Raw genomic sequence first — 272,893 nt, 5'->3', positions numbered from 1 at the left:
TTTTGGTTTTGGATCTGGATCTTTCTTCGTGTTTTGGATCTGGATTGGTTTTGCCAAAACCACCCTTCCGTGTTTTGGGTTCTGGGTTTTGTGTTTTGGATCTGTATTTTTTTTAAAAAAAGCATAAAAACAGCTAAAATCACAGAATTTGTAGGTTTTTCTGCTCCTATGCTATTATTAACCTCAATAACCTTAATTTCCACTCATTTCCAGTCTATTCTGAACACCTCACACCTCACAATAGTGTTTTTATGTCCAAAAGGTTGCACCGAGGTAGCTGGATGACTATGCTAAGCGACACGAGTGGGCGGCACAAACGCGTGACCCATCTAGGCGTGACACTGCAGTGGCAGACAGGATGGCAGTTTGAAAAACTAGGCCCCAAACTGTACATAATGCAAAGAAAAAAAAGAGGTGCAAGATGGAATTGTCCTTGGGCCCTCCCTCCCACCCTTATGTTGTATAAACAGGACATGCACACTTTAACAAACCAATAATTTCAGCGCCAGGGTCTGCCACACAACTGTGGCTGAAATGATTGGTTCGTTTGGGCCCCCACAAAACAAGCTGGCAATTAATCTGTCCCTGCACAAACTGGCTCTACGGAGGCAAGATGTCATCCCCATCCTCCTCATCCACCGATTCCTCACCCTCTTCAGTGTGTACATCTTCATCCTCACAGACTATAAATACGTCCCCGCTGGAACCACAGGTCCCTCTGTATGTTCTGGAGGCTGGTGTCCCTGGAAGAGTTGATAATTCATTTTATGAACATCAACTTCTCCACATTTTGTGGAAGCAACCTCCTACGCCTTTCGCTGACAAGGTTCCCGGCTGCACTAGACACTCTTTCGGAGTACACACTGGAGGGCGGGCAACTCAGGTAAAATAGAGCCAGTTTGTACAGGGACCTCCAAATTGCTTCTTTTTCCTGCCAGTACAGGTACGGACTGTCTGACATGCCTACTTGGATGCTGTCACCGATGTAATCCTTTAACAGACAGACGCACGCTTGTCTCTGCTGCTTTGAGGATGCAAGTGCGGCTACAGCCCACACAATTCACAAAGACAGAAAAAAAAAAAAAGAATATTTTTATTGTTTGTGGAGCGCACTTTGAGGGTTACACCACCCTTTAACAGACAGACGCACGCTTGTCGCTGCTGCTTTGAGGATGCAAGTGCGGCTACAGCCCACACAATTCACAAAGACAGAAAAAAGAAGAAGAATATTTTTCGTGTTTGTGTAGCACACTTTGAGGGTGTCACCACCCTTTAACAGACAGACGCATGCTTGTCGCTGCTGCTTTAAGGATGCAGGTGCAGCTACAGCCCACACAATTCACAAAGACAGAAAAAAGAAGAATATTTTTATTGTTTGTGTAGCACACTTTGATGGTGTCACCACCCTTTAACAGACAGACGCACGCTTGTCGCTGCTACTATGTTGATGCACGTGCGGCTACATCGCACACAAGTCACAAACACATTAAAAAAATAGTTTTTTATTTTTTGGAGCACTTTGAGGGTTACACCACCCTTTAACAGACAGACGCACGCTTGTCACTGCTGCTTTGAGGATGCAAGTGCGGCTACAGCCCACACAATTCACAAAGACAGAAAAAAGAAGAAGAATATTTTTATTGTTTGTGTAGCACACGTTGAGGGTGTCACCACCCATTAACAGACAGACGCACGCTTGTCGCTGCTGCTTTAAGGATGCAGGTGCGGCTACAGCCCACACATTTCACAAAGACCGAAAAAAAAAGAACAATATTTTAATTGTTTGTGTAGCACACTTTGAGGGTGTCACCACCCTTTAACAGACAGACGCACGCTTGTCGCTGCTGCTTAAGGATGCAGGTGCGGCTACAGCCCACAGAATTCACAAAGACAGAAAAAAGAAGAAGAATATTTTTATTGTTTGTGTAGCACACTTTGAGGGTGTCACCACCCTTTAACAGACAGACGTACGCTTGTCGCTGCTGCTTTAAGGATGCAGGTGCGGGTACAGCCCACACATTTCACAAAGACCGAAAAAAAGAACAATATTTTTATTGTTTGTGTAGCACACTTTGAGGGTGTCACCACCCTTTAACAGACAGATGCACGCTTGTCGCTGCTGCTTTGAGGACAGTATCAAATGCAGTGACAGTAGACTTGTCAGAAATTGTTGGCACGTCCTTCAGTCCGGACCAGATGTCCAAACCAGCCCTTGACTTATGACACAGGCGCACGCTTGGTGCTGCTACTATGTTGATGCACATGCAGCTACATCGCACACAAGTCACAAACACATTAAAAAAAATTGTTTTTTATTTTTTGGAGCACTTTGAGGGTTACACCACCCTTTAACAGACAGACACACGCTTGTCGCTGCTGCTTTGAGGATGCAAGTGCGGCTACAGCCCACACAATTCACAAAGACAGAAAAAAAAGAACAATATTTTAATTGTTTGTGTAGCACACGTTGAGGGTGTCACCACCCTTTAACAGACAGACGCACACTTGTCGCTGCTGCTTTAAGGATGCAGGTTCGGCTACTGCCCACACAATTCACAAAGACAGAAAAAAGAAGAAGAATATTTTTATTGTTTGTGTAGCACACTTTGAGGGTGTCACCACCCTTTAACAGACAGACGCACGCTTGTCGCTGATGCTTTGAGGATGCAAGTGCGGCTACAGCCCACACAATTCACAAAGACAGAAAAAAAAAATAATATTTTTATTGTTTGTGGAGCGCACTTTGAGGGTTACACCACCCTTTAACAGACAGACACACGCTTGTCGCTGCTGCTTTGAGGATGCAAGTGCGGCTACAGCCCACACAATTCACAAAGACAGAAAAAAGAAGAACAATATTTTTATTGTTTGTGTAGCACACTTTGAGGGTGTCACCACCCTTTAAAAGACAGACGCACGCTTGTCGCTGCTGCTTTAAGGATGCAGGTGCGGCTACAGCCCACACTTTTCACAAAGACCGAAAAAAAAGGACAATATTTTAATTGTTTGTGTAGCACACTTTGAGGGTGTCACCACCCTTTAACAGACAGACGCACGCTTGTCGCTGCTGCTTTAAGGATGCAAGTGCGGCTACAGCCCACACAATTCACAAAGACAGAAGAAAAAAAAGAATATTTTTATTGTTTGTGGAGCGCACTTTTAGGGTTACACCACCCTTTAACAGACAGACACACGCTTGTCGCTGCTGCTTTGAGGATGCAAGTGCGGCTACAGCCCACACAATTCACAAAGACAGAAAAAAAAGAACAATATTTTAATTGTTTGTGTAGCACACGTTGAGGGTGTCACCACCCTTTAACAGACAGACGCACACTTGTCGCTGCTGCTTTAAGGATGCAGGTTCGGCTACTGCCCACACAATTCACAAAGACAGAAAAAAGAAGAAGAATATTTTTATTGTTTGTGTAGCACACTTTGAGGGTGTCACCACCCTTTAACAGACAGACGCACGCTTGTCGCTGATGCTTTGAGGATGCAAGTGCGGCTACAGCCCACACAATTCACAAAGACAGAAAAAAAAAATAATATTTTTATTGTTTGTGGAGCGCACTTTGAGGGTTACACCACCCTTTAACAGACAGACACATGCTTGTCGCTGCTGCTTTGAGGATGCAAGTGCGGCTACAGCCCACACAATTCACAAAGACAGAAAAAAGAAGAACAATATTTTTATTGTTTGTGTAGCACACTTTGAGGGTGTCACCACCCTTTAAAAGACAGACGCACGCTTGTCGCTGCTGCTTTAAGGATGCAGGTGCGGCTACAGCCCACACTTTTCACAAAGACCGAAAAAAAAGGACAATATTTTAATTGTTTGTGTAGCACACTTTGAGGGTGTCACCACCCTTTAACAGACAGATGCACGCTTGTCGCTGCTGCTTTAAGGATGCAAGTGCGGCTACAGCCCACACAATTCACAAAGACAGAAAAAAAAAAAGAATATTTTTATTGTTTGTGGAGCGCACTTTTAGGGTTACACCACCCTTTAACAGACAGACACACGCTTGTCGCTGCTGCTTTGAGGATGCAAGTGCGGCTACAGCCCACACAATTCACAAAGACAGAAAAAAGAAGAACAATATTTTTATTGTTTGTGTAGCACACTTTGAGGGTGTCAGCACCCTTTAACTGACAGACGCACGCTTGTCGCTGCTGCTTTAAGGATGCAGGTGCGGCTACAGCCCACACATTTCACAAAGACCGAAAAAAAAGAACAATATTTTAATTGTTTGTGTAGCACACGTTGAGGGTGTCACCACCCTTTAACAGACAGACGCACACTTGTCGCTGCTGCTTTAAGAATGCAGGTGCGGCTACTGCCCACACAATTCACAAAGACAGAAAAAAGAAGAAGAATATTTTTATTGTTTGTATAGCACACTTTGCGGGTGCCACCACCCTTTAACAGACAGACACACGCTTGTCGCTGCTGCTTTGAGGATGCAAGTGTGGCTACATCACACACAAGTCACAAACACATTAAAAAAATAGTTTTTTATTTTTTGGAGCACTTTGAGAGTTACACCACCCTTTAACAGACAGACGCACGCTTGTCGTTGCTGCTTTGAGGATGCAAGTGCGGCTACAGCCCACACAATTCACAAAGACAGAAAAAAAAGAACAATATTTTTATTGTTTGTGTAGCACATTTTGAGGGTGTCACCACCCTTTAACAGACAGACGCACGCTTGTCGCTGCTGCTTTAAGGATGCAGGTGCGGCTACAGCCCACACATTTCACAAAGACCGAAAAAAAAAGAACAATATTTTTATTGTTTGTGTAGCACACTTTGAGGGTGTCACCACCCTTTAACAGACAGACGCATGCTTGTCGTTGCTGCTTTAAGGATGCAGGTGCGGCTACAGCCCACACATTTCACAAAGACCGAAAAAAAAAGAACAATATTTTTATTGTTTGTGTAGCACACTTTGAGGGTGTCACCACCCTTTAACAGACAGACGCACGCTTGTCGCAGCTGCTTTGAGGACAGTATCATATGCAGTGACAGTAGACTTGTCAGAAATTGTTGGCATGTCCTTCAGTCCGAACCAGATGTCCAAACCAGCCCTTGACTTTTGACACAGGCGCACGCTTGGCGCTGCTACTATGTTGATGCACGTGCGGCTACATCGCACACAAGTCACAAACACATTAAAAAAATAGTTTTTTATTTTTTGGAGCACTTTGAGGGTTACACCACCCTTTAACAGACAGACACACGCTTGTCGCTGCTGCTTTGAGGATGCAAGTGCGGCTACAGCCCACACAATTCACAAAGACAGAAAAAAGAAGAACAATATTTTTATTGTTTGTGTAGCACACTTTGAGGGTGTCACCACCCTTTAAAAGACAGACGCACGCTTGTCGCTGCTGCTTTAAGGATGCAGGTGCGGCTACAGCCCACACTTTTCACAAAGACCGAAAAAAAAGGACAATATTTTAATTGTTTGTGTAGCACACTTTGAGGGTGTCACCACCCTTTAACAGACAGACGCACGCTTGTCGCTGCTGCTTTAAGGATGCAAGTGCGGCTACAGCCCACACAATTCACAAAGACAGAAAAAAAAAAAGAATATTTTTATTGTTTGTGGAGCGCACTTTTAGGGTTACACCACCCTTTAACAGACAGACACACGCTTGTCGCTGCTGCTTTGAGGATGCAAGTGCGGCTACAGCCCACACAATTCACAAAGACAGAAAAAAGAAGAACAATATTTTTATTGTTTGTGTAGCACACTTTGAGGGTGTCAGCACCCTTTAACTGACAGACGCACGCTTGTCGCTGCTGCTTTAAGGATGCAGGTGCGGCTACAGCCCACACATTTCACAAAGACCGAAATAAAAGAACAATATTTTAATTGTTTGTGTAGCACACGTTGAGGGTGTCACCACCCTTTAACAGACAGACGCACACTTGTCGCTGCTGCTTTAAGGATGCAGGTGCGGCTACTGCCCACACAATTCACAAAGACAGAAAAAAGAAGAAGAATATTTTTATTGTTTGTATAGCACACTTTGCGGGTGCCACCACCCTTTAACAGACAGACACACGCTTGTCGCTGCTGCTTTGAGGATGCAAGTGTGGCTACATCACACACAAGTCACAAACACATTAAAAAAATAGTTTTTTATTTTTTGGAGCACTTTGAGAGTTACACCACCCTTTAACAGACAGACGCACGCTTGTCGTTGCTGCTTTGAGGATGCAAGTGCGGCTACAGCCCACACAATTCACAAAGACAGAAAAAAAAGAACAATATTTTTATTGTTTGTGTAGCACATTTTGAGGGTGTCACCACCCTTTAACAGACAGACGCACGCTTGTCGCTGCTGCTTTAAGGATGCAGGTGCGGCTACAGCCCACACATTTCACAAAGACCGAAAAAAAAAGAACAATATTTTTATTGTTTGTGTAGCACACTTTGAGGGTGTCACCACCCTTTAACAGACAGACGCACGCTTGTCGCAGCTGCTTTGAGGACAGTATCATATGCAGTGACAGTAGACTTGTCAGAAATTGTTGGCACGTCCTTCAGTCCGAACCAGATGTCCAAACCAGCCCTTGACTTATGACACAGGCGCACGCTTGGCGCTGCTACTATGTTGATGCACGTGCGGCTACATCGCACACAAGTCACAAACACATTAAAAAAATAGTTTTTTATTTTTTGGAGCACTTTGAGGGTTACACCACCCTTTAACAGACAGACGCACGCTTGTCGCTGCTGCTTTGAGGATGCAAGTGCGGCTACATCCCACACAATTCACAAAGACAGAAAAAAAAAAAAAATAATTTTATTGTTTGTGTAGCACACTTTGAGGGTGTCACCACCCTTTAACAGACAGACGCACGCTTGTCGCTGATGCTTTGAGGATGCAAGTGCGGCTACAGCCCACACAATTCACAAAGACTGAAAAAAAAGAACAATATTTTTATTGTTTGTGTAGCACACTTTGAGGGTGTCACCACCCTTTAACAGACAGACGCACGCTTGTCGCTGCTGCTTTAAGGATGCAGGTGCGGCTACAGCCCACACATTTCACAAAGACAGAAAAAAAAAGAACAATATTTTAATTGCTTGTGTAGCACACTTTGAGGGTGTCACCACCCTTTAACAGACAGACGCACGCTTGTCGCTGCTGCTTTAAGGATACCGGTGCGGCTACAGCCCACACATTTCACAAAGACCGAAAAAAAAAGAACAATATTTTTATTGTTTGTGTAGCACACTTTGAGGGTGTCACCACCCTTTAACAGACAGACGCATGCTTGTCGCTGCTGCTTTAAGGATGCAGGTGGAATCTAGACGGGATTTGGAACCGGGGACACACTACCTCCATCAATTGTCTAAATCCCACTGCACTAATGGCGGATACCGGACGCACGTCTAACACCAACATAGCAGTCAAGGACTCACTTATACGTTTTGCTTCAGGATGACTGCTGTCGTACTTCATCCTCATCGCTAGGGACTGTTGGAGGTTCAATTGTTTAGTAAAAGTAGTGATGTTCCTACTTCCTCTCTGGGATGATGAACAATTCCCAGCAGCAGCAATAGCACTAGGAGGAAGTGGTTCTTGATCTTTCCCTATTTTATTTTTATCGGAGAAAGTTTGGTCCTCCATTTATGTTATATTGATATATACGTGCGGCTAAAGCGCACACAAACACAGAAAATATTTTTTTATTTTTGCTGGAGAGAAGTGCACTTTGTGGGTTACACCACCCTTTAAGAAATGAGCCAGCCGGCTCTTTACTTATGGGACACAGGCGCACGCTTGGCGCTGCTCCTTTGTTGATGCACGTGCAGCCACAGTGCACACAAGTCACAAACACAGAAAATATATATTTTTTTGGTTTGGAGTGTACTTTGGGGGTTACAGCACCCTTTAACGGTCAAGCCAGCCGGCCCTTTACTTATGACACAGGCGCACGCTTGGCACTACTTTGTTGATGCACGTGCGGCTACTGCGCACACAATTCTCAAACACAGAAAATAATTTTTTTTTTGGTTTGGACTGGAGTGTAATTTGGGGGTTACAGCACCCTTTAACGGTCAAGCCAGCCGGCCCTTTACTTATGACACAGGCGCACGCTTGGCACTACTTTGTTGATGCACGTGCAGCTACTGCGCACACAATTCACAAACACAGAAAATATTTTTTTTTTGGTTTGGAGTGTACTTTGCAGGTTACAGCACCCTTTAACAGTCAAGCCAGCCGGCTCTTTACTTATGACACAGGCGCACGCTTGGCACTACTTTGTTGATGGACGTGCGGCTACTGCGCACACAATTCACAAACACAGAAAATAATTTTTTTTTTGGTTTGGACTGGAGTGTACTTTGGGGGTTACAGCACCCTTTAACGGTCAAGCCAGCTGGCCCTTTACTTATGACACAGGCGCACGCTTGGCACTACTTTGTTGATGCACGTGCGGCTACTGCGCACACAATTCACAAACACACAAAAAATATTATTTTTTTAGCACTTGGGGGGAGCACCCCTGATGGGCAGAGCACCCCCTGGACAACACTACAGCACCCCATTAGGACTGGGACACTGCACAGGACTTTGGAGTGGACACAGCCCCTATGGAGAACTGACTGCACAACACAGTCCAGCCAGCCCCTATGGACTTTGAAGTAGTGGACACAGCCCCTATTAACAACAGCAGCACAGCACAACACAGCCAGCCCCTATGGACTTTGAAGTAGTGGACAACAGCAGCACAGCACAACACTACTCTGCACTACACTACACTACTCTACACAGCCCAGCCAGCCCTAACTCCCACCCTCCCTCTTCACTGTCCACAGCCGAGTGAGAAAATGGTGCCGACGCGGGTACCTTATATAGGATCCAAAACCTGCGAGACTCGGAAGGTGGGATGATGACGTTTTGCCTCGATTTCAGATCCGAGTTAGGCGGGAAAAGTCGAGCCTGACTCGGATCGGCCTCGGATCGGGGGGGCTCGGGGGGGTTCGGATTTCAGAAATCCGAACCCGCTCACCACTAGTAAAAACATAAAAATATAGATGCGGGCGGCACTCTCAGTATACAGGTACCATCAATAAGAGGGATCCATGCCTCTTTGTCTGTTCAACGTTTCAAATTTACTTACATTTTTTTTATCAGAAACGAAGTATAATACAAAAATCTTTCCTTATATAACAGTGTTAAGACCCTCCACCGTGACTGATCATTGCTTCCTCGTGTCCGGACTGCAATGCTGATGTCATCCACCGCGCTATGTCCCAGCGGGTCTGATGGCAGACGCCAGATCCGAGGTTGCCAGGAAACCCTGGCCATCAGAAGAAAGCTGTGTAATAAATATAACCAACATTGAATGACAAGAGCAGACAAGACAGATTCACATGATACACATGAATAAAGCAATAATACCACATATATCACCCACTATGCCTGAAAACGGCATAATGTAACAAAGAGTATCAGCAATGGTCACATATTATCAAAGAGAAAAAGAATCACATATGTAAAGTAAAACTAGTATAGTGACCAAGTAAGTCCATAAATAAAAAACTCAAATGTGGACAAGAAATGTCATTGAGTGGACTTTAGAGAAAACAAGTTAACGACAAGTTCTCGTTCAGACCAAAGGGTCTGACCATATTCAAGGTCATGTATCCAGTGGACCTATCTTTGTTATAGATTCCTAGAGCGATCTCCACCTTTGATGTTCGGAGGAATGTGGTCAATCATTTTGTATTTGAGGGAGGACAGATTGTGGCCACACTCGCTAAAGTGTGTGGCCACCGGCTGTACCACTACTTGCAGTAGCCAAGTTGTTATTTATTATATAAAATTCCTATGTGGATTATATTATATTGGGAATACCACTAGACAATTCAAAGAAAGAATGGCGCTGCACAGAAGTGCCATATGGTTAACACTGGAAGGAAAGATAATGGAACAGCGAATTGGCGAAGCTAAATTATGCGAATCGCTTCATTAAGCCTCGACCCCTGCACGGACACCCGTGATTGCCACAGAAATTCTCCTAATTCTGCCCACTTCACTAGGAAGTGGGCAGAATGCAGGAGTAGTGCCTACCCTTCCAGGGGTTGGGGGGGTTTACCCGAAAAATCAGGAGCCTCCCCCGAAAACCGGGAGGGTAGGCATGTATGGGGTAAATCCGCCCTGTGTTCCTTTCAACCAATCATACTATATCACAAAATATAAATAAACACATCTTACATTCTCAATTTCCTTGTTACCACCCAAAACACAAAGTGAGTTAGCATATACTGTCTCTCAAAATGTAAATGTAACTCTAATTTCAATTGCATTCATCCTTTCATATATCTATGACTAAAACCAGTTTGGCCTTCCCAGTCTTAACACCTTCTAAGTTCTTAGGAAGTTCCACACAAAAGGAGATTCTGAAAAACAACGATTGTCTTTTCTCCAAACCTGCTAGGACATTTTACACCAAGGCACACAGAACAAAGCTTAGTTTGCATTTTAAAGAAAGGCTTGTCTTGTTTACCATTACCATATAAATTCCTATGTGAGGATGTCTATAGAGCAATTGGTCTCCAAATGTCAATACCTTTTTGAGCAAATTACTGTTAGAGATGAGCGGTTTCAGTTCCCTGAGAACCGAACCCACCGGAACTACGGGGATCCGAGGCAGATCCGAGTCGGCTCAGGTTTTCCCGCCTGACTCAGATCTGAAAATGAGGCAAAACGTCATTATCCTGCTTTCGGATTTTGGATTCTATAAAGGTCCCGCGATTAGCCGTCATTTTTCATTCTGGCTGTGGAGAGTGAAGAGGGAGGGAATAGGAGCTGTGCTGGGCTGTTGTTAATACTTGTTATTGTCAATTAATTGCACGCTGATGCTGTGCATAGGGGCTGGCTACTGTTGTCCATAAGGACTGGCTGGCTGTTCTCTATAGAGGGACTGCCTCCCTGGATGTTGTCCTGTCCATAGGGGATGGCTGGCTGTCATTGTCCTGTCCATAGGGGCTGGCTGGCTGTCGTTGTCCTGTGCATAGTATGATATAATATTATTTATCAGTCCCCGTGTTGTGTAGAGTGATGAGGTTTTGCTCAATCAATTTGCTTACCAATTTGTTTGGCTGTTCTGGTTCAGTTGCAGTAAGGCTTTGACTCTTAAGATATTGTCTCACGATTAAATATCAAAGTGAATTTATTCACAAATCCTCAAAAAGGCAACTGAGTACAATGGAACAGTAGATAGCATCAACAAGATACAATACAATACATTAAAACTAGGGATGAGCGGGTTCGGTTCCCTGAGAACCGAACCCACCCGAACTTCGGGGATCCGGGGCGATCCGAGCCCAAGCTCGGATCTCCCTGTCTGCCCCGGATCCCTCTCCCGAGGCAAAACCTCGAGATCTGCTGTCGGATCTCGAGGTTTTGCCTCGAGCGGCCATTTAAAAAAAAATGCCTTTGCCTTTAATGGGCAAAGTGCTGATTGGCTGACAGAGCCGTCTGTCACGGCTCTCAGCCAATCAGCATTATGGTGCTCATTTGCATGTAGCACGGACTCGTGAGATCCGTGCTACATGCATCTGTGTGATTGACAGTGACACAGAGCACAGATGGGTCAGTGAGACCCGTCTGTGCTGCTGTGTATTTCAATGACACAGATGCACGCACGGACCAGGAGATCCGTGCTACTTGCATCTGTGTCATTGACACAGAGCACTAACGGGTCCGTGAGACCCGTCTGTGCTGCTGTGGTAAATAAAAAAAAAAAAACCTGTGTAAAAAGAGAAAAAAATGGCGTGCCCCCCCCCCCAAAAAAAGAGCAACCAGCCCCGGGCATTAGTGACCCAGTGCTGGGTGTGCTTAAATACAGGGGACAAACGACATAGGGGTCCCCTGTACTTAAACACAACCAGCACCGGGCTAGTCAGAACCAGAGCTGGTTGCCAAAATACGGGGGACAAACGACGTAGGGGTCCCCCGTATTCTGCGCAACCAGCTCTGGGCTCTGATCCGGTCCTGGTTCTGGAAATACAGGGGAAAAAAATGAGTAGGGTTCCCCTGTATGTTCCAGAACCAGCACTGGACTTTTTCTAGCGGGGGGCTGATGCCACAGCCAGGGGAGCCCTTTCACCGGGCCCCCCAGCCGCAGCATCAGCCCTGACCGCTAGTCAGCCCAGGCCGGGGATCCCTGGAGAGCTGGGGACCCCCCCAATAAAGGGGTCACCCTCTCCAGGGCACCCCAGGCCCAGGCTGATAGCCCGGGGCTATCCCCGCCACCCCTGGTGGCGGTGGGTGGCGGGTTGATTGTGTGGTGTGGTGTAAATAAAGAATATCAAACATTGTCTTTACAAGTAGAACTGCAAGTCCCAGCAAGCCTGCCCCGCATGCTGGTACTTGGAGAACCACAAGTACCAGCATGCAGGGCATTAAGGGCCCACTAGTACCTGTAGTTCACCTGTAAAAAAATGTTTAAAAAAAACACAGGACACACACACCGTGACAGTATAAGTTTATTAAACATACATACACACACACACACACACACACACATGTACACATACTCACCTATGTAACCCTGTAGCATCGGTCCACTTGTCCGGTAAAGTATCCATAGGGGACCTGTGAAAAAAAACATACTCACCATCTCCTATGCGAGGTTCTGTCCTCTTCGTTCCAAAGTAGGCATCCCCGGACTTGGCAAAAAAAAAAAAACGAAAACGCGATCCACGAACTTAGTACCGTTCTATAGAACGGTACTTCCCGAATGAGAGCTTAGCGGCGGGGTATCACCATGGAAACCCCGCTGCTAAGCGTTCATTGGCTGAGAGAGGCCATCTCCCGTCTCTCTCAGCCAATGAACGGCTCCCTCCATTGTAGTCAATGCTGGGAGCCGCAAGGTTATTAAAGTTTACCCTGCGGTTCCCACCATTGACTACAATGGAGGGAGCCGTTCATTGGCTGAGAGACGGGAGATGACCTCTCTCAGCCAATGAACGCTTAGCAGCGGGGTTTCCATGGTGATACCCCGCCGCTAAGCTCTCATTCGGGAAGTACCGTTCTATAGAACGGTACTAAGTTCGTGGATCGCGTTTTCGTTTTTTTTTTTTGCCAAGTCCGGGGATGCCTACTTTGGAACGAAGAGGACAGAACCTCGCATAGGAGATGGTGAGTATGTTTTTTTTCACAGGTCCCCTAGGGATACTTTACCGGACAAGTGGACCGATGCTACAGGTTACATAGGTGAGTATGTGTACATGTGTGTGTGTGTGTGTATGTTTAATAAACTTATACTGTCACGGTGTGTGTGTCCTGTGTTTTTTTAAACATTTTTTTTACAGGTGAACTACAGGTACTAGTGGGCCCTTAATGCCCTGCATGCTGGTACTTGTGGTTCTCCAAGTACCAGCATGCGGGGCAGGCTAGCTGGGTCTTGCAGTTCTACTTGTAAAGACAATGTTTGATATTCTTTATTTACACCACACCACACAATCAACCCGCCACCCACCGCCACCAGGGGTGGCGGGGATAGCCCCGGGCTATCAGCCTGGGCCTGGGGTGCCCTGGAGAGGGTGACCCCTTTATTGGGGGGGTCCCCAGCTCTCCAGGGATCCCCGGCCTGGGCTGACTAGCGGTCAGGGTTGATGCTGCGGCTGGGGGGCCCGGTGAAAGGGCTCCCCTGGCTGTGGCATCAGCCCCCCGCTAGAAAAAGTCCAGTGCTGGTTCTGGAACATACAGGGGAACCCTACTCATTTTTTGTCCCCTATATTTCCAGAACCAGGACCGGATCAGAGCCCAGAGCTGGTTGCGCAGAATACAGGGGACCCCTACGTCGTTTGTCCCCCGTATTTTGGCAACCAGCGCTGGTTCTGACTAGCCCGGTGCTGGTTGTGCTTAAGTACAGGGGACCCCTACGTCGTTTGTCCCCTGTATTTAAGCACACCCAGCACTGGGTTACTAATGCCCGGGGCTGGTTGCTCTTTTTTGGGGGGGTGCACGCCATTTTTTTCTTTTTTTACACAGGTTTTTTTTTTTTTTTTTACCACAGCAGCACAGACGGGTCTCACGGACCTGTCATTGCTCTGTGCCAATCACACAGATGCATGTAGCACGGATCTCCCGGGTTCGTGCTACATGCAAATGGGCACCATAACGCTGATTGGCTTCCTGTCTGCCACTGCAGTGCCACTCCTAGATGGGCCACGTGTTTGTGCCGCCCCCTTGTGTCGCTTAGCATAGTCATCCAGCTTCCTCGGTACAACCTTTTGGCCTAAAAACAATATTGTGAGGTGTGAGGTGTTCAGAATAGAGTGGAAATGAGTGGAAATTAATGTTATTGGGGTTATTAATAGCGTAGGAACAAAAAAAGGCCCATTTATGTGATTTTAGCGTTTTTTTTTTATTTTTTAAGAAAAAATCCAGATCCAAAACACAAAACCCAGAACCCAAAACACGGAAGGGTGGTTTTGGCAAAACCAATCCAGATCCAAAACACGAAGAAAGATCCAGATCCAAAACCAAAACACAAAACACGAAAAGTGTCCGGTGCACACCCCTAATTAAAACACTTTAACAACAATATAATGGACACTTTTCTAAGAGAATAAAATAAACTCTGGTCCGAGTTATATTTATTAAATCTGGAACGCAGGATACTCGATCCACCTATGAGAGCAATGGGTTAAGCACAAATGAGCATACAACATCACATTCCTATGCAATGGTTTCACCCAAGCCATATGACTAACTAAGTTCAGGTGCACCCGAATAATGTAATACACTAGTCTCTAGTCCTCTCTCTGCATGCAAGAGATAATTGGCCACTAGTGTAATTGTAGTTTAATGTTGCCTGGGTTGACGAATAGCTTATCGGAGGAAAGGATTAAAAAGTCCTTGTTTAATACAAAGTCCTGCACTGCTATTTATTTTATGCAAAATTAACTCTGGGCCTGATTCAGAGCCGGAAGCTATTTGCGGACGGTCGTTCTAAAAAAGGGGCCGGATATTTAAATTGAGCGCTCCTTCTTTGCGGTCTGTGGACGCCTCTATGTCTGAAAAATGCGCTCGCTATTTTGTAAAGACGCCCCTTTGCCGTTCTCATCATACGTCATCTCCACTATTTATTACATTAATCGGGAACATCGAAAGGCATCTGAACTGCTCGCAGTGCTTGTGGTAGGGTTTACTTCCCGCTATCACTGGGAGCAGTTCAGGCTAAAAAACAACCAAGTGACGTGGTCGATGACGCTGCTTTGTTAATTATGCACACCCATTAAACGCCGTTTTGACCATTTGGCAAGCCTGCGTTCAGATCTCCACTCCCCCGTTTTCAAGTACCTTCCCCTTTTACCACCCACATTCTGTCACTCAAATTAGCAGCCCCTCGCTGTTTTACGAGCGCACGATTTCCGATCGCAATGACTGGTTTGCGCATGCGCATTACTACCCATACGCATGCGCAGTTGTGCGAACATCTTTCAGAGCGAACGAGCGGCCGCTTACGAGCGGCTCTGAATCAGGCCCTCTAGTCCTAAGAGATTCTTCAAATTGGGATGTAATCCTTTAAGTTCTGTTCAAGAAAGTTCTGGATAGTCTCAATATAGTCCTGTCTGCCTTCTTATGTAAGGACAATTAGCTAGCTGTCTGGCTACAGTATTCATAGTGTAACACTTTCTCTTCAGAAACAGCTGGTTGTTAATTGATGAAATTCACTGAAGAGTAATTGCAGCAATCACTCCTGGCTGCACTCTCTGTATCCTGGCTGATGATATGGCTGATAGGTTTTTAAACACACTGTCCTTCACAATTCTTCTCAGCTGGCTGAATACTGTAGCAATGCAAACTGTATGCCCTTTTTAGAAGAGGGAGCTGTCACTGTAGGGACAAGGAAAGATAACTGTAGCTTATGTCCTTGACTGAATTTTATCTCCCTGCGCTGGTGATTAACAGTGCATCAAAGTCACAGGGGACCCAGGCTGTCTATAGTGTGTTAGCGCTGCTGCCTCAGCTGTGGTGCTCTAACTCTGACTAGGAGTGTATTTGTATAGCAGTTAACAGCTTAAGGGAGGATCAGGTTACTTACTGCTCCACATCCGTCTCTTGTGTGTCCATCCTCTCCTTAGAAGACCGCACCTCCACTCCCAGTCCTCTCCGGCTGTCCCTCTCCTGAAGGGGAAGGCTTAGGGGCGGCTCCCCGCTGACGCTGCTTCCTCCCTGTGACGCTCGGACAGCTTCCCAGCCACTTCACAGGATGCTGCTCCCTGGCCCAGTGCAAGGACCTCTGTCAAAGTTCTCTTTTGAGACCCGCTCTCCTCACTGCAGAGGTATCTCTCTCTCACCCCCTCCGGTCCATGTGGTGCTCCCGCTCCGCTCTTTTCTCCACAGCCTCACCTCAGGCAACAACCCAGCAGCCCCCGCGGGTGGTCTTTTATAACTAACGGTCGCGTGAGGGTCAGCTTCCCGCCGACCGCATGCGCCGCTCTGCAGCTCCTTTGCATAGCCCTCTGTGAGCTTTATCTCCCACCCTCTGTACAGTGGCTGCATGAACCATCCCTGGCGCGTGCCCACCAGTCTCAGCAAGGGCAGGCTGCACCATATTTACCTTTGGGAGGGGGTCACATAAATTAATATAGGGGAAGGTGTCCCCGGTTGCCCATAGTTCAAAATGGGAGGCTCAGTCAACGTTCCCCTCTATGAGGGGTTAACATACCTAAACAATTACATATATACTGGCAGCTCTCCAACCTCAAACTGTGTAAATACATTAATTTTCAAAATATTAAAATAAAATGCGTTCTGTATAATTTTAGTACCATGTACATATATGAATTTGCCATTAAATGCTTTAGGGGTATCACAATAGGGTCTGGCTGTTGTCCTGTCCATAGTGGCTGGCTGTAGTGCTGTGTTGTCCAGGGGGGTGCTCTGTACTTCAGGAGTGCTCCTCACCCACCCACGGTGTGAAAAACATAAAAAAATTAGTGTTAGCCACACTTGTCATCAGTGCAGGGGTGCTGTGCTGCTGTCTGTTAAGGGGCCGCTTGCTCTATTCAGGGGTTCACCTCAGTGTTAAAAAAATAAAATAAAATTTGTGTGGTGTGTTAGCCACACCTGTCATCGGCGTAGGTGCACAGGGGTGGTATGTCTGTGAAGGGGCTGCTGCCTAAAAAATAAACAATTTTTTATGTGTGCGTGTCAGCCACACCTGGCTATCACTGTCATTGACGTCGCTGTGCAGGGGTGCTGTGCTGCTGTCTGTCAAGGGTTGCTGTGTCACAAATTAAAAAACTTTTTTTTGTGTTTGCGTGTTAACTACACCTGACTGTCACTATCATCGACATAGGGCTGCCTCTTTCAGGGATTCACCCCAGTGTGAAAAAAACAATACATTTTTTTCTGTGTGCGTGTTAGCCACACGATCAGTGAAAAAAATAAAAACAATTTTTTATTTTATTTTTTTTTTCAATTTTGATAAATATTTTTATTGCATTTTGTAAACAAAACCAGTAATAAAAATGTTATTTAAAAAAAAAAAAAAACATGAATATTGTAATGAAAACTTTTTTGTTTTTAAATTATTGGTTTATAAAAAAAAAATTTTTAATCTTAAACATAGCAGAAATGTTATCCTAACAGATATAAAGTTATATGCTCTAAAAAACTAAAGCCTATATTTATTTACAAAACTATATAGAGTAGACATCCAAAATTCAAAAACATAAACAAAAACAAAGATTATAGGTCTAGAGTGTTATAGTGTGTTATTATGATGTTAGAATGTAGAAGGCCAAAAATTGGGTGGACCACACATGGCTGATTGATCAACCATGGCAACTGGATTAGTGTCATAAGGAAGAGGAGGCTGCAAACTGGGTGTCATGTTATGAGTTGGCCATATTGGGTATGTTGCTGTTAAGGGATCAGGCTGGTTATCAGTGGACACATAATTTATTATAGTTGTTGTTATTCTGGGTTGCCATCTCCCGAAGTGTGTTTACCAACAGACAGAGACTACATAGTAGCTCTGCTCTCTGGAGGGAAGCCAAATAGGTGGGAGCCCCTGTTCCAAGATCTAAAGCTCTTCTCTCTCCACATCATCTATCTATTATAGATGAAAAAAATGGCATCGGGGACATCTAGCTCCTCTTTATGTACCCTGCTCACCCTTTTTGGACAAGAAGTCCAGGATGGATGGTTTGGAAGAAGGTCTAGCAACAGATGCGGATGGTCATTATCAAGACCTGGTCCCCCCAGTGGGTGTAGTCTGGGAGGTACTGGTTGGCATGCAGGCAGCGGAATAACAAAAGGCCTCCATGTTGTCTGTGCTCACTATTCTGTATTTCAGTTTGCGCTTCAGGTAGGAATAAAGTTGGCTACAGAACACAGAATCTCTGGACGTCTCCGTGCATTCAAGCCAGATACGATCCATAAATTCCCAGACAGATTAAGGACAGATGAATCCTTTGCTTGTGATAAACTTTTGTAATTCCTGGCAAAGGTGGGTGTTATAGCCAGAAACTTTGAATGCTGTAACTTTGAACTGCTTTATAGAAAACATGTGAATGAAACCTTGCCACACTGCAGAACATGGAGAAATCCCTTCAAGTTCTGCACCTAGAGCATCTTTGCTCATGTTCTCTGAGGCCTCTCCTGACTGTGAAGAAAGATTATCCAAACTGTAGTCTTCCATTGTGACTTTTTAATGGCAATTTCAATGTTGTACACTGGCTGAGAGCCATCTCTTCTGAGGGTTGGGTTTTCCCCATGCAAATGAGACAATTCACATCCAGAAGGTGACTCTTATGTTTAGCCGTGGTGTCAGTCTCTCTTTTGGCAGAATTTGCACAATTTTGGTCTTGGGGGTACCATGATGAATCAGACAGATCCTCCAGGGTAAACATCTGATCTGGTGTTGTATCTATTTCTATTAAACCTTTGTGTGTGAGTTTAGTCATCTGACGCTTGTGGTGGAGCTCTTTTCCTGCCTTCTAAATGATCTCCAGACACAACGTAAAACTTAAACCTTAAACTGAAATGTATTTAATTATCTGTTTTGCTTGTTCACATATCTAAGTAATATGGTTAAGCGGACAGTGGGAACAACGGCAATTTGAAGGCCACTAACTAACTCTGTTACTCTGTTTTTTTAATGTCCCTGTACAGGTTGGGAAATTCCATTACAGAACAGAAGGTTTGCAAAGGATTATTTAAGGCAATTGTTTATCTATTTCTGGAAAGCAAACTTCATGTTCCTGGTCCCCTTCTGGGATGAAAAAAATCCACTCCCAGCAAGCAGGCATGGCACTCAAGAAAGAATTCCCAAGAAAGACACAACGTAAGGCTTAAACCTTAAATCTGAAATGTTACATTTAATGCTCTGTTCCGCTTGTTCACATATCAGATATGGTTAAGTGGACAGTGGAAACGACAGTAGTTTGAAGGCCACTAACACTCTGTTTTTTTTAATGTCCCTGTACAGGTTGGAAAATGCCTTTACAGAAGGTTTGCAAAGGATTATTTAAGTCAACTGTTTTTTTGAAGCACTCTTCATGGTCCCCTTCTGGGATGAAAATCCACTCCTAGCCACAGAAGCAGGTGCAGGATTCTCAAGAAAGACACAACATAAGGCCTTAAATCATGGGTAGCTAACCTCGGTCCTTGAGAGCTCACGTTTTCCAGATGACCTAGCTGGTGCACAGGTGTATTCATTACTCACCAAAACATTTAGAAAGATCCACAGATGAAATTAATTATTATAGTTGTGATTCTGTGAGGAGACCTGGAAAACATGCACTGTTGGTAGCTCTCGAGCACAAGATACAGCGACTACAGACGTGGTTCAATAAAAAAAAACAATTAATGTGTCACTGTTTTATTACATTTTTTTCTTCTGTGTGTGCGTGGCTGTTAGGCTGAACCACAGTAGCGCACAAGATCAAGCAAATATAGTCGTGTTCAATCAATAAAAAAAATACAAGTGTCACTGTATTATATATTTTTTTCTTCTGTGTGCGCATGGGTATTAGGTTTAACCATAGTAGCATACAAGATACAGCGACTACAGTTGTGTTCAATCAAAAAACAACTATTACAGTGTCACTGTCTTATTATATTTTCTTCTGTGTGTGCGTGGCTGTTAGGCTGAACCACAATAGCGCAGAAGATCAAGCGAATACAGTCATGTTCAATCAAAAAAAAAATACAAGTGTCACTGTCTTATATATTTTTTTTTTCTGAGTGCACATGGGTGTTAGGCTTAACCACAGTAGCGCTCAAGATACAGCGTCTACAGTCGTGTTCAATCAAAAAAAACAATTAAAGTGTCACTGTCTTATTATATTTTCTTCTGTGTGTGTGTGGCTTTTAGGCTGAACCACAGTAGCGCAGAAGATACAGCGACTACAGTCGTGTTCAATCAAAAAAAAAAATACAAGTGTCACTGTAATATACATTTTTTTTTCTTCTGTGTGGTCATGGGTGTTAGGCTTAACCAAAGTAGCGCACAAGATACAGCGACTACAGTCATGTTCAATAAAACAAAAACAATTAAAATGTCACTGTCTTATTTTATTTTCTTCTGTGTGTGCGTGGCTGTTAGGCTGAACTACAGTAGCACACAAGATCCAGCAAAAACAGTCATGTTCAATCAAAAAATATATATACAAGTGTCACTGTCTTATATATTTTTTTTCTTCTGTGTGGTCGTGGGTGTTAGGCTTAACCAAAGTAGCGCACAAGATACAGCGACTACAGTCATGTTCAATAAAACAAAAACAATTAAAGTGTCACTGTCTTATTTTATTTTCTTCTGTGTGTGCGTGGGTGTTAGGCTTAACCACAGTAGCACACAAGATCCAGCGACTACAGTCGTGGCTCAATAATAAAAAAAAACAATTAAAGTGTCATATTTTTTTCTTGCTTGTGTGGGTGGGTTTTCCACTTAACCATAGTAGGGGACAAGATCCAGAAACTAACGCGAACTTGCAACCTTGTGCTGACAGACTCCAGGCGTGATCAATCGTTACTCTGGGGCCAAGTTCTTCTGGAGCTGACAAAAAATATAAATTATCATTTGTCTTTTTTTCAAATATTTTTGAGTGTGCGCACGACTGCACGTGTGTGAATTTTGTAACCGCACCTTGGCTACACTTTTGGTGATTGTGACACTGCTTCTAGACTGCAGAAAAAATATGGAGGGCTGTCACATGACAGGAGAGCAAGGCAAAAAACCACATGTTGTAGCTGCCGCCAGCAGTTCAAGACTGTCAACTTCCTCGACCTCTAGGAAGGCCCATGCCCCAGGGCTTAAGTCACGCCATCGATATGGTAGTAAAGCAGGTTTTACTGAAATTAAGAAAAAAAATTGAAAGGATATTTGACTTTAGATAGACAATAAAATGGCAATATGCCATTCACTATACGAAGGATAAGGCCTTGGCCTTCTTACTTTATGAAGAAGACTGCTGATTCTTCTGATAGCCCTTCTGCTTGTAGTAGTAGTGGTGGTGGTCCAATTAAAAACTTGAATGTTGTTAAGACAGCTCCAGAAAAACCAACTGTGTGCCCTGAGAAAGGAGAGTGCAAGTGTGTCCGCGGTTGCAATGTGTGAGCCCGACCTAAAAAGTACTAGTGTACTGGAAGATCCTCCAAGTTCCAACATTTGTGTGCCCTCTGTAAATGTGGGGAAGAGTAGTCAACATCTTGCACACGTAGTCATTGAGGATGCTTCTGTGGAATTGCACATGGAGGAGGAGGATATTTTGGTGGATGAAGGCACTAAGGATGATGAGTATGGTGATGAGGATGTTGATGCTGAGGATGACCTTTGTGTAAGTAAGGCAACAGCTGTTGCCCATGTTTTGAAAAAAGCCAAGGCCCTTTGTTGTCATGTCGGTACAAAAGACAAAAAAATCTACTTCTCACGTGTGAAATTATTTCCAGTTGTCAAGCCATATGTGCCTGTTGCCATGCAAGAGTGAGTAGAGGGAGGGACCTAAACCACCTAGGAACCTCCTCCTTGTTACGTCACTTGGACCACATTCATCAAATATCAAAGTGTACATTGCCAAGTTTAAAAACTCAAAACGTAACAAGTCCTACCTGCTCCCTCTCTGTGAGATCCAAGTGCCTTCTATCTCCAACACCAACACCTGCATCATCAACATCCTCATTCATCATCGGGAGTAGTCCTGCTGGATCCAATGTTGGTATTCCAAACATGATTGACTCCTCTCCTATCCGTGATTCCTCAGAAGGATCCTTGATGACTACGCCTATTACTGCTGCTGTTGCTGTCAGTGGATCTTCATCCCAGAAGGGGACCAGGAGGAAGACTACTTGTAGCGTATCCTCCAAAAAGCAATTAACTGTTAAACAATTGTTTGCAAGGGCAAACAAGTATGACAGCAATCGCACAGTTGCACAGTGGATTACTGACACCATAACAGCTATGCTGGTATTACATGTGCATCCAGTATCCACCATTACTGCAGTGGGTTTTCAACAGTTAATTCAGGTCCTGTGTCCTCGCTACCAGATCCCTTCTAGATTCCACTTCGCTGGGAGAGCAATTCCAATCTGTACAAGGACATTAAAAAAAACCGTATTAATGTCCTCAGAAATGCCGTTGTACCCACTGTCCACTTGACCACTGATATGTGGACAAGTGGGACAGGGCAAACTAAGGATTACATGACTGTAACAGCCCACTGGGTAGGTGTATTGCCTACAACAGCAGCAGGAACATCTCCCAAAAGACAGCTGATGCAGAGGCAGGCTACTCTTTGAATAACTGGTTTCACTAAGAGGCATACCGTTGAGAATCTCTTAGAAAAACTCATGGAAATTATTGATAAATGGCTTACCCCACTTGGACTCTCCTTGGGATTTGTTATTTCGGACAATGCCACCAATATTGTTAGAGCATTACATTTGGGTGAATTCCAACACATCCCATGTTTTGCTCACACAATTAATTTGGTGGTGCAAATTTTTTTTTAAAATGAGAGGGGCATGCAGGAGATGCTCTCGGTGGCCCGCAAAATATCCGGACATTTTAGACATTTGGCGACCGCTTGTCGAAGATTGCATGACCAGCAGATACAGTTAAGTTTGCCCTTCCATCAGCTGAAGCAAGAGGTAGTATCTCGGTGGAATTCTACCCTCTATATGCTTCAGCAGATGTAGGAACAGCAAAAGGCCATCCAGGTCTATACAGCAGACTATGACATAGGCCGTGGAGGGGGAATGCACCTTACTCAAGCACAGTGTAGAATAATTTCTGTGTTGTGCAAGGTTCTCAAACCCTTTGAACTTGCCACACGTGAAGTTAGTTCAGACACTCCCAGCTTGAGTCAGGTCATTCCACTCATCAGACTTTTGCAAAAACAGCTGGAGAAACTGAAGGAGGAGCTGAAACGGAGCGATTGCGCAAAGTATGTCAGACTGGTGGATCAAGCCCTTGATTCACTTCACCAGGATCCAAGAGTCATCAATCTATTGAAATCTGAAAAATATATTTTGGCCAGCATTCTGTATCCTAGGTTTAAGTCCTACCTTTTTAGTTTATTTCCTAAAGACCAAAATCTAAAACTATGCAAAGAGCTGTTGGTCAAAAAATTGTCAGGTGCAGCTGCATGTGAAACCCCTTCATCTCCTCCTTCAGTTTCAGCAGCTGCCAGGAAAAAACAAAATTTTCCTTACAGAATACCTGCTGGTCATGCAGATCAGTGACCAAAAAATGACATCTGGTCGGGCCTGAGAGAACTGCCTATTAGTGAAATGTCTTCTACCGTGACTATGTGTGATAGGGTCTCCATTCACAGAATGGTGGAGTACTATTTCAGAGATCACATCCTAATAGACATGTCAGACAGTCCCTTTCAGTACTGGCAGGAAAAAGAGGCAATTTGGAGTCCCATACACAAACTGGCTTTGCATTACTTAAGTTGCCCACCCTCCAGTATGTACTCCGAAAGAGCTTTCAGTGCAGCTTGCAACCTTTTCAGTGATCGGCGTAGGAGGTTACTTTCTCAAAATGTGGAAAAGATGATGTTTATTAAAATGAATTACAAATTCCACATGGAAGACCTCGACCAACAATTGACGGAAGCACCTATGGTGGAATCCAGCGGGGATGAATTGATATTGTGTGAAGAAGAGGATGTACACACTGATGGGGAGAACGAGGACGAGGATGATGACAACTTGTAATGTAAAGCCAGTTTGTGTATGGGATTATTTTATTTTCCATGTCCAAAGCACATTGGCAGCTTGTTTTATAGGGGTCCAAACAAACCAATCATTTCAGCCACAATTGGCAGTCCTTGTCGCTGAAATGATTGGTTTGTTAAACTGTCCTGTTGCGTATACAACATAATGGTGGGTGGGAGGGCCCAAGGGCTATTCCATCTTGCACCTTTTTCCATTCCATTACGTGCTGATTGGGGCATTGCAGTCTGACATTTTAAATTAATGTTATGGTTGGATTAGGAACCAATGATTTTTAAAAATTAATTTATTATCAATTTTACAGCCAGGGGCTTCAACAAATGAATTGTTTTTTAATTAATTTATGATCAATTTAACAGGCAGGGACTGCAACCAATGAATTGTTTTTTAATTAGTTTATTATCAATTTAACAGCCAGGGGCTGCACCCAATGAATTGTTTTTTAATTAATGTATGATCAATTTTACACCTGGCTGTCACTGTCATCGGCGTAGCTGCGCAGGGGTGCTGTGCTCCTGTCTTTCGAGGGGCTGCATGAATATTTCAATGAAAACTTTTTTTTAAGTTATTGAGTTATTGGGTTACAAAATTTTTTTTTGTTTTAATCTTAAACATAGCAGAAATGTTATCCTATCAGCTTATAAAGTTATATGCTCTAAATTTCTGTAGCCTATATTTATAATATTTGTAAAAAACTAAAGCCTAATTCTGCCAAAAGAGAGACTGACACCACGGCTAAACATAAGAGTCACCTTCTGGATGTGAATTGTCTCATTTGCATGGGGAAAACACAACCCTCAGATGAGATGGATCTCAGCCAGTGGACAACATTGAAATCACCATTAAAAAAAAAAGTCACAATGGAAGACTACTTTGTGGAGAATCTTTCTCCACAGTCAGGAGAGGCCTCAGAGAACATGAAAAAGATGCTCTAGGTGCTGAACTTCAAGGGATTTCTCCATCATGTTCTGCAGTATGGAAAGGTTTCATTCACATGTTTTCTATAAAGCAGTTCAAAGTAACAGCCTTCAAAGTGTCTGGTGTCTGATAATTCCTGGTGGGTGTTATAGTTATAGCCAAAGATTATTACAAGCAAAGGGTTCAACTGTCCGGAATCTGTCTGGGAATTCATGGATCGTATTTGGCCTGAATGCACTAAGACATCCAGTGATTCTGTCACTGTTCTGTAGCCCACTACCATCTATCAGGTTTGCCATTCCTACCTGAATGGCAAACTGAAATACGGAATAATAAGCACAGACAACATGGAGCCCTTTGTTATTCTGCTGCATGCATGCCAACCAATAACTCCCAGACTACACCCACTTGGGGGACCAGGTCTTGATAATGACCATCCCCATCTGTTGCTAGGCCTTCTTCCAATCCATCCATGCTGGACTTACTGTCCAAAAAGTGTGAGCAGGGTACAGAAAGAGGAGCTAGATGTCCCCAATGACACTTTTTTTTCTTCTATCATAGATGATGTGGAGAGGATAAGAGCTTCAAATGTTGGACTTAGAACACGGGCTCCCACCTGTTTGGCTTCCTTCCAGAGAACAGAGCTCTGTTCCTCAGGAACTGTCTATGCCTGAGCTGATAGGTAGGTAGTCTCTGTCGGTTGGTAAACACCCTTCAGGAGATGGCAACCCAGAATAACAACAACCATAATAATGTGTCCACTATCCACTTATATATAACCAGCCTGATCCCTTAACAGCAACATACCCCATAAGGCTAACTCAGTCATCATAACATGACACCCAGTTTGCAGCCTCCTCTTCCTTATGACACTAATCCAGTTGCCATGGATGATCAATCAGCCATGTGTGGTTCACCCAATTTTTGACCTTCAAAATGCTATTAATTTCTAACATTCACATATCTAAGAGAAATGGATAGTGGGAACAATAACATTTTGAACTAACTAACTCTGTTTTTTTAATGTCCCTTTACAGGTTGGAAAAATTCCATTACAGAACAGAAGATTTATTTTTGGAAAGCACGCTTCCTGGTCCCCTTCTGAAAAAAAAATGCCAGCAAGCAGGCATGGCACAGCCGCACAACGTAATACTTAAACCTTAGGTATGAAATGTTGCATTTGCTGCTCAGTTCCGCTTGTTCACAATATATCTCATATGGTTAAGTGGACAGTGGGAACAACGGCAGGTTGCTAACTATGTTTTTTTTTATGTCCCTCTACAGGTTCGGAAATGCCAGTTTATAGAAGATTTGCAAAGCATTATTTAAGTCATTTGTTTATTTATTTTTGGAAAGCACACTTCCTGGTCCCCTTGTGAGCTGTGAGGTGGTAAAAAATTGACTGGAAACGAGTGGAAAAAAAGGTTATTGAGGTTCTTAATACTGTAGGAACAAAAAAAGGGCAAGTTTATGTGATTTTAGCTGTTTTTTTTTTTATTTTTTAAGAAAAAATCCAGATCCAAAACCAAAACAACAAAACACGAAAACAAAACACGGAGGTGAGGTTTTGGCAAAACCAATCAAGATCCAAAACCAGGGGAGATCCGGATCCAAAACCAAAACACAGGGGCGGCACACATCTCTAATTATTACCTATACATTTACAATACATGGTGTCCTGCACCTACATTGTCCCTTTGAAGACAAGCACCAGCGTCTGCCCTGCACCTACTCCTACTACACCTGCGGTCATAGACTGTATTACACAGTTATCAGACTCACATGTGTGGAATCCTCTGTCACTTATACTCTCACTCAAGCACCAGCATCTGCCCTGCACCTAATCCTACTACACCTGCGGTCATAGACTTTATTACACAGTTATCAGACTCACTTGTGTGGAATCCTCTGTCACTTATACTCTCACCCAAGCACCCGTGTCTGCCCTGCACATACTCCTACTACAGCTGCGGTCATAGCCTGTATTACAGTTATCAGACTCACTTGTGTGGAATCCCTCTGTCACTTATAGTCTCACCCAAGCACCAGTGTCTGCCCTACACCTACTCCTACTACACCTGCAGTCATAGACTGTATTACACAGTTATCAGACTCACTTGTGTGGAATCCTCTGTCACTTATACCCTCACCAAAGCACCAGCGTCTGCCCTGCACCTACTCCTACTACACCTGCGGTCATAGACTTTATTACACAGTTATCAGACTCACTTGTGTGGAATCCTCTGTAACTTATATCCTCACCCAAGCACCAGCGTCTGCCCTGCACATACTCCTACTCCACCTGCGGTCATAGACTTTATTACACAGTTATCAGACTCACATGTGTGGAATCCTCTGTCACCTATACCCTCACCCAAGCACCAGTGTCTGCCCTGCACCTACTCCTACTACACCTGCGGTCATAGACTATATTACACAGTTATCAGACTCACTTGTGTGGAATCCTCTGTCACTTATACTCTCACTCAAGCACCAGTGTCTGCCCTGCACCTACTCCTACTACACCTGCGGTCATTGGCCCTCATTCAGAGCCACTCGCTAGCGGCAGTACGCTCGTTCCGAGCGATGTTCGCACATCTGCGCATGCGTATGGTTTTTAGTGCGCATGCGCGAACCAGTCAGTGCGGCCGAAAATCGTTTGTACGCAATATAGCGAGGGCCTGCTATTTTGAGTGACAGAATGAGGCGTATGTGGGTGGTAACAGGGGAAGGTGCTTGAAAACGGGGAGTGGAGATCCGAACGCAGGCGTGCTTAAAGGTCAAAACGGGCGTTTTAAGGGAGTGCATAATTAATACAGCAGCGTCATTGACCATGTCACTTGGTTTTTTTTAACTCAGAACTGCTCGCAAAATAGCGGTTGAAAACACCAACCACAAGAATAGCGAGCAGTTCATACGCTGTACGATGTACTCGATTAATCTAATAAATAGCAGACATGACGTATGGTGCGTGCGGCCAGGGGGCGTTTTTATCAAATAAACGAGCGTATGTTTTGCTCGCTCGTTCAGACTTAGAGGTGTGAACAGACTGCAATTTGCGAACGGATCAGTTGAATAGCCACCCCGTGTTTTTGAACGAACGACCGCAAATAGCGAACGGCTCTGAATCAGGCCCATAGACTGTATTACACAGTTATCAGACTCACTTGTGTGGAATCCCTCTCTCACTTATACTCTCATCCAAGCACCAGCGTCTGCCCTGCACCTACTGCTACTACACCTGTGGTCATAGACTGTATTACACAGTTATCAGACTCACTTGTGTGGAATCCCTCTGTCACTTATACCATCACCCAAGCACCAGCATCTGCCCTGCACCTAATCCTACTACACCTGCGGTCATAGACTTTATTACACAGTTATCAGACTCACTTGTGTGGAATCCTCTGTCACTTATACTCTCACCCAAGCACCCGTGTCTGCCCTGCACATACTCCTACTACAGCTGCGGTCATAGCCTGTATTACAGTTATCAGACTCACTTGTGTGGAATCCCTCTGTCACTTATAGTCTCACCCAAGCACCAGTGTCTGCCCTGCACCTACTCCTACTACACCTGCAGTCATAGACTGTATTACACAGTTATCAGACTCACTTGTGTGGAATCCTCTGTCACTTATACCCTCACCAAAGCACCAGCGTCTGCCCTGCACCTACTCCTACTACACCTGCGGTCATAGACTTTATTACACAGTTATCAGACTCACTTGTGTGGAATCCTCTGTAACTTATATCCTCACCCAAGCACCAGCGTCTGCCCTGCACATACTCCTACTCCACCTGCGGTCATAGACTTTATTACACAGTTATCAGACTCACATGTGTGGAATCCTCTGTCACCTATACCCTCACCCAAGCACCAGTGTCTGCCCTGCACCTACTCCTACTACACCTGCGGTCATAGACTATATTACACAGTTATCAGACTCACTTGTGTGGAATCCTCTGTTACTTATACTCTCACCCAAACACCAGCGTCTGCCCTGCACCTACTCCTACAACACCTGCGGTCATAGACTGTATTACACAGTTATCAGACTCACTTGTGTGGAATCCTCTGTCACTAATACTCACACCCAATCACCAGCATCTGCCCTGCACCTACTCCTACTACACCTGCGGTCATAGACTGTATTACACAGTTATCAGACTCACTTGTGTGGAATTCTCTGTCACTTATACTCTCACCCAAGCACCAGCGTCTGCCCTGCACCTACTCCTACTACACCTGCGGTCATAGACTGTATTACACAGTTATCAGACTCACTTGTGTGGAATTCTCTGTCACTTATACTCTCACCCAAGCACCAGCGTCTGCCCTGCACCTACTCCTACTACACCTGCGGTCATAGACTGTATTACACAGTTATCAGACTCACTTGTGTGGAATCCTCTGTCCCTTATACTCTCACCCAAGCACCAGCGTCTGCCCTGCACATACTCCTACTACACCTGCGGTCATAGACTGTATTACACAGTTATCAGACTCACTTGTGTGGAATCCTCTGCCACTTATACTCTCACCCAAGCACCAGCGTCTGCCCTGCACCTACTCCTACTACACCTGCGGTCATAGACGTTATTACACAGTTATCAGACTCACTTGTGTGGAACCCTCTGTCACTAATACTCGCACCCAAGCACCAGCGTCTGCCCTGTACCTATTCCTACTACACCTGCAGTCATAGACTTTATTACACAGTTATCAGACTCACTTGTGTGGATTCCCTCTGCCACTTATACTCTCACCCAAGCACACGTGTCTGCACATACTCCTACTACACCTGCGGTCATAGACTGTATTACACAGTTATCAGACTCACTTGTGTGGAATCCTCTGTCACTTATACTCTCACCAAAGCACCAGCGTCTGCCCTGCACCTACTCCTACTACACCTGCGGTCATAGACTTTATTATAGTTATCAGACTCACTTGTGTAGAATCCCTCTGTCACTTATACTCTCACCCAAGCACCAGCATCTCCCTGAACATACTCCTACTACACCTGCAGTCATAGACTGTATTACACAGTTATCAGACTCACTTGTGTGGAATCCCGCTGTCACTTATACCCTCACCAAAGCACCAGCGTCTGCCCTGCACCTACTCCTACTACACCTGCGGTCATAGACTTTATTATAGTTATCAGACTCACTTGTGTAGAATCCCTCTGTCACTTATACTCTCACCCAAGCACCAGCGTCTGCCCTGCACATACTCCTACTACACCTGCGGTCATAGACTTTATTACACAGTTATCAGACTCACTTGTGTGGAATCCCTCTGTCACTTATATCCTCACTTAAGCACCAGCGTCTGCCCTGCACTTACTCCTACTCCACCTGCGTCCATAGACTTTATTACACAGTTATCAGACTCACTTATGTGGAATCCTCTGTCACTTATACTCTCACCCAAGCACCACCGTCTGCCCTGCACCTACTCCTACTCCATCTGTGGTCATAGACTATTACACAGTTACCAGACTCACTTGTGTGAAATCCTCTGTCACTTATACTCTCACCCAATCACCAGCATCTGCCCTGCACCTACTCCTACTACACCTGCGGTCATAGACTGTATTACACAGTTATCAGACTCACTTGTGTGGAATCCTCTGTCACTTATACCCTCAACCAAGCACCCGTGTCTGCCCTGCACATACTCCTACTACAGCTGCGGTCATAGCCTGTATTACAGTTATCAGACTCACTTGTGTGGAATCCCGCTGTCACTTATAGTCTCACCCAAACACCAGTGTCAGCCCTGCACCTACTCCTACTACACCTGCAGTCATAGACTGTATTACACAGTTATCAGACTCACTTGTGTGGAATCCTCTGTCACTTATACCCTCACCAAAGCACCAGCGTCTGCCCTGCACCTACTCCTACTACACCTGCGGTCATAGACTTTATTACACAGTTATCAGACTCACTTGTGTGGAATCCTCTGTCACTTATACCCTCACCCAAGCACCAGTGTCTACCCTGCACCTACTCCTACTACACCTGTGGTCATAGACTATATTACACAGTTATCAGACTCACTTGGGTGGAATCCTCTGTCACTTATACTCTCACCCAAGCACCAGCGACTGCCCTGCACCTACTCCTACAACACCTGCGGTCATAGACTGTATTACACAGTTATCAGACTCACTTGTGTGGAATCCTCTGTCACTTATACTCTCACCATAGCACCAGCATCTGCCCTGCACCTACTCCTACTACACCTGCGGTAATAGACTGTATTACACAGTTATCAGACTCACTTGTGTGGAATCCTCTGTCCCTTATACTCTCACCCAAGCACCAGCGTCTGCCCTTCACATACTCCTACTACACCTGCGGTCATAGACTGTATTACACAGTTATTAGACTCACTTGTGTGGAATCCTCTGTCACTTATACTCTCACCCAAGCACCAGCGTCTGCCCTGCACCTACTCCTACTACACCTGCGGTCATAGACGTTATTACACAGTTATCAGGCTCACTTGTGTGGAACCCTCTGTCACTAATACTCGCATCCAAGCACCAGCGTCTGCCCTGTACCTATTCCTACTACACCTGCAGTCATAGACTTTATTACACAGTTATCAGACTCACTTGTGTGGAATCCCTCTGCCACTTATACTCTCACCCAAGCACACGTGTCTGCCCTGCACATTCTCCTACTACACCTGCGGTCATAGACTGTATTACACAGTTATCAGACTCACTTGTGTGGAATCCTCTGTCACTTATACTCTCACCCAAGCACCAGCGTCTGCCCTGCACCTACTCCTACTACACCTGCGGTCATAGACGTTATTACACAGTTATCAGACTCACTTGTGTGGAACCCTCTGTCACTAATACTCGCACCCAAGCACCAGCGTCTGCCCTGTACCTACTCCTACTACACCTGCAGTGATAGACTATATTACACAGTTATCAGACTCACTTGTGTGGAATCCCTCTGTCACTTATACTCTCACCCAAGCACCAGCATCTGCCCTGCACATACTCCTACTACACCTGCGGTCATAGACTGTATTACACAGTTATCAGACTCACTTGTGTGGAATCCCGCTGTCACTTATACCCTCACCAAAGCACCAGCGTCTGCCCTGCACCTACTCCTACTACACCTGCGGTCATAGACTTTATTACAGTTATCAGACTCACTTGTGTAGAATCCCTCTGTCACTTATACTCTCACCCAAGCACCAGCGTCTGCCCTGCACATACTCCTACAACACTTGCGGTCATAGACTTTATTACACAGTTATCAGACTCACTTGTGTGGAATCCCTCTGTCACTTATATCCTCACCCAAGCACCAGCGTCTGCCCTGCACTTACTCCTACTCCACCTGCGTCCATAGACTTTATTACACAGTTATCAGACTCACTTATGTGGAATCCTCTGTCACTTATACTCTCTCCCAAGCACCAGCGTCTGCCCTGCACAAACTCCTACTACACCTGCGTTCATAGACTATTACACAGTTATCAGACTCACTTGTGTGGAATCCTCTGTCACTTATATCCTCATCCAAGCACCAGCGTCTTCCCTGCACATACTCCTACTACACCTGCGGTCATAGACTGTATTACACAGTTATTAGACTCACTTGTGTGGAATCCTCTGTCACTTATATCCTCACCCAAGCACCAGCGTCTGCCCTGCACCTACTCCTACTACACCTGCGGTCAAATACTTTATTACACAGTTATCATACTCACTTGTGTGGAATCCTCTGTCACTAATACTCGCACCCAAGCACCAGCGTCTGCCCTGCACTTACTCCTACTACATCTGCGGTCATAGACTGTATTATACAGTTATCAGACTCACTTGTCTGAAATCCTCTGTCACTAATACTCTCACCCAAGCACCAGGATCTGCCCTGCACCTACTCCTACTCCACCTGCGGTCATAGACTGTATTACACAGTTATCAGACTCACTTTTGTGGAATCCTCTGTCACTTATACTCTCACCCAAGCACCAGCATCTGTCCTGAGCCTACACCTACTACACCTGCGGTCATGTACTATTACATAGTTATCAGACTCACTTGTGTGGAATCCTCTGTCACTTATATCCACACCCAAGCACCAGCGTCTGCCCTGCACCTACTCCTACTACACCTGCGGTCATAGACTTTATTACACAGTTACCAGACTCACTTGTGTGGAATACCTCTGCCACTTATACTCTCACCCAAGCACCAGTGTCTGCCCTGCACCTACTCCTACTACACCTGCGGTCATAGACTTTATTACACAGTTACCAGACTCACTTGTGTGGAATCCTCTGTCACTTATACCCTCACCCAAGCACCAGCGTCTGCCCTGCACCTACTCCTACTACACCTGTGGTCATAGACTGTATTACACAGTTATCACACTCACTTGAGTGGAATCCTCTGTCACTTATACCCTCACCCAAGCACCAGCGTCTGCCCTGCACCTACTCCTACTACACCTGCGGTCATAGACTTTATTGCACAGTTATCAGACTCACTTGTGTGGAATCCTCTGTCACTTATAACCTCACCCAAGCACCAGTGTTTGCCCTGCACCTACTCGTACTACACCTGCAGTCATAGACTTTATTACACAGTTACCAGACTCACTTGTGTGCAATCCTCTGTCACTTATACCCTCACCCAAGCACCAAAGTCTGCCCTATACCTACTCCTATTACACCTGCGGTCATAGACTTTATTACACAAATATCAGACTCACTTCTGTGGAATCCTATGTCACTTATACTCTCAGCCAAGCACCAGCGTCTGCCCTGCACCTACTCCTACTCCACCTGCGGTCATAGACTTTATTACACATTTATCAGACTCACTTGTGTGGAATCCTCTGTCACTTATACTCTCACCCAAGCACCAGCGTCTGCCCTGCACCTACTCCTACTCCACCTGCGGTCATAGACTTTATTACTCAGTTATCAGACTCACTTGTGTGGAATCCTTTGTCACTAATACTCACACCCAATCACCAGCGTCTGCCCTGCACCTACTCCTACTCCACCTGCGGTCATAGACTTTATTACTCAGTTATCAGACTCACTTGTGTGGAATCCTTTGTCACAAATACTCACACCTAATCACCAGCGTCTGCCCTGCACCTACTCCTACTCCACCTGCGGTCATAGACTTTATTACACAGTTATCAGACTCACTTGTGTGGAATCCCTCTGTCACTTATACTTTCACCCAAGCACCAGCGTCTGCCCTGCACCTACTCCTACTCCACCTTTGGTCATAGACTTTATTACACAGTTATCAGACTCACTTGTGTGGAATCCTTTGTCACTAATACTCACACCCAATCACCAGCGTCTGCCCTGCACCTACTCCTACTACACCTGCGGTCATAGACTGTATTACACAGTTATCAGACTCACTTGTGTGGAATCCTCTGTCACTAATACCCTCATCCAATCACCAACGTCTGCCCTGCAGCTACTCCTACTACAGCTGCGGTCATAGACTTTATTACACAGTTATCAGACTCACTTGTGTGGAATCCTCTGTCACTTGTACCCTCTCCCAAGCACAAGCATCTGCCCTGCACCTACTCCTACTACACCTGTGGTCATAGAATGTATTACACAGTTACCAGACTCACTTGTGTGTAATCCCTCTATCACTTATACTCTCACCCAAGCACCAATGTCTGCCCTGCACATACTCCTACTACACCTGCGGTCATAGATTGTATTACACAGTTATCAGACTCACTTGTGTGGAATCCTCTGTCACTTATATTCTCACCCAAGCACCAACGTCTGCCCTGCACCAACTCCTTCTCCACCTGCGGTCATAGACTGTATTACACAGTTATCAGACTCACTTGTGTGGAATCCTTTGTCACTAATAATCACACCCAATCACCAGCGTCTGCCCTGCACCTACTCCTACTCAACCTGCAGTCATAGACTGTATTGCACAGTTATGAGACTCACTTGTGTGGAATCCTCTGTCACTTATATCCTTACCCAAGCACCAGCGTCTGCCCTGCATCTACTCCTACTACACCTGCGATCATAGACTATTACACAGTTATCAGACTCACTTGTGTGGAATCCTCTGTCACTTATATCCTCACCCAAGCACCAGCATCTGCCCTGCACCTACTCCTACTACACCTGCGGTCATAGACTGTAATACACAGAATTATCAGACTCACTTGTGTGGAATCCTCTGTCACTAATACCCTCACCCAATCACCAGCGTCTGCCCTGCACCTACTCCTACTCCACCTGCTGTCATAGACTTTATTACACAGTTACCAGACTCACTTGTGTGGAATCCTCTATCACTTATACCCTCACCCAAGCACCAGCGTCTGCCCTGCACCTACTCCTACTACACCTTCGGTCATAGACTGTATTACACAGTTATCAGACTCACTTGAGTGGAATCCTCTGTCACTTATACCCTCACCCAAGCACCAGCGTCTGCACTGCACCTACTCCTACTACACCTGCGGTCATAGACTATTACACAGTTATCAGACTCACTTGTTTGGAATCCTTTGTCACTTATACCCTCACCCAAGCACCAGTGTTTGCCCGGCATCAACTCCTACTCCACCTGCAGTCATATACTCTATTACACAGTTATCAGGCTCACTTGTGTGGAATCCTCTGTCACATACTCTCACCCAAGCACCAGCGTCTGTCCTGGACCTTCTCCTACTACACCTGCGGTCATAGACTGTATTACACAGTTATCAGGCTCACTTGTGTGGAATCCTCTGTCACTAATGTCCTCACCCAAGCACCAGCATCTGACCTGCACCTACTCCTACTCCACCTGCGGTCATAGACTTTATTACACAGTTATCAGACTCACTTGTGTGGAATCCTCTGTCACTTATGCCTTCACCCAAGCACAAGCGTCTGCCCTGCACCTACTCCTACTACACCTGCAGTCAAAGACTGTATTACACAGTTATCAGACACACTTGTGTGGAATTCTCTGTCACTTATATCCTCACCCAAGCACCAGCGTCTTCCCTGCACGTACTCCTACTCCACCTGCATCCATAGACTTTATAACACAGTTATCAGACTCACTTGTGTGGAATCCTCTGTCACTTATATCCTCACCCAAGCACCTGCGTCTGCCCTGCACGTACTCCTACTCCACCTTTGGTCATAGACTGTATTACACAGTTAGCAGACTCACTTGTGTGGAATCCTCTGTCCCTAATACTCGCACCCAAGCACCAGCCTCTGCCCTGCACTTACTCCTACTACACCTGCGGTCATAGACTGTATTACACAGTTATCAGACTCACTTGTCTGGAAATCTCTGTCACTTATACTCTCACCCAAGCACCAGCATCTGCCCTGCACCTACTCCTACTCCACCTGCGGTCATAGACTGTATTACACAGTTATCAGACTCACTTTTGTGGGATCCTCTGTCACTTATACTCTCTCCCAAGCACCAGCATCTGTCCTGAGCCTACACCTACTACACCTGCAGTCATAGACTATTACACAGTTATCAGACTCACTAGTGTGGGATCCTCTGTCACTTGTATCCTCACCCAAGCACCAGCGTCTGCCCTGCACCTACTCCTACTACACCTGTGGTCATAGACTATTACACAGTTATCAGACTCATTTGTGTGGGATCCTCTGTCTCTTGTATCCTCACCCAAGCACCAGCGTCTGCCCTGCACTTACTCCTACTCCACCTGCGGTCATAGACTTTATTACACAGTTATCAGACTCACTTGTGTGGAATCCTCTGTCATTTATGCCCTCACCAAAGCACCAGTGTCTGCCCTGCACCTACTCCTACTCCACCTGCGGTCATAAACTTTATTACACAGTTACCAGACTCACTTGTGTGGAATCCTCTGTCACTAATGTCCTCACCCAAGCACCAGCATCTGCCCTGCACCTACTCCTACTCCACCTGTGGTCATAGACTTTATTACACATTTATCAGACTCACTTGTGTGGAATCCTCTGTCACTTATGTTCTCACTCAAGCACCAATGTCTGCCCTGCACCTACTCCACCTGCGGTCATAGACTATTACACAGTTATCAGACTCACTTGTTTGGAATCCTTTGTCACTTATTCCCTCACCCAAGCACCAGCGTCTCCCCTGCACCTACTCCTACTCCACCTGCGGTCATAGACTTTATTACACAGTTATCAGACTCACTTGTGTGGAATCCTCTGTCACTTATGCCCTCAACCAAGTACCAGCGTCTGCCCTGCACCTACTCCTACTACACCAGCGGTCATAAACTTTATTACACAGTTACCAGACTCACTTGTGTGGAATCCTCTGTCACTAGTGTCCTCACCCAAGCACCAGCATCTTCCCTGCACCTACTCCTACTCCACCTGCGGTCATAGACTTTATTACACATTTATCAGACTCACTTGTGTGGAATCCTCTGTCACTTATGCCTTCACCCAAGCACCACCGTCTGCCCTGCACCTTCTCCTATTCCACCTGCGGTCATAGACTGTATTACACAGTTATCAGACTCACTTGTGTGGAATCCTCTGTCACTTATACCCTCACCCAAGCACCAGCGTCTGCCCTAGACCTACTCCTATTACACCTGCGTTCATAGTCTTTATTACACAAATATCAGACTCACTTGTGTGGAATCCTCTGTCACTTATACTCTCAGCCAAGCACCAGCGTCTGCCCTGCACCTACTCCTACTCCACCTGCGGTCATAGACTTTATTACATAAATATCAGACTCACTTGTGTGGAATCCTCTGTCACTTATACTCTCACCCAAGCACCAGCGTCTGCCCTGCACCTACTCCTACTCCACCTGCGGTCATAGACTTTATTACTCAGTTATCAGACTCACTTGTGTGGAATCCTTTGTCACTAATACTCACACCCAATCACCAGCGTCTGCCCTGCACCTACTCCTACTCCACCTGCGGTCATAGACTTTATTACTCAGTTATCAGACTCACTTGTGTGGAATCCTTTGTCACTAATTCTCACACCCAATCACCAGCGTCTGCCCTGCACCTACTCCTACTCCACCTGCGGTCATAGACTTTATTACACAGTTATCAGACTCACTTGTGTGGAATCCCTCTGTCACTTATACTCTCACCCCAGCACCAGCGTCTGCCCTGCACCTACTCCTACTCCACCTTCGGTCATAGACTTTATTACACAGTTATCAGACTCACTTGTGTGGAATCCTTTGTCACTAATACTCACACCCCAGCACCAGCGTCTGCCCTGCACCTACTCCTACTACACCTGCGGTCATAGACTGTATTACACAGTTATCAGACTCACTTGTGTGGAATCCTCCATCCCTTATGCCCTCACCCAAGCACCAGCATCTGCCCTACACCTAATCCTGCGTCCATAAACTTTATTACACAGTTACCAGACTCACTTGTGTGGAATCCCCTGTCACTAATGTCCTCACCCAAGCACCAGCATCTGACCTGCACCTACTCCTACTCCACCTGTGGTCATAGACTTTATTACACAGTTATCAGACTCACTTGTGTGGAATCCTCTGTCACTTATGCCTTCACCCAAGCACCAGCGTCTGCCCTGCACCTACTCCTACTACACCTGCGGTCAAAGACTGTATTACACAGTTATCAGACACACTTGTGTGGAATTCTCTGTCACTTATATCCTCACCCAAGCACCAGCGTCTGCCCTGCACGTACTCCTACTCCACCTGCATCCATAGACTTTATTACACAGTTATCAGACTCACTTGTGTGGAATCCTCTGTCACTTATATCCTCACCCAAGCACCAGCGTCTGCCCTGCACCTACTCCTACTCCACCTGTTGTCATAGACTGTATTAGACAGTTAGCAGACTCACTTGTGTGGAATCCTCTGTCACATACTCTCACCCAAGCACCAGCGTCTGTCCTGGACCTTCTCCTACTACACCTGCGGTCATAGACTGTATTACACAGTTATCAGGCTCACTTGTGTGGAATCCTCTGTCACTAATGTCCTCACCCAAGCACCAGCATCTGACCTGCACCTACTCCTACTCCACCTGCGGTCATAGACTTTATTACACAGTTATCAGACTCACTTGTGTGGAATCCTCTGTCACTTATGCCTTCACCCAAGCACAAGCGTCTGCTCTGCACCTACTCCTACTACACCTGCAGTCAAAGACTGTATTACACAGTTATCAGGCACACTTGTGTGGAATTCTCTGTCACTTATATCCTCACCCAAGCACCAGTGTTTGCCCGGCATCAACTCGTACTCCACCTGCAGTCATATACTCTATTACACAGTTATCAGGCTCACTTGTGTGGAATCCTCTGTCACATACTCTCACCCAAGCACCAGCGTCTGTCCTGGACCTTCTCCTACTACACCTGCGGTCATAGACTGTATTACACAGTTATCAGGCTCACTTGTGTGGAATCCTCTGTCACTAATGTCCTCACCCAAGCACCAGCATCTGACCTGCACCTACTCCTACTCCACCTGCGGTCATAGACTTTATTACACAGTTATCAGACTCACTTGTGTGGAATCCTCTGTCACTTATGCCTTCACCCAAGCACAAGCGTCTGCCCTGCACCTACTCCTACTACACCTGCAGTCAAAGACTGTATTACACAGTTATCAGACACACTTGTGTGGAATTCTCTGTCACTTATATCCTCACCCAAGCACCAGCGTCTGCCCTGCACGTACTCCTACTCCACCTGCATCCATAGACTTTATTACACAGTTATCAGACTCACTTGTGTGGAATCCTCTGTCACTTATATCCTCACCCAAGCACCAGCGTCTGCCCTGCACGTACTCCTACTCCACCTTTGGTCATAGACTGTATTACACAGTTAGCAGACTCACTTGTGTGGAATCCTCTGTCCCTAATACTCGCACCCAAGCACCAGCCTCTGCCCTGCACTTACTCCTACTACACCTGCGGTCATAGACTGTATTACACAGTTATCAGACTCACTTGTCTGGAATCCTCTGTCACTTATACTCTCACCCAAGCACCAGCATCTGCCCTGCACCTACTCCTACTCCACCTGCGGTCATAGACTGTATTACACAGTTATCAGACTCACTTTTGTGGGATCCTCTGTCACTTATACTCTCTCCCAAGCACCAGCATCTGTCCTGAGCCTACACCTACTACACCTGCAGTCATAGACTATTACACAGTTATCAGACTCACTAGTGTGGGATCCTCTGTCACTTGTATCCTCACCCAAGCACCAGCGTCTGCCCTGCACCTACTCCTACTACACCTGTGGTCATAGACTATTACACAGTTATCAGACTCATTTGTGTGGGATCCTCTGTCTCTTGTATCCTCACCCAAGCACCAGCGTCTGCCCTGCACTTACTCCTACTCCACCTGCGGTCATAGACTTTATTACACAGTTATCAGACTCACTTGTTTGGAATCCTTTGTCACTTATACCCTCACCCAAGCACCAGCATCTCCCCTGCACCTACTCCTACTCCACCTGCGGTCATAGACTTTATTACACAGTTATCAGACTCACTTGTGTGGAATCCTCTGTCATTTATGCCCTCACCAAAGCACCAGTGTCTGCCCTGCACCTACTCCTACTCCACCTGCGGTCATAAACTTTATTACACAGTTACCAGACTCCCTTGTGTGGAATCCTCTGTCACTAATGTCCTCACCCAAGCACCAGCATCTGCCCTGCACCTACTCCTACTCCACCTGTGGTCATAGACTTTATTACACATTTATCAGACTCACTTGTGTGGAATCCTCTGTCACTTATGTTCTCACTCAAGCACCAACGTCTGCCCTGCACCTACTCCACCTGCGGTCATAGACTATTACACAGTTATCAGACTCACTTGTTTGGAATCCTTTGTCACTTATTCCCTCACCCAAGCACCAGCGTCTCCCCTGCACCTACTCCTACTCCACCTGCGGTCATAGACTTTATTACACAGTTATCAGACTCACTTGTGTGGAATCCTCTGTCACTTATGCCCTCAACCAAGTACCAGCGTCTGCCCTGCACCTACTCCTACTACACCAGCGGTCATAAACTTTATTACACAGTTACCAGACTCACTTGTGTGGAATCCTCTGTCACTAGTGTCCTCACCCAAGCACCAGCATCTTCCCTGCACCTACTCCTACTCCACCTGCGGTCATAGACTTTATTACACATTTATCAGACTCACTTGTGTGGAATCCTCTGTCACTTATGCCTTCACCCAAGCACCACCGTCTGCCCTGCACCTTCTCCTATTCCACCTGCGGTCATAGACTGTATTACACAGTTATCAGACTCACTTGTGTGGAATCCTCTGTCACTTATACCCTCACCCAAGCACCAGCGTCTGCCCTAGACCTACTCCTATTACACCTGCGTTCATAGTCTTTATTACACAAATATCAGACTCACTTGTGTGGAATCCTCTGTCACTTATACTCTCAGCCAAGCACCAGCGTCTGCCCTGCACCTACTCCTACTCCACCTGCGGTCATAGACTTTATTACTTAAATATCAGACTCACTTGTGTGGAATCCTCTGTCACTTATACTCTCACCCAAGCACCAGCGTCTGCCCTGCACCTACTCCTACTCCACCTGCGGTCATAGACTTTATTACTCAGTTATCAGACTCACTTGTGTGGAATCCTTTGTCACTAATACTCACACCCAATCACCAGCGTCTGCCCTGCACCTACTCCTACTCCACCTGCGGTCATAGACTTTATTACTCAGTTATCAGACTCACTTGTGTGGAATCCTTTGTCACTAATTCTCACACCCAATCACCAGCGTCTGCCCTGCACCTACTCCTACTCCACCTGCGGTCATAGACTTTATTACACAGTTATCAGACTCACTTGTGTGGAATCCCTCTGTCACTTATACTCTCACCCCAGCACCAGCGTCTGCCCTGCACCTACTCCTACTCCACCTTCGGTCATAGACTTTATTACACAGTTATCAGACTCACTTGTGTGGAATCCTTTGTCACTAATACTCACACCCCAGCACCAGCGTCTGCCCTGCACCTACTCCTACTACACCTGCGGTCATAGACTGTATTACACAGTTATCAGACTCACTTGTGTGGAATCCTCCATCCCTTATGCCCTCACCCAAGCACCAGCATCTGCCCTACACCTAATCCTGCGTCCATAAACTTTATTACACAGTTACCAGACTCACTTGTGTGGAATCCCCTGTCACTAATGTCCTCACCCAAGCACCAGCATCTGACCTGCACCTACTCCTACTCCACCTGTGGTCATAGACTTTATTACACAGTTATCAGACTCACTTGTGTGGAATCCTCTGTCACTTATGCCTTCACCCAAGCACCAGCGTCTGCCCTGCACCTACTCCTACTACACCTGCGGTCAAAGACTGTATTACACAGTTATCAGACACACTTGTGTGGAATTCTCTGTCACTTATATCCTCACCCAAGCACCAGCGTCTGCCCTGCACGTACTCCTACTCCACCTGCATCCATAGACTTTATTACACAGTTATCAGACTCACTTGTGTGGAATCCTCTGTCACTTATATCCTCACCCAAGCACCAGCGTCTGCCCTGCACCTACTCCTACTCCACCTGTTGTCATAGACTGTATTAGACAGTTAGCAGACTCACTTGTGTGGAATCCTCTGTCACATACTCTCACCCAAGCACCAGCGTCTGTCCTGGACCTTCTCCTACTACACCTGCGGTCATAGACTGTATTACACAGTTATCAGGCTCACTTGTGTGGAATCCTCTGTCACTAATGTCCTCACCCAAGCACCAGCATCTGACCTGCACCTACTCCTACTCCACCTGCGGTCATAGACTTTATTACACAGTTATCAGACTCACTTGTGTGGAATCCTCTGTCACTTATGCCTTCACCCAAGCACAAGCGTCTGCCCTGCACCTACTCCTACTACACCTGCAGTCAAAGACTGTATTACACAGTTATCAGGCACACTTGTGTGGAATTCTCTGTCACTTATATCCTCACCCAAGCACCAGCGTCTGCCCTGCACGTACTCCTACTCCACCTGCATCCATAGACTTTATTACACAGTTATCAGACTCACTTGTGTGGAATCCTCTGTCACTTATATCCTCACCCAAGCACCAGCGTCTGCCCTGCACGTACTCCTACTCCACCTTTGGTCATAGACTGTATTACACAGTTAGCAGACTCACTTGTGTGGAATCCTCTGTCACTAATACTCGCACCCAAGCACCAGCCTCTGCCCTGCACTTACTCCTACTACACCTGCGGTCATAGACTGTATTACACAGTTATCAGACTCACTTGTCTGGAATCCTCTGTCACTTATACTCTCACCCAAGCACCAGCATCTGCCCTGCACCTACTCCTACTCCACCTGTGGTCATAGACTGTATTACACAGTTATCAGACTCACTGTTTTTGGGATCCTCTGTCACTTATACTCTCTCCCAAGCACCAGCATCTGTCCTGAGCCTACACCTACTACACCTGCAGTCATAGACTATTACACAGTTATCAGACTCACTAGTGTGGGATCCTCTGTCACTTGTATCTTCACCCAGGCACCAGCGTCTGCCCTGCACCTACTCCTACTACACCTGTGGTCATAGACTATTACACAGTTATCAGACTCACTTGTGTGGGATCCTCTGTCACTTGTATCCTCACCCAAGCACCAGCGTCTGCCCTGCACTTACTCCTACTCCACCTGCGGTCATAGACTTTATTACACAGTTATCAGACTCACTTGTTTGGAATCCTTTGTCACTTATACCCTCACCCAAGCACCAGCGTCTCCCCTGCACCTACTCCTACTCCACCTGCGGTCATAGACTTTATTACACAGTTATCAGACTCACTTGTGTGGAATCCTCTGTCATTTATGCCCTCACCAAAGCACCAGTGTCTGCCCTGCACCTACTCCTACTCCACCTGCGGTCATAAACTTTATTACACAGTTACCAGACTCACTTGTGTGGAATCCTCTGTCTCTAATGTCCTCACCCAAGCACCAGCATCTGCCCTGCACCTACTCCTACTCCACCTGTGGTCATAGACTTTATTACACATTTATCAGACTCACTTGTGTGGAATCCTCTGTCACTTATGTTCTCACTCAAGCACCAACGTCTGCCCTGCACCTACTCCTACTCCACCTGCGGTCATAGACTATTACACAGTTATCAGACTCACTTATTTGGAATCCTTTGTCACTTATTCCCTCACCCAAGCACCAGCGTCTCCCCTGCACCTACTCCTACTCCACCTGCGGTCATAGACTTTATTACACAGTTATCAGACTCACTTGTGTGGAATTCTCTGTCACTTATGCCCTCAACCAAGTACCAGCGTCTGCCCTGCACCTACTCCTACTACACCAGCGGTCATAAACTTTATTACACAGTTACCAGACTCACTTGTGTGGAATCCTCTGTCACTAGTGTCCTCACCCAAGCACCAGCATCTTCCCTGCACCTACTCCTACTCCACCTGCGGTCATAGACTTTATTACACATTTATCAGACTCACTTGTGTGGAATCCTCTGTCACTTATGCCTTCACCCAAGCACCACCGTCTGCCCTGCACCTTCTCCTATTCCACCTGCGGTCATAGACTGTATTACACAGTTATCAGACTCACTTGTGTGGAATCCTCTGTCACTTATACCCTCACCCAAGCACCAGCGTCTGCCCTACACCTACTCCTATTACACCTGCGGTCATAGTCTTTATTACACAAATATCAGACTCACTTGTGTGGAATCCTCTGTCACTTATACTCTCAGCCATGCACCAGCGTCTGCCCTGCACCTACTCCTACTCCACCTGCGGTCATAGACTTTATTACATAAATATCAGACTCACTTGTGTGGAATCCTCTGTCACTTATACTCTCACCCAAGCACCAGCGTCTGCCCTGCACCTACTCCTACTCCACCTGCGGTCATAGACTTTATTACTCAGTTATCAGACTCACTTGTGTGGAATCCTTTGTCACTAATACTCACACCCAATCACCAGCGTCTGCCCTGCACCTACTCCTACTCCACCTGCGGTCATAGACTTTATTACTCAGTTATCAGACTCACTTGTGTGGAATCCTTTGTCACTAATTCTCACACCCAATCACCAGCGTCTGCCCTGCACCTACTCCTACTCCACCTGCGGTCATAGACTTTATTACACAGTTATCAGACTCACTTGTGTGGAATCCCTCTGTCACTTATACTCTCACCCCAGCACCAGCGTCTGCCCTGCACCTACTCCTACTCCACCTTCGGTCATAGACTTTATTACACAGTTATCAGACTCACTTGTGTGGAATCCTTTGTCACTAATACTCACACCCAATCACCAGCGTCTGCCCTGCACCTACTCCTACTACACCTGCGGTCATAGACTTTATTACACAGTTATCAGACTCACTTGTGTGGAATCCTCCATCCCTTATGCCCTCACCCAAGCACCAGCGTCTGCCCTACACCTAATCCTGCGTCCATAAACTTTATTACACAGTTACCAGACTCACTTGTGTGGAATCCCCTGTCACTAATGTCCTCACCCAAGCACCAGCATCTGACCTGCACCTACTCCTACTCCACCTGTGGTCATAGACTTTATTACACAGTTATCAGACTCACTTGTGTGGAATCCTCTGTCACTTATGCCTTCACCCAAGCACCAGCGTCTGCCCTGCACCTACTCCTACTACACCTGCGGTCAAAGACTGTATTACACAGTTATCAGACACACTTGTGTGGAATTCTCTGTCACTTATATCCTCACTCAAGCACCAGCGTCTGCCCTGCACGTACTCCTACTCCACCTGCATCCATAGACTTTATTACACAGTTATCAGACTCACTTGTGTGGAATCCTCTGTCACTTATATCCTCACCCAAGCACCAGCGTCTGCCCTGCACCTACTCCTACTCCACCTGTAGTCATAGACTGTATTACACAGTTAGCAGACTCACTTGTGTGGAATCCTCTGTCACTAATACTAGCACCCAAGCACCAGCCTCTGCCCTGCACTTACTCCTATTACAGCTGTGGTCATAGACTGCATTACACAGTTATCAGACTCACTTGTCTGGAATCCTCTGTCACTTATACTCTCACCCAAGCACCAGCATCTGCCCTGCACCTACTCCTACTCCACCTGCGGTCATAGACTGTATTACACAGTTATCAGACTCACTTTTGTGGGATCCTCTGTCACTTATACTCTCTCCCAAGCACCAGCATCTGTCCTGAGCCTACACCTACTACACCTGCAGTCATAGACTATTACACAGTTATCAGACTCACTTGTGTGGGATCCTCTGTCACTTGTATCCTCACCCAAGCACCAGCGTCTGCCCTGCTCCTACTCCTACTACACCTGTGGTCATAGACTATTACACAGTTATCAGACTCACTTGTGTGGGATCCTCTGTCACTTGTATCCTCACCCAAGCACCAGCGTCTGCCCTGCACTTACTCCTACTCCACCTGCGGTCATAGACTTTATTACACAGTTTTCAGACTCACTTGTTTGGAATCCTTTGTCACTTATACCCTCACCCAAGCACCAGCGTCTCCCCTGCACCTACTCCTACTCCACCTGCGGTCATAGACTTTATTACACAGTTATCAGACTCACTTGTGTGGAATCCTCTGTCATTTATGCCCTCACCCAAGCACCAGTGTCTGCCCTGCACCTACTCCTACTCCACCTGCGGTCATAAACTTTATTACACAGTTACCAGACTCACTTGTGTGGAATCCTCTGTCACTAATGTCCTCACCCAAGCACCAGCATCTGCCCTGCACCTACTCCTACTCCACCTGTGGTCATAGACTTTATTACACATTTATCAGACTCACTTGTGTGGAATCCTCTGTCACTTATGTTCTCACCCAAGCACCAACGTCTGCCCTGCACCTACTCCTACTACACCTGCGGTCATAGACTATTACACAGTTATCAGACTCACTTGTTTGGAATCCTTTGTCACTAGTGTCCTCACCCAAGCACCAGCATCTTCCCTGCACCTACTCCTACTCCACCTGCGGTCATAGACTTTATTACACATTTATCAGACTCACTTGTGTGGAATCCTCTGTCACTTATGCCTTCACCCAAGCACCACCGTCTGCCCTGCACCTTCTCCTACTCCACCTGCGGTCATAGACTGTATTACACAGTTATCAGACTCACTTGTGTGGAATCCTCTGTCACTTATACCCTCACCCAAGCACCAGCGTCTGCCCTACACCTACTCCTATTACACCTGCGGTCATAGTCTTTATTACACAAATATCAGACTCACTTGTGTGGAATCCTCTGTCACTTATACTCTCAGCCAAGCACCAGCGTCTGCCCTGCACCTACTCCTACTCCACCTTCGGTCATAGACTTTATTACACAGTTATCAGACTCACTTGTGTGGAATCCTTTGTCACTAATACTCACACCCAATCACCAGCGTCTGCCCTGCACCTACTCCTACTACACCTGCAGTCATAGACTTTATTACACAGTTATCAGACTCACTTGTGTGGAATCCTCCATCCCTTATGCCCTCACCCAAGCACCAGCGTCTGCCCTACACCTAATCCTGCGTCCATAAACTTTATTACACAGTTACCAGACTCACTTGTGTGGAATCCTCTGTCACTAATGTCCTCACCCAAGCACCAGCATCTGACCTGCACCTACTCCTACTCCACCTGCGGTCATAGACTTTATTACACAGTTATAAGACTCACTTGTGTGGAATCCTCTGTCACTTATGCCTTCACCCAAGCACCAGCGTCTGCCCTGCCCGTACTCCTACTCCACCTGCATCCATAGACTTTATTACACAGTTATCAGACTCACTTGTGTGGAATCCTCTGTCACTTATATCCTCACCCAAGCACCAGCGTCTGCCCTGCACCTACTCCTACTCCACCTGTGGTCATAGACTGTATTACACAGTTATCAGACTCACTTGTGTGGAATCCTCTGTCACTAATACTCGCACCCAAGCACCAGCCTCTGCCCTGCACTTACTCCTACTACACCTGCGGTCATAGACTGTATTACACAGTTATCAGACTCACTTGTCTGGAATCTTCTGTCACTTATACTCTCACCCAAGCACCAGCATCTGCCCTGCACCTACTCATACTCCACCTGCGGTCATAGACTGTATTACACAGTTATCAGACTCACTTTTGTGGGATCCTCTGTCACTTATACTCTCTCCCAAGCACCAGCATCTGTCCTGAGCCTACACCTACTACACCTGCAGTCATAGACTATTACACAGTTATCAGACTCACTTGTGTGGGATCCTCTGTCACTTGTATCCTCACCCAAGCACCAGCGTCTGCCCTGCACCTACTCCTACTACACCTGCGGTCATAGACTATTACACAGTTATCAGACTCACTTGTGTGGGATCTTCTGTCACTTGTATCCTCACCCAAGCACCAGCGTCTGCCCTGCACTTACTCCTACTCCACCTGCGGTCATAGACTTTATTACACAGTTATCAGACTCACTTGTTTGGAATCCTTTGTCACTTATACCCTCACCCAAGCACCAGCGTCTCCCCTGCACCTACTCCTACTCCACCTGCGGTCATAGACTTTATTACACATTTATCAGACTCACTTGTGTGGAATCCTCTGTCACTTATGTTCTCACCCAAGCACCAACGTCTGCCCTGCACCTACTCCTACTCCACCTGCGGTCATAGACTATTACACAGTTATCAGACTCACTTGTGTGGAATCCTCTGTCACTTATGCCCTCAACCAAGCACCAGCGTCTGCCCTGCACCTACTCCTACTACACCAGCGGTCATAAACTTTATTACACAGTTACCAGACTCACTTGTGTGGAATCCTCTGTCACTAATGTCCTCACCCAAGCACCAGCATCTTCCCTGCACCTACTCCTACTCCACCTGCGGTCATAGACTTTATTACACATTTATCAGACTCACTTGTGTGGAATCCTCTGTCACTTATGCCTTCACCCAAGCACCAGCGTCTGCCCTGCACCTACTCCTACTACACCTGCGGTCATAGACTGTATTACACAGTTATCATACTCACTTGTGTGGAATCCTCTGTCACTTATATCCTCACCCAAGCACCAGTGTTTGCCCTGCACTTACTCCTACTGCACCTGCATCCATAGACTTTATTACACAGTTATCAGACTCACTTGTGTGGAATCCTCTGTCACTTATAACCTCATCCAAGCAACAGTGTTTGTCCTGCACTTACTCCTACTACACCTGCGTCCATAGACTTTTTTACATAGTTATCAGACTCACTTGTGTGGAATCCCTCTGTCACTTATATCCTCACCCAAGCACCAGCATCTGCCCTGCACCTAATCCTGCTACACTTGCGGTCATAGACTGTATTACACAGTTATCAGACTCACTTGTGTGGAATCCTCTGTCACTAATACTCGCACCCAAGCACCAGCGTCTGCCCTGCACTTACTCCTACTACACCTGCGGTCATAGACTGTATTACACAGTTATCAGACTTACTTGTCTGGAATCCTCTGTCACTTATACTCTCACCCAAGCACCAGCATCTGCCCTGCACCTACTCCTACTCCACCTGCGGTCATAGACTGTATTACACAGTTATCAGACTCACTTTTGTGGAATCCTCTGTCACTTATACTCTCACCCAAGCACCAGCATCTGTCCTGAGCCTACACCTACAACACCTGCGGTCATAGACTATTACACAGTTATCAGACTCACTTGTGTGGGATCCTCTGTCACTTGTATCCTCACCCAAGCACCAGCGTCTGCCCTGCACCTACTCCTACTACACCTGAGGCCAAAGACTATTACACAGTTACCAGACTCACTTGTGTGGAAACCTCTGTCACTTATACCCTCATCCAAGCACCAGTGTATGCCGTGCACCTACTCCTACTCCACCTGCGGTCATAGACTGTATTACACAGTTATCAGACTCAATTTTGTGGAATCCTCTGTCACTTATACCCTCAGCCAAGCACCAGGGTCTGCCCTGCACCTACTCCTACTCCACCTGCGGTCATAGACTTTATTACACAGTTATCAGACTAACTTGTGTGGAATCCTCTGTCACTAATGTCCTCACCCAAGCACAAGCATCTGCCCTGCACCTACTCCTACTCCACCTGCGGTCATAGACTTTATTACACATTTTTCTGACTCACTTGTGTGGAATCCTCTGTCACTTATGCCTTCACCCAAGCACCAGCGTCTGCCCTGCACCTACTTCTACTACACCTGCGGTCATAGACTTTATTACACAGTTACCAGACTCACTCGTGTGGAATCCTTCTGCCACTTATACTCTCACCCAAGCACCAGTGTCTGCCCTGCACCTACTCCTACTACACCTGCGGTCATAGACTTTATTACACAGTTACCAGACTCACTTGTGTGGAATCCTATGTCAGTTATACTCTCACCCAAGCACCAGCATCTGTCCTGAGCCTACACCTACTACACCTGCAGTCATAGACTATTACACAGTTATCAGACTCACTTGTGTGGGATCCTCTGTCACTTGTATCCTCACCCAAGCACCAGCGTCTGCCCTGCACCTACTCCTACTACACCTGCGGTCATAAACTATTACACAGTTACCAGACTCACTTGTGTGGAATCCTCTGTCACTTATACCCTCACCCATGCACAAGTGTATGCCCTGCACCTACTCCTACTCCACCTGCGGTCATAGACTGTATTACACAGTTATCAGACTCAATTTTGTGGAATCCTCTGTCACTTATACCCTCAGCCAAGCACCAGGGTCTGCCCTGCACCTACTCCTACTCCACCTGCGGTCATAGACTTTATTACACAGTTACCAGACTCACTCGTGTGGAATCCCTCTGCCACTTATACTCTCACCCAAGCACCAGTGTCTACCCTGCACGTACTCCTACTCCACCTGCATCCATAGACTTTATTACACAGTTATCAGACTCACTTGTGTGGAATCCTCTGTCACTTATATCCTCACCCAAGCACCAGCGTCTGCCCTGCACCTACTCCTACTCCACCTGTGGTCATAGACTGTATTACACAGTTATCAGACTCACTTGTGTGGAATCCTCTGTCACTAATACTCACACCCAAGCACCAGCCTCTGCCCTGCACTTACTCCTACTACACCTGCGGTCATAGACTGTATTACACAGTTATCAGACTCACTTGTCTGGAATCCTCTGTCACTTATACTCTCACCCAAGCACCAGCATCTGCCCTGCACCTACTCCTACTCCACCTGCGGTCATAGACTGTATTACACAGTTATCAGACTCACTTTTGTGGGATCCTCTGTCACTTATACTCTCTCCCAAGCACCAGCATCTGTCCTGAGCCTACACCTACTACACCTGCAGTCATAGACTATTACACAGTTATCAGACTCACTTGTGTGGGATCCTCTGTCACTTGTATCCTCACCCAAGCCCCAGCGTCTGCCCTGCACCTACTCCTACTACACCTGCGGTCATAGACTATTACACAGTTATCAGACTCACTTGTGTGGGATCCTCTGTCACTTGTATCCTCACCCAAGCACCAGCGTCTGCCCTGCACTTACTCCTACTCCACCTGCGGTCATAGACTTTATTACACAGTTATCAGACTCACTTGTTTGGAATCCTTTGTCACTTATACCCTCACCCAAGCACCAGCGTCTCCCCTGCACCTACTCCTACTCCACCTGCGGTCATAGACTTTATTACACAGTTATCAGACTCACTTGTGTGGAATCCTCTGTCATTTATGCCCTCACACAAGCACCAGTGTCTGCCCTGCACCTACTCCTACTCCACCTGCGGTCATAAACTTTATTACACAGTTACCAGACTCACTTGTGTGGAATCCTCTGTCACTAATGTCCTCACCCAAGCACCAGCATCTGCCCTGCACCTACTCCTACTCCACCTGTGGTCATAGACTTTATTACACATTTATCAGACTCAATTGTGTGGAATCCTCTGTCACTTATGTTCTCACCCAAGCACCAACGTCTGCCCTGCACCTACTCCTACTCCACCTGCGGTCATAGACTATTACACAGTTATCAGACTCACTTGTTTGGAATCCTTTGTCACTTATTCCCTCACCCAAGAACCAGCGTCTCCCCTGCACCTACTCCTACTCCACCTGCGGTCATAGACTTTATTACACAGTTATCAGACTCACTTGTGTGGAATCCTCTGTCACTTATGCCCTCAACCAAGCACCAGCGTCTGCCCTGCACCTACTCCTACTACACCAGCGGTCATAAACTTTATTACACAGTTACCAGACTCACTTGTGTGGAATCCTCTGTCACTAATGTCCTCACCCAAGCACCAGCATCTTCCCTGCACCTACTCCTACTCCACCTGCGGTCATAGACTTTATTACACATTTATCAGACTCACTTGTGTGGAATCCTCTGTCACTTATGCCTTCACCCAAGCACCAGCGTCTGCCCTGCACCTACTCCTACTCCACCTGCGGTCATAGACTGTATTACACAGTTATCAGACACACTTGTGTGGAATCCTCTGTCACTTATATCCTCACCCAAGCACCAGTGTCTGCCCTGCACTTACTCCTACTCCACCTGCATCCATAGACTTTATTACACAGTTATCAGACTCAGTTGTGTGGAATCCTATGTCACTTATACTCTCACACAAACACCCGCATCTGCCCTGCACTTACTCCTACTACACCTGCGGTCATAGACTTTATTACACAGTTATCAGACTCACTTGTGTGGAATCCCTGTCACTTATACTCGCACCCAATCACCAGCGTCTGCCTGCACCTACTCCTACTCCACCTGCGGTCATAGACTGTATTACACAGTTATCAGACTCACTTGTGTGGAATCCTCTGTCACTTATAACATCATCCAAGCAACAGTGTTTGTCCTGCACTTACTCCTACTACACCTGCGTCCATAGACTTTTTTACATAGTTATCAGACTCACTTGTGTGGAATCCCTCTGTCACTTATATCCTCACCTAAGCACCAGCGTCTGCCCTGCACCTACTCCTACTCCACCTGCGGTCATAGACTGTATTACACAGTTATCAGGCTCACTTGTGTGGAATCCTCTGTCACATACTCTCACCCAAGCACAAGCATCTGCCCTGCACCTAATCCTACTACACCTGCGTCCATAGACTTTATTACACAGTTATCAGACTCACTTGTGTGGAATCCTCTGTCACTTATATCCTCACCCTAGCACCAGCGTCTGCCCTGCACCTACTCCAACTACACCTGCGGTCAAATACTTTATTACACAGTTATCAGACTCACTTGTGTGGAATCCTCTGGCACTTAAATCCTCATCCAAGCACCAGCGTCTGCCCTGCACCTAATCCTGCTACACTTGCGGTCATAGACTGTATTACACAGTTATCAGACTCACTTGTGTGGAATCCTCTGTCACTAATACTCGCAACCAAGCACCAGCGTCTGCCCTGCACTTACTCCTACTACACCTGCGGTCATAGACTGTATTACACAGTTATCAGACTCACTTGTCTGGAATCCTCTGTCACTTATACTCTCACCCAAGCACCAGCATCTGCCCTGCACCTACTCCTACTCCACCTGTGGTCATAGACTGTATTACACAGTTATCAGACTCACTTTTGTGGAATCCTCTGTCACTTATACTCTCACCCAAGCACCAGCATCTGTCCCGAGCCTACACCTACTACACCTGCGGTCTTAGACTATTACACAGTTATCAGACTCACTTGTGTGGGATCCTCTGTCACTTGTATCCTCACCCAAGCTCCAGCGTCTGCCCTGCACCTACTCCTACTACACCTGTGGCCAAAGACTATTACACAGTTACCAGACTCACTTGTGTGGAATCCTCTGTCACTTATACCCTCATCCAAGCACCAGTGTATGCCGTGCACCTACTCCTACTCCACCTGCGGTCATAGACTGTATTACACAGTTATCATACTCAATTTTGTGGAATCCTCTGTCACTTATACCCTCAGCCAAGCACCAGGGTCTGCCCTGCACCTACTCCTACTCCACCTGCGGTCATAGACTTTATTACACAGTAATCAGACTCACTTGTGTGGAATCCTCTGTCACTAATGTCCTCACCCAAGCACCAGCATCTGCCCTGCACCTACTCCTACTCCACCTGCGGTCATAGACTTTATTACACATTTATCAGACTCACTTGTGTGGAATCCTCTGTCACTTATGCCTTCACCCAAGCACCAGCGTCTGCCCTGCACCTACTCCTACTACACCTGCGGTCATAGACTGTATTACACAGTTATCATACTCACTTGTGTGGAATCCTCTGTCACTTATATCCTCACCCAAGCACCAGTGTTTGCCCTGCACTTACTCCTACTGCACCAGCATCCATAGACTTTATTACACAGTTATCAGACTCACTTGTGTGGAATCCTCTGTCACTTATAACCTCATCCAAGCAACAGTGTTTGTCCTGCACTTACTCCTACTACACCTGCGTCCATAGACTTTTTTACATAGTTATCAGACTCACTTGTGTGGAATCCCTCTGTCACTTATATCCTCACCCAAGCACCAGCATCTGCCCTGCACCTAATCCTGCTACACTTGCGGTCATAGACTGTATTACACAGTTATCAGACTCACTTGTGTGGAATCCTCTGTCACTAATACTCGCACCCAAGCACCAGCGTCTGCCCTGCACTTACTCCTACTACACCTGCGGTCATAGACTGTATTACACAGTTATCAGACTTACTTGTCTGGAATCCTCTGTCACTTATACTCTCACCCAAGCACCAGCATCTGCCCTGCACCTACTCCTACTCCACCTGCGGTCATAGACTGTATTACACAGTTATCAGACTCACTTTTGTGGAATCCTCTGTCACTTATACTCTCACCCAAGCACCAGCATCTGTCCTGAGCCTACACCTACAACACCTGCGGTCATAGACTATTACACAGTTATCAGACTCACTTGTGTGGGATCCTCTGTCACTTGTATCCTCACCCAAGCACCAGCGTCTGCCCTGCACCTACTCCTACTACACCTGAGGCCAAAGACTATTACACAGTTACCAGACTCACTTGTGTGGAAACCTCTGTCACTTATACCCTCATCCAAGCACCAGTGTATGCCGTGCACCTACTCCTACTCCACCTGCGGTCATAGACTGTATTACACAGTTATCAGACTCAATTTTGTGGAATCCTCTGTCACTTATACCCTCAGCCAAGCACCAGGGTCTGCCCTGCACCTACTCCTACTCCACCTGCGGTCATAGACTTTATTACACAGTTATCAGACTAACTTGTGTGGAATCCTCTGTCACTAATGTCCTCACCCAAGCACAAGCATCTGCCCTGCACCTACTCCTACTCCACCTGCGGTCATAGACTTTATTACACATTTTTCTGACTCACTTGTGTGGAATCCTCTGTCACTTATGCCTTCACCCAAGCACCAGCGTCTGCCCTGCACCTACTTCTACTACACCTGCGGTCATAGACTTTATTACACAGTTACCAGACTCACTCGTGTGGAATCCTTCTGCCACTTATACTCTCACCCAAGCACCAGTGTCTGCCCTGCACCTACTCCTACTACACCTGCGGTCATAGACTTTATTACACAGTTACCAGACTCACTTGTGTGGAATCCTATGTCAGTTATACTCTCACCCAAGCACCAGCATCTGTCCTGAGCCTACACCTACTACACCTGCAGTCATAGACTATTACACAGTTATCAGACTCACTTGTGTGGGATCCTCTGTCACTTGTATCCTCACCCAAGCACCAGCGTCTGCCCTGCACCTACTCCTACTACACCTGCGGTCATAAACTATTACACAGTTACCAGACTCACTTGTGTGGAATCCTCTGTCACTTATACCCTCACCCATGCACAAGTGTATGCCCTGCACCTACTCCTACTCCACCTGCGGTCATAGACTGTATTACACAGTTATCAGACTCAATTTTGTGGAATCCTCTGTCACTTATACCCTCAGCCAAGCACCAGGGTCTGCCCTGCACCTACTCCTACTCCACCTGCGGTCATAGACTTTATTACACAGTTACCAGACTCACTCGTGTGGAATCCCTCTGCCACTTATACTCTCACCCAAGCACCAGTGTCTACCCTGCACGTACTCCTACTCCACCTGCATCCATAGACTTTATTACACAGTTATCAGACTCACTTGTGTGGAATCCTCTGTCACTTATATCCTCACCCAAGCACCAGCGTCTGCCCTGCACCTACTCCTACTCCACCTGTGGTCATAGACTGTATTACACAGTTATCAGACTCACTTGTGTGGAATCCTCTGTCACTAATACTCACACCCAAGCACCAGCCTCTGCCCTGCACTTACTCCTACTACACCTGCGGTCATAGACTGTATTACACAGTTATCAGACTCACTTGTCTGGAATCCTCTGTCACTTATACTCTCACCCAAGCACCAGCATCTGCCCTGCACCTACTCCTACTCCACCTGCGGTCATAGACTGTATTACACAGTTATCAGACTCACTTTTGTGGGATCCTCTGTCACTTATACTCTCTCCCAAGCACCAGCATCTGTCCTGAGCCTACACCTACTACACCTGCAGTCATAGACTATTACACAGTTATCAGACTCACTTGTGTGGGATCCTCTGTCACTTGTATCCTCACCCAAGCCCCAGCGTCTGCCCTGCACCTACTCCTACTACACCTGCGGTCATAGACTATTACACAGTTATCAGACTCACTTGTGTGGGATCCTCTGTCACTTGTATCCTCACCCAAGCACCAGCGTCTGCCCTGCACTTACTCCTACTCCACCTGCGGTCATAGACTTTATTACACAGTTATCAGACTCACTTGTTTGGAATCCTTTGTCACTTATACCCTCACCCAAGCACCAGCATCTCCCCTGCACCTACTCCTACTCCACCTGCGGTCATAGACTTTATTACACAGTTATCAGACTCACTTGTGTGGAATCCTCTGTCATTTATGCCCTCACACAAGCACCAGTGTCTGCCCTGCACCTACTCCTACTCCACCTGCGGTCATAAACTTTATTACACAGTTACCAGACTCACTTGTGTGGAATCCTCTGTCACTAATGTCCTCACCCAAGCACCAGCATCTGCCCTGCACCTACTCCTACTCCACCTGTGGTCATAGACTTTATTACACATTTATCAGACTCAATTGTGTGGAATCCTCTGTCACTTATGTTCTCACCCAAGCACCAACGTCTGCCCTGCACCTACTCCTACTCCACCTGCGGTCATAGACTATTACACAGTTATCAGACTCACTTGTTTGGAATCCTTTGTCACTTATTCCCTCACCCAAGAACCAGCGTCTCCCCTGCACCTACTCCTACTCCACCTGCGGTCATAGACTTTATTACACAGTTATCAGACTCACTTGTGTGGAATCCTCTGTCACTTATGCCCTCAACCAAGCACCAGCGTCTGCCCTGCACCTACTCCTACTACACCAGCGGTCATAAACTTTATTACACAGTTACCAGACTCACTTGTGTGGAATCCTCTGTCACTAATGTCCTCACCCAAGCACAAGCATCTTCCCTGCACCTACTCCTACTCCACCTGCGGTCATAGACTTTATTACACATTTATCAGACTCACTTGTGTGGAATCCTCTGTCACTTATGCCTTCACCCAAGCACCAGCGTCTGCCCTGCACCTACTCCTACTCCACCTGCGGTCATAGACTGTATTACACAGTTATCAGACACACTTGTGTGGAATCCTCTGTCACTTATATCCTCACCCAAGCACCAGTGTCTGCCCTGCACTTACTCCTACTCCACCTGCATCCATAGACTTTATTACACAGTTATCAGACTCAGTTGTGTGGAATCCTATGTCACTTATACTCTCACACAAACACCCGCATCTGCCCTGCACTTACTCCTACTACACCTGCGGTCATAGACTTTATTACACAGTTATCAGACTCACTTGTGTGGAATCCCTGTCACTTATACTCGCACCCAATCACCAGCGTCTGCCTGCACCTACTCCTACTCCACCTGCGGTCATAGACTGTATTACACAGTTATCAGACTCACTTGTGTGGAATCCTCTGTCACTTATAACATCATCCAAGCAACAGTGTTTGTCCTGCACTTACTCCTACTACACCTGCGTCCATAGACTTTTTTACATAGTTATCAGACTCACTTGTGTGGAATCCCTCTGTCACTTATATCCTCACCTAAGCACCAGCGTCTGCCCTGCACCTACTCCTACTCCACCTGCGGTCATAGACTGTATTACACAGTTATCAGGCTCACTTGTGTGGAATCCTCTGTCACATACTCTCACCCAAGCACAAGCATCTGCCCTGCACCTAATCCTACTACACCTGCGTCCATAGACTTTATTACACAGTTATCAGACTCACTTGTGTGGAATCCTCTGTCACTTATATCCTCACCCTAGCACCAGCGTCTGCCCTGCACCTACTCCAACTACACCTGCGGTCAAATACTTTATTACACAGTTATCAGACTCACTTGTGTGGAATCCTCTGGCACTTAAATCCTCATCCAAGCACCAGCGTCTGCCCTGCACCTAATCCTGCTACACTTGCGGTCATAGACTGTATTACACAGTTATCAGACTCACTTGTGTGGAATCCTCTGTCACTAATACTCGCAACCAAGCACCAGCGTCTGCCCTGCACTTACTCCTACTACACCTGCGGTCATAGACTGTATTACACAGTTATCAGACTCACTTGTCTGGAATCCTCTGTCACTTATACTCTCACCCAAGCACCAGCATCTGCCCTGCACCTACTCCTACTCCACCTGTGGTCATAGACTGTATTACACAGTTATCAGACTCACTTTTGTGGAATCCTCTGTCACTTATACTCTCACCCAAGCACCAGCATCTGTCCCGAGCCTACACCTACTACACCTGCGGTCTTAGACTATTACACAGTTATCAGACTCACTTGTGTGGGATCCTCTGTCACTTGTATCCTCACCCAAGCTCCAGCGTCTGCCCTGCACCTACTCCTACTACACCTGTGGCCAAAGACTATTACACAGTTACCAGACTCACTTGTGTGGAATCCTCTGTCACTTATACCCTCATCCAAGCACCAGTGTATGCCGTGCACCTACTCCTACTCCACCTGCGGTCATAGACTGTATTACACAGTTATCATACTCAATTTTGTGGAATCCTCTGTCACTTATACCCTCAGCCAAGCACCAGGGTCTGCCCTGCACCTACTCCTACTCCACCTGCGGTCATAGACTTTATTACACAGTAATCAGACTCACTTGTGTGGAATCCTCTGTCACTAATGTCCTCACCCAAGCACCAGCATCTGCCCTGCACCTACTCCTACTCCACCTGCGGTCATAGACTTTATTACACATTTTTCTGACTCACTTGTGTGGAATCCTCTGTCACTTATGCCTTCACCCAAGCACCAGCGTCTGCCCTGCACCTACTTCTACTACACCTGCGGTCATAGACTTTATTACACAGTTACCAGACTCACTCGTGTGGAATCCCTCTGCCACTTATACTCTCACCCAAGCACCAGTGTCTGCCCTGCACCTACTCCTACTACACCTGCAGTCATAGACTTTATTACACAGTTACCAGACTCACTTGTGTGGAATCCTCTGTCACTTATACTCTCACCCAAGCACCAGCATCTGTCCTGAGCCTACACCTACTACACCTGCAGTCATAGACTATTACACAGTTATCAGACTCACTTGTGTGGGATCCTCTGTCACTTGTATCCTCACCCAAGCACCAGCGTCTGCCCTGCACCTACTCCTACTACACCTGCGGTCATAAACTATTACACAGTTACCAGACTCACTTGTGTGGAATCCTCTGTCACTTATACCCTCACCCAAGCACAAGTGTATGCCCTGCACCTACTCCTACTCCACCTGCGGTCATAGACTGTATTACACAGTTATCAGACTCAATTTTGTGGAATCCTCTGTCACTTATATCCTCAGCCAAGCACCAGGGTCTGCCCTGCACCTACTCCTACTCCACCTGCGGTCATAGACTTTATTACACAGTTACTAGACTCACTCGTGTTGAATCCCTCTGCCACTTATACTCTCACCCAAGCACCAGCGTCTGCCCTGCACCTACTCCTACTTCACCTGCGGTCATAGACTGTATTACACAGTTATCAGACTCACTTGAGTGGAATCCTCTGTCACTTATACCCTCACCCAAGCACCAGCGTCTGCCCTGCACCTACTCCTACTACACCTGCGGTCATAGACTATTACACAGTTATCAGACTCACTTGTTTGGAATCCTTTGTCACTTATACCCTCACCCAAGCACCAGTGTTTGCCCGGCATCAACTCCTACTCCACCTGCAGTCATATACTCTATTACACAGTTATCAGGCTCACTTGTGTGGAATCCTCTGTCACATACTCTCACCCAAGCACCAGCGTCTGTCCTGCACCTTCTCCTACTACACCTGCGGTCATAGACTTTATTACACAGTTATCAGGCTCACTTGAGTGGAATCCTCTGTCACTTATACTCTCAGCCAAGCACCAGCGTCTGCCCTGCACCTACTCCTACTACACCTGCGGTCATAGACTTTATTACACAGTTACCAGACTCACTTGTGTGGAATCCTCTGTCACTTATACTCTCAGCAAAGCACCACCGTCTGCCCTGCACCTTCTCCTACTCCACCTGCGGTCATAGACTGTATTACACAGTTATCAGACTCACTTGTGTGGAATCCTCTGTCACTTATACCCTCACCCAAGCACCAGCGTCTGCCCTACACCTACTCCTATTACACCTGCGGTCATAGTCTTTATTACACAAATATCAGACTCACTTGTGTGGAATCCTCTGTCACTTATACTCTCAGCCAAGCACCAGCATCTGCCCTGCACCTACTCCTACTCCACCTGCGGTCATAGACTTTATTACATAAATATCAGACTCACTTGTGTGGAATCCTCTGTCACTTATACTCTCACCCAAGCACCAGCGTCTGCCCTGCACCTACTCCTACTCCACCTGCGGTCATAGACTTTATTAATCAGTTATCAGACTCACTTGTGTGGAATCCTTTGTCACTAATACTCACACCCAATCACCAGCGTCTGCCCTGCACCTACTCCTACTCCACCTGCGGTCATAGACTTTATTACTCAGTTATCAGACTCACTTGTGTGGAATCCTTTGTCACTAATACTCTCACCCAAGCACCAGCGTCTGCCCAGCACTTACTCCTACTCCACCTGCGGTCATAGACTTTATTACACAGTTATCAGACTCACTTGTGTGGAATCCCTCTGTCACTTATACTCTCACCCCAGCACCAGCGTCTGCCCTGCACCTACTCCTACTCCACCTTCGGTCATAGACTTTATTACACAGTTATCAGACTCACTTGTGTGGAATCCTTTGTCACTAATACTCACACCCAATCACCAGCGTCTGCCCTGCACCTACTCCTACTACACCTGCGGTCATAGACTGTATTACACAGTTATCAGACTCAATTTTGTGGAATCCTCTGTCACTTATACCCTCAGCCAAGCACCAGGGTCTGCCCTGCACCTACTCCTACTCCACCTGCGGTCATAGACTTTATTACACAGTTATCAGACTAACTTGTGTGGAATCCTCTGTCACTAATGTCCTCACCCAAGCACAAGCATCTGCCCTGCACCTACTCCTACTCCACCTGCGGTCATAGACTTTATTACACATTTTTCTGACTCACTTGTGTGGAATCCTCTGTCACTTATGCCTTCACCCAAGCACCAGCGTCTGCCCTGCACCTACTTCTACTACACCTGCGGTCATAGACTTTATTACACAGTTACCAGACTCACTCGTGTGGAATCCTTCTGCCACTTATACTCTCACCCAAGCACCAGTGTCTGCCCTGCACCTACTCCTACTACACCTGCGGTCATAGACTTTATTACACAGTTACCAGACTCACTTGTGTGGAATCCTATGTCAGTTATACTCTCACCCAAGCACCAGCATCTGTCCTGAGCCTACACCTACTACACCTGCAGTCATAGACTATTACACAGTTATCAGACTCACTTGTGTGGGATCCTCTGTCACTTGTATCCTCACCCAAGCACCAGCGTCTGCCCTGCACCTACTCCTACTACACCTGCGGTCATAAACTATTACACAGTTACCAGACTCACTTGTGTGGAATCCTCTGTCACTTATACCCTCACCCATGCACAAGTGTATGCCCTGCACCTACTCCTACTCCACCTGCGGTCATAGACTGTATTACACAGTTATCAGACTCAATTTTGTGGAATCCTCTGTCACTTATACCCTCAGCCAAGCACCAGGGTCTGCCCTGCACCTACTCCTACTCCACCTGCGGTCATAGACTTTATTACACAGTTACCAGACTCACTCGTGTGGAATCCCTCTGCCACTTATACTCTCACCCAAGCACCAGTGTCTACCCTGCACGTACTCCTACTCCACCTGCATCCATAGACTTTATTACACAGTTATCAGACTCACTTGTGTGGAATCCTCTGTCACTTATATCCTCACCCAAGCACCAGCGTCTGCCCTGCACCTACTCCTACTCCACCTGTGGTCATAGACTGTATTACACAGTTATCAGACTCACTTGTGTGGAATCCTCTGTCACTAATACTCACACCCAAGCACCAGCCTCTGCCCTGCACTTACTCCTACTACACCTGCGGTCATAGACTGTATTACACAGTTATCAGACTCACTTGTCTGGAATCCTCTGTCACTTATACTCTCACCCAAGCACCAGCATCTGCCCTGCACCTACTCCTACTCCACCTGCGGTCATAGACTGTATTACACAGTTATCAGACTCACTTTTGTGGGATCCTCTGTCACTTATACTCTCTCCCAAGCACCAGCATCTGTCCTGAGCCTACACCTACTACACCTGCAGTCATAGACTATTACACAGTTATCAGACTCACTTGTGTGGGATCCTCTGTCACTTGTATCCTCACCCAAGCCCCAGCGTCTGCCCTGCACCTACTCCTACTACACCTGCGGTCATAGACTATTACACAGTTATCAGACTCACTTGTGTGGGATCCTCTGTCACTTGTATCCTCACCCAAGCACCAGCGTCTGCCCTGCACTTACTCCTACTCCACCTGCGGTCATAGACTTTATTACACAGTTATCAGACTCACTTGTTTGGAATCCTTTGTCACTTATACCCTCACCCAAGCACCAGCGTCTCCCCTGCACCTACTCCTACTCCACCTGCGGTCATAGACTTTATTACACAGTTATCAGACTCACTTGTGTGGAATCCTCTGTCATTTATGCCCTCACACAAGCACCAGTGTCTGCCCTGCACCTACTCCTACTCCACCTGCGGTCATAAACTTTATTACACAGTTACCAGACTCACTTGTGTGGAATCCTCTGTCACTAATGTCCTCACCCAAGCACCAGCATCTGCCCTGCACCTACTCCTACTCCACCTGTGGTCATAGACTTTATTACACATTTATCAGACTCAATTGTGTGGAATCCTCTGTCACTTATGTTCTCACCAAAGCACCAACGTCTGCCCTGCACCTACTCCTACTCCACCTGCGGTCATAGACTATTACACAGTTATCAGACTCACTTGTTTGGAATCCTTTGTCACTTATTCCCTCACCCAAGAACCAGCGTCTCCCCTGCACCTACTCCTACTCCACCTGCGGTCATAGACTTTATTACACAGTTATCAGACTCACTTGTGTGGAATCCTCTGTCACTTATGCCCTCAACCAAGCACCAGCGTCTGCCCTGCACCTACTCCTACTACACCAGCGGTCATAAACTTTATTACACAGTTACCAGACTCACTTGTGTGGAATCCTCTGTCACTAATGTCCTCACCCAAGCACCAGCATCTTCCCTGCACCTACTCCTACTCCACCTGCGGTCATAGACTTTATTACACATTTATCAGACTCACTTGTGTGGAATCCTCTGTCACTTATGCCTTCACCCAAGCACCAGCGTCTGCCCTGCACCTACTCCTACTCCACCTGCGGTCATAGACTGTATTACACAGTTATCAGACACACTTGTGTGGAATCCTCTGTCACTTATATCCTCACCCAAGCACCAGTGTCTGCCCTGCACTTACTCCTACTCCACCTGCATCCATAGACTTTATTACACAGTTATCAGACTCAGTTGTGTGGAATCCTATGTCACTTATACTCTCACACAAACACCCGCATCTGCCCTGCACTTACTCCTACTACACCTGCGGTCATAGACTTTATTACACAGTTATCAGACTCACTTGTGTGGAATCCCTGTCACTTATACTCACACCCAATCACCAGCGTCTGCCTGCACCTACTCCTACTCCACCTGCGGTCATAGACTGTATTACACAGTTATCAGACTCACTTGTGTGGAATCCTCTGTCACTTATAACATCATCCAAGCAACAGTGTTTGTCCTGCACTTACTCCTACTACACCTGCGTCCATAGACTTTTTTACATAGTTATCAGACTCACTTGTGTGGAATCCCTCTGTCACTTATATCCTCACCTAAGCACCAGCGTCTGCCCTGCACCTACTCCTACTCCACCTGCGGTCATAGACTGTATTACACAGTTATCAGGCTCACTTGTGTGGAATCCTCTGTCACATACTCTCACCCAAGCACAAGCATCTGCCCTGCACCTAATCCTACTACACCTGCGTCCATAGACTTTATTACACAGTTATCAGACTCACTTGTGTGGAATCCTCTGTCACTTATATCCTCACCCTAGCACCAGCGTCTGCCCTGCACCTACTCCAACTACACCTGCGGTCAAATACTTTATTACACAGTTATCAGACTCACTTGTGTGGAATCCTCTGGCACTTAAATCCTCATCCAAGCACCAGCGTCTGCCCTGCACCTAATCCTGCTACACTTGCGGTCATAGACTGTATTACACAGTTATCAGACTCACTTGTGTGGAATCCTCTGTCACTAATACTCGCAACCAAGCACCAGCGTCTGCCCTGCACTTACTCCTACTACACCTGCGGTCATAGACTGTATTACACAGTTATCAGACTCACTTGTCTGGAATCCTCTGTCACTTATACTCTCACCCAAGCACCAGCATCTGCCCTGCACCTACTCCTACTCCACCTGTGGTCATAGACTGTATTACACAGTTATCAGACTCACTTTTGTGGAATCCTCTGTCACTTATACTCTCACCCAAGCACCAGCATCTGTCCCGAGCCTACACCTACTACACCTGCGGTCTTAGACTATTACACAGTTATCAGACTCACTTGTGTGGGATCCTCTGTCACTTGTATCCTCACCCAAGCTCCAGCGTCTGCCCTGCACCTACTCCTACTACACCTGTGGCCAAAGACTATTACACAGTTACCAGACTCACTTGTGTGGAATCCTCTGTCACTTATACCCTCATCCAAGCACCAGTGTATGCCGTGCACCTACTCCTACTCCACCTGCGGTCATAGACTGTATTACACAGTTATCATACTCAATTTTGTGGAATCCTCTGTCACTTATACCCTCAGCCAAGCACCAGGGTCTGCCCTGCACCTACTCCTACTCCACCTGCGGTCATAGACTTTATTACACAGTAATCAGACTCACTTGTGTGGAATCCTCTGTCACTAATGTCCTCACCCAAGCACCAGCATCTGCCCTGCACCTACTCCTACTCCACCTGCGGTCATAGACTTTATTACACATTTTTCTGACTCACTTGTGTGGAATCCTCTGTCACTTATGCCTTCACCCAAGCACCAGCGTCTGCCCTGCACCTACTTCTACTACACCTGCGGTCATAGACTTTATTACACAGTTACCAGACTCACTCGTGTGGAATCCCTCTGCCACTTATACTCTCACCCAAGCACCAGTGTCTGCCCTGCACCTACTCCTACTACACCTGCAGTCATAGACTTTATTACACAGTTACCAGACTCACTTGTGTGGAATCCTCTGTCACTTATACTCTCACCCAAGCACCAGCATCTGTCCTGAGCCTACACCTACTACACCTGCAGTCATAGACTATTACACAGTTATCAGACTCACTTGTGTGGGATCCTCTGTCACTTGTATCCTCACCCAAGCACCAGCGTCTGCCCTGCACCTACTCCTACTACACCTGCGGTCATAAACTATTACACAGTTACCAGACTCACTTGTGTGGAATCCTCTGTCACTTATACCCTCACCCAAGCACAAGTGTATGCCCTGCACCTACTCCTACTCCACCTGCGGTCATAGACTGTATTACACAGTTATCAGACTCAATTTTGTGGAATCCTCTGTCACTTATATCCTCAGCCAAGCACCAGGGTCTGCCCTGCACCTACTCCTACTCCACCTGCGGTCATAGACTTTATTACACAGTTACTAGACTCACTCGTGTTGAATCCCTCTGCCACTTATACTCTCACCCAAGCACCAGCGTCTGCCCTGCACCTACTTCTACTTCACCTGCGGTCATAGACTGTATTACACAGTTATCAGACTCACTTGAGTGGAATCCTCTGTCACTTATACCCTCACCCAAGCACCAGCGTCTGCCCTGCACCTACTCCTACTACACCTGCGGTCATAGACTATTACACAGTTATCAGACTCACTTGTTTGGAATCCTTTGTCACTTATACCCTCACCCAAGCACCAGTGTTTGCCCGGCATCAACTCCTACTCCACCTGCAGTCATATACTCTATTACACAGTTATCAGGCTCACTTGTGTGGAATCCTCTGTCACATACTCTCACCCAAGCACCAGCGTCTGTCCTGCACCTTCTCCTACTACACCTGCGGTCATAGACTTTATTACACAGTTATCAGGCTCACTTGAGTGGAATCCTCTGTCACTTATACTCTCAGCCAAGCACCAGCGTCTGCCCTGCACCTACTCCTACTACACCTGCGGTCATAGACTTTATTACACAGTTACCAGACTCACTTGTGTGGAATCCTCTGTCACTTATACTCTCAGCAAAGCACCACCGTCTGCCCTGCACCTTCTCCTACTCCACCTGCGGTCATAGACTGTATTACACAGTTATCAGACTCACTTGTGTGGAATCCTCTGTCACTTATACCCTCACCCAAGCACCAGCGTCTGCCCTACACCTACTCCTATTACACCTGCGGTCATAGTCTTTATTACACAAATATCAGACTCACTTGTGTGGAATCCTCTGTCACTTATACTCTCAGCCAAGCACCAGCATCTGCCCTGCACCTACTCCTACTCCACCTGCGGTCATAGACTTTATTACATAAATATCAGACTCACTTGTGTGGAATCCTCTGTCACTTATACTCTCACCCAAGCACCAGCGTCTGCCCTGCACCTACTCCTACTCCACCTGCGGTCATAGACTTTATTAATCAGTTATCAGACTCACTTGTGTGGAATCCTTTGTCACTAATACTCACACCCAATCACCAGCGTCTGCCCTGCACCTACTCCTACTCCACCTGCGGTCATAGACTTTATTACTCAGTTATCAGACTCACTTGTGTGGAATCCTTTGTCACTAATACTCTCACCCAAGCACCAGCGTCTGCCCAGCACTTACTCCTACTCCACCTGCGGTCATAGACTTTATTACACAGTTATCAGACTCACTTGTGTGGAATCCCTCTGTCACTTATACTCTCACCCCAGCACCAGCGTCTGCCCTGCACCTACTCCTACTCCACCTTCGGTCATAGACTTTATTACACAGTTATCAGACTCACTTGTGTGGAATCCTTTGTCACTAATACTCACACCCAATCACCAGCGTCTGCCCTGCACCTACTCCTACTACACCTGCGGTCATAGACTTTATTACACAATTATCAGACTCACTTGTGTGGAATCCTCTGTCACTAATACCCTCACCCAATCACCAGCGTCTGCCCTGAAGCAACTCCTACTACACCTGCGGTCATAGACTTTATTACTCAGTTATCAGACTCACTTGTGTGGAATCCTTTGTCACTAATACTCACACCCAATCACCAGCGTCTGCCCTGCACCTACTCCTACTCCACCTTCGGTCATAGACTTTATTACACAGTTATCAGACTCACTTGTGTGGAATCCTCTGTCACTTATACCCTCACCCAAGCACAAGTGTATGCCCTGCACCTACTCCTACTCCATCTGCGGTCATAGACTGTATTACACAGTTATCAGACTCAATTTTGTGGAATCCTCTGTCACTTATACCCTCAGCCAAGCACCAGGGTCTGCCCTGCACCTACTCCTACTCCACCTGCGGTCATAGACTTTATTACACAGTTACTAGACTCACTCGTGTGGAATCCCTCTGCCACTTATACTCTCACCCAAGCACCAGCGTCTGCCCTGCACCTACTCCTACTTCACCTGCGGTCATAGACTGTATTACACAGTTATCAGACTCACTTGAGTGGAATCCTCTGTCACTTATACCCTCACCCAAGCACCAGCGTCTGCCCTGCACCTACTCCTACTACACCTGCGGTCATAGACTATTACACAGTTATCAGACTCACTTGTTTGGAATCCTTTGTCACTTATACCCTCACCCAAGCACCAGTGTTTGCCCGGCATCAACTCCTACTCCACCTGCAGTCATATACTCTATTACACAGTTATCAGGCTCACTTGTGTGGAATCCTCTGTCACATACTCTCACCCAAGCACCAGCGTCTGTCCTGCACCTTCTCCTACTACACCTGCGGTCATAGACTGTATTACACAGTTATCAGACTCACTTGTGTGGAATCCTTTGTCACTAATACTCGCACCCTGTCACCAGCGTCTGCCATGCACCTACTCCTACTACACCTGCGGTCATAGACTTTATTACACAGTTATCAGGCTCACTTGAGTGGAATCCTCTGTCACTTATACTCTCAGCCAAGCACCAGCGTCTGCCCTGCACCTACTCCTACTACACCTGCGGTCATAGACTTTATTACACAGTTACCAGACTCACTTGTGTGGAATCCTCTTTCACTTATACTCTCAGCAAAGCACCACCGTCTGCCCTGCACCTTCTCCTACTCCACCTGCGGTCATAGACTGTATTACACAGTTATCAGACTCACTTGTGTGGAATCCTCTGTCACTTATACCCTCACCCAAGCACCAGCGTCTGCCCTACACCTACTCCTATTACACCTGCGGTCATAGTCTTTATTACACAAATATCAGACTCACTTGTGTGGAATCCTCTGTCACTTATACTCTCAGCCAAGCACCAGCATCTGCCCTGCACCTACTCCTACTCCACCTGCGGTCATAGACTTTATTACATAAATATCAGACTCACTTGTGTGGAATCCTCTGTCACTTATACTCTTACCCAAGCACCAGCGTCTGCCCTGCACCTACTCCTACTCCACCTGCGGTCATAGACTTTATTACTCAGTTATCAGACTCACTTGTGTGGAATCCTTTGTCACTAATACTCACACCCAATCACCAGCGTCTGCCCTGCACCTACTCCTACTCCACCTGCGGTCATAGACTTTATTACTCAGTTATCAGACTCACTTGTGTGGAATCCTTTGTCACTAATACTCTCACCCAAGCACCAGCGTCTGCCCTGCACCTACTCCTACTCCACCTGCGGTCATAGACTTTATTACTCAGTTATCAGACTCACTTGTGTGGAATCCTTTGTCACTAATACTCACACCCAATCACCAGCGTCTGCCCTGCACTTACTCCTACTCCACCTGCGGTCATAGACTTTATTACACAGTTATCAGACTCACTTGTGTGGAATCCCTCTGTCACTTATACTCTCACCCCAGCACCAGCGTCTGCCCTGCACCTACTCCTACTCCACCTTCGGTCATAGACTTTATTACACAGTTATCAGACTCACTTGTGTGGAATCCTTTGTCACTAATACTCACACCCAATCACCAGCGTCTGCCCTGCACCTACTCCTACTACACCTGCGGTCATAGACTTTATTACACAGTTATCAGACTCACTTGTGTGGAATCCTCTGTCACTAATACCCTCACCCAATCACCAGCGTCTGCCCTGAAGCAACTCCTACTACACCTGCGGTCATAGACTTTATTACTCAGTTATCAGACTCACTTGTGTGGAATCCTTTGTCACTAATACTCACACCCAATCACCAGCGTCTGCCCTGCACCTACTCCTACTCCACCTTCGGTCATAGACTTTATTACACAGTTATCAGACTCACTTGTGTGGAATCCTTTGTCACTAATACCCTCACCCAATCACCAGCGTCTGCCCTGAAGCAACTCCTACTACACCTGCGGTCATAGACTTTATTACACAGTTATCAGACTCACTTGTGTGGAATCCTCTGTCACTTATACCCTCACCCAAGCACAAGCGTCTGCCCTGCACCTACTCCTACTACACCTGCGGTCATAGACTGTATTACACAGTTACCAGACTCACTTGTTTGGAATCCTCTGTCACTTATATTCTCACCCAAGCACCAACGTCTGCCCTGCACCTACTCCTACTCAACCTGCGGTCATAGACTGTATTACACAGTTATCAGACTCACTTGTGTGGAATCCTTTGTCACTAATAATCACACCCAATCACCAGCATCTGCCCTGCACCTACTCCTACTCCACCTGCGGTCATAGACTGTATTACACAGTTATCAGACTCACTTGTGTGGAATCCTCTGTAACTTATATCCTTACCCAAGCACCAGCGTCTGCCCTGCACCTACTCCTACTACACCTGCGGTCATAGACTATTACACAGTTATCAGACTCACTTGTGTGGAATCCTCTGTCACTTATATCCTCACCCAAGCACCAGCGTCTGCCCTGCACCTACTCCTACTACACCTGCGGTCATAGACTGTAATATACAGAATTATCAGACTCACTTGTGTGGAATCCTCTGTCACTAATACCCTCACCCAATCACCAGCGTCTGCCCTGCACCTACTCCTACTCCACCTGCTGTCATAGACTATTACACAGTTATCAGACTCACTTGTTTGGAATCCTTTGTCACTTATCCCCTCACCCAAGCAAGAGCGTCTCACCTGCACCTACTACTAGTCCACCTGCGGTCATAGACTTTATTACACAGTTATCAGACTCACTTGTGTGGAATCCTCTGTCACTTATGCACTCACCTAAGCACCAGTGTCTGCCCTGCACCTACTCCTACTACACCAGCGGTCATAAACTTTATTACAATGTTACCAGACTCACTTGTGTGGAATCCTCTGTCACTAATGTCCTCACCCAAGCACCAGCGTCTGCCCTGCACCTACTCCTACTCCACCAGCGGTCATAGACTTTATTACACATTTATCAGACTCACTTGTGTGGAATCCTCTGTCACTTATGTTCTCACCCAAGCACCAACGTCTGCCCTGCACCTACTCCTACTCCACCTGCGGTCATAGACTTTATTACACATTTATCAGACTCACTTGTGTGGAATCCTCTGTCACTTATGCCTTCAGCCAAGCACCAGCGTCTGCCCTGCACCTACTCCTACTCCACCTGCGGTCATAGACTGTATTACACAGTTATCAGACACACTTGTGTGGAATCCTCTGTCACTTATATCCTCACCCAAGCACCAGTGTCTGCCCTGCACTTACTCCTACTCCACCTGCATCCATAGACTTTATTTCACAGTTATCAGACTCAGTTGTGTGGAATCCTATGTCACTTATACTCTCACCCAAACACCAGCATCTGCCCTGCACTTACTCCTACTACACCTGCGGTAATAGACTTTATTACACAGTTATCAGACTCACTTGTGTGGAATCCCTCTGTCACTTATACTCGCACCCAATCACCAGCGTCTGCCCTGCACCTACTCATACTCCACCTGCGGTCATAGACTGTATTACACAGTTATCAGACTCACTTGTGTGGAATCCTCTGTCACTTATAACCTCATCCAAGCACCAGCGTTTGTCCTGCACTTACTCCTACTACACCTGCGTCCATAGACTTTATTACACAGTTATCAGACTCACTTGTGTGGAATCCTCTGTCACTTATATCCTCATCCAAGCACCAGCAGCTGCCCTGCACCTACTCCTACTCCACCTGTGGTCATAGACTGTATTACACAGTTATCAGACTCACTTGTGTGGAATCCTCTGTCACATACTCTCACCCAAGCACAAGCGTCTGCCCTGCACCTGATCCTACTACACCTGCGTCCATAGACTTTATTACACAGTTATCAGACTCACTTGTGTGGAATCATCTGTCACTTATATCCTCAACCAAGCACAAGCGTCTGCCCTGCACCTACTCCTACTACACCTGCGGTCAAATACTTTATTACACAGTTATCAGACTCACTTGTGTGGAATCCTCTGTCACTTATATCCTCATCCAAGCACCAGCGTCTGCCCTGCACCTAATCCTGCTACACTTGCGGTCATAGACTGTATTACACAGTTATCAGACTCACTTGTGTGGAATCCTCTGTCACTAATACTCGCACCCAAGCATCAGTGTCTGCCCTGCACCTACTCCTACTCCACCTGCGGTCATAGCCTGTATTACACAGTTATCAGACTCACTTTTGTGGAATCCTCTGTCACTTATACTCTCACCCATGCACCAGCATCTGTCCTGAGCATACACCTACTACACCTGCAGTCATAGACTATTACACAGTTATCAGACTCACTTGTGTGGGATCCTCTGTCACTTGTATCCTCACCCAAGCACCAGCGTCTGCCCTGCACCTACTCCTACTACACCTGCGGTCATAGACTATTACACAGTTATCAGACTCACTTGTTTGGAATCCTTTGTCACTTATACCCTCACCCAAGCACCAGTGTTTGCCCGGCATCAACTCCTACTCCACCTGCGGTCATATACTCTATTACACAGTTATCAGGCTCACTTGTGTGGAATCCTCTATCACATACTCTCACCCAAGCACCAGCGTCTGTCCTGCACCTTCTTCTACTACACCTGCGGTCATAGACTGTATTACACAGTTATCAGACTCACTTGTGTGGAATCCTTTGTCACTAATACTCGCACCCTATCACCAGCGTCTGCCCTGCACTTACTCCTACTACACCTGCGGTCATAGACTTTATTACACAGTTATCAGGCTCACTTGAGTGGAATCCTCTGTCACTTATACTCTCAGCCAAGCACCACCGTCTGCCCTGCACCTTCTCCTACTCCACCTGCGGTCATAGACTGTATTACACAGTTATCAGACTCACTTGTGTGGAATCCTCTGTCACTTATACCCTCACCCAAGCACCAGCGTCTGCCCTACACCTACTCCTATTACACCTGCGGTCATAGTCTTTATTACACAAATATCATACTCACTTGTGTGGAATCCTCTGTCACTTATACTCTCAGCCAAGCACCAGCGTCTGCCCTGCACCTACTCCTACTCCACCTGCGGTCATAGACTTTATTACATAAATATCAGACTCACTTGTGTGGAATCCTCTGTCACTTATACTCTCACCCAAGCACCAGCGTCTGCCCTGCACCTACTCCTACTCCACCTGCGGTCATAGACTTTATTACTCAGTTATCAGACTCACTTGTGTGGAATCCTTTGTCACTAATACTCACACCCAATCACCAGCGTCTGCCCTGCACCTACTCCTACTCCACCTGCGGTCATAGACTTTATTACTCAGTTATCAGACTCACTTGTGTGGAATCCTTTGTCACTAATACTCACACCCCAGCACCAGCGTCTGGCCTGCACCTACTCCTACTACACCTGCGGTCATAGACTTTATTACACAGTTATCAGACTCACTTCTGTGGAATCCTCTGTCACTAATACCCTCACCCAATCACCAGCGTCTGCCCTGAAGCAACTCCTACTACACCTGCGGTCATAGACTTTATTACACTGTTATCAGACTCACTTGTGTGGAATCCTCTGTCACTTATACCCTCACCCAAGCACAAGCATCTGCCCTGCACCTACTCCTACTACACCTGCGGTCATAGACTGTATTACACAGTTACCAGACTCACTTGTTTGGAATCCTCTGTCACTTATATTCTCAAAGAAGCACCAACGTCTGCCCTGCACCTACTCCTACTCCACCTGAGGTCATAGACTGTATTACACAGTTATCAGACTCACTTGTGTGGAATCCTTTGTCACTAATAATCACACCCAATCACCAGCATCTGTCCTGCACCTACTCCTACTCCACCTGCGGTCATAGACTGTATTACACAGTTATCAGACTCACTTGTGTGGAATCCTCTGTAACTTATATCCTTACCCAAGCACCAGCGTCTGCCCTGCACCTACTCCTACTACACCTGCGGTCATAGACTATTACACAGTTATCAGACTCACTTGTGTGGAATCCTCTGTCACTTATATCCTCACCCAAGCACCAGCGTCTGCCCTGCACCTACTCCTACTACACCTGCGGTCATAGACTGTAATATACAGAATTATCAGACTCGCTTGTGTGGAATCCTCTGTCACTAATACCCTCACCCAATCACCAGCGTCTGCCCTGCACATACTCCTACTCCACCTGCTGTCATAGACTATTACACAGTTATCAGACTCTCTTGTTTGGAATCCTTTGTCACTTATACCTTCACCCAAGCACCAGCGTCTCCCCTGCACCTACTACTACTCCACCTGCGGTCATAGACTTTATTACACAGTTATCAGACTCACTTGTGTGGAATCCTCTGTCACTTATGCCCTCACCTAAGCACCAGTGTCTGCCCTGCACCTACTCCTACTACACCAGATGTCATAAACTTTATTACAATGTTACCAGACTCACTTGTGTGGAATCCTCTGTCACTAATGTCCTCACCCAAGCAACAGCGTCTGCCCTGCACCTAGTCCTACTCCACCTGCGGTCATAGACTTTATTACACATTTATCCGACTCACTTGTGTGGAATCCTCTGTCACTTATGTTCTCTCCCAAGCACCAACGTCTGCCCTGCACCTACTCCACCTGCGGTCATAGACTGTATTACACAGTTATCAGACACACTTGTGTGGAATCCTCTGTCACTTATATCCTCACCCAAGCACCAGTGTCTGCCCTGCACTTACTCCTACTCCACCTGCATCCATAGACTTTATTACACAGTTATCAGACTCAGTTGTGTGGAATCCTATGTCACTTATACTCTCACCCAAACACCAGCATCTGCCCTGCACTTACTCCTACTACACCTGCGGTAATAAACTTTATTACACAGTTATCAGACTCACTTGTGTGGAATCCCTCTGTCACTTATACTCGCACCCAATCACCAGCGTCTGCCCTGCACCTACTCATACTCCACCTGCGGTCATAGACTGTATTACACAGTTATCAGACTCACTTGTGTGGAATCCTCTGTCACTTGTATCCTCACCCAAGCACCAGCGTCTGCACTGCACCTACTCCTACTACACCTGACTCCAAAGACTATTACACAGTTACCAGACTCACTTGTGTGGAATCCTCTGTCACTTATACCCTCATCCAAGCACCAGTGTATGCCCTGCACCTACTCCTACTCCACCTGCGGTCATAGAATGTATTACACAGTTATCAGACTCAATTTTGTGGAATCCTCTGTCACTTATACCCTCAGCCAAGAACCAGGGTCTGCCCTGCACCTACTCCTACTCCACCTGCGGTCATAGACTGTATTACACAGTTATCAGGCTCACTTGTTTGGAATCCTCTGTAACTTATATCCTTACCCAAGCACCAGCGTCTGCCCTGCACCTACTCCTACTACACCTGCGGTCATAGACTATTACACAGTTATCAGACTCACTTGTGTGGAATCCTCTGTCACTTATATCCTCACCCAAGTACCAGCGTCTGCCCTGCACATACTCCTACTACACCTGCGGTCATAGACTGTAATATACAGATTTATCAGACTCACTTGTGTGGAATCCTCTGTCACTAATACCCTCACCCAATCACCAGCGTCTGCCCTGCACCTACTCCTACTCCACCTGCTGTCATAGACTATTACACAGTTATCAGACTCACTTGTTTTTAATCATTTGTCACTTATACCCTCACCCAAGCACCAGCGTCTCCCCTGCACCTTCTACTACTCCACCTGCGGTCATAGACTTTATTACACAGTTATCAGACTCACTTGTGTGGAATCCTCTGTCACTTATGCCCTCACCTAAGCACCAGTGTCTGCCCTGCACCTACTCCTACTACACCAGCGGTCATAAACTTTATTACAATGTTACCAGACTCACTTGTGTGGAATCCTCTGTCACTAATGTCCTCAACCAAGCACCAGCGTCTGCCCTGCACCTACTCCTACTCCACCTGCGGTCATAGACTTTATTACACATTTATCAGACTCACTTGTGTGGAATCCTCTGTCACTTATGCCTTCACCCAAGCACCAGCGTCTGCCATGCACCTACTCCTACTCCACTTGCGGTCATAGACTGTATTACACAGTTATCAGACACACTTGTGTGGAATCCTCTGTCACTTATATCCTCACCCAAGCACCAGTGTCTGCCCTGCACTTACTCCTACTCCACCTGCACCCATAGACTTTATTACACAGTTATCAGACTCAGTTGTGTGGAATCCTATGTCACTTATACTCTCACCCAAACACCAGCATCTGCCCTGCACTTACTCCTACTACACCTGCGGTAATAGACTTTATTACACAGATATCAGACTCACTTGTGTGGAATCCCTCTGTCACTTATACTCGCACCCAATCACCAGCGTCTGCCCTGCACCTACTCATACTCCACCTGCGGTCATAGACTGTATTACACAGTTATCAGACTCACTTGTGTGGAATCCTCTGTCACTTGTATCCTCACCCAAGCACCAGCGTCTGCCCTGCACCTACTCCTACTACACCTGATGCCAAAGACTATTACACAGTTACCAGACTCACTTGTGTGGAATCCTCTGTCACTTATACCCTCATCCAAGAACCAGTGTATGCCCTGCACCTACTCCTACTCCACCTGCGGTCATAGACTGTATTACACAGTTATCAGACTCAATTTTGTGGAATCCTCTGTCACTTATACCCTCAGCCAAGCACCCAGTCTGCCCTGCACCTACTCCTACTCAACCTGCGGTCACAGACTTTATTACACAGTTATCAGACTCACTTGTGTGGAATCCTCTATCACTTATACCCTCAGCCAAGCACCAGGGTCTGCCCTGCACCTACTCCTACTCCACCTGCGGTCATAGACTTTATTACACAGTTATCAGACTCACTTGTGTGGAATCCTCTGTCACTAATGTCCTCACCCAAGCACCAGCATCTGCCCTGCACCTACTCCTACTCCACCTGCGGTCATAGACTTTATTACACATTTATCAGACTCACTTGTGTGGAATCCTCTGTCACTTATGCCTTCACCCAAGCACCAGCGTCTGCCCTGCACCTACTCCTACTACACCTGCGGTCATAGACTTTATTACACAGTTACCAGACTCACTCGTGTGGAATCCCTCTGCCACTTATACTCTCACCCAAGCACCAGTGTCTGCCCTGCACCTACTCCTACTACACCTGCGGTCATAGACTTTATTACACAGTTACCAGACTCACTTGTGTGGAATCCTCTGTCACTTATACTCTCACCCAAGCACCAGCATCTGTCCTGCACCTACTCCTACTACACCTGCGGTCATAGACTATTACACAGTTACCAGACTCACTTGTGTGGAATCCTCTGTCAATTATACCCTCACCCAAGCACAAGTGTATGCCCTGCACCTACTCCTACTCCACCTGTGGTCATAGACTGTATTACACAGTTATCAGACTCAATTTTGTGGAATCCTCTGTCACTTATACCCTCAGCCAAGCACCAGGGTCTGCCCTGCACCTACTCCTTCTCCACCTGCGGTCATAGACTTTATTACACAGTTACCAGACTCACTCGTGTGGAATCCCTCTGCCACTTATACTCTCACCCAAGCACCAGTGTCTGCCCTGCACCTACTCCTACTACACCTGCGGTCATAGACTTTATTACACAGTTACCAGACTCACTTGTGTGGAATCCTCTATCACTTTTACCCTCACCCAAGCACCAGCGTCTGCCCTGCACCTACTCCTACTACACCTGCGGTCATAGACTGTATTACACAGTTATCAGACTCACTTGTTTGGAATCCTTTGGCACTTATACCCTCACCCAAGCACCAGCATCTGTCCTGCACCTACTCCTACTACACCTGCGGTCATAGACTGTATTACACAGTTATCAGACTCACTTGTGTGGAATCCTTTGTCACTAATATTCACACCCTATCACCAGCGTCTGCCCTGCACCTACTCCTACTACACCTGCGGTCATAGACTTTATTACACAGTTATCAGGCTCACTTGAGTGGAATCCTCTGTCACTTATACTCTCAGCCAAGCACCAGTGTCTGCCCTGCACCTACTCCTACTACACCTGCGGTCATAGACTTTATTCCACAGTTACCAGACTCACTTGTGTGGAATCCTCTGTCACTTATACCCTCACCCAATCACCAGCGTCTGCCCTACACCTACTCCTATTACACCTGCGGTCATAGGCCCTCATTCAGAGCCGTACGCTCTGAGCAGAGCGCACGCTCTGAATGAGGGCTGGGCTCCATTTTCATGGAGCGTCCTCCTGGACGCTCGTATAGCTGTGGGTCACCACTCACAGGCTATACGAGCGTGCATTGTGATGGTCGCGATGGTCGAGACCATCGCGACCATCGAATTTGCGAGCCGGAGCCTGCGGTTGAGGTTTTCAACCGCAAGCTCCGGAGTGATTTTGGCTCTATCAGAGCCAAAATCAATCCCACTGACATCACTAGTGATGTCAGTGGGCCGGCTTCTGACGGGAGGCGTTCCCGTGGGAACGCCCCGTCAGGAAGGCACGCCCCCGGCACGCCCACCAAAGGGGGCGTGCTGTCAATCAACATTGACAGCACGCCCCCTTTGATCGGACACAACGAGCGAAGGACTTTCCTTCGCTCGTCGCGTCTGGCGCATGCGCATGACGGAGCTCCCTCCGTCGTACGCATGCTCAGTCCATAACATCGACCCACTTGCGAGCGGACAGCCGCTCGCGAGTGGGTCTGAATCAGGCCCATAGACTTTATTACACAAATATCAGACTCACTTGTGTGGAATCCCTCTATCACTTATACTCTCACCCAAGCACCAGTGTCTGCCCTGCACCTACTCCTACTACACCTGCGGTCATAGATTGTATTACACAGTTACCAGACTCATTTGTGTAGAATCCTCTGTCACTAATGTCCTCACCCAAGCACCAGCGTCTGCCCTGCACCTACTCCTACTCCACCTGCGGTCATAGACTTTATTACACATTTATCAGAGTCACTTGTGTGGAATCCTCTGTCACTTATGTTCTCACCCAAGCACCAACGTCTGCACTGCACCTACTCCACCTGCGGTCATAGACTATTACACAGTTATCAGACTCACTTGTTTGGAATCCTTTGTCACTTATACCCTCACCCAAGCACCAGCGTCTCCCCTGCACCTACTCCTACTCCACCTGCGGTCATAGACTGTATTACACAGTTATCAGACTCACTTGTGTGGAATCCTCTGTCACTTATGCCCTCACCCAAGCACCAGGGTCTGCCCTGCACCTACTCCTACTACACCAGCGGTCATAAACTTTATTACACAGTTACCAGACTCACTTGTGTGGAATCCTCTGTCACTAATGTCCTCACCCAAGCACCAGCATCTGCCCTGCACCTACTCCTACTCCACCTGCGGTCATAGACTTTATTACACATTTATCAGACTCACTTGTGTGGAATCCTCTGTCACTTATGCCTTCACTCAAGCACCAGCGTCTGCCCTGCACCTACTCCTACTCCACCTGCGGTCATAGACTGTATTACACAGTTATCAGACACACTTGTGTGGAATCCTCTGTCACTTATATCCTCACCCAAGCACCAGCGTCTGCCCTGCACTTACTCCTACTCCACCTGCATCCATAGACTTTATTACACTGTTATCAGACTCAGTTGTGTGGAATCCAATGTCACTTATACTCTCACCCAAACACCAGCATCTGCCCTGCACTTACTCCTACTACACCTGCGGTCATAGACTTTATTACACAGTTATCAGACTCACTTGTGTGGAATCCCTCTGTCACATACTCTCACCCAAACACCAGCATCTGCCCTGCACTTACTCCTACTACACCTGCGGTCATAGACTTTATTACACAGTTATCAGACTCACTTGTGTGGAATCCCTCTGTCACTTATACTCGCACCCAATCACCAGCGTCTGCCCTGTACCTACTCCTACTACACCTGCGGTCAAATACTTTATTACACAGTTATCAGACTCACTTGTGTGGAATCCTCTGTCACTTATATCCTCACCCAAGCACCAGCGTCTGCCCTGTACCTACTCCTACTACACCTGCGGTCATAGACTGTATTACACAGTTATCAGACTCACTTGTGTGGAATCCTCTGTCACTAATACTCGCACCCAAGCACCAGCGTCTGCCCTGCACTTACTCCTACTACACATGCGGTCATAGACTGTATTACACAGTTATCAGACCCACTTGTCTGGAATCATCTGTCACTTATACTCTCACCCAAGCACCAGCATCTGCCCTGCACCTACTCCTACTCCACCTGCGGTCATAGACTGTATTACACAGTTATCAGACTCACTTTTGTGGAATCCTCTGTCACTTATACTCTCACCCAAGCACCAGCATCTGTCCTTATCCTACACCTACTACACCTGCAGTCATAGACTATTACACAGTTATCAGACTCACTTGTGTGGGATCCTCTGTCACTTATACCCTCACTCAAGCACCAGTGTGTGCCCTGCACCTACTCCTACTCCACCTGCGGTCATAGACTTTATTACACAGTTATCAGACTCACTTGTTTGGAATCCTTTGTCACTTATACCCTCACCCAAGCACCAGCGTCTCCCCTGCACCTACTCCTACTCCACCTGCGGTCATAGACTTTATTACACAGTTATCAGACTCACTTGTGAGGAATCCCTCTGTCACTTATACTCTCACCCAAGCACCAGCATCTGCCCTGCACCTACTCCTTCTCCACCTTCGGTCATAGACTTTATTACACAGTTATCAGACTCACTTGTGTGGAATCCTTTGTCACTAATACTCACACCCAATCTCCTGCATCTGCCCTGCACCTACTCCTACTACACCTGCGGTCATACACTTTATTACACAGTTATCAGACTCACTTGTGTGGAATCCTCTGTCACTTATACCCTCACCGAAGCACAAGCGTCTGCCCTGCACCTTCTCCTACTACACCTGTGGTCATAGACTGTATTACACAGTTACCAGACTCACTTGTGTGGAATCCCTCTATCACTTATACTCTTACCCAATCACCAGCGTCTGCCCTACACCTACTCCTATTACACCTGCGGTCATAGGCCCTCATTCAGAGCCGTACGCTCTGAGCAGAGCGCACGCTCTGAATGAGGGCCGGGCTCCATTTTCATGGAGCGTCCTCCTGGACGCTCGTATAGCTGTGGGTCACCACTCACAGGCTATACGAGCGTGCATTGTGATGGTCGCGATGGTCGAGACCATCGCGACCATCGAATTTGCGAGCCGGAGCCTGCGGTTGAGGTTTTCAACCGCAAGCTCCGGAGTGATTTTGGCTCTATCAGAGCCAAAATCAATCCCACTGACATCACTAGTGATGTCAGTGGGCCGGCTTCTGACGGGAGGCGTTCCCGTGGGAACGCCCCGTCAGGAAGGCACGCCCCCGGCACGCCCACCAAAGGGGGCGTGCTGTCAATCAACATTGACAGCACGCCCCCTTTGATCGGACACAACGAGCGAAGGACTTTCCTTCGCTCGTCGCGTCTGGCGCATGCGCACGACGGAGCTCCCTCCGTCGTACGCATGCTCAGTCCATAACATCGACCCACTTGCGAGCGGACAGCCGCTCGCGAGTGGGTCTGAATCAGGCCCATAGACTTTATTACACAAATATCAGACTCACTTGTGTGGAATCCCTCTATCACTTATACTCTCACCCAAGCACCAGTGTCTGCCCTGCACCTACTCCTACTACACCTGCGGTCATAGATTGTATTACACAGTTACCAGACTCATTTGTGTAGAATCCTCTGTCACTAATGTCCTCACCCAAGCACCAGCGTCTGCCCTGCACCTACTCCTACTCCACCTGCGGTCATAGACTTTATTACACATTTATCAGAGTCACTTGTGTGGAATCCTCTGTCACTTATGTTCTCACCCAAGCACCAACGTCTGCACTGCACCTACTCCACCTGCGGTCATAGACTATTACACAGTTATCAGACTCACTTGTTTGGAATCCTTTGTCACTTATACCCTCACCCAAGCACCAGCGTCTCCCCTGCACCTACTCCTACTCCACCTGCGGTCATAGACTGTATTACACAGTTATCAGACTCACTTGTGTGGAATCCTCTGTCACTTATGCCCTCACCCAAGCACCAGGGTCTGCCCTGCACCTACTCCTACTACACCAGCGGTCATAAACTTTATTACACAGTTACCAGACTCACTTGTGTGGAATCCTCTGTCACTAATGTCCTCACCCAAGCACCAGCATCTGCCCTGCACCTACTCCTACTCCACCTGCGGTCATAGACTTTATTACACATTTATCAGACTCACTTGTGTGGAATCCTCTGTCACTTATGCCTTCACTCAAGCACCAGCGTCTGCCCTGCACCTACTCCTACTCCACCTGCGGTCATAGACTGTATTACACAGTTATCAGACACACTTGTGTGGAATCCTCTGTCACTTATATCCTCACCCAAGCACCAGCGTCTGCCCTGCACTTACTCCTACTCCACCTGCATCCATAGACTTTATTACACTGTTATCAGACTCAGTTGTGTGGAATCCAATGTCACTTATACTCTCACCCAAACACCAGCATCTGCCCTGCACTTACTCCTACTACACCTGCGGTCATAGACTTTATTACACAGTTATCAGACTCACTTGTGTGGAATCCCTCTGTCACATACTCTCACCCAAACACCAGCATCTGCCCTGCACTTACTCCTACTACACCTGCGGTCATAGACTTTATTACACAGTTATCAGACTCACTTGTGTGGAATCCCTCTGTCACTTATACTCGCACCCAATCACCAGCGTCTGCCCTGTACCTACTCCTACTACACCTGCGGTCAAATACTTTATTACACAGTTATCAGACTCACTTGTGTGGAATCCTCTGTCACTTATATCCTCACCCAAGCACCAGCGTCTGCCCTGTACCTACTCCTACTACACCTGCGGTCATAGACTGTATTACACAGTTATCAGACTCACTTGTGTGGAATCCTCTGTCACTAATACTCGCACCCAAGCACCAGCGTCTGCCCTGCACTTACTCCTACTACACATGCGGTCACAGACTGTATTACACAGTTATCAGACCCACTTGTCTGGAATCATCTGTCACTTATACTCTCACCCAAGCACCAGCATCTGCCCTGCACCTACTCCTACTCCACCTGCGGTCATAGACTGTATTACACAGTTATCAGACTCACTTTTGTGGAATCCTCTGTCACTTATACTCTCACCCAAGCACCAGCATCTGTCCTTATCCTACACCTACTACACCTGCAGTCATAGACTATTACACAGTTATCAGACTCACTTGTGTGGGATCCTCTGTCACTTATACCCTCACCCAAGCACCAGTGTGTGCCCTGCACCTACTCCTACTCCACCTGCGGTCATAGACTTTATTACACAGTTATCAGACTCACTTGTTTGGAATCCTTTGTCACTTATACCCTCACCCAAGCACCAGCGTCTCCCCTGCACCTACTCCTACTCCACCTGCGGTCATAGACTTTATTACACAGTTATCAGACTCACTTGTGAGGAATCCCTCTGTCACTTATACTCTCACCCAAGCACCAGCATCTGCCCTGCACCTACTCCTTCTCCACCTTCGGTCATAGACTTTATTACACAGTTATCAGACTCACTTGTGTGGAATCCTTTGTCACTAATACTCACACCCAATCTCCTGCATCTGCCCTGCACCTACTCCTACTACACCTGCGGTCATACACTTTATTACACAGTTATCAGACTCACTTGTGTGGAATCCTCTGTCACTTATACCCTCACCGAAGCACAAGCGTCTGCCCTGCACCTTCTCCTACTACACCTGTGGTCATAGACTGTATTACACAGTTACCAGACTCACTTGTGTGGAATCCCTCTATCACTTATACTCTTACCCAAGCACCAGTGTCTGCACTGCCCCTACTCCTACTATACTTGCGGTCATAGATTGTATTACACAGTTATCAGACTCACTTGTGTGGAATCCTCTGTCACTTATATTCTCACCCAAGCACCAACGTCTGCCCTGCACCTACTCCTACTCCACCTGCGGTCATAGACTGTATTACACAGTTATCAGACTCACTTGTGTGGAATCCTATGTCACTAATAATCACACCCAATCACCAGCGTCTGCCCTGCACCTACTCCTACTCCACCTGCGGTCATAGACTGTATTACAAAGTTATCAGACTCACTTGTGTGGAATCCTCTGTCACTTATATCCTCACCCATGCACCAGCGTCTGCCCTGCACCTACTCCTACTACTCCTGCGGTCATAGACTGTAATACACAGTTATCAGACTCACTTGTGAGGGATCCTCTGTCAGTTATATCCTCACCCAAGCACCAGCGTCTGCTCTGCACTTACTACTACTGCACCTGCGGTCATAGACTATTATACAGTTATCAGACTCACTTGTGTGGAATCCTCTGTCACTTATATCCTCACCCAAGCACCAGCGTCTGCCCTGCACCTACTCCTACTACACCTGCGGTCATAGACTATAACACAGTTATCAGACTCACTTGTGTGGAATCCTCTGTCACTTATATCCTCACCCAAGCACCAGCGTCTGCCCTGCACCTACTCCTACTACACCTGCGGTCATAGACTGTAATACACAGAATTATCAGACTCACTTGTGTGGAATCCTCTGTCACTTATACCCTCACCCAAGCACCAGCGTCTGCCCTGAACCTACTCCTACTACTCCTGCGGTCATAGACTGTATTACACAGTTATCAGACTCACTTGTGTGGGATCCTCTGTCAGTTATATCCTCACCCAAGCACCAGCGTCTGCCCTGCACCTTCTCCTACTACACCTGCGGTCATAGACTATTACACTGTTATCAGACTCACTTGTGTGGAATCCTCTGTCACTTATACTCTCAGCCAAGCACCAGCGTCTGCCCTGCACCTAATCCTACTACACCTGCGGTCATAGACTTTATTACACAGTTACCAGATTCACTTGTGTGGAATCCTCTGTCACTTATACCCTCACCCAAGCACCAGCGTCTGCCCTACACCTACTCCTATTACACCTGCGGTCATAGACTTTATTACACAAATATCAGACTCACTTGTGTGGAATCCTCTGTCACTTAAACTCTCAGCCAAGTACCAGCGTCTGCCCTGCACCTACTCCTACTCCACCTGCGGTCATAAACTTTATTACACAGTTATCAGACTCACTTGTGTGGAATCCTCTTTCACTTATATTCTCACCCAAGCACCAACGTCTGCCCTGCACCTACTCCTACTCCACCTGCGGTCATAGACTGTATTACACAGTTATCAGGCTCACTTGTGTGGAATCCTTTGTCACTAATACTCACACCCAATCACCAGCGTCTGCCCGGCACCTACTCCTACTCCACCTGCGGTCATAGACTTTATTACACAGTTATCAGACTCACTTGTGTGGAATCCCTCTGTCACTTATACTCTCACCCAAGCACCAGCGTCTGCCCTGCACCTACTCCTACTCCACCTTCGGTCATAGACTTTATTACACAGTTATCAGACTCACTTGTGTGGAATCCTCTGTCACTAATACCCTCACCCAAGCACCAGTGTCTGCCCTGCACCTACTCCTACTCCACCTGCGGTCATAGACTTTATTACACAGTTATCAGACTCACTTGTGTGGAATCCTCTGTCACTTATATTCTCACCCAAGCACCAACGTCTGCCCTGCACCTACTCCTACTCCACCTGCGGTCTTAGACTGTATTACACAGTTATCAGACTCACTTGTGTGGAATCCTCTGTCACTTATACCCTCACCCAAGCACAAGCGTCTGCCCTGCACCTACTCCTACTACACCTGCGGTCATAGACTGTATTACACAGTTACCAGACTCACTTGTGTGTAATCCCTCTATCACTTATACTCTCACCCAAGCACCAGTGTCTGCCATGCACCTACTCCTACTCCACCTGCGGTCATAGACTGTATTACACAGTTATCAGACTCACTTGTGTGTAATCCCTCTATCACTTATACTCTCACCCAAGCACCAGTGTCTGCCATGCACCTACTCCTACTCCACCTGCGGTCATAGACTGTATTACACAGTTATCAGACTCACTTGTGTGGAATCCTTTGTCACTAATAATCACACCCAATCACCAGCATCTGCCCTGCACCTACTCCTACTCCACCTGTGGTCATAGACTGTATTACACAGTTATCAGACTCACTTGTGTGGAATCCTCTGTCACTTATACCCTCACCCAAGCACCAGCATCTGCCCTGCACCTACTCCTACTCCACCTGCGGTCATAGACTATTACACAGTTATCAGACTCACTTGTGTGGAATCCTCTGTCACTTATATCCTCACCCATGCACCAGCGTCTGCCCTGCACCTACTCCTACTACACCTGCGGTCATAGACTGTATTACACAGTTATCAGGCTCACTTGTGTGGAATCCTTTGTCACTAATACTCACACCCAATCACCAGCGTCTGCCCTGCACCTACTCCTACTCCACCTGCGGTCATAGACTTTATTACACAGTTATCAGACTCACTTGTGTGGAATCCTATGTCACTAATACTCACACCCAATCACCAGCGTCTGCCCTGCACCTACTCCTACTCCACCTGCGGTCATAGACTTTATTACACAGTTATCAGACTCACTTGTGTGGAATCCCTCTGTCACTTATACTCTCACCCATGCACCAGCGTCTGCCCTGCACCTACTCCTACTCCACCTGCGGTCATAGAATTTATTACACAGATATCAGACTCACTTGTGTGGAATCCTCTGTCACTTATATTCTCACCCAAGCACCAGTGTCTGCCCTGCACCTACTCCTACTACACATGCGGTCAAATAATTTATTACACAGTTATCAGACTCACTTGTGTGTAATCCTCTGTCACTTATACCCTTACCCAAGCACCAGCGTCTGCCCTGCACCTACTCCTACTACACCTGCGGTCATAGACTATTACACAGTTATCTGACTCACTTGTGTGGAATCCTTTGTCACTAATACTCACACCCAATCACCAGCGTCTGCCCTGCACCTACTCCTACTCCACCTGCGGTCATAGACTTTATTACACAGTTATCAGACTCACTTGTGTGGAATCCTATGTCACTAATACTCACACCCAATCACCAGCGTCTGCCCTGCACCTACTCCTACTCCACCTGCGGTCATAGACTTTATTACACAGTTATCAGACTCACTTGTGTGGAATCCCTCTGTCACTTATACTCTCACCCAAGCACCAGCGTCTGCCTTGCACCTACTCCTACTCCACCTTCGGTCATAGACTTTATTACACAGTTATCAGACTCACTTGTGTGGAATCCTCTGTCACTAATACCCTCACCCAAGCACCAGTGTCTGCCCTGCACCTACTCCTACTCCACCTGCGGTCATAGACTTTATTACACAGATATCAGACTCACTTGTGTGGAATCCTCTGTCACTTATATTCTCACCCAAGCACCAGCGTCTGCCCTGCACCTACTCCTACTACACATGCGGTCAAATACTTTATTACACAGTTATCAGACTCACTTGTGTGGAATCCTCTGTCACTTATACTCTCACCCAAGCACCAGCTGGGGTAAAAAATAAAGATAGCATAAGGAAGGAGACACATTAATGCAGTGGCGGATCCAGGGGGGGCGATCAGGGCGATCGCCCCCGTATACAAGCCTCGAATTCCAATCGCCCCATCCACTTATTTACAGAGACACAGGCAGCTAGCGTGGCTCCTTCCTGTCATTAACAGTGAGTGCAGGCACGCAGCACCAGAGACTCTGGCAGATGCTGTGTCTGTCACCTGCACATCGTGAAGGTGCGGGTGCTGGGTCACCTCCACCTTTCTCCCTCTTTCACCCACTATTCCAGGGGTTAAAGTGGGCCGGAAAGGGGCGGAACTGCGTTCCGTCAGTTATATTTGGAGGCGGAACGGGTTCCACCTTCTCCAGCCCACCTTAACCGGCCACAAAACATGGAGACTGCAGGCCGCAGCTGCCTCATTATGAAGGAGATGGAGGGGTCTGAGAGAGACTTGCCTGACTGCTACGAGGCCGCCGTCCATATCAATAGATGCAGGGGGTGGGGGCGCTACAAAGAGTCAGCCCCTGCTTGGCCGGGCATGCATCCTGCAGTGAGTCCCCTCCTTCTTTATAGCCATGCCCTCTTTACCATCGCGACCATCGGACTTGCGAGTGAAACCCTGTGATCGGGTTTCTCAACCGCAAGGCCAGGAGTGATTTTGGCCCTATCAGAGCCAAAATCACTCCCACTTACATCACTAGTGATGTCAGTGGGGCCGGCTTCAGACGGTAGGCGTTCCCATAGGAACGCCCTCGTCTGGCAGGCACGCCCCCGGAACGCCCACCAAAGGGGGCGTGCTGTCAATCAACATCGACAGCATGCCCCCTTTGGTGCGAGACCCGGAGCGATGGAAAGTCCTTCGCTCGCCGGGTCTCGCGCATGCGCACGACGGAGCTCCCTCCGTCGTGCGCATGCACAGTGGGGACCATCGACCCACTTGCGAGCGTACTGCCGCTCGCGAGTGGGTCTGAATGACCCCCCATAGGTTGTTGCTCCAATTAAGGGCACTGCTGACCTTCTTTGGGTGCCCCTTCCAACAAAGAGGGTCATAATGAGTAGGCGGTGCTGCCGCCATCCTTAATATGAGCACCTTGAGGGGACAGTACACACTGGGATCCAGAACCCAGGTGCCCTCTGCACAGGTATATTAGTAAGAGAGTGTCACTTAGTGGTTATACCTGTAATTCATATAGCGTATTGCATGGTGTCACATGGGGATGCAGGAAATCTACTTAGGCTGATAGATAATCACCTTCTCACAGCGCTGTTCTCTCTTCTGCATCTCCGGCATGCTGAACACACTTCCTCCGACAGCTGCAGACTGGATGAGTATGTGAGAGCGCTGTCATGCCTGTCAGTCTGTGTGTATGACCCAGTGACCCCGTCATGTGTGTGTGACCCTAATGCATGTGTGTATGACCCAATGACCTCATCCAGTGTGTGTATGTATGACCCAGTGACCCCATCATGTGTGTGTGACCTCCCTGTCATGTGTGTGACCCAATGACCCCATCCAGTGTGTGTGTATGACCCAGTGACCCCGTCATGTGTGTGTGACCTCCCTGTCATGTGTGTGACCCCCCCCTATCATGTGTGTGTGTGAGCCAACGACCCCATCCAGTGTGTGTGACCCAGCATGCTGTGCAGTCACTTACCTCTCTCTGGTCGGCTTCTCCGGGGCAGCAGACGGTAGCAGCCAGTCCCAGGAGTGAGAGGACGCAGCAGCCGAGCACAGCAGAGACCGGAGCCACTGGGCTTTCACGCACCACAGGGCTTTCAAGGCTGAGAACCCTGCGTGCGTTATTTTTTATTGGATAACGCGGGTATCGGGGGTGCACATACCTGCAGTGATCCAATATTGGCTGCGAGGTCCGCGTGATTTTTTTGCAGCTAAAACCTGACGACCAATTGAATATGTCTCTATGGGGCTTATACAATTAGGAGCGGGGTTTCCTCTGCAAAAAATCACACGGACTTCGCGTCCAATTGTAGAATATCGCATTCCCGGTACTCATGGTTTTCAATTTTTAACAATTGCATGCAGGGTTTTCAGCACTGATAAGTTTGCGGTGTCAGGGAAAAAAAAAAACACACACTTACCGGTACGTCGGTCTCCATGGCTCCTGGTCATGTCCTCTCTATGGGGGTCATTCAGACCCACTCGCGAGTGGCAGTACACTTGCAAGTGGGTCGAAGTTCCCCACTGTGCATGCGCACGACGGAGGGATCTCCGTCGTGCGCATGCGCGAGACCCGGCGAGCGAAGGACTTTCCATCGCTCCGGGTCTCGCACCAAAGGGGGCGTGCTGTCAATGTTGATTGACAGCATGCCCCCTTTGGTGGGCGTTCCGGGGGCGTGCCTGCCAGACGGAGGCGTTCCTATGGGAACGCCTACCGTCTGAAGCCGGCCCCACTGACATCACTAGTGATGTCAGTGGGAGTGATTTTGGCTCTGACAGAGCCAAAATCACTCCTGGCCTTGCGGTTGAGAAACCCGACCACAGAGTTAGCTGTGGGTGGTGACCCACAGCTATACGAGCGTCCAGGAGGACGCTCCATTTTAATGGAGGTGGGCCCAGATTCAGAGCGAGCGCTCTGGTCAGAGCGTCCGGCTCTGAATCAGGGCCTATGTTTGCACTGGGGAGGGGGCTGCTGGGAGTCGAAGGGGCTGCTGGGAGTGGATGTGGATGATGGGAAATGTAGTCCTCCCTGCAGCAGCCTCTGGGGGGGCGACTCACACACACACACAGGGGTCACACACACACTCACATACACACGCAATCACTTACACACACTAACACATACTACACACACTCACAAAACATACTTACACACACTACTGCTGCAGAAGACCGGGTCCCAACGCTGGAGGGAGAAGACAGCACTTTTGAAGGTGAGTATTACTAACTAAGGTCCGTTTGAGGCGAAATGTCGGAATCAGCGATAATTTATCGCCGATGACGTCATGTTCGCTATTTCCAATATCCCCGTACTCAATTACGCCGGTGTGAAAAGTCAATGTTAAAAAATAGGGATAATTTTTCGCTTGCCTTTTGCTGGCAAAAAAGTGCAGAATTGGGGTTTAGGGGTACAGGCTTAAAATAATTAGCCTGCACCCCTGCGAATGCCCTCTTAAAACGATCTGTGTCAAAAAAAAAAAAAAAAATAGGGACATCCCAAAAAAAATAAGTTACATTTTGGGGTTACAAATTAATAGGGAACACACTTCTAAATTAGCGGAATGGAGTCCAGAGAGGTTCCCTGATATGCGGCCGGTGTTTTCTTCATTGCGGGAGTAGCAGCAGGTGCATTTTTGCAGAATTTAAAAAAATCAATTTAAGGGACTTAAAAACTTGTTTCCCCCATTTGCAAGTACTGCAAATTTGATGGGCATAGTTATTTTTCCCAAAAATAAACTTCTAAATGCTCTTCTGCATCACCTTCTTCCAAGCCGTATTTATGCACCTGCTGTGGCTATTTATAAAACCCGACTTTCTTCTGCAGGCAAAAATGGGGGTACCCATAGTGATCCCCCCATGTCAGGACATCTTTAGGGGGGTCCTACGATTTTTCCCGATAAATCCCCTATTTATTCACCGATCCAAATTTCACAGGTTCCCGATCTCGCCTATTTTGAAATTGAATACGGGGAATAGTGGGCACTCACGCAAAACTTTTCCGCCTGGAAAACAGGCGAAAAAGTCAAGCAGGCGAAAAGTCTGGACTTTTCACCTCAAACTGAATACGGGCCAATTTTTTTCAAATTGCATAATTAGGGGTACCCCCGCAGTCCACAGATCCTTCAGGTGATGGCATCAGATGGAATAAATAGAGCAGACACGTGTCAGGTGCAGATGGTATTCCAGCACATACAGATCCTTCAGGTGACGGCATCAGATGGAATAAATAGAGCAGACACGTGTCAGGTGCAGACGGTATTCCAGCACATACAGATCCTTCAGGTGACGGCATCAGATGGAATAAATAGAGCAGACACGTGTCAGGTGCAGATGGTATTCCAGCACATACAGATCCTTCAGGTGATGTCATCAGATGGAATAAATAGAGCAGACACGTGTCAGGTGCAGACGGTATTCCAGCACATACAGGTCCTTCAGATGACGGCATCAGATGTAATAAATAGAGCAGACAGGTGTCAGGTGCAGACGGTATTCCAGCACATACAGGTCCTTCAGGTGATGTCATCAGATGGAATAAATAGAGCAGACACGTGTCAGGTGCAGACGGTATTCCAGCACATACAGGTCCTTCAGGTGACGGCATCAGATGGAATAAATAGAGCAGACACGTGTCAGGTGCAGACGGTATTCCAGCACATACAGGTCCTTCAGGTGACGGCATCAGATGGAATAAATAGAGCAGACACGTGTCAGGTGCAGACGGTATTCCAGCACATACAGATCCTTCAGGTGACGGCATCAGATGGAATAAATAGAGCAGACACGTGTCAGGTGCAGACGGTATTCCAGCACATACAGATCCTTCAGGTGACGGCATCAGATGGAATAAATAGAGCAGACACGTGTCAGGTGCAGACGGTATTCCAGCACATACAGGTCCTTCAGGTGACGACATCAGATGGAATAAATAGAGCAGACAGGTGTCAGGTGCAGACGGTATTCCAGCACATACAGATCCTTCAGGTGATGTCATCAGATGGAATAAATAGAGCAGACACGTGTAAGGTGCAGACGGTATTCCAGCACATACAGGTCCTTCAGATGACGGCACCAGATGGAATAAATAGAGCAGAAAGGTGTCAGGTGCAGACGGTATTCCAGAACATACAGGTCCTTCAGGTGATGTCATCAGATGGAATAAATAGAGCAGACACGTGTCAGGTGCAGACGGTATTCCAGCACATACAGGTCCTTCAGGTGACGACATCAGATGGAATAAATAGAGCAGACACGTGTCAGGTGCAGATGGTATTCCAGCACATACAGGTCCTTCAGGTGACGGCATCAGATGGAATAAATAGAGCAGACACGTGTCAGGTGCAGACGGTATTCCAGCACATACAGGTCCTTCAGGTGACGGCATCAGATGGAATAAATAGAGCAGACACGTGTCAGGTGCAGACGGTATTCCAGCACATACAGATCCTTCAGGTGACGACATCAGATGGAATAAATAGAGCAGACAGGTGTCAGGTGCAGACGGTTTTCCAGCACATACAGATCCTTCAGGTGATGTCATCAGATGGAACAAATAGAGAAGACACGTGTCAGGTGCAGACGGTATTCCAGCACATACAGGTCCTTCAGATGACGGCATCAGATGGAATAAATAGAGCAGACAGGTGTCAGGTGCAGACGGTATTCCAGCACATACAGGTCCTTCAGGTGATGTCATCAGATGGAATAAATAGAGCAGACACGTGTCAGGTGCAGATGGTATTCCAGCACATACAGGTCCTTCAGGTGACGGCATCAGATGGAATAAATAGAGCAGACACGTGTCAGGTGCAGATGGGATTCCAGCACATACAGGTCCTTCAGGTGACGGCATCAGATGGAATAAATAGAGCAGACACGTGTCAGGTGCAGACGGTATTCCAGCACATACAGGTCCTTCAGGTGACGGCATCAGATGGAATAAATAGAGCAGACACGTGTCAGGTGCAGACGGTATTCCAGCACATACAGGTCCTTCAGGTGACGGCATCAGATGGAATAAATAGAGCAGACACGTGTCAGGTGCAGACGGTATTCCAGCACATACAGATCCTTCAGGTATCGACATCAGATGGAATAAATAGAGCAGACAGGTGTCAGGTGCAGACGGTTTTCCAACACATACAGATCCTTCAGGTGATGTCATCAGATGGAATAAATAGAGCAGACACGTGTCAGGTGCAGACGGTATTCCAGCACATACAGGTCCTTCAGATGACGGCATCAGATGGAATAAATAGAGCAGACAGGTGTCAGGTGCAGATGGTATTCCAGCACATATAGGTCCTTCAGGTGATGTCATCAGATGGAATAAATAGAGCAGACACGTGTCAGGTGCAGACGGTATTCCAGCACATACAGATCCTTCAGGTATCGACATCAGATGGAATAAATAGAGCAGACAGGTGTCAGGTGCAGACGGTTTTCCAGCACATACAGATCCTTCAGGTGATGTCATCAGATGGAATAAATAGAGCAGACACGTGTCAGGTGCAGACGGTATTCCAGCACATACAGGTCCTTCAGATGACGGCATCAGATGGAATAAATAGAGCAGACAGGTGTCAGGTGCAGATGGTATTCCAGCACATATAGGTCCTTCAGGTGATGTCATCAGATGGAATAAATAGAGCAGACACGTGTCAGGTGCAGATGGTATTCCAGCACATACAGGTCCTTCAGGTGACGACATCAGATGGAATAAATAGAGCAGACAGGTGTCAGGTGCAGACGGTATTCCAGCACATACAGATCCTTCAGGTGATGTCATCAGATGGAATAAATAGAGCAGACACGTGTAAGGTGCAGACGGTATTCCAGCACATACAGGTCCTTCAGATGACGGCACCAGATGGAATAAATAGAGCAGAAAGGTGTCAGGTGCAGACGGTATTCCAGAACATACAGGTCCTTCAGGTGATGTCATCAGATGGAATAAATAGAGCAGACACGTGTCAGGTGCAGACGGTATTCCAGCACATACAGATCCTTCAGGTATCGACATCAGATGGAATAAATAGAGCAGACAGGTGTCAGGTGCAGACGGTTTTCCAGCACATACAGATCCTTCAGGTGATGTCATCAGATGGAATAAATAGAGCAGACACGTGTCAGGTGCAGACGGTATTCCAGCACATACAGGTCCTTCAGATGACGGCATCAGATGGAATAAATAGAGCAGACAGGTGTCAGGTGCAGATGGTATTCCAGCACATATAGGTCCTTCAGGTGATGTCATCAGATGGAATAAATAGAGCAGACACGTGTCAGGTGCAGATGGTATTCCAGCACATACAGGTCCTTCAGGTGACGACATCAGATGGAATAAATAGAGCAGACAGGTGTCAGGTGCAGACGGTATTCCAGCACATACAGATCCTTCAGGTGATGTCATCAGATGGAATAAATAGAGCAGACACGTGTAAGGTGCAGACGGTATTCCAGCACATACAGGTCCTTCAGATGACGGCACCAGATGGAATAAATAGAGCAGAAAGGTGTCAGGTGCAGACGGTATTCCAGAACATACAGGTCCTTCAGGTGATGTCATCAGATGGAATAAATAGAGCAGACACGTGTCAGGTGCAGACGGTATTCCAGCACATACAGATCCTTCAGGTATCGACATCAGATGGAATAAATAGAGCAGACAGGTGTCAGGTGCAGACGGTTTTCCAGCACATACAGATCCTTCAGGTGATGTCATCAGATGGAATAAATAGAGCAGACACGTGTCAGGTGCAGACGGTATTCCAGCACATACAGGTCCTTCAGATGACGGCATCAGATGGAATAAATAGAGCAGACAGGTGTCAGGTGCAGATGGTATTCCAGCACATATAGGTCCTTCAGGTGATGTCATCAGATGGAATAAATAGAGCAGACACGTGTCAGGTGCAGATGGTATTCCAGCACATACAGGTCCTTCAGGTGACGACATCAGATGGAATAAATAGAGCAGACACGTGTCAGGTGCAGACGGTATTCCAGCACATACAGGTCCTTCAGGTGACGGCATCAGATGGAATAAATAGAGCAGACACGTGTCAGGTGCAGACGGTATTCCAGCACATACAGATCCTTCAGGTGATGTCATCAGATGGAATAAATAGAACAGTCAGATCCTCGGTTAATAATGTGTCACTGTAGCACCCAGAAGAACTGAGGACACAATAGTGTACACTGGTTGGTAATTGGGATTGTCACTTACAGTAGAGTTCTATGTACTAAGCCCTGGAGAGGAACAAAGTGAATGGAAATAAAGTACCAACCAATCAGCTCCTAACTGACATTTTGCAAACACAGCCTGTAAAGTGAGTTAGGAGCTGATTGGTTGGTACTGTATCTCTCTCCCAGGCTTAGTACATAGTCTGCATAGCGATAGAGCGCTCACCTGTCTCTGGTGATGTAGGTGCTGTGGACAATATTACACTAATCCCTGATAAGGTACAGCATTGTCGGTGGCCGGTGTGTGACTGCAGTTGCCATGGCTGTGCCGGAGAGCCATAGCCGGTGCATTATGTGCTCACCAATGCTATATAGGAATCAAACTTTGGACCCTTATTGCACCAATATCCGCTGCTCTTTCAGGAACTTTGCTGCTACCTATGAATATATCAGCCCCAACTCAGGAGAGAAGACATTACTGTCATTTACTACTGTATCCAAAGTTATTATGTAATGATATAAACCATTAAAGGAATTACATGTATAAACATTCTTGGTATGATACAATGCAATTTATTAATTTAAAATACAATATAATACAAATTCAAATATTGCAAAGTTACAGTATAAAGACAAAAATAAAAATGCTAAATGGGTTACAAATTGCACTATAAGAAATACTGCATATAATAATTATATATAGGGAATGAATTAAAAATATTTATCCTCCACTCGGTAACTATAACATGTCTCATATACAGAACCTGTGGAAGCAGACAATGAAATAGGATACATTTGCTGGACAATGTACTAAGTGCTAAAGGGAGGTATTCACTTATAGGGGGTTGGGTACCGGATCCTGGCTGTCAGGATGTCAGTGGTTAGAATACTAACAGCGGTATCCCAACAGGCAGGATACCAAAACAAGTATAACCCTAACCCCTGCCTGTATCTCCCCCCTGCCGGTATCTCCCCCTTGCCTGTATCTCCTCCCTACCTGTATCTCCCCCCTACCTGTGTCTCCCCCTGCCTGTATCTCCACCCTGCCTGTATCTCCCCCTTGCCTGTATCTCCTCCCTACCTGTATCTCCCCCCTACCTGTGTCTCCCCCTGCCTGTATCTCCACCCTGCCTGTATCTCCCCCTGCCTGTATCTCCCCCCTACCTGTATCTCACCCTGCCTGTATCTCCCCCTGCCTGTATCACCCCCCTACCTGTATCTCACCCTGCCTGTATCTCCCCCCTGCCTGTATCTCCCCCCTGCCGGTATCTCCCCCTTGCCTGTATCTCCTCCCTACCTGTATCACCCCCCTACCTGTGTCTCGCCCTGCCTGTATATCCCCCCTGCCTGTATCTCCCCCCAACCTGTATCTCACCCTGCCTGTATCTCCCCCCTACCTGTATCTCACCCTGCCTGTAGCTCCCCCCTGCCTGTATCTCCCCTCTACCTGTATCTCCCCCCCTGCCTGTATCTCCCCCCCTGCCTGTATCTCACCTCTACCTGTATCTCCCCTCTACCTGTATCTCCCCCCCTGCCTGTATCTCCCCCCCTGCCTGTATCTCACCTCTACCTGTATCTCCCCCTGCCTGTATCTCACCTCTGCCTGCATCTCGCCCCTGCCTGTATTTCCCCCCTGCCTGTATCTCCCCCATACCTGTATCTCACCTCTGCCTGTATCTCGCCCCTGCCTGTATCTCACCTCTGCCTGTGTCTCCCCCCTACCTGTGTCTCCCCCCTGCCTGTATCTCCCCCCTACCTGTATCTCCCCAGCCTGTATCTCCCCCCTGCCTGTATCTCACCTCTGCCTGTATCTCCCCCCTGCCTGCATCTCCCCCCTGCCTGTATCTCCACCCTACCTGCATCTCCCCCCTACCTATGTCTCGCCCTGCCTGTGTCTCGCCTCTGCCTGTATCTCACCTCTGCCTGTATCTCCCCCCCTGCCTGTATCTCACCTCTGCCTGTATCTCTCCCCTGCCTGTATCTCACCTCTGCCTGTATCTCACCTCTGCCTGTATCTCACCTCTGCCTGTATCTCCCCCCTGCCTGTATCTCCCCCCTACCTGTGTCTCACCCTGCCTGTATCTCCCCCCTACCTGTATCTCCCCCTGCCTGTATCTCCCCCTGCCTGTATCTCCTCCCTACCTGTATCTCCCCACTGCCTGTATCTCCTCCCTACCTGTATCTCCCCCCTACCTGTATCTCCCCCTGCCTGTATCTCCCCCTGCCTGTATCTCCCCCTGCCTGTATCTCCTCCCTACCTGTATCTCCCCCTGCCTGTATCTCCCCCTTGCCTGTATCTCCCCCTGCCTGTATCTCCTCCCTACCGGTGTCTCCCCCCTACCTGTATCTCCTCCCTACCTGTATCTCCCCCCTACCTGTATCTCCCCCTGCCTGTATCTCACCTCTGCCTGTATCTCACCTCTGCCTGTATCTCGACCGTGCCTGTATCTCTCCCCTACTTGTGTCTCGCCCCTGCCTGTATCTCACGTCTACCTGTATCTCCCCCCTATCTGTGTCTTGCCCCTGCCTGTATCTCACGTCTACCTGTATCTCACCTCTACCTGTATCTCCCCCCTACCTGTATCTCACCTCTACCTGTATCTCACCTCTACCTGTATCTCCCCCCTACCTGTATCTCACCTCTACCTGCACCTCACCTCTGCCTGTATCTCACCTCTGCCTGTATCTCACCTCTACCTGTATCTCTCCCCTACCTGTATCTCCCCCCTACCTGTATCTCACCTCTGCCTATATCTCACATCTGCCTGTATCTCACCTCTATCTGTATCTCGCCTCTACCTGTGTCTCGCCCCTGCCTGTATCTCTCCCTGCCTGTATCTCCCCCCTGCCTGTATCTTCCCCTTGCCTGCATCTCACAGGCTATTATATAAACCCCAGTGACTTAGATAAGGGATGCTGCAATGTCACAGGAGATATCTGCTTAGTGGCCCAATGTTGGTGTATATATGGGCCCAAAATGAGAGCAATGGATGTGAATGATCAGACTTAGCTGGACCATTATATGACATGCGGATAAATCCACTCAGCTGACACCAGCTTGAAAATGAAAATTAGATGTACAAATAAAGGTAATTGCTCCCCTGTTATACCTTAAGCCTTCCCATGATATAATAGATTAGCACCATATTGGTTCATCTCAGTTTCATTTTCGACATTTGCTTGGTTGTGTGTGGGTTACTCTCTCTAGGAGTCACTAAGGCTGCTTTTCTACCTTTGAAGCGCTGATTTGGGTCTCTCTATATATTATTCTCATAGATGACCCTTGCAGTCCTCTGTATAAGGACTCGAGGCCCTACAGTATATTATATTATTCAGCTGCTCAACCAAAGTGCAGAATAGCCCAATGTGCCCAATCATGTGTGAGACCAGGACTATTAGACACTTTAGTGATCACCCATGTGTGAGGCCAGAACTGTCAGTCACTTTAGTGATCACCCATGTGTGAGGCCAGGACTGTCAGACACTTTAATGACAACCATGTGTGAGACCAGGACTATTAGACACTTTAGTGATCACCCATGTGTGAGGCCAGGACTGTCAGTCACTTTAGTGATCACCCATGTGTGAGGCCAGAACTGTCAGTCACTTTAGTGATCACCCATGTGTGAGACCAGGACTATTAGACACTTTAGTGATCACCCATGTGTGAGACCAGGACTGTCAGACACTTTAGTGACCACCCATGTGTGAGGCCAGAACTGTCAGTCACTTTAGTGATCACTCATGTGTGAGGCCAGGACTGTCAGACACTTTAATGACAACCATGTGTGAGACCAGGACTATTAGACACTTTAGTGATCACCCATGTGTGAGGCCAGGACTGTCAGTCACTTTAGTGACCACCCATGTGTGAGGCCAGGACTGTCAGTCACTTTAGTGACCACCCATGTGTGAGTCCAGGACTGTCAGACACTTTAGTGATCACCCATGTGTGAGACCAGGACTATTACACACTTTAGTGATCACCCATGTGTGAGGCCAGCACTGTCAGTCACTTTAGTGATCACCCATATGTGAGGCCAGGACTGTGAGTCACTTTAGTGATCACCCATGTGTGAGGCCAGGACTGTCAGTCACTTTAGTGATCACCCATATGTGAGGCCAGGACTGTCAGACACTGTAGTGATCACCCATGTGTGAGGCCAGGACTGTCAGTCACTTTAGTGACCACTCATGTGTGAGTCCAGGACTGTCAGTCACTTTAGTGACCACTCATGTGTGAGTCCAGGACTGTCGGACACTTTAGTGACCACCCATGTGTGAGGCCAGGACTGTCAGACACTGTAGTGACCACCCATGTGTGAGGCCAGGACTGTCAGACACTTTAGTGACCACCCATGTGTGGGGCCAGGACTGTCAGACACTTTAGTGACCACCCATGTGTGAGGCCAGGACTGTCAGACACTTTAGTGACCACCCATGTGTGAGGCCAGGACTGTCAGACACTTTAGTGATCACCCATGTGTAAGGCCAGGACTGTCAGACACTTTAGTGACCACCCATGTGTGAGGCCAGGACTGTCAGACACTTTAGTGATCACCCATGTGTAAGGCCAGGACTGTCAGACACTTTAGTGACCACCCGTGTGTGAGGCCAGGACTGTCAGACACTTTAGTGATCACCCATGTGTGAGGCCAGGACTGTCAGACACTTTAGTGATCACCCGTTTGTGAGGCCAGGACTGTCAGACACTTTAGTGATCACCCATGTGTGAGGCCAGGACTGTCAGACACTTTAGTGACCACCCATGTGTGAGGCCAGGACTGTCAGACACTTTAGTGACCACCCATGTGTGAGGTCAGGACTGTCAGACACTTTAGTGACCACCCATGTTTCAGGCCAGGACTGTTAGACACTTTAGTGACCACCCATGTGTGAGGCCAGGACTGTCAGACACTTTAGTGACTATCACTAAGGAAAATATAAAAATTCATTTGGACGAGTCTTTGCTCCAAAATGTGAAACTACAGAATCCTATAATGTACATCTTATAAAACAACACCCTGAATGCCATCAATGGTACACAGACTGTATATTGGCAACTTACTGTGTATTATGAGTGTAATGTATCAGTGTTTTATTATTTTATAAAGTGTCTCGCTATCCCTGAGATGATGCTATAACCAATAGCGATCGGTGTAGGTAGAACAAAGGTGATGATTCCCTCAAACACAGAAACTAGTGCAGAGACCCATCCACGGGCACCCAGCTCATCCGTCTTCTTCTGTAAGTCCTTTATCTGCTCCTGGTACATTCCAGCCTGCCCATCACACCCCTGCACCGCGTACGCCTGCTGCTCCTGAGGACACAAGAGTCACAGCTAATGCATTAACCGGGGGATATACAGCTAAGCGTGTAACAGTCCTATATAACATATTACTGTAGGTCTATACATCACATTTTACTTATATTTAAAAAAATAAAATGTTTACGTTTTTTTGTTGTTTGTTTGTTTGTTACTAGAGATGTGCTCGGACCGCCGTGTTTTGGTTCTAATTTATCACCGTGTTTTGCTTCGGATTCAGTTGTGGTTTGGTTTCGAATTTCTTAAAAATCAATTAAACTTGATTTTATTTTATTTTTAAATTGATAAAACGGCTACTTTGAACCTGGATTCAGTACATGCAATGCTAAACCCGATCTTGGTTATAAAACTGTTTGCAGAACCGAATTGGGACTCTGGACCTGACTGAGCAAAATCTCTACGGCAAAAGCGGACGCAGATGGCCGATTGTTGAGCATTGCGCATGCGAATCACAATGCAATCAAGCAGAGCATGGAAACCAGAGTGAGTGACAGGCACAGAACGTTTGGGCATGGTGACAGGGGGTTGGTCGGAGCAATGCAGGCGTGCGTTCAGAAATGTTTTGGCTGGATTGCAAATTATTACGGATGTGAGATAAGGGAGGGGGGCATCTTCATGTTGTCTGTGCGACGGCTTTACAATTGCATTCATTAGCATACTTTCACAGCAGATCTGAGCGCGCGATTGCAGGGATGATCGCATTAGTGATCCTTGCTGAATCAGGGCCAATTGCGATTGATCCTGGTTGCAATTGCTATTCTCTTGTAATAGAGATTACATACGCAACTTAATATGCAACCACAAGCACCGCGTATGGGTGGGTGTGTTCAAAAGTCCGCCGCAGTTCTGTAGTTAAACGCAATTCGTGCGTACGCGATTGCAATAGTGATCCTCGCTGAATCAGGCCCTCTGTTCGACTCAGAATCCCAAAGTGATTCCGAACTAGGACTCGATTCGACTTGGATCCCCTAAGTTGTCTTCGTATTTCACAGAAAACGAACTGCACATCTCTACTCTTACATTTCACATCCAAATATTTACATTTCCCAGAACCAGACTTTAGTCACCGTATCAGTCTCCAATAATCAGGGTCTGTGTTTCCACTTAGAAGAGACCTCAGGATGATAAAGATACGAGGAATAAAGTAAGATAACCGCCATACAGGCATGGATCACATCTGTTACTCCATTACTAACCTTCCCAAATCTAATCTATATGTCCTGCAATATGTAAGGACCGGCCAGCATGTGAGGGTTACTCTTATTTCCACAATGATTTTTGAGTTAAAGATTATTCCTGTAAAGCTGGGCATCCACTATACAATTATCTGTCCGAGCTGGCTGGTTGGAATGAAAAACAGAAAAAGACCCAGGTGCTGAGGAGTTAAAATAACGATTTCAGATTCAATGCAGCTGAGTGAGAGAGTCACTCTCACCATAACGTAAAAAAATTGAAAAACAAAAACAGCCGCAGTATCTGAGGGTTTTAAAATGAATATCACTCAGAACAGTTCTAAATATAAATGCAACATTTAATGCTAAAGAGGAAACATAACAGAAATAAAGGTAGCAGCTATAATGAAAAAACTGTAACAATATAAAATCAATAAACATGCAGTAATACTATAATCATCAAATAATTCTGGAGTCCATACCACTAAAATTATTGATGGTAGTTATAAAATGTTCCTTAATTAGGAAAAATTTCCATATTAGGTATATTATAGATGGTGCACGCACTAAGTCGATGAAATTCCAAATAAGCACGTATTGTGTGGATATTCCACAGCGCTAGGTTATACCTGCAGGAGTGATGGTACCATTTGATAGTAAGCGGGAATCTGGCAATAGCGGTAAAGCAAACCGCGTCCACAGATGGCTGGCTTCGGTGTTCAACTCAATCTGTGGGGAGCTCACTGGTGGTGATAGGAAGCCGCTCTGGAGAGTCCGTGTGACTGGTGGATTCCGGAAGGTCTCGAGTGGAATTTTATCCACAGGTGGATGGGAGACACAAAAGTGAGGCTGTTGGTGAAGCCGCTCAAAAGCTGTGACAATCGGAACAGCAGTCTCCGTTTCAGTCTGCTGGGCAGAGTGCAAGTGCTTCCATTCAGTACTCACAGGGCATAGGAAGGTGTGTGAGAGGGACCTACGCATTTCGACGTCGTCCTGATGTCTTTTTCAAGGTGAATGCTTCTCTTCAACTCTTGAGGCTTTAAATAGTGTCAGTCTATATAATCATCTTAGACAGCTGTGCTAGTTAGTAACGGTATACAATCAGGAAGCCAGCTGCCGGAATCCCGACTGCTTTATCTATTTTTACTATGTCCTTGAGGCCCTATGTCAATTAAATGATAAGACTTTTTATCAGACAATAACCTCTGATCCTTGTGCACAGTATTCGGAGGATTTCAAATGATTTCTCAGTGAAGCTCTTGATAAGGAAGTCATATCCAGGGAGGTATACAGATTCCTACCAGTTCCTTTTCCTGTCACTCCTAGTTTTTATTATTTACCCAAGATCCATAAATCCCTCACTGAACCGCCCTGGTCGCCCGATAATCTCTGGGATTCACTCTCATACTTCTAACCTTTCTCACTATGTGGATTATTTTCTCCAACCCTCATGTTACATGACTAAGGTCACACCTAACAGACACTACACATTTCCTTAATTCCATTCAAGGAATTACTTGGAATGAAAAGTATGCCTTTCTCACACTTGATGTGAAAGCGCCATACACCCATGTCCCCCATGAGTTGGGGATTAATGCGATAGCAAATTGCCTTTTGGAAGATGGTACTTTATCCGTTCAACATCAGGAATTTTTACTACAGGCTATACGGTTTATTCTTACTCACAACTTTTTCATTTTTTCTGACACATTTTACTTACAGGTGCTTGGGAGGGCCATGGGTACCAGGTTCTCCCAAAGCTACGCCAACCTCTACATGGGACACTTTGAGTCCCGCCATGTGTGGGGGGACGAGTTTGGGGGGAACCTGGTCTTCCATGGCCATTACATAGACAATCTATTTATTATTTGGGATGGGGACCTTATTAGTGCACAAGCTTTTGTTTCAGCTCTCAATAATAATTCCTTCAATCTTTCATTTCCTACACTTATAGTAGCAATCTGGTTAACTTCCTGGACCTGACCTTAGAGATAGTTAACAGTCAGATTAAGACTGTTAACTACTGTAAAGAAGTGAATACCAATAATTATTTGCATTATAACAGTTGTCATTACCAACCTTGGAAGACAAACATACCAAAGGGCCAACTTATGCGCTTAAGATGCAACTGTTCCGACCTTAATAATTTTATTGAACAAGCGAAAACCCTGTGCAAGAGTTTCACTGAGAGAGGTTATCCACCGGATCTGTTGGAAAAAACATAATAGTGAAGTCGCAGATATGGATAGAGCAGAACTTTTACGATCCAAACCAAGAGAACATAGTGGAAATAATATGAAAAGTAACTTTGCCTTCATTTCAAAATATAATAACTCTTCGGGGGCTATCAAAAGGATCAAAGAGAAGAGTTACTCTATGTTACAGTATGATTCGGTATTAAAACATATACTACCAATTAAACCGACAGTCATCTATTGAAAAACAAATCCCTTAAACATATATTAGCACCAAGCTCTCTGAAACCAATACAAAAACATTCTTCTACATCAGGTTCTGGTTGGCTCCCACAAAAACCTTTTGGTTTTTATAAATGTGGTTTGAACAAATGTATTACTTGCCAACATGTTGTAAATAAGACCAAAAACTGTAAATATCGAAGGTATGGATAAAACATAGACCGTTAAACAGTTTATTAACTGTAATTCCAAGTATGTAGTGTACCTGCTGCTATGCGGCTGCAGGGACACTAGATACGTGGGGAGAACCATTAGAAGCCTCCGTGAAAGATTCTTGGAACATAGGAGGAATATCCTCAAGAAAAATCTGCTACATAGTGTATCACAGCATTTCATGGAAAAACATGGAGGGGATGTGAGCTCCCTCCGAGTCATAGGACTTGAATCCATACCACCCACTCTCAGAAAGGGCGACAGATTTAGGACCTTATGTAAACAAGAAATATTTTGGATATTCTCCATGAACTGCTCATTTCCAGATGGTCTAAATGAACAAACTGAGTTGAATAGCATTTTCTGATGTGATTTTTTTTTTACTTTATGTATTTATTGTTTATTATTTATTTATTATTATTTTTTTATTATTATTTCTTTTTTATTTTTTTTATCCTTTTTTGTATCTTTCCTTTATTGTTAATATCCACACCTCAGCCCCTTTTATTAAGTTAATTACTCTAGTACAGATAGTTGTTGTAAAGAGATGCTTTTTGCCTTCCTCATATGCCAAATTATATGTGTATTATATGAATTGACTGAGACGCAGTATGTGACACTATTCCTTTTTATACATTGTATCTTACTTAATTATTAAGTGCTGTTGAATTGAGATGGATCTATCTTTCAAGTGGTCTATCTATATACTTTTTATTTCTCCCCATTTCTTCCCCTCTTAATTGATAGAAATGGCAGAGAAATAATTGATATAATTTATTGTACTCTTCTTCTTTTATATATATCCACAGGTTGAGTCTCCCATATCCAAATAATCCGAAATACGGATAATATTCGGAAATACAGAATAATTTTGGCATGACTGAGATAATGAAACCTTTGATTTTTGATGGTTCAATATACACAAACTTTGTCTAAGGCACAAATTATTAAAAATATTGTATAAAATTACCTTCAGACTGTGTATGTATAAGGTGTATATAACATATAAATGCATTCTGCGTGCATATTGGGGTTCCATTCCCAAGATATTTCATTATGATATGCAAATATTCCAAAATACGGAATATTCCGTTATTCAAAATATCTCTGGTCCCAAGCATTTTGGATATGGGAGACTCAACCTGTACATACAAATAACTCTACATATTTTCTTAGCCACGATTAATAGATAAATTGTGTTCATATTGAACCCAATACATTGTCTCCAGTGTTTTCCTTTGATGATTTTAACTTGTTTTCACTCAGAACAGTTACTAACTAGCACAGCTGTCTAAGATGATTATATAGACTGACACTATTTAAAGCCTCAAGAGTTGAAGAGAAGCATTCACCTTGAAAAAGACATCAGGATGACGTTGAAATGCGTAGGTGCCTCTCACAAACCTTCCTATGCCCTGTGAGTACCGTATGGAAACACTTGCACTCTGCACAGCAGACTGAAACGGAGACTGCTGTTCCGATACGTTCTTGTTTGGAATTTCATCTATAATATACCTAATATGGAAATTTATCATAATTAAGGAACATTTTATCACTGCCATCAATTATTTGAGTGGTCCGGACTCCAGGATTATTTGATGATTATAGTATTATGATTGCCACCATCAAATAGAAATCATTTGATGGTGTTCTGAAGGTTGTTTATTTAATTCCTGATAGCTATGCCTCCCCTGGCTCCATTCTGCATCAGGGCATCTTTATGGGTTCATTGGTAGCTGTCTCTCTCTCTCTGTCTGCCTCAGACGTGACCCTGCTCAGTCCCTGAGTCCCCCCCTCTCTAGGCTGCTGCTGAGCAACAGGGAGAACATTCTGGAACCGCTAGGTGGGAAATGTATTGTCCCCTCCAACTTTCCTGGAAATCCTCCAATCTTTCACAGACTGGTAATATTCTCTGATATAGTTAATGTATGCTAAAGAAGCGCTTGTATAGTGGATAGTGCTTAAATGTAATACCAGCAATAGTGAAACATACACACAATAACACTCAATACATATAATGTGGATAAATGTTTAAGCGCTTTCAGTGAAAAATGAAGTGTCCTGAAAAGACGTGGGCACTGGATACCAGGGTAAGTGGGATAGACTGACTCTACCTTTCCCTGTGTAAGATCTTCTCCATGCGTCAGGGGTAGTCTAAACACGGTGTTTAGACTACCCCTGACATCACTATTCCAGTGAGCGTGAATTCCTCTCCACGAGAACGGCAGATTTCCACCAGGCAGAAGAGTGCAGAAAGACGCTGCTCCGGCGAGCCACTGATATTACCAGCGGCAGACGGAATTGTCATACAGCTGATCGTACTGCAGCCGCCTGGACACAGCCAGCCCCCGCACGGAGAAGATCTTACCCTGGTATCCAGCGCCCACGTCTTAATGGGGAAACCTTTTCAGGACACTTCATTTTTCACTGAAAGCGCTTACACATTTATCTACATTATATGTATTGAGTGTTATTGTGTGTATGTTTCACTATTGCTGGTATTACATTTAAGTACTATCCACTATACAAGCGCTTCTTTAGCATACATTAACCCTTACCTGGCCAGTGGTCTGGCCATTTAAAAGAAAGCTGCTTATCACTGAGAGCGCATGATTCATTATTATATTCTCTGATATAGGTAGTACTCTTATAATATTCAGGCAGATTTATGGGAGGAACCACTTGATCTCAAAATCTGAGTTGAGTCCGTTGGGACCAATGGTTCCCAAATCAAAAATGGCTCTCATCTCCGCTTTTGCTAGCCTGTCCGCCTCATTTTTCCTCGAAAATGGAGGAACCAAGATCATTTTTACAGAAAAAGGTGATATGTGCTGGATCACGATTATGTATTTTATCAAAATGGGCTGACACACTGTGGGCTATGGCCCTCATTCAGAGCCACTTGTTAGCGGCAGTACGCTCGTTCCGAGCGATGTTCGTACATCTGCGCATGCGTACGGTTTTTAGTACGCATGCGCGAACCAGTCAGTGCGGCCGAAAATCATTTGTACGCAATATAGCGAATGCCTGCTATTTTGAGTGACAGAATGAGGCGTATGTGGGTGGTAACAGGGGAAGGTGCTTGAAAACGGGGAGTGGAGATCCGAACGCAGGCGTGCCCTAAAGGTCAAGACGGGCGTTTTATGGGTGTGCATAATTAATACAGCAGCGTCAATGACCACGTCACTTGGTTTTTTTTAACTCAGAACTGCTCGCAAAATAGCGGTTGAAAAAACCAACCACAAGAATAGCGAGCAGTTCATATCCTGTTCGATGTACTCGATTAATCTAAAAAATAGCGGACATGACGTATGGTGCGAGCGGCCAGGGGGCGTTTTTATCAAATAAACGAGCGTATGTTTCGCTCGCTCGTTCAGACTTAGAGGTGTGAACAGACTGCAATGTGCGAACGGATCATTTGCATAGCCACCCCTTGTTTTTGAACGAACGAGCGCAAATAGCGAACGGCTCTGAATGAGGGCCTATATTCAATATGGGGCGAAAAGTTCGTTATTGTCATTTTCGCATATTTCCAATATCCCCGTATTCAATTACATTGACTTTTCGCCGGTGTGAAAAGTCAATGTTAAAAAACGGGGATAGTTTTTCGCCAGCCTTTTGAGTGCAGAATTGGGGTTTAGGGGTGTAGGCTAAAAATAAAATTGCCTGCACCCTTGGGAATGCCCACTTAAAACAATCTGTGTTAAAAAAAGTACACCCCAAAAAATTACTTAAAATTTTGGGGTTTAAAAAAAAAAATAGGGAACACACTTCTAAATCAGCGGAATTGAGTCCAGAGGGGTTCCCTTATATGCGGCAGGTGTTTTCTTGAATGCGGGTGATAGCGGCAGGTGCATTTTTGCAGAATTTTAACACCCACAGCTCTAACGACCGCTCCGGTGATGGTCGCGATGGTCAGAGACCATCGCGACCATCGGGGCTTACGACGAGACCCAAGGGTAGGGTCTCCCTTGTCGTAAGCCCCGGAGAGCTTTTGGCTCTGTCTGAGCCGGAAAGCTCTCCACTGACATCACTAGTGATGTCAGTGGGGCCTCCCCCAAACGGTAGGCGTTCCCACGGGAACGCCTCCGTTTGGGCTGCCACCCCCCCGGCCCGCCTTCAAAACGGGGCGAGCTGTCAATCAACATCGACAGCTCGCCCCCTTTGGATCGAGACCCGCTACGACCGGTGCTGTCGGTCGTAGCGGGTCTCACGCATGCGCACGACAGTGCTGGCGCCGTTGTGCACATGCTCTGTGGGGGGCCATCGACCCGGTCCGAGCACATCGGCGCTAACGACCGGGTCTGAATGACCCCCTTATTTACAAGGTCCCTTTAGATATAATCTGCTCGACGATAAACAAATCTTGGTTTATCCTAAATACATTTTTTGATATCCTCATACTTTCTCAGGATACCCCCGAGTTTCGAAAATATTTTTTTCTAATTGTGGATTTTGGCCGCTGAATTTGGTAATAAAAGGGATACCCAAATCTGACGGATTATCTTTAACTTCTCTAAGGGCATTCAGCTCAGATCTATCTTGTCCTCAATATTTCTCAAATGACTTTGTCACCAGATCCTTCCCATAATCTTTCTTGAGAAGTTGTTCTCTCATTGCTGATCCCAGGTAGATGAAATCTTCCTGTATCGTACCATTTCTACAAACCCGATGAAATTGGCTGTTTGGTATAGATAACAGCCAATTCATGTGATGGTTGCCGTTATAATCAATATAAGAATTGCAGTCTGTCAGTTTTTGAAATGTTTTTGTATTGATCTTATTATCTTTAATAATGATGGTTAGATCCAGGAAATCTACTGAGTCCTTACTGATCTGGAAAGTAAGGTGAATGTTTTTATCGTTCCTGTTAAGGTATTTGCAGGAAATACCTAGCGTAACTTGATCCCCCTTCCATATAAACAGAATATCGTCGATATATATACACTCCAGGACACCAGGTTTACCCCAAATCCATGGCCCTCCTGAACGATGGATTTATCCCAGAGGCCATGAATAAGTTGGCATAACTAGCCACCATGAGTGGCACCATCAAAACTTGCACCAGCCGTATGGTAGATGCAGATTGGCTGCTCATCTCTATACACAGCTGCTTTCAGCGACGCCCCTGTGACACGCCTGCAACACACCCATAAGACGTTTCCTCTGCATGCGTCTGATGAATAACGGAGGGCTTGAATGTGCCAGGAGTGACTTAAACCAAGGGGCTGGGCTTTGGCCTGGGTGGTGATCAATGTGTTTGTCCCAACCTATGAAATCCTTAGTGGGAGGAGTAGGGACTGAGCTTATTTAAGTCCAGGCTTACAGGCCTGAGGCCTCTTTCCTGGGATTCATTTGCCCACCCTCCCGTACCCTAGGGTTCATTGTTTGTTAGCTATAATTTCGTGTGGCAGGAAGTACGGCTTATCATCAGCCCGGGTGTAGTGTGTGTGCATTGGGTGTGCTGACCTTCTATCTATGTGTAGAGAAGTACTGTACCACCTCTACGTGGGCAGTACAGCCATCTAAGGATGGTGTTGTGTTTGGTAGAAGGTCTATGCTTGATACCCAAGAGCAGAGTTTGATATCCACAGGGCAGACTCCGCCCGCAATGCTGTGTTTTGTTGTTGAGTTTGCATTGTTGGGCTGCTCTGTGTAAGTGCCGTCCTTCCAGCCACCATACAATATTTAAAATAATTAAATAATTTTCTTAAATAAATAGCTGACCTGTTTTAAAATCCATTACTGTCTCCGTGTCTTCATTCTTAGATAAGTTTGAAGTGTTTATATTTTATGGTATAATGATCACACACACTGGGCACACATCAGCCGTTACTAAGCTTATAGCCACCACCCGTTACCTCCAGGCCAGTGCCCAGGATTTCCCCAAACTACACTTCTTCAAGCATTGTGTGAATTTGTACTGCAACTCTGTACGAAGACCATCGGGACCCATGCGTGGTGCGACTCAGATGCATGCGCAAAAGAAAAACATCGGTCAACTGATTCCGACATCGCTGCTGCATCCAACTCATAAATCAGGCCCAAAGGGTCACATGGTTACATAGACCGCTATAACAATTCACTCATTCACTCAGACACTTACTCACTCACTCACAGTTACTCACTCACTCAGACACTTACTCACACACTCAGACACTTACTCAAAGTTACTCACTCACTCAGACACTTATTCACTGAGACACTTACTCAGTCACTCACTCAAAGTTACTCACTCACTCAGACACTTACTCACTCACAGATACTCACTCACTCAGACACTTACTCACTTACTCAGACACTTACTCACTCAAAGTTACTCACTCAGACACTTACTCACTCAGACACTCACTCACTCAAAGTTACTCACTCACTCAGCCAATTACTCACTCACTCAGACACTTACTCACTCACTCAGACACTTACTCACTCAAAGTAACTCACTCACTCAGACACTCACTCAGACCCTTACTCACTCACTCAAAGTTACTCACTCAGAAACTTACTCACTCACTCACAGTTACTCACTCAGACACTTACTCACTCAGACACTTACTCACTCACTCACAGTTACTCACTCAGACACTTACTCACTAACTCACAGTTACTCACTCAGACACTTACTCACTCACTCAGTTACTCACTTACTCTTATAAGACAGGGTCCGGCACACAAAGACATGAAGCGATGTATGTAAGTAACACATATGTGTACGTGCAGTTACACAGTATAAGACAGGGTCCGGCACACAGAGACATGAAGCGATGTATGTAAGTAACACATATATGTACATGCAGTTACACAGTGTAAGGACAGGATCCGGCACACAGAGACATGGAGCGATGTATGTAAGTAACACATATATGTACATGCAGTTACACAGTATAAGACAGGGTCTGGCACATAGAGACATGAAGCGATGTATGTAAGTAACACATATATGTACATGCAGTTACACAGTATAAGACAGGGTCTGGCACACAGAGACAGGAAGCGATGTATGTAAGTAACGCATATATGTACATGCAGTTACACAGTGTAAGGACAGGATCCGGCACACAGAGACATGAAGTGATGTATGTAAGTAACACATATATGTACATGCAGTTATACAGTATAAGACAGGGTCCAGCACACAGAGAAATGAAGCGATGTATGTAAGTAACGCATATATGTACATGCAGTTACATAGTATAAGACAGGGTCCGGCACACAGAGACAGGAAGCGATCTATGTAAGTAACGCATATATGTACATGCAGTTACACAGTATAAGACAGGGTCTGGCACATAGAGACATGAAGCGATGTATGTAAGTAACACATATATGTACATGCAGTTATACAGTATAAGACAGGGTCCGGCACATAGAGACAGGAAGCGATGTATGTAAGTAACACATATATGTACATGCAGTTACATCATGTAAGACAGGGTCTGGCACACAGAGACATGAAGCGATGTATGTAAGTAACACATATATGTACATACAGTTACATCATGTAATACAGGGTCCGGCACACAGAGACAGGATGCGATGTATGTAAGTAACACATATATGTACATGCAGTTACACAGTATAAGACAGGGTCTGGCACACAGAGACATGAAGCGATGTATGTAAGTAAGTAACATATATATGTACATGCAGTTACACAGTTTAAGACAGGGTCCGGCACACAGAGACATGGAGCGATGTATGTAAGTAACACATATATGTACATGCAGTTACACAGTATAAGACAGGGTCCGGCACACAGAGACATGGAGTGATGTATGTAAGTAACACATATATGTACATGCAGTTATACAGTATAAGACAGGGTCCGGCACACAGAGACATGGAGCGATGTATGTAAGTAACACATATATGTACATGCAGTTATACAGTATAAGACAGGGTCCGGCACACAGAGACATGGAGCGATGTATGTAAGTAACACATATATGTACATGCAGTTACACAGTTTAAGACAGGGTCCGGCACACAGAGACATGGAGCGATGTATGTAAGTAACACATATATGTACATGCAGTTACACAGTATAAGACAGGGTCCGGCACACAGAGACATGGAGTGATGTATGTAAGTAACACATATATGTACATGCAGTTATACAGTATAAGACAGGGTCCGGCACACAGAGACATGGAGCGATGTATGTAAGTAACACATATATGTACATGCAGTTATACAGTATAAGACAGGGTCCGGCACACAGAGACATGGAGCGATGTATGTAAGTAACACATATATGTACATGCAGTTATACAGTATAAGACAGGGTCCGGCACACAGAGACATGGAGCGATGTATGTAAGTAACACATATATGTACATGCAGTTACACAGTATAAGACAGGGTCCGGCACACAGAGACAGGAAGAGATGTATGTAAGTAACACATATATGTACATGCAGTTACATCATGTAAGACAGGGTCTGGCACACAGAGACATGAAGCGATGTATGTAAGTAACACATATATGTACATGCAGTTACACAGTATAAGACAGGGTCCAGCACATAGAGACAGGAAGCGATGTATGTAAGTAACACATATATGTACATGCAGTTACACAGTATAAGACAGGGTCTGGCACACAGAGACATGAAGCGATGTATGTAAGTAACACATATATGTACATGCAGTTATACAGTATAAGACAGGGTCTGGCACACAGAGACATGGAGCGATGTATGTAAGTAACACATATATGTACATGCAGTTACACAGTTAAAGACAGGGTCCGGCACACAGAGAAGGAAGAGATGTATGTAAGTAACTCATATATGTACATGCAGTTACATCATGTAAGACAGGGTCCGGCACACAGAGACATGAAGCGATGTATGTAAGTAACACATATATGTACATGCAGTTACACAGTATAAGACAGGGTCTGGCACACAGAGACAGGAAGCGATGTATGTAAGTAACGCATATATGTACATGCAGTTATACAGTATAAGACAGGGTCCGGCACACAGAGACATGAAGCGATGTATGTAAGTAACACATATATGTACATGCAGTTATACAGTATAAGACAGGGTCCAGCACACAGAGAAATGAAGCGATGTATGTAAGTAACACATATATGTACATGCAGTTACACAGTATAAGACAGGGTCTGGCACACAGAGACAGGAAGCGATCTATGTAAGTAACGCATATATGTACATGCAGTTACACAGTATAAGACAGGGTCCGGCACATAGAGACAGGAAGCGATGTATGTAAGTAACACATATATGTACATACAGTTACATCATGTAATACAGGGTCCGGCACACAGAGACAGGAAGCGATGTATGTAAGTAACACATATATGTACATGCAGTTACACAGTGTAAGGACAGGATCCGGCACACAGAGACATGGAGCGATGTATGTAAGTAACACATATATGTACATGCAGTTACACAGTATAAGACAGGGTCCGGCACACAGAGACAGGAAGCGATGTATGTAAGTAACACATATATGTACATGCAGTTATACAGTATAAGACAGGGTCCGGCACATAGAGACATGAAGCGATGTATGTAAGTAACACATATATGTACATGCAGTTACACAGTATAAGACAGGGTCTGGCACATAGAGACAGGAAGCGATGTATGTAAGTAACACATATATGTACATGCAGTTACACAGTATAAGACAGGGTCTGGCACACAGAGACAGGAAGCGATCTATGTAAGTAACGCATATATGTACATGCAGTTACACAGTATAAGACAGGGTCCGGCACATAGAGACAGGAAGCGATGTATGTAAGTAACACATATATGTAGATACAGTTACATCATGTAATACAGGGTCCGGCACACAGAGACAGGAAGCGATGTATGTAAGTAACACATATATGTACATGCAGTTACACAGTGTAAGGACAGGATCCGGCACACAGAGACATGGAGCGATGTATGTAAGTAACACATATATGTACATGCAGTTACACAGTATAAGACAGGGTCCGGCACACAGAGACAGGAAGCGATGTATGTAAGTAACACATATATGTACATGCAGTTATACAGTATAAGACAGGGTCCGGCACACAGAGACAGGAAGCGATGTATGTAAGTAACACATATATGTACATGCAGTTATACAGTATAAGACAGGGTCTGGCACATAGAGACATGAAGCGATGTATGTAAGTAACACATATATGTACATGCAGTTACACAGTATAAGACAGGGTCTGGCACATAGAGACAGGAAGCGATGTATGTAAGTAACACATATATGTACATGCAGTTACACAGTATAAGACAGGGTCTGGCACACAGAGACAGGAAGCGATCTATGTAAGTAACGCATATATGTACATGCAGTTACACAGTATAAGACAGGGTCCGGCACATAGAGACAGGAAGCGATGTATGTAAGTAACACATATATGTAGATACAGTTACATCATGTAATACAGGGTCCGGCACACAGAGACAGGAAGCGATGTATGTAAGTAACACATATATGTACATGCAGTTACACAGTGTAAGGACAGGATCCGGCACACAGAGACATGGAGCGATGTATGTAAGTAACACATATATGTACATGCAGTTACACAGTATAACACAGGGTCCGGCACACAGAGACAGGAAGAGATGTATGTAAGTAACACATATATGTACATGCAGTTATACAGTATAAGACAGGGTCCGGCACATAGAGACAGGAAGCGATGTATGTAAGTAACACATATATGTACATGCAGTTACACAGTATAAGACAGGGTCTGGCACATAGAGACATGAAGCGATGTATGTAAGTAACACATATATGTACATGCAGTTATACAGTATAAGACAGGGTCCGGCACATAGAGACAGGAAGCGATGTATGTAAGTAACACATATTTGTACATGCAGTTATACAGTATAAGACAGGGTCCGGCACACAGAGACAGGAAGAGATGTATGTAAGTAACACATATATGTACATGCAGTTACATCATGTAAGACAGGGTCTGGCACACAGAGACATGAAGCGATGTATGTAAGTAACACATATATGTACATGCAGTTACACAGTGTAAGGACAGGATCCGGCACACAGAGACATGAAGCGATGTATGTAAGTAACACATATATGTACATGCAGTTATACAGTATAAGACAGGGTCCGGCACACAGAGACATGGAGCGATGTATGTAAGTAACACATATATGTACATGCAGTTACACAGTATAAGACAGGGTCCGGCACACAGAGACAGGAAGCGATGTATGTAAGTAACACATATATGTACATGCAGTTATACAGTATAAGACAGGGTCCGGCACACAGAGACAGGAAGCGATGTATGTAAGTAACACATATATGTACATGCAGTTATACAGTATAAGACAGGGTCTGGCACATAGAGACATGAAGCGATGTATGTAAGTAACACATATATGTACATGCAGTTACACAGTATAAGACAGGGTCTGGCACATAGAGACAGGAAGCGATGTATGTAAGTAACACATATATGTACATGCAGTTACACAGTATAAGACAGGGTCTGGCACACAGAGACAGGAAGCGATCTATGTAAGTAACGCATATATGTACATGCAGTTACACAGTATAAGACAGGGTCCGCCACATAGAGACAGGAAGCGATGTATGTAAGTAACACATATATGTAGATACAGTTACATCATGTAATACAGGGTCCGGCACACAGAGACATGGAGCGATGTATGTAAGTAACACATATATGTACATGCAGTTACACAGTGTAAGGACAGGATCCGGCACACAGAGACATGGAGCGATGTATGTAAGTAACACATATATGTACATGCAGTTACACAGTATAAGACAGGTTTCCGGCACACAGAGACAGGAAGCGATGTATGTAAGTAACACATATATGTACATGCAGTTATACAGTATAAGACAGGGTCCGGCACATAGAGACAGGAAGCGATGTATGTAAGTAACACATATATGTACATGCAGTTACACAGTATAAGACAGGGTCTGGCACATAGAGACATGAAGCGATGTATGTAAGTAACACATATATGTACATGCAGTTATACAGTATAAGACAGGGTCCGGCACATAGAGACAGGAAGCGATGTATGTAAGTAACACATATATGTACATGCAGTTATACAGTATAAGACAGGGTCCGGCACACAGAGACAGGAAGAGATGTATGTAAGTAACACATATATGTACATGCAGTTACATCATGTAAGACAGGGTCTGGCACACAGAGACATGAAGCGATGTATGTAAGTAACACATATATGTACATACAGTTACATCATGTAATACAGGGTCCGGCACACAGAGACAGGATGCGATTTATGTAAGTAACACATATATGTACATGCAGTTACACAGTATAAGACAGGGTCTGGCACACAGAGACATGAAACTATGTATGTAAGTAACACATATATGTACATGCAGTTATACAGTATAAGACAGGGTCCGGCACACAGAGACATGGAGCGATGTATGTAAGTAACACATATATGTACATGCAGTTACACAGTATAAGACAGGGTCCGGCACACAGAGAAGGAAGAGATGTATGTAAGTAACTCATATATGTACATGCAGTTACATCATGTAAGACAGGGTTCGGCACACAGAGACATGAAGCGATGTATGTAAGTAACACATATATGTACATGCAGTTACACAGTATAAGACAGGGTCTGGCACATAGAGATATGAAGCGATGTATGTAAGTAACACATATATGTACATGCAGTTACACAGTATAAGACAGGGTCCGGCACACAGAGACATGGAGTGATGTATGTAAGTAACACATATATGTACATGCAGTTATACAGTATAAGACAGGGTCCGGCACACAGAGACATGGAGCGATGTATGTAAGTAACACATATATGTACATGCAGTTATACAGTATAAGACAGGGTCCGGCACACAGAGACATGGAGCGATGTATGTAAGTAACACATATATGTACATGCAGTTACACAGTATAAGACAGGGTCCGGCACATAGAGACAGGAAGCGATGTATGTAAGTAACACATATATGTACATGCAGTTACACAGTATAAGACAGGGTCCGGCACACAGAGACAGGAAGAGATGTATGTAAGTAACACATATATGTACATGCAGTTACATCATGTAAGACAGGGTCTGGCACACAGAGACATGAAGCGATGTATGTAAGTAACACATATATGTACATGCAGTTACACAGTATAAGACAGGGTCCAGCACATAGAGACAGGAAGCGATGTATGTAAGTAACACATATATGTACATGCAGTTACACAGTATAAGACAGGGTCCGGCACACAGAGACATGGAGCGATGTATGTAAGTAACACATATATGTACATGCAGTTATACAGTATAAGACAGTGTCCGGCACACAGAGACATGGAGCGATGTATGTAAGTAACACATATATGTACATGCAGTTACACAGTATAAGACAGGGTCTGGCACATAGAGATATGAAGCGATGTATGTAAGTAACACATATATGTACATGTGTATATTAGGGGTGTGCACCGGCCACTTTTCGTGTTTTGTGTTTTGGTTTTGGATCTGGATCTTCCTTCGTGTTTTGGATCTGGATTGGTTTTGCCAAAACCACCCTTCCGTGTTTTGGGTTCTGGGTTTTGTGTTTTGGATCTGTATTTTTTTTTAAAAAAGCATAAAAACAGCTAAAATCACAGAATTTGTAGGTTTTTCTGCTCCTATGCTATTATTAACCTCAATAACCTTAATTTCCACTCATTTCCAGTCTATTCTGAACACCTCACACCTCACAATAGTGTTTTTATGTCCAAAAGGTTGCACCGAGGTAGCTGGATGACTATGCTAAGCGACACGAGTGGGCGGCACAAACACGTGACCCATCTTGGAGTGACACTGCAGTGGCAGACAGGATGGCAGTTAGAAAAACTAGGCCCCAAACTGTACATAATGCAAAGAAAAAAAAGAGGTGCAAGATGGAATTGTCCTTGTGCCCTCCCACCCACCCTTATGTTGTATAAACAGGACATGCACACTTTAACAAATCAATCATTTCAGCGCCAGGGTCTGCCACACAACTGTGGCTGAAATGATTGGTTCGTTTGGGCCCCCACAAAACAAGCTGGCAATTAATGTGTCCCTGCACAAACTGGCTCTACGGAGGCAAGATGTCATCCTCATCCTCCTCATCCACCGATTCCTCACCCTCTTCAGTGTGTACATCCTCATCCTCACAAAGTATTAACTCGTCCCCACTTGAATCCACCACCACAGGTCCCTCTGTACCTTCTGGAGGCTGGTCTCCCTGGAAGAGCTGATAATTCATTTTGATGAACATCATCTTCTCCACATTCTGTGGAAGCAACCTCCTACGCCTTTCGCTGACAAGGTTCCCGGCTGCACTAAACACTCTTTCGGAGTACACACTGGAGGGGGGGCAACTCAGGTAAAATAGAGCCAGTTTGTACAGGGGCCTCCAAATTGCCTCTTTTTCCTGCCAGTGCAGGTATGGACTGTCTGACATGCCTACTTGGATGCTGTCACCGATGTAATCCTCCACCATTCTGTCAATGGTGACAGTATCATATGCAGTGACAGTAGACATGTCAGAAATTGTTGCCAGGTCCTTCAGTCCGGACCAGATGTCCAAACTTGGTCCTGCCTGCCCTGCATCACCGCCAGCGGGTTGCTTAGGATACCTAAGTTTTTTCCTGGCAGCCCCAGTTGCGGGAGAAAATGAAGAAGGAGCCGTTGACGTGTCACGTTCCGCTTCAGCTGACAGTGTGTTCACCAGAAGGTCTTTGCACCTCTGCAGGCTTGTGTCGGTCGGAAAGAGAGACACCACATAGGCTTTAAACCTAGGATCGAGCACGGTGGCCAAAATGTAGTGGTCTGATTTCAACAGATTGACCACCCTGGAATCCTGGCAAAGCGAATGAAGGGCTTCATCCACAAGTCCCACATGCCTAGCGGAACCGCTCCGTCTTAGCTCCTCCTTCACTTTCTCCAGCTGCTTCTGCAAAAGCCTGATGAGGGGAATGACCTGACTCAAGCTGGCAGTGTCTGAACTGACTTCACGTGTGGCAAGTTCGAAGGGCTGGAGAACCTTGCACAACACAGAAATCATTCTCCACTGTGCTTGAGTCAGGTGCATACCCCCTCCTTTGCCTATGTCATAGGTGGATGTATAGGCTTGTATGGCCTTTTGCTGCTCCTCCATCCTCTGAAGCATATAGAGGGTTGAGTTCCACCGCGTCACAACCTCTTGCTTCAGGTGATGGCGGGGCAGGTTCAAGAGTGTTTGCTGGCGCTCCAGTCTTCGGCACGCAGTCGCTGAATGGCGAAAGTGGCCAGAAATTTTTCGGGCCACCCAAAGCGTCTCCTGCACGCCCGTGTCGCTTTTCAGAAAATTCTGCACCACCAAGTTTATTGTGTGAGCAAAACATGGGACGTGCTGGAATTTGCCCAGATGTAATGCCCGCACAATATTGGTGGCGTTGTCAGATATCACAAATCCCCAGGAGAGTCTAAGTGGGGTAAGCCACTGGGCGATGATTTCCCTCAGTTTCTCTAAGAGGTTGTCGGCGGTGTGCCTCTTACTGAAACCGGTGATACACAGCATAGCCTGCCTTGTAACGAGCTGGCGTTTCTGAGATGCTGCTACTGGTGACGCTGCTGCTGTTGCTGCGTAAGGTGATACATCTACCCAGTGGGCTGTCACAGTCATATAGTCCTTAGTCTGCCCTGTTCCACTTGTCCACATGTCCGTGGTTAAGTGGACATTGTGTACAACGGCATTTTTCAGGACACTGAGGACACTTTTTCTGACGTTTCTGTACAATCTCCGTATCGCCTGCCTAGTGAAGTGGAATCTAGACGGGATTTGGAACCGGGGACACACTACCTCCATCAATTGTCTAAATCCCACTGCACTAATGGCAGATACCGGACGCACGTCTAACACCAACATAGCAGTCAAGGCCTCAGTTATACGTTTTGCGTCAGGATGACTGCTGTCGTACTTCATCCTCCTCGCTAAGGACTGTTGGAGGGTCAATTGTTCAGTAAAAGTAGTGGTGTTCCTACTTCCTCTCTGGGATGATGAACGACTCCCAGCAGCAGCAACAGCAGCAGCGGCAGCAGTAGGCGTAGCATTGCAAGATCCTCCGGAGGAATCCCGGATAGGAGAGTCAGTCATGCCAGTGACATGGCCTGCAGGACTACTTCCGATCCTGACTAAGGAGGAAATTGACGAGGAGGGAGTTGACGGTGTGGTTTGCAGGCGCTTGGATACAACAGGACAACGGGATTTAGGTGTCCCTGGACTGCTTACGGTCTTAGCCAAAGTTTCTGAACTTGACAGTAACTTTTTATGAACGCGCTGCAGGTGTCGTATAAGGGAGGATGTTCCTAGGTGGTTGACGTCCCTACCCCTACTTATTTCACCTTTACATATGGTACATATGGCAAGACAGTTGTTGTCCGGATTTGGATAGAAATATTGCCAGACCAAAGAGGTGGAATGTTTGGTCTTCTGCCCAGGCATGACCGTGATGGGCTTTTTCATCCCACGGACAACAACTGTCTCCCCCGGAGCCTGATTTAAACAAACCACATCACCATCAGAATCCTCCTCGCCAACTTCCTCCTCAGCGCCAGCTACACCAGTATCCTCATCCTGTTGTACTTCAACAGTGACATCTTCAATTTGCATATCAGCAAGTGGACTGTGGGTGCTCCTTTCAGCACTTGCAGGGGGCGTGCAAATGGTGGAAAGAGCCACCTCTTCCCGTCCAGTGCTGGGAAGGTCAGGCATCGCAACCACCACCACACTTGGACTCTCCTTGGGGATTTGTGATATCTTCTTAGAAAGCACAGTTCTTCGCTGTGCTTTTGCCAGCTTAACTCTTTTGATTTTTTTAGTGGGAGGAGGGCTTCCATCGTCATGTGAAGCTGAACCACTAGTCATGAACATACTAGGGATCGACCTTAGCCGTTCCTTGCCACTCCGTGTCGTAAATGGCATATTGGCAAGTTTACGTTTCTCTTCAGCTGATTTAAATGTCTTTTTCAAGGTCATTTTCCTGAACTTTGCCATTTGGGATTGTATGTGCCCTCTACTATGACATTGGGCATCGGCCTTGGCAGACGACGTTGATGGCATGTTATCGTCTATGTCATGACTAGTGGCAGCAGCTTCAGCACTAGGAGGAAGTGGTTCTTGATCTTTCTCTATTTTATTTTTATCGGAGAAAGTTTGGTCCTCCATTTATGTTATATCGATTTGATATATACGTGCGGCTAAACACAGAAAATAATTTTTTTTTTGGTTTGGACTGGAGTGTACTTTCGGGGGTTACAGCACCCTTTAACGGTCAAGCCAGCCGGCCCTTTACTTATGACACAGGCGCACGCTTGGCACTACTTTGTTGATGCACGTGCGGCTACTGCGCACACAATTCACAAACACAGAAAATAATTTTTTTTTTGGTTTGGACTGGAGTGTACTTTGGGGGTTACAGCACCCATTAACGGTCAAGCCAGCCGGCCCTTTACTTATGACACAGGCGCACGCTTGGCACTACTTTGTTGATGCACGTGCGGCTACTGCGCACACAATTCACAAACACAGAAAATATTTTTTTTTTTGGTTTGGACTGGAGTGTACTTTTGGGGGTTACAGCACCCTTGACGGTCAAGCCAGCCGGCCCTTTACTTATGACACAGGCGCACGCTTGGCACTACTTTGTTGATGCACGTGCGGCTACTGCGCACACAATTCACAAACACAGAAAATAATTTTTTTTTTGGTTTGGACTGGAGTGTACTTTCGGGGGTTACAGCACCCTTAACGGTCAAGCCAGCCGGCCCTTTACTTATGACACAGGCGCACGCTTGGCACTACTTTGTTGATGCACGTGCGGCTACTGCGCACACAATTCACAAACACAGAAAATAATTTTTTTTTGGTTTGGACTGGAGTGTACTTTGGGGGATTACAGCACCCTTTAACGGTCAAGCCAGCCGGCCCTTTACTTATGACACAGGCGCACGCTTGGCACTACTTTGTTGATGCACGTGCGGCTACTGCGCACACAATTCACAAACACAGAAAATATTTTTTTTTTGGTTTGGACTGGAGTGTACTTTCGGGGGTTACAGCACCCTTTAACGGTCAAGCCAGCCGGCCCTTTACTTATGAAACAGGCGCACGCTTGGCACTACTTTGTTGATGCACGTGCGGCTACTGCGCACACAATTCACAAACACAGAAAATAATTTTTTTTTTGGTTTGGACTGGAGTGTACTTTGGGGGTTACAGCACCCTTTAACGGTCAAGCCAGCCGGCCCTTTACTTATGACACAAGCGCACGCTTGGCACTACTTTGTTGATGCACGTGCGGCTACTGCGCACACAATTCACAAACACAGAAAATAATTTTTTTTTGGTTTGGACTGGAGTGTACTTTCGGGGGTTACAGCACCCTTTAACGGTCAAGCCAGCCGGCCCTTTACTTATGACACAGTCGCACGCTTGGCACTACTTTGTTGATGCACGTGCGGCTACTGCGCACACAATTCACAAACACAGAAAATAATTTTTTTTTTGGTTTGGACTGGAGTGTACTTTGGGGGTTACAGCACCCTTTAACGGTCAAGCCAGCCGGCCCTTTACTTATGACACAGGCGCACGCTTGGCACTACTTTGTTGATGCACGTGCGGCTACTGCGCACACAATTCACAAACACAGAAAATAATTTTTTTTTGGGTTTGGACTGGAGTGTACTTTCGGAGGTTACAGCACCCTTAACGGTCAAGCCAGCCGGCCCTTTACTTATGACACAGGTGCACGCTTGGCACTACTTTGTTGATGCACCTGCGGCTACTGCGCACACAATTCACAAACACAGAAAATAATTTTTTTTTTGGTTTGGACTGGAGTGTACTTTCGGCGGTTACAGCACCCTTAACGGTCAAGCCAGCCGGCCCTTTACTTATGACACAGGCGCACGCTTGGCACTACTTTGTTGATGCACGTGCGGCTACTGCGCACACAATTCACAAACACAGAAAATAATTTTTTTTTTGGTTTGGACTGGAGTGTACTTTCGGGGGTTACAGCACCCTTAACGGTCAAGCCAGCCGGCCCTTTACTTATGACACAGGCGCACGCTTGGCACTACTTTGTTGATGCACGTGCGGCTACTGCGCACACAATTCACAAACACAGAAAATAATTTTTTTTTGGTTTGGACTGGAGTGTACTTTGGGGGTTACAGCACCCTTTAACGGTCAAGCCAGCCGGCCCTTTACTTATGACACAGGCGCACGCTTGGCACTACTTTGTTGATGCACGTGCGGCTACTGCGCACACAATTCACAAACACAGAAAATAATTTTTTTTTGGTTTGGACTGGAGTGTACTTTCGGGGGTTACAGCACCCTTTAACGGTCAAGCCAGCCGGCCCTTTACTTATGACTAGGGGTGTGCACCGGCCACTTTTCGTGTTTTGTGTTTTGGTTTTGGATCTGGATCTTTCTTCGTGTTTTGGATCTGGATTGGTTTTGCCAAAACCACCCTTCCGTGTTTTGGGTTCTGGATTTTGTGTTTTGGATCTGTATTTTTTTTTTAAAAAGCATAAAAACAGCTAAAATCACAGAATTTGTTGGTTTCTCTGCTCCTATGCTATTATTAACCTCAATAACCTTAATTTCCACTCATTTCCAGTCTATTCTGAACACCTCACACCTCACAATAGTGTTTTCATGTCCAAAAGGTTGCACCGAGGTAGCTGGATGACTATGCTAAGCGACACGAGTGGGCGGCACAAACACGTGACCCATCTAGGAGTGACACTGCAGTGGCAGACAGGATGGCAGTTAGAAAAACTAGGCCCCAAACTGTACATAATGCAAAGAAAAAAAAGAAGTGCAAGATGGAATTGTCCTTGGGCCCTCCCACCCACCCTTATGTTGTATAAACAGGACATGCACACTTTAACAAATCAATCATTTCAGCGCCAGGGTCTGCCACACAACTGTGGCTGAAATGATTGGTTCGTTTGGGCCCCCACAAAACAAGCTGGCAATTAATGTGTCCCTGCACAAACTGGCTCTACGGAGGCAAGATGTCATCCTCATCCTCCTCATCCACCGATTCCTCACCCTCTTCAGTGTGTACATCCTCATCCTCACAAAGTATTAACTCATCCCCACTTGAATCCACCACCACAGGTCCCTCTGTACCTTCTGGAGGCTGGTCTCCCTGGAAGAGCTGATAATTCATTTTGATGAACATCATCTTCTCCACATTCTGTGGAAGGAACCTCCTACGCCTTTCGCTGACAAGGTTCCCGGCTGCACTAAACACTCTTTCGGAGTACACACTGGAGGGGGGGCAACTCAGGTAAAATAGAGCCAGCTTGTACAGGGGCCTCCAAATTGCCTCTTTTTCCTGCCAGTACAGGTATGGACTGTCTGACATGCCTACTTGGATGCTGTCACCGATGTAATCCTCCACCATTCTGTCAATGGTGACAGTATCATATGCAGTGACAGTAGACATGTCAGAAATTGTTGCCAGGTCCTTCAGTCCGGACCAGATGTCCAAACTTGGTCCTGCCTGCCCTGCATCACCGCCAGCGGGTTGCTTATGATACCTAAGTTTTTTCCTGGCAGCCCCAGTTGCGGGAGAAAATGAAGAAGGAGCCGTTGACGTGTCACGTTCCGCTTCAGCTGACAGTGTGTTCACCAGCAGGTCTTTGCACCTCTGCAGGCTTGTGTCGGCCGGAAAGAGAGACACCACATAGGCTTTAAACCTAGGATCAAGCACGGTGGCCAAAATGTAGTGGTCTGATTTCAACAGATTGACCACCCTGGAATCCTGGCAAAGCGAATGAAGGGCTTCATCCACAAGTCCCACATGCCGAGCGGAATCGCTCCGTCTTAGCTCCTCCTTCACTTTCTCCAGCTGCTTCTGCAAAAGCCTGATGAGGAGAATGACCTGACTCAAGCTGGCTGTGTCTGAACTGACTTCACGTGTGGCAAGTTCGAAGGGCTGGAGAACCTTGCACAACACGGAAATCATTCTCCACTGCGCTTGAGTCAGGTGCATACCCCCTCCTTTGCCTATGTCATAGGTGGATGTATAGGCTTGTATGGCCTTTTGCTGCTCCTCCATCCTCTGAAGCATATAGAGGGTTGAGTTCCACCGCGTCACAACCTCTTGCTTCAGGTGATGGCGGGGCAGGTTCAAGAGTGTTTGCTGGCGCTCCAGTCTTCGGCACGCAGTCGCTGAATGGCGAAAGTGGCCAGAAATTTTTCGGGCCACCCAAAGCGTCTCCTGCACGCCCCTGTCGCTTTTCAGAAAATTCTGCACCACCAAGTTTATTGTGTGAGCAAAACATGGGACGTGCTGGAATTTGCCCAGATGTAATGCCCGCACAATATTGGTGGCGTTGTCAGATATCACAAATCCCCAGGAGAGTCTAAGTGGGGTAAGCCACTGGGCGATGATTTCCCTCAGTTTCTCTAAGAGGTTGTCGGCGGTGTGCCTCTTACTGAAACCGGTGATACACAGCGTAGCCTGCCTTGTAACGAGCTGGCGTTTCTGAGATGCTGCTACTGGTGACGCTGCTGCTGTTGCTGCGTAAGGTGATACATCTACCCAGTGGGCTGTCACAGTCATATAGTCCTTAGTCTGCCCTGTTCCACTTGTCCACATGTCCGTGGTTAAGTGGACATTGTGTACAACGGCATTTTTCAGGACACTGAGGACACTTTTTCTGACGTTTCTGTACAGTCTCGGTATCGCCTGCCTAGTGAAGTGGAATCTAGACGGGATTTGGAACCGGGGACACACTACCTCCATCAATTGTCTAAATCCCACTGCACTAATGTCGGATACCGGACGCACGTCTAACACCAACATAGCAGTCAAGGCCTCAGTTATACGTTTTGCTTCAGGATGACTGCTGTCGTACTTCATCCTCCTCGCTAAGGACTGTTGGAGGGTCAATTGTTTAGTAAAAGTAGTGGTGTTCCTACTTCCTCTCTGGGATGATGAACGACTCCCAGCAGCAGCAACAGCAGCAGCGGCAGCAGTAGGCGTAGCAATGCAGGATCCTCCAGAGGAATCCCGGATAGGAGAGTCAGTCATGCCAGTGACATGGCCTGCAGGACTACTTCCGATCCTGACTAAGGAGGAAATTGACGAGGAGGGAGTTGACGGTGTGGTTTGCAGGCGCTTGGATACAACAGGACAACGGGATTTAGGTGTCCCTGGACTGCTTACGGTCTTAGCCAAAGTTTCTGAACTTGACAGTAACTTTTTATGAACGCGCTGCAGGTGCCGTATAAGGGAGGATGTTCCTAGGTGGTTGACGTCCCTACCCCTACTTATTTCACCTTTACATATGGTACATATGGCAAGACAGTTGTTGTCCGGATTTGGATAGAAATATTGCCAGACCAAAGAGGTGGAATGTTTGGTCTTCTGCCCAGGCATGACCGTGATGGGCTTTTTCATCCCACGGACAACAACTGTCTCCCCCGGAGCCTGATTTAAACAAACCACATCACCATCAGAATCCTCCTCGCCAACTTCCTCCTCAGCGCCAGCTACACCAGTATCCTCATCCTGTTGTACTTCAACAGTGACATCTTCAATTTGCATATCAGCAAGTGGACTGTGGGTGCTCCTTTCAGCACTTGCAGGGGGTGTGCAAGTGGTGGAAAGAGCCACCTCTTCCCGTCCAGTGCTGGGAAGGTCAGGCATCGCAACCACCACCACACTTGGACTCTCCTTGGGGATTTGTGATATCTTCTTAGAAAGCACAGTTCTTCGCTGTGCTTTTGCCAGCTTAACTCTTTTGATTTTTTTAGTGGGAGGAGGGCTTCCATCGTCATGTGAAGCTGAACCACTAGTCATGAACATACTAGGGATCGACCTTAGCCGTTCCTTGCCACTCCGTTTCGTAAATGGCATATTGGCAAGTTTACGTTTCTCTTCAGCTGATTTAAATGTCTTTTTCAAGGTCATTTTCCTGAACTTTGCCATTTGGGATTGTATGTGCCCTCTACTATGACATTGGGCATCGGCCTTGGCAGACGACGTTGATGGCATGTTATCGTCTATGTCATGACTAGTGGCAGCAGCTTCAGCACTAGGAGGAAGTGGTTCTTGATCTTTCTCTATTTTATATTTATCGGAGAAAGTTTGGTCCTCCATTTATGTTATATCGATTTGATATATACTTTTGATATAATTTTTTTTTTGGTTTGGACTGGAGTGTACTTTGGGGGTTACAGCACCCTTTAACGGTCAAGCCAGCCGGCCCTTATGACACAGGCGCACTCTTGGCACTACTTTGTTGATGCACGTGCGGCTACTGCGCACACAATTCACAAACACAGAAAATAATTTTTTTTTTGGTTTGGACTGGAGTGTACTTTCGGGGGTTACAGCACCCTTAACGGTCAAGCCAGCCAGCCCTTTACTTATGACACAGGCGCACGCTTGGCACTACTTTGTTGATGCACGTGCGGCTACTGCGCACACAATTCACAAACACAGAAAATAATTTTTTTTTGGTTTGGACTGGAGTGTACTTTCGGGGGTTACAGCACCCTTTAACGGTCAAGCCAGCCGGCCCTTTACTTATGACACAGGCGCACGCTTGGCACTACTTTGTTGATGCACGTGCGGCTACTGCGCACACAATTCACAAACACAGAAAATAATTTTTTTTTTGGTTTGGACTGGAGTGTACTTTGGGGGTTACAGCACCCTTTAACGGTCAAGCCAGCCGGCCCTTTACTTATGACACAGGCGCACGCTTGGCACTACTTTGTTGATGCACGTGCGGCTACTGCGCACACAATTCACAAACACAGAAAATAATTTTTTTTTTGGTTTGGACTGGAGTGTACTTTGTGGGTTACAGCACCCTTTAACGGTCAAGCCAGCCGGCCCTTTACTTATGACACAGGCGCACGCTTGGCACTACTTTGTTGATGCACGTGCGGCTACTGCGCACACAATTCACAAACAGAAAATAATTTTTTTTTGGTTTGGACTGGAGTGTACTTTCGGGGGTTACAGCACCCTTTAACTGTCAAGCCAGCCAGCCCTTTACTTATGACACAGGCGCACGCTTGGCACTACTTTGTTGATGCACGTGCGGCTACTGCGCACACAATTCACAAACACAGAAAATAATTTTTTTTTTGGTTTGGACTGGAGTGTACTTTCGGGGGTTACAGCACCCTTTAACGGTCAAGCCAGCCGGCCCTTTACTTATGACACAGGCGCACGCTTGGCACTACTTTGTTGAAGCACGTGCGGCTACTGCGCACACAATTCACAAACAGAAAATAATTTTTTTTTTGGTTTGGACTGGAGTGTACTTTCGGGGGTTACAGCACCCTTAACGGTCAAGCCAGCCAGCCCTTTACTTATGACACAGGCGCACACTTGGCACTACTTTGTTGATGCACGTGCGGCTACTGCGCACACAATTCACAAACACAGAAAATGATTTTTTTTTGGTTTGGACTGGAGTGTACTTTCGGGGGTTACAGCACCCTTTAACAGTCAAGCCAGCCGGCCCTTTACTTATGACACAGGCGCACGCTTGGCACTACTTTGTTGATGCACGTGCGGCTACTGCGCACACAATTCACAAACACAGAAAATATTTTTTTTTTTGGTTTGGACTGGAGTGTACATTGTGGGTTACAGCACCCTTTAACGGTCAAGCCAGCCGGCCCTTTACTTATGACACAGGCGCACGCTTGGCACTACTTTGTTGATGCACGTGCGGCTACTGCGCACACAATTCACAAACACAGAAAATAATTTTTTTTTGGTTTGGACTGGAGTGTACTTTCGGGGGTTACAGCACCCTTTAACGGTCAAGCCAGCCAGCCCGTTACTTATGACACAGGCGCACGCTTGGCACTACTTTGTTGATGCACGTGCGGCTACTGCGCACACAATTCACAAACACAGAAAATAATTTTTTTTTTGGTTTGGACTGGAGTGTACTTTCGGGGGTTACAGCACCCTTAACGGTCAAGCCAACCGGCCCTTTACTTATGACACAGGTGCACGCTTGGCACTACTTTGTTGATGCACGTGCGGCTACTGCGCACACAATTCACAAACACAGAAAATAATTTTTTTTTTGGTTTGGACTGGAGTGTACTTTCGGGGGTTACAGCACCCTTTAACGGTCAAGCCAGCTGGCCCTTTACTTATGACACAGGCGCACGCTTGGCACTACTTTGTTGATGCACGTGCGGCTACTGCGCACACAATTCACAAACACAGAAAATAATTTTTTTTTTGGTTTGGACTGGAGTGTACTTTCGGGGGTTACAGCACCCTTAATGGTCAAGCCAGCCGGCCCTTTACTTATGACACAGGCGCACGCTTGGCACTACTTTGTTGATGCACGTGCGGCTACTGCGCACACAATTCACAAACACAGAAAATAATTTTTTTTTTGGTTTGGACTGGAGTGTACTTTCGGGGGTTACAGCACCCTTAACGGTCAAGCCAGCCGGCCCTTTACTTATGACACAGGCGCACGCTTGGCACTACTTTGTTGATGCACGTGCGGCTACTGCGCACACAATTCACAAACACAGAAAATAATTTTTTTTTTGGTTTGGACTGGAGTGTACTTTCGGGGGTTACAGCACCCTTAACGGTCAAGCCAGCCGGCCCTTTACTTATGACACAGGTGCACACTTGGCACTACTTTGTTGATGCACGTGCGGCTACTGCGCACACAATTCACAAACACAGAAAATATTTTTTTTTGGGGTTTGGACTGGAGTGTACTTTCGGGGGTTACAGCACCCTTAACGGTCAAGCCAGCCGGCCCTTTACTTATGACACAGGCGCACGCTTGGCACTACTTTGTTGATGCACGTGCGGCTACTGCGCACACAATTCACAAACACAGAAAATAATTTTTTTTTTGGTTTGGACTGGAGTGTACTTTCGGGGGTTACAGCACCCTTTAACGGTCAAGTCAGCCGGCCCTTTACTTATGACACAGGCGCACGCTTGGCACTACTTTGTTGATGCACGTGCGGCTACTGCGCACACAATTCACAAACACAGAAAATAATTTTTTTGGGGGTTTGGACTGGAGTGTACTTTCGGGGGTTACAGCACCCTTAACGGTCAAGCCAGCCGGCCCTTTACTTATGACACAGGCGCACGCTTGGCACTACTTTGTTGATGCACGTGCGGCTACTGCGCACACAATTCACAAACACAGAAAATTATTTTTTTTTTGGTTTGGACTGGAGTGTACTTTCGGGGGTTACAGCACCCTTAACGGTCAAGCCAGCCGGCCCTTTACTTATGACACAGGCGCACGCTTGGCACTACTTTGTTGATGCACGTGCGGCTACTGCGCACACAATTCACAAACACAGAAAATAATTTTTTTTTTGGTTTGGACTGGAGTGTACTTTCAGGGGTTACAGCACCCTTAACGGTCAAGCCAGCCGGCCCTTTACTTATGACACAGGCACACGCTTGGCACTACTTTGTTGATGCACGTGCGGCTACTGCGCAAACAATTCACAAACACAGAAAATAATTTTTTTTTTGGTTTGGACTGGAGTGTACTTTGGGGGTTACAGCACCCTTTAACGGTCAAGCCAGCCGGCCCTTTACTTATGACACAGGCGCACGCTTGGCACTACTTTGTTGATGCACGTGCGGCTACTGCGCACACAATTCACAAACACAGAAAATAATTTTTTTGGGGGTTTGGACTGGAGTGTACTTTCGGGGGTTACAGCACCCTTAACGGTCAAGCCAGCCGGCCCTTTACTTATGACACAGGTGCACGCTTGGCACTACTTTGTTGATGCACGTGCGGCTACTGCGCACACAATTCACAAACACAGAAAATATTTTTTTTTTTGGTTTGGACTGGAGTGTACTTTCAGCGGTTACAGCACCCTTAACGGTCAAGCCAGCCGGCCCTTTACTTATGACACAGGCGCACGCTTGGCACTACTTTGTTGATGCACGTGCGGCTACTGCGCACACAATTCACAAACACAGAAAATAATTTTTTTTTGGTTTGGACTGGAGTGTACTTTCGGGGGTTACAGCACCCTTAACGGTCAAGCCAGCCGGCCCTTTACTTATGACACAGGCGCACGCTTGGCACTACTTTGTTGATGCATGTGCGGCTACTGCGCACACAATTCACAAACACAGAAAATAATTTTTTTTTGGTTTGGACTGGAGTGTACTTTCGGGGGTTACAGCACCCTTTAACAGTCAAGCCAGCCGGCCCTTTACTTATGAAACAGGTGCACGCTTGGCACTACTTTGTTGATGCACGAGCGGCTTCTGCGCACACAATTCACAAACACAGAAAATAATTTTTTTTTTGGTTTGGACTGGAGTGTACTTTGGGGGTTACAGCACCCTTTAACGGTCAAGCCAGCCGGCCCTTTACTTATGACTAGGGGTGTGCACCGGCCACTTTTCGTGTTTTGTGTTTTGGCTTTGGATCTGGATCTTTCTTCGTGTTTTGGATCTGGATTGGTTTTGCCAAAACCACCCTTCCGTGTTTTGGGTTCTGGGTTTTGTGTTTTGGATCTGTATTTTTTTTTTTAAAAGCATAAAAACAGCTAAAATCACAGAATTTGTTGGTTTCTCTGCTCCTATGCTATTATTAACCTCAATAACCTTAATTTCCACTCATTTCCAGTCTATTCTGAACACCTCACACCTCACAATAGTGTTTTCATGTCCAAAAGGTTGCACCGAGGTAGCTGGATGACTATGCTAAGCGACACGAGTGGGCGGTACAAACACGTGACCCATCTAGGAGTGACACTGCAGTGGCAGACAGGATGGCAGTTAGAAAAACTAGGCCCCAAACTGTACATAATGCAAAGAAAAAAAAGAAGTGCAAGATGGAATTGTCCTTGGGCCCTCCCACCCACCCTTATGTTGTATAAACAGGACATGCACACTTTAACAAATCAATCATTTCAGCGCCAGGGTCTGCCACACAACTGTGGCTGAAATGATTGGTTCGTTTGGGCCCCCACAAAACAAGCTGGCAATTAATGTGTCCCTGCACAAACTGGCTCTACGGAGGCAAGATGTCATCCTCATCCTCCTCATCCACCGATTCCTCACCCTCTTCAGTGTGTACATCCTCATCCTCACAAAGTATTAACTCATCCCCACTTGAATCCACCACCACAGGTCCCTCTGTACCTTCTGGAGGCTGGTCTCCCTGGAAGAGCTGATAATTCATTTTGATGAACATCATCTTCTCCACATTCTGTGGAAGCAACCTCCTACGCCTTTCGCTGACAAGGTTCCCGGCTGCACTAAACACTCTTTCGGAGTACACACTGGAGGGGGGGCAACTCAGGTAAAATAGAGCCAGCTTGTACAGGGGCCTCCAAATTGCCTCTTTTTCCTGCCAGTACAGGTATGGACTGTCTGACATGCCTACTTGGATGCTGTCACCGATGTAATCCTCCACCATTCTGTCAATGGTGACAGTATCATATGCAGTGACAGTAGACATGTCAGAAATTGTTGCCAGGTCCTTCAGTCCGGACCAGATGTCCAAACTTGGTCCTGCCTGCCCTGCATCACCGCCAGCGGGTTGCTTATGATACCTAAGTTTTTTCCTGGCAGCCCCAGTTGCGGGAGAAAATGAAGAAGGAGCCGTTGACGTGTCACGTTCCGCTTCAGCTGACAGTGTGTTCACCAGCAGGTCTTTGCACCTCTGCAGGCTTGTGTCGGCCGGAAAGAGAGACACCACATAGGCTTTAAACCTAGGATCAAGCACGGTGGCCAAAATGTAGTGGTCTGATTTCAACAGATTGACCACCCTGGAATCCTGGCAAAGCGAATGAAGGGCTTCATCCACAAGTCCCACATGCCGAGCGGAATCGCTCCGTCTTAGCTCCTCCTTCACTTTCTCCAGCTGCTTCTGCAAAAGCCTGATGAGGGGAATGACCTGACTCAAGCTGGCTGTGTCTGAACTGACTTCACGTGTGGCAAGTTCGAAGGGCTGGAGAACCTTGCACAACACGGAAATCATTCTCCACTGCGCTTGAGTCAGGTGCATACCCCCTCCTTTGCCTATGTCATAGGTGGATGTATAGGCTTGTATGGCCTTTTGCTGCTCCTCCATCCTCTGAAGCATATAGAGGGTTGAGTTCCACCGCGTCACAACCTCTTGCTTCAGGTGATGGCGGGGCAGGTTCAAGAGTGTTTGCTGGCGCTCCAGTCTTCGGCACGCAGTCGCTGAATGGCGAAAGTGGCCAGAAATTTTTCGGGCCACCCAAAGCGTCTCCTGCACGCCCCTGTCGCTTTTCAGAAAATTCTGCACCACCAAGTTTATTGTGTGAGCAAAACATGGGACGTGCTGGAATTTGCCCAGATGTAATGCCCGCACAATATTGGTGGCGTTGTCAGATATCACAAATCCCCAGGAGAGTCTAAGTGGGGTAAGCCACTGGGCGATGATTTCCCTCAGTTTCTCTAAGAGGTTGTCGGCGGTGTGCCTCTTACTGAAACCGGTGATACACAGCGTAGCCTGCCTTGTAACGAGCTGGCGTTTCTGAGATGCTGCTACTGGTGACGCTGCTGCTGTTGCTGCGTAAGGTGATACATCTACCCAGTGGGCTGTCACAGTCATATAGTCCTTAGTCTGCCCTGTTCCACTTGTCCACATGTCCGTGGTTAAGTGGACATTGTGTACAACGGCATTTTTCAGGACACTGAGGACACTTTTTCTGACGTTTCTGTACAGTCTCGGTATCGCCTGCCTAGTGAAGTGGAATCTAGACGGGATTTGGAACCGGGGACACACTACCTCCATCAATTGTCTAAATCCCACTGCACTAATGTCGGATACCGGACGCACGTCTAACACCAACATAGCAGTCAAGGCCTCAGTTATACGTTTTGCTTCAGGATGACTGCTGTCGTACTTCATCCTCCTCGCTAAGGACTGTTGGAGGGTCAATTGTTTAGTAAAAGTAGTGGTGTTCCTACTTCCTCTCTGGGATGATGAACGACTCCCAGCAGCAGCAACAGCAGCAGCGGCAGCAGTAGGCGTAGCAATGCAGGATCCTCCAGAGGAATCCCGGATAGGAGAGTCAGTCATGCCAGTGACATGGCCTGCAGGACTACTTCCGATCCTGACTAAGGAGGAAATTGACGAGGAGGGAGTTGACGGTGTGGTTTGCAGGCGCTTGGATACAACAGGACAACGGGATTTAGGTGTCCCTGGACTGCTTACGGTCTTAGCCAAAGTTTCTGAACTTGACAGTAACTTTTTATGAACGCGCTGCAGGTGCCGTATAAGGGAGGATGTTCCTAGGTGGTTGACGTCCCTACCCCTACTTATTTCACCTTTACATATGGTACATATGGCAAGACAGTTGTTGTCCGGATTTGGATAGAAATATTGCCAGACCAAAGAGGTGGAATGTTTGGTCTTCTGCCCAGGCATGACCGTGATGGGCTTTTTCATCCCACGGACAACAACTGTCTCCCCCGGAGCCTGATTTAAACAAACCACATCACCATCAGAATCCTCCTCGCCAACTTCCTCCTCAGCGCCAGCTACACCAGTATCCTCATCCTGTTGTACTTCAACAGTGACATCTTCAATTTGCATATCAGCAAGTGGACTGTGGGTGCTCCTTTCAGCACTTGCAGGGGGCGTGCAAGTGGTGGAAAGAGCCACCTCTTCCCGTCCAGTGCTGGGAAGGTCAGGCATCGCAACCACCACCACACTTGGACTCTCCTTGGGGATTTGTGATATCTTCTTAGAAAGCACAGTTCTTCGCTGTGCTTTTGCCAGCTTAACTCTTTTGATTTTTTTAGTGGGAGGAGGGCTTCCATCGTCATGTGAAGCTGAACCACTAGTCATGAACATACTAGGGATCGACCTTAGCCGTTCCTTGCCACTCCGTGTCGTAAATGGCATATTGGCAAGTTTACGTTTCTCTTCAGCTGATTTAAATGTCTTTTTCAAGGTCATTTTCCTGAACTTTGCCATTTGGGATTGTATGTGCCCTCTACTATGACATTGGGCATCGGCCTTGGCAGACGACGTTGATGGCATGTTATCGTCTATGTCATGACTAGTGGCAGCAGCTTCAGCACTAGGAGGAAGTGGTTCTTGATCTTTCTCTATTTTATTTTTATCGGAGAAAGTTTGGTCCTCCATTTATGTTATATCGATTTGATATATACTTTTGATATAATTTTTTTTTTGGTTTGGACTGGAGTGTACTTTGGGGGTTACAGCACCCTTTAACGGTCAAGCCAGCCGGCCCTTATGACACAGGCGCACTCTTGGCACTACTTTGTTGATGCACGTGCGGCTACTGCGCACACAATTCACAAACACAGAAAATAATTTTTTTTTTGGTTTGGACTGGAGTGTACTTTCGGGGGTTACAGCACCCTTAACGGTCAAGCCAGCCAGCCCTTTACTTATGACACAGGCGCACGCTTGGCACTACTTTGTTGATGCACGTGCGGCTACTGCGCACACAATTCACAAACACAGAAAATAATTTTTTTTTGGTTTGGACTGGAGTGTACTTTCGGGGGTTACAGCACCCTTTAACGGTCAAGCCAGCCGGCCCTTTACTTATGACACAGGCGCACGCTTGGCACTACTTTGTTGATGCACGTGCGGCTACTGCGCACACAATTCACAAACACAGAAAATAATTTTTTTTTTGGTTTGGACTGGAGTGTACTTTGGGGGTTACAGCACCCTTTAACGGTCAAGCCAGCCGGCCCTTTACTTATGACACAGGCGCACGCTTGGCACTACTTTGTTGATGCACGTGCGGCTACTGCGCACACAATTCACAAACACAGAAAATAATTTTTTTTTTGGTTTGGACTGGAGTGTACTTTGTGGGTTACAGCACCCTTTAACGGTCAAGCCAGCCGGCCCTTTACTTATGACACAGGCGCACGCTTGGCACTACTTTGTTGATGCACGTGCGGCTACTGCGCACACAATTCACAAACACAGAAAATAATTTTTTTTTGGTTTGGACTGGAGTGTACTTTCGGGGGTTACAGCACCCTTTAACGGTCAAGCCAGCCAGCCCTTTACTTATGACACAGGCGCACGCTTGGCACTACTTTGTTGATGCACGTGCGGCTACTGCGCACACAATTCACAAACACAGAAAATAATATTTTTTTTGGTTTGGACTGGAGTGTACTTTCGGGGGTTACAGCACCCTTTAACGGTCAAGCCAGCCGGCCCTTTACTTATGACACAGGCGCACGCTTGGCACTACTTTGTTGATGCACGTGCGGCTACTGCGCACACAATTCACAAACACAGAAAATAATTTTTTTTTTGGTTTGGACTGGAGTGTACTTTGGGGGTTACAGCACCCTTTAACGATCAAGCCAGCCGGCCCTTTACTTATGACACAGGCGCACGCTTGGCACTACTTTGTTGATGCACGTGCGACTACTGCGCACACAATTCACAAACACAGAAAATAATTTTTTTTTTGGTTTGGACTGGAGTGTACTTTGTGGGTTACAGCACCCTTTAATGGTCAAGCCAGCCGGCCCTTTACTTATGACACAGGCGCACGCTTGGCACTACTTTGTTGATGCACGTGCGGCTACTGCGCACACAATTCACAAACACAGAAAATATTTTTTTTTTGGTTTGGACTGGAGTGTACTTTCGGGGGTTACAGCACCCTTTAACGGTCAAGCCAGCCAGCCCGTTAGTTATGACACAGGCGCACGCTTGGCACTACTTTGTTGATGCACGTGCGGCTACTGCGCACACAATTCACAAACACAGAAAATAATTTTTTTTTTGGTTTGGACTGGAGTGTACTTTCGGGGGTTACAGCACCCTTAACGGTCAAGCCAGCCGGCCCTTTACTTATGACACAGGTGCACGCTTGGCACTACTTTGTTGATGCACGTGCGGCTACTGCGCACACAATTCACAAACACAGAAAATAATTTTTTTTTTGGTTTGGACTGGAGTGTACTTTCGGGGGTTACAGCACCCTTTAACGGTCAAGCCAGCCGGCCCTTTACTTATGACACAGGCGCACGCATGGCACTACTTTGTTGATGCACGTGCGGCTACTGCGCACACAATTCACAAACACAGAAAATAATTTTTTTTTTGGTTTGGACTGGAGTGTACTTTCGGGGGTTACAGCACCCTTAACGGTCAAGCCAGCCGGCCCTTTACTTATGACACAGGCGCACGCTTGGCACTACTTTGTTGATGCACGTGCGGCTACTGCGCACACAATTCACAAACACAGAAAATAATTTTTTTTTTGGTTTGGACTGGAGTGTACTTTCGGGGGTTACAGCACCCTTAACGGTCAAGCCAGCCGGCCCTTTACTTATGACACAGGCGCACGCTTGGCACTACTTTGTTGATGCACGTGCGGCTACTGCGCACACAATTCACAAACACAGAAAATAATTTTTTTTTTGGTTTGGACTGGAGTGTACTTTCGGGGGTTACAGCACCCTTAACGGTCAAGCCAGCCGGCCCTTTACTTATGACACAGGCGCACACTTGGCACTACTTTGTTGATGCACGTGCGGCTACTGCGCACACAATTCACAAACACAGAAAATAATTTTTTTTTGGGTTTGGACTGGAGTGTACTTTCGGGGGTTACAGCACCCTTAACGGTCAAGCCAGCCGGCCCTTTACTTATGACACAGGCGCACGCTTGGCACTACTTTGTTGATGCACGTGCGGCTACTGCGCACACAATTCACAAACACAGAAAATAATTTTTTTTTTGGTTTGGACTGGAGTGTACTTTCGGGGGTTACAGCACCCTTAACGGTCAAGCCAGCCGGCCCTTTACTTATGACACAGGCGCACGCTTGGCACTACTTTGTTGATGCACGTGCGGCTACTGCGCACACAATTCACAAACACAGAAAATAATTTTTTTTTTGGTTTGGACTGGAGTGTACTTTCGGGGGTTACAGCACCCTTAACGGTCAAGCCAGCCGGCCCTTTACTTATGACACAGGCGCACGCTTGGCACTACTTTGTTGATGCACGTGCTGCTACTGCGCACACAATTCACAAACACAGAAAATTATTTTTTTTTTGGTTTGGACTGGAGTGTACTTTCGGGGGTTACAGCACCCTTAACGGTCAAGCCAGCCGGCCCTTTACTTATGACACAGGTGCACGCTTGGCACTACTTTGTTGATGCACGTGCGGCTACTGCGCACACAATTCACAAACACAGAAAATAATTTTTTTTTTGGTTTGGACTGGAGTGTACTTTCGGGGGTTACAGCACCCTTAACGGTCAAGCCAGCCAGCCCTTTACTTATGACACAGGCGCACGCTTGGCACTACTTTGTTGATGCACGTGCGGCTACTGCGCACACAATTCACAAACACAGAAAATAATTTTTTTTTGGTTTGGACTGGAGTGTACTTTCGGGGGTTACAGCACCCTTTAACGGTCAAGCCAGCCGGCCCTTTACTTATGACACAGGCGCACGCTTGGCACTACTTTGTTGATGCACGTGCGGCTACTGCGCACACAATTCACAAACACAGAAAATAATTTTTTTTTTGGTTTGGACTGGAGTGTACTTTGGGGGTTACAGCACCCTTTAACGGTCAAGCCAGCCGGCCCTTTACTTATGACACAGGCGCACGCTTGGCACTACTTTGTTGATGCACGTGCGGCTACTGCGCACACAATTCACAAACACAGAAAATAATTTTTTTTTTGGTTTGGACTGGAGTGTACTTTGGGGGTTACAGCACCCTTTAACGGTCAAGCCAGCCGGCCCTTTACTTATGACACAGGCGCACGCTTGGCACTACTTTGTTGAAGCACGTGCGGCTACTGCGCACACAATTCACAAACACAGAAAATAATTTTTTTTTTGGTTTGGACTGGAGTGTACTTTCGGGGGTTACAGCACCCTTTAACGGTCAAGCCAGCCGGCCCTTTACTTATGACACAGGAGCACGCTTGGCACTACTTTGTTGAAGCACGTGCGGCTACTGCGCACACAATTCACAAACACACTAAATAATTTTTTTTTTGGTTTGGACTGGAGTGTACTTTCGGGGGTTACAGCACCCTTAACGGTCAAGCCAGCCAGCCCTTTACTTATGACACAGGCGCACACTTGGCACTACTTTGTTGATGCACGTGCGGCTACTGCGCACACAATTCACAAACACAGAAAATGATTTTTTTTTGGTTTGGACTGGAGTGTACTTTCGGGGGTTACAGCACCCTTTAACGGTCAAGCCAGCCGGCCCTTTACTTATGACACAGGCGCACGCTTGGCACTACTTTGTTGATGCACGTGCGGCTACTGCGCACACAATTCACAAACACAGAAAATAATTTTTTTTTTGGTTTGGACTGGAGTGTACTTTGGGGGTTACAGCACCCTTTAACGATCAAGCCAGCCGGCCCTTTACTTATGACACAGGCGCACGCTTGGCACTAGTTTGTTGATGCACGTGCGGCTACTGCTCACACATTTCACAAACACAGAAAATAATTTTTTTTTTGGTTTGGACTGGAGTGTACTTTGTGGGTTACAGCACCCTTTAACGGTCAAGCCAGCCGGCCCTTTACTTATGACACAGGCGCACGCTTGGCACTACTTTGTTGATGCACGTGCGGCTACTGCGCACACAATTCACAAACACAGAAAATAATTTTTTTTTGGTTTGGACTGGAGTGTACTTTCGGGGGTTACAGCACCCTTTAACGGTCAAGCCAGCCAGCCCGTTACTTATGACACAGGCGCACGCTTGGCACTACTTTGTTGATGCACGTGCGGCTACTGCGCACACAATTCACAAACACAGAAAATAATTTTTTTTTTGGTTTGGACTGGAGTGTACTTTCGGGGGTTACAGCACCCTTTAACGGTCAAGCCAGCCGGCCCTTTACTTATGACACAGGCGCACGCTTGGCACTACTTTGTTGATGCACGTGCGGCTACTGCGCACACAATTCACAAACACAGAAAATAATTTTTTTTTGGTTTGGACTGGAGTGTACTTTCGGGGGTTACAGCACCCTTAACGGTCAAGCCAGCCGGCCCTTTACTTATGACACAGGCGCACGCTTGGCACTACTTTGTTGATGCACGTGCTGCTACTGCGCACACAATTCACAAACATAGAAAATAATTTTTTTTTTGGTTTGGACTGGAGTGTACATTCGGGGGTTACAGCACCCTTAACGGTCAAGCCAGCCGGCCCTTTACTTATGACATAGGCGCACGCTTGGCACTACTTTGTTGATGCACGTGCGGCTACTGCGCACACAATTCACAAACACAGAAAATAATTTTTTTTTTGGTTTGGACTGGAGTGTACTTTCGGGGGTTACAGCACCCTTAACGGTCAAGCCAGCCGGCCCTTTACTTATGACACAGGCGCACACTTGGCACTACTTTGTTGATGCACGTGCGGCTACTGCGCACACAATTCACAAACACAGAAAATAATTTTTTTTTGGGTTTGGACTGGAGTGTACTTTCGGGGGTTACAGCACCCTTAACGGTCAAGCCAGCCGGCCCTTTACTTATGACACAGGCGCACGCTTGGCACTACTTTGTTGATGCACGTGCGGCTACTGCGCACACAATTCACAAACACAGAAAATATTTTTTTTTTTGGTTTGGACTGGAGTGTACTTTCGGGGGTTACAGCACCCTTAACGGTCAAGCCAGCCGGCCCTTTACTTATGACACAGGCGCACGCTTGGCACTACTTTGTTGATGCACGTGCGGCTACTGCGCACACAATTCACAAACACAGAAAATAATTTTTTTTTTGGTTTGGACTGGAGTGTACTTTCGGGGGTTACAGCACCCTTAACGGTCAAGCCAGCCGGCCCTTTACTTATGACACAGGCGCACGCTTGGCACTACTTTGTTGATGCACGTGCGGCTACTGCGCACACAATTCACAAACACAGAAAATTATTTTTTTTTTGGTTTGGACTGGAGTGTACTTTCGGGGGTTACAGCACCCTTAACGGTCAAGCCAGCCGGCCCTTTACTTATGACACAGGCGCACGCTTGGCACTACTTTGTTGATGCACGTGCGGCTACTGCGCACACAATTCACAAACACAGAAAATAATTTTTTTTTTGGTTTGGACTGGAGTGTACTTTCGGGGGTTACAGCACCCTTAACGGTCAAGCCAGCCGGCCCTTTACTTATGACACAGGCACACGCTTGGCACTACTTTGTTGATGCACGTGCGGCTACTGCGCAAACAATTCACAAACACAGAAAATAATTTTTTTTTTGGTTTGGACTGGAGTGTACTTTCGGGGGTTACAGCACCCTTAACGGTCAAGCCAGCCGGCCCTTTACTTATGACACAGGCGCACGCTTGGCACTACTTTGTTGATGCACGTGCGGCTACTGCGCACACAATTCACAAACACAGAAAATAATTTTTTTTTTGGTTTGGACTGGAGTGTACTTTCGGGGGTTACAGCACCCTTAACGGTCAAGCCAGCCGGCCCTTTACTTATGACACAGGCACACGCTTGGCACTACTTTGTTGATGCACGTGCGGCTACTGCGCACACAATTCACAAACACAGAAAATATATTATTTTTTTAGCACTTGGGGGGAGCACCCCTGATGGACAGAGCACCCCCTGGACAACACTGCAGCACTCCTTTAGGACTGGGACACTGCACAGGACTTTGGAGTGGACACAGCCCCTATGGAGAACTGACTGCACAACACAGTCCAGCCAGCCCCTATGGACTTTGAAGTAGTGGACACAGCCCCTATTAACAACAGCAGCACAGCACAACACAGCCAGCCCCTATGGACTTTGAAGTAGTGGACAACAGCAGCACTACACTACACTACACTACACAGCCCTAACTCCCACCCTCCCTCTTCACTGTCCACAGCCGAGTGAGAAAATGGCGCCGACGTGGGTACCTTATATAGGATCCAAAACCCGCGAGACTCGGAAGGCGGGATGATGACGTTTTGCCTCGATTTCAGATCCGAGTCAGGCGGGAAAAGTCGAGCCTGATTCGGATCGGACTCGGATCGGGGGGGCTCGGGGGGGTTCGGATTTCAGAAATCCGAACCCGCTCACCCCTACTTATGACACAGGCGCACGCTTGGCACTACTTTGTTGATGCACGTGCGGCTACTGCGCACACAATTCACAAACACAGAAAATAATTTTTTTTTGGTTTGGACTGGAGTGTACTTTCGGGGGTTACAGCACCCTTTAACGGTCAAGCCAGCCGGCCCTTTACTTATGACACAGTCGCACGCTTGGCACTACTTTGTTGATGCACGTGCGGCTACTGCGCACACAATTCACAAACACAGAAAATAATTTTTTTTTTGGTTTGGACTGGAGTGTACTTTGGGGGTTACAGCACCCTTTAACGGTCAAGCCAGCCGGCCCTTTACTTATGACACAGGCGCACGCTTGGCACTACTTTGTTGATGCACGTGCGGCTACTGCGCACACAATTCACAAACACAGAAAATAATTTTTTTTTTGGTTTGGACTGGAGTGTACTTTCGGGGGTTACAGCACCCTTAACGGTCAAGCCAGCCGGCCCTTTACTTATGACACAGGTGCACGCTTGGCACTACTTTGTTGATGCACGTGCGGCTACTGCGCACACAATTCACAAACACAGAAAATAATTTTTTTTTTGGTTTGGACTGGAGTGTACTTTCGGGGGTTACAGCACCCTTAACGGTCAAGCCAGCCGGCCCTTTACTTATGACACAGGCGCACGCTTGGCACTACTTTGTTGATGCACGTGCGGCTACTGGGCACACAATTCACAAACACAGAAAATAATTTTTTTTTTGGTTTGGACTGGAGTGTACTTTCGGGGGTTACAGCACCCTTAACGGTCAAGCCAGCCGGCCCTTTACTTATGACACAGGCGCACGCTTGGCACTACTTTGTTGATGCACGTGCGGCTACTGCGCACACAATTCACAAACACAGAAAATATATTATTTTTTTAGCACTTGGGGGGAGCACCCCTGATGGACAGAGCACCCCCTGGACAACACTACAGCACTCCTTTAGGACTGGGACACTGCACAGGACTTTGGAGTGGACACAGCCCCTATGGAGAACTGACTGCACAACACAGTCCAGCCAGCCCCTATGGACTTTGAAGTAGTGGACACAGCCCCTATTAACAACAGCAGCACAGCACAACACAGCCAGCCCCTATGGACTTTGAAGTAGTGGACAACAGCAGCACTACACTACACTACACTACACTACACAGCCCTAACTCCCACCCTCCCTCTTCACTGTCCACAGCCGAGTGAGAAAATGGCGCCGACGCGGGTACCTTATATAGGATCCAAAACCCGCGAGACTCGGAAGGCGGGATGATGACGTTTTGCCTCGATTTCAGATCCGAGTCAGGCGGGAAAAGTCGAGCCTGACTCGGATCGGACTCGGATCGGGGGGGCTCGGGGGGGTTCGGATTTCAGAAATCCGAACCCGCTCACCCCTAGTGTATATGTACACCGTGTAAGAACAGGACTTACTCTTTCCTTCTGCTGAATGACAGACATGAGCTTATCCTGCAGCATCTGGTTCTCGGCACGGGTCTTCTCCAGCAGCTGCTTAAAGTTTTCCTCTATGGTTCTTTGCTGGTCCTCAGACTTTAGTTTCTCCTCTAATGATTTCATTTCATCCATTTTTTTCTTCTTTTCTTCTTTTTCTTTCCTCATCTTTTTTTCTAACATTAAAAAAGGGAAAATAATGAATTGGCAATAGGGCCAATACCACTGTACACGTGGCCCCCAGGAATGAGTGCAATCGCCAATGATAGAGCTCCTGAAATCAATACTAACACTATGGGGCAGGATACGTTCGGCTTCCCGGCGGTCGTGATACTGATGCTTACATTACTGGCACCGTAATCCCGATGCAAGTCAGAATCCCGGCACCAGCATCTCGACCGCCGGGTTACCGAAGGTAAGTAGCGGGGTTGGGGGAGGTTAGGGTCAGGCACCAGGGGAGGCTAGGTTTAGACACTATGGGGGAGGTTATGTTCAGGCACCAGGAAGGGAGGGTTAGGGATTGAGAGAGGGGGAGGGTTAGAATACTCACCGACAATTGTCGATATTCCAAACTTGTCGGTATGCCGGCTTCGGGATTCTTACCGCCGGGATCCCGAGCTTTGGCATCCCGTACTCAACCCCTATGAGGCATGTTAGTGAACAGTCCTAGAAGACACTAGTGACCAGTGTGTTTACATGTGTGTAATAGTATCTGTGTGTGTACATGTGTGTATATGTATGATTGTGAGCGTGCGTGTGCGTGTTATCACTGAATGACCACACTAACATGGCACACTGTAAAACACAATTAATCTCACACTAACCCTGATGCCGAACGGCCAAATCCTAAACCTTCCGGTGTGATTGATGCCACCTGTATGAGCTGCGAATGTAGGACATTGTGATTGTAACCTGGCCATGCACCAAAGTCCAAACAAAGGGGGGGGGGGATAAACACACATACAGATGTGTCCTGCTACATCTTTGCTGATCACACTACTAAAGTACGCACACATCGCGACACGTGATTACCGACAGCAACATACACTACACTATGGCGCGCACTCCGATCGCATCATGCATGTCACAATCGTGGGATTTGGAAGCTGTGTTCCCGGACTGGGCCTTGGACATGTATTACTTGGCACAGACGCTCGCTGGAGGAGACTTGGCTTAATGAAGTTTCTCCGCATGAGAGGGTGCAGCGAACTGATAGGAGTTTGAGGAATGTAGAAGTAGCGTGGTAACTTGGAAGTTACGTGGAGCGGCTGGATAGCCGTGGATAGATGTTGGTAGCTGGGCAGCTCCGTGGAGCGGCTGGATAGTCGTGGGTAGACGTTGGTAGCTCGGTGACTACGTGGAGCGGCTGGATAGGCGTGGGTAGATGTTGGAAGCTGAGTGGCTACGTGGAGCGGCTGGGTAGACGTTGGTAGCTGAGTGGCTACATGGAGCGGCTGGATAGCCGTGGGTAGGCGTTGGTAGCTGAGTGGCTACGTGGAGCGGTTGGATAGCCGTGGGTAGACGTTGGTAGCTGAGTGGCTACGTGGAGCAGCTGGATAGCCGTGGGTAGGCGTTGGTAGCTGGGTGGCTACGTGGAGCGGCTGGATAGCCGTGGGTAGTCGTTGGTAGCTGAGTGGCTACGTGGAGTGGCTGGATAGCCGTGGGTAGGCATTGGTAGCTGGGTGGCTACGTGGAGCGGCTGGAGAGCCGTGTGGAGACGTTGGTAGTTGGGTGGCTACGTGAAGCGGCTGGGTAGCCGTGTGGAGACGTTGGTAGCTGGGAGGTGAATACTAGCAGGAAACACCTTTGGAGCACAGTGGGTAGGCTCACTTAGTAGAACTAAGAAAGTAGTTGCACTGGCAACTTGTGTCAGCATTGGGGATCCTTTTATAGTGGACGCTGAGAGCTGACAGGCTGAGAGAGAAGGAGAAGATTCCTCATTGGTGGTAGTGGAGTCACATGGGCAATCCAAGATGGCTGCGCCCATGGACCGGCCGACAGCGCTTCTAGGAAGAAACCAGCGGGGACCAGCGATCAGCAGGAGCCGGCGAGGAAGCAGCACAGCAGCGGCACCCTCCAGAGGAGAACAGAGAAGACCGCCCTGAGAGAGGAGTGCGGCGCGGGACCCGGAAGACAGCGCGGGTCAGCGCCCGCAAAGTTAAGCTGCGGGGTCTGATTCTGGGGTCTCCAGAGCGGCGTGTGACAGTACCCCCTTCTTCAAGAGTGGCCACCGGACACTTCCTTGGTTTATGAGGAAATTTCATATGGAACGCTTTGACCAGACGGGGCGCATGGACATCGGAGGCATTTATCCAGATTCGTTCTTCCAGACCATAATTTTTCCAGTCGATGAGGTATTGAAGACGATTGTATCGACAACGGGAATCTAAGATTCTGTCAACTTCGAACTCCTCTCCTTGTTGTGTTTGAACACAAGAAGCTTTGGGAAGGACCTTCTGAAATCGGTTTAAGACCAGTGGTTTAAGAAGAGAAATATGGGGCCTGATTCAGAGCCGGACGCTATTTGCGCTCGCTCGTTCAGAAAAAAGGGGTGGCTATTCAAATGAACCGTTCGCTCTTTGCGGTCTGTTCACGCCTCTAGGTCTGAACGAGCGTACAAAACATGCGGTCATTTTTTGGAAAACTACGCCCCCTGGCCGGTCGCATCCTACGTCATGTCCGCTATTTATTAGATTAATCGAGTACATCGACCAGCGTATGAACTGCTCGCTATTCTTGTGGTTGGTTTTTCCTACCGCAATCTTGCGAGCAGTTCTGACTATAAAATAACCCAGTGACGTGGTCAATGACACTGCTGTATTAATTATGCACACCCATAAAACGCCCATTTTGACCTTTAAGCACGCCTGCGTTCGGATCTCCACTCCCCGTTTTCAAGCACCTTCCCCTGTTACCACCCACATACGCCTCCTCCTGTCACTCAAAATAGCAGGCATTCGCTATTTAGCGAACAAACGATTTTCGGCCACACTGACTAGTTCGCGCATGCGTATTACGATCCATACGCATGCGCAGTTGTGCAAACATTGCTCGGAATGAACGAGCGGCCGCTTACGAGCGGCTCTGAATCAGGCCCATGGAAAGAACTTGGAATGCCAAGAAATGGAGGAAGTTTTAGCTTGTAGGCCACAGGGTTCAAAACTTTGACAATTGGGAATGGACCAATGTACCGCGGGGCAAATTTCATTGAGGGAACTCGGAGTCTTAGGTTTCGGGTAGAGAGCCAGACCATGTCCCCAGGTTGGAAATTGGGAACCGCTCGTCTTTGGCGGTCAGCAAATCTCTTGTACCGGGCTGAGGCTTTAGTCAGAGAGGAACTAACCTTTTCCCAGATGTTGGAGAACCGTTGAAGAGACATCTTGGCAGCGGGCACATCTAATGTTGGAAGTAGAGGGAAATCTGGCACTCGAGGATGATGACCAAAAACTGTAAAAAAAGGAGTTGAGTTGGTGGACGTGTGATGATTGTTGTGAGCAAATTCGGCCCAAGGAAGAAGTTCAATCCAGTCATCTTGGGAGGAGGAGACAAAAGTGTGTAGGAACTGTTCCAGGTCTTGATTGACCCTTTCGGTCTGACCATTGGTCTGGGGGTGATAAGCGGTAGAAAATTTGAGTTTTATTTGAAGGGCTGAGCAGAGTGACCTCCAAAACTTTGCTACAAACTGTACTCCCCTGTCGGAGATGATCTTTTGAGGAAGGCCGTGGAGCTTGAAGATCTCTTTTATAAAACTCTGGGTGAGTAGAGGTGCAGACAGAAGCCCAGTAAGAGGTACAAAATGAGCCATTTTAGAAAAGCGATCCACGATAACCCAAATTGTGTTGTGGCCCCGAGATGGAGGAAGATCAGAGATGAAATCCATAGAGAGGTGAGTCCATGGCTTAAATGGAATTGCAAGAGGCTGGAGTTGACCGTGTGGAACCCGCCGAGGTATTTTGTGTTGGGCACATTTGATGCATGACGAGACATAAGACCTGGCATCCTTTTTCATCGAAGGCCACCAATAGGACCGCTGTATGAACTCAAGGGTTTTATCCATACCCAAGTGACCAGAGAACCGGGAAGCATGGGTCCAATGCAGTAACCTCTTGCGGAGTTCTGGAGCGACGAAAGTCTTCCCAACCGGGGGTATAGAAGATAATTTGGTAGAGGCGAAGAAAGCTGGATTCAGGATTGGTTGGGCCTGGTCCATGGGTAGATCAGGGTCGCTCGTCATGGAAAGGGAGAGTGCGTCGGCTTTGAGATTTTGTGAGCCGGGACGATAGGAGAGTTTGAAGTTAAATCTGGAAAAAAACATGGCCCACCGGGCTTGAGGAGGGTTCAAGCAATTTGCAGATTTAAGATAAAGCAGGTTCTTGTGGTCTGTAAAAATGGTAATGGGGTAGTGAGCTCCTTCTAGAAGATATCGCCATTCTTCGAGGGCTAGTTTCATGGCGAGTAACTCTTGATCTCCGATGGTTTAGTTCTTTTCTGCAGGCAAAAACTTCCGGGAAAAGAAACCACAGGGATGAAGTTTTTCATCTTTAACCGCTGGGAGAGTACAGTACAGACTCCTTCGGAGGATGCGTCTACCTCCAGAATAAATGGCCGGGTGGAATCCGGTTGCTTTAAGATGGGAGCGGAGATGGAGGCTTGCTTAAGGAGTTGAAATGCTGAGGTAGCTACGACGGGCCACTTAGTTGGATCTGCTCCCTTACAGGTAAGGGCTGTAATAGGAGCTACCAGTGTTGAAAAACCTTTCACAAACTTGCGGTAATAGTTGGCAAATCCTAGGAAACTTTGTATGGATTTTAAGGAAGAAGGAAGAGACCAATCAAGAATGGCTTATAATTTTGAAGAATCCATTTGAAGGCCTGTTCCGGAGATGATGTACCCCAGGAATGGTACACTTGAGACTTCAAACAGACAGTTCTCTAATTTGCAAAAAAGTTGATTGGACCGCAATCTCAGAAGGACTTCTTTCACCTGGTCTCGATGAGTTTGGAGGTCTTGAGAAAAAATCAAAATGTCATCCAAGTAAACGACCACGGACTTGTACAAAAGATCCCAGAAGATTTAGTTGACGAAAAACTGGAAGACGGCTGGAGCATTACAGAGGCCGAAGGGCATGACGAGATATTCGTAGTGCCCATCCCTGGTGTTGAAGGCCGTTTTCCATTCATCGCCTGGACGGGTACGAATTAAATTATAGGCCCCTCTTAGATCGAGTTTGGTAAAAACCGTGGCTCCCTTGACTCTATCGAATAACTCTGTTATGAGAGGAAGAGGGTAGCGATTCTTAATAGTTATTTCATTAAGACCCTGGTAGTCAATACACGGGCGCAGCCCACCATCTTTCTTTTTTACGAAGAAAAATCCAGCCCCGGCTGGAGACGTGGAAGGTCGAATGAAGCCTTTACTTAAGTTTTCCTTAATATACTCTGACATAGCTTGAGTCTCAGGGAGAGATAGAGGATAGGTTCGGCCTCTAGGAGGATTCTTCCCGGGAATCAGATCTATGGGACAGTCCCAATCACGATGGGGAGGTAATAGATCTGCGCTCAGTTTGCAGAAGACATCCGAAAACCCATCATAATCTTTGGGCAGGTCTATAGAATCCTGTATGATGGAAGATCAGACAGGTACTACCCGCTGAAGGCAGCCTTTGAAATAATTGGAACCCCAAGAGGTTATTTGCATGGTGGTCCAATCAATTGGTGGTGAATGTCTCTGTAGCCAGGGTAGCCCGAGGACTAAAGAATGAGAGGCTTTGGGAATCACTAGGAAGGACAGTTGTTCGGTATGAAGCACCCCAATGGTAAGTCTAAGTGGTGCTGTACGATGTGTAATGGTTCCACTAGTAATGCGACTACCATCGATGGCAGTTAAAGTAATGACTCGAGATAACGCTTCTATGGGGATTTGATGTTTCTGGGCAAAGTCCGTAGTGACAAAGTTCTCTGCTGCTCCAGAATCCAGAAGAGCTAATACAGCTTTGGAACCTCGAGGAAGCTTTAACTGAGCCTGGATGGTGGAATCAGACTTCCTATGTGATTCGATGGCAACTCCTAACTTAACCTCTCTGTCATAAGTTAGGAGGAGGCGTTTCCTGGACGAATTGGACGGATGGGACAGGATCTAACTAAATGTTGAGCAGATCCGCAGTACATACAGAGGTTCTGTCTCTGCCTTTTCTGTCGTTCCTCAGCCGATAGACGAGAGCGGTTGACCTGCATGGATTCCTCGCCCATAGGAGGAGAGGGTAAACGGGAAGCTGGACGTGGCCTTCCGCGATCAAGTCTGCCTCTTTCCAAGGCACTCTCCCTGTGACGAAGATCCACCTTGTTGCAAAGGGAAATTAAATCATCCAAGTTGGTTGGGAGGTCACGGGAAGCTAAGTCGTCTTTGAGTCTTTCTGAAAGACCACTCCAGAAGGCAGCGATGAGAGCATCCTCGTTCCAATTGAGTTCTGAGGCCAGAGTTTGGAACTGGACTACATATTGACCGACGGTCCTGCTACCCTGACGGAAGCGTAGAATATCAGCTGATGCGGAAGTGGTTCTTCCAGATTCGTCAAAGATTTTGCAAAACGTGGAAATGAATTCGGAATAGTTGGAGAGCAGAGGATCGGACTTCTCCCAAAGGGGCGAGACCCAGTCGAGTGCTTGGCCAGAGAGCAGAGAGATGATATATGCCACCCTGGTTCTTGCTGTCGGAAAATTGGCGGATTGTAGCTCAAACTGGATTTCGCATTGGTTTAAAAAACCCCTGCATAATTTGGGGTTGCCATCGAACTTGCCAGGAGGGGAAAGCTGAAGACGAGCAGGAGGTAGAAGTGGGGGAGCAGGTGACACCACAGGAGGAGAGGTGGCTTGGGAGCCAGCGGGAGCGGGATGAGCCAATAAGGACTGAATGTTGTCCAAGCGTGACGACATATCTTGGATGAACTGGATCAACTGGGCCTGAGAGGTCTCCTGTCTTTCCAGACGAGATAGTACATCCTGCGAGGGATCTACCCCAGATCCTTGACCACTTGCCAAGTCCATCTGGCCAGTGCAAACTGTCACAATCGTGGGATTTGGAAGCTGTGTTCCCGGACTGGGCCTTGGACCTGTATTACTTGGTGCAGACGCTCGCTGGAGGAGACTTGGCTTAATAAAGTTTCTCCGCATGAGGGTGCAGCGAACTGATAGGAGTTTGAGGAATGTAGAAGTAGCGTGGTAACTTGGAAGCTACGTGGAGCAGCTGGATAGCCGTGGATAGATGTTGGTAGCTGGGCAGCTACGTGGAGCGGCTGGATAGTCGTGGGTAGACGTTGGTAGCTGGGTGACTACGTGGAGCGGCTGGATAGGCGTCGGTAGATGTTGGAAGCTGAGTGGCTACGTGGAGCGGCTGGATAGCCATGGGTAGATGTTGGTAGCTGAGTGGCTACGTGGAGCGGCTGGATAGCCGTGGGTAGACGTTGGTAGCTGAGTGGCTACATGGAGTGGCTGGATAGCCGTGGGTAGGCGTTGGTAGCTGAGTGGCTACGTGGAGCGGCTGGATAGCTGTGGGTAGACGTTGGTAGCTGAGTGGCTACGTGGAGCGGCTGGATAGCTGTGGGTAGGCGTTGGTAGCTGAGTGGCTATGTGCAGCGGCTGGATAGCCGTGTGGAGACGTTGGTAGCTGAGTGGCTACGTGGAGTGGCTGGATAGCCGTTGGTAGGCGTTGGTAGCTGGGTGGCTACGTGGAGTGGCTGGAGAGCTGTGTGGAGACGTTGGTAGCTGGGTGGCTACGTGAAGCGGCTGGGTAGCCGTGTGGAGACGTTGGTAGCTGGGAGGTGAATACTAGCAGGAAACACCTTTGGAGCACAGTGGGTAGGCTCACTTAGTAGAACTAAGAAAGTAGTTGCACTGGCAACTTGTGTCAGCATTGGGGATCCTTTTATAGTGGACGCTGAGAGCTGACAGGCTGAGAGAGAAGGAGAAGATTCCTCATTTGTGGTAGTGGAGTCACATGGGCAATCCAAGATGGCCGCGCCCATGGACCGGAGGACAGCGCTTCTAGGAAGAAACCAGCAGGGACCAGTGATCAGCAGGAGCTGGCGAGGAAGCAGCACAGCAGCGGGACCCTCCAGAGGAGAACAGAGAAGACCGCCATGAGAGAGGAGTGCGGCGCGGGAGCCGGAAGACAGCGCGGGTCAGCGCCCGCAAAGGTAAGCGGCAGGGTCTGATTCTGGGGTCTCCAGAGTGGCGTGTGACAATGCATTCCTATGTTGGAGTGGGTGCAAACGCAGTGAGCATATCTGCTTGCTGGCACATGCCTTGCACCATGCATGGCGTGATTTGCACCGTATGCAGCAAAGATGTAGCAGGCCACATCTGTACTTACAATTGTTTAACCATTTACTACACACACAGATATATATATATATATATATATATATATATACACACACACACACACACACACACACACACACACAGTGCATCCGGAAAGTATTCACAGCGCTTCACTTGTTCCACATTTTGTTATGTTACAGCTTTATTCCACAATGGATTAAATTCATTTTTGTCCTCAAAATTCTACACACAATACCCCACAATGACAACATATAAAAAGTTTTTAGAGATTTTTGCAAATATAATGAAAAAAAAAAACTAAGAAATTACATGTACATAAGTATTCACAACCTTTGCTCAATACTTTGCTGATGCACCTTTAGCAGCAATTACAGCCTCAAGTCTTTTTGAATATGATGCCACAAGCTTGGCACACCTATCTTTGGGCAGTTTCGCCCATTCCTCTTTGCAGCACCTCTCAAGCTCCATCAGGTTGGATGGGAAGCGTCGGTGCACAGACATTTTCAGATCTCTCCAGACATGTTCAATTGGATTCAAGTCTGGGCTCTGGCTGGGCCACTCAAGGATAGAGATGAGCTGTTCGGATTCTGTGGAATCCAGACCGCTCAGAACAGTGTGGATCCGAGTCCACCCGAGTCGAGGCTCGGGTGTTCCCGCAGACTGGGATCATCACTGCGAGGCTGACGTCGGATCTCGTGAGAGTGCTAAACTCGCGCGAGAGTTCACCTCTACATAAGGCGCCGAGACCCACGGCTTGGCTCCACTTCCCCTGCACGCTCCGTACTGTATGCAACTCTGCATGTGGGCGGTTTGGCTGAGGGGGCACGGGCGGCACACTGAGTGGCTGTATAGGGGGCACACTGCATGCTGATGCTGCGCTTTACTCTGCTGATCAAGTGCTGTGTCCAGAGACTCACAAGTGGCTGTGATTGTGTAAGGGGGTACATTGACTGCAAGTGGCCGTGTGTAAAAAAAATTTAAATAAAAAAGTTTAAAGTTTAAAAAAAACAAAATAAAACTTTTTTGGTGCTGTACCCCACTGTGTATACAATCACAGAGACTCTGGGGACCTTAGCCATCTGTGTATAAAAATAAAAGCACCGTGACTTTGTAGGCGATAGCACTCTGTGTAAAAATACAGGCACCGTCACTTTGTGGGCGATAGCCCTCTGTGTATAAAAACACAAGCACCGTGACTGTGTGGGCCATAGACCTCTGTGTATAAAAGACACAAGCACCGTGACTTTGTGGTGTCTGTGCCGCTGCACCGCTGCTCTGATGCTTAGTAACCAGTCAGCTCACTGCAACCTTTGGCCAATAATGGTGAAAACAATATTATAAGCTGTGAGGTGATCTAAATTGACTGTAAATGACTGGAAATTAATGTTATAGAGGTGAATAACACTAGGAAGGAAAAAAAAGCCCAATTTATGTGATTTTAGCTTTTTTTGTAAATTTTTTTAAAAAATCCAAATCCAAAGCCAGTCACCGCAGTTTGGCTAATGCAAAGCCGGACGACGAATTAGAACCAAATCCGGCAAAAATCGTCTGGCGCACATCCCTACTCAAGGACATTCACAGAGTTGTCCTGAAGCCACTCCTTTGATATCTTGGCTGTGTGCTTAGGGTCCTGCTGAAAGATGAACAGTCGCCCCAGTCTGAGGTCAAGAATGCTCTGGAGCAGGTTTTCATCCAGGACTTCTCTGTACATTGCTGCTTTCATCTTTCCCTCTATCCTGACTAGTCTCCCAGTTCCTGCCACTGAAAAACATCCCCACAGCATGATGCTGCCACCACCATGCTTCATTGTAGGGATGGCATTGGCCTGGTTATGAGTGATGCCTGGTTTCCTCCAAACATAACACCTGGCATTCACGCCAAAGAGTTCAATCTTTGTCTCCTCAGACCAGAGAATTTTGTTTCTCATGGTCTGAGAGTACTTCAGGTGCATTTTGGCAAACTCCAGGCAGGCTGCCATGTGCTTTTTACTAAGCAGTGGCTTCCGTCTGGCCTCTCTACCATACAAGCCTGATTGGTGGATTGCTGCAGAGACGGTTGTCCTTCTGGAAGGTTCTCCTCTCTCCACAGAGGAATGCTGTAGCTCTGACAGAGTGACCATCGTGTTCTTGGTCAACTCCCTGACTAGGGCCCTTCTCCCCCAATCGCTCAGTTTAGACGGCCGGCCACTGTGCTCATTGGGACCTTCAAAGCAGCAGATATTTTTCTGTACCCTTCCCCAGATTTGTGCCTCGAGAAAATCCTGTCTCATAGGTCTACAGACAATTCCTTGGACCTCATGCTTGGTTTGTGCTCTGACATGCACTGTCAAGTGTGGGACCTTATATAGACAGGTGTGTGCCTTTCAAAATCATGTCCAATCAACTGAATTTACCACAGGTGGTCTCCAATTAAGCTGTAGGAACATCTCAAAGATGATCAGTGGAAACAGGATGCACCTGAGCTCAATTTTGAGCTTCATGGCAAAGGCTGTGAATACTTATGTACATGTTATTTCTTCGTTTTATTTTTTTTATTAAATTTGCAAAACTCTCATAAAAACTTTTTACAGGTTGTCATTATGGGGTATTGTGTGTAAAATATTGAGGACAAAAATGAATTTATTCCATTTTGGAATGAGGCTGTAACATAACAAAATGTGGAAAAAGTGAAGCGCTGTGAATACTTTCCGGATGCACTGTATAAATTTCTACTATTCACCCCATTATATTTCATGCAATTACTGTACACTAACATAACTGTTATCAAGCCCTTAAGGTCATCCTGCTTGATATTGTACCCCCAGCTTCTAGGGAACCACAGAGATGGAGGCTCCGTCACAAAGCAGCAAAATGTGAGGACAACCCACAGTTACTGATGGTCATGGTACAATCCAGGGAGCTTCCTACTTCCTTCCCCCTCTGCCCTGTGGCCGCATAGTTGCCAAGTCCGCTTATAACAAGCGGAATTGGGCTTGTTTTTTTTCCCAGTTGCTTGTTTTTTTGGATGGTTGCTTGTTGCTTGTTTTTGGGCTTATTTTTTTTAGGTAGCTTGTTTTTGGGCTTGATAGCCAGGTCCCACTACTAAGGTGAGCAAATGTTATATAGCTCCTTCACCAATCCATTTATGTTTAGCTGTCTGTCTGGATGTATATCTCCCTGTATATGTAGTTATATAGATTTGGGTACCTAGAATGACTCGTTTAAACTATCAATAGAAGTTACATTTTCCCATATGTCAGTTTTTGACGTGTTTGTGTAAATGACTCTTTTGTCCTGTACTTTACCGCGCACAGAGGGCCTGATTCAGCCGTGCACACTAGTTGTTTGAGAATCTGCGCAGGACCCATTCTGTGCATGTACAGAACGGGTCCTGCTATATCGCACAGGCACCTGTATGCATTTGCCTGATTGACAGGCAGGGGAGTTTGCGGGGCGGAGATGGCCTGCGTTCCTGGAAACCGGGGGCATATTGCCTCTATTTTCTGCATTCCCGTAAACGGGGCCATGCAGCCCCCGTTTTCTGGGAGTGGCAAGGCCAGGCTTGCCTGCCCTCCCGATTTGGTCGGGAGCCTCCCGAATATCGGGGGCCGCTCCCGACCCCCCGGAAAGGCAGGCAAGCCTCCAGGCTGCCGCCTACCCCCCCAAACTACTACTAAAAAACCCTGCAGCGGGGGGGCCCGATGACGCGATTCGCGCAGAATCATATCATCGCGGCTCTGCCCCTGCTTCACAATGCCTTTTTCCCGGCATTGTGAAGAGGGGGCGGGGCCACGATGACGCGATTGTGCGGTCCCGCCCCTGGTCCCGCCCCCAAAACGGCATCATAGCCCGGCCACTCCCCCGGCAGAATGCAGGCATTCAGCTCCCTCCCTCCCGGAAGGAGCTGAATGTCGGCAAGTATGGGCAAGGCTAGGATCTGCATCCATGGACGCAGACTTCCTGGCCTTGCAGGATGACAGAACACGGCCAGCTTCAGCTACTGCAGCCTGACCAAGGGTGCAACCATCACGATCGATGGTTGCAATGGTGATCCCAGACTGCAAGCTTGTCCGCAGCCTGGGATCACAGATGCAGCAAGGAGGTTTCAGACACCTTCTGCTGCATTTGCATTTTAGGAAGGACGGAATTACAAAGCTGCTTGTGTGCGGCTTTGCCATTCCGTCCTATGCCGAATCAGGCCCCGAGTGCCCTGCACTTTACTTCATACAGTGGAGTCTATTCGTAGAGCAGGGAAAAGTTGTGTATTGCAAATATTTCTATGTATTTGAATAAAATGAACAATAAACAATAACGTTTGTGGTTTTCATTAAATTACCCCCACCCCCTTACCACCATATTACGTTGGGCTTTATCGGATTGGGTTGGGCTTGTTTTTCACTCAAGCGTTGCTTGTTTCTCATTTCAGAGTTGGCAGCAGTGTCTGTCTGACTGGGACCTGAGACAGGAGACAGCAAGCTACATGGCATCCATGCTAAGAGGAGAGTTCTGCCCCATGACCAGCACATCAGAAGATGAGGAGGGGGATTCTGATGATTTGGAGGGTGAGGACCCCAAAGCGCAGGCAGAAGGGAGTCTTACTGTGATTGATTACTTTAATTTTTTTAGTTAAATTTTTCTAAATATCAGAAATTCCTTATGAGATTTTTTGACGGTATATTACAGTATATTATGGTATATTACAGTATATTATGGTATATCACAGTATATTATGGTATATTACAGTATATTACGCTACGTTACAGTATATTTGGAATCTACGCACAAAGGGCCTGGTTCACTATGGATCGAAATTGTGATTGCAATAGTGATTAGGCACGCAGTTCAACTGCGATAGTATGCTAATCCACGGTGATCGCTATCCTGTCACAGCACTACACAGGGACGTCCACTTTACCTTACACACATCCGTAATGTTTAGCAAGACTGCAAAACCATCGGTACAATGGAGTACCATCGCAGCCACACGCACACTTGCACACGGTCTGACCTTACTCAGGAATTGCTCATTGCATCGCACGCTATGAGGCGTCAGGCTGCGTACGGCACTTTCTTTCAATCACTCGGAGCAGTCACTGTCCAGATCGCAGTGTCTAGTTCGCGTATGCGTGCTGCAATGCATGCGCAGATCGCAACAATCGGCCGATTGCATGAATAATCGCAGTTGCCATCCGTAATGAATCAGGCCCAAAATTACAAGGAAGTTGATAAATATCATGTCAGATGTAATATGGCTGTTGAGTACTGTAATGGTAATGGCCATGAAACCAGGCATATGTACCGGGGTGATGCGGTTGCAGAGACGCGTATAAGATGGCGAATTAATGTATTTTGTTTCCTGGGCGCAGTGCGCCTGTAATTACTGATGACTTGTATTCTGCTCCAAATCATCCCATACAGTGACGGAAATCACAGATAATCACTGGCCAACATCTGAGGAAACGTCCAACCTTCATCTGTCCCGAGCTCCACAGTTTATTTGCCTTAGTCCCCAGACACTTATTTTCTAATCCCACAATGTTAAACATCACCCTTGGAATTATAATGTTATATATCTACCCCTCTGTCCATATAGCCCCCCTCGCTACCCCACTCCCCTCTAATGTCGGGTACACACTTACCGACCCACTGACCGATATGCCTGGCCACAGGAATCGGTAGTGATGTCATGGTGGCCCCTGCGGCCGGTTTATGGGTCGGGTCACAGGCAGATGTGCACGATATATCTGAAAGCTATATTCATCTGCCATGATGCACAGCAGACACGATATACTGTATCTGTGAAGAACATTGTTCAATGATATATCAGGTGTAAACACTGGTCAATGGCTAGGACGGTATATTGCCCATCAGCTGTACGAGCGATATATTGGCCAGTGTGTACCCAGCATAACTGATACTCATGAACTTCTTTCCTATCTTCCTACACTGACTCAACTGGCTCCCGAATCATTAATCCTTTTAGATCTTACAATCAGCATTTATACCCCTCTTCTACCTCTCTGGCTGTGCCCCCCCCCCAACCCCATCTCCAAAAAATGTCAATCCAAATACATGCACGTCTTCCAAATCCATAAAATCTGAATCTCTATCATACCTGCTGTTTCCCATTACTCTTATCCTTTCTATGTGCCATATGGAATCCACTCCCTGTCTGTAGCAGAAAAATGGCTCCCACAATCAAACACTGCCTTAACTGCAGCCCTATCACAGTGTGTTCTCCATCTCAACCGTAACCCCAGGGCTGGAAGCAGACAAGAAGTTGGGTTTGGACTCCTCTTTTCCACACAATGCACATTTACAGCTTTAAAAAAATGTCACATCCCTCATGTTATCATGTTGTTCAACCCATCCTTTCCGTGTTTCGCTGTGGTCTATTGGCCCTCTGTATCATACAAACAACTCATCATTTCTTTGCTTGGCTCCCACCTTTCTTATCCTCTGATATCCCCACCATTATCCTGGGTGATATTACCGACCTACTCTATATACAGTAACCCCCTCTCTCTGCCTCCCCCGGTGATTCTTCTCCACATGGGGCACCAGGCACAGCTCCCACCATCACGTACCTTCCTCTTTCTTCTGCAGCTCATTCAAAACTTTGTCATTCATCATAATAGTGATTCCAAGTAATTCTTTTGACTTCTGAAACTCCAGAAGAATTGTCTCAGCCTATAAAACACGAGGATCTTATGTCAGGAAGAACAGTCAGGAATCCGGGGACAGCGTTATGGAGAAGATCATGTTTATGTCAATCAGAAAATATTTCATGGACAAAAATTTTTTTTTTGAGAATTGTATTATTATTATTATTATTATTATTATTATTAGCATTATTATTATTATTATTATTATTATTATTATTATTAGCATTATTATTATTATTATTATTAGCTTTATTATTAGCATTATTATTATTATTATTATTAGCATTATTATTATTATTAGCTTTATTATTATTATTAGCTTTATTATTATTATTATTATTATTATTATTATATTTGTGAATTAAAAAGAAGCATGTAACTTCCATGTATGTGAATGTAACAGGACATTTAACATGTATGTGTACCATTAACATCACTTCTACAATATATTCCAGGTTCCGGAAATGATCACACACAAGGGGCCTGATTCTGGGTCACACTCACAAGCGCACACATTAGCATCTATTGGCGGTCGCCCGTCTGTGCCTTTCTACACATTTTGCTACAAACTCCTTCCCTGGTGTACATCCGTGCGGCCATATGTACAAGGACTGCGACACTCACTGTCAGTGCCTGCTGCAATACCGATTGGTGCGACCTTAAACGCCAAAATGGTTGCGCCATGGAAACTTACACCAGCCCTATGGCAGGCGCCATGTCTCCAACTCAGAGCCATAACTAGACATTTTAGTGCACTGTGCCAGAGAGAGCATTTGCCCCCCCCACCCGAATTTTAATTAGGGACATAAGATAGTGCACCCGAAAAGAGCCATGGTCTCATGGGAAGGGCCAGGGAAGAGATAGGGGAGGCCAGGAGATGCTGGGGATAAATAGGGACATAATATAGTGCACCTGAGAGAGGACCATGACCTCATGGGGAAGGGCCAGGGAAGAGATAGGAGAGGCCAAGAGATGCTGGAGATAAATAGGGACATTATAGTGCACCTGAGAGAGGACCATGGCCTCATGGGGAAGGGCCAGGGAGGAGATAGGGGAGGCCAGGAGATGCAGGGGATAAATAGGGACATAATAAAGTGCACCTGAGAGAGGGCCATGGCCTCATGGGGAAGGGCGAGGGAAGAGATAGAGGAGGCCAGGAGATGCTGGGGATATATAGGGACATAATATAGTGCACCTGAGAGAGGGCCATGGCCTCATGGGGAAGGGCCAGGGAAGAGACAGGGGAGGCCAGGAAATGCTGGTGATAAATAGGGACATAATATAGTGCACCTGAGAGAGGGCCATGGCCTCATGGGGGCCAGGGAAGAGATGGGGGAGGCCAGGAGATGCTGGTGATAAATAGGGACATAATATAGTGCACCTGAGAGAGGGCAATGGCCTCATGGGGAAGGGCCAGAGAAGAGATGGGGGAGGCCAGGAGATGCTGGGGATAAATATGGACATAGTATAGTGCACCTGAGAGAGGGCCATGGCCTCATGGGGAAGGGCCAGGGAAGAGATAGAGGAGGCCAGGAGATGCTGGGGATAAATAGGGACATAATAAAGTGCACCTGAGAGAGGGCCATGGCCTCATGGGGAAGGGCCAGGGAAGAGATAGGGGAGGCAAGGAGATGCTGGGGATAAATAGGGACATAACATAGTGCACCTGAGAGAGGCCCATGGCCTCATGTGGAAGGGCCAGGGAAGAGATAGGGGAGGCCAGGAGATGCTGGGGATAAATAGGGACATAATATAGTGCACCTGAGAGAGGGCCATGGTCTCATGGGGAAGGGCCAGGGAAGAGATGGGGGAGGTCAGGAGATGCTGGGGATAAATAGGGACATAATATAGTGCACCTGATAGAGGGCCATGGCCTCATGGGGAAGGGCCAGGGAAGAGATGGGGGAGACCAGGAGATGCTGGCGATAAATAGCGACATAATATATTGCACCTGAGAGAGGGGCATGTCCTCATGGGGAAGGGCGAGGGAAGAGATAGGGGAGGCCAGGAGATGCTGGGGATAAATAGGGACATAATATAGTGCACCTGAGAGAGGGCCATGGCCTAATGGGGAAGGACCAGGGAAGAGATGGGGGAGGCCAGGAGATGCTGGGGATAAATAGGGACATAATATAGTGCACTTGAGAGAGGGCCATGGCCTCATGGGGAAGGGCGAGGGAAGAGATAGAGGAGGCCAGGAGATGCTGGTGATAAATAGGGACATAATATAGTGCACCTGAGAGAGGGCCATGGCCTCATGGGGAAGGGCCAGGGAAGATATAGGGGAAGCCAGGAGATGCTGGGGATAAATAGGGACATAATATAGTGCACCTGAGAGAGGGCCATGGCCTCATGGGAAAGGGCCAGGGAAGAGATAGAGGAGACCAGGAGATGCTTGGGATAAATAGGGACATAATATAGTGCACCTGAGAGAGGGCCATGGCCTCGTGGGGAAGGGCCAGGGAAGAGATGGGGGAGGCCAGGAGATGCTGGGGATAAATAGGGACATAATATAGTGCACCTGAGAGAGGGCCATGGCCTCATGGGGAAGGGCCAGGGAAGATATAGGGGAAGCCAGGAGATGCTGGGGATAAATAGGGACATAATATAGTGCACCTGAGAGAGGGCCATGGCCTCATGGGGAAGGGCCAGGGAAGAGATGGGGGAGGCCAGGGGACGCTGGGGATAAATAGGGACATAATATAGTGCACCTGAGAGAGGGCCATGGCCTCATGGGGAAGGGCCAGGGAAGAGATAGGGGAGGCCAGGAGACGCTGGGGATAAATAGGGACATAAAATAGTGCACCTGAGAGAGGGCCATGGCCTCGTGGGGAAGGGCCAGGGAAGAGATGGGGGAGGCCAGGAGATGCTGGGGATTAAAGAAGAGGAAGCTACAAGTGAGAATGATAATAAATAGGAAAAGTGACAGGCCCTAACAGCACCTCATGCCCTGCGGTGCCCTGTGCCGTGGCACTGGTCGCACCATCCTAGTTACGGCCCTGCTCCAACTGACCGTGGCCTCCTATGTCTATGGCTGTGTGATGCACTGACACGCCTGCAACACGCCCACTGAATGGACCATTTAGGCATGCCCTACTAGCCACCTGTCAGTCACTGCCCAGGAACGCCCATCGCTTCTCCACAACATTTCTGACACCGTCTATCTCGATGGCAGCGCCGCCTTTGTACGTACACTACGTGTAACGCAGGCGCTGTACGAGTCTTTACAAAGTTTCACGCATGTGCAGTTGCAAAAAAATCATTGCACTACGTGGACATCACCACGGCGAGCGGATTGCCAGCGGCTCTGATCCAGGCCCAGTAACAGATTGCTTACTGCACGCTGTGGTGTTTCTGTATAATAGTATATTATAATAGTATAATAGTATGTATGAATAGTTCCCTCTTCGCAAGTCACAGACTTTGATCAATAAATAACCCGTGCTATTAGCATTTATGCTGTAATGCTCCTCTGCTGCTGTTACTTACAGTGTGGTATACCGTATGGTGTGCATTTGGCATCCCGGCGCAAGTTGATGCAGACGCTTACAATACCGGTGTCAGAATACAGACGCCAGTCAGAATACCGGCGCCAGTATCCCGACCGCCGGGATGCTGAAGGTAATTAGTGGGGTGGTGGGGAGGGTTAGGTTTAGGGGTAAGGGTTAGGCACTAAGGGGGGAGGGTTAGGTTTAGGCACTAGGGAGGGTTAGGGTAGGGAGAGTTAGGGTTAGGCACTAAGAGGGGAGGGTTAGGGATAGAGTAGGGAGAGTGGGAGGGTTAGGGTTAGGCACTAAGAGGGCAGGGTCAGGGATAGAGTAGGGAGAGGGGGAGGGTTAGGGTTAGGCACTAAAAGGGGATGGTTAGGATTAGAGGAGGGGGAGGGCTAGGCACTAAGGGGGGAGGGTTAGGGTAGGGAGTGGGGATGGTTATGCTTACAGTAGGGAGAGGGGGAGGGTTAAGCACTAAGGGGGAAGGGTTAGGGTAGGGAGAGGAGGATAATTAGGATTAGGCACTAAGAGGGGATGGTTAGGGTTAGAGTAGGGAGAGGGGGAGGGTTAGGCACTAAGGGGGGAGGGTTAGGCTAGGGAGAGGGGGAGGGTTAGGCTTACAGTAGGGAGAGGGGGAGGGTTAGGCACTAAAGGGGGATGGTTAGGGTAGGGAGAGGAGGAGGGTTAGGGTTAGGCACTAAGAGGGGACGGTTAGGGTTAGAGTAGGGAGAGGGGGAGGGTTAGGGTTAGGCACTAAAAGGGGATGGTTAGGATTAGAGGAGGGGGAGGGCTAGGCACTAAGGGGGGAGGGTTAGGGTAGGGAGTGGGGATGGTTATGCTTACAGTAGGGAGATGGGGAGGGTTAAGCACTAAGGGGGAAGGGTTAGGGTAGGGAGAGGAGGATAATTAGGATTAGGCACTAAGAGGGGATGGTTAGGGTTAGAGTAGGGAGAGGGGGAGGGTTAGGCACTAAGGGGGGAGGGTTAGGCTAGGGAGAGGGGGAGGGTTAGGCTTACAGTAGGGAGAGGGGGAGGGTTAGGCACTAAAGGGGGAGGGTTAGGGTAGGGAGAGGAGGAGGGTTAGGGTTAGGCACTAAGAGGGGACGGTTAGGGTTAGAGTAGGGAGAGGGGGAGGGTTAGGCACTAAGGGGGAGGGTTAGGGTAGGGAGAGGGTTAGGCACTAAGGGGGGAGGGTTAGGGTAGGGAGAGGGGGATGGTTAGGCACTAAAGGGTTAGGCTTACAGTAGGGAGAGGAGGAGGGTTAGGGTTAGGTGCTAAGAGGGGACAGTTAGGGTTAGAGTAGGGAGAGGAGGAGGGTTAGGCACTAATGGGGGAGGGTTAGGGTAGTGAGAGAGGAGGGTTAGGGTTATGCAGTAAGAGGGGACGGTTAGGGTTAGGGTAGGGAGAAGGGGAGGGTTAGGCACTAAGGGGGGAGGGTTAGGGTAGGGAGATGGGGAGGGTTAGGCTTACAGTAGGGAGAGGGGGAGGGTTATGCACTAAGAGAGGACGGTTAGGGTAGGGAGAGGGGGAGGGTTAGGTTTACAGTAGGGAGATGGGGAGGGTTAGGCACTAAGGGGGGAGGGTTAGGGAAGGGAGAGGGGCAGGCTTAGCATACAGACCATCAGGTGTCGGCATGTTAACCCTGTTGGGATCCAGGCGTCAGAATTATGACTATCTGGATCCTGTCTTTCGGTATTACATACCGATTCCTACCATACTACTCACCACCACTTTGTTGTGACAATGGTGAATGGTGTCTTTTGCGTATTAGGGCTTAATATGGGAATTATATCACTTTGGGAATTGGCACCAGGTACTATGAAGCAGATCAAAATATTCCCATTTCCATGGGTTCGTATGTTCAGTCAGCCAAGTATAAAGCATTAATTTATCATTGTCACCTATGTGATCAGATGCTTCTTACACAATGTATCATTTAGTTTGTATTTAATCACCCTTTATATTCCCATATTTTATTTACTAAAGAATATTCACTGCTGAAACCAAAGGCAAGTACTGTATCCTGTGGCCCCTACTTGGGGAAACAGCAACCAGCTCAGTGAGACAGGACAGCACCCAGCTCAGTGAGACAGGACAGCACCCAGCTCAGTGAGACAGGACAGCACCCAGCTCAGTGAGACAGGACAGCACCCAGCTCAGTGAGACAGGACAGCACCCAGCTCAGTCAGACAGGACAGGGCCCAGCTCAGTGAGACAGGACAGCGCCCAGCTCAGTGAGACAGGACAGCGCCCAGCTCAGTGAAACAGGACAGCGCCCAGCTCAGTGAGACATGACAGCGCCCAGCTCAGTGAGACAGGACAGCGCCCAGCTCAGTGAGACAGGACAGCGCCCAGCTCAGTGAGACAGGACAGCGCCCAGCTCACTGAGACAGGACAGCGCCCAGCTCACTGAGACAGGACAGCCCCCAGCTCAGTGAGACATGACAGCACCCAGCTCAGTGAGACAGGACAGCACCCAGCTCAGTGAGACAGGACAGCGCCCAGCTCGGTGAGACAGGACAGCGCCCAGCTCACTGAGACAGGACAGCGCCCTGCTCAGTGAGACATGACAGCGCCCAGCTCAGTGAGACAGGACAGCACCCAGCTCACTGAGACAGGACAGCGCCCAGCTCAGTGAGACAGGACAGCGCCCAGCTCGGTGAGACAGGACAGCGCCCAGCTCGGTGAGACAGGACAGCGCCCAGCTCGGTGAGACAGGACAGCACCCAGCTCACTGAGACAGGACAACGCCCTGCTCAGTGAGACATGACAGCGCCCAGCTCAGTGAGACAGGACAGCACCCAGCTCACTGAGACAGGACAGCGCCCAGCTCAGTGAGACAGGACAGCGCCCAGCTCGGTGAGACAGGACAGCGCCCAGCTCACTGAGACAGGACAGCACCCTGCTCAGTGAGACATGACAGCGCCCAGCTCAGTGAGAAAGGACAGCACCCAGCTCAGTGAGACAGGACGGTATCCGGAACACACTTTGTAAAAACGCTAATTTTTCCTTCACAGTTTCCCTATGGGGTGAAATTACTGCTACATATTATGTGTGACTGGAGCCACTCAGCTTCTCCCTGGTCTAATATGCAAAAAATAATAAATAAATCACATTTTTCAAAAATGTTGACATTCTGTGCAGATCGGAAACCGGCCATGAGAATTCCAAGGAAAGATTGTCAAAATGATAAAATGTATAGAAAGTGTTTCTCTGTCACAGCTACACAATGTAATAACACCGTCACCTACCTGTGTGCCTTTATGTGGCTCACTATTGTATCTCTCTTCTAGGAGCTTCATATCCTCCTTAAACTTCCGGTACCCGCCTGACGTGGAGTACAAACCTTCTTTCACAGCTTTCTCAATGTCCTCATAGTGTTTGATAATCAGCTCCTGACAATACTGGCGAGACTTCATATCGTTCATCTTGGAAAATTCACTTTTTTTCTCCTCTATGTTTTTCTGTAGGAAATAAATAGTCATGTAGTGATGTACTCTTGGGGTAAGGTAGTGTAATACTGTAATATTCCATGTGGTGATCTCAAAAGTTTCTGTGAAGAATTCTGTGACTTTAAGCAATTCATTGTGAATATAGGAGCTGATTCAGGCCCTCTCGCTAGGATGCGTTCGCTCGTAGCTACTGATGGTTCGCATTGTGCGCATGCGTAAGTATCGCAATGTGCGTGCGCATACCACATGTGGTTATACTGAGATATGATACACTATCTAACTGAAGGAAACATTATATATCATATCACATGGGTAATGGGAATGCAATAAGGTCTCAATAAATTTGTAAAGAATACATTTTGTAGAAAGGACCTGTAAGCGATCTTATAATAATTGAGGTAACAACGTAGTGAATGTGAAAGTCTTATATATTCACACCAGACACAGGGCCTGATTCAGGCCGGCTCGCGAGCGCTCAGCACTCGCAAGCGGGTCGATGGCCAGGCGTGCGCGAGCCACAGAACAAGCAAAAAAATCACTCGCTCCGGCGCTCGCATCTAAATGGGGCGGCTGTCAATGATGATCGACAGCTCACCCCATTTGGTAGGCGGGTCGGGGGGGGGGGGATGCTGGCCAAACGGAGGCGTTCCCGTAGGAACACCTGCCGTTTGAGGGGGGGCCCACTGACATCACCAGTGATGTCAGTAGTGAGCTTCCGGAAGCTCACTGGGGCTTGAGGCAGACGAGACCACAAAGGTCTCGCCGCAAGTCAATGGTTGCGACCATCACCTGGCCACTCGCAAAAGCTGTGGGTGGTCAGCCATAGCTTAGCGAGTGGCCAGAGTGGCCTTAGCGAGTGGCCAAAAAAAAAAAAAAGCCACCCTGATTCAGAGCGAGTGGTCTGAAAGAGTGTCCGGCTCTGAATCAGGGCCACAGTACAGTGAGTAATAACTGCAAATCATAATACGGAAGGTATGTTGTCTATGGAGGTGAACGGATTGTCCCTTAATAAATAGCACAGGAATACAACTACTGCAAGAGGACCCATAAGGGATATAAAATGTGAATACATAACAGAGACATTTGTATTATTAACCCTGATTTAAATTACAAATTCTGTACAGGTACTGCAAAGTGACCTGGAGCATTGAAACCCATGTAATATATCCCATTATTGAGGGGTTTGGAATGCATTAATGTGTAACTGTATGAAATGTATTCAGTAGTGACACTACCTGATACATTTAATGATAAGGTATTTATATACATTGAATGCTCCACACGAACCTACTGAACAGAGGGCCTGATTCAGAGCCGCTCGTAAACGGCCGTTCGTTCGCTCTGAGTGATGTTCACACAACTGCGCATGCGTATGGGTCGTAATGCGCATGCGCAAAACATTAATTGCGGTTGGAAATTGTGCGCTCGTAAAACAGCGAGGGGCTGCTAATTTGATTGAAAGAATGTACCGTTTGTGGGTGGTAACGGGAAGGTGCTTGAAAATGGGGGTGTGGAGATCCGAACGCAGGCGTGCCAAACGGTCAAAAGGGCGTTTAATGGGAGTGCATAATTAGTAAAGGAGCGTCATCGACAACGTCACTTGGTTGTCTTTTAGCCTGAACTGCTCGCAGTATTAGGGGAAATAAAAACCTACCACAAGCACTACGAGCAGTTCAGATGCCTTTCGATGTTCCCGATTAATCTAATAAATACCGGAGATGATGTGTGATGCGAACGGCAAAGGGGCGTCTTTACAAAATAGCGAGCGTATTTTTCGGAGCGCTCGCTCAGACATAGAGGCGTCAACACACCGCAAAGAGCGGACTTGGGCAACATCGACCCGCTTGCGAGCGCTCAGCGCTCGCGAGCGGGTCTGAATCAGGCCCAGAATCCTATAATACATACTGTATCTATTCATTATCGAATGATATAGTATTTACTGGAAATTGTATTCATGATAGTGTTTGATATATTTAATAAATATGGTGATTAGATTCAGTAGAATAAAGGGTATGTATTCATTCCATGTGGGGTACTTAGTCATTTGACAGATTATTACATCAAAATGATTATTGAATATCTCTGACCAGATTATTTGGACCAATAGATAATCAATACTTTGAACATCAACTAGGGGTGAGCGGGTTCGGATTTCTGAAATCCGAACCCCCCCGAGCCACCCCCGATCTGAGGCCGATCCGAGTCAGGCTCGACTTTTCCCGCCTGACTCGGATCTGAAATCGAGGCAAAACGTCATCATCCCGCCTTCCGGGTCTCGTAGGTTTTGGATCCTATATAAGGTACCCGCGTCGGCGCGATTTTCTCACTCGGCTGTGGACAATAAAGAGGGAGGGTGGGAGGTAGGGATGGCTGGGCTGTGTAGTGTAGTGTAGTGCAGAGTAGTGCTGTGCTGCGCTGTGCTGCTGTTGTCCATAGGGGCTGTGTCCACTACTTCAAAGTCCATAGGGGCTGGCTGTGCTGTGCTGTGCTGCTGTTGTTAATAGGGGCTGTGTCCACTACTTCAAAGTCCATAGGGGCTGGCTGGACTGTGTTGTGCAGTCAGTTGTCCATAGGGGCTGTGACCACTCCAAAGTCCTGTACAGTATCCCAGTCCTAAAGGGGTGCTGAAGTGTTGTCCAGGGGGTGCTCTGTCCATCAGGGGTGCTCCCCCAAAGTGCTAAAAAAAAATATATTTTTTCTGTGTATGTGAATTGTGTGCGCAGTAGCCGCACGTGCATCAACAAAGTAGTGCCAAGCGTGCGCCTCTGTCATAAGTAAAGGGCCGGCTGGCTTGACCATTAAAGGGTGCTGTAACCCCCAAAGTACACTCCAAACCAAATAAAAAAATATTTTCTGTGTTTGTGAATTGTGTGCGCAATAGCCGCACGTGCATCAACAAAGTAGTGCCAAGCGTGCGCCTGTGTCATAAGTAAAGGGCCGGCTGGCTTGACCGTTAAAGGGTGCTGTAACCCCCAAAGTACACTCCAAACCAAATAAAAAAATATTTTCTGTGTTTGTGAATTGTGTGCGCAATAGCCGCACGTGCATCAACAAAGTAGTGCCAAGCGTGCGCCTGTGTCATAAGTAAAGGGCCGGCTGGCTTGACCTTTAAAGGGTGCTGTAACCCCCAAAGTACACTCCAAACCAAATAAAAAAATATTTTCTGTGTTTGTGAATTGTGTGCGCAGTAGCCGCACGTGCATCAACAAAGTAGTGCCAAGCGTGCGCCTGTGTCATAAGTAAAGGGCCGGCTGGCTTGACCGTTAATGGGTGCTGTAACCCCCAAAGTACACTCCAGTCCAAACCAAATAAAAAAATATTTTCTGTGTTTGTGAATTGTGCGCGCAGTAGCCGCACGTGCATCAACAAAGTAGTGCCAAGCGTGCGCCTGTTTCATAAGTAAAGGGCCGGCTGGCTTGACCGTTAAAGGGTGCTGTAACCCCCAAAGTACACTCCAAACCAAATAAAAAAATATTTTCTGTGTTTGTGAATTGTGTGCGCAGTAGCCGCACGTGCATCAACAAAGTAGTGCCAGGCGTGCCCCTGTGTCATAAGTAAAGGGCAGGCTGGCTTTATCGTTAAAGGGTGCTGTAACCCCCAAAGTACACTCCAAACCAAATAAAAAAATATTTTCTGTGTTTGTGAATTGTGTGCGCAGTAGCCGCACGTACATCAACAAAGTAGTGCCAAGCGTGCGCCTGTGTCATAAGTAAAGGGCCGGCTGGCTTGACCGTTAAAGGGTGCTGTAACCCCCAAAGCACACTCCAAACCAAATAAAAAAATATTTTCTGTGTTTGTGAATTGTGTGCGCAGTAGCCGCACGTGCATCAACAAAGTAGTGCCAAGCGTGCGCCTGTGTCATAAGTTAATGACCGGCTGGCTTGACCGTTAAAGGGTGCTGTAACCCCCAAAGTACACTCCAAACCAAATAAAAAAATATTTTCTGTGTTTGTGAATTGTGTGCGCAGTAGCCGCACGTGCATCAACAAAGTAGTGCCAAGCGTGCGCCTGTGTCATAAGTAAAGAGCCGGCTGGCTTGACCGTTAAAGGGTGCTGTAACCCCCAAAGTACACTCCAAAATAAATTAAAAAATAATATTTTCTGTGTTTGTAAATTGTGTGCGCAGTAGCCGCACGTGCATCAACAAAGTAGTGCCAAGCGTGCGCCTGTGTCATAAGTAAAGGGCCGGCTGGCTTGACCGTTAAAGGGTGCTGTAACACCCAAAGTACACTCCAAACCAAATAAAAAAATATTTTCTGTGTTTGTGAATTGTGTGCGCAGTAGCCGCACGTGCATCAACAAAGTAGTGCCAAGCGTGCGCCTGTGTCATAAGTAAAGGGCCGGCTGGCTTGACCGTTAAAGGGTGCTGTAACCCCCAAAGTACACTCCAAACCAAATAAAAAAATATTTTCTGTGTTTGTGAATTGTGTGCGCAGTAGCCGCACGTGCATCAACAAAGTAGTGCCAAGCGTGCGCCTGTGTCATAAGTAAAGGGCCAGCTGGCTTGACCATTAAAGGGTGCTGTAACCCCCAAAGTACACTCCAAACCAAATAAAAAAATATTTTCTGTGTTTGTGAATTGTGTGCGCAATAGCCGCACGTGCATCAACAAAGTAGTGCCAAGCGTGCGCGTGTGTCATAAGTAAAGGGCCGGCTGGCTTGACCGTTAAAGGGTGCTGTAACACCCAAAGTACACTCCAGTCCAAACCAAATAAAAAAATATTTTCTGTGTTTGTGAATTGTGTGCGCAGTAGCCGCACGTGCATCAACAAAGTAGTGCCAAGCGTGCGCCTGTTTCATAAGTAAAGGGCCGGCTGGCTTGACCGTTAAAGGGTGCTGTAACCCCCAAAGTACACTCCAAACCAAATAAAAAAATATTTTCTGTGTTTGTGAATTGTGTGCGCAGTAGCCGCACGTGCATCAACAAAGTAGTGCCAAGCGTGCGCCTGTGTCATAAGTAAAGAGCCGGCTGGCTTGACCGTTAAAGGGTGCTGTAACCCCCAAAGTACACTCCAAAATAAATTAAAAAATAATATTTTCTGTGTTTGTAAATTGTGTGCGCAGTAGCCGCACGTGCATCAACAAAGTAGTGCCAAGCGTGCGCCTGTGTCATAAGTAAAGGGCCGGCTGGCTTGACCGTTAAAGGGTGCTGTAACACCCAAAGTACACTCCAAACCAAATAAAAAAATATTTTCTGTGTTTGTGAATTGTGTGCGCAGTAGCCGCACGTGCATCAACAAAGTAGTGCCAAGCGTGCGCCTGTGTCATAAGTAAAGGGCCGGCTGGCTTGACCGTTAAAGGGTGCTGTAACCCCCAAAGTACACTCCAAACCAAATAAAAAAATATTTTCTGTGTTTGTGAATTGTGTGCGCAGTAGCCGCACGTGCATCAACAAAGTAGTGCCAAGCGTGCGCCTGTGTCATAAGTAAAGGGCCAGCTGGCTTGACCATTAAAGGGTGCTGTAACCCCCAAAGTACACTCCAAACCAAATAAAAAAATATTTTCTGTGTTTGTGAATTGTGTGCGCAATAGCCGCACGTGCATCAACAAAGTAGTGCCAAGCGTGCGCGTGTGTCATAAGTAAAGGGCCGGCTGGCTTGACCGTTAAAGGGTGCTGTAACACCCAAAGTACACTCCAGTCCAAACCAAATAAAAAAATATTTTCTGTGTTTGTGAATTGTGTGCGCAGTAGCTGCACGTGCATCAACAAAGTAGTGCCAAGCGTGCGCCTGTTTCATAAGTAAAGGGCCGGCTGGCTTGACCGTTAAAGGGTGCTGTAACCCCCAAAGTACACTCCAAACCAAATAAAAAAATATTTTCTGTGTTTGTGAATTGTGTGCGCAGTAGCCGCACGTGCATCAACAAAGTAGTGCCAAGCGTGCCCCTGTGTCATAAGTAAAGGGCCGGCTGGCTTGACCGTTAAAGGGTGCTGTAACCCCCAAAGTACACTCCAAACCAAATAAAAAAATATTTTCTGTGTTTGTGAATTGTGTGCGCAGTAGCCGCACGTGCATCAACAAAGTAGTGCCAAACGTGCGCCTGTGTCATAAGTAAAGGGCCGGCTGGCTTGACCGTTAAAGGGTGCTGTAACCCCCAAAGTACACTCCAGTCCAAACCAAATAATAAAAAAAATTCTGTGTTTGTGAATTGTGTGCGCAGTAGCCGCACGTGCATCAACAAAGTAGTGCCAAGCGTGCGCCTGTGTCATAAGTAAAGGGCCGGCTGGCTTGACCATTAAAGGGTGCTGTAACCCCCAAAGTACACTCCAGTCCAAACCAAATAATAAAAAATTTTCTGTGTTTGTGAATTGTGTGCGCAGTAGCCGCACGTGCATCAACAAAGTAGTGCCAAGCGTGCGCCTGTTTCATAAGTAAAGGGCTGGCTGGCTTGACCATTAAAGGGTGCTGTAACCCCCAAAGTACACTCCAAACCAAATAAAAAAATATTTTCTGTGTTTGTGAATTGTGTGCGCAGTAGCCGCACGTACATCAACAAAGTAGTGCCAAGCGTGCGCCTGTGTCATAAGTAAAGGGCCGGCTGGCTTGACCGTTAAAGGGTGCTGTAACCCCCAAAGTACACTCCAAACCAAATAAAAAAATATTTTCTGTGTTTGTGAATTGTGTGCGCAGTAGCCGCACGTGCATCAACAAAGTAGTGCCAAGCGTGCGCCTGTGTCATAAGTAAAGGCCCGGCTGGCTTGACCGTTAAAGGGTGCTGTAACCCCCAAAGTACACTCCAGTCCAAACCAAATAATAAAAAAATTTCTGTGTTTGTGAATTGTGTGCGCAGTAGCCGCACGTGCATCAACAAAGTAGTGCCAAGCGTGCGCCTGTGTCATAAGTAAAGGGCCGGCTGGCTTGACCGTTAAAGGGTGCTGTAACCCCCAAAGTACACTCCAGTCCAAACCAAATAATAAAAAATTTTCTGTGTTTGTGAATTGTGTGCGCAGTAGCCGCACGTGCATCAACAAAGTAGTGCCAAGCGTGCGCCTGTGTCATAAGTAAAGGGCCGGCTGCCTTGACCGTTAAAGGGTGCTGTAACCCCCAAAGTACACTCCAGTCCAAACCAAATAAAAAAATATTTTCTGTGTTTGTGAATTGTGTGCGCAGTAGCCGCACGTGCATCAACAAAGTAGTGCCAAGCGTGCGCCTGTTTCATAAGTAAAGGGCTGGCTGGCTTGACCATTAAAGGGTGCTGTAACCCCCAAAGTACACTCCAAACCAAATAAAAAAATATTTTCTGTGTTTGTGAATTGTGTGCGCAGTAGCCGCACGTGCATCAACAAAGTAGTGCCAGGCGTGCCCCTGTGTCATAAGTAAAGGGCAGGCTGGCTTGATTGTTAAAGGGTGCTGTAACCCCCAAAGTACACTCCAAACCAAATAAAAAAATATTTTCTGTGTTTGTGAATTGTGTGCGCAGTAGCTGCACGTACATCAACAAAGTAGTGCCAAGCGTGCGCCTGTGTCATAAGTAAAGGGCCGGCTGGCTTGACCGTTAAAGGGTGCTGTAACCCCCAAAGTACACTCCAAACCAAATAAAAAAATATTTTCTGTGTTTGTGAATTGTGTGCGCAGTAGCCGCACGTGCATCAACAAAGTAGTGCCAAGCGTGCGCCTGTGTCATAAGTAAAGGGCCGGCTGGCTTGACCGTTAAAGGGTGCTGTAACCCCCAAAGTACACTCCAAACCAAATAAAAAAATATTTTCTGTGTTTGTGAATTGTGTGCGCAGTAGCCGCACGTGCATCAACAAAGTAGTGCCAAGCGTGCGCCTGTGTCATAAGTAAAGGGCCGGCTGCCTTGACCGTTAATGGGTGCTGTAACCCCCAAAGTACACTCCAGTCCAAACCAAATAAAAACATATTTTCTGTGTTTGTGAATTGTGTGCGCAGTAGCCGCACGTGCATCAACAAAGTAGTGCCAGGCGTGCCCCTGTGTCATAAGTAAAGGGCCGGCTGGCTTGATTGTTAAAGGGTGCTGTAACCCCCAAAGTACACTCCAAACCAAATAAAAAAATATTTTCTGTGTTTGTGAATTGTGTGCGCAGTAGCCGCACGTACATCAACAAAGTAGTGACAAGCGTGCGCCTGTGTCATAAGTAAAGGGCCGGCTGGCTTGACCGTTACAGGGTGCTGTAACCCCCAAAGTACACTCCAAACCAAATAAAAAAATATTTTCTGTGTTTGTGAATTGTGTGCGCAGTAGCCGCACGTGCATCAACAAAGTAGTGCCAAGCGTGCGCCTGTGTCATAAGTAAAGGGCCGGCTGGCTTGACCGTTAAAGGGTGCTGTAACACCCAAAGTACACTCCAGTCCAAACCAAATAAAAAAATATTTTCTGTGTTTGTGAATTGTGTGCGCAGTAGCCGCACGTGCATCAACAAAGTAGTGCCAAGCGTGCGCCTGTTTCATAAGTAAAGGGCCGGCTGGCTTGACCGTTAAAGGGTGCTGTAACCCCCAAAGTACACTCCAAACCAAATAAAAAAATATTTTCTGTGTTTGTGAATTGTGTGCGCAGTAGCCGCACGTGCATCAACAAAGTAGTGCCAAGCGTGCCCCTGTGTCATAAGTAAAGGGCCGGCTGGCTTGACCATTAAAGGGTGCTGTAACCCCCAAAGTACACTCCAAACCAAATAAAAAAATATTTTCTGTGTTTGTGAATTGTGTGCGCAGTAGCCGCACGTGCATCAACAAAGTAGTGCCAAGCGTGCGCCTGTGTCATAAGTAAAGGGCCGGCTGGCTTGACCGTTAAAGGGTGCTGTAACCCCCAAAGTACACTCCAGTCCAAACCAAATAATAAAAAAATTTCTGTGTTTGTGAATTGTGTGCGCAGTAGCCGCACGTGCATCAACAAAGTAGTGCCAAGCGTGCGCCTGTGTCATAAGTAAAGGGCCGGCTGGCTTGACCATTAAAGGGTGCTGTAACCCCCAAAGTACACTCCAGTCCAAACCAAATAATAAAAAATTTTCTGTGTTTGTGAATTGTGTGCGCAGTAGCCGCACGTGCATCAACAAAGTAGTGCCAAGCGTGCGCCTGTTTCATAAGTAAAGGGCTGGCTGGCTTGACCATTAAAGGGTGCTGTAACCCCCAAAGTACACTCCAAACCAAATAAAAAAATATTTTCTGTGTTTGTGAATTGGGTGCGCAGTAGCCGCACGTGCATCAACAAAGTAGTGCCAAGCGTGCCCCTGTGTCATAAGTAAAGGGCCGGCTGACTTGATTGCTAAAGGGTGCTGTAACCCCCAAAGTACACTCCAAACCAAATAAAAAAATATTTTCTGTGTTTGTGAATTGTGTGCGCAGTAGCCGCACGTACATCAACAAAGTAGTGCCAAGCGTGCGCCTGTGTCATAAGTAAAGGGCCGGCTGGCTTGACCGTTAAAGGGTGCTGTAACCCCCAAAGTACACTCCAAACCAAATAAAAAAATATTTTCTGTGTTTGTGAATTGTGTGCGCAGTAGCCGCACGTGCATCAACAAAGTAGTGCCAAGCGTGCGCCTGTGTCATAAGTAAAGGACCGGCTGGCTTGACCGTTAAAGGGTGCTGTAACCCCCAAAGTACACTCCAAACCAAATAAAAAAATATTTTCTGTGTTTGTGAATTGTGTGCGCAGTAGCCGCACGTGCATCAACAAAGTAGTGCCAAGCTTGCGCCTGTGTCATAAGTAAAGGACCAGCTGGCTTGACCATTAAAGGGTGCTGTAACCCCCAAAGTACACTCCAAACCAAATAAAAAAATATTTTCTGTGTTTGTGAATTGTGTGCGCAATAGCCGCACGTGCATCAACATAGTAGTGCCAAGCGTGCGCCTGTGTCATAAGTAAAGGGCCGGCTGGCTTGACCGTTAAAGGGTGCTGTAACACCCAAAGTACACTCCAGTCCAAACCAAATAAAAAAATATTTTCTGTGTTTGTGAATTGTGTGCGCAGTAGCCGCACGTGCATCAACAAAGTAGTGCCAAGCATGCGCCTGTTTCATAAGTAAAGGTCCGGCTGGCTTGACCGTTAAAGGGTGCTGTAACCCCCAAAGTACACTCCAAACCAAATAAAAAAATATTTTCTGTGTTTGTGAATTGTGTGCGCAGTAGCCGCACGTGCATCAACAAAGTAGTGCCAGGCGTGCCCCTGTGTCATAAGTAAAGGGCCAGGTGGCTTGATCATTAAATGGTGCTGTAACCCCCAAAGTACACTCCAGTCCAAACCAAATTTAAAAATATTTTCTGTGTTTGTGAATTGTGTGCGCAGTAGACGCACATACATCAACAAAGTAGTGCCAAGCGTGTGCCTGTGTCATAAGAAAAAGGGCCGGCTGGCTTGACCGTTAAAGGGTGCTGTAACCCCCAAAGTACACTCCAAACCAAATAAAAAAATATGTTCTGTGTTTGTGAATGGTGTGCGCAGTAGCCACACGTGCATCAACAAAGTAGTGCCAAGCGTGCGCCTGTGTCATAAGTAAAGGGCCGGCTGGCTTGACCATTAAAGGGTGCTGTAACCCCCAAAGTACACTCCAAACCAAATAAAAAAATATTTTCTGTGTTTGTGAATTGTGTGCGCAGTAGCCGCACGTGCATCAACAAAGTAGTGCCAAGCGTGCGCCTGTGTCATAAGTAAAGAGCCGGCTGGCTTGACCGTTAAAGGGTGCTGTAACCCCCAAAGTACACTCCAAACCAAATAAAAAAATATTTTCTGTGTTTGTGAATTGTGTGCGCAGTAGCCGCACGTGCATCAACAAAGTAGTGCCAAGTGTGCGCCTGTGTCAGAAGTAAAGGGCCGGCTGGCTTGACCGTTAAAGGGTGCTGTAACCCCCAAAGTACACTCCAAACCAAATAAAAAAATATTTTCTGTGTTTGTGAATTGTGTGCGCAGTAGCCGCACGTGCATCAACAAAGTAGTGCTAAGCGTGCGCCTGTGTCATAAGGGCCGGCTGGCTTGACTGTTAAAGGGTGCTGTAACCCCCAAAGTACACTCCAGTCCAAACCAAATAATAAAAAAATTTCTGTGTTTGTGAATTGTGTGCGCAGTAGCCGCACGTGCATCAACAAAGTAGTGCCAAGCGTGTGCCTGTGTCATAAGTAAAGGGCCGGCTGGCTTGACTGTTAAAGGGTGCTGTAACCCCCAAAGTACACTCCAGTCCAAACCAAATAATAAAAAATTTTCTGTGTTTGTGAATTGTGTGCGCAGTAGCCGCACGTGCATCAACAAAGTAGTGCCAAGCGTGCGCCTGTGTCATAAGTAAAGGGCCGGCTGCCTTGACCGTAAAAGGGTGCTGTAACCCCCAAAGTACACTCCAGTCCAAACCAAATAAAAAAATATTTTCTGTGTTTGTGAATTGTGTGCGCAGTAGCCGCACGTGCATCAACAAAGTAGTGCCAAGCGTGCGCCTGTTTCATAAGTAAAGGGCTGGCTGGCTTGACCATTAAAGGGTGCTGTAACCCCCAAAGTACACTCCAAACCAAATAAAAAAATATTTTCTGTGTTTGTGAATTGTGTGCGCAGTAGCCGCACGTGCATCAACAAAGTAGTGCCAGGCGTGCCCCTGTGTCATAAGTAAAGGGCCAGCTGGCTTGATTGTTAAAGGGTGCTGTAACCCCCAAAGTACACTCCAAACCAAATAAAAAAATATTTTCTGTGTTTGTGAATTGTGTGCGCAGTAGCCGCACGTACATCAACAAAGTAGTGCCAAGCGTGCGCCTGTGTCATAAGTAAAGGGCTGGCTGGCTTGACCGTTAAAGGGTGCTTTAACCCCCAAAGTACACTCCAAACCAAATAAAAAAATATTTTCTGTGTTTGTGAATTGTGTGCGCAGTAGCCGCACGTGCATCAACAAAGTAGTGCCAAACGTGCGCCTGTGTCATAAGTAAAGGGCCGGCTGGCTTGACCATTAAAGGGTGCTGTAACCCCCATAGTACACTCCAAACCAAATAAAAAAATATTTTCTGTGTTTGTGAATTGTGTGCGCAGTAGCCGCACGTGCATCAACAAAGTAGTGCGAAGCGTGCGCCTGTGTCATAAGTAAAGGGCCAGCTGGCTTGACCATTAAAGGGTGCTGTAACCCCCAAAGTACACTCCAAACCAAATAAAAAAATATTTTCTGTGTTTGTGAATTGTGTGCGCAATAGCCGCACGTGCATCAACAAAGTAGTGCCAAGCGTGCGCCTGTGTCATAAGTAAAGGGCCGGCTGGCTTGACCATTAAAGGGTGCTGTAACACCCAAAGTACACTCCAGTCCAAACCAAATAAAAAAATATTTTCTGTGTTTGTGAATTGTGTGCGCAGTAGCCGCACGTGCATCAACAAAGTAGTGCCAAGCGTGCGCCTGTGTCATAAGTAAAGGGCCGGCTGGCTTGACCGTTAAAGGGTGCTGTAACCCCCAAAGTACACTCCAGTCCAAACCAAATAATAAAAAATTTTCTGTGTTTGTGAATTGTGTGCGCAGTAGCCGCACGTGCATCAACAAAGTAGTGCCAAGCGTGCGCCTGTGTCATAAGTAAAGGGCCGGCTGGCTTGACCGTTAAAGGGTGCTGTAACACCCAAAGTACACTCCAGTCCAAACCAAATAAAAAAATATTTTCTGTGTTTGTGAATTGTGTGCGCAGTAGCCGCACGTGCATCAACAAAGTAGTGCCAAGCGTGCCCCTGTGTCATAAGTAAAGGGCCGGCTGGCTTGACCGTTAAAGGGTGCTGTAACCCCCAAAGTACACTCCAAACCAAATAAAAAAATATTTTCTGTGTTTGTGAATTGTGTGCGCAGTAGCCGCACGTGCATCAACAAAGTAGTGCCAAGCGTGCGCCTGTGTCATAAGTAAATGGCCGGCTGGCTTGACCGTTAAAGGGTGCTGTAACCCCCAAAGTACACTCCAGTCCAAACCAAATAATAAAAAAATTTCTGTGTTTGTGAATTGTGTGCGCAGTAGCCGCACGTGCATCAACAAAGTAGTGCCAAGCGTGCGCCTGTGTCATAAGTAAAGGGCCGGCTGGCTTGACCGTTAAAGGGTGCTGTAACCCCCAAAGTACACTCCAGTCCAAACCAAATAATAAAAAATTTTCTGTGTTTGTGAATTGTGTGCGCAGTAGCCGCACGTGCATCAACAAAGTAGTGCCAAGCGTGCGCCTGTTTCATAAGTAAAGGGCTGGCTGGCTTGACCATTAAAGGGTGCTGTAACCCCCAAAGTACACTCCAAACCAAATAAAAAAATATTTTCTGTGTTTGTGAATTGTGTGCGCAGTAGCCGCACGTGCATCAACAAAGTAGTGCCAAGCGTGCGCCTGTGTCATAAGTAAAGGGCTGGCTGGCTGGCTTGACCGTTAAAGGGTGCTGTAACCCCCAAAGTACACTCCAGTCCAAACCAAATAATAAAAAAATTTCTGTGTTTGTGAATTGTGTGCGCAGTAGCCGCACGTGCATCAACAAAGTAGTGCCAAGCGTGCGCCTGTGTCATAAGTAAAGGGCCGGCTGGCTTGACCGTTAAAGGGTGCTGTAACCCCCAAAGTACACTCCAGTCCAAACCAAATAATAAAAAATTTTCTGTGTTTGTGAATTGTGTGCGCAGTAGCCGCACGTGCATCAACAAAGTAGTGCCAAGCGTGCGCCTGTGTCATAAGTAAAGGGCCGGCTGGCTTGACCGTTAAAGGGTGCTGTAACCCCCAAAGTACACTCCAGTCCAAACCAAATAATAAAAAATTTTCTGTGTTTGTGAATTGTGTGCGCAGTAGCCGCACGTGCATCAACAAAGTAGTGCCAAGCGTGCGCCTGTGTCATAAGTAAAGGGCCGGCTGCCTTGACCGTTAAAGGGTGCTGTAACCCCCAAAGTACACTCCAGTCCAAACCAAATAAAAAAATATTTTCTGTGTTTGTGAATTGTGTGCGCAGTAGCCGCACGTGCATCAACAAAGTAGTGCCAAGCGTGCGCCTGTTTCATAAGTAAAGAGCTGGCTGGCTTGACCATTAAAGGGTGCTGTAACCCCCAAAGTACACTCCAAACCAAATAAAAAAATATTTTCTGTGTTTGTGAATTGTGTGCGCAGTAGCCGCACGTGCATCAACAAAGTAGTGCCAGGCGTGCCCCTGTGTCATAAGTAAAGGGCCGGCTGGCTTGATTGTTAAAGGGTGCTGTAACCCCCAAAGTACACTCCAAACCAAATAAAAAAATATTTTCTGTGTTTGTGAATTGTGTGCGCAGTAGCCGCACGTACATCAACAAAGTAGTGCCAAGCGTGCGCCTGTGTCATAAGTAAAGGGCCGGCTGGCTTGACAGTTAAAGGGTGCTGTAACCCCCAAAGTACACTCCAAACCAAATAAAAAAATATTTTCTGTGTTTGTGAATTGTGTGCGCAGTAGCCGCACGCGCATCAACAAAGTAGTGCCAAGCGTGCGCCTGTGTCATAAGTAAAGGGCCGGCTGGCTTGACCGTTAAAGGGTGCTGTAACCCCCAAAGTACACTCCAAACCAAATAAAAAAATATTTTCTGTGTTTGTGAATTGTGTGCGCAGTAGCCGCACGTGCATCAACAAAGTAGTGCCAAGCGTGCGCCTGTGTCATAAGTAAAGGGCCGGCTGCCTTGACCGTTAAAGGGTGCTGTAACCCCCAAAGTACACTCCAGTCCAAACCAAATAAAAAAATATTTTCTGTGTTTGTGAATTGTGTGCGCAGTAGCCGCACGTGCATCAACAAAGTAGTGCCAGGCGTGCCCCTGTGTCATAAGTAAAGGGCCGGCTGGCTTGATTGTTAAAGGGTGCTGAAACCCCCAAAGTACACTCCAAACCAAATAAAAAAATATTTTCTGTGTTTGTGAATTGTGTGCGCAGTAGCCGCACGTACATCAACAAAGTAGTGCCAAGCGTGCGCCTGTGTCATAAGTAAAGGGCCGGCTGGCTTGACCGTTAAAGGGTGCTGTAACCCCCAAAGTACACTCCAAACCAAATAAAAAAATATTTTCTGTGTTTGTGAATTGTGTGCGCAGTAGCCGCACGTGCATCAACAAAGTAGTGCCAAGCGTGCGCCTGTGTCATAAGTAAAGGGCCGGCTGGCTTGACCGTTAAAGGGTGCTGTAACCCCCAAAGTACACTCCAAACCAAATAAAAAAATATTTTCTGTGTTTGTGAATTGTGTGCGCAGTAGCCGCACGTGCATCAACAAAGTAGTGCCAAGCGTGCGCCTGTGTCATAAGTAAAGGGCCAGCTGGCTTGACCATTAAAGGGTGCTGTAACCCCCAAAGTACACTCCAAACCAAATAAAAAAATATTTTCTGTGTTTGTGAATTGTGTGCGCAATAGCCGCACGTGCATCAACAAAGTAGTGCCAAGCGTGCGCCTGTGTCATAAGTAAAGGGCCGGCTGGCTTGACCGTTAAAGGGTGCTGTAACACCCAAAGTACACTCCAGTCCAAACCAAATAAAAAAATATTTTCTGTGTTTGTGAATTGTGTGCGCAGTAGCCGCACGTGCATCAACAAAGTAGTGCCAAGCGTGCGCCTGTTTCATAAGTAAAGGGCCGGCTGGCTTGACCGTTAAAGGGTGCTGTAACCCCCAAAGTACACTCCAAACCAAATAAAAAAATATTTTCTGTGTTTGTGAATTGTGTGCGCAGTAGCCGCACGTGCATCAACAAAGTAGTGCCAAGCGTGCGCCTGTTTCATAAGTAAAGAGCTGGCTGGCTTGACCATTAAAGGGTGCTGTAACCCCCAAAGTACACTCCAAACCAAATAAAAAAATATTTTCTGTGTTTGTGAATTGTGTGCGCAGTAGCCGCACGTGCATCAACAAAGTAGTGCCAGGCGTGCCCCTGTGTCATAAGTAAAGGGCCGGCTGGCTTGATTGTTAAAGGGTGCTGTAACCCCCAAAGTACACTCCAAACCAAATAAAAAAATATTTTCTGTGTTTGTGAATTGTGTGCGCAGTAGCCGCACGTACATCAACAAAGTAGTGCCAAGCGTGCGCCTGTGTCATAAGTAAAGGGCCGGCTGGCTTGACAGTTAAAGGGTGCTGTAACCCCCAAAGTACACTCCAAACCAAATAAAAAAATATTTTCTGTGTTTGTGAATTGTGTGCGCAGTAGCCGCACGCGCATCAACAAAGTAGTGCCAAGCGTGCGCCTGTGTCATAAGTAAAGGGCCGGCTGGCTTGACCGTTAAAGGGTGCTGTAACCCCCAAAGTACACTCCAAACCAAATAAAAAAATATTTTCTGTGTTTGTGAATTGTGTGCGCAGTAGCCGCACGTGCATCAACAAAGTAGTGCCAAGCGTGCGCCTGTGTCATAAGTAAAGGGCCGGCTGCCTTGACCGTTAAAGGGTGCTGTAACCCCCAAAGTACACTCCAGTCCAAACCAAATAAAAAAATATTTTCTGTGTTTGTGAATTGTGTGCGCAGTAGCCGCACGTGCATCAACAAAGTAGTGCCAGGCGTGCCCCTGTGTCATAAGTAAAGGGCCGGCTGGCTTGATTGTTAAAGGGTGCTGAAACCCCCAAAGTACACTCCAAACCAAATAAAAAAATATTTTCTGTGTTTGTGAATTGTGTGCGCAGTAGCCGCACGTACATCAACAAAGTAGTGCCAAGCGTGCGCCTGTGTCATAAGTAAAGGGCCGGCTGGCTTGACCGTTAAAGGGTGCTGTAACCCCCAAAGTACACTCCAAACCAAATAAAAAAATATTTTCTGTGTTTGTGAATTGTGTGCGCAGTAGCCGCACGTGCATCAACAAAGTAGTGCCAAGCGTGCGCCTGTGTCATAAGTAAAGGGCCGGCTGGCTTGACCGTTAAAGGGTGCTGTAACCCCCAAAGTACACTCCAAACCAAATAAAAAAATATTTTCTGTGTTTGTGAATTGTGTGCGCAGTAGCCGCACGTGCATCAACAAAGTAGTGCCAAGCGTGCGCCTGTGTCATAAGTAAAGGGCCAGCTGGCTTGACCATTAAAGGGTGCTGTAACCCCCAAAGTACACTCCAAACCAAATAAAAAAATATTTTCTGTGTTTGTGAATTGTGTGCGCAATAGCCGCACGTGCATCAACAAAGTAGTGCCAAGCGTGCGCCTGTGTCATAAGTAAAGGGCCGGCTGGCTTGACCGTTAAAGGGTGCTGTAACACCCAAAGTACACTCCAGTCCAAACCAAATAAAAAAATATTTTCTGTGTTTGTGAATTGTGTGCGCAGTAGCCGCACGTGCATCAACAAAGTAGTGCCAAGCGTGCGCCTGTTTCATAAGTAAAGGGCCGGCTGGCTTGACCGTTAAAGGGTGCTGTAACCCCCAAAGTACACTCCAAACCAAATAAAAAAATATTTTCTGTGTTTGTGAATTGTGTGCGCAGTAGCCGCACGTGCATCAACAAAGTAGTGCCAAGCGTGCCCCTGTGTCATAAGTAAAGGGCCGGCTGGCTTGACCGTTAAAGGGTGCTGTAACCCCCAAAGTACACTCCAAACCAAATAAAAAAATATTTTCTGTGTTTGTGAATTGTGTGCGCAGTAGCCGCACGTGCATCAACAAAGTAGTGCCAAGCGTGCGCCTGTGTCATAAGTAAAGGGCCGGCTGGCTTGACCGTTAAAGGGTGCTGTAACCCCCAAAGTACACTCCAGTCCAAACCAAATAATAAAAAAATTTCTGTGTTTGTGAATTGTGTGCGCAGTAGCCGCACGTGCATCAACAAAGTAGTGCCAAGCGTGCGCCTGTGTCATAAGTAAAGGGCCGGCTGGCTTGACCGTTAAAGGGTGCTGTAACCCCCAAAGTACACTCCAAACCAAACCAAATAATAAAAAATTTTCTGTGTTTGTGAATTGTGTGCGCAGTAGCCGCACGTGCATCAACAAAGTAGTGCCAAGCGTGCGCCTGTTTCATAAGTAAAGGGCTGGCTGGCTTGACCATTAAAGGGTGCTGTAACCCCCAAAGTACACTCCAAACCAAATAAAAAAATATTTTCTGTGTTTGTGAATTGGGTGCGCAGTAGCCGCACGTGCATCAACAAAGTAGTGCCAGGCGTGCCCCTGTGTCATAAGTAAAGGGCCGGCTGACTTGATTGCTAAAGGGTGCTGTAACCCCCAAAGTACACTCCAAACCAAATAAAAAAATATTTTCTGTGTTTGTGAATTGTGTGCGCAGTAGCCGCACGTACATCAACAAAGTAGTGCCAAGCGTGCGCCTGTGTCATAAGTAAAGGGCCGGCTGGCTTGACCGTTAAAGGGTGCTGTAACCCCCAAAGTACACTCCAAACCAAATAAAAAAATATTTTCTGTGTTTGTGAATTGTGTGCGCAGTAGCCGCACGTGCATCAACAAAGTAGTGCCAAGCGTGCGCCTGTGTCATAAGTAAAGGGCCGGCTGGCTTGACCGTTAAAGGGTGCTGTAACCCCCAAAGTACACTCCAGTCCAAACCAAATAATAAAAAATTTTCTGTGTTTGTGAATTGTGTGCGCAGTAGCCGCACGTGCATCAACAAAGTAGTGCCAAGCGTGCGCCTGTGTCATAAGTAAAGGGCCAGCTGGCTTGACCGTTAAAGGGTGCTGTAACCCCCAAAGTACACTCCAGTCCAAACCAAATAATAAAAATTTTTCTGTGTTTGTGAATTGTGTGCGCAGTAGCCGCACGTGCATCAACAAAGTAGTGCCAAGCGTGCGCCTGTGTCATAAGTAAAGGGCCGGCTGCCTTGACCGTTAAAGGGTGCTGTAACCCCCAAAGTACACTCCAGTCCAAACCAAATAAAAAAATATTTTCTGTGTTTGTGAATTGTGTGCGCAGTAGCCGCACGTGCATCAACAAAGTAGTGCCAAGCGTGCGCCTGTTCCATAAGTAAAGGGCTGGCTGGCTTGACCATTAAAGGGTGCTGTAACCCCCAAAGTACACTCCAAACCAAATAAAAAAATATTTTCTGTGTTTGTGAATTGTGTGCGCAGTAGCCGCACGTGCATCAACAAAGTAGTGCCAGGCGTGCCCCTGTGTCATAAGTAAAGGGCAGGCTGGCTTGATTGTTAAAGGGTGCTGTAACCCCCAAAGTACACTCCAAACCAAATAAAAAAAATTTTTCTGTGTTTGTGAATTGTGTGCGCAGTAGCTGCACGTACATCAACAAAGTAGTGCCAAGCGTGCGCCTGTGTCATAAGTAAAGGGCCGGCTGGCTTGACCGTTAAAGGGTGCTGTAACCCCCAAAGTACACTCCAAACCAAATAAAAAAATATTTTCTGTGTTTGTGAATTGTGTGCGCAGTAGCCGCACGTGCATCAACAAAGTAGTGCCAAGCGTGCGCCTGTGTCATAAGTAAAGGGCCGGCTGGCTTGACCGTTAAAGGGTGCTGTAACCCCCAAAGTACACTCCAAACCAAATAAAAAAATATTTTCTGTGTTTGTGAATTGTGTGCGCAGTAGCCGCACGTGCATCAACAAAGTAGTGCCAAGCGTGCGCCTGTGTCATAAGTAAAGGGCCGGCTGCCTTGACCGTTAATGGGTGCTGTAACCCCCAAAGTACACTCCAGTCCAAACCAAATAAAAACATATTTTCTGTGTTTTTGAATTGTGTGCGCAGTAGCCGCACGTGCATCAACAAAGTAGTGCCAGGCGTGCCCCTGTGTCATAAGTAAAGGGCCGGCTGGCTTGATTGTTAAAGGGTGCTGTAACCCCCAAAGTACACTCCAAACCAAATAAAAAAATATTTTCTGTGTTTGTGAATTGTGTGCGCAGTAGCGGCACGTACATCAACAAAGTAGTGACAAGCGTGCGCCTGTGTCATAAGTAAAGGGCCGGCTGGCTTGACCGTTACAGGGTGCTGTAACCCCCAAAGTACACTCCAAACCAAATAAAAAAATATTTTCTGTGTTTGTGAATTGTGTGCGCAGTAGCCGCACGTGCATCAACAAAGTAGTGCCAAGCGTGCGCCTGTGTCATAAGTAAAGGGCCGGCTGCCTTGACCGTTAAAGGGTGCTGTAACCCCCAAAGTACACTCCAGTCCAAACCAAATAAAAAAATATTTTCTGTGTTTGTGAATTGTGTGCGCAGTAGCCGCACGTGCATCAACAAAGTAGTGCCAAGCGTGCGCCTGTTTCATAAGTAAAGAGCTGGCTGGCTTGACCATTAAAGGGTGCTGTAACCCCCAAAGTACACTCCAAACCAAATAAAAAAATATTTTCTGTGTTTGTGAATTGTGTGCGCAGTAGCCGCACGTGCATCAACAAAGTAGTGCCAGGCGTGCCCCTGTGTCATAAGTAAAGGGCCGGCTGGCTTGATTGTTAAAGGGTGCTGTAACCCCCAAAGTACACTCCAAACCAAATAAAAAAATATTTTCTGTGTTTGTGAATTGTGTGCGCAGTAGCCGCACGTACATCAACAAAGTAGTGCCAAGCGTGCGCCTGTGTCATAAGTAAAGGGCCGGCTGGCTTGACAGTTAAAGGGTGCTGTAACCCCCAAAGTACACTCCAAACCAAATAAAAAAATATTTTCTGTGTTTGTGAATTGTGTGCGCAGTAGCCGCACGCGCATCAACAAAGTAGTGCCAAGCGTGCGCCTGTGTCATAAGTAAAGGGCCGGCTGGCTTGACCGTTAAAGGGTGCTGTAACCCCCAAAGTACACTCCAAACCAAATAAAAAAATATTTTCTGTGTTTGTGAATTGTGTGCGCAGTAGCCGCACGTGCATCAACAAAGTAGTGCCAAGCGTGCGCCTGTGTCATAAGTAAAGGGCCGGCTGCCTTGACCGTTAAAGGGTGCTGTAACCCCCAAAGTACACTCCAGTCCAAACCAAATAAAAAAATATTTTCTGTGTTTGTGAATTGTGTGCGCAGTAGCCGCACGTGCATCAACAAAGTAGTGCCAGGCGTGCCCCTGTGTCATAAGTAAAGGGCCGGCTGGCTTGATTGTTAAAGGGTGCTGAAACCCCCAAAGTACACTCCAAACCAAATAAAAAAATATTTTCTGTGTTTGTGAATTGTGTGCGCAGTAGCCGCACGTACATCAACAAAGTAGTGCCAAGCGTGCGCCTGTGTCATAAGTAAAGGGCCGGCTGGCTTGACCGTTAAAGGGTGCTGTAACCCCCAAAGTACACTCCAAACCAAATAAAAAAATATTTTCTGTGTTTGTGAATTGTGTGCGCAGTAGCCGCACGTGCATCAACAAAGTAGTGCCAAGCGTGCGCCTGTGTCATAAGTAAAGGGCCGGCTGGCTTGACCGTTAAAGGGTGCTGTAACCCCCAAAGTACACTCCAAACCAAATAAAAAAATATTTTCTGTGTTTGTGAATTGTGTGCGCAGTAGCCGCACGTGCATCAACAAAGTAGTGCCAAGCGTGCGCCTGTGTCATAAGTAAAGGGCCAGCTGGCTTGACCATTAAAGGGTGCTGTAACCCCCAAAGTACACTCCAAACCAAATAAAAAAATATTTTCTGTGTTTGTGAATTGTGTGCGCAATAGCCGCACGTGCATCAACAAAGTAGTGCCAAGCGTGCGCCTGTGTCATAAGTAAAGGGCCGGCTGGCTTGACTGTTAAAGGGTGCTGTAACACCCAAAGTACACTCCAGTCCAAACCAAATAAAAAAATATTTTCTGTGTTTGTGAATTGTGTGCGCAGTAGCCGCACGTGCATCAACAAAGTAGTGCCAAGCGTGCGCCTGTTTCATAAGTAAAGGGCCGGCTGGCTTGACCGTTAAAGGGTGCTGTAACCCCCAAAGTACACTCCAAACCAAATAAAAAAATATTTTCTGTGTTTGTGAATTGTGTGCGCAGTAGCCGCACGTGCATCAACAAAGTAGTGCCAAGCGTGCCCCTGTGTCATAAGTAAAGGGCCGGCTGGCTTGACCGTTAAAGGGTGCTGTAACCCCCAAAGTACACTCCAAACCAAATAAAAAAATATTTTCTGTGTTTGTGAATTGTGTGCGCAGTAGCCGCACGTGCATCAACAAAGTAGTGCCAAGCGTGCGCCTGTGTCATAAGTAAAGGGCCGGCTGGCTTGACCGTTAAAGGGTGCTGTAACCCCCAAAGTACACTCCAGTCCAAACCAAATAATAAAAAAATTTCTGTGTTTGTGAATTGTGTGCGCAGTAGCCGCACGTGCATCAACAAAGTAGTGCCAAGCGTGCGCCTGTGTCATAAGTAAAGGGCCGGCTGGCTTGACCGTTAAAGGGTGCTGTAACCCCCAAAGTACACTCCAAACCAAACCAAATAATAAAAAAATTTCTGTGTTTGTGAATTGTGTGCGCAGTAGCCGCACGTGCATCAACAAAGTAGTGCCAAGCGTGCGCCTGTTTCATAAGTAAAGGGCTGGCTGGCTTGACCATTAAAGGGTGCTGTAACCCCCAAAGTACACTCCAAACCAAATAAAAAAATATTTTCTGTGTTTGTGAATTGGGTGCGCAGTAGCCGCACGTGCATCAACAAAGTAGTGCCAGGCGTGCCCCTGTGTCATAAGTAAAGGGCCGGCTGACTTGATTGCTAAAGGGTGCTGTAACCCCCAAAGTACACTCCAAACCAAATAAAAAAATATTTTCTGTGTTTGTGAATTGTGTGCGCAGTAGCCGCACGTACATCAACAAAGTAGTGCCAAGCGTGCGCCTGTGTCATAAGTAAAGGGCCGGCTGGCTTGACCGTTAAAGGGTGCTGTAACCCCCAAAGTACACTCCAAACCAAATAAAAAAATATTTTCTGTGTTTGTGAATTGTGTGCGCAGTAGCCGCACGTGCATCAACAAAGTAGTGCCAAGCGTGCGCCTGTGTCATAAGTAAAGGGCCGGCTGGCTTGACCGTTAAAGGGTGCTGTAACCCCCAAAGTACACTCCAGTCCAAACCAAATAATAAAAAATTTTCTGTGTTTGTGAATTGTGTGCGCAGTAGCCGCACGTGCATCAACAAAGTAGTGCCAAGCGTGCGCCTGTGTCATAAGTAAAGGGCCAGCTGGCTTGACCGTTAAAGGGTGCTGTAACCCCCAAAGTACACTCCAGTCCAAACCAAATAATAAAAATTTTTCTGTGTTTGTGAATTGTGTGCGCAGTAGCCGCACGTGCATCAACAAAGTAGTGCCAAGCGTGCGCCTGTGTCATAAGTAAAGGGCCGGCTGCCTTGACCGTTAAAGGGTGCTGTAACCCCCAAAGTACACTCCAGTCCAAACCAAATAAAAAAATATTTTCTGTGTTTGTGAATTGTGTGCGCAGTAGCCGCACGTGCATCAACAAAGTAGTGCCAAGCGTGCGCCTGTTCCATAAGTAAAGGGCTGGCTGGCTTGACCATTAAAGGGTGCTGTAACCCCCAAAGTACACTCCAAACCAAATAAAAAAATATTTTCTGTGTTTGTGAATTGTGTGCGCAGTAGCCGCACGTGCATCAACAAAGTAGTGCCAGGCGTGCCCCTGTGTCATAAGTAAAGGGCAGGCTGGCTTGATTGTTAAAGGGTGCTGTAACCCCCAAAGTACACTCCAAACCAAATAAAAAAAAATTTTCTGTGTTTGTGAATTGTGTGCGCAGTAGCTGCACGTACATCAACAAAGTAGTGCCAAGCGTGCGCCTGTGTCATAAGTAAAGGGCCGGCTGGCTTGACCGTTAAAGGGTGCTGTAACCCCCAAAGTACACTCCAAACCAAATAAAAAAATATTTTCTGTGTTTGTGAATTGTGTGCGCAGTAGCCGCACGTGCATCAACAAAGTAGTGCCAAGCGTGCGCCTGTGTCATAAGTAAAGGGCCGGCTGGCTTGACCGTTAAAGGGTGCTGTAACCCCCAAAGTACACTCCAAACCAAATAAAAAAATATTTTCTGTGTTTGTGAATTGTGTGCGCAGTAGCCGCACGTGCATCAACAAAGTAGTGCCAAGCGTGCGCCTGTGTCATAAGTAAAGGGCCGGCTGCCTTGACCGTTAATGGGTGCTGTAACCCCCAAAGTACACTCCAGTCCAAACCAAATAAAAACATATTTTCTGTGTTTTTGAATTGTGTGCGCAGTAGCCGCACGTGCATCAACAAAGTAGTGCCAGGCGTGCCCCTGTGTCATAAGTAAAGGGCCGGCTGGCTTGATTGTTAAAGGGTGCTGTAACCCCCAAAGTACACTCCAAACCAAATAAAAAAATATTTTCTGTGTTTGTGAATTGTGTGCGCAGTAGCGGCACGTACATCAACAAAGTAGTGACAAGCGTGCGCCTGTGTCATAAGTAAAGGGCCGGCTGGCTTGACCGTTACAGGGTGCTGTAACCCCCAAAGTACACTCCAAACCAAATAAAAAAATATTTTCTGTGTTTGTGAATTGTGTGCGCAGTAGCCGCACGTGCATCAACAAAGTAGTGCCAAGCGTGCGCCTGTGTCATAAGTAAAGGGCCGGCTGGCTTGACCGTTAAAGGGTGCTGTAACACCCAAAGTACACTCCAGTCCAAACCAAATAAAAAAATATTTTCTGTGTTTGTGAATTGTGTGCGCAGTAGCCGCACGTGCATCAACAAAGTAGTGCCAAGCGTGCGCCTGTTTCATAAGTAAAGGGCCGGCTGGCTTGACCGTTAAAGGGTGCTGTAACCCCCAAAGTACACTCCAAACAAAATAAAAAAATATTTTCTGTGTTTGTGAATTGTGTGCGCAGTAGCCGCACGTGCATCAACAAAGTAGTGCCAAGCGTGCCCCTGTGTCATAAGTAAAGGGCCGGCTGGCTTGACCATTAAAGGGTGCTGTAACCCCCAAAGTACACTCCAAACCAAATAAAAAAATATTTTCTGTGTTTGTGAATTGTGTGCGCAGTAGCCGCACGTGCATCAACAAAGTAGTGCCAAGCGTGCGCCTGTGTCATAAGTAAAGGGCCGGCTGGCTTGACCATTAAAGGGTGCTGTAACCCCCAAAGTACACTCCAGTCCAAACCAAATAATAAAAAATTTTCTGTGTTTGTGAGTTGTGTGCGCAGTAGCCGCACGTGCATCAACAAAGTAGTGCCAAGCGTGCGCCTGTTTCATAAGTAAAGGGCTGGCTGGCTTGACCATTAAAGGGTGCTGTAACCCCCAAAGTACACTCCAAACCAAATAAAAAAATATTTTCTGTGTTTGTGAATTGGGTGCGCAGTAGCCGCACGTGCATCAACAAAGTAGTGCCAGGCGTGCCCCTGTGTCATAAGTAAAGGGCCGGCTGACTTGATTGCTAAAGGGTGCTGTAACCCCCAAAGTACACTCCAAACCAAATAAAAAAATATTTTCTGTGTTTGTGAATTGTGTGCGCAGTAGCCGCACGTACATCAACAAAGTAGTGCCAAGCGTGCGCCTGTGTCATAAGTAAAGGGCCGGCTGGCTTGACCGTTAAAGGGTGCTGTAACCCCCAAAGTACACTCCAAACCAAATAAAAAAATATTTTCTGTGTTTGTGAATTGTGTGCGCAGTAGCCGCACGTGCATCAACAAAGTAGTGCCAAGCGTGCGCCTGTGTCATAAGTAAAGGGCCGGCTGGCTTGACCGTTAAAGGGTGCTGTAACCCCCAAAGTACACTCCAAACCAAATAAAAAAATATTTTCTGTGTTTGTGAATTGTGTGCGCAGTAGCCGCACGTGCATCAACAAAGTAGTGCCAAGCTTGCGCTTGTGTCATAAGTAAAGGACCAGCTGGCTTGACCATTAAAGGGTGCTGTAACCCCCAAAGTACACTCCAAACCAAATAAAAAAATATTTTCTGTGTTTGTGAATTGTGTGCGCAATAGCCGCACGTGCATCAACATAGTAGTGCCAAGCGTGCGCCTGTGTCATAAGTAAAGGGCCGGCTGGCTTGACCGTTAAAGGGTGCTGTAACACCCAAAGTACACTCCAGTCCAAACCAAATAAAAAAATATTTTCTGTGTTTGTGAATTGTGTGCGCAGTAGCCGCACGTGCATCAACAAAGTAGTGCCAAGCGTGCGCCTGTTTCATAAGTAAAGGGCCGGCTGGCTTGACCGTTAAAGGGTGCTGTAACCCCCAAAGTACACTCCAAACCAAATAAAAAAATATTTTCTGTGTTTGTGAATTGTGTGCGCAGTAGCCGCACGTGCATCAACAAAGTAGTGCCAGGCGTGCCCCTGTGTCATAAGTAAAGGGCCAGGTGGCTTGATCATTAAATGGTGCTGTAACCCCCAAAGTACACTCCAGTCCAAACCAAATTTAAAAATATTTTCTGTGTTTGTGAATTGTGTGCGCAGTAGACGCACATACATCAACAAAGTAGTGCCAAGCGTGTGCCTGTGTCATAAGAAAAAGGGCCGGCTGGCTTGACCGTTAAAGGGTGCTGTAACCCCCAAAGTACACTCCAAACCAAATAAAAAAATATGTTCTGTGTTTGTGAATGGTGTGCGCAGTAGCCACACGTGCATCAACAAAGTAGTGCCAAGCGTGCGCCTGTGTCATAAGTAAAGGGCCGGCTGGCTTGACCGTTAAAGGGTGCTGTAACCCCCAAAGTACACTCCAAACCAAATAAAAAAATATTTTCTGTGTTTGTGAATTGTGTGCGCAGTAGCCGCACTTGCATCAACAAAGTAGTGCCAAGCGTGCGCCTGTGTCATAAGTAAAGAGCCGGCTGGCTTGACCGTTAAAGGGTGCTGTAACCCCCAAAGTACACTCCAAACCAAATAAAAAAATATTTTCTGTGTTTGTGAATTGTGTGCGCAGTAGCCGCACGTGCATCAACAAAGTAGTGCCAAGTGTGCGCCTGTGTCAGAAGTAAAGGGCCGGCTGGCTTGACCGTTAAAGGGTGCTGTAACCCCCAAAGTACACTCCAAACCAAATAAAAAAATATTTTCTGTGTTTGTGAATTGTGTGCGCAGTAGCCGCACGTGCATCAACAAAGTAGTGCTAAGCGTGCGCCTGTGTCATAAGGGCCGGCTGGCTTGACTGTTAAAGGGTGCTGTAACCCCCAAAGTACACTCCAGTCCAAACCAAATAATAAAAAATTTTCTGTGTTTGTGAATTGTGTGCGCAGTAGCCGCACGTGCATCAACAAAGTAGTGCCAAGCGTGCGCCTGTGTCATAAGTAAAGGGCCGGCTGCCTTGACCGTTAAAGGGTGCAGTAACCCCCAAAGTACACTCCAGTCCAAACCAAATAAAAAAATATTTTCTGTGTTTGTGAATTGTGTGCGCAGTAGCCGCACGTGCATCAACAAAGTAGTGCCAAGCGTGCGCCTGTTTCATAAGTAAAGGGCTGGCTGACTTGACCATTAAAGGGTGCTGTAACCCCCAAAGTACACTCCAAACCAAATAAAAAAATATTTTCTGTGTTTGTGAATTGTGTGCGCAGTAGCCGCACGTGCATCAACAAAGTAGTGCCAGGCGTGCCCCTGTGTCATAAGTAAAGGGCCAGCTGGCTTGATTGTTAAAGGGTGCTGTAACCCCCAAAGTACACTCCAAACCAAATAAAAAAATATTTTCTGTGTTTGTGAATTGTGTGCGCAGTAGCCGCACGTACATCAACAAAGTAGTGCCAAGCGTGCGCCTGTGTCATAAGTAAAGGGCTGGCTGGCTTGACCGTTAAAGGGTGCTTTAACCCCCAAAGTACACTCCAAACCAAATAAAAAAATATTTTCTGTGTTTGTGAATTGTGTGCGCAGTAGCCGCACGTGCATCAACAAAGTAGTGCCAAACGTGCGCCTGTGTCATAAGTAAAGGGCCGGCTGGCTTGACCGTTAAAGGGTGCTGTAACCCCCAAAGTACACTCCAAACCAAATAAAAAAATATTTTCTGTGTTTGTGAATTGTGTGCGCAGTAGCCGCACGTGCATCAACAAAGTAGTGCGAAGCGTGCGCCTGTGTCATAAGTAAAGGGCCAGCTGGCTTGACCATTAAAGGGTGCTGTAACCCCCAAAGTACACTCCAAACCAAATAAAAAAATATTTTCTGTGTTTGTGAATTGTGTGCGCAATAGCCGCACGTGCATCAACAAAGTAGTGCCAAGCGTGCGCCTGTGTCATAAGTAAAGGGCCGGCTGGCTTGACCATTAAAGGGTGCTGTAACCCCCAAAGTACACTCCAGTCCAAACCAAATAAAAAAATATTTTCTGTGTTTGTGAATTGTGTGCGCAGTAGCCGCACGTGCATCAACAAAGTAGTGCCAAGCGTGCGCCTGTTTCATAAGTAAAGGGCCGGCTGGCTTGACTGTTAAAGGGTGCTGTAACCCCCAAAGTACACTCCAAACCAAATAAAAAAATATTTTCTGTGTTTGTGAATTGTGTGCGCAGTAGCCGCACGTGCATCAACAAAGTAGTGCCAAGCGTGCGCCTGTGTCATAAGTAAAGGGCCGGCTGGCTTGACCGTTAAAGGGTGCTGTAACCCCCAAAGTACACTCCAAACCAAATAAAAAAATATTTTCTGTGTTTGTGAATTGTGTGCGCAGTAGCCGCACGTGCATCAACAAAGTAGTGCCAAGCGTGCGCCTGTGTCATAAGTAAAGGGCCGGCTGGCTTGACCGTTAAAGGGTGCTGTAACCCCCAAAGTACACTCCAGTCCAAACCAAATAATAAAAAATTTTCTGTGTTTGTGAATTGTGTGCGCAGTAGCCGCACGTGCATCAACAAAGTAGTGCCAAGCGTGCGCCTGTGTCATAAGTAAAGGGCCGGCTGGCTTGACCGTTAAAGGGTGCTGTAACACCCAAAGTACACTCCAGTCCAAACCAAATAAAAAAATATTTTCTGTGTTTGTGAATTGTGTGCGCAGTAGCCGCACGTGCATCAACAAAGTAGTGCCAAGCGTGCCCCTGTGTCATAAGTAAAGGGCCGGCTGGCTTGACCATTAAAGGGTGCTGTAACCCCCAAAGTACACTCCAAACCAAATAAAAAAATATTTTCTGTGTTTGTGAATTGTGTGCGCAGTAGCCGCACGTTCATCAACAAAGTAGTGCCAAGCGTGCGCCTGTGTCATAAGTAAAGGGCCGGCTGGCTTGACCGTTAAAGGGTGCTGTAACCCCCAAAGTACACTCCAGTCCAAACCAAATAATAAAAAAATTTCTGTGTTTGTGAATTGTGTGCGCAGTAGCCGCACGTGCATCAACAAAGTAGTGCCAAGCGTGCGCCTGTGTCATAAGTAAAGGGCCGGCTGGCTTGACCGTTAAAGGGTGCTGTAACCTCCAAAGTACACTCCAGTCCAAACCAAATAATAAAAAATTTTCTGTGTTTGTGAATTGTGTGCGCAGTAGCTGCACGTGCATCAACAAAGTAGTTCCAAGCGTGCGCCTGTTTCATAAGTAAAGGGCTGGCTGGCTTGACCATTAAAGGGTGCTGTAACCCCCAAAGTACACTCCAAACCAAATAAAAAAATATTTTCTGTGTTTGTGAATTGTGTGCGCAGTAGCCGCACGTGCATCAACAAAGTAGTGCCAAGCGTGCGCCTGTGTCATAAGTAAAGGGCTGGCTGGCTTGACCGTTAAAGGGTGCTGTAACCCCCAAAGTACACTCCAGTCCAAACCAAATAATAAAAAAATTTCTGTGTTTGTGAATTGTGTGCGCAGTAGCCGCACGTGCATCAACAAAGTAGTGCCAAGCGTGCGCCTGTGTCATAAGTAAAGGGCCGGCTGGCTTGACCGTTAAAGGGTGCTGTAACCCCCAAAGTACACTCCAGTCCAAACCAAATAATAAAAAATTTTCTGTGTTTGTGAATTGTGTGCGCAGTAGCCGCACGTGCATCAACAAAGTAGTGCCAAGCGTGCGCCTGTTTCATAAGTAAAGGGCTGGCTGGCTTGACCATTAAAGGGTGCTGTAACCCCCAAAGTACACTCCAAACCAAATAAAAAAATATTTTCTGTGTTTGTGAATTGGGTGCGCAGTAGCCGCACGTGCATCAACAAAGTAGTGCCAGGCGTGCCCCTGTGTCATAAGTAAAGGGCCGGCTGACTTGATTGCTAAAGGGTGCTGTAACCCCCAAAGTACACTCCAAACCAAATAAAAAAATATTTTCTGTGTTTGTGAATTGTGTGCGCAGTAGCCGCACGTACATCAACAAAGTAGTGCCAAGCGTGCGCCTGTGTCATAAGTAAAGGGCCGGCTGGCTTGACCGTTAAAGGGTGCTGTAACCCCCAAAGTACACTCCAAACCAAATAAAAAAATATTTTCTGTGTTTGTGAATTGTGTGTACAGTAGCCGCACGTGCATCAACAAAGTAGTGCCAAGCTTGCGCCTGTGTCATAAGTAAAGGGCCAGCTGGCTTGACCATTAAAGGGTGCTGTAACCCCCAAAGTACACTCCAAACCAAATAAAAAAATATTTTCTGTGTTTGTGAATTGTGTGCGCAATAGCCGCACGTGCATCAACATAGTAGTGCCAAGCGTGCGCCTGTGTCATAAGTAAAGGGCCGGCTGGCTTGACCGTTAAAGGGTGCTGTAACACCCAAAGTACACTCCAGTCCAAACCAAATAAAAAAATATTTTCTGTGTTTGTGAATTGTGTGCGCAGTAGCCGCACGTGCATCAACAAAGTAGTGCCAAGCGTGCGCCTGTTTCATAAGTAAAGGGCCGGCTGGCTTGACCGTTAAAGGGTGCTGTAACCCCCAAAGTACACTCCAAACCAAATAAAAAAATATTTTCTGTGTTTGTGAATTGTGTGCGCAGTAGCCGCACGTGCATCAACAAAGTAGTGCCAGGCGTGCCCCTGTGTCATAAGTAAAGGGCCAGGTGGCTTGATCATTAAATGGTGCTGTAACCCCCAAAGTACACTCCAGTCCAAACCAAATTTAAAAATATTTTCTGTGTTTGTGAATTGTGTGCGCAGTAGACGCACATACATCAACAAAGTAGTGCCAAGCGTGTGCCTGTGTCATAAGAAAAAGGGCCGGCTGGCTTGACCGTTAAAGGGTGCTGTAACCCCCAAAGTACACTCCAAACCAAATAAAAAAATATGTTCTGTGTTTGTGAATTGTGTGCGCAGTAGCCGCACGTGCATCAACAAAGTAGTGCCAAGCGTGCGCCTGTGTCATAAGTAAAGGGCCGGCTGGCTTGACCGTTAAAGGGTGCTGTAACCCCCAAAGTACACTCCAAACCAAATAAAAAAATATTTTCTGTGTTTGTGAATTGTGTGCGCAGTAGCCGCACGTGCATCAACAAAGTAGTGCCAAGCGTGCGCCTGTGTCATAAGTAAAGAGCCGGCTGGCTTGACCGTTAAAGGGTGCTGTAACCCCCAAAGTACACTCCAAACCAAATAAAAAAATATTTTCTGTGTTTGTGAATTGTGTGCGCAGTAGCCGCACGTGCATCAACAAAGTAGTGCCAAGCGTGCGCCTGTGTCATAAGTAAAGGGCCGGCTGGCTTGACCGTTAAAGGGTGCTGTAACCCCCAAAGTACACTCCAAACCAAATAAAAAAATATTTTCTGTGTTTGTGAATTGTGTGCGCAGTAGCCGCACGTGCATCAACAAAGTAGTGCTAAGCGTGCGCCTGTGTCATAAGGGCCGGCTGGCTTGACTGTTAAAGGGTGCTGTAACCCCCAAAGTACACTCCAGTCCAAACCAAATAATAAAAAAATTTCTGTGTTTGTGAATTGTGTGCGCAGTAGCCGCACGTGCATCAACAAAGTAGTGCCAAGCGTGCGCCTGTGTCATAAGTAAAGGGCCGGCTGGCTTGACCGTTAAAGGGTGCTGTAACCCCCAAAGTACACTCCAGTCCAAACCAAATAATAAAAAAATTTCTGTGTTTGTGAATTGTGTGCGCAGTAGCCGCACGTGCATCAACAAAGTAGTGCCAAGCGTGCGCCTGTGTCATAAGTAAAGGGCCAGCTGGCTTGACCATTAAAGGGTGCTGTAACCCCCAAAGTACACTCCAAACCAAATAAAAAAATATTTTCTGTGTTTGTGAATTGTGTGCGCAATAGCCGCACGTGCATCAACAAAGTAGTGCCAAGCGTGCGCCTGTGTCATAAGTAAAGGGCCGGCTGGCTTGATCATTAAAGGGTGCTGTAACACCCAAAGTACACTCCAGTCCAAACCAAATAAAAAAATATTTTCTGTGTTTGTGAATTGTGTGCGCAGTAGCCGCACGTGCATCAACAAAGTAGTGCCAAGCGTGCGCCTGTTTCATAAGTAAAGGGCCGGCTGGCTTGACCGTTAAAGGGTGCTGTAACCCCCAAAGTACACTCCAAACCAAATAAAAAAATATTTTCTGTGTTTGTGAATTGTGTGCGCAGTAGCCGCACGTGCATCAACAAAGTAGTGCCAAGCGTGCGCCTGTGTCATAAGTAAAGGGCCGGCTGGCTTGACCGTTAAAGGGTGCTGTAACCCCCAAAGTACACTCCAAACCAAATAAAAAAATATTTTCTGTGTTTGTGAATTGTGTGCGCAGTAGCCGCACGTGCATCAACAAAGTAGTGCCAAGCGTGCGCCTGTGTCATAAGTAAAGGGCCGGCTGGCTTGACCGTTAAAGGGTGCTGTAACCCCCAAAGTACACTCCAGTACAAACCAAATAATAAAAATTTTTCTGTGTTTGTGAATTGTGTGCGCAGTAGCCGCACGTGCATCAACAAAGTAGTGCCAAGCGTGCGCCTGTGTCATAAGTAAAGGGCCGGCTGGCTTGACCGTTAAAGGGTGCTGTAACACCCAAAGTACACTCCAGTCCAAACCAAATAAAAAAATATTTTCTGTGTTTGTGAATTGTGTGCGCAGTAGCCGCACGTGCATCAACAAAGTAGTGCCAAGCGTGCCCCTGTGTCATAAGTAAAGGGCCGGCTGGCTTGACCGTTAAAGGGTGCTGTAACCCCCAAAGTACACTCCAAACCAAATAAAAAAATATTTTCTGTGTTTGTGAATTGTGTGCGCAGTAGACGCACGTGCATCAACAAAGTAGTGCCAAGCGTGCGCCTGTGTCATAAGTAAAGGGCCGGCTGGCTTGACCGTTAAAGGGTGCTGTAACCCCCAAAGTACACTCCAGTCCAAACCAAATAATAAAAAAATTTCTGTGTTTGTGAATTGTGTGCGCAGTAGCCGCACGTGCATCAACAAAGTAGTGCCAAGCGTGCGCCTGTGTCATAAGTAAAGGGCCGGCTGGCTTGACCGTTAAAGGGTGCTGTAACCCCCAAAGTACACTCCAGTCCAAACCAAATAATAAAAAATTTTCTGTGTTTGTGAATTGTGTGCGCAGTAGCCGCACGTGCATCAACAAAGTAGTGCCAAGCGTGCGCCTGTTTCATAAGTAAAGGGCTGGCTGGCTTGACCATTAAAGGGTGCTGTAACCCCCAAAGTACACTCCAAACCAAATAAAAAAATATTTTCTGTGTTTGTGAATTGTGTGCGCAGTAGCCGCACGTGCATCAACAAAGTAGTGCCAAGCGTGCGCCTGTGTCATAAGTAAAGGGCTGGCTGGCTTGACCGTTAAAGGGTGCTGTAACCCCCAAAGTACACTCCAGTCCAAACCAAATAATAAAAAAAATTCTGTGTTTGTGAATTGTGTGCGCAGTAGCCGCACGTGCATCAACAAAGTAGTGCCAAGCGTGCGCCTGTGTCATAAGTAAAGGGCCGGCTGGCTTGACCGTTAAAGGGTGCGGTAACCCATAAAGTACACTCCAGTCCAAACCAAATAATAAAAATTTTTCTGTGTTTGTGAATTGTGTGCGCAGTAGCCGCACGTGCATCAACAAAGTAGTGCCAAGCGTGCGCCTGTTTCATAAGTAAAGGGCTGGCTGGCTTGACCATTAAAGGGTGCTGTAACCCCCAAAGTACACTCCAAACCAAATAAAAAAATATTTTCTGTGTTTGTGAATTGGGTGCGCAGTAGCCGCACGTGCATCAACAAAGTAGTGCCAGGCGTGCCCCTGTGTCATAAGTAAAGGGCCGGCTGACTTGATTGCTAAAGGGTGCTGTAACCCCCAAAGTACACTCCAAACCAAATAAAAAAATATTTTCTGTGTTTGTGAATTGTGTGCGCAGTAGCCGCACGTACATCAACAAAGTAGTGCCAAGCGTGCGCCTGTGTCATAAGTAAAGGGCCGGCTGGCTTGACCGTTAAAGGGTGCTGTAACCCCCAAAGTACACTCCAAACCAAATAAAAAAATATTTTCTGTGTTTGTGAATTGTGTGCGCAGTAGCCGCACGTGCATCAACAAAGTAGTGCCAAGCTTGCGCCTGTGTCATAAGTAAAGGGCCAGCTGGCTTGACCATTAAAGGGTGCTGTAACCCCCAAAGTACACTCCAAACCAAATAAAAAAATATTTTCTGTGTTTGTGAATTGTGTGCGCAATAGCCGCACGTGCATCAACATAGTAGTGCCAAGCGTGCGCCTGTGTCATAAGTAAAGGGCCGGCTGGCTTGACCGTTAAAGGGTGCTGTAACACCCAAAGTACACTCCAGTCCAAACCAAATAAAAAAATATTTTCTGTGTTTGTGAATTGTGTGCGCAGTAGCCGCACGTGCATCAACAAAGTAGTGCCAAGCGTGCGCCTGTTTCATAAGTAAAGGGCCGGCTGGCTTGACCGTTAAAGGGTGCTGTAACCCCCAAAGTACACTCCAAACCAAATAAAAAAATATTTTCTGTGTTTGTGAATTGTGTGCGCAGTAGCCGCACGTGCATCAACAAAGTAGTGCCAGGCGTGCCCCTGTGTCATAAGTAAAGGGCCAGGTGGCTTGATCATTAAATGGTGCTGTAACCCCCAAAGTACACTCCAGTCCAAACCAAATTTAAAAATATTTTCTGTGTTTGTGAATTGTGTGCGCAGTAGACGCACATACATCAACAAAGTAGTGCCAAGCGTGTGCCTGTGTCATAAGAAAAAGGGCCGGCTGGCTTGACCGTTAAAGGGTGCTGTAACCCCCAAAGTACACTCCAAACCAAATAAAAAAATATGTTCTGTGTTTGTGAATTGTGTGTGCAGTAGCCGCACGTGCATCAACAAAGTAGTACCAAGCGTGCGCCTGTGTCATAAGTAAAGGGCCGGCTGGCTTGACCGTTAAAGGGTGCTGTAACCCCCAAAGTACACTCCAAACCAAATAAAAAAATATTTTCTGTGTTTGTGAATTGTGTGCGCAGTAGCCGCACGTGCATCAACAAAGTAGTGCCAAGCGTGCGCCTGTGTCATAAGTAAAGAGCCGGCTGGCTTGACCGTTAAAGGGTGCTGTAACCCCCAAAGTACACTCCAAACCAAATAAAAAAATATTTTCTGTGTTTGTGAATTGTGTGCGCAGTAGCCGCACGTGCATCAACAAAGTAGTGCCAAGCGTGCGCCTGTGTCATAAGTAAAGGGCCGGCTGGCTTGACCGTTAAAGGGTGCTGTAACCCCCAAAGTACACTCCAAACCAAATAAAAAAATATTTTCTGTGTTTGTGAATTGTGTGCGCAGTAGCCGCACGTGCATCAACAAAGTAGTGCTAAGCGTGCGCCTGTGTCATAAGGGCCGGCTGGCTTGACTGTTAAAGGGTGCTGTAACCCCCAAAGTACACTCCAGTCCAAACCAAATAATAAAAAAATTTCTGTGTTTGTGAATTGTGTGCGCAGTAGCCGCACGTGCATCAACAAAGTAGTGCCAAGCGTGCGCCTGTGTCATAAGTAAAGGGCCGGCTGGCTTGACCGTTAAAGGGTGCTGTAACCCCCAAAGTACACTCCAGTCCAAACCAAATAATAAAAAATTTTCTGTGTTTGTGAATTGTGTGCGCAGTAGCCGCACGTGCATCAACAAAGTAGTGCCAAGCGTGCGCCTGTTTCATAAGTAAAGGGCTGGCTGGCTTGACCATTAAAGGGTGCTGTAACCCCCAAAGTACACTCCAAACCAAATAAAAAAATATTTTCTGTGTTTGTGAATTGTGTGCGCAGTAGCCGCACGTGCATCAACAAAGTAGTGCCAAGCGTGCGCCTGTGTCATAAGTAAAGGGCCGGCTGGCTTGACCGTTAAAGGGTGCTGTAACCCCCAAAGTACACTCCAGTCCAAACCAAATAATAAAAAAATTTCTGTGTTTGTGAATTGTGTGCGCAGTAGCCGCACGTGCATCAACAAAGTAGTGCCAAGCGTGCGCCTGTGTCATAAGTAAAGGGCCGGCTGGCTTGACCGTTAAAGGGTGCTGTAACCCCCAAAGTACACTCCAGTCCAAACCAAATAATAAAAAATTTTCTGTGTTTGTGAATTGTGTGCGCAGTAGCCGCACGTGCATCAACAAAGTAGTGCCAAGCGTGCGCCTGTTTCATAAGTAAAGGGCTGGCTGGCTTGACCATTAAAGGGTGCTGTAACCCCCAAAGTACACTCCAAACCAAATAAAAAAATATTTTCTGTGTTTGTGAATTGGGTGCGCAGTAGCCGCACGTGCATCAACAAAGTAGTGCCAGGCGTGCCCCTGTGTCATAAGTAAAGGGCCGGCTGACTTGATTGCTAAAGGGTGCTGTAACCCCCAAAGTACACTCCAAACCAAATAAAAAAATATTTTCTGTGTTTGTGAATTGTGTGCGCAGTAGCCGCACGTACATCAACAAAGTAGTGCCAAGCGTGCGCCTGTGTCATAAGTAAAGGGCCGGCTGGCTTGACCGTTAAAGGGTGCTGTAACCCCCAAAGTACACTCCAAACCAAATAAAAAAATATTTTCTGTGTTTGTGAATTGTGTGCGCAGTAGCCGCACGTGCATCAACAAAGTAGTGCCAAGCGTGCGCCTGTGTCATAAGTAAAGGGCCGGCTGGCTTGACCGTTAAAGGGTGCTGTAACCCCCAAAGTACACTCCAAACCAAATAAAAAAATATTTTCTGTGTTTGTGAATTGTGTGCGCAGTAGCCGCACGTGCATCAACAAAGTAGTGCCAAGCTTGCGCCTGTGTCATAAGTAAAGGGCCAGCTGGCTTGACCATTAAAGGGTGCTGTAACCCCCAAAGTACACTCCAAACCAATTAAAAAAATATTTTCTGTGTTTGTGAATTGTGTGCGCAATAGCCGCACGTGCATCAACATAGTAGTGCCAAGCGTGCGCCTGTGTCATAAGTAAAGGGCCGGCTGGCTTGACCGTTAAAGGGTGCTGTAACACCCAAAGTACACTCCAGTCCAAACCAAATAAAAAAATATTTTCTGTGTTTGTGAATTGTGTGCGCAGTAGCCGCACGTGCATCAACAAAGTAGTGCCAAGCGTGCGCCTGTTTCATAAGTAAAGGGCCGGCTGGCTTGACCGTTAAAGGGTGCTGTAACCCCCAAAGTACACTCCAAACCAAATAAAAAAATATTTTCTGTGTTTGTGAATTGTGTGCGCAGTAGCCGCACGTGCATCAACAAAGTAGTGCCAGGCGTGCCCCTGTGTCATAAGTAAAGGGCCAGGTGGCTTGATCATTAAATGGTGCTGTAACCCCCAAAGTACACTCCAGTCCAAACCAAATTTAAAAATATTTTCTGTGTTTGTGAATTGTGTGCGCAGTAGACGCACATACATCAACAAAGTAGTGCCAAGCGTGTGCCTGTGTCATAAGAAAAAGGGCCGGCTGGCTTGACCGTTAAAGGGTGCTGTAACCCCCAAAGTACACTCCAAACCAAATAAAAAAATATGTTCTGTGTTTGTGAATTGTGTGCGCAGTAGCCGCACGTGCATCAACAAAGTAGTGCCAAGCGTGCGCCTGTGTCATAAGTAAAGGGCCGGCTGGCTTGACCGTTAAAGGGTGCTGTAACCCCCAAAGTACACTCCAAACCAAATAAAAAAATATTTTCTGTGTTTGTGAATTGTGTGCGCAGTAGCCGCACGTGCATCAACAAAGTAGTGCCAAGCGTGCGCCTGTGTCATAAGTAAAGAGCCGGCTGGCTTGACCGTTAAAGGGTGCTGTAACCCCCAAAGTACACTCCAAACCAAATAAAAAAATATTTTCTGTGTTTGTGAATTGTGTGCGCAGTAGCCGCACGTGCATCAACAAAGTAGTGCCAAGCGTGCGCCTGTGTCATAAGTAAAGGGCCGGCTGGCTTGACCGTTAAAGGGTGCTGTAACCCCCAAAGTACACTCCAAACCAAATAAAAAAATATTTTCTGTGTTTGTGAATTGTGTGCGCAGTAGCCGCACGTGCATCAACAAAGTAGTGCTAAGCGTGCGCCTGTGTCATAAGGGCCGGCTGGCTTGACTGTTAAAGGGTGCTGTAACCCCCAAAGTACACTCCAGTCCAAACCAAATAATAAAAAAATTTCTGTGTTTGTGAATTGTGTGCGCAGTAGCCGCACGTGCATCAACAAAGTAGTGCCAAGCGTGCGCCTGTGTCATAAGTAAAGGGCCGGCTGGCTTGACCGTTAAAGGGTGCTGTAACCCCCAAAGTACACTCCAGTCCAAACCAAATAATAAAAAATTTTCTGTGTTTGTGAATTGTGTGCGCAGTAGCCGCACGTGCATCAACAAAGTAGTGCCAAGCGTGCGCCTGTTTCATAAGTAAAGGGCCGGCTGGCTTGACCGTTAAAGGGTGCTGTAACCCCCAAAGTACACTCCAAACCAAATAAAAAAATATTTTCTGTGTTTGTGAATTGTGTGCGCAGTAGCCGCACGTGCATCAACAAAGTAGTGCCAGGCGTGCCCCTGTGTCATAAGTAAAGGGCCAGGTGGCTTGATCATTAAATGGTGCTGTAACCCCCAAAGTACACTCCAGTCCAAACCAAATTTAAAAATATTTTCTGTGTTTGTGAATTGTGTGCGCAGTAGACGCACATACATCAACAAAGTAGTGCCAAGCGTGTGCCTGTGTCATAAGAAAAAGGGCCGGCTGGCTTGACCGTTAAAGGGTGCTGTAACCCCCAAAGTACACTCCAAACCAAATAAAAAAATATGTTCTGTGTTTGTGAATTGTGTGTGCAGTAGCCGCACGTGCATCAACAAAGTAGTACCAAGCGTGCGCCTGTGTCATAAGTAAAGGGCCGGCTGGCTTGACCGTTAAAGGGTGCTGTAACCCCCAAAGTACACTCCAAACCAAATAAAAAAATATTTTCTGTGTTTGTGAATTGTGTGCGCAGTAGCCGCACGTGCATCAACAAAGTAGTGCCAAGCGTGCGCCTGTGTCATAAGTAAAGAGCCGGCTGGCTTGACCGTTAAAGGGTGCTGTAACCCCCAAAGTACACTCCAAACCAAATAAAAAAATATTTTCTGTGTTTGTGAATTGTGTGCGCAGTAGCCGCACGTGCATCAACAAAGTAGTGCCAAGCGTGCGCCTGTGTCATAAGTAAAGGGCCGGCTGGCTTGACCGTTAAAGGGTGCTGTAACCCCCAAAGTACACTCCAGTCCAAACCAAATAATAAAAAATTTTCTGTGTTTGTGAATTGTGTGCGCAGTAGCCGCACGTGCATCAACAAAGTAGTGCCAAGCGTGCGCCTGTTTCATAAGTAAAGGGCTGGCTGGCTTGACCATTAAAGGGTGCTGTAACCCCCAAAGTACACTCCAAACCAAATAAAAAAATATTTTCTGTGTTTGTGAATTGTGTGCGCAGTAGCCGCACGTGCATCAACAAAGTAGTGCCAAGCGTGCGCCTGTGTCATAAGTAAAGGGCCGGCTGGCTTGACCGTTAAAGGGTGCTGTAACCCCCAAAGTACACTCCAGTCCAAACCAAATAATAAAAAAATTTCTGTGTTTGTGAATTGTGTGCGCAGTAGCCGCACGTGCATCAACAAAGTAGTGCCAAGCGTGCGCCTGTGTCATAAGTAAAGGGCCGGCTGGCTTGACCGTTAAAGGGTGCTGTAACCCCCAAAGTACACTCCAGTCCAAACCAAATAATAAAAAATTTTCTGTGTTTGTGAATTGTGTGCGCAGTAGCCGCACGTGCATCAACAAAGTAGTGCCAAGCGTGCGCCTGTTTCATAAGTAAAGGGCTGGCTGGCTTGACCATTAAAGGGTGCTGTAACCCCCAAAGTACACTCCAAACCAAATAAAAAAATATTTTCTGTGTTTGTGAATTGGGTGCGCAGTAGCCGCACGTGCATCAACAAAGTAGTGCCAGGCGTGCCCCTGTGTCATAAGTAAAGGGCCGGCTGACTTGATTGCTAAAGGGTGCTGTAACCCCCAAAGTACACTCCAAACCAAATAAAAAAATATTTTCTGTGTTTGTGAATTGTGTGCGCAGTAGCCGCACGTACATCAACAAAGTAGTGCCAAGCGTGCGCCTGTGTCATAAGTAAAGGGCCGGCTGGCTTGACCGTTAAAGGGTGCTGTAACCCCCAAAGTACACTCCAAACCAAATAAAAAAATATTTTCTGTGTTTGTGAATTGTGTGCGCAGTAGCCGCACGTGCATCAACAAAGTAGTGCCAAGCGTGCGCCTGTGTCATAAGTAAAGGGCCGGCTGGCTTGACCGTTAAAGGGTGCTGTAACCCCCAAAGTACACTCCAAACCAAATAAAAAAATATTTTCTGTGTTTGTGAATTGTGTGCGCAGTAGCCGCACGTGCATCAACAAAGTAGTGCCAAGCTTGCGCCTGTGTCATAAGTAAAGGGCCAGCTGGCTTGACCATTAAAGGGTGCTGTAACCCCCAAAGTACACTCCAAACCAATTAAAAAAATATTTTCTGTGTTTGTGAATTGTGTGCGCAATAGCCGCACGTGCATCAACATAGTAGTGCCAAGCGTGCGCCTGTGTCATAAGTAAAGGGCCGGCTGGCTTGACCGTTAAAGGGTGCTGTAACACCCAAAGTACACTCCAGTCCAAACCAAATAAAAAAATATTTTCTGTGTTTGTGAATTGTGTGCGCAGTAGCCGCACGTGCATCAACAAAGTAGTGCCAAGCGTGCGCCTGTTTCATAAGTAAAGGGCCGGCTGGCTTGACCGTTAAAGGGTGCTGTAACCCCCAAAGTACACTCCAAACCAAATAAAAAAATATTTTCTGTGTTTGTGAATTGTGTGCGCAGTAGCCGCACGTGCATCAACAAAGTAGTGCCAGGCGTGCCCCTGTGTCATAAGTAAAGGGCCAGGTGGCTTGATCATTAAATGGTGCTGTAACCCCCAAAGTACACTCCAGTCCAAACCAAATTTAAAAATATTTTCTGTGTTTGTGAATTGTGTGCGCAGTAGACGCACATACATCAACAAAGTAGTGCCAAGCGTGTGCCTGTGTCATAAGAAAAAGGGCCGGCTGGCTTGACCGTTAAAGGGTGCTGTAACCCCCAAAGTACACTCCAAACCAAATAAAAAAATATGTTCTGTGTTTGTGAATTGTGTGCGCAGTAGCCGCACGTGCATCAACAAAGTAGTGCCAAGCGTGCGCCTGTGTCATAAGTAAAGGGCCGGCTGGCTTGACCGTTAAAGGGTGCTGTAACCCCCAAAGTACACTCCAAACCAAATAAAAAAATATTTTCTGTGTTTGTGAATTGTGTGCGCAGTAGCCGCACGTGCATCAACAAAGTAGTGCCAAGCGTGCGCCTGTGTCATAAGTAAAGAGCCGGCTGGCTTGACCGTTAAAGGGTGCTGTAACCCCCAAAGTACACTCCAAACCAAATAAAAAAATATTTTCTGTGTTTGTGAATTGTGTGCGCAGTAGCCGCACGTGCATCAACAAAGTAGTGCCAAGCGTGCGCCTGTGTCATAAGTAAAGGGCCGGCTGGCTTGACTGTTAAAGGGTGCTGTAACCCCCAAAGTACACTCCAAACCAAATAAAAAAATATTTTCTGTGTTTGTGAATTGTGTGCGCAGTAGCCGCACGTGCATCAACAAAGTAGTGCTAAGCGTGCGCCTGTGTCATAAGGGCCGGCTGGCTTGACTGTTAAAGGGTACTGTAACCCCCAAAGTACACTCCAGTCCAAACCAAATAATAAAAAAATTTCTGTGTTTGTGAATTGTGTGCGCAGTAGCCGCACGTGCATCAACAAAGTAGTGCCAAGCGTGCGCCTGTGTCATAAGTAAAGGGCCGGCTATCTTGACCGTTAAAGGGTGCTGTAACCCCCAAAGTACACTCCAGTCCAAACCAAATAATAAAAAATTTTCTGTGTTTGTGAATTGTGTGCGCAGTAGCCGCACGTGCATCAACAAAGTAGTGCCAAGCGTGCGCCTGTGTCATAAGTAAAGGGCCAGCTGCCTTGACCGTTAAAGGGTGCTGTAACCCCCAAAGTACACTCCAGTCCAAACCAAATAAAAAAATATTTTCTGTGTTTGTGAATTGTGTGCGCAGTAGCCGCACGTGCATCAACAAAGTAGTGCCAAGCGTGCGCCTGTTTCATAAGTAAAGGGCTGGCTGGCTTGACCATTAAAGGGTGCTGTAACCCCCAAAGTACACTCCAAACCAAATAAAAAAATATTTTCTGTGTTTGTGAATTGTGTGCGCAGTAGCCGCACGTGCATCAACAAAGTAGTGACAGGCGTGCCCCTGTGTCATAAGTAAAGGGCCAGCTGGCTTGATTGTTAAAGGGTGCTGTAACCCCCAAAGTACACTCCAAACCAAATAAAAAAATATTTTCTGTGTTTGTGAATTGTGTGCGCAGTAGCCGCACGTACATCAACAAAGTAGTGCCAAGCGTGCGCCTGTGTCATAAGTAAAGGGCTGGCTGGCTTGACCGTTAAAGGGTGCTTTAACCCCCAAAGTACACTCCAAACCAAATAAAAAAATATTTTCTGTGTTTGTGAATTGTGTGCGCAGTAGCCGCACGTGCATCAACAAAGTAGTGCCAAGCGTGCGCCTGTGTCATAAGTAAAGGGCCGGCTGGCTTGACCGTTAAAGGGTGCTGTAACCCCCAAAGTACACTCCAAACCAAATAAAAAAATATTTTCTGTGTTTGTGATTTGTGTGCGCAGTAGCCGCACGTGCATCAACAAAGTAGTGCGAAGCGTGCGCCTGTGTCATAAGTAAAGGGCCAGCTGGCTTGACCATTAAAGGGTGCTGTAACCCCCAAAGTACACTCCAAACCAAATAAAAAAATATTTTCTGTGTTTGTGAATTGTGTGCGCAATAGCCGCACGTGCATCAACAAAGTAGTGCCAAGCGTGCGCCTGTGTCATAAGTAAAGGGCCGGCTGGCTTGACCATTAAAGGGTGCTGTAACACCCAAAGTACACTCCAGTCCAAACCAAATAAAAAAATATTTTCTGTGTTTGTGAATTGTGTGCGCAGTAGCCGCACGTGCATCAACAAAGTAGTGCCAAGCGTGCGCCTGTTTCATAAGTAAAGGGCCGGCTGGCTTGACCGTTAAAGGGTGCTGTAACCCCCAAAGTACACTCCAAACCAAATAAAAAAATATTTTCTGTGTTTGTGAATTGTGTGCGCAGTAGCCGCACGTGCATCAACAAAGTAGTGCCAAGCGTGCGCCTGTGTCATAAGTAAAGGGCCGGCTGGCTTGACCGTTAAAGGGTGCTGTAACCCCCAAAGTACACTCCAAACCAAATAAAAAAATATTTTCTGTGTTTGTGAATTGTGTGCGCAGTAGCCGCACGTGCATCAACAAAGTAGTGCCAAGCGTGCGCCTGTGTCATAAGTAAAGGGCCGGCTGGCTTGACCGTTAAAGGGTGCTGTAACCCCCAAAGTACACTCCAGTCCAAACCAAATAATAAAACATTTTCTGTGTTTGTGAATTGTGTGCGCAGTAGCCGCACGTGCATCAACAAAGTAGTGCCAAGCGTGCGCCTGTGTCATAAGTAAAGGGCCGGCTGGCTTGACCGTTAAAGGGTGCTGTAACCCCCAAAGTACACTCCAGTCCAAACCAAATAATAAAAAATTTTCTGTGTTTGTGAATTGTGTGCGCAGTAGCCGCACGTGCATCAACAAAGTAGTGCCAAGCGTGCGCCTGTTTCATAAGTAAAGGGCTGGCTGGCTTGACCATTAAAGGGTGCTGTAACCCCCAAAGTACACTCCAAACCAAATAAAAAAATATTTTCTGTGTTTGTGAATTGTGTGCGCAGTAGCCGCACGTGCATCAACAAAGTAGTGCCAAGCGTGCGCCTGTGTCATAAGTAAAGGGCCGGCTGGCTTGACCGTTAAAGGGTGCTGTAACCCCCAAAGTACACTCCAAACCAAATAAAAAAATATTTTCTGTGTTTGTGAATTGTGTGCGCAGTAGCAGCACGTGCATCAACAAAGTAGTGCCAAGCGTGCGCCTGTGTCATAAGTAAAGGGCCAGCTGGCTTGACCATTAAAGGGTGCTGTAACCCCCAAAGTACACTCCAAACCAAATAAAAAAATATTTTCTGTGTTTGTGAATTTTGTGCGCAATAGCCGCACGTGCATCAACATAGTAGTGCCAAGCGTGCGCCTGTGTCATAAGTAAAGGGCCGGCTGGCTTGACCGTTAAAGGGTGCTGTAACACCCAAAGTACACTCCAGTCCAAACCAAATAAAAAAATATTTTCTGTGTTTGTGAATTGTGTGTGCAGTAGCCGCACGTGCATCAACAAAGTAGTGCCAAGCGTGCGCCTGTTTCATAAGTAAAGGGCCGGCTGGCTTGACCGTTAAAGGGTGCTGTAACCCCCAAAGTACACTCCAAACCAAATAAAAAAATATTTTCTGTGTTTGTGAATTGTGTGCACAGTAGCCGCACGTGCATCAACAAAGTAGTGCCTGGCGTGCCCCTGTGTCATAAGTAAAGGGCCGGGTGGCTTGATCATTAAATGGTGCTGTAACCCCCAAAGTACACTCCAGTCCAAACCAAATTTAAAAATATTTTCTGTGTTTGTGAATTGTGTGCGCAGTAGACGCACATACATCAACAAAGTAGTGCCAAGCGTGTGCCTGTGTCATAAGTAAAGGGCCGGCTGGCTTGACCGTTAAAGGGTGCTGTAACCCCCAAAGTACACTCCAAACCAAATAAAAAAATATGTTCTGTGTTTGTGAATTGTGTGCGCAGTAGCCGCACGTGCATCAACAAAGTAGTGCCAAGCGTGCGCCTGTTTCATAAGTAAAGGGCTGGCTGGCTTGACCATTAAAGGGTGCTGTAACCTCCAAAGTACACTCCAAACCAAATAAAAAAATATTTTCTGTGTTTGTGAATTGTGTGCGCAGTAGCCGCACGTGCATCAACAAAGTAGTGCCAGGCGTGCCCCTGTGTCATAAGTAAAGGGCCGGCTGGCTTGATTGTTAAAGGGTGCTGTAACCCCCAAAGTACACTCCAAACCAAATAAAAAAATATTTTCTGTGTTTGTGAATTGTGTGCGCAGTAGCCGCACGAACATCAACAAAGTAGTGCCAAGCGTGCGCCTGTGTCATAAGTAAAGGGCTGGCTGGCTTGACCGTTAAAGGGTGCTTTAACCCCCAAAGTACACTCCAAACCAAATAAAAAAATATTTTCTGTGTTTGTGAATTGTGTGCGCAGTAGCCGCACGTGCATCAACAAAGTAGTGCCAAGCGTGCGCCTGTGTCATAAGTAAAGGGCCGGCTGGCTTGACCGTTAAAGGGTGCTGTAACCCCCAAAGTACACTCCAAACCAAATAAAAAAATATTTTCTGTGTTTGTGAATTGTGTGCGCAGTAGCCGCACGTGCATCAACAAAGTAGTGCGAAGCGTGCGCCTGTGTCATAAGTAAAGGGCCAGCTGGCTTGACCATTAAAGGGTGCTGTAACCCCCAAAGTACACTCCAAACCAAATAAAAAAATATTTTCTGTGTTTGTGAATTGTGTGCGCAATAGCCGCACGTGCATCAACAAAGTAGTGCCAAGCGTGCGCCTGTGTCATAAGTAAAGGGCCGGCTGGCTTGACCATTAAAGGGTGCTGTAACACCCAAAGTACACTCCAGTCCAAACCAAATAAAAAAATATTTTCTGTGTTTGTGAATTGTGTGCGCAGTAGCCGCACGTGCATCAACAAAGTAGTGCCAAGCGTGCGCCTGTTTCATAAGTAAAGGGCCGGCTGGCTTGACCGTTAAAGGGTGCTGTAACCCCCAAAGTACACTCCAAACCAAATAAAAAAATATTTTCTGTGTTTGTGAATTGTGTGCGCAGTAGCCGCACGTGCATCAACAAAGTAGTGCCAAGCGTGCGCCTGTGTCATAAGTAAAGGGCCGGCTGGCTTGACCGTTAAAGGGTGCTGTAACCCCCAAAGTACACTCCAAACCAAATAAAAAAATATTTTCTGTGTTTGTGAATTGTGTGCGCAGTAGCCGCACGTGCATCAACAAAGTAGTGCCAAGCGTGCGCCTGTGTCATAAGTAAAGGGCCGGCTGGCTTGACCGTTAAAGGGTGCTGTAACCCCCAAAGTACACTCCAGTCCAAACCAAATAATAAAAAATTTTCTGTGTTTGTGAATTGTGTGCGCAGTAGCCGCACGTGCATCAACAAAGTAGTGCCAAGCGTGCGCCTGTGTCATAAGTAAAGGGCCGGCTGGCTTGACCGTTAAAGGGTGCTGTAACCCCCAAAGTACACTCCAGTCCAAACCAAATAATAAAAAATTTTCTGTGTTTGTGAATTGTGTGCGCAGTAGCCGCACGTGCATCAACAAAGAAGTGCCAAGCGTGCGCCTGTTTCATAAGTAAAGGGCTGGCTGGCTTGACCATTAAAGGGTGCTGTAACCCCCAAAGTACACTCCAAACCAAATAAAAAAATATTTTCTGTGTTTGTGAATTGTGTGCGCAGTAGCCGCACGTGCATCAACAAAGTAGTGCCAGGCGTGCCCCTGAGTCATAAGTAAAGGGCCGGCTGGCTTGATTGCTAAAGGGTGCTGTAACCCCCAAAGTACACTCCAAACCAAATAAAAAAATATTTTCTGTGTTTGTGAATTGTGTGCGCAGTAGCCGCACGTACATCAACAAAGTAGTGCCAAGCGTGCGCCTGTGTCATAAGTAAAGGGCCGGCTGGCTTGACCATTAAAGGGTGCTGTAACCCCCAAAGTACACTCCAAACCAAATAAAAAAATATTTTCTGTGTTTGTGAATTGTGTGCGCAGTAGCCGCACGTGCATCAACAAAGTAGTGCCAAGCGTGCGCCTGTGTCATAAGTAAAGGGCCGGCTGGCTTGACCGTTAAAGGGTGCTGTAACCCCCAAAGTACACTCCAAACCAAATAAAAAAATATTTTCTGTGTTTGTGAATTGTGTGCGCAGTAGCCGCACGTGCATCAACAAAGTAGTGCCAAGCGTGCGCCTGTGTCATAAGTAAAGGGCCAGCTGGCTTGACCATTAAAGGGTGCTGTAACCCCCAAAGTACACTCCAAACCAAATAAAAAAATATTTTCTGTGTTTGTGAATTGTGTGCGCAATAGCCGCACGTGCATCAACATAGTAGTGCCAAGCGTGCGCCTGTGTCATAAGTAAAGGGCCGGCTGGCTTGACCGTTAAAGGGTGCTGTAACACCCAAAGTACACTCCAGTCCAAACCAAATAAAAAAATATTTTCTGTGTTTGTGAATTGTGTGCGCAGTAGCCGCACGTGCATCAACAAAGTAGTGCCAAGCGTGCGCCTGTTTCATAAGTAAAGGGCCGGCTGGCTTGACCGTTAAAGGGTGCTGTAACCCCCAAAGTACACTCCAAACCAAATAAAAAAATATTTTCTGTGTTTGTGAATTGTGTGCGCAGTAGCCGCACGTGCATCAACAAAGTAGTGCCAGGCGTGCCCCTGTGTCATAAGTAAAGGGCCAGGTGGCTTGATCATTAAATGGTGCTGTAACCCCCAAAGTACACTCCAGTCCAAACCAAATTTAAAAATATTTTCTGTGTTTGTGAATTGTGTGCGCAGTAGACGCACATACATCAACAAAGTAGTGCCAAGCGTGTGCCTGTGTCATAAGAAAAAGGGCCGGCTGGCTTGACCGTTAAAGGGTGCTGTAACCCCCAAAGTACACTCCAAACCAAATAAAAAAATATGTTCTGTGTTTGTGAATTGTGTGCGCAGTAGCCGCACGTGCATCAACAAAGTAGTGCCAAGCGTGCGCCTGTGTCATAAGTAAAGGGCCGGCTGGCTTGACCGTTAAAGGGTGCTGTAACCCCCAAAGTACACTCCAAACCAAATAAAAAAATATTTTCTGTGTTTGTGAATTGTGTGCGCAGTAGCCGCACGTGCATCAACAAAGTAGTGCCAAGCGTGCGCCTGTGTCATAAGTAAAGAGCCGGCTGGCTTGACCGTTAAAGGGTGCTGTAACCCCCAAAGTACACTCCAAACCAAATAAAAAAATATTTTCTGTGTTTGTGAATTGTGTGCGCAGTAGCCGCACGTGCATCAACAAAGTAGTGCCAAGCGTGCGCCTGTGTCATAAGTAAAGGGCCGGCTGGCTTGACCGTTAAAGGGTGCTGTAACCCCCAAAGTACACTCCAAACCAAATAAAAAAATATTTTCTGTGTTTGTGAATTGTGTGCGCAGTAGCCGCACGTGCATCAACAAAGTAGTGCTAAGCGTGCGCCTGTGTCATAAGGGCCGGCTGGCTTGACTGTTAAAGGGTGCTGTAACCCCCAAAGTACACTCCAGTCCAAACCAAATAATAAAAAAATTTCTGTGTTTGTGAATTGTGTGCGCAGTAGCCGCACGTGCATCAACAAAGTAGTGCCAAGCGTGCGCCTGTGTCATAAGTAAAGGGCCGGCTATCTTGACCGTTAAAGGGTGCTGTAACCCCCAAAGTACACTCCAGTCCAAACCAAATAATAAAAAATTTTCTGTGTTTGTGAATTGTGTGCGCAGTAGCCGCACGTGCATCAACAAAGTAGTGCCAAGCGTGCGCCTGTGTCATAAGTAAAGGGCCAGCTGCCTTGACCGTTAAAGGGTGCTGTAACCCCCAAAGTACACTCCAGTCCAAACCAAATAAAAAAATATTTTCTGTGTTTGTGAATTGTGTGCGCAGTAGCCGCACGTGCATCAACAAAGTAGTGCCAAGCGTGCGCCTGTTTCATAAGTAAAGGGCTGGCTGGCTTGACCATTAAAGGGTGCTGTAACCCCCAAAGTACACTCCAAACCAAATAAAAAAATATTTTCTGTGTTTGTGAATTGTGTGCGCAGTAGCCGCACGTGCATCAACAAAGTAGTGACAGGCGTGCCCCTGTGTCATAAGTAAAGGGCCAGCTGGCTTGATTGTTAAAGGGTGCTGTAACCCCCAAAGTACACTCCAAACCAAATAAAAAAATATTTTCTGTGTTTGTGAATTGTGTGCGCAGTAGCCGCACGTACATCAACAAAGTAGTGCCAAGCGTGCGCCTGTGTCATAAGTAAAGGGCTGGCTGGCTTGACCGTTAAAGGGTGCTTTAACCCCCAAAGTACACTCCAAACCAAATAAAAAAATATTTTCTGTGTTTGTGAATTGTGTGCGCAGTAGCCGCACGTGCATCAACAAAGTAGTGCCAAGCGTGCGCCTGTGTCATAAGTAAAGGGCCGGCTGGCTTGACCGTTAAAGGGTGCTGTAACCCCCAAAGTACACTCCAAACCAAATAAAAAAATATTTTCTGTGTTTGTGAATTGTGTGCGCAGTAGCCGCACGTGCATCAACAAAGTAGTGCGAAGCGTGCGCCTGTGTCATAAGTAAAGGGCCAGCTGGCTTGACCATTAAAGGGTGCTGTAACCCCCAAAGTACACTCCAAACCAAATAAAAAAATATTTTCTGTGTTTGTGAATTGTGTGCGCAATAGCCGCACGTGCATCAACAAAGTAGTGCCAAGCGTGCGCCTGTGTCATAAGTAAAGGGCCGGCTGGCTTGACCATTAAAGGGTGCTGTAACACCCAAAGTACACTCCAGTCCAAACCAAATAAAAAAATATTTTCTGTGTTTGTGAATTGTGTGCGCAGTAGCCGCACGTGCATCAACAAAGTAGTGCCAAGCGTGCGCCTGTTTCATAAGTAAAGGGCCGGCTGGCTTGACCGTTAAAGGGTGCTGTAACCCCCAAAGTACACTCCAAACCAAATAAAAAAATATTTTCTGTGTTTGTGAATTGTGTGCGCAGTAGCCGCACGTGCATCAACAAAGTAGTGCCAAGCGTGCGCCTGTGTCATAAGTAAAGGGCCGGCTGGCTTGACCGTTAAAGGGTGCTGTAACCCCCAAAGTACACTCCAAACCAAATAAAAAAATATTTTCTGTGTTTGTGAATTGTGTGCGCAGTAGCCGCACGTGCATCAACAAAGTAGTGCCAAGCGTGCGCCTGTGTCATAAGTAAAGGGCCGGCTGGCTTGACCGTTAAAGGGTGCTGTAACCCCCAAAGTACACTCCAGTCCAAACCAAATAATAAAACATTTTCTGTGTTTGTGAATTGTGTGCGCAGTAGCCGCACGTGCATCAACAAAGTAGTGCCAAGCGTGCGCCTGTGTCATAAGTAAAGGGCCGGCTGGCTTGACCGTTAAAGGGTGCTGTAACCCCCAAAGTACACTCCAGTCCAAACCAAATAATAAAAAATTTTCTGTGTTTGTGAATTGTGTGCGCAGTAGCCGCACGTGCATCAACAAAGTAGTGCCAAGCGTGCGCCTGTTTCATAAGTAAAGGGCTGGCTGGCTTGACCATTAAAGGGTGCTGTAACCCCCAAAGTACACTCCAAACCAAATAAAAAAATATTTTCTGTGTTTGTGAATTGTGTGCGCAGTAGCCGCACGTGCATCAACAAAGTAGTGCCAAGCGTGCGCCTGTGTCATAAGTAAAGGGCCGGCTGGCTTGACCGTTAAAGGGTGCTGTAACCCCCAAAGTACACTCCAAACCAAATAAAAAAATATTTTCTGTGTTTGTGAATTGTGTGCGCAGTAGCCGCACGTGCATCAACAAAGTAGTGCCAAGCGTGCGCCTGTGTCATAAGTAAAGGGCCAGCTGGCTTGACCATTAAAGGGTGCTGTAACCCCCAAAGTACACTCCAAACCAAATAAAAAAATATTTTCTGTGTTTGTGAATTTTGTGCGCAATAGCCGCACGTGCATCAACATAGTAGTGCCAAGCGTGCGCCTGTGTCATAAGTAAAGGGCCGGCTGGCTTGACCGTTAAAGGGTGCTGTAACACCCAAAGTACACTCCAGTCCAAACCAAATAAAAAAATATTTTCTGTGTTTGTGAATTGTGTGTGCAGTAGCCGCACGTGCATCAACAAAGTAGTGCCAAGCGTGCGCCTGTTTCATAAGTAAAGGGCCGGCTGGCTTGACCGTTAAAGGGTGCTGTAACCCCCAAAGTACACTCCAAACCAAATAAAAAAATATTTTCTGTGTTTGTGAATTGTGTGCACAGTAGCCGCACGTGCATCAACAAAGTAGTGCCTGGCGTGCCCCTGTGTCATAAGTAAAGGGCCGGGTGGCTTGATCATTAAATGGTGCTGTAACCCCCAAAGTACACTCCAGTCCAAACCAAATTTAAAAATATTTTCTGTGTTTGTGAATTGTGTGCGCAGTAGACGCACATACATCAACAAAGTAGTGCCAAGCGTGTGCCTGTGTCATAAGTAAAGGGCCGGCTGGCTTGACCGTTAAAGGGTGCTGTAACCCCCAAAGTACACTCCAAACCAAATAAAAAAATATGTTCTGTGTTTGTGAATTGTGTGCGCAGTAGCCGCACGTGCATCAACAAAGTAGTGCCAAGCGTGCGCCTGTTTCATAAGTAAAGGGCTGGCTGGCTTGACCATTAAAGGGTGCTGTAACCTCCAAAGTACACTCCAAACCAAATAAAAAAATATTTTCTGTGTTTGTGAATTGTGTGCGCAGTAGCCGCACGTGCATCAACAAAGTAGTGCCAGGCGTGCCCCTGTGTCATAAGTAAAGGGCCGGCTGGCTTGATTGTTAAAGGGTGCTGTAACCCCCAAAGTACACTCCAAACCAAATAAAAAAATATTTTCTGTGTTTGTGAATTGTGTGCGCAGTAGCCGCACGAACATCAACAAAGTAGTGCCAAGCGTGCGCCTGTGTCATAAGTAAAGGGCTGGCTGGCTTGACCGTTAAAGGGTGCTTTAACCCCCAAAGTACACTCCAAACCAAATAAAAAAATATTTTCTGTGTTTGTGAATTGTGTGCGCAGTAGCCGCACGTGCATCAACAAAGTAGTGCCAAGCGTGCGCCTGTGTCATAAGTAAAGGGCCGGCTGGCTTGACCGTTAAAGGGTGCTGTAACCCCCAAAGTACACTCCAAACCAAATAAAAAAATATTTTCTGTGTTTGTGAATTGTGTGCGCAGTAGCCGCACGTGCATCAACAAAGTAGTGCGAAGCGTGCGCCTGTGTCATAAGTAAAGGGCCAGCTGGCTTGACCATTAAAGGGTGCTGTAACCCCCAAAGTACACTCCAAACCAAATAAAAAAATATTTTCTGTGTTTGTGAATTGTGTGCGCAATAGCCGCACGTGCATCAACAAAGTAGTGCCAAGCGTGCGCCTGTGTCATAAGTAAAGGGCCGGCTGGCTTGACCATTAAAGGGTGCTGTAACACCCAAAGTACACTCCAGTCCAAACCAAATAAAAAAATATTTTCTGTGTTTGTGAATTGTGTGCGCAGTAGCCGCACGTGCATCAACAAAGTAGTGCCAAGCGTGCGCCTGTTTCATAAGTAAAGGGCCGGCTGGCTTGACCGTTAAAGGGTGCTGTAACCCCCAAAGTACACTCCAAACCAAATAAAAAAATATTTTCTGTGTTTGTGAATTGTGTGCGCAGTAGCCGCACGTGCATCAACAAAGTAGTGCCAAGCGTGCGCCTGTGTCATAAGTAAAGGGCCGGCTGGCTTGACCGTTAAAGGGTGCTGTAACCCCCAAAGTACACTCCAAACCAAATAAAAAAATATTTTCTGTGTTTGTGAATTGTGTGCGCAGTAGCCGCACGTGCGTCAACAAAGTAGTGCCAAGCGTGCGCCTGTGTCATAAGTAAAGGGCCGGCTGGCTTGACCGTTAAAGGGTGCTGTAACCCCCAAAGTACACTCCAGTCCAAACCAAATAATAAAAAATTTTCTGTGTTTGTGAATTGTGTGCGCAGTAGCCGCACGTGCATCAACAAAGTAGTGCCAAGCGTGCGCCTGTGTCATAAGTAAAGGGCCGGCTGGCTTGACCGTTAAAGGGTGCTGTAACCCCCAAAGTACACTCCAGTCCAAACCAAATAATAAAAAATTTTCTGTGTTTGTGAATTGTGTGCGCAGTAGCCGCACGTGCATCAACAAAGAAGTGCCAAGCGTGCGCCTGTTTCATAAGTAAAGGGCTGGCTGGCTTGACCATTAAAGGGTGCTGTAACCCCCAAAGTACACTCCAAACCAAATAAAAAAATATTTTCTGTGTTTGTGAATTGTGTGCGCAGTAGCCGCACGTGCATCAACAAAGTAGTGCCAGGCGTGCCCCTGAGTCATAAGTAAAGGGCCGGCTGGCTTGATTGCTAAAGGGTGCTGTAACCCCCAAAGTACACTCCAAACCAAATAAAAAAATATTTTCTGTGTTTGTGAATTGTGTGCGCAGTAGCCGCACGTACATCAACAAAGTAGTGCCAAGCGTGCGCCTGTGTCATAAGTAAAGGGCCGGCTGGCTTGACCATTAAAGGGTGCTGTAACCCCCAAAGTACACTCCAAACCAAATAAAAAAATATTTTCTGTGTTTGTGAATTGTGTGCGCAGTAGCCGCACGTGCATCAACAAAGTAGTGCCAAGCGTGCGCCTGTGTCATAAGTAAAGGGCCGGCTGGCTTGACCGTTAAAGGGTGCTGTAACCCCCAAAGTACACTCCAAACCAAATAAAAAAATATTTTCTGTGTTTGTGAATTGTGTGCGCAGTAGCCGCACGTGCATCAACAAAGTAGTGCCAAGCGTGCGCCTGTGTCATAAGTAAAGGGCCAGCTGGCTTGACCATTAAAGGGTGCTGTAACCCCCAAAGTACACTCCAAACCAAATAAAAAAATATTTTCTGTGTTTGTGAATTGTGTGCGCAATAGCCGCACGTGCATCAACATAGTAGTGCCAAGCGTGCGCCTGTGTCATAAGTAAAGGGCCGGCTGGCTTGACCGTTAAAGGGTGCTGTAACACCCAAAGTACACTCCAGTCCAAACCAAATAAAAAAATATTTTCTGTGTTTGTGAATTGTGTGCGCAGTAGCCGCACGTGCATCAACAAAGTAGTGCCTGGAGTGCCCCTGTGTCATAAGTAAAGGGCCGGGTGGCTTGATCATTAAATGGTGCTGTAACCCCCAAAGTACACTCCAGTCCAAACCAAATTTAAAAATATTTTCTGTGTTTGTGAATTGTGTGCGCAGTAGACGCACATACATCAACAAAGTAGTGCCAAGCGTGTGCCTGTGTCATAAGTAAAGGGCCGGCTGGCTTGACCGTTAAAGGGTGCTGTATCCCCCAAAGTACACTCCAAACCAAATAAAAAAATATGTTCTGTGTTTGTGAATTGTGTGCGCAGTAGCCGCACGTGCATCAACAAAGTAGTGCCAAGCGTGCGCCTGTGTCATAAGTAAAGGGCCGGCTGGCTTGACCGTTAAAGGGTGCTGTAACCCCCAAAGTACACTCCAAACCAAATAAAAAAAAATGTTCTGTGTTTGTGAATTGTGTGCGCAGTAGCCGCACGTACATCAACAAAGTAGTGCCAAGCGTGCGCCTGTGTCATAAGTAAAGGGCCGGCTGGCTTTACCGTTAAAGGGTGCTGTAACCCCCAAAGTACACTCCAAAAAAAATAAAAAATAAATTTCTGTGTTTGTGAATTGTGTGCGCAGTAGCCGCACGTGCATCAGCAAAGTAGTTCCAAGCGTGCGCCTGTGTCATAAGTAAAGGGCCGGCTGGCTTTACCGTTAAAGGGTGCTGTAACCCCCAAAGTACACTCCAAACCAAATAAAAAAATATTTTCTGTGTTTGTGAATTGTGTGCGCAGTAGCCGCACGTGCATCAACAAAGTAGTGCCAAGCGTGCGCCTGTGTCATAAGTAAAGGGCCGGCTGGCTTGACCGTTAAAGGGTGCTGTAACCCCCAAAGTACACTCCAAACCAAATAAAAAAATATTTTCTGTGTTTGTGAATTGTGTGCGCAGTAGCCGCACGAGCATCAACAAAGTAGTGCCAAGCGTGCGCCTGTTTCATAAGTAAAGGGCCGGCTGGCTTGACCGTTAAAGGGTGCTGTAACCCCCAAAGTACACTCCAAACCAAATAAAAAAATATTTTCTGTGTTTGTGAATTGTGTGCGCAGCAGCCGCACGTACATCAACATAGTAGTGCCAAGCGTGCGCCTGTGTCATAAGTAAAGGGCCGGCTGGCTTGACCGTTAAAGGGTGCTGTAACCCCCAAAGTACACTCCAAACCAAATAAAAAAATATTTTCTGTGTTTGTGAATTGTGTGCGCAGTAGCCGCACGTACATCAACAAAGTAGTGCCAAGCGTGCGCCTGTGTCATAAGTAAAGGGCCGGCTGGCTTGACCGTTAAAGGGTGCTGTAACCCCCAAAGTACACTCCAAACCAAATAAAAAAATATTTTCTGTGTTTGTGAATTGTGTGCGCAGTAGCCGCACGTGCATCAACAAAGTAGTGCCAAGCGTGCGCCTGTGTCATAAGTAAAGGGCCGGCTGGCTTGACCGTTAAAGGGTGCTGTAACCCCCAAAGTACACTCCAAACCAAATAAAAAAATATTTTCTGTGTTTGTGAATTGTGTGCGCAGTAGCCGCACGTGCATCAACAAAGTAGTGCAAGCGTGTGCCTGTGTCATAAGTAAAGGGCCAGCTGGCTTGACCGTTAAAGGGTGCTGTAACCCCCAAAGTACACTCCAAACCAAATAAAAAAATATTTTCTGTGTTTGTGAATTGTGTGCGCAGTAGCCGCACGAGCATCAACAAAGTAGTGCCAAGCGTGCGCCTGTTTCATAAGTAAAGGGCCGGCTGGCTTGACCGTTAAAGGGTGCTGTAACCCCCAAAGTACACTCCAAACCAAATAAAAAAATATTTTCTGTGTTTGTGAATTGTGTGCGCAGCAGCCGCACGTACATCAACATAGTAGTGCCAAGCGTGCGCCTGTGTCATAAGTAAAGGGCCGGCTGGCTTGACCGTTAAAGGGTGCTGTAACCCCCAAAGTACACTCCAAACCAAATAAAAAAATATTTTCTGTGTTTGTGAATTGTGTGCGCAGTAGCCGCACGTACATCAACAAAGTAGTGCCAAGCGTGCGCCTGTGTCATAAGTAAAGGGCCGGCTGGCTTGACCGTTAAAGGGTGCTGTAACCCCCAAAGTACACTCCAAACCAAATAAAAAAATATTTTCTGTGTTTGTGAATTGTGTGCGCAGTAGCCGCACGAACATCAACAAAGTAGTGCCAAGCGTGCGCCTGTGTCATAAGTAAAGGGCTGGCTGGCTTGACCGTTAAAGGGTGCTTTAACCCCCAAAGTACACTCCAAACCAAATAAAAAAATATTTTCTGTGTTTGTGAATTGTGTGCGCAGTAGCCGCACGTGCATCAACAAAGTAGTGCCAAGCGTGCGCCTGTGTCATAAGTAAAGGGCCGGCTGGCTTGACCGTTAAAGGGTGCTGTAACCCCCAAAGTACACTCCAAACCAAATAAAAAAATATTTTCTGTGTTTGTGAATTGTGTGCGCAGTAGCCGCACGTGCATCAACAAAGTAGTGCGAAGCGTGCGCCTGTGTCATAAGTAAAGGGCCAGCTGGCTTGACCATTAAAGGGTGCTGTAACCCCCAAAGTACACTCCAAACCAAATAAAAAAATATTTTCTGTGTTTGTGAATTGTGTGCGCAATAGCCGCACGTGCATCAACAAAGTAGTGCCAAGCGTGCGCCTGTGTCATAAGTAAAGGGCCGGCTGGCTTGACCATTAAAGGGTGCTGTAACACCCAAAGTACACTCCAGTCCAAACCAAATAAAAAAATATTTTCTGTGTTTGTGAATTGTGTGCGCAGTAGCCGCACGTGCATCAACAAAGTAGTGCCAAGCGTGCGCCTGTTTCATAAGTAAAGGGCCGGCTGGCTTGACCGTTAAAGGGTGCTGTAACCCCCAAAGTACACTCCAAACCAAATAAAAAAATATTTTCTGTGTTTGTGAATTGTGTGCGCAGTAGCCGCACGTGCATCAACAAAGTAGTGCCAAGCGTGCGCCTGTGTCATAAGTAAAGGGCCGGCTGGCTTGACCGTTAAAGGGTGCTGTAACCCCCAAAGTACACTCCAAACCAAATAAAAAAATATTTTCTGTGTTTGTGAATTGTGTGCGCAGTAGCCGCACGTGCGTCAACAAAGTAGTGCCAAGCGTGCGCCTGTGTCATAAGTAAAGGGCCGGCTGGCTTGACCGTTAAAGGGTGCTGTAACCCCCAAAGTACACTCCAGTCCAAACCAAATAATAAAAAATTTTCTGTGTTTGTGAATTGTGTGCGCAGTAGCCGCACGTGCATCAACAAAGTAGTGCCAAGCGTGCGCCTGTGTCATAAGTAAAGGGCCGGCTGGCTTGACCGTTAAAGGGTGCTGTAACCCCCAAAGTACACTCCAGTCCAAACCAAATAATAAAAAATTTTCTGTGTTTGTGAATTGTGTGCGCAGTAGCCGCACGTGCATCAACAAAGAAGTGCCAAGCGTGCGCCTGTTTCATAAGTAAAGGGCTGGCTGGCTTGACCATTAAAGGGTGCTGTAACCCCCAAAGTACACTCCAAACCAAATAAAAAAATATTTTCTGTGTTTGTGAATTGTGTGCGCAGTAGCCGCACGTGCATCAACAAAGTAGTGCCAGGCGTGCCCCTGAGTCATAAGTAAAGGGCCGGCTGGCTTGATTGCTAAAGGGTGCTGTAACCCCCAAAGTACACTCCAAACCAAATAAAAAAATATTTTCTGTGTTTGTGAATTGTGTGCGCAGTAGCCGCACGTACATCAACAAAGTAGTGCCAAGCGTGCGCCTGTGTCATAAGTAAAGGGCCGGCTGGCTTGACCATTAAAGGGTGCTGTAACCCCCAAAGTACACTCCAAACCAAATAAAAAAATATTTTCTGTGTTTGTGAATTGTGTGCGCAGTAGCCGCACGTGCATCAACAAAGTAGTGCCAAGCGTGCGCCTGTGTCATAAGTAAAGGGCCGGCTGGCTTGACCGTTAAAGGGTGCTGTAACCCCCAAAGTACACTCCAAACCAAATAAAAAAATATTTTCTGTGTTTGTGAATTGTGTGCGCAGTAGCCGCACGTGCATCAACAAAGTAGTGCCAAGCGTGCGCCTGTGTCATAAGTAAAGGGCCAGCTGGCTTGACCATTAAAGGGTGCTGTAACCCCCAAAGTACACTCCAAACCAAATAAAAAAATATTTTCTGTGTTTGTGAATTGTGTGCGCAATAGCCGCACGTGCATCAACATAGTAGTGCCAAGCGTGCGCCTGTGTCATAAGTAAAGGGCCGGCTGGCTTGACCGTTAAAGGGTGCTGTAACACCCAAAGTACACTCCAGTCCAAACCAAATAAAAAAATATTTTCTGTGTTTGTGAATTGTGTGCGCAGTAGCCGCACGTGCATCAACAAAGTAGTGCCTGGAGTGCCCCTGTGTCATAAGTAAAGGGCCGGGTGGCTTGATCATTAAATGGTGCTGTAACCCCCAAAGTACACTCCAGTCCAAACCAAATTTAAAAATATTTTCTGTGTTTGTGAATTGTGTGCGCAGTAGACGCACATACATCAACAAAGTAGTGCCAAGCGTGTGCCTGTGTCATAAGTAAAGGGCCGGCTGGCTTGACCGTTAAAGGGTGCTGTATCCCCCAAAGTACACTCCAAACCAAATAAAAAAATATGTTCTGTGTTTGTGAATTGTGTGCGCAGTAGCCGCACGTGCATCAACAAAGTAGTGCCAAGCGTGCGCCTGTGTCATAAGTAAAGGGCCGGCTGGCTTGACCGTTAAAGGGTGCTGTAACCCCCAAAGTACACTCCAAACCAAATAAAAAAAAATGTTCTGTGTTTGTGAATTGTGTGCGCAGTAGCCGCACGTACATCAACAAAGTAGTGCCAAGCGTGCGCCTGTGTCATAAGTAAAGGGCCGGCTGGCTTTACCGTTAAAGGGTGCTGTAACCCCCAAAGTACACTCCAAAAAAAATAAAAAATAAATTTCTGTGTTTGTGAATTGTGTGCGCAGTAGCCGCACGTGCATCAGCAAAGTAGTTCCAAGCGTGCGCCTGTGTCATAAGTAAAGGGCCGGCTGGCTTTACCGTTAAAGGGTGCTGTAACCCCCAAAGTACACTCCAAACCAAATAAAAAAATATTTTCTGTGTTTGTGAATTGTGTGCGCAGTAGCCGCACGTGCATCAACAAAGTAGTGCCAAGCGTGCGCCTGTGTCATAAGTAAAGGGCCGGCTGGCTTGACCGTTAAAGGGTGCTGTAACCCCCAAAGTACACTCCAAACCAAATAAAAAAATATTTTCTGTGTTTGTGAATTGTGTGCGCAGTAGCCGCACGAGCATCAACAAAGTAGTGCCAAGCGTGCGCCTGTTTCATAAGTAAAGGGCCGGCTGGCTTGACCGTTAAAGGGTGCTGTAACCCCCAAAGTACACTCCAAACCAAATAAAAAAATATTTTCTGTGTTTGTGAATTGTGTGCGCAGCAGCCGCACGTACATCAACATAGTAGTGCCAAGCGTGCGCCTGTGTCATAAGTAAAGGGCCGGCTGGCTTGACCGTTAAAGGGTGCTGTAACCCCCAAAGTACACTCCAAACCAAATAAAAAAATATTTTCTGTGTTTGTGAATTGTGTGCGCAGTAGCCGCACGTACATCAACAAAGTAGTGCCAAGCGTGCGCCTGTGTCATAAGTAAAGGGCCGGCTGGCTTGACCGTTAAAGGGTGCTGTAACCCCCAAAGTACACTCCAAACCAAATAAAAAAATATTTTCTGTGTTTGTGAATTGTGTGCGCAGTAGCCGCACGTGCATCAACAAAGTAGTGCCAAGCGTGCGCCTGTGTCATAAGTAAAGGGCCGGCTGGCTTGACCGTTAAAGGGTGCTGTAACCCCCAAAGTACACTCCAAACCAAATAAAAAAATATTTTCTGTGTTTGTGAATTGTGTGCGCAGTAGCCGCACGTGCATCAACAAAGTAGTGCAAGCGTGTGCCTGTGTCATAAGTAAAGGGCCAGCTGGCTTGACCGTTAAAGGGTGCTGTAACCCCCAAAGTACACTCCAAACCAAATAAAAAAATATTTTCTGTGTTTGTGAATTGTGTGCGCAGTAGCCGCACGTGCATCAACAAAGTAGTGCCAGGCGTGCCCCTGTGTCATAAGTAAAGGGCCGGCTGGCTTGATCGTTAAATGGTGCTGTAACCCCCAAAGTACACTCCAAACTAAATAAAAAAATATTTTCTGTGTTTGTGAATTGTGTGCGCAGTAGCCGCACGTGCATCAACAAAGTAGTGCCAAGCGTGCGCCTGTGTCATAAGTAAAGGGCCGGCTGGCTTGACCGTTAAAGGGTGCTGTAACCCCCAAAGTACACTCCAAACCAAATAAAAAAATATTTTCTGTGTTTGTGAATTGTGTGCGCAGTAGCCGCACGTGCATCAACAAAGTAGTGCAAGCGTGTGCCTGTGTCATAAGTAAAGGGCCGGCTGGCTTGACCGTTAAAGGGTGCTGTAACCCCCAAAGTACACTACAAACCAAATAAAAAAATATTTTCTGTGTTTGTGAATTGTGTGCGCAGTAGCCACACGTGCATCAACAAAGTAGTGCCAAGCGTGCGCCTGTGTCATAAGTAAAGGGCCGGCTGGCTTGACCGTTAAAGGGTGCTGTAACCCCCAATGTACACTCCAAACCAAATAAAAAAAATATTTTCTGTGTTTGTGAATTGTGTGCACTGTGGCTGCACATGTATTAACAAAGGAGCAGCGCCAAGCTGGCTCATTTCTTAAAGGGTGGTGTAACCCACAAAGTGCACTACTCTCCAGCAAAAATAAAAAAATATTTTCTGTGTTTGTGTGCGCCTTAGCCGCACGTATATATCAAATCGATATAACATAAATGGAGGACCAATCTTTCTCAGATAAAAATAAAATAGAGAAAGATCAAGAACCACTTCCTCCTAGTGCTGAAGCTGCTGCCACTAGTCATGACACAGACGATAACATGCCATCAACGTCGTCTGCCAAGGCCGATGCCCAATGTCATAGTAGAGGCCACATACAATCCCAAATGACAAAGTTCAGGAAAATGACCTTAAAAAAAACATTTAAATCATCTGAAGAGAAACGTAAACTTGCCAATATGCCATTTATGACACGGAGTGGCAAGGAACGGCTAAGGTCTTTCCCTATGACTAGTGTGTGTCATACTAGTATGACTAGTATGTTCATGAATAGTGGTTCAGCTTCACATGACGATGGAAGCCCTCCTCCCGCTAAAAAAATCAAACGAGTTAAGCTGGCAAAAGCACAGCAAAGAACTGTGCGTTCTAAGAAGATATCACAAATCCCCAAGGAGAGTCCAAGTGTGGTGGCGGTTGCGATGCCTGACCTTCCCAGCACTGGACGGGAAGAGGTGGCTCTTTCCACCATTTGCACGCCCCCTGCAAATGCTGAAAGGAGCACCCACAGTCCACTTGCTGATATGCAAATTGAAGATGTCACTGTTGAAGTACAACAGGATGAGGATACTAGTGTAGCTGGCGCTGAGGAGGAAGTTGGCGAGGAGGATTCTGATGGTGATGTGGTTTGTTTAAATCAAGCTCCGGGGGAGACAGTTGTTGTCCGTGGGATGAAAAAGCCCATCACGGTCATGCCTGGGCAGAAGACCAAACATTCCACCTCTTTGGTCTGGCAATATTTCTATCCAAATCCGGAAAACAACTGTCTTGCCATATGTACCATATGTAAAGGTGAAATAAGTAGGGGTAGGGACGTTAACCACCTAGGAACATCCTCCCTTATATGGCACCTGCAGCGCATTCATAAAATGTTACTGTCAAGTTCAGAAACTTTGGCTAAGACCGTAAGCAGTCCAGGGACACCTAAATCCTGTTGTCCTGTTGTATCCAAGCGCCTGCAAACCACACCATCAACTCCCTCCTCATCAATTTCCTCCTTAGTCAGGATCTGAAGTAGTCCTGCAGGCCATGTCACTGGCATGACTGACTCTCCTATCCGGGATTCCTCCGGAGGATCCTGCATTGCTACGCCTCCTGCTGCCGCTGCTGCTGCTGCTGGGAGTCATTCATCATCCCAGAGAGGAAGTAGGAACACCACTACTTTTACTAAACAATTGACCCTCCAACAGTCCTTAGCGAGGTGGATGAAGTACGACAGCAGTCATCCTGAAGCAAAACGTATAACTGAGGCCTTGACTGCTATGTTGGTGTTAGACGTGCGTCCGGTATCCGCCATTAGTGCAGTGGGATTTAGACAATTGATGGAGGTAGTGTGTCCCCGGTTCCAAATCCCATCTAGGTTCCACTTCACTAGGCAGGCGATACCGAGACTGTACAGAAACGTCAGAAAAAGTGTCCTCAGTATCCTGAAAAATGCCGTTGTACCCAATGTCCACTTAACCACGGACATGTGGACAAGTGGAACAGGGCAGACTAAGGACTATATGACTGTGACAGCCCACTGGGTAGATGTATCACCTTACGCAGCAACAGCAGCAGCGTCATCAGTAGCAGCATCTCAGAAACGCCAGCTCGTTCCAAGGCAGGCTACGCTGTGTATCACCGGTTTCAGTAAGAGGCACACCGCCGACAACCTCTTAGAGAAACTGAGGGAAATCATCGCCCAGTGGCTTACCCCACTTAGACTCTCCTGGGGATTTGTGATATCTGACAACGCCACCAATATTGTGCGGGCATTATATCTGGGCAAATTCCAGCACATCCAATGTTTTGCTCACACAATAAACTTGGTGGTGCAGAATTTTCTGAAAAGCGACAGGGGCGTGCAGGAGACGCTTTGGGTGGCCCGAAAAATTTCTGGCCACTTTCGCCATTCAGCGACTGCGTGCCGAAGACTGGAGCACCAGCAAACACTCTTGAACCTGCCCCGCCATCACCTGAAGCAAGAGGTTGTGACGCGGTGGAACTCAACCCTCTATATGCTTCAGAGGATGGAGGAGCAGCAAAAGGCCATACAAGCCTATACATCCACCTATGACATAGGCAAAGGAGGGGGTATGCACCTGACTCAAGCACAGTGGAGAATGATTTCCGTGTTGTGCAAGGTTCTCCAGCCCTTCAAACTTGCCACACGTGAAGTCAGTTCAGACACTGCCAGCTTGAGTCAGGTCATTCCCCTCATCAGGCTTTTGCAGAAGCAGCTGGAGAAAGTGAAGGAGGAGCTAAGACGGAGCGATTCCGCTCGGCATGTGGGACTTGTGGATGAAGCCCTTCATTCGCTTTGCCAGGATTCCAGGGTGGTCAATCTGTTGAAATCAGACCACTACATTTTGGCCACCGTGCTCGATCCTAGGTTTAAAGCCTATGTGGTTTCTCTCTTTCCGGCCAACACAAGCCTGCAGAGGTGCAAAGACCTGCTGGTGAACACACTGTCAGCTGAAGCGGAACGTGACACGTCAACAGCTCCTTCTTCATTTTCTCCCGCAACTGGGGCTGCCAGGAAAAAACTTAGCTATCCTAAGCAACCCGCTGGCGGTAATGCAGGGCAGGCAGGACCAAGTTTGGACATCTGTTTCGGACTGAGGGACCTGGCAACAATTTCTGACATGTCTACTGTCACTACATATGATACTGTCACCATTGACAGAATGGTGGAGGATTACATCGGTGACAGCATCCAAGTAGGCATGTCAGACAGTCCATACCTGTACTGGCAGGAAAAAGAGGCAATTTGGAGGCCCCAGTACAAACTGGCTCTATTTTACCTGAGTTGCCCCCCCTCCAGTGTGTACTCCGAAAGAGTGTTTAGTGCAGCCGGGAACCTTGTCAGCGAAAGGCGTAGGAGGTTGCTTCCACAAAATGTGGAGAAGATGATGTTCATCAAAATGAATTATCAACTCTTCCAGGTAGACCAGCCTCCAGAACGTACAGAGAGACCTGTGGTGGTGGATTCCAGTGGGGACGAGTTAATACTCTGTGAGGATGAGGCTGTACACAACACTGAAGAGGGTGAGGAATCGATGGATGAGGACGACATCTTGCCTCCGTAGAGCCAATTTGTGCAGGGACAGATTAATTGCCAGCTTGTTTTGTGGGGGCCCAAACGAACCAATCATTTCAGCCACAGTCGTGTGGCAGACCCTGGCGCTGAAATGATTGGTTTGTTAAAGTGTGCATGTCCTGTTTATACAACATAAGGGTGGGTGGGAGGGCCCAAGGACAATTCCATCTTGCACCTCTTTTTTTTCTTTGCATTTGCATTATGTACAGTTTGGGGCCTAGTTTTTCAAACTGCCATCCTGTCTGCCACTGCAGTGCCACTCCTAGATGGGCCACGTGTTTGTGCCACCCACTCATATTGCTTAGTATCCAGCTACCTCGGTGCAATCTTTTGGACATAAAAACACTATTGTGAGGTGTGAGGTGTTCAGAATAGACTGGAAATGAGTGGAAATTAAGGTTATTGGGGTTAATAATAGCATAGGAGCAGAAAAACCCACAAATTCTGTGATTTTAGCTGTTTTTATGCTTTTTTTAAAAAAAATACAGATCCAAACCACAAAACCCAGAACCCAAAACACGGAAGGGTGGTTTTGGCAAAACCAATCCAGATCCAAAACACGAAGAAAGATCCAGATCCAAAACCAAAACACGAAAAGTGGCCTGTGCACACCCCTAACATCAACACATGACTTTCAGAGTGATGTTATAATTTAGACAAACAGACACTTGACTATGAAAAGAATCTATATTTCTTTTATTTTAATAACTGTTTTCATATCTATTACACAATTCTTATATTGTTTTAAGATAAGATATTTCGCTTTGCTTTTTGTATTGTCTAAACATTTGAAGTTAAATAATAAAGGTTACATTTTAATGGAAGTGCACCATATACAGATTCTCTTTTCCTTTGCCTTCTAGTTGTAAATTCTCGAATCTGTGGTACCACCCCCATTATCAGTACTGATTAAGATTTATTAATATCTGGGGTATTTCTATAATATCAGACTTGGATAGACCTTCCTGTGCAACAGTCCTATTTCTTTCTAGTTTGCAACTGCACAAGCACACCCTTACTGTACTCATCTTACGCTAGAGTGCCACCAACCAAGCACACCCTTACTGTACTCATCTTACGCTAGAGTGCCACCAACCAAGCACACCCTTACTGTACTCATCTTACGCTAGAGTGCCACCGACCAAGCACACCCTTACTGTACTCATCTTACGCTAGAGTGCCACCGACCAAGCACACCCTTACTGTACTCATCTTACGCTAGAGTGCCACCGACCAAGCACACCCATACTGTACACATCTTACGCTAGAGTGCCACCGACCAAGCACACCCTTACTGTGCTCATCTTACGCTAGAGTGCCACCAACCAAGCACACCCTTACTGTGCTCATCTTACGCTAGAGTGCCACCGACCAAGCACACCCTTACTGTGCTCATCTTACGCTAGAGTGCCACCGACCAAGCACACCCTTACTGTACTCATCTTACGTTAGAGTGCCACCGACCAAGCACACCCTTACTGTGCTCATCTTATGCTAGAGTGCCACCGACCAAGCACACCCTTACTGTGCTCATCTTACGCTAGAGTGCCACCGACCAAGCACACCATAACTGTGCTCATCTTACGCTAGAGTGCCACCGACCAAGCACACCCTTACTGTGCTCATCTTACGCTAGAGTGCCACCGACCAAGCACACCCTTACTGTGCTCATCTTACGCTAGAGTGCCACCGACATAGCACACCCTTACTGTGCTCATCTTACGCTAGAGTGCCACCGATCAAGCACACCCTTACTGTGCTCATCTTACGCTAGAGTGCCACAGACCAAGCACACCCTAACTGTACTCATCTTACGCTAGAGTGCCACCGACCAAGCACACCCTTACTGTACTCATCTTACGCTAGAGTGCCACCGACCAAGCACACCCTTACTGTACTCATCTTACGCTAGAGTGAAACCGACCAAGCACACCCTTACTGTGCTCATCTTACGCTGGAGTGCCACCGACCAAGCACACCCTTACCGTGCTCATCTTACGCTAGAGTGCCACCGACCAAGCACACCCTTACTGTGCTCATCTTACGCTAGAGTGCCAATGACCAAGCACACCCTTACTGTGCTCATCTTACGCTAGAGTGCCACCGACCAAGCACACCATTACTGTGCTCATCTTACGCTAGAGTGCCACCGACCAAGCACACCCTTACTGTACTCATCTTACACTAGAGTGCCACCGACCAAGCACACCCTTACTGTACTCATCTTACGCTAGAGTGCCACCGACCAAGCACACCCTTACTGTGCTCATCTTACGCTAGAGTGCCACCGACCAAGCACACCCTTACTGTGCTCATCTTACGCTAGAGTGCCACAGACCAAGCACACCCTTACTGTACTCATCTTACGCTAGAGTGCCACCGACCAAGCACACCATTACTGTGCTCATCTTACGCTAGAGTGCCACCGACCAAGCACACCCTTACTATACTCATCTTACACTAGAGTGCCACCGACCAAGCACACCCTTACTGTACTCATCTTACGCTAGAGTGCCACCGACCAAGCACACCCTTACTGTACTCATCTTACGCTAGAGTGCCACCGACCAAGCACACCCTTACTGTGCTCATCTTACGCTAGAGTGCCACAGACCAAGCACACCCTTACTGTACTCATCTTACGCTAGAGTGCCACCGACCAAGCACACCCTTACTGTACTCATCTTACGCTAGAGTGCCACCGACCAAGCACACCCTTACTGTACTCATCGTATGCTAGAGTGCCTCCGACCAAGCACACCCTTACTGTACTCATCTTACGCTAGAGTACCACCGACCAAGCACACCCCTACTGTACTCATCTTACGCTAGAGTGCCACCGACCAAACACACCCTTACTGTACTCATCTTACGCTAGAGTGCCACCGACCAAGCACACCCTTACTGTACTCATCTTACACTAGAGTGCCACCGACCCGCCTATCCAGACACAGGCTGTCAAAATGTGCCCATCCTCTGTTCTGGTCACGTGCAGCGCAAAATGATGCACAATGCGCAGCACAAACTTACGTAGTACTGACTCTACCTCATCCCCAGGGACGACAGCATGAGATAAAAGTCATGTGGCCCGTTCACAGCTGGTTGTGATGAGTTTGTTATGTGTATGTGTGGAGCAGACTCACCATGAGTTCTTTCTGATACAACAAATCATTGTCCTTGAAGGCCATTTTCATGAATATCTGAAGAGCTTCATTCTCACACTGTCTGCTCAGCTCCATAAACTGATTGAGTGTCTCGGTAGGGGACATGAAACGCTCCTTCATCTTGGTTTCATAGGATTGCGTTGCGTCCCGCACAGCTGCCTTATTTTGTATATCAGATATATTTACCACCACGCTCTCCATGCAGGTGACATTGGAGGAGCTTATAGCTTCTATGTACATGTTTGCCAGATCTCCAAGCACTGGAAACAGGGAAAAAAAAGTATCTGGTATTATCCATTTGTCTCCTACCAGGATGAAACTTAGAGCCTAATTCAACAGTACATGCTAGCGCACTGCTGAACGCAGATTCCTGATGATCGGGAATCTGCGCAGGGGCCAGACCGGGTCTGTGAGCCCGCACATAAACTGGCAGCAGACCGTCAGTGATTGACAGTCTGCTGCCATTTGGGGGCGGGGAGGGGGCGGTGATGTCCTCTGCTCCCCGAAACGAAGGCGTATCACTGCCGTTGGGGGGGAGGGATGAAGCCAGGATCTCTGTCGGCTGATGGAGATTTCCTGGCTTCTTCAGCTCAACTGCAGCGGCCGGCTGTTTCACCCCATGGTCACCTTAGCCAGCTGAAGTATCCAATGCTGTGTTGGACAACGCAGCTCGGATACGTAATGCAGCAGGAGGCATGATGCTTGCGAGCAGCTTATCTATTCCATCTGAAGCTGAATCAGGCCCTTTATCTCTATTACAGGTCATTTTTTTAAAATATTGCTCCTGAAAAATGAAAGTTTCAAACTTCTCCATAGCTTTCGTTGTTATATGAACTTCTACACTGCAATGAGATCTGTAACATAGACCTGTTGGATCTAAGCTGTTCATTTGTGCTTCAATGACCTGTGTGTTCTATAGAGGAAGATGGCAGACAGAATACGCTCCAATCTGATGGGGACACACCTGCAAATAGCATAATCTGTACACAACCTGCAGAGGTTCCCAAATGCGGTCCTCAAGGCTCCCCAACAATTCAGGTTTTATATATATCCATGCTTGAACACAGGTGATTTAGTTAGTACCTCATTCAATTTAATTTAACCACCTGTGTTCAACCATGGATAGCTCTAAAACCAGAACTGCTGGGGGGTGCCTGGAGGACCACGTTTGGAACCTCTGGACTAGGGGAATAATAAGATTATAAAATTCCCAATGCTTGTTCATGTTGTCATAATTTTAAAGCCTTTGTTTACACTCTATGGGGCAGATTCATTAAGTCCCTGGCGGCTGCACACATTAACTTACAGTAACTGATCTCTGCTCTCAGCCTATGGAGGTGGAGGCAGAAATCAGTTATCATAACTGCCAGAAAATGGGCATAGTGATCTGCCCTCATCTAATTGAATCTGACCCTATGTACTCAGAATGATTGCTGGATTGTGTATTGGTTTTGCATTACATTGAATATCATGTTTGCAGGATGCCCGACTGGAGTGAATAAGATTTCCTTGACAATTCCTTTGTGTCAGCAGAGTTATCTCTCCTTCCCCTGTCTGCGCCAGTCTCTTTCCTTCCCCTGTCTGCGCCAGTCTCTCTCCTTCCCCTGTCTGTGCCAGTGTCTCTCATTCTCCTGCCTGCACCAGTCTCTCTCCTTCCCCTGCCTGCACCAGTCTCTCTCCTTCCCCTGCCTGCGCCAGTCTCTATCCTTCCCCTGCCTGCGCCAGTCTCTATCCTTCCCCTGCCTGCAACAGTCTCTCTCCTACACCTATCTGCGCCATTCTCTCTCCTTCCCCTCTCTGTGCCAGTCTCTATCCTTCCAATGTCTGCACCAGTCTCTCTCCTTCCCCAATCTGCATCAGTCTCTATTCTTCTCCTGTCTGTGTCAGTCTGTCTCCTACCCCTGTCTGTTCCAGTCTCTCTTCTTCCCCTGTCTCCGTCAGTCTGTCTCCTACCCTATCTGCGCCAGTTTCTCTCCTTCCCCTGTCTGTGCCAGTCTCTCTCCTACCCCTGTCTGTGCCAGTCTCTCTTCTTCCCCTGTCTGCGTCAGTTTCTCTCCTTCCCCTGTCTCCTACCCCTATCTGCGCCAGTTTCTCTCCTTCCCCTGTCTGTGCCAGTCTCTCTCCTTCCCCTGCCTGTGACAGTCTCTCTCCCTCCCCTGTCTCTCCAGTCTGTCTCCTTCCTTGTCTGTGACCAGTCTCTCTCCTAACCCCTGTCTACGGCCAGTCTCTCGCCTTCTCCTCTCTGTGGCCAGTCTCTATTCTTCACCTGTCTATGCCAGTCTCTCTCCTAACCCTGTCTGCACCAGTCTCTCTCCTTCCCCTTTTTATGTCCAGTCTCTCTCCTTCCCCTCTCTGTGGCCACTCTCTCTCCTTCCCCTGTCTGCACCAGTCTCTCTCCTACCTCTGCCTGAGCCAGTCTCTCTCCTAACCCTGTCTGCACCAGTCTCTCTCCTTCCCCTGTCTATGGCCAGTCTCTCTCCTTCCCCTCACTGTGGCCACTCTCTCTCCTTCCCCTGTCTGAGCCAGTCTCTCTCCTACCCCTGTCTGAGCCAGTCTATTTCCTTCCCCTGCCTGTGACAGTCTCTCTCCTTCCCCTGTCTCTCCAGTCTGTCTCCTTCCTTGTCTGTGACCAGTCTCTCTCCTAACCCCTGTCTACGGCCAGTCTCTTTCCTTCCCCTCTCTGCAGCCAGTCTCTCTCCTTCTCCTCCTGTGGCCAGTCTCTATTCTTCACCTGTCTATGCCAGTCTCTCTCCTAACCCTGTCTGCACCAGTCTCTCTCCTTCCCCTCTATTATGTCCAGTCTCTCTCCTTCCCCTCTCTGTGGCCACTCTCTCTCCTTCCCCTGTCTGCACCAGTCTCTCTCCTACCTCTGCCTGAGCCAGTCTCTCTCCTAACCCTGTCTGCACCAGTCTCTCTCCTTCCCCTGTCTATGGCCAGTCTCTCTCCTTCCCCTCACTATGGCCACTCTCTCTCCTTCCCCTGTCTGAGCCAGTCTCTCTCCTACCCCTGTCTGAGCCAGTCTCTTTCCTTCCCCTGCCTGTGACAGTCTCTCTCCTTCCCCTGTCTCTCCAGTCTGTCTCCTTCCTTGTCTGTGACCAGTCTCTCTCCTAACCCCTGTCTACGGCCAGTCTCTCTCCTTCCCCTCTCTGCAGCCAGTCTCTCTCCTTCTCCTCTCTGTGGCCAGTCTCTATTCTTCACCTGTCTATGCCAGTCTCTCTCCTAACCCTGTCTGCACCAGTCTCTCTCCTTCCCCTTTTTATGTCCAGTCTCTCTCCTTCCCCTCTCTGTGGCCACTCTCTCTCCTTCCCCTGTCTGCACCAGTCTCTCTCCTACCTCTGCCTGAGCCAGTCTCTCTCCTAACCCTGTCTGCACCAGTCTCTCTCCTTCCCCTGTCTATGGCCAGTCTCTCTCCTTCCCCTCACTGTGGCCACTCTCTCTCCTTCCCCTGTCTGAGCCAGTCTCTCTCCTACCCCTGTCTGAGCCAGTCTCTTTCCTTCCCCTGTTTCCGACCAGTCTCTCTTCTTCCCTGTCTTTGCCAGTCTCTCTGGCAAGGACAATGTTATACTTACCCTACCTATGCATGGACTTATATAAGTAACACTACGTTTGGTCCTTGCTTACTTGCAGTCCTCTTGTTATTTAACCATTTGAAGTATGCAACTCACTTGTAAAACTACCAATAAAGACCATTAGAGGAAATATTCTCACCTCTCCCAGTGACGGCATGTATCTCATCCATGCGTTTTACCTCAGCCGTCTCATAAATGTATTTACAGAATTCCCGGGTTTGGGCTATAAATGTGGGACTGAGCTGATCCTCTGACACCTCATCCATCCTCTGTAGTAAATCTCTATTCCCCGCAGGGAAGCCAAACACAAAACATCTGCGCGTCTTGAAATACATCCGGATGCAGTCTCTGCACGCGTTGCGCTCTTGTATCTTCCTTGTGTTTCCCTCTGTGATTTGGGACAGAAATAGAAAACATTTCATCATTAAACAAGCGCAATTTATCCATCATCCACACAAACCGCCTTTACTGTGACCACTACATGGGAATAATGTGTCCCTGATGGCACAAGTCACTGGGGGCCATGAGGAATGTGCAGCACATACTGTAAGGGGCGTGGGAATTGGTGGTGCCACCCATTGTGACCAGTGGGATAATAAGGGATTTCCAGTGCAGTACAGGGAATGTAAAACGCCTGACTGGTTAATTTGGGCAGTGCCATCTTTATTCTTTACATCAGTTTTTATAAATTCCTTCCTTTGTGTCTGAGGATAGAGACAGTTATACGCGGAAGGTCCGTAATTTACTCTCCTTACACCTGAAATGAAGCTGTCGATATTCTGTATCCTATAGATGATAGGGTTATCGGGGTTCTTGGATTACTTGAGCACTAATGTGTTAAATGTATCAGTTATAATATCATTATGCTGACGCAGGGGCAGGAAAGAATGTAATACATCTCCACAACTTGTTATTGTCATCATTATCCTTTATTTATATATATATATATATATATATATATCGCCACAAGGGTTCCATAGCGTCCTTCAAAGTACATAACTAAATGAGCACACAAGATAACACTGACTTACAGTACAATACATTGCAGGACAAGGACATGGTTTATATACAATACAGGACAAGGACATAGGTTATATACAATACAGGACAAGGACATGGTTTACATACAATACAGGACAAGGACATAGGTTATATACAATACAGGACAAGGACATAGGCTATATACATTGCAGGACAAGGACATAGGTTATATACATTGCAGGACAAGGACATAGGTTATATACATTGCAGGACAAGGACATAGGTTATATACATTGCAGGACAAGGACATGGTTTATATACATTGCAGGACAAGGACATAGGTTATATAAATTGCAGGACAAGGACACAGGTTATATACATTGCAGGACAAGGACACAGGTTATATACATTGCAGGACAAGGACATAAGTTATATACATTGCAGGACAAGGACATAGGTTATATACAATACAGGACAAGGACATAGGTTATATACATTGCAGGACAAGGACATAGGTTATACACATTGCAGGACAAGGACATAGGTTATATACATTGCAGGACAAGGACATAGGTTATACACATTGCAGGACAAGGACATAGGTTATACACATTGCAGGACAAGGACATAGGTTATATACATTGCAGGACAAGGACATAGGTTATACACATTGCAGGACAAGGACATAGGTTATACACATTGCAGGACAAGGACATAGGTTATATACATTGCAGGACAAGGACATAGGTTATATACATTGCAGGACAAGGACATAGGTTATATACATTGCAGGACAAGGACATGGTTTATATACATTGCAGGACAAGGACATAGGTTATACACATTGCAGGACAAGGACATAGGTTATATACAATACAGGACAAGGACATAGGTTATACACATTGCAGGACAAGGACATAGGTTATACACATTGCAGGACAAGGACATAGGTTATATACATTGCAGGACAAGGACATAGGTTATATACATTGCAGGACAAGGACATAGGTTGTACACATTGCTACATTAGCCATCACAACACTTAAGCAGCAGGGAGTCAGCAACCCAGTGTTAGGCGCCATTGTGGCGAGTTAGTACATAAGTGATACCGTAAGTAGTAAGAAGAGAAACACATGAGAGAAGAGAGCAGGCAGGGGTGACACAGATGGGGTAGACAGTTTTTATTTATTTATATCTTTATGACCAGTTATTTATATAGCGCACACATATTCCGCAGCACTTTACAGAGAATATTAGGCCAGTCACATCAGTCCCCGCCCCAGTGGAGCTTACACTCTATATTCCCTACAACATGCTCACATACACACACACACACACACACACACACACACACACACATACACACTAGGGTTAATTTGTGTCGGGAGCCAATTAACCTACCAGTATATTTTTGGAGTGTGGGAGGAAACCGGAGTACCAGGAGGAAACCCACGCAAGCACGGGGAGAATATACAAACTCCACACAGTTAGGGTCTTCATGGGAATAGAACCCATGACCTCAGTGCTGCCCACAGTGAGGAAGGAGCACAACACCTATCACAATATTGGTTCCTTTCTTGTGCTGACTGTACAGTGGGAGATGAAACTCGCCATCAGACAGACTAATAAATGATCTGACATTATTATACACAGTCTGGCTGAGTATATTCACTGTCAGACCTGAACACAAATTATTGCATCTGTCAGACATGCTGGAGTGATAATTGCTGTAGCGGCCATACGCTGTGCCCGATCAGATAATTGTGCAGTGTATAATTGCTCAGTGTATTGCCACCAATACCCACAGGCTGGGCTCTAGGCCTGGGACAAAAATAAAGCTACAGTAGATAGTGTCTATAATCCATCAGTTATAACAATCTCACAAATCTGGCCCAACTTTTATACATATGTGATGCCCTGCAATGATGCCCTACCACCCAATGCTCGCCTGGACTGATGCTAGTCATATTAATAGAGTTACAGGAGTCGGGGGTTTGAAAGTGGCTTGGGGTTCCTACATGAGCAGGGGAGGAAAAAGAGGGACTTCTGGCTAAACATGTAAAAGGAGGCTGCCAGGAACTGTTGAGGGCAGTTAGTGACGGATCGGTGATGAGGGAAGATCCATGCTGCTGGAGCAGAGAAGAGTGCTGCGTCACTACAGAGACTCTCAGCCGGGAGAACCTGAACCTGTCCCCCACTAGAGGATAGAGATGGAGAAACCCCCGGAGACCTGCTGCTGGCCGGACCGATCTAAGAAGCACAGCATTGTTTCCGGTTTGAGCTCTGTCATCCCGGGAGCTGCTGAGGGTTTGGGAGAACTGCAAGACTACATGGACCCCGTCACCTGGACTGAAGGTGGCAGGACAAAGGTGGAGGGGACATGGCTATTATTCAAGGGGCGGATGGGACTACAGCTTCAGGCCTCCACACAAAAAATTGTCCCTCTTTCTAACAGCGTGATGATGACAGCTGCCCAGCTGGCCACAAGTTTGGCCATAAATCATAAGTATTAAAATTGTATTTCTACAGATATAAAATTTGGTAGCCAATAGATTAAATCCGTTATTACCTGACTCGATCAACCCAGATCAGGTAGGCTTTGTACTGGGTCGACAAGCTCTGGACAACATATGTAGAGCTCTTAATATTATTGAGCATTTTACATAAGTGAGGGACCCGCTGCTGGCACTTTCATTAGACGCCAAGAAAGCCTTCGATAAGTTACATTGGGGTTATTTGAAGGCCGTTCTCCTCAAATTTGGCTTTACAGGATGGTTCCTAGATGCCATTCTTGAACTTTATAGTACACCAGGAGCCTGTGTATTTAGCAATGGTTTCCTGTCTTCTATGTTTCCAATTAGCAATTGTACCAGACAGGGCTGCCCTATATCTCCCTTAATCTTTGTCCTAGCAATAGAACCTTTAGCAGAACAAATTTGGATCTCTCCGCTTCTTCACAGTCCCCTTATTAATGGGTCACAACATAGAAATCTCTTTGCAGACAACGTCCTTTTGTTTATTACACATCCGGAAACTTCTCTCCCAAATTTACAACAATTGCTCGATGACTATTCTGCGGCCTCATATTATAAATTGAATGCATCTAAATCAGAAGTTCTGGCCTTCAACGTCCCAACTCAGCTTCTACTCTCTCTTAAATCACACCATAAGTATAATTGGCAGCCACTCTCTCTTCGTTATCTGGGCATCTCTCTGTCGGTTAAAGAAGAAACCCTTCTTGAATATACAGTAAATATGGCCCCCTGTTAAAGCAATTTATTGCTTTCACAAAAGATTGGATGAACTATGAGGTTTTCTGGATGGGCAGAATGGCGGCTGTCAAAATGTCACTCCTTCCCAAACGCCTATATTTATTTAGATCTATTCCTCAGATTCTACCCTCCTCCTGGTTAAATAGATTTCATGCAGTGCTGAATAAATTTATCTGGAATAATAAGAGAGCCAGACTTGCTAAAAAATATCTCATGATGTCTAGATCATCAGGTGGTCTAGCCTACCCAAATCTAGCACTTTATCAGGTTGCCTGCTTGGTCAACCAACTTAGCGATTGGTCGACAGTCCTCAACCCTAAACCTTGGGTTAGGCTGGAGAATGATATGTTGGGTAAATTCCCTGTTTGTGACGTACTATGGATCCCATCTAGTTCTAGAGTTTTGTTTTTAAATCTATGTCCAAGGCGACACTGGCTTCCCTTAAAGCGTGGGGTGGCCTATCTGCCCTCCTAAAGTTTAAACTGCCCTCTGTCTGCCTCTCTATTCCGGGTCTGTCATGTTTAATTCCGAATTTAGATTTGCTTCCTTGGCATTCCAACGGCATCTGCTCCCTTCGTGACTTGTTTATAAATAATACTCTTATCTCTTTCACCCAACTTCAAGCGAGTTTCTCCATTCCCGCCAGAGATTTCTATATATTTCTTCAAATCAGACACTGAATTCAATCTTTTCCTACCCTGGTAGACTCGACTGGTACTAACCTTCCCCGTTCCCCTCCATGTTCTCTCCCGAGTATCTTCGGCATCTCGCAAAGGGGGGATATCTTATTGGTACTCTCTCATATTGACGGCAGGAGAACCAGATAAGTCACCACCCATTTTGAAATACAAACAACATCTGAATATATGCTTAGACTCGCACGTATGGTCCCAACTATTTTTTTTCTGTTTTTAAAATGTCTAGATGTATTTCGCATATTGAAATGTTCATGAAACTGTTCTCCCGTATTTACTGGACTCCTGACAGATTGCACAAAATATGGCCTTCAAAATCTAGATTATGTTGGCGTGCTTGTGGCCAAGTTGGAGAGCTTTTCCATGTTTTTTGACATTGCCCAGTTATACGCCCCCTTTGGTTGGAGGTGGAGGATCTAATCCTGAAGGTTACCGGCCTATGGCTGACCCTGTCCCCCTCTACTGCTCTCTTTCATATATTACATGATGACATTCCAGTACACCATAAATATTTTATAGGTCACGTTTTTATTGCTGCCAGAGCGGCTATTGCTCAGTTTTGGAAGCAGGATAAGCCCCCACCACTTCTATTGATTAAGTCCAAAATTACTTATAGTTTTTTGATGGAGACTCTAAACTGCCATTATTCTTCTTCTGCTAATTCCCCATTTATAAAGTGGTTTAGCGGGCATCAGTTTATTGCTGAGGGCCCAAGCCTTCCAGTAAATGCACACTGATACTCTATTTCTTCTTTTGTATGTTTTGAATTGTCTATTACAGGTTAAAAGTATTTTCTACCAATTGTATATGTCATATTCTGATTTTTATCGCTTTAAATGATGGTTTTGACTTTTGAAGTGCCTATTGCCTGTACCCCCTAACCCCTGTGTTTTCTCACCCTCTCTTTTTCTGTATCCCCTTATTTTTTGGGGGGAAAAAAAGCTAGAAAACCTCAATCAAAATTATTGTTTAAAAAAATATTTGTATTTCTATTTTACTCACCACATGATGCAATTTTTATACTTTTACGTATTATAAAGAGACATTGGGGCTCATATTATAGTTGGGTGTATACGCCCACGTGGCACTGGCCGGAATCGGTATGATTTACCGCCAGACCCATGCCCGGCGGTTGGAATCCCGACAGCGGCAAACCGGCAGTGGAGGAAATCCCGATCGTCCCTAGGTAAGTATTCACTAAAGTATTTCTTCCCCCTAACCCTAACCCTCCCTTAGGGGTTCCTAACCCTAACCTTCCCCCCAGTGCCTAACCCTAATCCCCCCTATAAGTGCCTAAACCTTACCCCCCCTTCCCCGCCACCTAACCCTAAGTCCCCCGGGGGGGTGCCTAACCCTAACCCTCCCTCCCCCTAGCCTAATCCTAACCTCCTTCGATTGGGATGCCGGGCGTCGGGCTCCAGGCGTAGGCCTAATGACAGGCATCGGGATCTCAACGCCTGTCATTTACCGGGATATGACAGACAGGTCCGCCGGCTTCCCGACTGCTTACCCGCTGCCCATACCCACACAGTACTGGTCACACCGACATGGCACTGGCCACACCCACACAGTACTGGCCACACCCACATGGTACTGGCCACACCTACACAGTACTGGTCACACCCACATGGCACTGGACACACCCACATGGCACTGGCCACACCCACACAGTACTGGTCACACCCACATGGCACTAGACACACCCACACAGTACTGGACAAACCCACATGGCACTGGCGACACCCACACAGTACTGGTCACACCCACATGGCACTGGACACACCTACACAGTACTGAATTACAGCTCCTCTGCTTCTCACCTTAGGTCCTTGACCATTTTCTGACCCATGTAGCCCTTTACCTGGCCCTGGGAGGGAAAGAGGCTGGGTCCTTCTCTGTCCCTTCCAAGAGGAAGCTCTAAAGGCAGTGACAGCTGGAGCCAGAGAGCAGGCTCATCAAGAAAGATCATTACAGAGAGTGCTGCTGCTGCTACACCATTCGGTGGGCCTGGGGACGTGGCAGCAGTATGACCGACACAGGTACTAATTAAACAACCAGAACAGACACCTCCCAACCACATACTGAGGGTGCAGACAGTAGAGGCTTACTGTTACTGAATCCTAGGAGGCCACCAACGAGTGAGAGACAGCTGAGATAGACTTGTAACTCCTTCATTCTATTTAGATAGAGTTTAAATCACGAGAGACCAGCTATTAAGGGACTGTCACAGGAAATATTACAGGAACATGGAATCAAGGGACTTATTAAAAACAGGCTCAATTCTTGCAACAATACTGCAAAGAATAAAAGCTGCATCACTTCTATACACTTCAGGCATTAACCTCCAGATAGACTTTATAGTCCTTAGGAGTTAGTGATCATTCACTAAAAGGAGACAAGAATAAGTTCAGGATTTAATATTATACTGCAGCAGAGAACCCACTGGCTGGTTACATTAGCTGTAACTGTATTCCTCAGATACTGGACTGGTAACAAGGTAATATACAGTATCTACCACTGTGAGGAGATTGTTCTAATAGTGAAAATAACTATATGATAAAGTCTATTGTTACGTATGATAAAATTCGTTTTTATGTCTGCTTAATTAATATGCTATTAGATAACCTGGTTTAGGAATGAAAATCAATAGTCATTTGTACTACTGGTGGGATCGGTATGAATGACTGCCGGACCTATGGTTCAAATCCTGATGCCGGAAGACTAGCAGCAGTGAAGATCTCGACAGGTAATTAAGGTAAGTATAATTAACTCTCCACCCCTTAACTCTCCCTTAGGGATGCCTAACCCTAACCCTAACCCCCCTGTAAGTGCCTAAACCTAACCCTCCTGGTGGGGTACTTAACCCTAACCCCCCCTTCCACTAGCCTAACCCTCCTGAGAGGGTGCCTAACCCTAAGACCCCCCTGGTAGCCCCTTATCCTAACCCTCCCCTCCCGCGGCGGTCCGCGCTGGCCGCCCAGCTTATCTTCGTTCGGTATGCCAGACGTTGGGCTCCCGGCGTAGGGATAATGATAGATTTTGACACCTATCATTAGTTTCGTCGGGATTGCACAGTCGGGAAGCCGGCGATCAGCATTTCCACCCTCGGCTTCCTCACTGCATACCCTACTGGTATATAATCTCTTTTGATTAAATTAAATCAGTGGTTTTCAAACTCGTTCCTCCTGACTCCACACAGGTTACGTTTTCCAGGTCAGGTGCACAGGTGTACTCATTACTCACTGACACATTTTATAAGACCCACTGGTGAAGGAAATTATATCACTTGTGATTTTGTGAGGAGACCTGGAAAACATGCACTGTTTGGGGTCCTGAGGAGCGAGTTTGAGAGCCTGTGAATTAGACAATCCTTTCTGTGTAATAATATCTATTTAGTGACAGTGGCATCATTACGGTGGGTGACACCCAGTGCGCCTACTCACCCTGTCTCCCCCAATCCTGTACTCCTTGAGGGTGCCTTCCTTGCACACTTGCGACAGGGGATGTGGCCTCATGCTACGAAGCCATGCCCCTTTTGGCGGCGTGATTACGAGTCACGCCACCAGCCTCTCTGAGCACAGTGTGGATGGCGCATGCTTCATCCATCACCACTGTTTGGTGGCACCATCTGAGGGGGAGCAGATCTGCTATTTTGCTTTCACCCCATTGGATGGTGTCATCCAGTGTGGCCTGCACCCCCCGCATTCTCCTTGTGATATCACTGCTTAGTGATTAGGGGGTGTAGTTACTAAGCAGTGTTATCTGTGATAAGGTGCAAGCCAATCAGCTCCCAACTGTCATTTTTCAAACACAGCCTGTGAGATGACAGTTGGGAGCTGATTGGCTGGCACCTTATCACTTTCTTATCACTTTTCACTCTGTCTCCTAACACTGCTTAGTAAATAGAACCCCTGTTTATGTTGTTTCTTGTGCCCATGCAGCATGGGAAACTCACCTCTCTGTCAGGGTATACAAGAAAAATACCAAAACATTGCAGAGCCCCTGAGGCACGCCTGACCCTCCATCCTGTGATTACCTACAATGGACATTAAGGATATCACACATTTGTGTCCTGTCTTTTCAGCCATCCTCTATGATCGCACACATTGCCCTGGGTCTCACCATATGTTCTCCTGTTTAGTTGCAGATCGCTATGAATATATGTTATACCTACATATGTGTCCTCATTTACGAATTGCTTTTTGCACCATATGGTGCGATACGTATGGGACAAGTTAGACGCTGCGCCACAGATAGCAACTTTTGAACTTTCACATTATACTCGGAGCACATAGCGGGTGGGATGTACTAAAGGAAAAATGCGGTAAAAACCCCCCGTTTCCTGGGATTTTACCGCATTTCCATATGTACTAAGCTCCGGGACGCCTTATTATTGGTGCGGAGGGTGAAGCCAGAAGTATCTGGCGTTACCCTATAGAAGCCTATGGGCTTTTTACCACATTCCGCACCCGACGCATTACCGCATTCTGCACCTGACGCTTCGCCGCCACCTCGCCACCCCGCAGTCGCCCAGAGCTGGCTCCCACTCACCTGAGTGTCCTGGTCACTGGCCCGCGCTCCTCATGGGTCCTCCTCCTCCTCCTCCTCCTCCACAGGTGACCAGCAGGATGCTCCCCGGGCTCGGAGGGGATGGGGTCCCACAGAGACCCCCTCCATTGGCTGCTTCGCAAACGGCAGCTCTTATCGCAAGAGCTGTCCTTTGCGATACTAATGGCATATGTTAGTACATATGCATTGAATTAGGTTGCGATGACTGGCGTAATGTTCACTGCGACCTTAGTACATCCCGGCCTGTGTCTTTTTTACAACGCAGCTGCATACAAGAAGAATTATAGTGCACTGGATATATTTATAGCAATCACGGCAGTGTAAACTCACACTTGTGCTTGATGCTGCGTGGCAGGATGCATGGTGTGGCTCAGTCATATCTAGCGCTTGCGGTGATCAGGTTGTCTGTACTTTGTGCTTTTTGTAGGAGAGAAAAGATGCGAATTTGGGGTAATACTGAGCAACAGGACGCATGGCGCAGCTTAGTCGCATTTTCGAGGTTTGCCAAATGGGGCTATTTCATTTGATTTGAGGATACGTTATGTGATGATACATCCGATATTCCCCTGGTGTGATATAACTTTAGCCACGCCCCTTGCGCCATTTCTTACGTTTTTGCAGCTTCAGCGCGTTCTCCAGATATTCATCCGCTGTGATCTCTGTTCTGTTTAGCTCCAGCTTCAGGGTGAAGTCTCTGACGGCCCAGATGAAGTCGGGGAAGTGTCTGGAGAACTCGGCCTCCTCGTCATCATTGTTTTTAGTTTTCACCTTAATAAATTCCGACATTTCCCCCACAAAACTGGTGCAATTGAGTAAGGATTCGAGAGACAGATTTCTTATTCCAGAGGTTCCAAAACTCTGCCATTAGAGTCCAGGTTTAAGGATATCCATGCTTTAACCATATCGAGCATAGATATTCTTAAAACCTGGACTGTAATGGTGGAGTTTGGGAACCTCTGTCTTACATAATATCTACTAGTAAGTCATGGGACAACCGGTGTCATCTCTAATATGGAGACCGGAAACGCTGTACAGAAAAGTGTCCCGGCCATCCGGCTCAGCCATACATATACTTTCATCCAATACAAGTGCCACCTGCAGGTCATGTTTTCTGGATGTCTTTCATCTATGTTGCTGGGTCAGTAATTAATTATCCCACCTGCTTCCACAGACAGAAATCCTCAAAATATGACCTGTCAGGAATACCTGAGGGCTGAGGCTGAGAAGCACTGATCCAATAAACTGTTTAATACTTGTTGTAGACTCTTATTCCCAGTTAAGTGGCTTTCTGTTTTGGCAGAGATATAGGGGTATATGTTATAGGCTGTGGACTGCAGGCTTCAGCGAGTTCCGTGCGAGAGTGCCAGATGTTTTGCAGTAGCAATCATTTAAATGGCAAAATCACCCTGTATGCAGAGCCATCAACCCATATGCAGAGCACAACACATCCACCCATAAGCAGAGCCTTACACATCCACCCATATGCAGAGCCTTACACATCCACCCATATGCAGAGCCGTACACCTCCATCCATATGCAGAGCCTCACACATCCACCCATATGCAGAGCCGTACACCTCCATCCATATGCAGAGCCTCACACATCCACCCATATGCAGAGCACTACACATCCACACATATGCACAGCTGTACACATCCAACCATATGCAGAGCTGTACACATATACATTACATATTATGCCTCAAATACATGAACATGGGCAATGAGTGCGGATTGTGATCACGTCTGAACCAGGCCCTGGATGTACTGTTATATGGGTCATATAAGGATACCGAAGCTTTTCAATGGCGTCCTCATCAATGACCCCTCTGCTGTTGTACACGAAGGTGCTGCTCAGGAGGACGGCCAGACAGAAGATCCACGTGTCATTCCTCGTGTCCCCCTGTAACATAATGTCACAGTATTCTTCACCCAAACAGCACAAAAGGTAAAGTAACATTGTTATTCATTTTTATGTGTGTGTATTGTGTATATCTATCTATCTATCTATCTATCTATCTATCATCTATCTCATATCTATCTATCTATCTATCTATCTATCTATCTATCTATCTATCTCATATCTATCTATCTCATATCTATCTATCTATCTATCTCATATCTATCTATCTCATATCTATTTATCTATCTATCTATCTCTCATATCTATCTATCTATCTATCTCATATCTATTTATCTATCTATCTATCTCATATCATATCTATCTATCTAATTCATATCTATCTATCTATCTATCTATCTATCTATCTATCTATCTATCTCATATCTATCTATATCATATCTATCTATCTATCTCATATCTATCTATCTATCTATCTATATATCTATCTATCTCATATGTATCTGTCTATCTATCTATCAGCTGTAGACCGCAGCATCACCCACTATGAATACGCTTCCTCCAATATTTTATTTATTTTAGGCCCTCTAGTTGTATTGCTTTGCCTAGGGGCCCTGTTGTGGGAGTGGCCCACGTTACCAGTAGCGCTATACAAATGGGTGGCTGCACCGCCTTCACCCACCACTCACACCAATGGCACTGTGTGCCCTGATATGTACCCTTTCCTATTCATGTGACCGCAGGCCCAAAGCACCTCTCCCCCCACCCCTTACCAGCCACGTGCATGGTGCCACACCTATCTCATTGATGAGGTCAATAGATTTTGTTTTTGTTGTTGCTCAGTTTTCATGAAAATCGAATCAGTAGTTTTTGCATTATATATATAATGCTGGGTATAATTATTTCTCTACCTCAACCTGTGACCACCAATTTAGGGCAGTGTGGGCAAACTCAGTCCTCTAGGGCCCCAAAGAGTTCATGTTTTTAGACCACATATGGATCTTTTAAAAAGTGTCAGGCAGTAATGTGTACACCTGTGCACCAGCTAGGAGATCTGGAAAACATGAACTGTTAGATGATCCTGAAGACCTCTTACTTAGGGAGCTTCAGCACACTGGTGATTCCCAATAAATTGGACAGTAGAGAATATAAAAGTAAAAATTTATATTTTGACAATAATTAAAGTTACAGCGTAGTCTCATAGTCCCTACATTGACGTGTCACAAATAATGATATACAGACATTTGCTGAAGGTCATCCAATGCCGCAAAATCAAAAACTAGCTTGTCATGACTCTGTGACAATTGGACATCTATTTATTTATTAGCAGTCATTTACATAGCGCACACATACCCCGCAGCGCTTTACAGAGAATAATTGGCCAGTCCCTGCCCCAGTGGAGCTTGCACTCCATCTTCCCTATCACATGCCCATTCACATCAGTCCCTTCCCAATGGAGCTTACAATCTATATTCCTCTATCACATGTCCATACGCATACTAGGGCTACTTTTTGGTTAGAGGCCAAGTAACCTACCAGCATGTTTTTGGATGGTGGGAGGAAACCCACAGATAGGGCCTGGATGGGAATTGAACCCAAGACCTCAGTAGTGTGATGTAGTAATGCTAACCACTAAACCATCCGTGCTGCCCAATATTTAAAGACAATACAGGAAGCTTTCTGAGGGAGCCGCTAACGGGCCTGAGAGGTGGAGAAACGCGTAATAAGTGCCCATCTGTGGAGAGGCTTGATTGTACATGAGTCGGTGTTGGACAGCGTGGTTCCCCGTTTCAACTTATTGTGTTCAGCAATATTACTGCTAGCTAAAATGACCATCGTGATCTGGTAAAAACAAGTGGTCTCTGGACTAAGGTTCTTTAAACACAAGGGATACCACCTGGGATTGAGTATTGGGATAAAAAACTCACTATGCATGTATGTATGCCATCTAAATCTAACTCTCCCTAGCACCCATGCCTAATTAATCCACGGTCCTACTATTCACAAGCTTGAAATACCAACTTATTTGTTTGGACTGTTTTTTTCTGCAAGCTCCAAATACAGTTTACTATTTCAGCTTATCAAAAGTGCCTAATTAAAGTACTTTAGGCATAAAGATACTTTGTTACAGATATATCGAGACAACATACATATTTTTCTTTACGAAAGGATACTTATTGCACTATTCTGAATGGATCTATGAGGGGAATTCAATTAAAAAAGCCATATTCGCCTGTTTTTTTGTGAAAAATTCGCCTAAAAAAAAATTCGCCAAATTCAATTCCAGGACAATTTCGCCTAAGTGGAAACAATTCTCCAAAAATGATTCTCCAATCAATAGCTGGTGAAAAGAAATGCAAAATCTTTATTTTGGGGTGCAAACGTGGGGAAACAACTCAGACCCCTTGGGACAGCCCCCCAAAGGACAAATACGCAAAAAAAACAGAAACTAAAACCTAAGAACACCCCAAAAAAGACAATTTTTGGGGTGTAAATTTAAAACGTGGGGGGATAAACATTAAAAGTAGCGAAAAAGACTTCTTGGGGATCCACAAGTATGGGTCAGGTGTTTTTGGGATTGCAGGTGCATGCAGCAGGTGGATTTTTCACGTTTTTTAAAAGTTCACTTTAGAGACATAAGAATATGCTAGCACCCATTTTCAAGCACCGCAAATTTGACAGGAATTCTTATTTTCACCAAAAACTACAGCTTTATGCCATTCTTCACCACTTTTACAAAAACGCTAATAGCAAGCAATTTACACAACTTAAGTACACAAAATAGCTTTATTAGGGTTATTAGTACACATCTATACTGATTCCCTATGTTAGTGCATCTTTTTCTGGGGTACAGACTGATTTCCCCAGTTCTTTCAATACTTTTCACCTGTTCCGTATTCGCCTGTTTCCGTGTTCGCCTGTTTTGCAATTGAATTAGGCGAAAAGCAGGGACGAGCACGGAATAAATTCGCCTCTGAAACAGGCGAATGAAGCAAACAGTCGGACAGGCGAAAACTTCGCCTCTAATTGAATATGGCTCTAAATCTGGGAATTTCCATGTTGCAAGTGTTTTAAATACATGCCATATTTTTTACTGTATATAGTATATTGCTGCTATATTCAATCAAACATCTTTTTAGTAGGAATATAAATTTTGATAAATGTGTGGTCTTGCTGACAATTACATTATATGATTATCATATCTTTGTACTGTATTGTGATGGTGCAATATAATTGTTTTTTAGATTAATATATTTCTCTTATTATTATTTTTGCTTTTATATTATATGTGATTATTTTCCTTTTTTATGTTATTAAAGATATCTTACTACTGACTAGCGCCTTACCCCCTTTTATCTTTATCCTTGTTGATACAGGAATCACCTGTCAGGAACATCATCATAATAATGTATATTGGGAATAGTTTCTGAAAGTGACAGTATGAAACATTTCAGTTGTCCTAGTGTAATTATCTATAACCTCACCTTCTCCACATCCCCCAGACCTTCCGTGTCCAGCAGAACCAGTGTGTGATTCTCCTTTGTGGGGTGGGGAAGACACCACATCCAGATGCCCTTGGTCTTAGCTTGGACATTTGAGCCCAAATCAAACCCTGCAAATACATGAACATTATGTAGAATATATGTAAGTCCTGAGCAGGCCAAACCCCTATTGCTAGAGCCAATACCTCTCACCTCTCTGGGCTCCAGCCAGCTTGTTCATCAGATAGGATTTTCCAGTACGATACAGCCCGACAATGGCCACCACCACCACCGGCTGGCTGATCTGGGATAGGACCTCAATGGCTTCTGTATTTACCTTGAATTTTCCATCTTCTGGGTTTTCAATCAGACACAATGGGGCCTCCATAGTCAGTCCTTAGACACCGCCGTACCTTGAATAAACCACTATCTGTTTCTTTAGATGTGACAGTAGTGCGGAATAAACAGAAACGACAGTAAATTGTAATGTATTGTTCTATCGCCTCAATGACTTAGCCCACTTCGCTCAATAAATGCACAATGCCTCTCCTGCCAACTGATTACTTCCTCCCACTACCATCTCCAAGATTTTGTCCATGCTGCTCGCTACCTCTGGAACTCTCTCCCTCTCCCTATCAGACTCTCTACTAATCTTCAAAGGGCTCTCAAGAAAGACCAATTTCTTCAAGACAACCCTCCAGTTCTCATCCTAACCCACTGCTCTATGCTCCTTTCTCACTTTCTACCCAATCTGTGTCACCCCAGTCTGTCTGCCCCTCCCCTTTAGAATGTAAGCTCTCACAAGCAGGGCCCTTTTCCCTCATGTGCTTCTTCTTCCCATACTTATACTATAATTTATTCCTAACTCCCCATGCAACGGCACCTAACACTTGGTTGCTGATGCCCTGCTGCTTATTTAGGTGTTATCATTGCTAATCCAGCCAAGTGTATAAATTATGTCCTTGTCCTGCATTGTTTTTTTTTGTAAGCAATCTGTTTTTATTGAAAACGTCAGCAGTAGACATAGAAAAAGGCATATACAGAGCAGAGTGGTGATAAAGCATAAATCATACATAAGATCTAGTTAAATAACATATCAACAGCCATACAGCATAGATCAAATCAAGAGAAACTATAGAAAATCACAGATTAATAAAAATACATAACAAAAAGAAAAAGGGAAACTGAGGAAGAATACTAGAAAAGGTGAGCGAGGAGAGGAAGGGGGAGTGGGGGAGGAATAATGTTATCACCATATCTATGAAGGAAACTTGAAAGGAGGAGGATTAAAGTGTATAGTATATAATCGGAGGACTCCTTAAACTCCAGCCAAGCAAACCAGGTGGCCGTAAAAGTAGAGTATGTCAGGTCAGAGGAAGTTGTAAGGTCTTCCAGGGTCATGTAGAGATCAACTCTCTGGAACCATCAAGAAGAATGGGACCATAAGGGAGACCTCCAGATGCATGGGATGGTTGCTTTCACCGCATTCATAAGATGTAGGAGTAATGATTGCTTATATTGGGAAGTGGACATGTCCATTAAGTTAAAAAGCCAAAATTCAGGTGTGTCAGGAAGCGGGAGACCAGTAAACTTCCCCGAGATCTCACAGGCCATGCGCCAGAAGCCAGCCAACACCGGACAGTGCCACCAAATATGAAGCGGAGTACCTGGTGCTTGACCAAACCTCCAAAAGAGATCAGAGAGACCCGGGAACATTTGGTGGAGATGTATAGGGCATCTATACCATTGAGACAAAATAAAAGCTCCAAATGTATAACTAAATATCTGGGACCATTGGTCTTCAGTCAACTCTCTGTTCAGGTCCTTGTGTCATGCAGGGACATAAGCCGGCATAGAATCTGTAAGGCTGATAAGACAGAACTGTTTTAAATAGGAAATTAAATGACTCAGTGGTGTTTGGGGAAGACACAATGACTCAAATGAGGTTGGATCCCACCCAGCCGTATGATGAAGTATCCAACTCGCAGCGGGGGAACGTGACACCAGAGCAATTCATCATTGCTCTGGTGCGGGGGACAGATGCTCTGAAAAGCAGATGTCCCCTCGGTTAGTATCGTAGCTATATCTGTAGCTGTGTTACTTACCTCCTCCCCGTCCTCCCAGATATGCATGCGTGACCCAAGGTCATGCATGCATACAGTCACCGGGGAGGTAATGAGGAGGTGGCAGAGAGATCTGCTCAGATCCCTCTTTGCATCCCCGGAACTCCTTCCCATAGGAACGAGCACCGTCTGAAGATTGCGCTTGTCCTTGGAAGCAAACTCCGAAAACTTTCAGTTTTCCAAGTTTGATGAATGTCAGGGGGTCCTTTTAGGACCCCTGATGATGAATGGCCCGGTAACTAAAATATGCGGAAATTAGCGTTTCCGCATGGTTACCGGGCCATTTAGTGCTGATGAATAGGCCCTATAGTGCCTAAATTGAAAGTAAACTCAAAATGAGTTGGACAGAAGACAAATGTGTGTTGAAGGCCAGTGGGAGACCATAATCCTCCCTCACCCACCAAATGTCCCAAATGTGAAATGCATGCAGAGGACCAAGCAGAGCGTGGTGTTGATGACAGCCTAGGCGGGAAGTCAGGATTGTGTAAAAAGGGCGTAAGTAACGAGGCACCTGGATTAAATAGGGGAGAAGTCTAAGTTTTTTCCAGCACTTAAGAGTAGGCGAAAACGAGGAATTTTTTTAAGCATTGGAATAATTGAGGTGGAGAGTTTAACTGAACGTCCCTCAATGAGTGACCTTTGCTTAGTGGCTGGATATCTAGACATCTCCACAATTCTAGCCAAGTGAGCCGAATGATAGTAGCTAAGAAACTGAGAAAGTCGGAGACTTTGAATGAGTACTCTCTCCGTCAACCTGGGTCTACCATTAACCCAAACAAATGTCCCCACTATACCTTGTAATTCTCTTAAAAAGGAATTCAGAACCATAATTGGGAGTGTTTGGAATTAATGAATGATTTTTGTCAAAATATTAATTTTTACAATATTGATCTTACCTAGCCAGGAGTCATGTGATGACCATTTCTGAATATCAGCTTTACTTTTAGTTAGCAAAGGAGCAAAATTAAGCTGAAAGAAATTAGAGTTATAATTGGATAAAATAACCGCAAGATACTTAAATTGAGATGGATGCCAGAGGAACGGAAGCACCTCCTTGAGTCCCGCAACAACAGAACCAGGTATCAAAATTTATAGCCGATTTTGTATTCATTTTAAAGTTAGATAAATACGTGAACCTCTGGAATGAATGCATGAGTGCAGGAAGAGAGGCTACCAGGCTAGAAATAGAAGCAAGAAGGTTGTTAGCTAACAGCACCAATTTATGTTCAGTAGTCCCTACCTAAAGCCCTTTAATGTTACTACAGTATTTGGCCGGGTCACCCTCGCCAGGGCCTTCATACAGAGCATGAAGATTAGAGGGGACAGAAGACAGCCCTGTCAGGTACTGTTTGGAAATAGGAAAATAATTTGAAAGAACCCAGTTAATTTGTTTTTTTTGCAGAGGGAGAACAGTATAGAGCACAGGTTCTCAAACTCGGTCCTCAGGACCCCAAACTGTGCATGTTTTCCAGGTCTCCTCACAGAATTACAAGTGAAATAATTAGCTCCACCTGTGGATATTTTAAAATGTGTCAGTGAGTAATGAATACACCTATGTAGCTGCTGTGTGACCTGAAAAACATGAACTGTGTGGGGTCCTGAGAACCGAGTTTGAGAAACACTGGTATAGAGCAAGTATACATTGAGACAGTGTGGATCCAGGGCCTGATTCAGACCTGTTTGCACGCAGTCTGTCGATGTGAAAATATGCTAATGACCCCATTTGCAATGTAACTGCAGCACAAAAAGTAGACCCCCAACACTACATAATGCCACCTACTTCCCTTTACTTACAAGACAGCGAAAACATCGGTAACATCGAGCACCATCGGACCCACACACACAAGTTGTGGTTGACCTGACTCTACCGCAGACAATGCCAATGTTTGTGTCTGTATCTAGGCGTTAGGATGCGTATGCCATCGCTGGGTGCTTGATTGTGCACGCTCCTGAAATGGCATTTAAACGCCCAGCCATGATTGTATTTCTCTGAAGACCACCCCTCCCCCCATCCCCACCCTCAAACGGTCAGGTCCCGTCAATCACTGTATGGAGGCTCTGTGTGCTCACCGTGGTCAATTCCCGATCTCAGCGGCCAGTTCGCGCACATGCACTATGATGCGTATGCATGCGCAGAATGCAACCCCATGCATTCGGGTCTGACTCAGGTCCCAAGTGCTCTAGAAGACCCTCCAGGAAACGCCAATCTTTTCTGTCACATGCCTTCTCCACATCAGCGAACAGGAGAACTACGTTGGAACCACCATGCCTGGTAAGATGGTTGAGGTCAATGATTTTAGTAGTGTTATCTTTAGCTTCCCTACCAGAGACAAATCCCACCTGGTCACCATGAACCAAACTGAAGAGGAGAGGCCCCAGCCGATTGGCGAGAAGTTTACCAAATAATTTAAAATCAGTGTTTAAGAGAGAGTTCGACCTATAACGCGAGCATTGGGCAGGATCTTTCCCATCTTTAGGAATTATATAAATATGAGCCTCGAAACTCTGGGGGGGGTTAATGTAGTGTCACAAGAAATAGCGTTACATGCTTTTAAGAAAAGGGGCATGAGTGGGGCAAAATATATTTTATAATAACTAAGTGGGTAGCCGTCTGATCCCGGACATTTCCCGGTCGGAGCAGCTGACAATAGCATCCCTGATTCCTCAGTGGTGATTGGTTGTTCAAGGGAAGCAATATCCTCTTCATTTATACGAGGACAATCAACAGAACTAAGATATGAACTGATTGCTTTCTTAAAGGAAGGTTGCTCAGAAGAGGATTCGGTGTCTCTTAAATTAAAAAGGTTCATATAAAAAGACTGAAAGGCTTCAGCAATTTGAGGTATTAAAGTACGGACACATTTCCCCCCAGAGTCTTCTATGGAGTGATCATAGCACTGTACCCTTTGTGCCCTCAATGCCCTAGCAAGCATTGAGCCAGGTTTATTGCCCCATAAATGGTATTTATGCCTACATTTACGTATATCAAGGTCCTGTCCTGGAGGAGCTTGTTAAGGGCCAATCTCACCTCAGCGAGTTCTCGCAGAACATCTGCTGAGAGCGAAGATTTGTGGGATTTTTAATACGATCTAGAAGTTTCACTCACTGGACCGTCTTTTCCTTTTCAACTGCGAGTCTAATTGTATACATTTACCTCTAATTACACACTTCTGCGCCTCCCAGACCGCGACCAGGGGCGTATATTGATTATCATTGAGAGATATGTAATCGGAGATGGCAAGTTCATCTTTAAGATGGGGATCAGAAAGTAGAAGTTGAAAACCAGGACCATGGTCGGGGAGGGGACAAATAAAGTCTCACAGAGGCATAGACTGGGGCAAGTTCTGACCACGTCATTTGTCCAATCCCACTCTAAGGATAATATTGTAAATACCTATGATCAACAAGATAATAGTCTATTTTTGGAATATACAGAAAGAGGAGATGAGTAGCATGTGTAATCCTCTACAGGGGGATGTTGCGTCCTCCACAAATCTATCAACTGGTGCTCGTGGAGGAGTTGACGTTACCTACGATGGTCATGTAGGTGGGAGTGGGAAGTCATGGCAGAACAATCATGGCAGAACTCCCCCCCCCTAGAATAAGACAGACCTCTCCCAATGGCTCCAGAAGTCATAGGAACTTATTAAAGAACTGGCTCTTGTTATGGTTGGGGCAGTATATTTTAACAAATGTACACTTCCAACAAATAACTTACATTTGAAGACCTGATATTTACCCTCCTCTAAAATGTGGCGGGAGACTACAGAAAGTGGTAGTCTATGGGAAAGCAAGATAGCCACACCCAGGTACTTTTTCAGAGCATTATCACTACGACATGCCAGTGGGTAGTAGTAGTTAACTAACTTAGAAGCATAAAGTTTAAAATGCTTTTCTTGGAAAAACTCAACATCTACCCTTTCTGTTCTGAGCTCCAGAAGTAGATTACGCCGGTTTTTAGGGGGATATTAAGCCCCTTCACATTTAAAGAATATAATTTTATACAACAAGATCAGCAAAAGCCATGGGGACCAAGAAGGGAAGAATACAGAAATCTGCAATAATATGTACTCACTGGAGGGATGAACCACTGCACGATACCTATGAAGGGTAGATATGGTGACTGAGGGAAGGAATTGGGTGGGAGATGGGAAGGACAAGAGAGAAGAAAGGAAAAAGAGCAGAAAACAAACAATATGTTATAAGCATCAAACAAGTGAAAAAAAACCATCAAGGACACAAGGGTAAGTTTGTGCACCTGGAGGCACAGGACGCCGCCCCACTATAACACAACACCCACATTGTTACATTAGACTGCATTAATCATCATTTTTTATTGGATTTTTATATTTGTGGAGTTTAAACATGAACTGAACTGATTTGCATTGCACTTACGGACTTCCTATAAGTATACACACTAGTGTGAGAGGACGGACAAGTGTTCTAAATAATAAGGGACATTGGGCCTGATTCAGACCCACTCGCGAGCGGCTGTCCGCTCGCAAGTGGGTCGATGTTATGGACTGAGCATGCGCACGACGGAGGGAGCTCCGTCGTGCGCATGCGCCAGACGCGACGAGCGAAGGAAAGTCCTTCGCTCGTTGTGTCCGATCAAAGGGGGCGTGCTGTCAATGTTGATTGACAGCACGCCCCCTTTGGTGGGCGTGCCGGGGGCGTGCCTCCCTGACGGGGGCGTTCCCACGGGAACGCCTCCCGTCAAAAGCCGTCCCACTGACATCACTAGTGATGTCAGTGGGAGTGATTTTGGCTCTGATAGAGCCAAAATCACTCCGGAGCTTGCGGTTGAAAACCTCAACCGCAGGCTCCGGCACGCAATTTCGATGGTCGCGATGGTCACGACCATCGCGGCCATCACAATGCACGCTCGTATAGCCTGTGGGTGGTGACCCACAGCTATACGAGCGTCCAGGAGGACGCTCCATTTTCATGGAGCCCGGCCCTCATTCAGAGCGTGCGCTCTGCTCAGAGCGTACGGCTCTGAATGAGGGCCTTTCACTTTGATTCTTTATAGAGGCATATATAGAATACGGAGCTTCCTAAACAAAAAATAAATAAAAAAGATAAAAATAAACACTTAATCATGTATGGTATTACTGGTACATAAAAAAACAATTAGATATTCGTCATTAGATCATCTAGCGCAAACTTCTGTTTATATATTCTGATATCGCAGCTGTGATCGCAATAGCTTAGGCTGCTGGATAAGGGCCCATAGTTAATGTTACTCAGAGAATTGCAAAAGGCAAATTATGAGTTTGCTGTAATAGAAGAACCTGGTTAAGAAGAAACAATAAAATGTTTGGCATAAGCAATATATATATATTGAAATCCTCAGAGGGAACTATGTAGTCAAAGAAAAATAAATATCAACTGACATAGGAAACAGGTGCTGAACATTGATCAGGTACAGGTACCGGGTTCCGAGCGGTTAGGACGTGGAGAAGGTGAACCACGTTTGTGGCCACGTGCCGACTGGAAAGGCGTGTGCTGTACAGGCAAGCATGGAGCATCTAGGTGAGATGTCTATTGTATCTAGTCAGCAAGGAATGGCTTTGAGATATCGAGGGCAGTACAGAATTCATCCAGATCTTCAGGTTCCTTCAGGGTGACATGACGACCTTCATGAGAAGCATGAATACTAAGCGGAAAGCCCCAATGAAACCTGATGCCCTTCTGTTGGGAGGGTGCTCCACGAAAAAGGTCAGGGAAGATTAGAATTTTTGCACCAGTAAACTCAGTGGCTGTCCCCTGTTTTCTTGGCACTGGGCGTCTGTGTCCCTTTTGTGGAATTTACAATGGAAAAGATGTTGCTATAATAAAACAGCAAAAATACAAAAATAATATCCACAGAGGCATGAGAGCCTTTTGGAGCAGGTTCCCGGATCTCAGGGTCTGATTCAGCAAAGGAGAGAACGCACATACCCGTCCGCTGCGAGAATATGCTAATCAATGCCTACGCACGGAGACCGCAGGACAAGATGCAGATGCCCAGCCCCATACTAAGCCGCCCATCTCCTTTACTCACAGCCGGATGAGTACGCAAGACATCGAGAACCATCAACCACATTTGCATAATAGTGGTTGACCAGAACTCGCGCAGGATATTGGCAACTTCCTGGGTGCCCGGAATCTCATCACTGCGTCCATCGCCGCACCGGCTTAATTATGGATGCCCCTAAAACGGCGTCCCAATGCACAGGATCGCCTCCGTTCGCCCAACTACCCCCCATCACCACCCACACACGGCACTTCCTGTTAATCAATATCGGAGCAGGTCTGCATACTCGCTGCGTGTAGTCTGCATACGCTTACCTGACCGCACTTGCTAGTTCGCGCACGCACACAGTGCACTGTATACGCATGCGCAGTACAAAAACATCGGCCAAGTGCGTGTGTCCTCTCCTGTGCGTTGTTCGCTGAATCAGGCCCTTGGTCACTATCCATTTTCCCTCATAGTGTTCAGGAGGTCATGGTTTTACAGATGAACGAAATTCAATCCATGTGCACAGAAAGGCCTAAAGGTGCCCATACGATAAATCAGCCGATCCGACGGACTGGTACGATTTGGCTGCCATACTGCACCATGATATCGGACAGAGCGCACACCCCTAGATCTTACTGCTGGTTCAGTCGATCTGGGGATGTGATGTGCGATCCCATGCAGCGCTATGCAGGTGGGGGAGGGGGGAGCCAGTACATGGGGCGGTCAGACACCCGATCACACCGTGTGTGGGGAACCGCCCGATATGTCGGACGTCGTATCCCCCGTCACATACCGCACCGTGTATGGCCAGCTTAACTCTCATCACAGATATACAAGTAGGAAATGAGTAGTTGTTGATGTGCTACTTTAAGATTCACCACTAGATGGCACTGAATACACAGGAACATAAAGGCACAATGGGCCTGATTCAGCAAGGATCGCACCAGCGATTATGCACGCAGATGCGCATGTGTCAAAGCCGTAGTGCTCGTGCAAGATCTGGCTGCTGCGAGGGGGACACCCATCGCAGAGTGATTGACAGGAAGTGCCATTTGTGGGAGGTGATGGGGTGGGGGTCGGCAAAATGTAGACGTGCCAGTGCGTTTGGACGCCGCTGCAGGGGCGTGCATAAATTATCCACTGCGATGTCTTACGCAGCTACGTGCGATGAGGTTAACAATTTCTGAGTAAGGTCAGAGCTTGTGCAAGTGTGCGTGAGGCTGCGATGGTACTCCATGTTACCGATGGTTTTGCAGTCCTGCTAAACATTACGATATGTGCTCAGTAAAGTGGGTGTCCTTATGAAGTGCTGCGACGGGATAGCGATCGCAATTAATTAGCATACTATCGCAGTTGAACTGCGTGCGTAATCACAATTTATTCGCAGTTGCGTTCCGTAGTGAATCAGGCCCAATGTAAGTAACTGGCTACTAAATAATCTTCCACTGAGTAGTGCTGGACAGTTATATAATAAAATGCAGAAAAGTGTCTCAAAGTAAGTTCTGAGAATCAACACTTCAGGGAGCACCAGAATATAACTTAGAGAGGATAATGGCTCCCATCCCAGGTCTCAGCAAATGAAAATAATTATAGGTAAATATCAGCCACTTCTTATACAATAATCCAAGGCAGCAGCAGGCATTTATGTAATGGCAGGAGCACACCTTAGTAATGCATGGAACGTGACTGTGGCACAATGAGGTACTGTAGGAGAGTAGTATGTGGTTGTACTTTCCAGGGCGGCCCCAGGTCCACTTTAGGGTGGTGGAAAGGCTTCGCTCAGAGGCAGACAACAGGCAATAGGGAGGCCCCAGTACAATGCCCCAGAGTCTGTTGGGAGAGACCACAGGCAGAGCCGGCCCTAGGCATAGACAAATTAAGCAAATGCTTAGGGAATCTGGAATTCCTAGGGGCACCCAAGCCCACCTAGATCCGACAGAGGTTTGGGGCAGGCACATCCGGGGCACCTGCTGCTTTCTGGGACAGAAACTTTGGCAGCTGCTACTGTCACTGTGCAACGTCCATGATCGGAGCTCTGCTGACAGCTCCGATCGGGCCTGGCAGCAGCAAACAGTGAGCTGGCAGTGGCAGTTTGTGGGAACGAGGCATCTGGATGACGGCTAGTGGTTAGCGTGGGTGCTGTGCTGGGACAGAGGTGCTGGGTGATGTGTGCTGTGCTGTGCTGTGATCTGTGCTGGGTGAGGGGTGCTGGGTGCACAGCACAAGGTGGAAGTGGCCACAGCACAGTGAGACCACGCCCCTTCTGTGAGGCCACACGCTTTTTCAGAATCCTATGGGGGGGCACCACCCAAAATCTTGCCTAGGGACCACAGGACATGCAGCTGTTGGGTTACCGCCCTGACCAGTAGCTCTGACAGGCAGTGTGAAGCAGGAGCTCTTAGGCTGAGCACACTCAGTAGGTCCTGTGGTAAGTGACGTGGCCAGCACACAGAGGGGGTGAGAGTGGTGTCTCTGGCCAACTGTAGCGGCCACCGAGTTAGGCTTCAACCACCGGGACTCCAGCACTCAGCCCAACGCTAGCTAGGTGGGTAGCCTTGGCGGGGGTCACAAACACAGAGAGTCTTGGAGACGCAAGATGGTGGTGGAACAGAGCAGGGAGGCCACTGCCGGGGGAAGGACAGGATGTACTAATGGGGAAAATGTGTTAAAACTAGGGGTGAGCAGGTTCGGATTTCTGAAATCCGAACCCCTCCGAGCCCCCCCGATCCGAGGCCGATCCGAGTCAGGCTCGACTTTTCCCGCCTGACTCGGATCTCAAATCGAGGCAAAACGTCATCATCCCGCCTTCCGGGTCTCGCAGGTTTTAGATCCTATATAAGGTACCCGCATCGGCGCCATTTTCTCAATCGGCTGTGGACAGTGAAGAGGGAAGGTGGGAGTTAGGGCTGGCTGGGCTGTGTAGTGTAGTGTAGTGTAGTGCAGTGTAGTGTTATGCTGTGCTGTGCGGCGCTGTGCTGCTGTTGTCCATAGGGGCTGTGTCCACTACTTCAAAGTCCATAGGGGCTGGCTGGACTGTGTTGTGCAGTCAGTTCTCCATAGGGGCTGTGTCCACTCCAAAGTCCTGTGCAGTGTCCCAGTCCTAAAGGGGTGCTGTAGTGTTGTCCAGGGGGTGCTCTGTCCATCAGGGGTGCTCCCCCCAAGTGCAAAAAAAATAAATATTTTTTCTGTGTTTGTGAATTGTGTGCACTGTGGCTGCAGGTGCATCAACAAAGGAGCAGCGCCAAGCAAGCGCCTGTGTCATAAGTAAAGGGCCGGCTGGCTTGTCCGTTAAAGGGTGCTGTAACCCCCAAAGGGCACTCCAAACAATATAAAAAAATATTTTTTTGTGTGTTTGTGAATTGTGTGCGCAGTAGCCGCACGTGCATCAACAAAGTAGTGCCAAGCGTGCGCCCGTGTCCCATAAATAAAGGGCCAGCTGGATTGACCGCTAAAGGGTGCTGTAACCCCTATAGGGCACTCCAAACAAAATAAAAAAATATATTTTTTTGTGTTTGTGAATTGTGTGCGCAGTAGCCGCATGTGCACCAACAAAGTAGTGGCAAGCGTGCGCCTGTGTCCCATAAATAAAGGGCCAGCTGGATTGACCGCTAAAGGGTGCTGTAACCCCCAAAGGGCACTCCAAACAAAATAAAAAAATATTTTTCTGTGTTTGTGAATTGTGTGGCTGCACGTGCATCAACAAAGGAGCAGCGCCAAGCGTGCGCCTGTGTCCCATAAGTAAAGAGCCGGCTGGCTCATTTCTTAAAGCGTGGTGTAACCCACAAAGTGCACTACTTTCCAGCAAAAATAAAAAAATATTTTCTGTGTTTGCGTGCGAGCCGCACGTATATATCAAATCAATATAACATAAATGGAGGACCAAACTTTGTCCGATAAAAATAAAATAGGGAAAGATCAAGAACCACTTCCTCCTAGTGCTGAAGCTGCTGCCACTAGTCATGACATAGACGATAACATGCCATCAACGTCGTCTGCCAAGGCCGATGCCCAATGTCATAGTAGAGGGCACATACAATCCCAAATGACAAAGTTCAGGAAAATAACCTTAAAAAAAACATTTAAATCATCTGAAGAGAAACGTAAACTTGCCAATATGCCATTTACGACACGGAGTGGCAAGGAACAGCTAAGGTCTTTCCCTATGTTCATGACTAGTGGTTCAGCTTCACATGACGATGGAAGCCCTCCTCCCGCTAAAAAAATCAAACGAGTTAAGCTGGCAAAAGCACAGCGAAGAACTGTGCGTTCTAAGAAGATATCACAAATCCCCAAGGAGAGTCCAAGTGTGGTGGTGGTTGCGATGCCTGACCTTCCCAGCACTGGACGGGAAGAGGTGGCTCTTTCCACCATTTGCACGCCCCCTGCAAGTGCTGAAAGGAGCACCCACAGTCCATTTGCTGATATGCAAATTGAAGATGTCACTGTTGAAGTACAACAGGATGAGGATACTGGTGTAGCTGGCGCTGAGGAGGAAGTTGGCGAGGAGTATTCTGATGGTGATGTGGTTTGTTTAAATCAGGCTCCGGGGGAGACAGTTGTTGTCCGTGGGATGAAAAAGCCCATCACGGTCATGCCTGGGCAGAAGACCAAACATTCCACCTCTTTGGTCTGGCAATATTTCTATCCAAATCCGGACAACAACTGTCTTGCCATATGTACCATATGTAAAGGTGAAATAAGTAGGGGTAGGGATGTTAACCACCTAGGAACATCCTCCCTTATACGTCACCTGCAGCGCGTTCATAAAAAGTTACTGTCAAGTTCAGAAACTTTGGGTAAGACCGTAAGCAGTCCAGGGACACCTAAATCCCTTTTTCCTGTTTTATCCAAGGAATCAGTGGATGAGGAGGATGAGGACGACATCTTGCCTCCGTAGAGCCAGTTTGTGCAGGGACACATTAATTGCCAGCTTGATTTGTGGGGGCCCAAACGAACCAATCATTTCCGCCACAGTCATGTGGCAGACCCTGGCGCTGAAATGATTGGTTTGTTAAAGTGTGCATGTCCTGTTTATACAACATAAGGCTGGGTGGGAGGGCCCAAGGACAATTCCATCTTGCACCTCTTTTTTTTTCTTTGCATTATGTACAGTTTGGGGCCTAGTTTTTCAAACTGCCATCCTGTCTGCCACTGCAGTGTCACTCCTAGATGGGCCACGTGTTTGTGCCGCCCACTCGTGTCGCTTAGCATAGTCATCCAGCTACCTCGGTGCAACCTTTTGGACATAAAAACACTATTGTGAGGTGTGAGGTGTTCAGAATAGACTGGAAATGAGTGGAAATGAAGGTTATTGAGGTTAATAATAGCATAGGAGCAGAAAAACCCACTAATTCTGTGATTTTAGCTGTATTTATGTTTTTTTTTCAAAAAAATACAGATCCAAAACACAAAACCCAGAACCCAAAACACGGAAGGGTGGTTTTGGCAAAACCAATCTAGATCCAAAACACGAAGAAAGATCCAGATCCAAAACCAAAACACGAAAAGTGGCCGGTGCACACCCCTAGTTAAAACCCATGAAAATACCTTTCCAGGGTTTCGTCCTGGTGGGTAACGCCATCTTCAACTGGCGTTACCCAATAGAAGCCTATGGGCTTCTTTTCGGGATGCCTCTCCTGAAAGGGATCCAATCGGATCCCACCCATCACCCCCACAGCCCGTGTCCTTCTGTACACAGAAGGCCACCAGAGGGACTTCTGGGTGTTAAACCTCTGGAGCGTTGCTGTTAAGCTCATCATGTAGCCCACACACACAGGAGAGCCAGAGTGACCAGTCCGGGAAGCCTCCGGTCACTCAGCAGGAAGGAAGCCCCATGTATAAAGATGCAGGTGAGGGGCTCTGCAGAGAAGTGTCCTCCATGTTAGGCTTGCACAGTGACAATTATTAGCAGATATATGGCTGGTACACATGGGGGGTCAATTGTGTTCCCTGCATAGTAAACAACACATCTGACTCTGACTTTCTATAAAATAAGGGATTATTGATCCCTATAACTGCTGGACAAAGCCTACTTGCTGGGATGGATTGGGTTGAAAAAGCAGCCCAGGAAATTTCTGGAAGGAGCCCTATTGGGGGTGGGGTCTGGTAAGGGGGGTGGGGTCTGGTGAGGGGGGCGGGGTCTGGTGAGGGGGCAGGATACTCTCTCCTCAGAAAAGCTTTGTCGAAAGTGAAAGCTTCCACTCTTTGTATTCCTGGAATCTGATGGTATACACGTGGCATCCCCCATGTAGGGTGCATCAGTGGAGCAAACTGTACACAATAAACGTTACCTGTAGCCATTCTCATCTACATCAACCGTATATTATTTATAAATATTGCCTAGAAGTGTAAATCTGCGTCTGACTCACAATCAAGCCCATTCTGCTGTATACTATGTCATAGTGGTGCTTGCTATATAACATAAGTACAAAAGGGTCATGCATACAAATGTGTTCTGCTACTGTATATCTTTGCTCTATACGCCATGTAGCGTGCTATGCTAGTCTCGCCATGCCGTGCTGCTGCTTGGCGTTCTATATCGCATCATGCTGCTAATGTACTGAAGCACTGGAGAAGTCAGAGCGTGTAATACAAATTTCTGTCCACCAGATGTCGCTCTTCCCAAACTGCACAACGCATTCGTTAAATAGCCAAAGAAGCTTTTGTAGCGCCATCTGCTGACTGTCTGATACATTACATTATACAGTAGTACTGAATGAGGGCCTGATTCAGAGCCGCTCGTAAGCGGCCGCTCGTTCGCTCCGAGCGAAGTTCGCACATCTGCGCATGCGTATGGGTCGTAATGCGCATGCGCCAACCAGTCATTGCGGTCGGAAATCGTGCGCTCGTAATACAGTGAGGGCCTGCTAATTTGAATGACAGAATGAGGCGTTTGTGGGTGGTAACAGGGGAAGGTGCTTGAAAACGGGGGAGTTGAGATCCGAACGCAGGCGTGCCAAACGGTCAAAACGGGCGTTTAATGGGTGTGCATAATTAACAAAGCAGCGTCATCGACCACGTCACTTGGTTGTCTTTTAGCCTGAACTGCTCGCTGCCCTATGACCCGAATCCAGGCGGCCGTCAAGCACGGCCACTGTCACGATGACTCACACACGCGAGTACATCGCATCTAATTGGATCGAGCCCATAGACCCTGGGGTATATTTACTAAAGTGAGAGTTTTTAGAAGTGGAGATGTTGCCCATAGCAACCAATCTGATTTTACTTAACATTTTATCTAGCACCTTCTAGAAGATAATGGCTACAATCTGGTTGCTTAGGGCAACATCTCCACTTCTAAAAACTCTCACTTTAGTAAATATACCTCCTTGTGTGCAGGTGTGCCAAACGGTCAAAACGGGCGTTTAATGGGTGTGCATAATTAACAAAGCAGCGTCATCGACCACGTCACTTGGTTGTCTTTTAGCCTGAACTGCTCGCAGTGATAGCGGGAAGTAAATTCTACCACAAGCACTGCGAGCAGTTCAGACACCTTTCGATGTTCTCGATTAATCTAATAAATAGCGGAGATGACGTATGATGCGAATGGCCAAGGGGCGTCTTTACAAAATAGCGAGCACAAGTTTTGGACGCTCGCTCAGACAAAGAGGCGTCCACAGACCGCAAAGAGCGAGCGCTCAATTTAAATATCCGGACCCTTTTTCTGAACGAGCGTCCGCAAATAGCATCCGGCTCTGAATCAGGCCCTGAGTTTTGTCATGAATGCAGGATTAAATAAAGAGTTATCAGTGAAGGCCAGAAGTCGTACACCTAGTATGGTAAAGGCAGCCTAGTATTCAATAAAGATTTTGTATATCAGTATATTTTTATTTGATTTTTTTTAATCTTCAATACAGGATTAAATAAAAAAAATTATAATTTTGTGTGTGTGTTCTGTCATATATAAAAATACATATCTGCGTTGGCCAGAAGATGCACACCCAGCATAAAATAAGGACAGAGCAATTCAAGCTCATATTCTTAAGGAACTCTGCTGAACTCAATACATTGCTCCCAACTTCCCACCACTTGTCATTTCTATGCTAGTGAGCTTGCACATCTGTGACCTAATGATAGTGAGCTTGCACATCTCTGACCTAATGCTAGTGAGCTTGCACATCTCTGACCTATTGATAGTGAGCTTGCACATCTCTGATCTAATGATAGTGAGCTTGCACATCTGTGACCTAATGATAGTGAGCTTGCACATCTGTGACCTAATTCTAGTGAGCTTGCACATCTCTGACGTAATGATAGTGAGCTTGCACATCTCTGACCTAATGCTAGTGAGCTTGCACATCTGTGACCTAATGATAGTGAGCTTGCACATCTGTGACCTAATGATAGTGAGCTTGTACATCTCTGATGTAATGATAGTGAGCTTGCACATCTCTGACCTAATGCTAGTGAGCTTGCACATCTGTGACCTAATGATAGTGAGCTTGCACATCTCTGACCTAATGCTAGAGAGCTTGCACATCTGTGACCTAATGCTAGTGAGCTTGCACATCTGTGACCTAATGATAGTGAGCTTGTACATCTCTGACGTAATGATAGTGAGCTTGCACATCTCTGACCTAATGCTAGTGAGCTTGCACATCTCTGACCTATTGATAGTGAGCTTGCACATCTCTGATCTAATGATAGTGAGCTTGCACATCTGTGACCTAATGATAGTGAGCTTGCACATCTGTGACCTAATTCTAGTGAGCTTGCACATCTCTGACGTAATGATAGTGAGCTTGCACATCTCTGACCTAATGCTAGTGAGCTTGCACATCTGTGACCTAATGATAGTGAGCTTGCACATCTGTGACCTAATGATAGTGAGCTTGTACATCTGTGACCTAATGATAGTGAGCTTGTACATCTCTGATGTAATGATAGCGAGCTTGCACATCTCTGACCTAATGCTAGTGAGCTTGCACATCTGTGACCTAATGATAGTGAGCTTGCACATCTCTGACCTAATGCTAGAGAGCTTGCACATCTGTGACCTAATGCTAGTGAGCTTGCACATCTGTGACCTAATGATAGTGAGCTTGTACATCTCTGACGTAATGATAGTGAGCTTGCACATCTCTGACCTAATGCTAGTGAGCTTGCACATCTGTGACCTAATGCTAGTGAGCTTGCACATCTGTGACCCAATGCTAGTGAGCTTGCACATTTCTGACTTAATGATAGTGAGCTTGCACATCTGTGACCTAATGAAAGTGAGCTTGCACATCTCTGACCTATTGATAGTGAGCTTGCACATCTCTGATCTAATGATAGTGAGCTTGCACATCTCTGACCTAATGATAGTGAGCTTGCACATCTCTGACCTAATGCTAGAGAGCTTGCACATCTGTGACCTAATGCTAGTGAGCTTGCACATCTGTGACCTAATGATAGTGAGCTTGCACATCTGTGACCTAATGATAGTGAGCTTGTACATCTCTGACGTAATGATAGTGAGCTTGCACATCTCTGACCTAATGCTAGTGAGCTTGCACATCTGTGACCTAATGATAGTGAGCTTGCACATCTGTGACCTAATGCTAGTGAGCTTGCACATCTCTGACCTAATGCTAGTGAGCTTGCACATCTGTGACCTAATGATAGTGAGCTTGCACATCTGTTGGATCATCAATTGTACAAGATAAAGGTATGAGTAGTATTAAATTGTGAGTAACAAAGTACAGCAGCGGTTAGATAACTGAGGCCTTAATGATATTAGAGATAAAGTAGCAGGTTCCACCCTGACATACTGTACATGCATGGAATGCGTTACTCTGTATCACTGTTATATTTACTATAAAGGTTGATTCTTCCCCATTACATGACATTATTGTGTTCATTACATGTTATTTCATAGCTATGGACCCTAAGGGCCTGATTCAGATTTGGGAATAGAGGGCCTGATTCACTACGGATCGCCATTACGCAGATGGGCAATTGTGTACTGCGCATGCACTGCAGTGCACATGCGCGACGGCAGAATTGCGATCAAACAGACTACGGAAAGCCATCGCAGAGTGACAGGTAGTAAGGGGACGAGGTGGTGACGGGGGGGGGAATGGTTAGAGAAACGCAGGCGTGCCCGTTTGAACACTGTTACATGGGCGTGCATTCATTAGCCACTGTGACGGCATACACAGCCTGAGTGCTCACTGCGTGCGACAAGACTTGCAATCTCTGAGTAAGGTCAGACCAGCTGTAATTGTGCGCGATGGGCCGATGTTACTCTATATAAATACTGGCTGCCTTTACCCCACAAATGCTGGACAGCTTTATCTCTACACTGCAATTTAGATTTCAGTCTGGACACCCCGCTCCCAAATCTAACTCTCTCTGCACATGTTACATCTGCCCCCCTCCCCTCGCAGTGCTGCATGGCGTTACCAAGCTGCACAGTTATACCAGCTCTATCTTACTCTATTCACAGATCTGAACCAGGCCCTCAGCCAGCAGCGCACGTAGATTCCCAAAGGTCGGAAATCTAAACATGCATCAGACCTGTACTGCACATGTGACGTGCGAGTCTGCGATTATGCACGGAGTTCGGCAGCAGACTCAGTGACTGACAGCCTATTGCCTTTTCGGGGTGGGGAGGGGGCGACAACAGCTTACGTTTCCCAGGCCTGGCCTCTTCTGAGAATCTGCAATCGCGGGCTTGTGTGACCCCATGGTCACTCTGCCGGCCGTCGGACACGCATATGATCCAATGCTGCGTCCAAGGGCACAACCCGAATCAGTAATGAATGCTGCAGGCATGACGTCTCCTGCTACATTACCATATTACAGCTATCGCAGCTACAATAGATACTCCATCTGAGGCTTAATCACCCCCCATAACAATATACAAACACTCGCAGGATCATTGCACAGGCAGGCTGTACCTCTCCCATGTGTGCTCCTCAGCACAGAGCTCAGACAGTGACCACAGGCTGCACCTCTCCCGTGTGTGCTCCTCAGCACAGAGCTCAGACAGTGACCACAGGCTGTACCTCTCCCGTGTGTGCTCCTCAGCACAGAGCTCAGACAGTGACCACAGGCCGTACCTCTCCCGTGTGTGCTCCTCAGCACAGAGCTCAGACAGTTACCACAGGCCGTACCTCTCCCGTGTGTGCTCCTCAGCGCAGAGCTCAGACAGTGACCACAGGCTGTACCTCTCCCGTGTGTGCTCCTCAGCACAGAGCTCAGACAGTGACAACAGGCTGTACCTCTCCCGTGTGTGCTCCTCAGCGCAGAGCTCAGACAGTGACCACAGGCTGTACCTCTCCCGTGTGTGCTCCTCAGCACAGAGCTCAGACAGTGACCACAGACTGTACCTCTCCCGTGTGTGCTCCTCAGCACAGAGCTCAGACAGTGACCACAGGCTGTACCTCTCCCGTGTGTGCTCCTCAGCGCAGAGCTCAGACAGTGACCACAGGCTGTACCTCTCCCGTGTGTGCTCCTCAGCACAGAGCTCAGACAGTGACCACAGGCTGTACCTCTCCCGTGTGTGCTCCTCAGCACAAAAGCTCAGACAGTGACCACAGGCTGTACCTCTCCCGTGTGTGCTCCTCAGCGCAGAGCTCAGACAGTGACCACAGGCTGTACCTCTCCCGTGTATGCTCCTCAGCGCAGAGATCAGACAGTGACCACAGGCTGTACCTCTCCCGTGTGTGCTCCTCAGCGCAGAGCTCAGACAGTGACCACAGGCTGGACCTCTCCCGTGTGTGCTCCTCAGCGCAGAGCTCAGACAGTGACCACAGGCTGGACCTCTCCCGTGTGTGCTCCTCAGCGCAGAGCTCAGACAGTGACCACAGGCTGGACCTCTCCCGTGTGTGCTCCTCAGCGCAGAGCTCAGACAGTGACCACAGGCCGTACCTCAGCGCAAAGCTCAGACAGTGACCACAGGCTGTACCTCTCCCGTGTGTGCTCCTCAGCGCAGAGCTCAGACAGTGACCACAGGCTGTACCTCTCCCGTGTGTGCTCCTCAGCGCAGAGCTCAGACAGTGACCACAGGCTGTAACTCTCCCGTGTGTGCTCCTCAGCACAGAGCTCAGACAGTGACCACAGGCCGTACCTCTCCCGTGTGTGCTCCTCAGCGCAGAGCTCAGACAGTGACCACAGGCTGTACCTCTCCCGTGTGTGCTCCTCAGCGCAGAGCTCAGACAGTGACCACAGGCTGTACCTCTCCCGTGTGTGCTCCTCAGCACAGAGCTCAGACAGTGACCACAGGCTGTACCTCTCCCGTGTGTGCTCCTCAGCGCAGAGCTCAGACAGTGACCACAGGCTGTACCTCTCCCGTGTGTGCTCCTCAGCACAGAGCTCAGACAGTGACCACAGGCTGTACCTCTCCCGTGTGTGCTCCTCAGCGCAGAGATCAGACAGTGACCACAGGCTGTACCTCTCCCGTGTGTGCTCCTCAGCACAGAGCTCAGACAGTGACCACAGGCTGTACCTATCCCGTGTGCTCCTCAGCGCAGAGCACAGACAGTGACCACAGGCTGTACCTCTCCCATGTGTGCTCCTCAGCACAGAGCTCAGACAGTGACCACAGGCTGGACCTCTCCCGTGTGTGCTCCTCAGCGCAGAGCTCAGACAGTGACCACAGGCCGTACCTCAGCGCAGAGCTCAGACAGTGACCACAGGCTGTACCTCTCCCGTGTGTGCTCCTCAGCGCAGAGCTCAGACAGTGACCACAGGCT

At 46.9% G+C, this 272,893-nt stretch overlaps 1 protein-coding gene across 1 annotated transcript; it reads right to left on the bottom strand.

Annotated features, from left to right (window-relative positions):
* Positions 1 to 101,267: 101,267 nt before the first annotated feature.
* On the bottom strand, positions 101,268 to 256,367 carry LOC148517814 (guanylate-binding protein 7-like). The gene is made up of 11 exons (XM_088478183.1): positions 256,280 to 256,367; positions 252,300 to 252,522; positions 252,090 to 252,217; positions 248,537 to 248,646; positions 247,356 to 247,543; positions 237,367 to 237,615; positions 233,638 to 233,918; positions 166,666 to 166,878; positions 159,847 to 159,949; positions 144,925 to 145,118; positions 101,268 to 101,486 (listed from the first exon to the last, which is right to left on the bottom strand). Exons 2-11 carry the CDS (start codon positions 252,472 to 252,474, stop codon positions 101,268 to 101,270), a joined length of 1,860 nt encoding a protein of 619 aa, XP_088334309.1. The 5' UTR covers positions 252,475 to 252,522; positions 256,280 to 256,367.
* Between the last annotated feature and the right edge of the window lie 16,526 nt (positions 256,368 to 272,893).

Source organism: Taudactylus pleione, unplaced genomic scaffold (assembly GCF_031769625.1).
Source record: "Taudactylus pleione unplaced genomic scaffold, aTauple2 ptg000209l, whole genome shotgun sequence".
NCBI lineage: Eukaryota > Metazoa > Chordata > Amphibia > Anura > Myobatrachidae > Taudactylus > Taudactylus pleione.
The sequence above is the reverse complement of the archived record's forward strand: the minus strand, read 5'-3'. Positions and strand labels throughout refer to the sequence as shown.

Bases quoted from the DNA above. Each gene is read 5' to 3' on its own strand.
- LOC148517814 (XM_088478183.1), bottom strand. From the start codon at position 252,474: ATGGAGGCCCCATTGTGTCTGATTGAAAACCCAGAAGATGGAAAATTC. The intron at 252,218-252,299 runs GTGAGAGGTATT...ATGTATTTGCAG, and splicing joins GCTGGCTGGAGCCCAGAGAG to GGTTTGATTTGGGCTCAAAT. The intron at 159,950-166,665 runs GTAGGTGACGGT...CGTGTTTTATAG, and splicing joins AGCCACATAAAGGCACACAG to GCTGAGACAATTCTTCTGGA.